Genomic DNA, 288,358 nt, shown 5'->3' on the forward strand with positions numbered 1-288,358 from the left:
GAAAGAGCTGACGCTAGATAAGGCTTTCAGCGTGGCAGTATCGTACGAAGCAGCAGCAAGGGGAGCTGCGGAAATACAGCAAAAGCCACAGGAATATGGCACCCACGAAATGACACGGGGATTTGAAAAATGTTATCGCTGCGGCAGAACCCATGACCAGAAGGACTGCTGGTCCAAGGACAAAATATGCAGGCAATGCGGAAAGATGGGACACATTGCACGAGTTTGCTGGTCTGGGAAGAAGACTAACGACAACAAAAAGGCTACTAAGGAACAGTACAGGAAAGTACAAAAGATGACGGACAGTAGTTCCGAAGACCAGATGAGCGATAGTGAATCCGGGAACAAGAGACTAAGCTGTCTCAAACTTCACAACGTAATCGCAAAAGAGGATCACCGAACCATTTGGGTCACCCTCACGATAGCAGGGTCCCAAGTCAAAATGGAATTGGATACAGGATCAGCCCTGGCCGTCATGAATCGATGAGACTACGAGCGGCTATTCTCACACATACCCATGAGAGAGACATCCATTGTCTTGAAGACGTATACGGGGCAAAAAGTATACCCCAGAGGGAAAATAAGGGTGCCTGTCGAATACAACGGCAAGGAAATACAGAAATTGTATCTGTACATACTGCAAGATGGTGAACCACCGTTATTGGGACGTGAATGGATCAGAAAGATAAGTTTAGACTGGCACTCCATTCAGGCACTGACGGTGGCTGGTAAAAAGGATGACGACGTCACACCTGGACGATTGTCAAAAATCTTAGCTAACGCCAAAGAGGTATTTCAACAAGAACTGGGAACTCTTAAAGGCGTAACCGCCTCGATAAAAATAGAAGAGAATGCAATTCCCAAGTTTTTCAAAGCAAGACCGGTACCATATGCAATTCGCCCAGCCGTCGAGGCAGAGCTGGAGAATCTGGAGAATGCAGGCGTGTTATTTAAGGTAGACTGGAGCGAGTGGGCGACACCCATCATTCCTGTCATGAAGAAAACGTTAAACAATAAGTCTGAGGAGCCAAGGAAGGTTCGCATCTGTGGGGACTTCAAGGTGACGGTGAACCCAATCATTCACACAGTACAATATCCTCTCCCGAGGATAGAAGATATTTTCGCCTCACTATCTGGAGGGAAGCGTTTTACAAAAATTGACCTAGCACAAGCATATTTGCAGATGGAGGTTGAAGAATCCTTTAGGAAGTATCTCACGATAAACACTCACAAAGGTCTTTACCAGTATAATCGACTGGTATTCGGAGTAGCATCAGCTCCGGCGATATGGCAAAGAGCGATGGAACAAGTCCTGCAAGGGATTCCGGGGACTCAGTGTTACTTGGACGACATCCTAGTGACAGGTGAAGATGACAGTGAACACCTTGCCAACCTAGAGCAGGTGCTCACTAGACTAAGAGAACATGGGCTACGAGCCAATCGCCCCAAGTGTGAGTTTTTGAAGAAACAGATATCGTATTGTGGCCACGTGATTGATGAAGAGGGGTTACATAAGTCCCCTGACAAAATTGAAGCGGTAGTTAAGGCTCCAGCGCCTGAAAATGTGTCGCAACTGAGGTCATTCCTCGGATTGGTGAATTACTACCATAAGTTTTTGACGAATTTGTCCACAATTCTGCACCCACTGAACGCCCTACTACAAACTGGAGTAGCATGGAAATGGAACAATGAATGTAAGCGGGCCTTTCAGAAGAGTAAAGACCTAATCACTTCAAGAGAAGTATTGGCTCACTACAACCCATCACTACCGATAAGACTGGCGTGTGATGCATCTCCCTACGACATTGGAGCGGTACGGTCATATAAATTCCTTGATGTTTCAGAGAGGCCGATAGCTTTTGCGTCACGCTCGTTAACTTCAGCCGTACGTAACTACGCCCAGATTGACAGAGAGGCCCTCAGCCTGGTGTGGGGGGTGAAGAAGTTCAATCACTACCTGCACGGTCAGAAATTTACTCTGCTAACTGATCATCAACCTCGTGTATCCATTTTCAACCCTCAGAAGGGCGTCCCGATAATGACAGCACAACAGCTACAGAGGTGGTCCCTTTTCCTAGGGGCACACCAATATGACATCGAGTACAAAGGAACTAAACAGCATGGGAATGCTGATGGATTGTTGTGCCTACCATTGCCGACGGTGGAAGAAGCACCTGCAGTGGATCCAGTGGAGATGTTCCACTCGACCATAGTCGAATGTCTACCTGTGACGAATGCAAACATAGAAAAGGAAACACAAAATGACCCGACACTCTCCTGGGTCTATGATTTAACGGTGAAGGGATGGCCAGCACATGGCGAACCACTGTTGCCAGCATTCTCGCCAAGAAGAGAACAGTTGTCAGTGTGCAGAGGAACCTTGATGTGTGGATCCAGAGTAGTAATTCCACCCAATTTGAAGGATAGAGTGCTCAATGAGCTTCATGAGGGTCATCTGGGAGGGGTAAAAATGAAGAACTTAGCCAGCGTGTTTGTGTGGTGGCCGGGAATCGATAGAGAAATCGAAGAGATGACCAAGAGCTGTACAGGATGCCAGAAGGTCCAAAACGCCCCACCACAAGCCCCTCTACATCCATGGGAGTGGCCCTCATCTCCATGGCAAAGGGTGCACATTGATTTTGCTGGTCCCTTTATGGACTCGATGTTTTTAATTGCGGTGGATGCACATTCAAAGTGGCCAGAGGTAATAAAAATGTCCTCAACCACCACAGAAAAAACTATCACAGTCTTACGAACCATATTCACCAGAAATGGGCTGCCTGAACAGATTTGCTCTGACAATGGACCACAGTTTGTGTCTGAAGAGTTCCGGAGGTTCTTAAAGAACAATAGTGTTAAGCATTACACATCCGCCCCATATCATCCAGCCACTAATGGATTGGCCGAGAGGTTTGTTCAAACATTCAAGAAGGCTATCAAGGCAATGTGTAATGAAGATATACCCCTACAACACAAGGTGGATAACTTCTTGTTTGCCTACCGGAATGCGACACATGCGGTTACCAACCAAACTCCAGCCATGATGTTCTTCAATCGAAGACTACGATGCCGCTTGGATTTGGTTAAGCCAAACATCAGAAGAGATGTGGAGAACAGGCAGTTTCAGAATATGAATGAAAGGCCGACCAGGAGTTTTAAGATAGGTCAACCAGTTTTGGCCCGGGACTATCGCACAGAGAAATGGCAGCCAGGAATGATCTGTACACGGCAAGGACCTCTAATGTATACCGTGGACATTGGAGAGAGCATTGTAAGACGCCATGCTGACCAGATTCTAGAGTCACTGGAAAACGTCAATTCCACACCACGATCCGATACACCTGGTGATGAAACCTGTAGTGTATGTATCCATCTACCTTTAAGAAAACCATTGTATGTAACCGTTCACCTTTAAGAGAACTATTTTAGGTGTGGCACTACTTTGTTGGCTTCTGTATACTGTAATACCGACGGTGACCACACCGGTATATAAGTGCTGTGTCAGGATTTATTGGGCAGATTCGCCCTGACCTTTGAATAGTAAAGTCCTGTTTTAAGTTACTCTGGTAGTCTGTGTATTAATTAACTAAACAACCCACAGACTTTACAGTGGCGACGAGTCCAATCGTACCCTGCGGCAACAATACTTCCGAAGCAGTTAACGAGCGTCGAGAAGAGGCAACCGCCCTTGCCGTTCTGCTGGGAGAAAACTCGAGGCTGCAGAACTAGAAAGGAAGAAGAAGTTAGAGACAAAGACTTCCATCAGCAACAGGCACTGACTGTCCCTTCTGCCACGGTGAGGAGTGAGCCGATCAGCATGAGAAGCAAGGTGGCCACGGTGACTGTGAGTAAGGGAAAGTAAAAAGAATAACCGGAGGATAAGGGCGGTGCACTCGACCACGGTCAAGGGGGAAAGGAGCCGGACAGAAGTCGGGTCCAGAGGCGCTGAGACTGGGGCAGCGTGGAGCAAGGAAGCCGCGGTACAGACAGGCTGGGGGACGCAACGGCGTCGTGAGACAGCTAGACCGCGACCGGCGAAAAAGGCCGGGCAGTGACCGAAGCCACGAAGCGCTGCGACCGGGAGCGGAGGCGCGGGAAGAGATAAACTCAGCCGCAGCCGGGGAGGGAAGCACCGGACTGCGAGAGGGCTGGGAGGCGCGATTGGGAGCCGAGTGAGCGGGAGAGGCAGAGCCGACCAAGGGGGAACTGAGCGAGAGCCAGTCCAGTGGCTGAAACTGTTCTCCGTCAACGGGGTGTACCCAGCGCCGGTAGAGCCGAGCGAGCGGGAGAGAGACAGAGCCCGAGCAAGGGGAACTGAGCGAGAGCCAGCCCAGCAGCTGAAACTGTTCACCATCAACGGGGTGTACCCAGCGCCGGTTGCCCTTCCGAGAAAAGGGAAAGCCCTGAAGCCGACGTGCAGGCTGTGAACCTGAAAGCCAGCGGCCGTCGCCCGTGGGGAAAGTGTACCCCTCCCGCTAGGGAAGAAACGCGGAAAGCCGCCATTAGGCGGGGAAGAAGACAGAAGCGGGAAACCGCCATTGAAGTGGGCGGGGAGAGAAGATAAGCGCGGGAAACCGCCATTTTCGCGGGAACCGCCATCTTGGAAAAAAAACAAAAATAAAAGAAAATTTAAAGAAATAATTCGTGGTGTTATCAGGAAGAGAGGAAGATGCCTAAGCGTGGTAACATCAACGATTTTAATTCCGAGGTAGAAGACTGGGCCACGTATGTGGAACGCATTGAGATCTATTGTGAGGCCAATAAAATAGAAGAAGATGACAAAGCTATAACCTTGCTAAACTCGATGGGCGCGAAGACATACGGGCTCTTGAAGCATCTACTAGCACCAGCTAAACCGGCGGATCAGACTTTCGATGATATTGTGACTGTTCTGAAGGATCACTTGAACCCCACACCGTTGATGTTGGCGGAACGATTCAAATTCTATGCGAGAACGCAAAGGAAAGACGAAAGCAACGCAGAATACTTGGTCGAACTGCATAGACTAGCGAAACACTGCCAGTTTGGAGGGAATCTGACAGAGGCATTGCGAGACAAGTTCGTGTGCGGGTTGTCAAAGGAAGGAACGCAAAAGCGACTACTCAAAGAGAACGACCTTACACTTGACAGGGCTGTCCTTATTGCAGCATCGCACAAAGCCGCAGCGAAGGGAACTGCGGAAATGCAGCTAAAGGCAGCGGCACTCAGTGTGGATCAAATTACCTCGAGTACAACAAAATGCTATCGTTGTGGGAAGACAACACACGACCAGAACCAATGCTGGTTTAAGAACCAGGAATGTAGGAAATGTGGCAAACTGGGTCACATAGCTAAGGTATGCCGGTCAGGGAAGAAGACCAACAACCAAAGGAAGCCATCACAGGAAAAGTACAACAAGGTACACAAGGTGGCTGAGAAGAGTTCAGACGAACAGAATTCGGACTCAGACCCAAACGGCCAGGAGCTGGGCAGTCTGAGAATTCACAATGTGAGTAAGGAAGCTGACCTACAAACTATCTGGGTCATGCTAAAAATAGCTGGAGTCCAAGTGAAAATGGAGTTGGACACTGGATCAGCTCTATCAGTCATAAATCGAAGGGATTACCACCGGCTATTCTCACATATACCCTTAAGAGATACCAAGTTCGTATTGCAGACATACACGGGGCATAAAGTATACCCCATGGGGAAGATAAGAGTCAAGGTGAGAGATGGGGGTAAAGAACACCCAAGAATGAACTTATACGTACTACCTGAGGGAGGACCACCACTTCTGGGACGGGAGTGGATCAAGAAAATAGACATGGAATGGCACTATCTAAAAGCTATAACGAGTGAGGACTCGGTGCAGACAATCAGCTCAGATTCTGAAACGGATGACGATAAGACCAACCCAAATATGAAAGACAAGGCTAAAATGGACTTGCCGACTAAGGTTGGAAGAACGAAGGCATGCATAAAGGCTTATGCTCCAGAGAAGAACAAAGTTTCAGAACAGAACTCCACCGAACAACGACAACATAGTTTGACAGAGAATTCTGAGTCTGTTCAGTTTACGGACATATCCATGACTGACGAACACCGAGCTCGGACTCAACTTTATTTCAAATTACGACAGCAAGTAGGACAAGTGAGTTACCGTCTCGAACAAGAGATGAAAACAATGAAAAAGTTCTATGACACCGAATGGGAGAATCTGGAAAGACAACAGAAGCAGCTAGCTCAAGCAGAGAGCGACCATAGAGCCATTGTGACCAATTACCGATCACATCTCCCTTATGCTGTTCAGGAGTTAGAATATTTGCAGGAAGGAGCAAATGAAGAGGAATCTTCAGGAAGCCAGGATTTTATTCCCGTTCTTCTCTACGACTCCTTACAAGCAGAGTTTGAGAAGTTGAAGGAACAGTATGAACAGGCCCAGGCTACAATCCTGGAGGGGATTAACTCGGCAACCTCCGAAAAGCTAGTTTCAGTAGAAGCATATGAGCAACTAAAGGTTGAACATGAGCAAGAAGTCCAAAGGCTGCAGGAAATTCTTGATGAGCTCAAGGCCAAGACAGACTCATCGGTAGAAGTTCCATCCATAGATGAGAAATTAGAGGTGAAAGATATGGCAGAACATGAAAGACAAGATGTCCAAGAACTCATAAAAATATTGAAGGAAACCCAAGACAAATATGAGGCGGCAATGACCGAGGTTCAACAACTTGAAGAACAGAATCAACTGGGAATCCTTTCAGCAGAAGAAAAGGAAACTGTAATCAAGGCGCAACTTCTCCGAGCGCTGAAAGCCAAAGTACAAGAGGAAAAGAAGGTGAAAGCATTGGAGGAAAAGGTGGATGAAATGGAGAAGACTCTGATCCACAGTGTTCCCGTGGAAGAGTTAATGGTCAGCCAACTCCTTCATATGCTGAGGGACAAGACTCTGCAATGGGAACAATCTGAACACGAGCTTCAATCTTCAAAGGGAAGGAGTTCGGAGCTCTCAAAAGTTATGGAAATAGCTGAGGTTGCAACACAGATTTTACTGGGATGCCAAAAGTACGCTGAATCACGTCTATGTGAACAACAGAATGTTGAAACAGCTGCTCCAGTAGAAGGATTGAATAGCCCGATCAATCAATCCCCGATGGAAGGGGAAGTGTTGAAATCACAAATGAGGTCATTAGTGAAGGATTTGCAGGAAACCCAGGAAGAGCGGGATGAATATGAACGCATGAAGAAGTCTCTTCAGGAAAGATGTCTAGGGAGGGAACAACAGTCGGCTAACGTCCAGTTGGGTAAGGAAGAAGTAGCAGGCCCTCTCGCTAGACTAGTTCAGGATGACACCGAATATTACCATGACCTGTTGAGTGACACGGAATATTACGAGGACTTGGTCTGCCCAGCTTGTGATGAAAACTCCCAAAGTGCAGAAATCAGGATGAAGCACTTAAAGTCTAAGGAACATAGGGAGATGGTGGCGCTACAGCTGGCAGCTGATAAGGGAGCCCCGAGAGTCTCCAAGAAGCAGAAAAGAAAAAGACGAAGCAGAAGGTGATAACCATCTAAATCATTATCACTTCTACCAGATCATGTACGTGGGCCCTACGAAGGGAGCCAAATCAGTTGGCAAGTAGGAAAAATTACCAAGGCAGTCCAGCTGTTTGTAAAAGTCAGCACTACTGGTTCAGCAGGACGGAAGTTCAAGCTGTTAAGTCAAGGGAAAGACTATTGGATGAGTCACGCTAGCAATGTGAACCGGCTACACCACAGAGATGTTGTTCGGACCGAGTCAAGACCAGAGACTGAATCTGTGAACTGTTCCCGCAGAGACTGAATCTGTAAACTGTTTCCCGCATAGATTATACCTGTGAATTGTTTTACATGAAGTTGAATATATGTTATGTTTAATGGGGGACTAAATATGTTGTAAGCTAAAAAGGGAGGATTGTAGTGTATGTATCCGTCTACCTTTAAGAAAACCATTGTATGTAACCGTTCACCTTTAAGAGAACTATTTTAGGTGTGGCACTACTTTGTTGGCTTCTGTATACTGTAATACCGACGGTGACCACACCGGTATATAAGTGCTGTGTCAGGATTTATTGGGCAGATTCGCCCTGACCTTCGAATAGTAAAGTCCTGTTTTAAGTTACTCTGGTAGTCTGTGTATTAATTAACTAAACAACCCACAGACTTTACAAAACCGAAGTATCAATTGCATCTACCTCAGAATCGGGAATATTGGAAGCAGACGAACCCAACAACGACGTTGATTCCGAATCAACTCTGCCAGAAGAACCTGATACCCCAAAGAGGCGTTATCCAGACAGAATCAGGAAGCCTCCTCAAAGACTGAACTTATAATTGCTTAACTTCAGCTAATGTATATGACAACTGTAATTGTAAATGTTATTTAATTATTAATCGAATGTTATGTACTGTTTAGCTAAAAGGGGAGGAATTGTAGTGTATGTACTTTGCAGAAGGAACTATATTCTGCAGCCCCTGTATACTGCAGTACCAGTAGTGACCACCCCTGTATATAAGCCTGTGTAGTAACTTTGCATAGTTAGTTCCAGTTTGTCTCCACTCAGTAAAGACCTGTTATAACCAACTCCTGCAGTCCGTGTCTCAATTACACACGGACATAATACCAGCCTCTTCCATGTCTTCATCCTCCACCTCTTTATAACGTCAAAGTAAATGTATGCCAAAGACAGAAATCTACATTTCCCCTGCCATTACCCATCTCCACAAAAGTTGAAAGCAGACACAAAAATGAATTCGCTGTGATCAAAATGTCTTTACTTAAAAAAAAAGTGCTCACCATTAAATTCTAGCAAAATCAATTCTACTCTTTAGTGGAAAGATGTACTTTGAACAGAGCTCAATCAAAGTAACAGCAAAATTTAGACCCCTAAAGCACTAAAAAGATCACTATGCAGGTAAAGTAAATCCCACCTTCACCGGCAGCATGCAAAATGGCCTCCTCAATGTAGTACCCACATGATATAGTGGATGGAGGCAAATAGGATGGAAGGGTTAGCCATGCCCCCTTGACCCCATCTAAATGTGATGGAGCAGACTTCTGGGGGGGGGGAGGGGCGGTGGGTAGGCGTAAAAGGAACTGACAGCTTTGTGGGAGAGGAATGATGGTGCCATTTTTTTGTGGCAGATTTCATGCAGTCACCTTTCAGAATATATTTCTTACAGTGGGGCAGTAATTCCTCCCCAAACGCGTGAGTACGGAAGGGGTACTCACGCGTCTGGCCGGAGGAAATGCCGGTTTTCAGTATGCACAGCGCATGCGCTGAAAACCGGCATTTCCTCTCCGCTAACCCAAGAGGTGAAGAGGCTAGCGCATGCGTCTTGGATTTCCTCTGTTTTGGGGGATTTGCGCATGTGTAAAGGCCTCCGGTCTTTACGCTTGTAAAAAGCACACGTAAGTATTTATTTTTACAGGTAAGTGGTGTTTTAGTGCAATTTAGAAATTTTTTTTCCACAGGTTTATTATTTTAAAGAATCTACAATAAGGTAAGTTTAGTTTAGACACTTTTTATTAAAAATTTATTTTTTTCAAAAAAAAAAAATTGTTTAAATTCTTTTTTTAAACTTATTTATACTTAATTTAATGATTGGGATGTTTTTTAAAATTTTATTTAAAGTTTAAGTAGTGTTTTGGGGTGCAGTACTTCTCATGAGTTTGACAGTTCTTACTCTCAAACTTATGAATGAAGTTTCCCCTCCCCTGATTGGCTGAACAGTGCTCACCTGATCCCAGCTGGCACATCGCACTAACTACGCCGCTGGGTCAGGTTAGCACAGCGCGCCGACAGCTGAACCTGGCCTGTGAAAGGAAATCCACTGCGGGCCGGGTTTCAGATGTCGGCACGCAGGGTGAGCGCACATCGGGGGCTTACACGCGCGGCAAGCCCCCGACACCAAGTTCTGGGCCATTCTGTTTACTGTCCCAAAAGAGAAGGGAATCCAGGCCCAAGTGTTCAGCTGCAGTATTTTGCTATTGTGTTCATCTGTTGAATCGGTTTTAAAGAAGTCCAATTTATTTTCACACCAACTTTGTTGCTCATGTTAGTAACTGGAGGAAAATATATCCAATGCTGTCAAGAATTATATTTCCTGCATAGTGGTAAGCCAGCAACAAATTGGCTATAGTCAGTGGAAATTCCCCCCAGTGCATTTTAAATTACTCCTGTTCTCACCAAGACTTACCGCGTTCTTGCTGATTGATGCTCCACTCTTATTTAGGCATTCTGCAGCCATTCCTCTTCTCTATGTTGTCTTCCATTGACTCCCGCTGGGAGGTCATCTAACTTGTAGAACTGCTTGCTTTGAGCTGCCCCAGCTTTGTCTGATACTTGCCTGGTACTTTCATAACGCCAGCGTTGTTTTGGCCCAGGACCTCCCCTTGGGAATCGCTTCTCTATCTCATTTCTCAAGCCCTTTCTGCCTGTGATTTTCTTTTCTAAAAGAAGTGGGAGATTTTTCACAGTTTTCGGAATACAAACTTTAGTACAAAACAGGAATCAGGCTACCATTAAATGCCTCAAATGAAAGGACAATAAACTAACTGAAATTCAATTCAATTCTAAGCAAAATAGGGCTGATGAGCACTTAGTTGTCAAGTGTCGATATTTGTGCCATAGTTATATCTAGGGTTTGCATATGCAAGGTGCACATTAATTATTTTTTTAAATTTGGGACTCAGAGGAAGTAAAATGTATATATTTTTTATTCGTTTGTGGGATGTGGGCGTCGCTGGCAAGGCCAGCATTTATTGGCCATCGCTAATTGCCCTTGAGAAGGTGGTGGTGAGCCACCTTCTTGAACCGCTGCAGTCCATGTGGTGAAGGTACTCCCACAGTGCAGTTAGGTAGGGAGTTCTAGGATTTTGACCCAGCGACGATGAAAGATCAGCAATATACTTCTAAGTCAGGATGGTGTGTGACTTGGAGGGAAACTTGGAGGTGGTGGTGTTCCCATGAGCCTGCTGCCCTTGTCCTTCTAGATGGTAGAGGTCGCGGGTTTGGGAGGTGCTGCCGAAGAAGCCTTGATGAGTTGCTGCAGTGCATCTTGTAGATGGTACACACAGCAGCAACGGTACGCCGGTGGTGGAGGGAGTGAATGTTTAAGGTGGTGGATGGGGTGCCAATCAAGCGAGCTGCTTTGTCTTGGATGGTGTCGAGCTTCTTGAGTATTGTTGGAGCTGCACTCATGCAGGCAAGTGGAGAGTATTCCATTATATGAGAGCGTTAATCCAGAAAAAGTATTGATCTATGCTCTGTATCAGCCTGTTGCATAAGAAGTTGACACTGCAAGCAAGCGGTTCTCTAAAATTATGATTGTGCAGTTCCAAAAAAAAACAAGCAAGAGAAATTAGTCTCGCAATTACTGAAATAAGTGTACCTCCACCTGTTTTTTTAACAGAAGACGTAACCCATTTAAATCAAAGAGTCTAATATCTCCATCAAAAAAAGTAGCGGTTCTCAAGGGCAATTAGGGATGAGCAATAAATGTTGGCCTTGCCAGTGATGCCCACATCCCGTGAATGAATAAAAAGGAATGCTATATAAATGATTGGACATTTGTCTGCTAATATCACCAAACTAATATCTACACTGCTGTTTTACCAAATCTAAGGAAGGCATTGTGCGAGGGAATAATTCCAAGGACTGCAGATGGTAAGGCAGAATCTACTGAAAGGGAAACTAATAATGTGAAGTTCTGCACAGATGGCGTTTTTTTTTTTAAAGAATGTACACAGAATCCTATAAATCCCCAGCTCACAGAAAATTCTTCCCCTCATTCTCTAGCAGTTTTACTGTGATTAGTGCCTGCTGGTGTACAAGGAAGTAACTTTGACTGAAACCATGATTTCAGAACTTTTATCTGCAGCTCTATGTCATCTTAAAATCCTTTAAGTCTGGTATCATTTTATTGCAGTCTTGAATGTGCAGTTATCAGATTCCAGCTAGTTTCTTTGCATCAGCTTTTACAGCGGTTAGAACTCCGGATCGTAGTGAATTTTTGCACAGCAATGTAATGGAGCGTTTGATTCACTGGCCCCGATAATAACTGCGAGGCGGGGGCAGGGTGAGGATTTCCAGGTGGGAAACCCGACAGTACCAACGTTCCTTTTAAGCCGCACGGCCGCGCATAAGAAGTTGACACTGCAAGCCAACTGCTGCCTTTTTTTGATGGAGCTATTAGCCTGTTTGATTTAAATGTGTTATCTCTTTTGTAAAAATAACAGGTGGAGGAAAGTCACACAAATGCACAAAGCATTTGTACACTCATTTCAGTAATTACAGAAGAACATAAGAAGAGCAGGAGTCAGCCATGCGGCCCCTCGAGCCTGCTCTGCCATTCAATAAGATCATGGCTGATCATCGACCTCAAATCTACTTTGTCGTCCCGATCCCCATATCCCTTGATTCTCCTAGAGTCTAAAAATCTATCTATCTCAGCCTTGAATATACTCAAAGACTCAGCATTCACAGCCCTCTGGGGCAGAGAATTCCAAAGATTCACAGCCCTCTGAGTGAAGAAATTCCTCCTCATCTCGGTCTTAAATGGCCCACCCCTTATCCTGAGACTGTGCCCCCTAGTTCTAGACACTCCAGCCAGGGGAAACAACCTTTCAGCATCTACCCTGTCAATCCCCCCATAGAATCTTGTATGTTTCAATGAAATCACCTCTCATTCTTCTAAACTCCAGAAAGTATAGGCCCATTCTACACAATCCCTCTTCATGGGACAGACCTCTCATCCCAGGAATCAATCTAGTGAACCTTCATTGCACCGCCTCCAATTGTGAGACTAATTCCTCTTGCTTGTTCTTTTTTAGAAATGCACAATCATGTTTTAAGGAGGAACATTGGACAGGGTATGGGTTAAGGTTAGGGACATTGGACAGTACTCCCGTAGGTCCTGCCAAATTTAACGGCCGAATCTGTTGAAAATTTTTTCAACAGGTTTCCCGCTTGACAGTCAGCCAGCTTGACAGGCTGGCTGGCTGCCGGGCGGGATATCAGCCGGGGAGCGATTGGAATGTTTGGATCACGGGAGTCGGGAGTGTTTGGGATCTTCGGGGTTTGAATCTGAGTGTCGGGGAGCATTCAGGGTCTTCGGGGTTTGAATCGCAGGACTCCGATTATGGGGGCGGGCAGCCGATCACGGGGGTTCGGTTGCGGGGTTAAACAAGCTTGCTTGGTGGGCTGGAGGGAAGCACTCTTGCTCCTTCTGGACCACAAGCAGTTCAAAAAAGGCACTTACCTGATGTGTCTGGATCTTCTCACCTCCTTTCATCTGCCAGGTTTCCAGAGGCCCAGGTATCCCGGCTTGCAGGTGTTGAATATAAAAGTGAAGTTAAAGTGGAGGCAAGCACGTGAAGTTAAAGTAGTTACTGACCAGCCTCCTGAAATAGGGTTGGCTTTCGACCGCAACCTACCTCTGTTAAAACCGGAAGTGGGTGGGCTGGATACAGCTGGGGCGTCAGGTTATCCATTTTTTTTATTTTTACCCCCACCCCCCCCACCCTGATGGTTAAAACTTCCCCCCATTGTCTTTGTATTAATTGTCATACCACATTATAAGATTTCATTGTATTTAGTCTTCTGATGCTCAGGGATTTTAGTCCCAGAGTTGTCCAATAGCTGATATAGCCATTGCTGAAGTTTTTGATATAGCTTTGGAGTTATGATTTGTAATTCTTGTAGGGTGTTTTTGCATGCCCCATGTTTCTATGACTCTCCCTTGAGTCGACCCGTGCATCAAAAACTCCCCGGTTTGGGTTGTTTCCCTTGGACGGCAGGAGCTTTTGCCAATAGTCCCTGCCTAGTCCGTCGATTAGCGGGTAAATTCCACAGAGAAAGAGACCGAGGCCAGATAGGTCTTCTCCGATGCCCGATGCGCAGCGTCCCCAGCGGAATTACTGTGTAACCTGGCTGTGACTGGATACCACCCGGTTGGTCTTCTGAATTATACCGCGAACCACAAGCCCCACAACCCCCAAGTTCGGACCCAAGGAGTTACTATGGATAGATTATAATTGACTCAGACGAAATGAAATGGTTCAGGTTGGTCAAAGATCGATTCCTTTTATTACACTCACCAAACAACAACCCCTACTCCTCTCGCTTACGACAGAACGAGTAGGTGACTGTGGACACTAGCTTATAACCTTAGACTAAAATATCCACCCTGTCGGTTACACCGAACCAACCCCTTCCCAGAATCTAAGCCTAGATAATGGAAAAACCCTTCTAACTAAACCCTTCTCCCGGTTTGGTCAGAACCCACAATTGGAAGCCTCCTCACACACACACACGTGCTAGCCTGTGTCTTGGACACTTGCAGTTCCTCAGCAGCCAAACACGCGGGCGGTCTTGGGGATTTCTAAGGGTGTATGCTCGATATAATTACCAGCCCTTGTCATTGATTCACGCGGTCCCGGCTCCGTTCGACTCCAGAGACAAAACTGTGCCTAACAGAGGCATGCGATGAGGCCTAGAGAGTTATGTTCAGGCAGTACGACGAGGCACTCACTTCAGGCATTCCTGGAGAGTTGACGGATGCGTAGCTATGTGGAGAACCCCGTTCCAGATGGTCGAGAAAAGCAAGCCCTGAACCCCCCAAAGTTCAGCATATTTATACCCCGTATAATACACAAAACTGGCTGGGTGATTCCTGGTTACCATGGTCGCAATGACGCTAGTTGGTCTTCCTGGTGACGTCTTTGTCCTGGATTGGTCATCTTGATGAAAACAATGGTAGGTCATTACTGTAGATGAGCAGTTCTTGAAGTGCTAACTGTTTGTTAAGTTCTTGACTGCTCCTTCATTGAAAGAGTCCAGAGGTGTTACCTTTGGCTTGCAAACCTCATTGTCCATCCAGACATCCTGGCTCCATGGACAAAAGGTGTTTTTCCACAAATCACACAAGTTCGAAATGAAAAGGCCCCTGCCTTTCATGACGTCAGCGTTGAGACTGGTCCCATGGCAACCCAAAAGACAGACAGTTCCTGCTATCTTCACGGAAACCAAAAACAGTCCTTTATTTTAAAGTCCAAAAGTCCAAACTCCATTTTGAAATGCAGCCCAAGTGCATCTCCATTTTAAAAGGGTACATATCCACTTTAAAAGTCCAAAAATCCTTCAGGCCCATGCACCCACTGATGTTGGCACCGGCCAAATCCTACACTCTCTGTCCGCTGGTAAGATGTTGATTGTATCAAACCTTCTCAAACGATAAAAGTGCCTTTCTCCCATTCAGTGTTATGCTATCTTCTATTTGTTAATGGCATTTGGAGCTTATTTCTGAATTCTAGTATTGCTCCATGATTAGGGTTTCATCTATTGGGGTTTCAATGCTGTAATACTTAGCGTTTTTGAAGCAAGCTGGGAATCCAATCATTTTGTGAGCATTATTTCCTCCATTGTAGTTTGAAAAGATTTGGATAAGGTTTGCTAAGTTGTTTTGATTGCTGTATAGTTAGATTATTCCCAGGAATAGTCTTGCCAGTCACAGATGTCTCAAACTTTATCTAACCAGACATTTTGTATTCGTAATGTGATTGTGAAATGTGATGATTTTCTCAGAGGCTGTTTGGTCTGTGCTTTGATTTATTTTTGCCTTCAAATGTTCCAGTTTCTGGATGAGACTTCTCACCTGTAAGCCTGTGATTGCTAAAATCATAGCGACAAACAAGACCCTCCACTCGTCAATCTAGTTACAGTCATGCAGCAGCCAAATGGGAAACAAGCAATAGTTCTTACATAACCTAGTATTACAGCAAATGTAGATAATAGGCGAGACATCGGAAGGAACACAACTTCAACAATATTGAAGGCAGGAAAAACTTTAGAAATATATATTTACTCCTCTATCTCATTGCAAATTTAGACCCTGATATCTCTCAGAGATTCTACGAGACTCCTGCTCCAATGCCATCTTGAGTCCAACGGAACCCACCGGAAATTGCTCCGGTTGCCCACAATTCCCAGGAGTTTCTGGGTGGATGTGTATCTGCCTCTTTCAAGGCAAATGACATGGAGAGGTCCTGGGGTAGAGTTAGGAATAGGGATTCCCTACCTGCTTCACTGGCTCGGTTGAACTACGGTGCAGAACTGGAAGCCAGTAAGCCTAGTGAGATGAAACACACTGACCTCTAGATGGGCAGAGGTGAGCCACACCAAGGGCATCCAGGTCAGGGAAATGGTCTGGATCTCTGTAGATTAGCCAATTAAAAAAAAATTAAATTGGGATTGGCTGCCCTTTAAAAATTCTTTCCTCTCTTTAAGAAGAGAGCGAGGGAGAAACCAAATAACTTCAGTCCGTAAGTGGGACTCCGAGCTCCCAGTGGCCTGTCACTTTAATTCACCGCTCCATTCCCACTCAGACCTCACCGTCCTCCGCCTCTTGCATTGTTCCATGGAAGCTCAGCATAAGCTCGAGGAACAGCACCTCATCTTTCGAGTAGGCACTCTACAGACCTCTGGACTCAACATAGAGTTTAACCATTTCAGATCATAACCTCAGCCCCTATCACATATATATATTTTCTTTTTTTTATCCACACTTTTTGTTTGGCCTTTTTTTCTTCCCTCCCACATGGCAGCTGTCCTTCAATTTGCCAGCGCAATTCACAATTAATCTAGAGCCATCCTTTATTCCTTAACCTGTCCCATTACCACCTCCTCTTGCCTTGAATATCTATTAATGTTTCTCAATGTCTCGTAATCTCTCCTGCTGTCTATCCTATCACTGACCTTCCCTTGTGTCCTTTCATCCCCTCCCCCTTTTCCCAGCCCCTAAACTTACTTTCCATTTCCTGCTTTTTTCCAGTTCTGACGACAGGTCTTCGACCTGAAACGTTAACTCTGTTTCTCTCTCCACGGATGCTGCCTGGCCTGCTGAGTGTTTCCAGCGTTTTCTGTTGTAACTGTAAATAACTGAAAATGACTTTAACATCAATTGTGGGGAAGTTACTTGAATGTATCATCGGAGGCAGAGCAACTGAGCAACTGGACAGGTATCAGCTGATCAAAGAGAGTCAGCATGGATTTGTGAAGGGTAGGTCAGTTTTGAATTTTTTGAGGAGGCCACTAGCATACTGGATAGCGGAGTGTCCATGGATGTTGTCCGTATGGAAGGTGATTGATAAGGTTCTGCACAGGAGATCTTTTTGAAAAAGAGTGCACGGAATTGGAGGTAACCTTATGACATGGGTCGGTAATTGGTTGGGATTAGGGATAAAGGGAATGACAAAGTACCACATAACAGATTTGTTAGCAAAATTAAAGCCCACGACCAAGAGTTTCTGCTTTGGGGCAATCGGCGATCCAGGCGCAAGTTGCGCTCAAAAGTGCACTCGTTTTGCGAAGTGAACTTTTCCGCTCAAACTGATTTGCATATCGGCAAACGTAAAATCTGCCATGAACCTGCGCAATCAGACAGCATTTTAGAATGTAATTTTAAAATAGTAATTTTTCATTAAAAATATTCCTTCATTTATTTAAGAGTGGTAACATGGGGCAGTTTTATTAATATAGCTGAAAACTCCATTTATCACAAAAAATAAGCATTTTATTCAGAGTGTCTAGTCCACCACTTGTGAGTATCCCAATTTTAAATAACTGAAATTGACTTTAAAAAACAATACAGAACCATTTACTAGTTACATTGGTGTACAGTAGTCAGTTGCTCAGTAAATTAAAAAAAAAATTCTAAGCTTTTAATAGGTGCTTCTTAGTGCCCTTGTGCCTAAAAAAAAGCTTAATTTTAAGAGCCTCCTCGAAGGCCTGTAAATGGGCGCAGTTAGCGGAAGCTCGCTATGGTGATTAATTCGATTTGGGATTGTGGTCACTTATGTGGGGGAGGCCGGCATCTAGTGCAATGTTTTTTAAACTGACACAAAAGAATCGCAGAAACTCGATGCGCTGGACGTAATTTGCACTTGAAATTCCTCAATCGTTTGCGCTGGTTTGGACGATTTCAGGCGAATTGCACTGGAAATACCATCGCAACCTAACGGACACATCAGGGCAATGGGATTAAATGGAGTGTGGCAGCATGGATACAAAATTGACTTAGGGACAGAAAGCAGAGAGTTGTGGTGGATGGTTGCTTTCAGACTGGAGGGAAGTATACAGTGGTGTTCCCCAGGGGTCAGTACTAGGGCCACTGGAGTGAAGGAGTGAGGGAGTAGTTAAAACGGAACGGCTCCATTTCCCGCTTCTCTTCCTGCCAATGCTCCATTCTAATGCCACTCATTTTGGGAAGCAGCCTGGATCCCGAAGACTAAGATAAGAATTTTTTTTTAATGGCCCAGAAATTCGGGTCAGGGGCTTCCCGTGGGTGTGAGCCTCCGACCTGCACTTACCTTGCGCGCCGGCTGTTGAGCTGTGGGCCCGCGTGGTAGTCTGATCCAGGGCCTGCTCCAACTGCCGGCGCGCAGTGCTTGCGTATCCTAGGGGCGCAGTTAGTTCGATGCATCCCCTGGGATCACGTGGGCCATGGAGAGCCAATGGTAGCAGGGAATGCTTCATTCATAAGTTTGGCAGGAAGAGCTGTCAAACCTATAAATACTATAAGCTGCAAAACATCACCAAAACTTCAAATAAATTTTTAAAAAACATCACATTTTTAAAATAACTATAAATTACATGAAATAACTATTTTAAACAATAATTTAAATTTTTGAAAAAATTAATTACATTTTCTAACGGGGCTAAAAATAAACTTACCTTTCTTTAAAGTATTTAAAAATAATAAACCTGTGGAAATTTTTTTTAATTTTAATTAATTCACCACTTACCTTGTTAAAAGCAGGCCTTGTGCCTGCTTTTTAAAAGTGTAACTGCTGGTTACTTACACTCCCGGAGAAACCTGGAAAAAAAACCGAAGTTCGATGCGCACGTGCTGCCTCTCCAGCGCATGCGTTCGACCACTGAACCCCTTCTTTCAGGGGAACGGGTGTGCCGGTTTCCCGCGCATGCGCAGTGCATGCACGAAACCGGCACTTTCGTTGGGCCGACGGGGAGTACCCCGTGCGTACTCAAGCGTTGGGACCCGAATTTCTGTAGATTAAATGGGTCCCCCTTCCACATAGAGTCAATGGAGTCCTTCTTACAGCTGTTGAGGGGGGAGCCTGACAGCACCCGGTTGATGAATATGGAGGATAAGTGACTTCTAATAATACAATAACCTGGAAAAGATGCCAAACGTCAGACTGACAGATTGAGTGGGAAATAGGGAACTGTATGACTGTACTTAGTGCTTCTCAAGTGTCCTGTTTGATCCCAGTCTATAATGATTCGACTGCATGCCACCTGCATACCTACTTGTCTCAAAGACACTAGAAAAAGGCACTAGGGGGTGAAGCAACCAAAAATAGTAAGAGAGTACGGCAAGAATGATTGTAATTCTACCCACTGCTATCGTCATTGCCAGGGTGTCCTAACATTCTCATGGGGTAGATTTTAACTTTCACCACCGGGCAGAAAACTGGTGGTATACGATCAACCGCCTGTTATCCACCACGGTCGAATTTTCTTTCGACTGTGCTCCGCTACCACTAGTTTGCCGTCGGTAGTGAAAGTTAAAATTTCTACCCCCGGGGTGGATTTTCAACTTACCACCCGGCCGTAAAGCTGGTGTAACAGGAACGGCTTGCTATGGAAATGAAAATCAAGCTGTTTCTATAGCGGCCAGCCGATCCGCAATTTCAGGCTAATGCCCGGGCGGTACCAACACTGTTAGGACTCACTACTGTTTATTCAGATGCATTTGTCCACTGTTTTCACAGGCTAACCCCTTGTGCTGATGTCTGATTTATTGTACAATGTTACGTCATGGCATACCAATCTCTGATTTCAAGGTACTTAGTTGGTTGGCTCCCTCAAGCCATTTGACAAGTATCCTTGTGAGACTGCATTTGAGCCTGTAATGAAATGTAAGGTGCAAACGTATTGCCATGGAAGTAGAAATCAAATGATGCAGTTTGAATCTGGAGTCACAGAGGTCAATTAGCAATTAATTTGCTAATTGCATCCACCCTAATGAATGCATTCAATTAGATTAAGTGAATGATGGAATGGAAACCAGCCTGCTGACGGGATCATTTCAATATAGTAGCCTAGATTTTCCAGTGTACGTGCAGTTTAATCATGAGTACTTAAAAACAAGTGCAGAGCTCACCTATAGTGTAGTAAGGTGATTGCGTGCAATTTTTCATTGTCAGTTCATTATCATAAGTACATATAGCTCCAGGTTCAGCTTTGGACATGTACAGGGATTTAGCCTAATAGATAGACTGACAAACTGCAATTCAGGTGAAATTTAAAGGGACATCTTTTTATTTTTAGGCAGTCCCTCGGAACAGAGGATGACTTGCTTCCACATTAAAAATGAGTTCGCAGGTGACTGATGAGTCCAATGTGGGACCTACAGTCTCTGTCACAGGTGGGGCAGACGGTGGTTGAAGGGACGGGTGAGTTGGGTGCTTGGGTTGACGTGCGCTTCTTGCGCTGCCTGTGCTTGGTTTCCGCTTGCTCCCGGCGAAGAGGCTCGAGGTGTTCGGCACCTTCCCGGATGCTTCTCCTTCACTTTGTGCGGTCTTGGGCCAGGGATTCCCAGGTGTTGGTGGGAATGTTACACTTTTTCAAGGAGGCTTTGAGGGTGTCCTTGATGCGTTTCCCCTGCCCACCTGGGGCTCTCTTGCCAAGCCGGAGCTCCGAGTAGAGCGCTTGTTTTGGGAGTCTCGTATCGGGCATGCGGACAATGTGACCCGTCCATCGGAGCAGATCGAGCGTGGTCAAAGCTTCGATGCTGGGGATGTTGGCCTGAGCAAGAACACTGACGTTGGTGCACCTATCCTGCCAATGGATTTGCAGGATCTTGCGGAGGCAGCATTGGTGGTACCTCTCCAGTGCTTTGAGGTGCCTGCTGTACATGGTCCATGTCTCTGAGTCATACAGGAAGGCGGGTATCACTGCTGCCCTGTAGCCCTCGCAATTTAATGGGAGAAAAGAGGCAAAAATAAATCTTCCAAAAGCTTTGCCAAGGCTGAAGGGGTGAGGAGGGTACGGAATGACAGGCAAGACTGAAATGAAAAACAATCCAATGTGCAGGCAGGATATCTGCAGGCAAGTGACAGAGCAGCCCAGCATCTATCCCACGTTTGACGACTGCTGAAGGGCATGATCCCCCATACGTCACCACTGCAGCACGCTGCAAAGATATGGAGGCAGATTCAGCGCTGCAGCTGACCGCTACTGTCACAGGCAGTGCCCATCCTGTGCTGCGTATTCTCACAGATATCCTGGCAGCGCATGGCACAGTTCTGCAGCTGGCTCACTGCTGATCCAGCAGTGAAGAACGTTCCCCATAGTCGTTGCCAGTAGATGTGAATTGGTTGCTGGCAGCTTGACGGGTGTGTTGGCTCTCACATTTTGGTATGGCTTTGGGCATTTATCCTCAGAAGTTATTTCAAAAATAAACAAGTTGTTTATTTGTAATGTTGTTTCTTTTTAAAACAAAGTGGCCCCAAAATTCCACGGGTGGTGATCCCTGGCAGTTGAGATCTTGCCCGGTGGTGCCCCCCAACATTGACCCTGCCAGGGTTTGTTCAGGTATATGTATGTAACATTGTGGGGGGTTAATCTAGGTGTGTTGGTGTGGACTATATGAAAATGATACATACACATCTAAGAATAGAAGAACATTTGGAGTGAGACAAAGCCAATCATTTCTTGCAAGGAGATTACAGTGTGTGTTTTTATTACTGTGGCAGATTCCAATGCTTGTCCTTGGAAGGAGGCACAATTATGGCTAAATTAACTTTTAACAGTTTTTTGATTTGCCATCTTGTTTTCTTGCCTTTTATTGTTCCAGATCCACCTCCGAGCAATATCAGAGCTATATAAAGCCCATACATTTGGGCTTTTTGCTTTTCAGTTCCTTTTGGGGCTCAGCTATTCCTTCATCTATTCCGTTCTTATTCATTTCTTTCCTGCTTTTATTTATACACATAATTCGTTCCAGCTGGGAGCACGCTAACTTATGTATTTCCCTCTTCCCTTCCTATTTATTCCTTCACTCTAGCTGAAGCCCTTCATACTTCTTTCTTTCTCTCCAAACATTGGCCACCGTTTACCACCAGCAGTGCCCCAAAGTTAAGAGCCCAATCTATAAACTCGCTGAGAAACTCCAAGAAGAGATCCAAATAGCTAAAATATATTAATAGACATGTGGCTGTGCATTCTTCCTGATGTCGCACTTCTTATCCGTCTTTCGGATGAGACATTAAACCAAGGCCCCGTCTGCCCTCTCAGGTAGACATAAAAGATCACATGGCATTATTCCTCCTAGTGAATATTTATTCCTCAATTAACACCTAAAAAAGATGATCTGGTCATTTGTTTTATTGCTGTTTGTTGGAACCTTGCTGTGCACATTTCCTACATTACAACTGTGACTACATTTCAAAAAAGTATTTCATTGGTTGTAAAGCGCTTTGGGATGTCTTGAGGCCATGAAAGGTGCTATATAAATGTAAGTCTTTCTTTACTTCCTGTGTAACAATTTGGTGCCATTTTTTCTAACCAAGGAATAACACTGTAATGCTTTGTTAACACTTTAACTTAAGGTTTTTATTTATCATGCCACTTATTGCTTGGTCCTTCCTCATCCTCCCAGCTCTGTGTTGCATCTCCCAACTCGCGTTGTGCTGTTAACGCCGCTTTCATTCTCTCAGCAGTAATCAGAAGGCCTGCCCACAAATTCCCACTGGGGAACAGTTTAAGTTTTTCTTCAGCCCAGCTGGTCTTGCTTCCAGTTTGGAAAGAGACAGGGATAGGAATGCGGGGAGCGACGGAGAGATGGCGAGGAGATTGGGGGAGATAGAGACACGGCTGGAGAGTGCGAGATATCATGAAACAGAAACAGAGAGACTGGGATAGAGACACATAGACAGCCTAGAGGGACAAAATGTGAGACATATAAAAATCAACGGGAGATCAGAAGATTCACCACGAGCAATTGGTATTATATAAGAACGCTGTTACATGGTATAATGTTACTGGCATTATAAAACAACTGACTTACCATGAGCAACCATGGCGATCTGCTAGTAGTCTAAATCTTGCCAATTGCTGTTCACAAACTTTATTTCCTGTTGTCATGATTTTTGGTTACACTGTTATGTCAACATTTAATATTGAAATGCCCTATGCAATCACACAATTGATTTTCCCTATGTAAACAGTTGCTTGTCACTGTTGGTTGGCGAACCAATTGAACAGGGGAAGCAAACCCTGTGAGCAGCAATAACTGTTATCATGGTTCCTTTGTTGATTGTAAACAATCTCTTAGAAAAGAAAATCGATTTATTTTTTAGTCAATCATCTTTTTGGTTATATAAATATTCGGTTAAAAATAGTAGACATGAGTAAAGTACTGCTCTGAGTTTTTATTCTGTCCAAATATGGGGGAACTGGGATTAGCAGGGGGAAAATAAAACATATTTATTTGTTGAGGGCTATCTTGAAAAATCGAGCAGAATTGTGTGGGGGAGGGGGGGGGAAGAGCAGCAGTCAGACCTGAACTCACATTCAGGACGAGGGTTAGTTATTGATGGGAATTTTCTCTAAAAAGCACATGAGTGTTCTCCTTTACTTCAAAGGAAATGCATCTCGCTCAGACTGAGATGCAGCGGCAACAGAATGGTGCTCAACAGAAATCAAAGCTTACAGAAATCACAGACTCCTAGCAGTTCTGACTGATTTATAAGCCCTGTAATTGACAGTAATCAATGGATTGAGCCAGACAGATCTTGATAGTGCAGATTACTAACCTGAAGAAGCCATAGCTCCTTCCGACACACATCCAAGGTAAATAATTAATATGGTTCCCTGTCAGTTGTACAAGATTTTAGATTGATCTTATTTTTGTAAAATCGTACAGAACTGTATGTGGTGTTCTTATTTTCCTCTGCCCCTTAATTATTAACGAAGGTGAAGAAGAATTCTTCCCTACTGATTTTAATTTTCTTATATGTTATCTAAATCATGGTTGCTATTGTAGTGGCTGAAACGTTGCACCATGTCATTCTACTGGGGAGGTTGTACTGTGTGCAAACTATCACCGTTAGGGAAAGCATAGTCTACAGCCGGAATTGTTTGCAGAATGCACTTGGTGAGGTGGTAATGAACACTTTCAGCTGTGTCAGCTTTACTCTGTTGGCAGCACTCTTGCCTCTGGGTTGGTAGTTAGTGGGTTCAGAACCCCACTTCAGGACTTGAACACATAGGCCCTGAATTTCCTCGGGAGTTTTCCAGATCTCCCTCCGTAGTGGCAGTCTAGATTATGGCACTGAATTTCCAGGAGAGTTGTCCCGATCTCCCACCAAAGTTACAGGAGATTGGGACAAATCCAGTGAAAGCTTAAGGCTGCCACTCCAGTTAAATACTGAGGTAATTCTTCAAATGAGATTTTGAACCAAAGCCCCTATCTACCTATTTCAATGGATGTTAAAGAACCCATGACACTATATGGAGAAGAGTACAGGGCTGTTCTACCCAATATACCTTCCTCAGCTGCATCACAAAAACTAGCAGATTAACTGGTCATTCATCTCATTATTGTTTGTGGAATTTTGCAGTGTGCAAACTGGCTGCTGTGTTTGTTCATATAACAGCCATGACAATTTATTGTAAGTTAAATGCATTTGAGAAATGTCTTACATAAATTCTCCTCATGGTGCTTGATCATGGAAATGGAGGCAGAAGGCTTGGTTCGGTAGGCCATTCAACTGGAGTTCCAGATAGTAACATTTAAAAAGTTGCTTGTATCCAACTTTTATTCAGTTAAAATTTAGCACTATGAAAGTTCCACTGTGGAGACAAAGGACAAGGAGTAGGAAGATACCAAGAAGAAAGAAATAATTTGAATTAATATAGCGCCTTTCACAACATCAGGATGTTCCAAAGGATATCATAACCACTGAAGGACCACTGTGGGGTGCATAGCAAATTTGTACACATCAGGTCCGACAAACAGCAATGGGATAAATTACTAGATGATCTGGTTTTATTTCAGTGATTGTGGTTGAAGTTTTTTTAAAATAGAGTCACGGGGTGCAGGCTTTGCTGGCAAGGCCAGCATTTATAGTCCATCCCTAATTGCCCTTGAGAAGGTGGTGGGGAGCCGCCTTCTTGAACCGCTGCAGTCCGTGTGGTGAAGATACTCCCACAGTGCTGTTAGGGAGGGAATTCCAGGATTTTGACTCAGCGACGATGATGGAATGGTGATATATTGCCAAGTCAAGCTGGTGTGTGACTTGGAAGGCAATTTGGAGTCAGTGGTGTTCCCATGCGACTGCTGCCCTTGTAGTTCTAAAAGAAAAGAAAGACTTGCATTTATACAACGCCTTTCATGACCACCAGACATCTCAAAGAACAGTACAACCAATGAAGTGGAGTCACTGTTGTAATGTGGAAAAACACAGCAGCCAATTTGCGTACAGCAAGGCCCCAAAAAATGTGGTGATAACCAGATAATCAGTTTTTGTTATGTTGGTTGCGGGATAAGTATTGGACAGGACTGCTCTTCTTCAAAATAGTGCCATGGGATCATTTGAGAGAGCAGTCAGAGCCTCAATTTAATGGCCCAGAAATTCGGGTCTCCACGGGTGAGTACGCACGGAGTACTCACCCGTATGCCCAATGGAAGTACCGGTTTCCTGCATGCACTGCGCATGCGCGGGAAACCGGCACTTCCGTTCCTCTGAAAGCAGGGGTTCAGAGTTCGAACGCATGCGCGGGAGAGGCTGCGCATGCGCATCGAACTTAGTTTTTTTTTGCAGGTTTTCCCGGGAGGGTAAGTCTGCAGAATTTACACATTTAAAAAGCAGGCGTAAGGCCTGCTTTTTACAAGGTAAGTGGTGAATTAATTAAAATTAAAACATTTTTCCTACAGGTTTATTATTTTTAAATACTTTAAAGAAAGGTAAGTTTATTTTTAGCCCTGTTAGAAAATTTAAAAAAAAATTCAAAAATTTAAATTATTGTTTAAAATAGTTATTTCATGTCATTTATAGTTTATTTAAAAAATGTGATTTAAAAAAAAATTATTTGAAGATTTAGTGATGTTTTGGGGCCGTAGTATTTATAAGTTTTGACAGCTCTTCCTGTCAAACTTATGAATGGAGCATTCCCTGTTCCGATTGGCTCTCCATGGCCCACGTGATCCCAGGGGACACTGCACCCCTGGGATACGCAAGCACTGCGTGCCAGCAGCTGGAGCAGGCCCAGGATCAGAATTCCACAGGGGCCCACTGCTCAACGGCCGGCGCGCAAGTTAAGTGCAGGTCGAGGGCTTACACCCGCGGGAAGCCCCCGACCCGAATTTCTGGGCCAATGTCTCATCTGAAAGGTGACACCTCCACCAGTGCAGCACTCCCTCAGCACTGCACTGGAGTGTCTGCCTAGCTTTATGTACTTCAAGTTCCTGGAGTGGGAACTGAACCCACAACCTTCTAACTCAGAGGCAAATGTGCTACCGACCGAGCCACAGCTGACACTAGGTGAAAGAGGTCGTGGGTTTGGGAGGTGCTGCCGAAGAAGCCTTGGCGAGTTGATGCAGTGCATCTTGTAGATGGTACACACTGCAGCCACTGTGTACCAGTGGTGGAGAAAGTTAATATTTAAGGTGATGGATGGGGTGCCAATCAAGCAGGCTGTTTGTTCTAGATGGTGTTGAGCTTCTTATGTGTTGTTGGAGCTGCACTCATCCAGGCAAGTGGAGAGTATTCCAGCACATTCATGACTTGTGCCTTCTGGGTGGTGGAAAGACTTGGGGAGGTTAGTCACTCGCCACAGAATACCTAGCTTCTGATCTGCTCTTGTAGCCACAGTATTTCTGTGGCTGGTCCAGTTAAGTTTCTGGTCAATGCTGACCTCCAGGATGTTGATGGTGGGGGATTCAGTGATGGTAATGTCATTGAATGTCAAGGGGCAGTGGTTAAACTCTTACTTGTTGGAAATAGTCATTGCCTGGCACCTGTGTGGCACGAATGCTACCTGCCACTTATCAGCCCAAGCCTGCATGTTGTCCGGTTCTTGCTGCGTGTGGGCATGGACTGCTTCATTATTTGAGGAGTGTGCAATCATCAGTGAACATCCCTACCTCTGACCTTATGATGGAGGGAAGTTCAGAATCTTGAGACGATGCCCCCTAGTTCTAGACTTTTCAGCCAGGGAAAATAACCTCTCAGCACCTACCCTGTCAACCCCCCTCAGAATTTTATATGTTTCAATGAGATCACCTCTCATTCTTCTAAACTCCAGAGAGTATAGGCCCAATCTACTCATCTCTCCTCATAGGAAAGCCCTTTCATCCTAGGGATCAATCTAATATGATGACACCTTCCATCACTTTGCTGATGATTGAGAGGAGGTGGATGGATGGTAATTGGCTGGATTGGATTTGTCTTGCTTTTTGAGGACAGGACATACCTGGGCAATTTTCCACTTTGTTGGATGGATGTCAGTGTTGTAGCTGCACTGGAATAGCTTGGCTAGAGGCGAGGTTCGTTCTGGAGCACATGTCTTCAGCACTGTAGTCGGGATGTTGTCGGGGCCCATAGCCTTTCCTAGGCTCAACCATTTTTACTGTAGTGATAAATGTTTACCATCAGGAGGGCTACCCTATTCTTCTTCAATAGTACCATGGGATTTATTACACCTGAGAGGGCAGATGTGGTCTTGATTTACTGCCTCATCTGAAAAACAGCACCTGTGACAGTGCAGTACTCCCTCAGCACTGCACTGAAGTGTCAGTTCAAACCCACAGCCTTCCGACTACGAAAGTTGTGCTTGCAGGGAGTGCGTTGTGGGTCGCAGCCCCTAGTTTTCCATCCATTACTTTTTATTGACGGAAAATCGGAGGCTCTACAACCACAATTTTCTATAATGTACTCCCTGTGAGCGCTGTTCCTCACTGGGAGCACAGAATTGGCCTGAAAGATCACCGATGGGCTAAATTACAATGTAATACATGCTGCTCTGGAGAAAGTCATCTCTTTAACAAGTAAAGTTATATATCTAATACATTTCAAAAATATTTATTCCAACTGACGGCTATATCTACTGTATAAATGGAGCAATGTCGAAGGTAGAGGCTTTGCAGCTCTCCCAGTGGTGTTGAACCTCATAGACCAAGCAGGCCTATGTTATGTTATTTGGAGCTGTACTTCCCTCCACTATACCATCCAATTATGATCACTAAAGTGTGGCAGGAAAAATGGGCGGTGGGTGGGGGGGAGTGGTTGCGCGGGAGGACCTACTGCCAATGTAGTGGTTACTATACTGAATTCATAAACAAGCGATTCAATAAATCTAGTAATTTGTGGCTTAGTACCAAAAGAAAATCCATGGCAGCTACCAATTTGTCATAAAAACCCAACTAGTTGACTGAACCTACCACACCTACCAGGCAGCCTACATGTGGCTCCAGTCCCACACTATGTGCTTGGGTCTTAATGCCTTTGGACATGGCCTGGCAAGCCTCACAATCACCAGGATAACTAGGGGAATAAATGTGGCCTTGCCAGGGTTGTCTACATCCTAAAAATAAAGAAATTATACTAATTTTGTGATTTCTGCAGGAAATTTGTTTTTGCAGGGAAACTACTTAATTTTTGAGTAGCGTTTGTAGCATTTTTAGTGACTGTTGTAGCAAATAATGGAAATGGTAGATAGTTAAACTGACCATGGGGAGAGGACTGGGTGAAACAAAAATCGAATGCTGGAACTGGGAAGAAATGCAAAATTTAAAAGGGAAATTAAAGCACGTAAGGAGGCAATAAGAATAATGATGGAGCATATACTGTCTCACTTTGTTTATTTCATACATCCTTTGGATCCTTCGCTCTATCCCTAACTGAGAGTTGAAGACTAGTCCCTGGCAGTTGTGCTTGAGTCTGCTGTTAGGAGGTACCTGAATGAAAAGGTTCAAAATCCCATCTGAATTTTCTTTCTTCCCTCCCCTCGTTTCCCCCCCACCCCTCCCCACTGTAGGCAAATAACTGATCTTCACTCTGCACGTTCTTGCTGGCTCATCGGGAATTCACTGTATTGGGAATGAGAGCCCACGTGTAATACCTAACTCCTACAGAAGCATTAAGGAAAAGCCAAATGACTAGAATGTAACCTTTCACATTGTGCACGAAGTGCTAAAATTGTAGATTAATTCACAACATGAATCAAGGATAATCAGGTATATAGTTGAGACTGAAACAAAATTAGCATTGGAGTGATTCCAATTAAGTTATGAGTAGAAAGATTGAATATAAATCATTAGTTACATGCTGAATTTAAAGGGCTGAATTATAATACAAAGGGATGGATGTTTGGTAAAGCCTTTTAAAACATACCCGCTCATGCATTTTCATTGACTAAATTCCAACGTGCAAAGGGCAGGAAAAATGTACCTTGCCTCGGGCAGGAAGACATTCAAATGCACAGTTGTGCTCATGTTTACAATGGAAGAGCAAAGTACAGATAGAATGAAATTACAAATTAAAGAGTTCCTAATTTTTTATTAATTAACAAAATTGAAATACATTGAGGTCGATTTTTGCCAGCTCCTTTAAGCGTTAAAGAGCCTCCAAGGTGGCCAAGATGGGGTCTTGAGCTGAAACTAAGAATTAGCCTGCGTTTAGTGCAAGACGCCATCTTGGTAAAGGCATTGAAGCGCGTGCTATGAGCGGCCGCCCAGAGGATTGCCACTTAAATTGCCTGCTAGTGCTCATTAACAAGGCTGCACAGCATTTTGGTGGATGGCACTTGACCTAACGACCTCTCCGAACAGCGACCAGCTGAATAGGAGTAAACAAGTCATTGCTGAGTATTTCCAGCGCTACTTAAAGGCATAGTCACCTTTTACTGTTCACTTGCTGCTAGAGGTTTGAAGAGAACATCTGAAACACATTGGGGACTTTCTGGGACACCTTATCAAGATCTCACCAACACTCTATCAACATTTATTCCAGAAATTCACTGAGGACTTCACCTGAAAAGAGTAAGTGCCTTGCTACTCTACCTTATTGGACACCTTACACCTCACCAGGAGAAAGGGAGTGCTTGTTCATGGGCATCTTACTAGGGGTCCTCCTTGGTCTTCAGGAGGAATGGGAGGAGGACATGAAGCCAGGCAGCTGCTGCAGGAGAGAGGGACTGGAGGGCGAGGTGGACTCCTTCCCCCACAGGTATAGGACATCCCTCATCCTCTGTGTTATATCCGTGTATCTTAATGTTGTGTCCTTCAATAATCAAACAAAGACTGCAGGGAACGATCAACAGGTGTTTACTGAATGAGGGTTCAAACTGCAGCTGACTGTACAGATCACTACTCAGGGTTTATATACAGGTGTGGTCACTGCCGGTACTACAGGATACAGGAGCTGTAAAAAGTAGTTCTTCCCCTTAAAGGTACATACATTACATAAGAACATAAGAACATAAGAAATAGGAGCAGGAGTAGGCCAATCGGCCCCTCGAGCCTGCTCCGCCATTCAATAAGATCATGGCTGATCTGATCCTAACCACCAATCCACTATCGCAGAACCATCTGCTGAATCTAACAGAATTAGACACACGAAATAGGAGCAGGATCAGGCTACACGGCCCCTGGGCCCGCTCCGCTACCCACAGGGCCATGTCCGATCCGAACCTAGACTCATGTCCAAATTCCTGCCCGCTCCCCGTAACCCTTAATTCCCTTTACTTCTAGGAAACTGTCTATTTCTGTTTTAAATTTATGTAATGATGTAGCTTCTACAGCTTTTTGGGGCAGCATATTCCATGGACCTACCACCCTCAGTGAAGTAGTTCCTCCTCATCTCAGTTTTGAAAGAGCAGCCCCTTATTCTAAGACTATGCCCCCTAGTTCTAGTTTCACCCATCATCGGGAATATCCTCCCTGCATCCACCCGATCCAACCCCTTCACAACCTTATATGTTTCAATAAGATCGCCTCTCATTCTTCTGAACTCCAATGAGTAGAGTCCCAATCTACTCAACCTCTCCTCATATGTCCATCCCCTCATCCCCAGGACTAACCGAGTGAACCTTCTTTGTACTGACTCGAGAGCAAGTATGTCTTTTCTTAAGTATGGACACCAAAACTGTATGCAGTATTCCAGGTGCGGTTTCACCAATACCTTGTACAACTGAAGCAATACCTCCCTATTTTTATATTCTATCCCCCTAGCAATGAAAGCCAACATTCCATTGGCCTTCTTAATCACTTGCTGCACCTGCATACTAACCTTTTGAGTTTCGTGCACCAGGACCCCCAGATCCCTTTGTACTTCAGTACTTTCCAGTTTCTTGCCATTAAGATAATAACTTGATCTACGATTATTCCTGCCAAATTGCATAACCTCACACTTTCCAGTATTGTATTCCATCTGCCAAATCTCTGCCCACTTACTTAGCCTGTCTATGTCCCCTTGCAGGTTTTTTATGTCCTCCTCACTCACTACTTTCCCTCCCATCTTAGTATCATCTGCAAACTTTGATATGTTACACTCGGTCCCCTCCTCCAAATCGTTAATATAGATTGTAAAGAGTTGGGGATGCAGCACTGACCCCTGCGGAACACCACTAGTTACTGATTGCCAGTCTGAGAATGAACCATTTATCCCAACTCTCTGCCTTCTGTTAGATAGCCAATCCTCTATCCATGCCAGAATATTACCCCCAATCCCGTGATTTTTTATCTTAAGCAATAATCTTTTGTGTGGCACCTTGTCAAATGCCTTTTGGAAGTCTAAATACACTATGTCCACTGGTTCCCCTTTATCCACCCTATATGTTACTTCCTCAAAGAACTCCAGCAAATTTGTCAAACATGACTTCCCCTTCATAAAACTATGCTGACTTTGTCCTATTAAATTATGATTATCCAAATGTCCTGTTACTGTCTCCTTAATAATGGACTCCAAAATTTTACCTACCACAGATGTTAGGCTAACCGGTCTATAGTTTCCAGCCTTCTGTCTACTGCCGTTTTTAAATAAGGGTGTTATATTAGCAGTTTTCCAGTCTGCCGGGACCTTTGCTAAGTCCAGGGAGTTTTGGAAAATTATTACCAATGCATCCACAATCCCTACCGCCACTTCCCTCAAGACCCTAGGATGTAAGCCATCCGGTCCAGGTGATTTATCCGCCTTGAGTCCCATTATTTTACCGAGTACCACTTCCTTAGTGATTTTGATCGTGTTTAGCTCCTCCCCCCCCATAGCCCCCTGTTTGTCCAGTGTTGGGATATTCTTAGTGTCCTCTACTGTAAAGACTGATACAAAATATTCATTCAGTGTTTTTGCCATCTCCATATTTCCCACCATTAATTTCCCGGCCTCATCCTCTAAGGGACCAACATTTACTTTAGCCACCCTTTTTCTTTTTATATAACTATAAAAACTCTTACTATCTGTTTTTATATTTTTTGCTAATTTACTTTCATAATCCATCTTTCCTTTCTTAATCAATCTTTTTGTTATTTTTTGCTGTCTTTTAAAATTTTCCCAATCCTCTATCCTCCCACTAGATTTGGCTACCTTATATGTTTTTAGTCGAATACTATCCTTAATTTCTTTACTTAGCCACAGATGGCTGTCTTTTCTTTTACACCCTTTTCTTCTCAGTGGAATATATTTTTTTTGGAAGTTGTAAAATAAATCCTTCAATGTACACCACTGATCATGTATTGTCTTACCCTTTAATCTATTTTCCCAATCCACTCTACTCAATTCCGCTCTCATACCTTCATAGTCTCCTTTATTCAAGCTTAGCACGCTTGTTTGCGATCCAACCTTCTCACCCTCTAATTGAATATGGAATTCAACCATGCTATGGTCACTCATTCCAAGGGGATCCTTTACTAGGACATTTTTAATTAATCCTATCTCGTTACACAGGACCAGATCTAAGGTTGCTTGCCCCCTGGTCGGTTCAGTTACATACTGCTCAAGAAACCCATCCCTAATACACTCAATGAACTCATCCTCAAGGCAGCCCTGCCCAATTTGATTTGTCCAATTAATATGATAGTTAAAATCCCCCATAATTATAGATGTTCCCTTATTACAAGCCTCAACTATTTCCTGATTGAAACTCCGTCCAACAGACTTGCAAATGTTTGGAGGCCTATAGACTACGCACACTAGTGTTTTTTTCCCCTTATTATTCCTTACCTCCACCCAAACTGTTTCATTATCCTGATCTTTTGACCCAATATCATTTCTCTGTATTACAGTGATTCCTTCCTTTATTAACATAGCCACCTCACCTCCCCTTCCTTCCTGCCTGTCCTTCCTGATCGTTAAATAACCTGGTATGTTTAACTCCCAGGCATTGTCACCCTGCAGCCATGTTTCTGTAATGGCCACAAGATCATACCCATATGTAGTTATTTGTGCCATTAGCTCGTCTATTTTGTTACGAATGCTACGTGCATTCAGATAGAGAACTTTCCAATATGTTTTGTGACACTTAGTTCCTGCTTTTGCCCTTTTTATTACTTTACCTTTTACTCCATACCTTCTGCCCCTTCCTGACACGCTCTGATTTTTAATTTCCCCACTGCTACCTAATTCCTCCCCTTTTAGATTAACAGTACCATAACACTCATTTAACAATTAAATATCAACTAATTACAATTAACACTTTTAACATGCAACATTAACTGAAAATAGTCTATTTATATATTCAGTCTTTGGGGAGGCTTCCTGATTCTTTCTGGATAACGCCTTTCCCGAGTGTCTCGCTCTTGGTGCGGAGGCGATTCTAACACCCTGTCGTCAGTTGATTCATCAGCTTCCAATGCTATTGTTTCTGAGGTAGATGCGACCTGTATGTCGGGTTCCTCACCAGGTACGTATGGCCGAGACATGGGGTTGACTCGTTCCTGTGACTCTAGGATCTGGTCAGCATGGCGTCTCACAATGTTCTCCCCAACATCCACTGTGTACATTAGTGGTCCCTGCCGTGTGCATATCGTTCCTGGTTGCCATTCCTCTGTTCGGTAGTCACGGGCCAAGACTGGTTGCCCTACATTGAAGCTCCTTGTCGGCTTCTCATTGATGTGCTGGAATTGCTTACTCTCAACATCTCTTCGTACATTTGGTCTGAGCAAATCCAGCCGAGATCTCAACCTTCGGTTAAAGAACATCATGGCCGGGGCCTGGTTGGTGACTGCATGTGTCGCATTTCTGTAGGCTAACAGGAAATTGTCCACCTTATGCTGCAGTGGAATGTCGTCGTCGCACATGGCCTTTACTGCTTTTTTAAAGGTTTGTACAAACCTCTCAGCCAATCCATTTGTGGCTGGATGATACGGGGCGGATGTGTAATGCCTTACCCCATTCCTTTTCATAAATCTTCGAAACTCTTCGGACACAAACTGTGGTCCGTTATCAGAGCAAATCTGCTCTGGCAAGCCGTTCCTGGCAAAAATTGTCCGTAGGACTGCAATAGTTTTCTCCGTGGTGGTGGAGGACATTTTGATCACCTCAGGCCATTTCGAGTGCGCATCCACGGCTATTAAAAATATTGAGTCCATGAATGGACCAGCAAAATCAATATGCACCCGTTGCCATGGAGATGAGGGCCACGCCCATGGTTGTAGAGGGGCATGTGGTGGTGCATTTTGGACCTTCTGGCATCCTGAGCAGCTCTTTGTCAGATCCTCGATTTGCTGATCGAACCCCGGCAACCACACATAAGCCCTAGCAAGGCTTTTCATTTTCACCACTCCCAGATGACCTTCGTGAAGCTCATTGAGCACTCTCTCCCTTAACTTGGGTGGAATTACCACTTGGGATCCACACATCAAGGTCCCCTGGCATACTGACAGCTGTTCTCTTCTGGATGAGAATGCTGGCAACAGTGAGTCGCCATGTGCTGGCCATCCCTTCACCGTCAAATCATATACCCGAGACAGTGTCGGGTCATTTCGGGTCTCCTTCTCTATACCAGAGTTAGTTACTGGCAAGCATTCAATTGTAGTCGAATGAAATATTTCGACAGGATCCACTGTTGGTGCTTCCTCCGCAGTAGGCAGTGGCAGGCGTGATAGCCCATCAGCGTTTCCATGCTGTTTCGTGCCCTTATACTCGATTTCATATTGGTGTGCCTCTAGAAAAAGGGACCATCTTTGTAGCCGTTGTGCAGTCATCACCAGAACGCCCTTCTGTGGATTAAAGATGGAGACAAGTGGTTGGTGGTCAGTCAGCAAGGTGAACTTCTGCCCGTGCAGATAGTGATTGAACTTTTTCACTCCCCACACTAGGCTGAGGGCCTCCCTGTCAATCTGGGTGTAGTTACGCTCGGCTGAGGTTAGTGACCGAGACGCAAAGGCTACTGGCCTCTCCGAGCCGTCCGGGAATTTTTGCGACAGCACCGCTCCAATGCCATAGGGTGATGCATCACACGCCAACCGAATTGGTAGTGCTGGGTCAAAATGAGCCAACACCTCTTTTGATGTGATCAATGCTTTGCTCTTCTGGAAAGCTCGTTTACATTCGTCACTCCACTTCCATGGTACCCCCGTTTGCAGTAGGGTGTTCAGTGGGTGTAGTATTGTAGTCAAATTCGGCAAGAACTTATGGTAGTAGTTCACCAGCCCGAGGAACGACCTCAGTTGTGACACATTTTCCGGTGCTGGAGCCTTGACTACTGCCTCAATCTTTTCAGGGGACTTATGTAACCCCTCTTTATCAATAACGTGGCCACAATACGAGATCTGCTTCTGGAAAAACTCGCATTTGTGGCGATTAGCTCGGAGCCCATATTCCTTCAATCTAGTGAGCACCTGCTCCAGTTTGGCGAGTTGATCACTGTCATTTTCGCCCGTGACCAGGATGTCTTCCAAATAACACTGGGTCCCTGGAATTCCTTGCAGGACTTGTTCCATTGCCCTTTGCCAAATAGCCGGAGCTGATGCTACCCCGAACACCAGCCGGTTGTATTGGTAGAGACCTTTATGAGTGTTGATCGTGAGGTACTGTTTCGAGGCTTCTTCTACCTCCATTTGCAGGTACGCCTGGGCCAGATCAATCTTGGTGAAGCGTTTCCCTCCAGATAGCAAGGCGAAAATATCTTCAATCCGCAGAAGCGGATATTGTACAGTGTGAAGGACTGGGTTCACTGTCACCTTAAAGTCCCCACAGATGCGAACCTTCTTTGGTTCCCCAGGCGTATTACTCAACGACCTCTTCATTACAGGAACGATGGGTGTAGCCCACTTGCTCCAGTCCACTTTGGACAGTACTCCTGAATGTTCCAAACCTTCCAGCTCTGCTTCGACGGCTGGGCGGATTGCATAAGGTACCGGTCTGGCCTTAAAAACTTTGGGCTTGCATTTTCCTCTATTTTGATCGTCGCTGTTATGCCTTTTAGTGTTCCGAGTCCCTGCTGGAACACTTCTTGTGTGTCAGTTAGCATTTTTGACAGTCGTCCAGGTGTGACGTCATCATCCTTTTTGGCATCTACAGTCAGTGCTTGTATGGAATGCCAATCTAGCTGTATCTTCCGGATCCATTCACGTCCTAGTAGTGGTGGTCCTCCACCTGGCAATACATATAGGTCCATTTTTGGTGTTTCCTTGCCGTTATATATAACGTTCACCCTTATTTTTCCTTTGGGGTAAACTTTTTGCCCCGTGTACGTCTTCAAGACAATCTTTGTATCTCTGAAGGGTATATGTGAGAATAGCCGCTTGTAGCCCCTTCGGTTTATGACTGTTAGGGCTGATCCTGTGTCCAATTCCATTTTCACTTGGACTCCTGCTATCTTGAGCGTGACCCAGATAGTTTGGTGATCCTCCATTTTGATCACATTATGTAGTTTCAGACAACCCAGCTCCTTGCTTCCAGAGTCTGTATCACTTTTCTGTTCGTCTGAACTACTCTCCGTCACCTTATGTACCTTCTTGTACTTCTTCTGTGGAGATTTCTTGCTGCTGGTTTTCTTTCCCGACCTGCAGACTCTTGCTATGTCTCCTACTTTTCCACACTGTCTGCACACTTTGTCCTTCAACCAGCAATCATTATGGTCATGTGTTGTTCTGCCGCAGCGATAGCACTTCACTGTTCCGTATGACATTTCATTTGTGCCATATTCTTGTGGTCTCCGTTGTATCTCTGCAGCACCCCGTGCTGCTGCTTCATGTGATACTGCAATGCTGAAAGCCTTGTCCAGCGTAAGATCCTTTTCTGATAGAAGCCGTTTCTGGGTTCCTTCACTTTGAAGCCCACACACAAACTTGTCCCTTAAAGTATCTGCTAGTCCTGTTCCAAACTGGCAGTGTTTCGATAGCTTGCGCAGTTCTGTTAAATACTCAGCATTACTTTAATCTTTATGCTGGTTCCTTTTGTGAAACTTAAATCTTTCTGCTATCAGCAGCGGTGTGGGGTTTAAGTGGTCCTGTAGGATTGACACTATGTTTTCAAAATCCTTTTCTACTGGTTTCTCTGGGGATACTAGGTTTCGTAGTAAGCCATACATTTTTGCACCCATTGAATTCCACAATACCAGCGCTTTCTTGTCATCTGGCACTTCATTCGCCTTGCAGTATACTTCTATGCGTTCGACATATTTCGTCCAATCTTCGACTTCATTGTCGAACGCTATGATGCTGCCACTCTTCGGCATTTTTGGGTGTGGTTAGACTGGCTTAAAATGGCCTCTCCCGCGCTTTCCTTTCTTCCCCGCTGCGGCTTAAAATGGCGTCTCCCGCGCTTTCCTTTCTTCCCCGCAGCGGCTTAAAATGGCGTCTCCCGCGCTGCTGCCAACGCCACTCTCGGCGGTGCTCGTGACAAATGGCGATGCCCTGTGGGTTTCGTGGGCTGCTCCTGCGCTGCTGCCAATGCCGCTCTCTGCGGTCTTCATGGCAATGGCAGCGCCTCGCGTTTTCCTGCATGCCTCTCTCCCCCGTTGACGCTGCTCGGCCCTTGAACACCGGCTGCGCTCTGCTCTCTCTCGTCTCTCTCCCCGTTGACGCCGCTCGGTCCTGAACACCGGCTGTGCCCTGTGCGCTCTGCCCTCTCTCTCTCCCCCGTTGACGCTGCTCGGCCTTTTTCTGTGCCGCTCGGTCGGCTCTAGCTGCCGCTGCCCGAGAAGGGTCTGCGCAGTACCTGTTGCCAGCCCGTTTCGCTGGAACGCCGTGAGTGGAAAGCCAAGCCTGGCTTTCGACAGCCTCCCCTGCGATGCTCAAATCTCCGCTGGATGACTGGGTGGTTGCCCGTGGTCGACGCCCGTGCTTCTGGACTCGACCTCCTTCCACTGTTCTCCAGGATCGAATCCCTGGGAGGTGATGCAGAGTTGCAGGTTGGTTCGAATCTGCGTCGTCGCCAATGTTATATCCATGTATCTTAATGTTGTGTCCTTCAATAATCAGACAAATACTGCAGGGAACGATCAACAGGTGTTTACTGAATGAGGGTTCAAACTGCAACTGACTGTATAGATCACTACTCAGGGTTTATATACAGGTGTGGTCACTGCCGGTACTACAGGATACAGGAGCTGTAAAAAGTAGTTCTTCCCCTTAAAGGTACATACATTACACTCCGGACCTACTCCACAAGGACCTCCAGTGCCGCATCTGAGAACCTGTGCCTTCTGACTCAGTCCCTGAGCCATCCTGAAACCTGCCACTGTGTGTCAGCCAGCGCACCCCAGACCTTCAGTGGAAGTGGGTGCGTGGAGGCCACATATTCTGCTCCACGAAAATTGCTTCTAATCAGCGTTTGAGTGCTAAACCTGCAGGTGTCTGTTTTAGCATCTCCAGGCAAGTTCAAATTATGGTAATCAGCAATTAGGACCAAAATTGTGTATTAAAACCAGACTTTCAAACTGGCGTGTGTTATTAGCACAGCACCCACTTAGTGCCTGTTTTCACCCTTTAACCAAAATAACTCCCATTGAATAGGTTTTATTATACAAACATCATTGATGGAGATGGAATTTCAGTATCTGGGACAGATCACGTGAGGGTATTACTGTGTTCAGTTCTTATACCCGCAATCCCCCCTTGCTAACATAGTAAGCCTTCTTAGCATGGCACAGTGCCACAATAGTTTGAAGCTTCAAAGTGCTGTGCCATGGAATAGCAGATGCAGGTTGGCAACTATGATTGCCCATATGATAACTTGCCAATGCTTGATGTGCTATCATGGGGAAGCAGCAAGTGGAGATCAGCCTCTTCTTGTCCCGGGCCACACTGCACCTCATATTGATAGATGATAGATTGGCATAGGCAGAAGGTGACACCTATGCCCTGTTTGATTAGCAGAGAATCTGGCATGGCATACATTATTAAAAGTGGAATGGCAGAAAAACAAACACTAAAAGATAAAAAATAAATGTGCTGCTCTAGTCCTATTAGCGCCAGTGTTCATATGATAGTCTTGAACGTCGTTATAGCTTTAGTGCGTCACTTTCATATTTCATAGTACGACATAAATTAACCACTTGACCGTGTGAAGGAATAAGCCATATAACCCATTCAGAAAAATACACTATCTTTTGAAAGAATTCTGGCCTCATTAAAACATGACAAACTGGGTTTGGAAATTTAGAAACCTAACTATGAAATAGCTATGAAAGCATTCTGGCTATTGAGATAAGATAGTTGTTGACACTGAATCAATAACGTTATTGAAACAGAAGGTTAAAGGCTCCCGACAGGCTGACCTTTAGAAACATAGAAGATAGGAGCAGGAGTAGGCCATTCGGCCCCTCGAGCCCGCTCCGCCATTTAATGAGATCATGGCTGATCATCCAAATTCAGTACTCTGTCCGTGCTTTCTCCCCATATCCCTTGATCCCTTTAGCCTCAAGAAATATATCCAACTCCTTCTTGAATATATTTAATAAATTGGCCTCAACTGCCCTGTGTGGCAGAGAATTCCACAGGTTCACCACTCTCTGGGTGAAGAAATTCCTCCTCATCTCAGTCCTAAATGGCTTACCCCTTATTCTTAGATTGTGACCCCTGGTTCTGGACTCTCCCGCCATTGGGAACATCCTTCCTGCATCTAGTCTGTCTAGTCCTGTTAGAATTTTATGTTTCAATGAGATCCCCTCTCGTTCTTCTAAACTCTGGTGAATATAAGCCTAATCGACCCAATCTCTCCTCATACGTCATTCCTGCCATCCCAGGTATCAGTCTGGTGAATCTTCGCTACACTCTCTCCATGGCAAGAACATCCTTCCTCAGATAAGGCGAACAAAACTGCACACAATACTCAAGATGTGGTCTCACCAAGGCCCTGTACAACTGCAGCAAGACATCCTTGCTCCTGTACTCGAATCCTCTCACTATGAAGGTCAACATACCATTTGCCTTCTTAACCGCCTGCTGCACCTGCATGCTTACCTTCAGTGACTGGTGCACAAGGACACCCAGGTCTCGTTGCACTTCCCCTTTTCCCAATCTATTGCCTTCCTGTTTTTGCCACCGAAGAGGGAACAAAACAATGATTCACCCTGGATATGTTGTTCTAATTTACACTTCGTAACGAAGCACAAACATCTGCCTTCGTAAAAATGACATCAAGTAAAAAACACACCTGCTGTCACATCGTTTTTATGGTAAACTTAGAACATCTAGAGAGGAGACATGATTCTGTAATGCTACCAGCTGAGGTGACTGTAAGAATTGCAGGGGTCAGCAGAAAAATGACTAGACTTAATTAGCTTTCTTGAAATATATTCAAGAAAGAGTTGGATATATTTCTTAAGGCTAAAGGGATCAAGGGATATGGGGCGAAGGCAGGGACAGGGTCCTGAATTTGGATGATCAGCCACGATCTCATTGAATGGCGGAGCAGGCTCGAAGGGCTGAATGGCCTACTCCTGCTCCTATCTTCTATGTTTCTATGTTTCTATCAGCAGAAAACCTTAAACGAAATACCACTGGAAAAGGCTATAATATTGAACTCTCAAATGGGATAACAGACTCGCTTTAATCGGGCAAAGCGATTCTCGGCTTCAGAGGCGGCTCTGTAAATCTCCAACTCTTTGTACCTCGGGGATCAAAGGTATTTGATTTTGGTGACTATTCTGTAGAACACTAATGTTGTGTATGTAATATGTGTGCTACTTTGAACCTATGGACAGGACTGCACTACTTGTTGGGCATAGTGATACGCAGTACCACTCCTGGCCATAGGGGTATAAATAGTACTGTGGGTACTGATCTCCCCTCAGTTCCCGCCTGTGGGCATGAAGTAAAGACCTATGTATAGTCCCTACCTCCAACCAGTAAAGACCTGTTTGAGTTATACGTTTAAGTCTTTGTGTTAATTGTTCAATACAATACACATACTTAACACTGGCGACGAGTCAGGTTCTTACCCTGCGGCAGTTGAAGAGAGGTTTCAAACATCACCACCCCACTAGAAGCGACAGGCTTTAGGACTCTGAAGCCTCCATCAGTGACTGAGCACTGGAGTGCAGCAAACATCCTGACAGCTTCCAGCGACTGACAGAAGTCTTTCTGCAGTTTCCTTGTTCAACCTAGGTGGTGGGGTAAGCCGTGCAGTGTTGGCTGCAAAGACAGGGCTGGGGAAGTTGGAGAAGATAAGGGCGATCGCAATCCCTGATAAGAGCCGCGGTGAAACGCGCGAGCGGGTAAGCCAGAGCCCGGGAGGGAGCGAGCAAGCAAGAGCCGCGCGAGCGGGTGAGCCAGAGCCCGGGAGCCGCTTCAAGTGCGAGGCGCAGCGCGGGCCAGCGATCGGAACCAAAGATAAGGGCCGCACTCGGGGGCTGAAGGGAGACGGCGTCGGGGGACGGGTGAAGACCGCCAAGCGCGGGAAAACCGCCATTTTGTGGGCGGAGGACGACGGCAAGAGCGGGAAGCTGCCATCTTTGATAACAAGTAAAGAAAATAAAATCTGAGAAATTGCAAATCTACAATGCCTAAACACGGGAATATTAGCACCTTTGATAGTGACCTCGAAGATTGGGCCATATATGTTGAAAGAGTAAAAAATTATTGTAAGGCAAATAAAATTCATGACCAAGATAAAGCTCTAACATTATTAAATTTAATGGGTGCGAAGACATACGGGCAATTGAAACACCTGTTATCACCAGATGAACCGGCGGATAAGACGTTCGATGAGATTGTTACTGTCCTGAAAGATCATCTAAACCCCACGCTGCTGATGCTAGCGGAACGATTTAAATTTTATGACAGAAGGCAGCTACAGCATGAAAGCAATGCTGATTATTTGCTGGAATTGCGTAAATTAGCGAAATATTGTCAGTTTGGAACGGGACTGACAGAGGCACTTCGAGACAAATTTGTGTGTGGTTTATTTAAACAGGATACACAAAAGCGACTGCTAGAGGAGAATGAGCTGACGCTTGAGAAGGCGGTCACTATGGCAGCAGCACACGAAGCCGCAGCGAGAGGCACGGCAGTAATGCAGCTACGGTCACCGGAGCTCAGTGCACACAAATTGGGTGTGAGTTCTGGCAAATGTTATCGTTGTGGAAAGACAACGCATGATCAGAACCAGTGTTGGTTTAAAAACCAAGAATGTAGAACTTGTGGTAGGCTTGGACATATAGCTAGAGTATGCAGGTCAGGGAAGAAGACCAGCAACAAGAAGTCACCGCAAGGAAAATACGCAAAGGTACACAAGGTGATCAAACAGGAGTCCGATTCAGACGCTAGCAGTAATGAACTGGCTAGCTTAAGCTGTAATGAACTGGCTAGCTTAAGAGTACTCAACGCTGGTAAGGGTGCAGACCTCCAGACAATTTGGGTCACTCTTCAGATAGAAGGAGTCCAAGTAAAACTGGAATTGGACACTGGATCGGCATTGACGGTCATAAATAAGAAAGATTACGGAAAGTTATTCCAACATATTCCCCTACAGGATACGGGGATTATATTGAAAACATACACGGGGCAAAGAGTGTACCCCATCGGGAAAATAGAGGTTGCAGTGGTCCACAAGGGCGAAGACAGTCAAATAATGGACTTATATGTGATATCTGAAGGAGGTTCTCCACTACTAGGACGGGAGTGGATTAGGAAAATGAATATGGACTGGCATTTCCTACAAACAATAACGAGTGAGAACTCGGTGAAGATAGTCGGCCCAGACTCTGGAACGGATGATGGTAAGCCCAACTCAGGTGCAAAAGACAAAGTTTCAGCACAGAATTCCACTGAGCAACAACAACATAGTTTAACTGTGGATTCTGAGTCTGGCAAGTCTACTGATGTGCCCATTTCTGAGGGACACCGGGCTCGAACTCAACTCCATTTCAAACTACAACAGCAATTAGAACAAATGCTTCGCCGTTTTGAGCAAGAGTTGAATGCAACGAAAGAGTTCTTTGATATAGAGTTGGAGAATCTGGAAAGACAACAGAAGCAGCTGATGGAGAAAATGGAGCAGGAGCACACAAAACGTCTGATGTCAGAGGAGTTAACGGTCAGCCAACTCCTGCATATGCTGAAGGACAGGACTCTGAAATGGGAAAAACTTGAACACGAACTTCAATATTCAAACGAAAGGGGTTCGGAGCTCTCAAAGGTTATTGGAAGAGCTGAGGTGGCAACACAGACTGAGATGACTGCAACAGAGCAGCCCTTGGATGCCAAAAGTACGCTGACTCACGTCAACGTAGAACAACAGACCGCTGAAACAGCTGCTCCGGTAGAGGGATTGAATAGTCCGATCAATCAATCTCCAAAAGAAGTTGAAGTAGTAAAATCTCAAATGAGTTCATTAGTAAACGACTTGCTGAAAGCCCAGAAAAAGCTGGATGAAGAGGTACGCATGAAGAAGTCTCTTCAGGAAAGATGTCTGGACTTGGAACAAAAGCTGGCTAACGCCCAGCTGGGTATGGAGGAAATAGAAGACCCTCTCGCTGGCCTAGATCAGGACGACACCGAATATTACTATGTCCTGTCCTGCCCAACTTGTAACTTCGACTCCCACCATACAGAAATCATGGAGGAGCACCGAAAGTCTACGGAACATCGGGAGAAGGTGGCTCTACTACGGAAAAAGGAGGAAGAGAAGGAGGAACTGCGCATGCAGCTGGCAGCTGACAGTGGAGCCCAGAGAGTCTCCAAGAAGCAGAAAAGGAAAAGTCGAAACAGAACATGACCCATCTGAACCATTATTACCTCTACCAGATCACACACGTGGTCCCTCCGAACGGAGCCAATTCAGTTCGGAAGTTCAAACTGTTAAATCCATGGAAGGACTATTGAATGAGTCACTCCAGCAACGTGAACCGACTCCACCACAGAGATTGAATCTGTGAACTGTTTTCCGCAGAGACTGAATCTGTGATCTGTTTTGACATGAAGTTATCTATGTATCTATGTTATTCTGTTATGTAAACCTGAAGTTATATATGTATATATGTTATTACGTTATGTTAAATGGGGAGATGACTGTAAAGCTAGGAAGGGAGGAATGTTGTGTATGTAATATGTGTGCTACTTTGAACCTATGGACAGGACTGCACTACTTGTTGGGCGTAGTGATACGCAGTACCACTCCTGGCCATAGGGGTATAAATAGTACTGTGGGTACTGATCTCCCCTCAGTTCCCGCCTGTGGGCATGAAGTAAAGACCTATGTATAGTCCCTACCTCCAACCAGTAAAGACCTGTTTGAGTTATACGTTTAAGTCTTTGTGTTAATTGTTCAATACAATACACATACTTAACAACTAAGAACTGTAAAACTGTAGCGAAGTTAAGATTTGAAAGTAAGGTTCTCTGATAATAAGATTGTAAGCTTTCTCTTTTTGGAATTGTTAATGTTGTGATTGACTCACCAACTCTAAACTGCATGTCGGTTCTTTAATAAATCTATATATTTTTAGAATTGTCTCACATAAGACTTCTGTATCAAAAACTCGCGAACTCAATCTCTGTATACTCTTTGGTGAGGAGTTGTAGAATTCTGGGGGAGTTTTCCGGACCCTCATAACATCCGGAACGTTACTGTCTAGCTAAACGTATTAAAAGTGCTATCTGGAGGATGGTAACATTTTCATGTTGCTCCTTTCCTTTCGGGAGAGATAGTCCAGACCTTTCGACCCAATTAAGCGGCTTTAGGATTCGGCTACCTCAAACTTTAGTTGAAAGTGAACGTCTGAGAAAAACACCTGATCCGGGGTAGCGCTAAAGGGGCTAGGACTAGTAATTATCCCTTCAACCGCTGGAGTCCTTGAAATTAGTTACAGTTGTTATTTTCTTTTAAAATCCCCCCTTTATTATCTGTAGATGCTTTTCAAACAGAGTGTTGGTTGTGTAGTATTAGGACTGATTCCCTGATTGCTGTTCCCGGCATAGAGTGGCACTTGCCGGGGGCCCTGGTTGGGAAAGCGTGGGCCCACCGTGCCTGATTTTCCATTTGTTAATTTCAATAGTTATGCAATTGACATAACTCAACAGTGTCGATATATAGTAAGGCCCCGAATTTCCTTTGGGTTTTGATCATACTGGGCCCATTATTGATGTGGGATCCGTTTGTGCTGGCTCTCTGCCCCATTTTAAATCTCACTGGAGTTTTCTGGTGTTCTCCAGGCCAAGCCCCTTGGGCAAGTGTCTTCTGTGCCTGTAGTCTATTCAGATAAGGGGCAGGACTTATATCACAAAATTGGACGTGGACCATCCCCACACTATGAGTATGGTGTGCCTTTGCAATGGGCATAGGCACAGTCAAAGTCTTAAATATCACAAAGATTGAGGCTTATCAACCTGGTTAGGGGAAGCATTATTGGAACTGAGCATGGTTACAATATCCAGCAGGGGAAGACCTTGCCTTAGAAGTGAATGCTGTTTGGTAGCCACGCCATCAGCAGAAAATACTTTAGCTCTGGGTGCAGGATCGAACTCACTGCGAGAACAAGTCTTGCCTGCAGAGTTAGAAAGGATCACTCTGTTCATCGCCAGGATCATTGGGAACCATGGTGGATGTGGCCAGTACAGATTGATCAGAATAAGTGTCACTTGGTCCACATGTGCATCTGCAGCACCATGAAGCGAGAGGGGAAACAGAGTAAATACATACTTGCGTGCACAGGAAAAAGAAAGACAGCCCCTTGTTCTGGAGAAGAAATAATGGGGCACGATGATTCCAAACATGTGAATAGGTCAGCACGGCCAGCGACTTTTTTCCCATGGAATGTTATGACAGTGTACGACAATGGAATGACAAGAAACCTCTTCATACCCACCGGCTGCAGCAGAATGTCCACTTCACCAGCAATCAAACAGTAGGTTGGAGCAGAGCTGCTCTGCCATTTGCCCACAGATTTCCATTTTGTGCGTTCACATCGCATCATCCATTTTTTTGCAGTCACCTATTATTTCTCCTCGTTCCCCCATACAGAGGTTGAGTGTTTGAGCTGCACGAAGAGTGCAACAGTGAGGAACGAGGTGAGGCCTTACTTACAGAGGCATAGAACCTGATAAACATCATTTATGAATCTCCACGAAGGAATACCAAATCATCCTAACTAGAAATCATTATAGCAAATGGAGTGGGTGTGTGGATCACGTGTGCTGAGGCTGCTCTAGGGAGCTCATAAACCATAGTGGAGAGTTTGGATTGCAATGGCTTGGCTGAGTGCAGTGCAGGTAGTGGGGCTACTTGTCTGGAGAGTTAACAGGAACCCCAGCAACTCGGGGATTGTCTATCACAATAGCTCTTTCCCAGTCGGGATAAGCAGACTGCCTGGAGGAAAAACGTCTGGTACTAAACTGACCTATTCCCTAAGGCCAGAAAATCTAACCAGTGGAAAGAACTTTTAATTAGATTTCTCTAGGTTAATCAGCAATTAATTAGCTCGGCGTCTGTGTGAAAATAAAAACATGCAGAAGAGGGAAAATTGATTAGCCTCCTGAGGCTGTAGATTAGCAGCTATTTGTAAATCAGCAGCTCCCCCCACTTATGTGGGGTCATACAGTTCAGAAGGAAATGGCCCTTTCCTTTCTACATGCAGTTTGAATCTAGGTCATTAATTTCAGAAGAGGCAGAACAGAAATGGTAAATATACTAAAGGGGAACATTTTTGCCGAATAATTTGGGTGCTAAAGAGGTGGCCAAAATGGGGTCTTAAGCTGAAATGCCGGTTTAGTCTGCACTTAGCGCAAGACGCCATCTTGGTAAAGGAGTTGAAGGCAGCGCTAGGAACGGCTGCATGGAGGCTTATTAAACAGCTGATTGCCACTTAAAATGCCTGCTGGTGCTCATTAAAGAGGCTGCATAGCATTTTGTTGGCTAGCGCTTTAACTAACGCCCTCTCCTAATAGGGACCAGCTGTTTGGGAGTAAACATGGCATTGATGGCGATTTCAAGTGCCACTTAAAGGGACACTCACCACTTAAAGGGATACTCACCATTTCATGGTCATTGCTGCTGGAGCTGTGAAGAGGACCTCTGAAACATATCGGGAAACTTTCAGGGACACTTTGTCAAGGCTTCATCAACACTTGAGCAACATTTATTCTGGAAATTCTCTGAGGATTTCACCTAAAAACAGTGAGTGCTGTAAGTGCAGGGTTCTCAAAATTCCCGCACTCCCCAAATTATGGATCAAGGGACCCTGTTTGGACATAGTTATTAAAGACAGGGTACCGAAAATGGCTTCTGTAACCTCGTGACCAAAACCAACAGGATTTTTAAAGCAAGGCTCTGCAGACAAGCAGGCCCGGAAACGATACTTAAAATGCAGGAATCTATGAAAAGGACTCTCTGGACCCAGCCAGACAAAGTAAACACAGAATATGCATTCATTCGACTTGAATCCCATCAAGCTAGAATGGGCCGATAATCATGGCCATTAGGTTTCTGCATGTTTAATCGGTAACAGCTCACAGTAGCCATCAAGTCAGGATGGGGACAATTAAGTCTTATCCATGGCAAACAACCAGGACATCGGGGCCATTAGACCCAGAGATAACCACTCCAAAAGTCATTAAAGTAAATGGTTGTAATCATTTAAACAAGCACGCCAAAAGTTAAACAATGGACTGACCTGATTTGGCACACAGATATGGAGTTGAAGAACGGGTATAATTGTAGGCCCATCAGTAGCAATCGCTCTCTTGACTCTGACCTCTTGCCTGTGGCCTTGGCCTGCTGCCGCTCATACTCGTGCCCTGGCCTCGTGGCGGGCTCTCTTCTCGCTCCCCGCACCGCTCAACAACCAAGGACGCCCATTACACTGGGGCCAAATGTGGGAGGAGAACGAGACCCGAGTTCAAAGCCACACAGGACACACAGGCCACAAACGGGCAGACGAGACAAGATGAAGAAGAAGGTAAACCGATAAAGGCAGAGAAGGGCAGCGAAAGACGCATTGGTATAAAGCAAACGCCTAGTTATAAGTTGGCGTTTGGTGAATAAATTGGCAGTGCATGTATGGACAGTGAGAATAAGTTGGCGTTGCATGTGTGAACAGTGTGAATAAGCTGGCGTTCAAAGAGTGGGTGGCAGTGCCCGCGACGAATAAACTGCCGTTCGAAGCTTGGGTAGTAAAATCATCTAAGCGGTAAAAAACCGCCAACTGACCCCTGACCGTAACATTACCGCCGACGACCACCTGAGGGAGAAGAAGAAGAAAACCCATCGCTATGAGACGACGACGATAGTTGAGGAAAAGAAGGGTGCTTCGCATCAACAACTTCAGCGCCGCGCCCTGAGACCACATGGTGACGGGGTACCCCAAAGGACAGGGAGAACAGACCTCAAAACTCAAAACCGTCAAAGCAACAGGTTTTGGATTGGTGAGCATGAAATTCCTGGCCCCTCATAGCTTAACGTAGTTAGGTATAGGGGGTGGGATAAAGATACGGGGATTGTTAATGTAGTGGGTTTCCCTCGATGTGCCATGTGTTCCCCATTCCCATATAAGTGTAATCGTTTATGCCTGTATTTTCATACCAGTATTTCTCATAAGATTGTGTTTTATTCTGCTTTAATAAAATTCTGGTTTTCTTACACCAATCCACTTGTCTACTCGATTTTCTGTATCGCCGCCTGTACCTAAGTCCGGTGTCTAGAACCCAGGGGTGTGGGAGCGATTCGAACTGCTCAGAGGACAGTCAGAGGTGAAGCGGACTGGGTGCCCATGCCACCCCCTACAGAAATGGCGACCACGGCAGGACTCCGGCAACAGGGTTGCAATACAGTAGACAATGGTTCGGATGAGCAAACTATGATGGAGGAAAGGATTTCTGATTATGTGTTTAGCAAGGTGAATATCACAAAGAAGTGGATCACCACTCTGTTAAGGGCTGGGCGTCCGGTAGATGCAGCAGCTAAGTGGACAGAGGGGAGGGAACACAAGAAGTCCTTAAAGAAGGCAGTCTGGCTGTTGTGTTTCAAAAAGCAGGTCCAGCTTTTGGACAGGCTCATTGCAGCACAGGCAGCCGAGTTAAAGGAGTCAGCCCTGGGGATCCAGGACAAGGCTCTAGCAGGAGAGAAGTTACTGGTAGCATTGCAGGCCCTGTGTTGAGTCTGAGTGTCCCAGATATGCTTATTCTAAATCACTGGACACAGACAACAAGAATAACTTAAACAGGTCTTTACTAATCGAAGGTCAGGGCTGAACTGCTTAGCAAATTACTACACAGAGTTTATATACCGGTGTGGTCACCACCGGTACTACAATATACAGTAGCCAAGAGAAAGTAGTCCCTCTCTTAAGGTAGTCTCTTAAGGTGGTACAGGTTACATACACCACAATTCCTCCCTTTTTAGCTTAACAGTGTACATCCCAATTTAAACATAACATGGATAACATATATACAACTTCATGCAAAACTGTTCAAAGATTCAGTCTCTGAGGAGGCCTCCTGATCCGAGTTGGATAACGCCTTTCAGGGGTCTCTGATTCTCGTTGCTGGGGTGACTCATCTAGTTGATCTCTTATGGATTGGACATCATCAGATACATTGGCGTCTGAGGTAGATGCTTCAGGTTCACTAACTTCTTCCACTGGTGTCTCTGTCATAGTCATGGGTTCGACCCTTGTTCTCGATTCTACAAGTTGGTCAGCATGACGTCGTATTACGTTTTCACCAATATCTACCGTGTACATCAGGGGTCCTTGTCTGGCACGAATTGTTCCAGATTGCCATTTCTCATTCTTATAGTCCCGGGCTAACACTGGTTGTCCTATTTCGAAACTCCGAGTGGTCTTGTTATTTATATGCTGGAACTGTTTGTTTCAGACTTCCCTCCGCACATTTGGTTTTAGCAAGTCCAACCTGGACCGCAACCTCCTGCTATAGAACATCATGGCAGGGCTTTGATTTGTCACTGCATGAGTGGCATTTCGATATGCCATTAGGAAATTGTCCACCTTGTGTTGTAGTGGAATCTGGTCTTCGCTCATGGCCTTTATCGCCTTTTTGAACGTTTGTACAAATCTCTCGGCCAACCCATTTGTAGCCGGATGATATGGGGCAGAGGTATAATGTTTCACCCCATTCTTCTTCAGGAATTTCTGGAATTCTTCTGACACGAACTGCGGTCCGTTGTCTGAACATATTTGTTCTGGCAATCCATTTCTTGCGAATATCGTTCTTAGAACTGCAATCGTCTTTTCCGAGGTAGTGGTCGCCATCTTAATCACTTCTGGCCATTTAGAATGTGCGTCTACCGCAATTAAAAACATGGAGTCCATGAATGGACCTGCGAAGTCAATATGTACATGTTGCCATGGGGTTGAAGGCCATTCCCATGGATGCAGCGGTGCAATTGGAGGTGCATTTTGAACTTTTTGGCACCCTGAGCAGCTTTTAGTCAGATCCTCTATTTGTTGGTCGATACCTGGCCACCACACATAAGCCCCAGCAAGGCTTTTCATCTTGACTCCCCCCAAATGACCTTCATGCAGTTCCTTTAGAACTCTCTCCCTTAATTTAGGAGGAATAATCACCCTTGTTCCATACATCAATGTTCCTTGACAGACGGACAGCTGTTCTCGTCTGGCTGAGAATGCCGGTAACAGTGGTTCACCATGAGCTGGCCATCCCTTCACTGTCAATTCGTAGACCCGAGACAGTGTCGGGTCGTTCCTGGTTTCTCTCTCAATACTTGCATTGGTGACTGGTAAACATTCGATGATGGTCGAGTGAAATAACTCAACAGGGTCAACTGTCGGTGCCTCTTCCGCTGTAGGTAGTGGCAGGCGCGACAGCCCATCAGCATTACCATGTTGCTTTGTACCTTTGAATTCGATCTGATATTGATGTGCCCCTAGGAAAAGGGACCATCTCTGGAGCCTCTGCGTTGTCATCACCGAAACACCCTTCTTAGGGTTAAAAATGGAAACCAACGGCTGGTGGTCTGTCAGCAGCGTAAACTTTTGCCCTTGCAGGTAATGATTAATTTTTTTTACTCCCCACACAAGGCTGAGAGCCTCCCTATCTATCTAAGCATAGTTGCGCTCAGCGGAGGTCAATGATCTGGATGCGAATGCGACTGGTCTTTCCAAGCCATTTGGCAACTTATGTGAGAGCACTGCCCCAATACCATATGGAGAAGCATCACAAGCTAAACAAATAGGCAGCGTTGGGTTAAAGTGAGCCAACACTTCCTTAGAGGTGATCAATGCCTTGCTTTTGTGAAAGGCCCGCTTACAGTCCTCGCTCCACTTCCATGGCACTCCCTTCTGCAAAAGAGCGTTCAGCGGGTGTAGCACCGTGGATAAATTTGGCAGAAACTTATGGTAATAGTTAATCAACCCTAGGAACGACCTCAACTGGGATACATTTTCCGGAGCGGGAGCCTTCACAACAGCTTCGATCTTGTCAGGTGACTTGTGAAGCCCCTCCTGGTCAATGACGTGACCACAGTATGAGATTTGCTTCTGAAAGAACTCACATATTCTTTCAATCTGGAGAGCACCTGTTCCAAATTTGCAAGGTGTTCCTCATCATCATCTCCTGTAATCAGAATGTCGTCCAGGTAGCATTGTGTGCCTGGAATTCCCTGTAATACCTGCTCCATGGCCCTTTGCCAAATCGCTGGAGCCGATGCCACTCCAAAAACCAGTCTATTATACCGATATAAGCCCTTATGCGTGTTGATCGTGAGATACTGGCGTGACGCTTCATCAACTTCCATCTGTAAGTACGCCTGCGCCAGGTCTATCTTGGTGAAGTGTTTCCCGCCAGACAACGAAGCGAAGATATCCTCAATCCGTGGAAGCGGATATTGCACCGTGTGAAGCACCGGATTAACAGTGATCTTGAAATCGCCACAGATGCGAACCTTCCCCAGTTCCCCCGGCTTGTTACTCGATGAACGCTTCATGACGGGAACAATGGGCGTGGCCCATTCACTCCAGTCCACCTTTGACAGTACTCCGGAACGTTCTAGTCCTTCCAGCTCAGCTTCCACAGCAGGTCGTATCGCATAAGGTATCGGTCTAGCTTTGAAAAATTTTGGGTTTGCATGTTCTTCAACCTTGATGTTTGCCGTAACTCCTTTCAGTGTTCTCAGTCCCTGCTGGAACACCTCTTTAGCATCGTCCAATATTCTGGACAGTCGTTTAGGTTTGACATCATCCTTTTTACCGGAATCTACAGTTAGTGCTTTTAAGGAATGCCAGTCCATATTTATTCTCCTGATCCATTCCCGTCCCAATAGTGGTGGACCTCCCTCAGGTAACACATATAAGTCCATTCCTCGGCTTTCTTTACCCTTGTGGACCACCTTTACCTTTATCTTTCTAATGGGGTATACTCTTTGCCCCGTGTATGTTTTCAATACAATCTCCGTATCCCTTAGGGGAATGTGTGGAAATAACCTTTTGTAATCTTGCTTATTCATGACCGTCAATGCCGATCCAGTGTCCAGTTCCATCTTCACTTGGACTCCTGCTATCTGAAGTGTGACCCAGATAGTTTGGTGGTCTGCTGTGTTACCCACGTTATGTATTCTTAGACAACCCAGTTCCTTACTGCTGGAGTCTGAATCCGTCTTCTGTTCATCCGAACTGTTCCCTGTCACCTTGTGTACCTTTTTGCACTTTTCCTGCGGTGACTTTTTGTTGCTGGTCTTCTTTCCTGACCGGCATACTTTAGCTATGTGACCGAGCTTACCACATTTTCTGCATTCCTGATTTTTGAACCAGCACTGGTTCTGATCGTGCATTGTCCTTCCGCAACGATAACACTTTACTGCACCCAATGCCATTTGACTGGTGCTGAGTTCCGATGACCTTAGCTGCATTTCCGCGGTGCCTCTTGCTGCAGCCTCGTGCGATGCTGCAATGGTGACAGCTTTATCAAGCGTAAGGTCCTTTTCCTCTAGCAGTCGCTTTTGTGTTCCTTCTTTTAATAATCCACACACGAATTTATCTATCGGAGCATCTGCTAGTCCTGTACCAAACTGACAGCACTTTGATAGCTTGCGCAGTTCAATTAAGAATTCAGCGTTGCTTTCCTCTTTCAGCTGCGTTCTTCTGTAAAATTTAAATTGTTCCACTATCAGCAGCGGCGTGGGGTTTAAATGTTCTTGCAGGATAGTAACAATATTCGCGAAAGTCTGATCCGCCGGTTTATCTGGTGTTACAAGGTGCCTCAATAACCCGTACGTCTTCGCACCCATTGAGTTTAATAATGTTATTGCTTTCTTATCATCTGGTACCTCATTTGCTGTACAATAAACTCCAATGCGTTCTACATACGTGGCCCAATCTTCAACATCGCTATCAAAAGCAGTGATGTTACCGTGTTTAGGCATCCTTGAGAGTTGCTTTAAATATTTTATTTTCCCAAAATGGCGGCTTCCCGTGCTTGTCTTCTTCCCCCGCCTACTAAAATGGCGGCTTCCCGCGCTTGCCGGCTTTTCCCGCGCTTGTCTTCTTCCCCAGCCGACTACAATGGCGGCTTCCCGCGCTGGTCTTCTTCCCCCGCTGGCTACAATGGCGATTACCGCGCTGTTGCCGTTCTCGCCTCCCAGCGGTTCTTAATTTCCCCAACGCTGCTTTTGTTCCCCCGCGGTTCTCATGGGCATTAACGCTTCCCTTGTTGCTGCGCCTCTCAGCCCCGATTGCAGCCCGGCCCTTTACACCGGCTGCGGTCGAGTTCTCCGTGGTTCTCGTTGCATTAACGCTGCCCTTGTCGCTGCGCCTCTCGGCCCCGGTTGCAGCCCGGCCCTTTTCACCGGCTGCGGTCGAGTTCTCCGCCCTTTTTCCTCCGGTTTCCCTCCCCTTCTCCACTGACAACGCGGCCGACTTTCTGCCCGTGTCGCTAGATCGGCTTACCCACCACCGTGGTAGAAGGATGATCACTGCCTGTCGCTGATGGAGGACTTCGTGGTCAGTAATTGCAACCCGGGTTCTCGATGCCTCCCGTGCGATGCGGTGCTCAGCAGGCTGATGAGGGCGGATGCCTCTTCTCGACGCCCGTTCTGAGGACGAAGCTGCCTTGGATGCAAAACTGCCGCAGGGTAAGATCGGACTCGTCGCCACTGTTGAGTCTGAGTGTCCCAGATATGCTTATTCTAAATCACTGGACACAGACAACAAGAACAACTTAAACAGGTCTTTACTAATCGAAGGTCAGGGCTGAACTGCTTAGCAAATTACTACACAGAGTTTATATACCGGTGTGGTCACCACCGGTACTACAATATACAGTAGCCAAGAGAAAGTAGTCCATCTCTTAAGGTAGTCTCTTAAGGTGGTACAGGTTACATACACCACACCCTGAATCGGGAGAGGTTGCATTTAATGGGAGAACATAAGGCCCAGTTGGAATACCTACAGTGCCAAGTCACCGAAGCCAAAGGTAATGAGTTAAGGTTGCGGGAAAAGAACGCCCGCCTAGCAAGGCAAGTTAGAGAGCAGGAGGAGAGAGTAAAAGAGGTAAAAGCAGCTTACAAGCTAGCGAGTGAACAGCGGTTTGAAGATGCAGATCATGGCCCCTGCAAAGAACAGATAGAAAATCTGAGCCTGGCCCTTAGGAAGGCGAAAGGCATGGTGTGCCTCATAAGCCCGAAGGCAGGCCAGGTGGATTTTATGGGGAACGAGGGGAGGACAGTTCAAACATCATTGGTAGTGCCCAGGGAACGACCCGGTTGAGGAACAGGAGGTCTCACGACCACCACCCGTAGCGCCAGGTTTCAGTGAAGTCTGGCAGCAAGTGGGGGTGGAGCCAGAGGTGGAAGCGGAGGTGGAGCAACCCCCGCCAGAGAGGTCGGAGCCGGGACCGATGTGCCCAGCCCGGCATTGGAGGTTCGGCCCACCCGTCAATGGCGACGATGAGGGACCCCTCCAAAACCAGTTCGTATTACCCTGTAGCACCCAACAGCTTAGGGCTATGGTGAGCCATATCCCAAAGCTCTCCGAAAAAGGGGACCCCTCGATCCGCTTCAGGGAAGTAGAGCAGGCAGCCAGCGTCAATGATTGCGATGGCGCTGAGCAGGTCAAAATGCTGCTATTCTCCCTGGAGAGTAGGCTCCTCCAATCCCTCTCTGACGAGTGTAAAAGGGGCAGAGCAGGTATGAGGAGCTCAGGGATGAGGTTCTAGAGGCCATGGGGATGAATGAGGGAAGTCCTTTCTCCCATGTTGAGAAGACGGTGCAGCTCGCAGGGGAAACCCCGCAAGTGTTCGTGGACAGGCTATGGCCGGTGTACCGGAGTGCCTGTCCGGGGGCACCTAACTGGGCGTTCCTGAACGGGGATCTACTGGCCCATTGGCTCCGTTGCCTGGTGGCAAACAGCTTGCCACAGGTCCGGGCCAAGGCAGAGGTCTGGTTCGACCCCAAGAACCCCCAGACCACCGAAATTACGGTGATCAGACAGTTGACTCTAGCCTATAAGAACGGTAGGGGAACCGATGCACACCTACCTAAGGGGAAGGTGCATGAGGTAAAACCCGGACCGGGTAGGAAAGAGTGGCATCAGGGAGGGAATAACCCCCCCAACACAAAGACGAATAGTTACGGGTGTGGGAAGGATGGTCATTGGCAGAAGGAGTGCAAAAACCCTTGGAAAGACAGCAAGGGAAAGAATTCCACAGCCCCAGCCCAAAAGGCGGAGGCGGGAATCCCTCCCGCAGTGGTAGAGTCATTCTTGGACACCATGAGGTTCTTATTGACTGGCCACAGGAGAGTAGCAGCCGCTACCCGTGCTCTGACCCCATCAGCCCCATCCAACCCACAGCCGTGACTAGAGCCAACACAGCCTGTTTACCTGTGTTCCCTCCGATACGATGAATGGAAAAGACCCCTCGTGGAGATGGAGGTAGAAAAGGTGAAGGGGACCTATTTGTTGGACACGGGGGCATCATGCACCGTGGTCCATTCAGATAACTCCACCACCTCGCCTCTATCTAACGGGGTCCCATACAGACTGTCGGGGTTCACAGGCAAAGAACAGGCCGGCTCGTTTTCCATCCCGCTCGCAATTCGTTTAGGACCGCTCCGCTCTAAGTGGATCTGTGTCCAGATGAAATGGGAAGTGGAGGGTGGAAGACGGGTCCTGGGAGCCGAATTTATTGTAGGCCACGGGATCCTGGTCGATTTAAGAAATCATTGCTTATGGGGGGCTGGTACAGGAAAGGGCGGCGAGATAGTAGTAATCCCAGGAAAAGAAGGGAAGGGGACCCTGTGCACCATGAAGCCCAAAGAGGGTTATAACCTCGAGCTTATAGTCAGTAACACCCCACAGGAGTTCCAGGCATTTGTGCAGGCCCACCTGGCTACATTTGCACACACAAACACGACTGCAGGTGGGTCAACGGGTTTGAGGTCAGCATAGACGGGGACCCCATGGCCCGACAACAGAAACAGTAAAACTTCCCCAGGGAAACGGAGCTAGACATGGAAGCAGCCATGTCCTCGTTAGTACAGCAGGGAGTTCTGAGACCGATAGCTACCCACGTGAATTCTCCATTGTGGCCGGTTAGAAAGCCAGACAATTCCTGGAGGGCCAAGGTGGACTATCAAGTGCTCAATAGTAACATCCCAGCCTGTGCACCCACGGTAGCAGCAGTTGCTGACCTGATAGGGAGTATCCAGCATCCGCGACCACGTTCATGGTGCTGGATATTTCCAACGGGTTTTGGTCCATCCCTTTAAGGAGGGAGGATCAGTACAAGTTTGCCTTTACGTTTAAAGGGCAACAGTACATGTGGAACTGCTTGCCTCAGGGCTTCCATAACAGCCCCAGCATTTTCCATCAGTGCATGGCAAACAGTTTAAAGGATTTCAGTCAGCCCAGACAGTTGGTACAATATGTGGATGACCTGCTTCTCTTCACTGATTCGAGAGAGGAGCATGGCCCACTATTGGCCGAACTGCTGGAGCTGCTCGGGCAGAAGGGTTTCAAGGTAAACCCCAAGAAAGCGCAGTTCGGCCAGCAGGAGGTGAAATTCCTGGGCCTGACCGTACGCACTGGAGAAAGGGCCATAAATAAGGCTAGGAGGGAGGCGGTACAGGAGTTACCCGTCCCCAACACAGTCACAGGTGCGAGGTCATTTTTACGGCTAACCGGGTACTGCAGGGCCTTCATTGAAGACTATGCAGCCACAGCAGCCCCTCTGCTCCGACTCCTCCACAAGGGAGTGGAGTGGGTTTGGGATGAGGGATGCCAGGCAGCATTTGTCAGGCTCAAGAAGGACTTGCAGACCGCACCAGCTCTAGGGGCCATAGATGGGGGGGAAAGAGTTTTTCCTGGAGGTAGCAGCCAGCGGGGACAGCCTGAGTGCTGTGCTGCTCCAAGGGCGGCACAGCCGGCTGAGGCCGGTGGTCTACTCCTCCAGGATACTCGCGGATGTGGAGAGGAGCTACTCCAACTGTGAGTGGCACCTCTTGGCCACACATTGGGCTGTGAAGAGATCACTGATCTTCACAGGCACCTCTCCCATTACCCTCCTCACCCATCACACACCCACCCAGATGCTTCTGGATGGGAGGATCAAGAATGGAACAGTGAGCAATGCCCGCATTGCCCGCTGGACCCTGCTCCTCTCATAGATGGATCTTAAGGTGAAGGGTCTCTGCGAGCCAAAGCTAGCAGCCAACCTGGTATATCCTGGAACAGCCCACCAGTGTTCCATAGAAGGGGTTTGGGAAGTGAACATAGGTTTACGGGCTGGGATACATCCCATGGGTCGCGAGATCTATGTAGACGGTTCCAGCACGGTATCTGCTGGCAAGCGCCTCACGGGGTGTGGAGTTTATGACCCAGTGGCAAACATTGCCCTGGCAATTAAGCTCCCCAGCACCATAAGCGCCCAGCAGGCTGAACTCTCCGCGGTAGTGTATGTCATTACACACCCCGAAATCTTCCCTACCCGATACACGATTTGCTCGGACAGCATGTTTACGTGCAATTTGTGTACGGAGTACCTGGCCATCTGGTCCCGCCGCGGATACATCTCCGCCGACGGGAGACCCCTCACAGTAAAACCCCTGCTGGAGAAAATCCTGGCAGCAGTGGGGGAGGAAGGGGAGGTCTTCATCCACAAGGTGAAGGCCCATTCCTCCACAGAACCCTGCAGTCAAGGCAACCAGCAGGCTGACATGCTCGCCAAGGAAGGTGCCCGCGCAGGCACTTTCTGGGACCCATTTGGGTCCAGACCCATGGCAGCAGTCAGAGGTAGGGACGGGACCCAAGGGAGTGCAGGGGTAGCTTTAGCCCCGGGCCTTAAGATGGTCCAAGCCCAAGACCCCGTCCTCAAAGCAGTCCTCAGTGCAGTGACTGAGGGAAAAAGGGTAGAGGGTCCGTATGGCACAGCAACCCTCTCCGTCAAGACGGGCATGCTGTTCCGGGGGGAACAGTGGGTTGTGCCGCAGCAACACCGGAGGGAGTTCCTTCAACTGGCCCATGAGGGTCCAGGAGCGGGACATCCCGGGCCTGAGACCACCTGGCAGCAGGTGGAACAGGTGGGATGGTGGCCAGCACTCAGGGAAGATGTCCGCGAGTTCTGCGCTGGCTGTCTGGTGTGTGCTGCTAATAACCCTGACCCCCACAAAAGGAAGTTACCCATGGGACACATCAGGAGGGTAAAGGGACCATGGCAGTCAATACAGGTCGACTACATCGGGCCACTGCCCACCGCCCAGGGAGGCTATAAGTACTGCCTAGTCCTGGTGGATATGTTCACCAACTGGTTAGAGGCCTTCCCCTGCAGAGCAGCCACAGCTCTGGGTACTGCCAGGATCCTGGTCCGGGAGGTGTTCTCGCAGTGGGGGCTACCACAGTATGTGGAGTCTGACCAAGGGAGTCACTTCACCGGACAGGTGATGCAGAATACCCTTATGCTGCGAGGCATCGAGGGGAAGTGGCACGTGGCCCACAACCCACAGTCATCAGGGATTGTGCAGAGGATGAATAGGACCCTAAAAGAAAGGTTGAGGAAGGAGACGGTGGACTCGCCCCGTAAATGGGCCGAGGTCCTACCGTTGGTTCTGATGGGGATCCGGGCCAGCCAGTCAAAAAGCACAGGGTACTCCCCATATGAGCTGATGACTGTCAGGGTTATGCGGACCCCCAACCATGTACTAGCCCCGGTACTCACAGAAGGTCAGCTCAGAGAGGTAAACTGGGACAGGTTCACCCGAAGCCTCTTCGAGCACCTTAAACAGGTCTACGAGCAGGCGGCTGGGAACATGGGAAAGCAGCATCGGAGCAACCGATTGCTGCTCGAACGCCGTAAACACCACTAGTGGGAGGTAGGAGATCAGGTCATGGTAGGAACTATGCCCGAGTAGGGAGTCTGTAACCATTATACATGGGGCCCCACAGCATTTTAGAAAAAGCCAGCCCCATGGTATACGCCGTTAAGATGCCTCGGCGCACCAAATGGTTTCACATTAACCAGTGTAAATTGTTTAGACCCGAAAGGAAAAGACAGCCAGTTGGGGTAGGGTCTGAGGATAGAGATCCTCAGCCTGCAGCGGGAACAAGTTCACAGACTGCACAGGCAGGCGCTGTGGCTTGCTTAAGGGGAGGGGCCATCTTGCCCACCGATTGGGACACTCCCCACTCTCCTGGGATCCAGATGAGGAGGGACCCGAGGGCGAAGACCCCGCCCCTGACCCAGGTTTAGAGGAGGAGGGACCCGAGGGCGAAGACCCCGCCCCTGACCCAGGTTTAGAGGAGGAGGCACCCGAGGGCGAAGATCCCGCTCCGGATCCAGGTTTGGGACCTGGGGGCGGAGACTCTCAGCCTGCAGCAACAGGCTGCGAAGAGTTACCTGCCCCTAGCCCAGGTTCGGGAGAGGTAAAGCCTGAGGGCGAGGACCCCCAGCCAGCGGCAGTGGTAAGCCCACAGACCGCACCGGAGAGGACAGCGGTTCGGGTTAATGGCCCACCAGCCAAGAAAACCCCACCCACCAAAGTCCCTAGAAGGTCCTCACGGACGCCACGGCCAAAGAAACCGTGGTCACCGGCTCCCCATTTCAAAGGGACAGCTTCCCAAGTCAGGGGGAAGTCCAAGGAAAGAGGTCCCCAGCTGGCACTGCGAGGGACCGACAGTGCAGGACAGTGCGGCCGCACCAAAGGGAGCGGTGTGCCGCAGCCCTAACAGGGATTAGGCTGGCCGCCCGGAGACGGGAGGTGGATGTATATAGTTTAGGTAATTTAAGTTTAGGTATTTAGCTTAAGTTTGGGTTTTTAGCTTAAGTTAAGTAAGGTGATGGGTAGTTTTAATTAAGTAGTAGTCTGCTAAGAGTGTGTGTATTTGAGTCGAGGTCGCGAGACCCGACTATGCTTCACCCAAGCCAGTGATTCTCTTGGGGACCTGGCTGTATGTTTTTGTATCTTTTGCAGAAGGACTTTCAGGATGAAGGGGGGCGTAATCCTACTCGCCCTGATAGGACTGAGCATTGGAAAGAGGGGTGACGTGGAGGAATCCCACATCTATGGGTGCTCAGGAGAGAGAGCACCTATAGCAACCGACGGGAGCGGCGAACGAGATGTGGAGTAGACCACCGTCTACGTCCATGAGGGAAAGTGGCCAGGGTGGCTGGGGTCCAATTCGTCTCAGTACTCCAGTCAGACTGGGTTCATGTACGGGGAGGCCTCCCCTGTGCCCCAGGGTACAGGTCGTTACCACAAGGGTTAGCGTCACCGTAGGAAAACGTGTATGCTAAACAAGCAAAGGACACATTCCTTTGGATAGGTGGTGGTGGCTCAGAAAGCTGAGCAAAGATATGAGAAACCCCGCAGTCGAGTGGGAACAGTTGGGGAACAATACCCATCGGATGATTACAGGGACTCACGGGGGATTAAGTGTGTGCTGGGACAAGTGGTGGGAACCGGATCAAGGGATTTACATCTGTATGTGGGGGTCAGAGAAGGTCTGCCCTGCAGGCATATCCATCGTTTTCCACCGACAGTGGCGAGATGCCGGGGAGTGGATGAAGTGGGATACCAGCCTGAAGGTGTGCGTGGTCCCATACTCCCCGATCCCAGTCAATGCCAATGAGCTCGTAACCCGCCCCCGAAAGCCCCTGCCCACGACGCAGGCAGCGAGGACACACAGGGAAGGGTGCCCCGCCACCACCAAGGGACCAGGGAATGGACTGGTACTAGTGCCTACCGATCAGATGCTTTATCAGGGGGTACACTACGTGATAGCCTCCGTGATTTTAAATCTCACCGAGGTACACTTACCAGAATGGTGCCCCAAAGAAACAAGAGCAGCTATACCAGGCCCTATTAAAGGAGATGTTCAGGAAATTTTATGAGTTCGATTTCACCAATGTTGACAAAACCGAACTGTACACCACACCCCTTGAGTTTTTGGGTAATACAGGTAGACAAAGAAGGGGAGCGGGAATGATGTTTTTACTGCGTTTAACACTGGGTCCTCTGTCATCAACAGTTTGGATGACATAGAATTACAGACCCAGATAAACAGTTTAAAAACGCAGTTAAGGAAGACATCAATGGATGAGAACAAAGTAGTGGGCTCGGAGTTACATGAGGACCAGGCCATGATGGTCCATTTAAAGGAAATTTTAGCAGAGTTGGAGAAGCACGCAAAGACCGTAAATGCCCTCATAAGAGAGGACAGAAATGCTTCTGACCAGGCTGCGCAGAACGAGGTGTGCGTGCTGTATGGGGCATGGTTGCTGGGCGAGGGCCGCAGGAACCTGAAGGATTTAAAACAGGGTTTAGTCCCCTCCTGGATCAGCAACAAACACCTCGCAGCCCTCCATCCACTTGAGAGTGCATTAAGCCCGTGCCAACTCCGGCTAGCTTCCGAAGCCTACCCAGTCCCAGTGGATTATGGGCGGTCCAACCACACCATCATGGGAGTAGTAGTTAGGATGCCAGTCATGGGTAGGACAGCCGACCCGCGCCGGAATACAGGGTTGAGAACATTGGAGTATTCAAGGGGGTGCACACCTTCGTTTCATAGCGGTCCCGCCTTACGTCATTAAGTGGGAGCACGCTATGACAGGTACTGACCTCTCAGGGTGCCGGAGCCGGGGAACACACATAATCCTGTGTCCCCAGCACTTGAACGCCTATTCAAAACCACAGTGCGGGTTCAGAGCTGCTGGCGCGAAATCTATAAATTGTACCATGGAGGCAATGGCACAAGGCCATGTTCCCCCACAGGTAGCATATATAGGAGGTGGGGCATATTGTGTCACCACAGGAGCGCCCCACTACCAGCATGGACAGCATAGCTGGTGTCCGGTTAGTGACAGCAGTTTCTGCTTTAAACCTGAGGCAGAAGTTCAAGTGGCCCAGGAATGAATTGTCCCCATTCCTGAACCCTCCACTGTTCACCTCACTGTAAAGGAGAATTTTACCAACCTGCAAAAGTATGTAGCGCATTTTGGCTACGCAATTCCCCCTCTCCCAGAACATCTCACCAAAATACTCAAAGCAGTTATAGTCTCGCAGAAATATTTTTACACTCTGGAGCAGATAACAGTAGAGATAGGGGCTAAGATATTGGACATTGTAGTTCCACACTGGTGGGACATTTTCAATAGTATAGAGGTCCCTTCGTGGATCAGGCTGGCTTCCCACATCCTCGTGGTGTGCCAGCTGGGGATATTATTGTACCTAGTCTGCACTCAATGCAAGGGAAAGGGTCAAATACTAGAATTCCGAAACCAGAGGACCTGGAAGGAACATTATGTGAGGGTAGCGGGAGATACACCTGTTTGAGTTTTGTATTTCTGATTAAAGATTGTTTTTTTTATGTTCTTTTATTGTTTTTAATAAAGATTCTCAAACGTGTTATTAATAAAGATGATGTGTTCCAAGTGGTGCAGGGGTGTTAGACCCCCTCCATGCTTGGATGTGTGTAAACAACTGTAATTTATCCTATGTATGCTTATGTACACTACATTTTTCAGAATGGGAAGTGCATGTGTTGTGGGTATCTTAGATAGGTAATTACAGGCGAAGGTTGACGATGGAGGGTCGGAAATTTTGCTCACCTCATCAGGATGATACTTAAAGCAAGTTTAGTATCAACAGGGGGGAGTGTAAGTGCAGGGTTCTCAAAATTTCCACACTCCCCAAATTATGGATCAAGGGACCCTGTTTGGACATAGTTATTAAAGACAGGGCACCCAAAATGGCTTCTGTAACCTCGTGACCAAAACCAACAGGATTTTTAAAGCAAGGCTCTGCAGACAAGCAGGCCCGGAGATGAAACTTAAAATGCAGGAATCTGTAAAAAGGACTCTCTGGAGCCAGCCAGACAAAGTAAACACAGAATATGTATTCATTCGACTTGAATCCCATCAAGCTAGAATGGGCCTATAATCGTGGCCATTAGGTTTCTGCATGTTTAATCGGTAACAGCTCAGAGTAGCCATCAAGTCAGGATGGGGACAATCAAGTCTTATCATGACAAACAACCAGGACATCAGGGCCATTAGACCCGGAGACAACCACGCGAAAAATCGTTAAAGTAAATGTTTGTAATCATTTAAACAAGCCCGCCAAAAGTTAAACAATGGACTGACCTGATTTGGCGCGCAGATAAGGAGTTGAAGAACGGGTATAATTGTAGGCCCATCAGTAGCAATCGCTCTCTTGACTCTGACCTCTTGCCTGTGGCCTTGGCCTGCTGCCGCTCGTACTCGCGCCCTGGCCTTGTGGCGGGCTCTCTTCTCGCTCCCCACACCGCTCAACAACCAAGGACGCCCATTACACCGGGGCCAAACGTGGGAGGAGAACGAGACCCGAGTTCAAAGCCACACAGGACACACAGGCCACAAATGGGCAGACAAGACGAGACGAGATGAAGAAGAAGGTAAACCGATAAAGGCAGAGAAGGGCAGCGAAAGACACATTGGTAAAAACCAAATGCCACCTCGTTCTGGCGTTTGGTGAATAAATTGGCAGTGCAAATATGGACAGTGAGAATAAGTTGGCGTTGCATGCGTGAACAGTGCGAATAAGCTGGTGTTCGAAGAGTGGGTGGCAGCGCCCGCGATGAATAAACTGGCATTCGAAGCTTGTGTAGTAAAATCATCTAAGTGGTAAAAAACCACCAACCGACCCCTGACCGTAACATTACCGCCAACGACCGCCTGAGGGAGAAGAAGAAGAAAACCCATCGCGACGAGACGACGATGGTAGCTGAGGAAAAGAAGGGTGCTTCGCATCAACAACTTCAGCGCCGCGCCCTGAGGCCACGTGGCGACGGGGTACCCCAAAGGACAGGGAGAACAGACCTCAAAACTCACAACCGTCAAAGCAACAGGTTTTAGATTGGTGAGCATGAAATTCCTGGCCCCTCATAGCTTAACCTAGTTAGGTATAGGGGGTGGGATAATGATAAGGGGATTGTTAATGCAGTTGGTTTCCCTCGATGTGCCGTGTGTTCCCCATTCCCATATAAGTGTAATTGTTTATGCCTGTATTTTCATATCAGTATTTCTCATAAGATCTTTTTTAATTCTGCTTTAATAAAATTCTGGTTTTCTTACACCAATCCACTTGTCTACTCGATTTTCTGTATCGCCGCCTGTACCTAAGTCCGGTGTCTAGAACCCAGGGGTGTGGGAGCGATTCGAACCGCTCAGGGACAGTCAGAGGTGAAGCTGACTGGGCGCACATGCCACCCCCTACAGTGCTGTGCTTCTCAACCTTATTTGACACCTTATTGGAATCACCAGGAGAAAGGGAGTGATTGGTCACGGGCATCTTGCTTGGAGTCCCCCTTGGTCTGGATGAGGAATGGGAGGAGGATATGAGGCCAAGCAGAGCAGCACCTGCTGCTGCAGGAGAGAGGGACAGGAGGGCGAGGTGGCACCCTTTCCTCCTTAGGTTCAGGACATCCCTTCTCCTCTGGACCTCCTCCACGAGGACCTCCAGTGCCGTATCCAAGAACCTGTGCACTCTCTCCTTCGGTCCCTGTGCCAACCTGAAACCCGCTGCTATGTGCCAGCCAGAGCACTCCGCACCTTCAGTGGAAGTTGGTGCGAGGAGCCCACATCTACTGCTAAACAAAAGTTGTGTCTAATCAGCACTTGAGTGCTAAACCTGCAGGTTTCTAGTTTGCACCTGCAGACATGTTCAAATCATGACCATCATCAATTAGCCTGAAAATTGCGTGCTAAATCCGGACTTTCAAATAGGCGTTTCTTATTAGCACAGCACCCATTTAGCGCCTGTTTTCACCCTTTGGCCAAAATAACTCCTTATATGTTTCTACTGTCTTTCTTGTTCAAAATTATCTTTAGAGACTGAGCTTCAATTCAACTGAGTTCTAATTCCATCTGCAATAGTAAATGGACTGTTTGATTTTGCACTGCTGAAATTCTAGAAATAATACATTTCTCCTCTTATCTCAATGTCCTAGAGCCACAGGTATGAAGGAGTGGTGATCAATTCCAATCTACTGCGGTCCTTTTAATTGTTTTATTTTTCTCTTTTATGCTCAATATATTCTTTTATATACAGAATAAAAATGTTATTTATTGTTGATCATTCACCAGGGTATGGTTGAGTGGTAAAACATGCTCTCCCCCCGCAACAAGGAATTGGCATATAGCGCAGTACATGACCTCAAAATGTCCTAAAGCGCTTCACTGCCAATGAAGCACTTTTTGAAGTGTTGTAATGGTGTAAAGACAGCTTCCCTCTTTGAGCACGCTGTACGTGGGTCTGAACGATTTATTGGAGACCACGCTGAGATAACACTCTGGTATCTGAAGTATTTTATTTACTGCAGTACTAGAGTCTAAAGTGTGCCATGGAAGTAACCATGTTTTGATTCTGTTGTGCCCTTTTGCGAGAAAGTCCCTGTTAAAGGCAAAGCAATGTGCTCCATATATGCATTTTATTACAGCAATAAGCTGAAGGCTTGTTGCGGGGGGGGGGAACATTAAGCAATCCAGCAAAACATTTTTTATATATATAGAAATAAGCGATATTTCAGATTATTCAAGCAACAACTCCTACCCACTGACTCATTGAGTATCTCAGATGCCTATTGTTTCACTAACTAAACCTGCTACTGTACTACGCAGGGCTGAACACTTTTTACAGACATTTAAGGTTAGATTTTATGAATTCATCCTCCCACTGTGGAGCTTTGTGCATCAAAAGTACACATCAGGAATTCAGGCACAGAGTCGAGTGAGCCCTGCAGGATTGCCTGGCTATTAATTTTAAAGGCTGGAAGCCCCTGTGGAGCTGGCCAGCCTCCACACTTACATTCCCAAATTGCACTTCCGGCATGGAAAGTTCTGCTTCAAGAGTGCAAATTCGTAAAATCTATCCTTTAGTGACAGTGGCTGGAACTTTCAAATTCGGTGGGGGTGATATCAGATCAGCTGTCCATTATACACCCCGCCCAATTTTCCCTAAAAATCAGACAGAACATAGAACGGGCGACCAATCCGACATCGCCTGTTTTACACCCCGCCGATGTTGAAAGTTTTGTCCACTCGGAAATCTTGTGCGCCAGTGATCCTGGCACCCACCAAGTGATCTGTGCCACTGACCCTGCTGGGGTATGCAGGGTCAGGGGGACGTCACTTAATTTGCATGCGGGCCATAGACAACCATCAGCATCACTCCCTGTGGAATATCTGGCCCATTTTGTATAAGTATTCTTACCCCAAAACTCCACAGGTGGTGATCCTGCCGATGCTCTCTTAATTGAGTTGCCTCTTTATTCATCTCAATGCTATACTTTTTTGGGACTCATGATCTCTTTTGGCCGATTGGGATGTTCTTTAGCTGATAACTTTATTGTTCCTGTGTATGAAGAGATCCAAATTTTGGCGGATTTTCAACTTCCTATCCTTGAGGCATTGAGATCAACTTAATTGTCTCTGCTGGCTAAAATCAACTAACCCACCACAAAACAAAAACCAACATGGTACTTTCCTGCACACAAGTACAAAAGCAAAATACTGCGGATGCCGGAAATCTGAAATAAAAACAGAAAATGCTGGAAATACTCAACAGGTCAGGCAGCATCTGTGGAGAGAGAAACAGAGTTAACGTTTCAGGTCGATGACCCTTTGTCAGACCCTATGTCATAAGAATACAAGAATTAGGAGCAGGAGTAGGCCACATGGCCCCTCGAGCCTGCTCCGTCACTCGACAAGATTATGGCTGATCGTCGACCTCAGCTCCACTTTCCTGCCCGATCCCCATATCCCTTGATTCCCCTAGAGTCCAAAAATCTATCTATCTCAGCTTTGAAAATATCAACGATTCAGCATCCACAGCCCTTTGGGGTCGAGAATTCTGAAGATTCACAACCCTCTGAGTGAAGAAATTCCTCCTCATTGCAGTCTTAAATGGCCGACTCCTTATCCTGTGACTATGTCCCCCAGTTCTAGACTCGCCAGCCAGGGGAAACAACCTCTCAGCATCTACCCTGTCAATCTCCCTCAAAATCTTATTTGTTTCAATGAGATCACCTCCCATTCTTCTAAACTCCAGAGAGTATAGGCCCATTCTACACAATCTCTCCTCATAGGACAGCCCTCTCATCCCAGGAATCAATTTAGTGAACCTTCGTTGCACCCTCTCTAAGGCAAGTATATGTCAGAGGGCAGTTAAGAGCCAACCACGTTGATGTGGGACTAGAGTCACATGTAGGCCAGGTCAGGTAAGGACGGCAGGTTTCCTTCGCTAAAGGACTTTAGTGAACCAGTTGGGTTTTTACGACAATCCAACAGATTCACGGGCACTTTTACTGATAGCAGCTTTTTATTGGAACCATTGAAGACTGTTTCATTTCATCCAATGGGGAGAAAGGGGGCGGTGCACTATATACAATACAAGGTAAAACACCGGAGCAGGCAATACAATATATGTGGTTAAATACCGAGTCTGATGAATGACATATTTCATCACATTCACCCCTTCTACAGATTTAGTCTGTCCGGGGGTGTGATAGTCCTCTGTGACCGACGTAACGGTTGCGGTGCCGCGGGTGCCGGCTGGGTGTCCCGGGTGACCTCCTGGGTCTCTGCCGGGGGCGCCATCGGGGTTGTTGAAGGAGTAGGTGGTGGGGGTACCGTTGGCTCGTGTTCTTCCGGGGGTGATGAAAGAATAGTGGGTGGAGTGGGTGGGTAGTAGTTGTTGTGGTTGTTGTCGTTGTTGCTGTTGTTGTTGTAGTCGTTGTCGTTGTTGCTGTTGTTACCGGCTGGGGCGAGGTCTTTTATGGACACAGTGTCCTCCCGTCAGTCGGCGTGCCGGACATACGCATATTGTGGGTTGGCGTGGAGCAGGTGCACTAGCTCCACGAGAGGGTCCGTCTTGTGGCCCCTCACATGCTTCCGCAAAAGTACCGGACCTGGGGTGGAGAGCCATGACGGTATGGATACGCCTGAGGTGGATTTCCGGGGAAACACAAACATTAGCTCATGAGGCGTGGCATTAGTGGCGGTACACAATAGTGACCGTATTGAGTGGAGCATATCTGGGAGGACTTCCTGCCAGCGGGAGATAGGGAGGCCCTTGGTCCTTAAAGTTAGGGTGACTGCCCTCCATACTGTCCCGTTCTCTCGCTCCACCTGACCGTTACCCCGGGGGTTGTAGCTGGTGGTACGGCTCGTGGCAATCCCCTTGGACAGCATGTACTGGCGTAGCTCTTCACTCATGAAGGACGCCCCCCTATCCGTGTGGATATAGCTTGGCATACCGAACAGGCAGAACAGGCTGTTGAGGCATTTAATGACCGTGGCGCTGGTCATGTCTGGGCAGGGGAAGGGGAATGGGAAACGGGAGTATTCGTCCACAATGTTCAGGAAGTAAACATTGCGGTCGACGGACGGGAGGGGGCCCTTGAAATCTAAGCTAAGCCGCTCAAAGGGCCGTGTAGCTTTGATTAGGTGGGCTCTATCAGGGCGGTAGAACCGAGGCTTGCACTCAGCGCAAGTGCGGCAGTTCCTGGTCAGGGACCGAACTTCCTCAATCGAGTAGGGTAAGTTGCGGGACTTTATGAAGTGGAACAGCCGTGTGACCCCTGGGTGGCAGAGGTCGTTGTGGAGGGTCTGTAGCCGATCCCCGGTGGCGTTGGCACACATCGCTCGTGAGAGGGTGTCGGGGGATTCGTTAAGGGCCCCCGGCCGGTATATGATGTCGTACTCGAAGGTGGAGAGCTCGATCCGCCACCTAAGAATCTTATCATTTTTAATCTTCCCCCTCTGTTTATTATTGAACATAAACGCTACCGACCGCTGGTCGGTAAGTAGGGTGAAGCGTTTGCCGGCTAGGTAGTGCCGCCAGTGGCGCACTGCCTCCACGATGGCTTGGGCCTCCTTTTCCACGGAGGAGTGTCTGATCTCGGGCCCCTGGAGGGTCCTCGAGAAGAAAGCTACGGGCCGTCCCGCCTGGTTGAGGGTGGCCGCCAAAGCAAAGTCAGACGCATCACTTTCCACTTGAAAGGGAGTGTTCTCGTCCACTGCCTGTAGCGTGGCCCGCTCAATATCCTGCTTAATGCTTTTGAAGGCAGCATGGGCCTCAGCAGAGAGCGGGAAAGAGGATGCTTTCAAGAGGGGGCGGGCTTTATCGGAGTAGTTGGGGACCCATTGGGCATAATACGAGAATAACCCCAGGCACCTTTTCAGGGCTTTGGGAGTGTTGGGCAGGGGCAGCTCCCGTAGGGGGCGCAATCGGTCGGGGTCTGGTCCGATTTCCCCATTCTCCACCACGCTGCCTAGTATGCAGAGGCGCGTGGTGTTGAAAACGCACTTGTCCTCGTTGTAGGTGAGGTTGAGTTTTTGTGCGGTTTTCAGAAACCTCGCGAGGTTTGAGTCGTGGTCCTGTTGGTTGTGGCCGCAGATGGTGACGTTGTCGAGATAGGGGAAGGTTGCCTGCAAGTGGTGGTCATCGACCATGCGGTCCATCTCCCTCTGAAAGACCGAGACCCCATTCGTCACCCCAAAGGGGACTCTGAGGAACTGGTAGAGGCGTCCGTTTGCCTCGAAGGCGGTGTACGAACGGTCCTCTGGTCTGATAGGGAGCTGGTGGTATGCTGACTTGAGGTCGATAGTGGAGAACACCCGGTATTGGGCGATTTGGTTCACCATCTCGGATATGCGGGGTAGCGGGTAGGCGTCTAGTTGGGTATAGATGTTGACTGACTATAGTCAATCACCATCCGCTTCTTCTCGCTACCCCTCACCACCACCACTTGGGCACGCCACGGGCTGTTGCTGCGTTCAATAATGCGCTCCCTCAGGAGCCTGTCTACCTCGGTCGCGATAAACTGCCTGTCCTCCCAGCTGTACCTCCTGCTTTTGGTCGCTATTGGCCGGCAGTTAGGGGTAAGGTTCGCGAATAGCGAAGGCGGCTTTACCTTCAGGGTAGCCAGACCGCACACTGTGAGGGGCGGCTGGGTCCCACCGAAATTGAGCGTGATGCTTTGGTGGTGGCACTGAAAATCCAGGCCCAAGATCACGCTCACACATAAATCCTTCATAATTAACAGTTTAAAATTATTATATACAGTGCCTTTAACGGACAATCGTACCACGCAGTAACCCGCAATAGTCGATATCTGGGTTTTGTCGGCCATAGAGATCGTGCCCTGAGTAGGGACTATAGTTAGAGAGAGTCGTTGTACCAGATCAGAGTGAATGAAGCTCTCCGTGCTCCCGCTGTCAATTAAACATTTAACCTTGCACCCGTTTACCTCGATGTCCACCATCGATTTGGATAGTGGGTGCGGTCTGGACTGGTCCACTGTGATCGACGCCACTGTAGGGCCCTGATCGGGACAAGATGGTGGGCCACACGAGGCCGGGTAAGATGGCGTCCACGATGTCTGCTCGCGAGATGGCGGACCCCACGAGGTCGGACAAGATGGCGTCCAAGATGGCCTCTCCCACGGCGCGCACGCGGCGGTGGCGGATTTGCCTGTGGGGTTCCCTCTGCACACCTTCCCAAAGTGCCCCTTCTTACCGCACTTACAGCAGGTGGTGCCTTTCGCCGGGCACAGGTTCCTGGTGTGCTTCGGCTGCCCGCAGAAGTAGCATTTGGGGCCCCGATGTGTCGCGGCGGTCGTAGGGCTTCTGGGGGGAGAGCAGGGCCCCGACGGTGTTGGGCTACCGGGCGGGGAAGCAGAGGCGGCGTGGGCCGCGCGGCCTGACGAGTAGGAGTCAGAGTTCTTCTGAGCCACATCCAGCGATCGCGCTGTGTCCACAGCCTGTGTCAGATCTAGGCCCGTTTTCTCTAGCAGTCTCTGCCGGATGTAATTAGAGCTAAGGCCTGCGATAAAGGCATCCCGAATAAGCTCGTCTGTGTATACCGTGGCTTTCACGTCTTTGCATTTGCAGTCTTTGCCAAGCACTTTTAGGGTGACTAGAAAGTCCTCTAGCGACTCTCCGGGTCGCTGTGTGCAGGTAGCAAGCAGATGCCTGGCGTACACCTCGTTGGTAGGCCACTGATAGTGGGCCTTTAGAATGTTGCAGGCATCCAGGTAGGTGGCGGCGTCTTGGATGAGTGGAAAAACCCGGTGGCTTACCCAATTCTGCAGGATCCCGAGTTTCACATCTCCGGTGGCTTTAGAGGCTGTGACAGCTTCGGAGTTGGCCATAAAAAATTCCAAGCACTGGAACCAGTGTCCAAACCGTGCCGATGCATCCGAAACATGCGGGTCCAAATCCAAGCGTTCCGGTTTCAAAAGTTGATCCATCGTTAAAAGTTTGCTAATAAAATTGATGCGCCTCAATAACTTCAAGGCTCAAAGTTAACTGGATAAAACAAGGCTTTTATTAGCAAAGAAAGATGCCTGTGTCTTCACCTAGCTTCACCTAGCATTCTGCTGTTCTGCTGCAAGACAAGCCTGGGCTTGTCTTAAGTAGGGCCAGGTATGGGCGGAGCCGACACATCCAATGGGGAGAAAGGGGGCGGTGCACTATATACAATACAAGGTAAAACACCGGAGCAGGCAATACAATATATGTGGTTAAATACCGAGTCTGATGAATGACATATTTCATCACACCTCTCATCCCAGGAATCAATTTAGTGAACCTTTGTTGCACCCCCTCTAAGGCAAGTATATGTCAGAGGGCAGTTAAGAGCCAACCACGTTGATGTGGGACTAGAGTCACATGTAGGCCAGGTCAGGTAAGGATGGCAGGTTTCCTTCGCTAAAGGACTTTAGTGAACCAGTTGGGTTTTTACAACAATCCAACAGCTTCACGGGCACTTTTACTGATAGCAGCTTTTTATTGGAACCATTGAAGACTGTTTCATTTCAAGAATAATTTTTCTTTATACAGTGAAGATAATTTGAATAACTTCAATGAACATTGCCAGATAATCTTAGTTCTAAATCCTTTTATTCTCCCCAAAGCTAAATGAAGCAATTGTAAAAACGTAATATTAAATGCAGTAACCTTCCAGAAATGCTTCAAACACTCTTATCGGTGTCTAAAACTGATTTACAATATTTTGAAAGGGGTGGTGAAAGACTTAAAGGAAGCTTAGTCATGAAAATGAAACAGGTGAAAGACTGCCTTAGTGCAGATCACAGTGATAAGTCAGTGAGCACACTGAGCGCATAATGTTCCATTGTTTCATCTGTATGTCCTAAGTAGTCCTAGACAAAGTAATTGATTACAAGGAACAGTGGAGCTTGCATCCATATTTGTAAAACTATTCTCCTTACTGAACTTTAACCCATTGGCCACCTCATAGAAACATGCTGTGGACATTCTTTTTTATGAACTATTCTATTAAAAATGCAGGTTGTTCTGTTACTTGCAGCTTGGAGTTGATGAGTGACTCCATCACTGCAAAGACGTTGCAGCTTCCCAGCAATGTGCAGTAGAAGGAGGCAGAGCGTGGCCCCCTGCAGCATCAGTGAGGCAATTCTGACTTTAGAAATGGAAGAGCTGATGGGAAAATGTGACCCCTTTTCTTGCTTAAAATGTCACCAACCATTGGATGCTGATGATAGAACTTCACAGGCCTCGATATTAACACCCCTCCACACAATGGGAAGGAGAGGGTCAGGGGCATTAGAGAGTTGAATATGGGGAAAGCGAACCCAACCTGCCGCGCGCCTGCCCGCTGTCCTTGTTACAGCAGCGGATATCGGGGCGTTCATCAACATATTTAAATCGGGCTCCCACAGTGCAACTGGGAGCCTGATTTCAAATTGACTGTGGGCTGCATGGGTTTCCCAGGGGTCGGGAAACTTGGCAGTGAAAGGAAGGCGGAAGTTGCCGGCTCCCCAACGTAAGTGCCTCTTTCAGCATTCTATGTGATCCAGAAGGAGCAGGAGTGCTCCCCCAGCCCGCAAGGAAGCTTTTGGCCTCCTCCGCCTTGATCCCCAGCCCTTCTACTTACCGACCTCACTCGACCCCCCCCCCCGATTGCTTGCCAATCTCTCTCCCCACTCACGATCGCTTGCTGACCTCTCTCTCCCCACCCGATTGTTTTACAACTTCTCTTCCCCCCTCCCGATTGCTTGCCAACCTCTCTTCCCCCACTCCCGATCTCTTACCGACCTCTCTCCCCACTCCCGATTGTCGGCTTCTTTGGCCGTTCCTGCATCCTCCCCGCCTCCCGCCCATGTATCTGTTTATGGACATGTTTGCTTTGCTTGATTTAAGAGCACTGCCAGTAGGCAGGATGAGGGCAATTTTTCGAGTTTGCACTACTGGCATTTAGCCTCGCCCACCAACCACGTATATTTAGGAAAATAATGAATGGAAAGTCGCAGACAATGTGTCACCATTTCCCAGTGTATGTGGCTGAAGTTCCCTGTCTGAAACTCAAACCCAGAAAATCGGCCCTTATAGCTTGGTGCTGTTCATTTGCACTGCACTAAAATCAGATACTAGTATAGCCAGTAGGTGTTGCATAAATGTACTATAAAATACCGAAATGTTTCTTGACCAGAATTGTGGCCTGTATCCTGTACACACAGATAGGCCCTGAACATATTCTGCAGGATTCCATTGTACAACTGCAGAATGAGTTCATCTGAAATAGAGTTAACCTGTTTATTTTAAGTGGACTAGCATTTTAGGCTTTTATTTCAAATATTCAGCACAATGTTTAGGCTAAGTGCAATTCTTTTATTTCTTCTGTTTTGTGCTGTTGGTAGCTTGAGTTGACACAGTGCTGTTCTTTGTTAATGATGCTTTGATTTGGATGTGTAACACAGAACCTACCACTGCTAAGTGGAAGGAGTTAGAGTACTGGCTGGCTGCTACAGGCAGTTTGTTGGAGTGCTGATGGTCGTAGACCTCCTTGCACTATGCATACCCACAGCCACATCTGGAACTATGGTGGCTGAGTGGTGTTGCCTGCTCTAAGCTACTTCTTCCCATGCCTGGTGTACTACTTTTTTTTTCTGAGGGAAGTCATCTGTCCTTAAGTTGTGTGATTTCTCAATTATTCCATGCAAAAGGACTTGCAGCTCCTGGTCAATTGAATTTTCTCACTTACTAACACTCAAATATACAGCAATTTGGTAAGAAAACAGCTAGCTTTACCTTCCAGTGTTATTTCAGGGTCTCGGGTACTTCCTGACTGCAGTGCACAGTTGATCTGGAGGACTTAGTGCTGTTCACCTTTCACTGGCTGGTCCAACATTGTGGGAAGTCTCCCCACATTTAAGCCCATAGACAGAAAACAGCAAAATCATGCGTAAACCAACAGGCAAAAATAACCCCTAAAAACCCTTAGTCACCTTCAGTTATCCCATGAACAACAATATCCAGGCTACCATGTGTAGAAACATTATTCAATAAAAAATAAAAATAGGAAGCAAGCTATGCTATGTTGGTGATGACAATTGTTGATCTTGTAGCTGAAAAGTCAATTTTTACTTCATAATTGGCTGTTGTATTTTGCCAGCGGCAATTATTCAAGTCTAGTCTCTTTATTCCAACTCACTTATAGTTCATGTCCCGTAAACCAGGTAGAACATTTGCCTGTTTGAAGGGTCATACTACAGCTAGTTATGCAGCGACAAAACATTCCTGTTACTCGATATATAGGAACATAGGAACAGGAGTCGGACATTGAGCCCTCGAGCCTGTTCCGCCATTCAATGAGATCATGGCTGATCTGCGACCTAACTCCATATAGCCGTCTTTGGCCCATATCCCTTAATACCTTTAGTTCTATCAATCTCTGATTTAAAATTAACAATTGATCTAGCATCAGTTGCTATTTGTGGAAGAGGGTTCCAAATTTCTACCACCCTTTGTGTGTAGTAGTGTTTCCTAATTTCACTCCTGAAAGGCCAGGCTCTAATTTTTACACCACATCCCCTCATCTTAGAATCCCTAACCAACGGAAAGAGTTTCTCTCTATCTACCCTATCAGTTCCCCTTAATATCTTGAAAACTTCGATTAGATCACCTCTTAACTGTCTAAATTCTAGGGAATACAACCCTAATTTGTTTAATCTCTCCTCGTAATTTAACCCTTGAAGTCCAGGTATCATTCTGGTAAACCTACGCTGCACTCCCTCCAAGGCCAATAGATCCTTCCTAAGGTGTGGTGCCCAGAACTGCTCACAGTGCTCCAGGTGTGGTCTAACCGGGGTTTTGTACAGCTGCAGCATAACTTCAACCCCCTTGTATTCTAGTCCTCTAGATATAAAGGCCAGCATTCCATTAGCAATTTAAATTATTTTCTGTACCTGTTCATGACATTTTATGATCTATGTACCTGAACCCCCAAGTCTCTTTGGACATCCACTGTTTTTAGCTTTTCACCATTTAGAAAGTACCCTGTTCTATACTTTTTAGGTCCAAAGTGGATGACCTCACATTTGCCTACATTGAAATCCATTTGCCACAGTTTTGCCCATTCACTTAATCTATCAGTATCCCTTTGTAATTTTATGTTTTCATCTACACTGCCTACAATGCCGCCTATCTTTGTGTCATCAGCAAATTTGGATATATGACTTTCTATGCCATCATCTAAGTCGTTAATAAATACGGTGAATAGTTGAGGCCCCAACAGAGATCCTTGCAGGACATCACGAGTCACATCCTGACAATTTGAGTACCTGCCCATTATCCCTACTGCCTGTCCCCTGCCACTCAGCCAATTTCCTAACTAGGTCAATAATTTGCGCTCAATTCCATGGGCTTCTACCTTAGTTAACTGTCTCTTAGGTGATACTTTATCAAATGCCTTCTGAAAGTCCATATAAATAACATCCATAGACATTACCTTGTCCACTAATTTAGTCACTTCCTCAAAAAATTCAATCAGGTTTGTCAGGCATGACCTACTTTTCACAAATCCATGCTGGCTCTCTCTGATCAACTCAACTGAAATTTTCACGGTGTTCAGTCACCCTATCCTTAATTACAGACACTAGCAATTTCCCGACAACAGATGTTAGGCTAACTGGTCTATAATTCCCTGGTTTCTCTCTCTCGCCATTCTTAAATAACAGAATGACATGTGCAATTTTCCAAACTAAAGTAACAGCTCCTGAATCAAGAGAACTTTGTAAGACTATAGTTAGGGCATCTGCAATGTGCTCACCTACTTCCTTTAAAACCTGGGATGGAAACCATCTGGTCCTGGGGATTTGTCACTATTTAGTGCCATTATTTTCTTCATTACTGTTATCTTACTTACATGAATTTTATTGGGTCCCTGTCCTTGATTTAATATTAGTTTCCTTGGGATTTCTGGCATGCTTCTACCTCTTCCTCTACTTAAATACTGACGCAAAGTAATTATTCAACATGTCCGTCATTTCCTTATTATCATTGACAATATCACCACTTTCAGTTTTTAAGGGGCCAACATTGCTCCTGACTACCCAACTTTTTCCTAATAGAATTGTAAAACATTTTACAATATATTTTTACATTTCTCTCCTTTATTTAAGTGCACCTTTCTATATGAGAATTTCAGTCATAATAGAATTAATTCCTTCGATGCTCATTCTACACTTAAGGCACAATAGACAACCATGGATGGTGCATTTCATCTTGTTCTGTGAAGAGTGATGACATTTTTCTTGTCTATTTACTGATCCTATGTGGTTACCAACTGCATTGATTCACATATCATCAACTAGAATTGCTTCTGCGCTAGGCCATTCCAGTATCTATCAACAATGTTACGTTGGTGGAATTTCAGCTGTTTGAATGTTGCCATTAACCATCTTGTGGGTCCTTCAGGTTTCTAAAATTCAAAATCTTAATCTGTGTGTGAGGTCGGACCACTACAACTTCTTTCAATGCATTGTTGGGCATATATAGGCCATTTCTCTCATTTCTGCTGTATCCCTTTCCCTCAGAACTACAGACTCTGTTCAACTTGTTTGAAGATTTGCCGGTCAGTCTGTCATTAGTGCTGTCTTGCCAGTGGCTATGAAGGTGATGACTGTGTTCAACTTAAGGTGCTTGTTTCAGGCACCTGCTGATGGGTTTTGCAAGCATGAACAAGTCTTCAAAGAATAAAGAATAATAATGAAAGGGCCTGATAGGGTAGATGTCGAGAAAATGTTTCCACTTGAGGGGGGAGACGAAAACGAGAGGTTAGAAACAATGTTTCTTTTAAGCTGCAAGGCCATGCAGCTATCTGGACCTCCCACGCAGCCAGTTCGCCGGCTTTTCAACGGGAAAAATCGCGCATGCACAGTATTTTGAATTGGCCGCTTGGGCCTTTAAAGGGACCGCCAACCCAAAAGAAATTCATGGGAACATTGGTCATAAATATAAGATAGTCACTAATAAATCCAATAGGGAATTCAGGAGAAACTTCTTTACCCAACGAGTGGTAAGAATGTGGATTTCGCTACCACAGGATTAGTTGAGGCAAATAGCATAGATGCATTTAAGGGGAAGTTAGAAAAGCACATGAGGGAGAATGGAATAGAAGGATATGCAGATAGGGTTAGATGAAGAGGGGTGTGATGAGGCTCGTATGAAGCATAAATGCCAGCATACACCAGCTGGGCTAAATAGCCTGTTTCTGTGCTGTACACTCGATGGCCCCGACAATAACTCGGAGCAGCATTTAGATCAGGTGGGATCCGATATCGGGTGGGAAACCCGGAAGAATATTCAGCGCATCTGTCTGTAGCATTTTAACCCAGCCACCTAATTATAACATTACTTCCGGGTTTGGCATCAAATGCATGGCAATGGGTGAAAAGCGGACCCACATACTCGATCTCAACTCCAGTATTTAAAGGGCCAGTCCAAAGATGCAATTTGGAGGAGTTCAGAGGTCTTGCTTAGAGACAGCAATTAAAGAAGATGGTTCAGGACGCTCAAAGGCTGCGGCCCACTTTAGTGATGCCTCGCTTGATGTATTGCTGGGGGTAGTGAGGAGCTGGAGAGAGATACTCTTCCCCAGCAATGGGAGGAAGAAACCTGCTGTTGCCACAAAGAAGGTGTGGCAGGAGGTGGTCCAGGTGTTCAGCAGTGGGAGCATTGTGTCTTGCTCCTGGCTTCAGTGCAGGAAGCGCTTTAATAACCTAACCAGGTCAGGAAAAGTGAGTACAGTTGCACATTCACCAAAATCACCCCACCCCCTCACTCTGTCTTGTCAAGCCTACTCTATCACATCACTCCTCTCACATCTCAAGTTTAAACACAGAAATATTTATTGTGTTTTTATTGGATTTAAATATTAAGCCTATTATATGACAGGGGCCATTGGATATAATGCTATAGATGTAAGGATGAAATATTGTTGAATATGAATGTAGAATTGCTTGCTGCAGTCTTTTAACAGAGCAGCATTTTCAAGTGAATATGCAGGGGAACATTTTTTTAACAACAGCAACAACAACTTGCATTTCTGTAGTGCCTTTAATGTATTAAAACTTACCAAGGCGCTTCACAGGAGCATTATAAAATAAAATTTGACACCGAGCCACACAAGGAGATATTAGGGAAGATGACCAAAAGCTTTGTCAAAGAGGTAGGTTTTAAGGAGCGTCTTAAAGGAGAAAAGAGAGGCAGAGAGGCTTAGGGAGGGAATTCCAGAGCCTAGGGCCTTGGAAGCTGAAAACTCGGCCACCAATGGCCGAGCGATTAAAATCGGGGATTCTCAACAGGCCAGGATTAGAGGAGCGCAGGTATCTTGGAGGGTGGTAAGGCTGGAGAAAATTACAGAGATAGGGAGGGGTGAAGCCATGGAGGGATTTGAAAACAAGGATGAGAATTTTAAAATCGAGGCATTGCTTAACCGGGAGCCAATGTAGGTCAGCGAGCACAGGGCCTGTAGTTCGTCAGGAAATGGGAGGAGCAATCGCTCTGCGTGCTCAATCGCGTGGGCAAGAGGCACGTGGCAGATTGGTGGCCGTGCCTCATTTAGGTCGCCAACCCTCCAGGATTGCCCTGGAGTCTGCAGGAAATGAAGATTAATCTCCAGGACACTGCCGCGAGCAACCCAGAAGAAAAATCATGGGGTATTCAAAAAAATTGTGAGTTTGATTCGATTTCTTTGAACGTTTTCATTTACTAGTGTTAAAGATATTGGAGATAGGGGGAAAGGATGCCTTACTGGGCGGGGCAGATGGAGGTCAGTGGTCATGTGATGAAACCGCCAGGAATATATCCAATCAGATTTGGTAACCCTAGCCTCATTTGATTAGAATAGTTGAACAGCCTGTTGATTGGCAGCTCTCCTAATGGTGAGGGATCGGAAATTGTGCATCCCTGACACCATTGAAAGCTGGCCCGCCCCTCCTAAAGGGGAGGCGCGCTTTGGCTGCATGCAACTTAAGTAGATTTTCAATACTGAAAATGGCAGGACGAGCTTGTGTGGAAGGGCCTCCAGACGCTGCTTTGGAGGTCTTCGTTGAGAAGGTCAGCAAGAGGTGGGAGGCGCGCTTCCCATTGTAATGGGGCAGCTCAAGTGTCTCCAAACAAGTAGCCCAGCCACAATGAGAAGAGGTGGCAGAGAAGGTCAGTGCCAGGAGCATCTAATGATCCGACCAGGGCTGCTAAGGTGAGACTCGTAACTCTCATCTCTGTTACACTCTGCTGATCCCCCGCACCACCTGTAGCTCCACTGCTCACAAGCCTTCGCTCTGCCACTTCCCTTCATTCTGCTCCGATCACAGTAGCACACTTCACTGAATCTCCTTCCTTCTGCTGCTGCTGGCACACTTTGCACCTGTTCTTACATATTCTCCCCCTCACTTCCCCGCACCTGTGCCATCTTTTACACACCATCCACACCTTCTCCATTAAATTCACTGAAGAAACTTTATTTTAGGAAATCGCTGTGTAAAATCAGCACTAACAGTACAAGACAGATCGTAACACTGCTTGTCACCAATGCCTGTCTTGAGGGTGCACTAACAATCTATTTTATCGAGAAAAGAAGTTTAAATTTTATACAATTACTTAACAGTGTAATAGATTTATATTTTGCAGTTGTCCTATCCATTCAGTCGATGGATTTGAAAGTTGTCAGGGATGCCAGGAGCAATTACTTTAGTGTGAAATTCAGATACGGTGCAGCAGAAAAGTGGAAGCTTGACTTGCAAGGAAATCAGATGATTCAGCAGGGTGTCTTGTTGCAGATTTTGGTTTCCACATCATTACCATTGTATTTTCAGTGAAGGGATTGTCACAAATGAAATATAACACGATTCCTTATGACTTTAAACTATTCCACATAAAATGCCTGAATTAATTAGCAAGTCTAAGTCACAGCACCACAGGGCCCATAAACAAAGAAGAGCATGATTGTTGATGCAAGATCGAATCATTTATCTAAAGAGAAACAATTCTAACCAACACCAATATACTAGACATTGTATTCAATTAAATGATCTCAGTACAGTGAATTGTTGAGATCATTTGGGACTTTAACAATGCACGGAGACCAACTGTTTCTTTTTCTTTAACAGGCTTGTTCATTCAATAAAAAGGTCTGTAGTGCAACTACATTGAGTGAGGATTAATCTACTGAATATATGAACCATTTCCAGAATTCACTGAATGAGAATGCTATCAATTTTATGTAGTTGAAGTTGAATATAAACAAGCTATTGCTTGTTTCCAGAAATCAAAGTCTCACCTACTTTGGAATTCCAGTTCAGGATCTGTATTGGTTTTACTGGATATGAGCAAACAAGAAAGTAGTGCAGTACAGATACTACATTAGTACATCTCGGTTGATAAGTCAAGAGTTGTGGAAAATGTCAATGATAAGGATAATGGCCCAGAACTTGGTGTCGGGGGCTTGCCGCGCGTGCAAGCCCCCGATGTGCGCTCACCCTGCGCGCCGACATCTGAAACCTGGCCCGCAGTGGATTTCCTGTAAGTGGCCAGGTTCTGATGTCGGCGCGCTGTGCTAACCTGACCCAGCGGCGTAGTTAGTGCGATGTGCCGGCTGGGATCAGGTGAGCACTGTTCAGCCAATCAGGGGAGGGGAAACTTCATTCATAAGTTTGATAGTAAAGACTGTCAAACTCATGAAAAGTACAGCACCCCAAAACACTACTTAAACTTTAAATAAAATTTTAAAAAGCATCCCAATAATTAAATTAACTATGAATAACTTTAAAAAACGATTTTAAACAATTAATCAAATTTTTGAAAAAAATAAATTTTTTAAAAATAGGGTCTAAAACTAAACTTACCTTACTGTAGATTCTTTAAAAATAATAAACCTGTGGAAATTTTTTTTCTAAATTGTACTAAAAGACCACTTACCTGTAAAACTAAGTACTTACGTGTGGTTTTTCAATGCGTAAAAACCGGAGCCCTTTACACACGCTCAAATCTGTAAAAATACAGGAAATCCAAGTCGCACGCGCTGCCCGATACCGCGCATGCATTCAGCCTCTTAACCCCTTGGGTCAGAGGACAGGAAATGACGGTTTTCAGCGCATGCGCTGCACATGCTGAAAACCGGCAATTCCTCCTGGCACACGCGTGAGTACCCTGTCCATACTCACGCGTTGTGACAGGAATTACTGGGCCAATGTCTGCAATGATAAAGACCTGTGCTACAAGCATAAGTAGAGATTACTTTTAACTGGTAAAGCAATGCGTTTGTACAACATGCCACCATTTTACAAAATGCTACACATTGCCTTGTGCATGTGATAATCCCCCGCTCTTGAATTCTCAGACCCAGATCATGGCCAAAGTGAATCACATTGCTAAGTGGAGTGCAACAATGTACAACATGGCTACCTTCATTTTGTTATAAAACCACAAATTCACAATGGATGGGTGTCTGTAAAATGAATCGGTTTATGCTTCACAAAAAATAGAGTATCAATTTGAAGGGATATTTATTAGTCCTAGCCCCTTTAGGGCTACCCCGGATCAGGCATATTTCTCAGACGTTCACTTGCAACTAAAGTTTGAGGTAGCTGAATCCTAAAGATGCTTAACTGGGTCTAAAGGTCCGGGCCATCTCTCCCTAAAGGAAAGGAACAACTTGAGAATGTTAGCATCCTCCAGATAGCGCTTTTAATAAGTTTAGCGAGACTGTAACATCCCGGATATTATGAGGGTCCAGAAAACTCCCTCAGAATTCTGAAACTCCTCACCAAAGAGTGTACAGAGATTGAGTTCGCAAGTTTTTGATACAGAAATCTTATGTGAGACAATTCTAAAAATATATAGATTTATTAAAGAAATGACTTGCAATTTACAGTTGGTGAATCAGTCAATCGCAACATTAACCATTCTAAAAAGAGAAAAAATGCTATCTTATTATTAACAGTGAATCTTACTTTTAAATCTTAACTTCGCTACAGTATTACAGTTCTTAAAGTTCTCTATACAGCATATCAATCAATATCAAATACCTTTCATCCCTGAGGTACAAAGAGTTGGAGCCTACAGAGCTGCCTCTATAGCCGAGATTCACCTTGCCCGATTAAAGCGATTCTGCTATCTCATTTGAAACTTCAATATTTATACCTTTTTCCAGTGGTACTTCATTTAAGGTTTTCTGCTGATGCAAGTTAATTATCCCTAGTCGTCTTTCTGCTGGCCTCTGCAACTCTTACTGCCACATCAGCCAGAATCTTGTCTTCTCTTTAGGTATTCTGGGTTGACCATATAAAAACGGTGTGACGGCAGGTGTTCCTTACTTTATGTCATCTTTACGAGGGCAGATGTTCCTTACCTTATGTGCCATCTTTACGAAGTTTAAATTAGAACACCTTATCCAGGGCGAACCATTGTTTTGTTCCCAAAAGGTCAGCTTGTTGGAGCCTGCAACTTCTGTTTCAATAAGGTTATTTATTCAGGGTTAACAACTGTCTTATCTCAATAGCCAAAATGCTTTCATAGCTATTTCATAGTTAGGTTTCTAAATTTCCAAATTTCCAAACCCAATTTGTCATGTTTTAATAAAGCCAGAATTCTTTCATAAGATGGTGTATTTTCCTGAAGAGGTTACATGGCTTATTCCTTCACAAATTCAGGGCAGGAACATAGGTTAATAGACTCACAAATGCAAGCTCCCTCTAAAGTTTTATTCTCCTATAATTTTTTTTGCAAAAGAATTGTGTTCATTATAAAACATCGGTTTGTGGCGGAGACCACATAGGGACAGTAACACAATTCACTATGTACAGCCAATGTTGTTATTGCTCCACGTTATGTACGGAACTTGGTTGGGTTATCGGGGCAGGGTCCCTTTAAGAGTCGTCGATTGGGTGATGGCGTCATAGCCCTGCGACGAGGCCGAGTCCCTCGGTCCATGCGGAGAGTTAATAAAGCTTACACGCGTTTTTCTTTGCTGCTATGAAAGTCTCGCAGTCGGTTTATTTCCAGCGACTCCCACATTGGTGACTCCGTTTCTCTTTTGGACGTTTCCAAAGACTTTATCCGAGATGGCGACGAACGCCGTTTCTCTCAAATTACCGGAGTTTTGGGAACGACAGGCTGCCGCTTGGTTCGCCCAGGCCGAGGCTCAGTTTGCACTCCGGGACATCACCGCGGACGACACAAAGTATTATTACGTCGTCTCTGCTCTCGGCAGCTCCACCGTGGCCAGAGTCGTGAGCCTGCTCGAGGACCCCCCGGAGCACCACAAATTTGCGACGCTGAGAACGCACATCCTAGAGACTTTTGGACTAACTGAACCGACGCACGCCAGCTTCTCTCTCTACCTGGGCTTGGCGACTCCAAGCCCTCAGAACTGATGGACCACATGTTAACCCTCCTGGGTAAGCACAAGCCATGCTTCCTCTTCAGAGAACTGTTCCTACATCAGCTGCCAGGGCAGGTACGGTCGTCTTTAGCCAACTCTCATATTAGTGATTTCCGTGCCCTGGCCAAGGAGGCCGACAAATTTTTCTCCGCCGGGGGCAACAGTATTGCACGGCCATGCGGGGCCCTGCCCCCACTGCCACAGCCCAACGGCAGCAGCCCCCAAGCATGTGCTTCTAACACACGCAGTTCGGCCCCAACGCTAAGAAGTGCCGGCCCCCGTGCAGCTTTACCGCGTCGAGAAACGCGAAGGCCCACTCATTAGCTACCATGGCTGTTGGCCATTCAGGTAGTCTGCTACTCATTACGGACACTGACTCTGGACGTTGTTTCCTCTGCGACACGGGTGCCCAGGTGAGCGTCGTGCCCGCATCAACTGTAGACATACAGGGGGGGAACCACGGCCCCGCCCTCAAAGCCGCCAACGGCAGGTCCATCCGTACTTTTGGGAAACGGAGCGTGGCGCTCTGTTTTGATGGGCAGCGTTTCGCTTGGGACTTTGTTACAGCGAATGTGTCCACCCGCCTTCTCGGCGCTGACTTCCTCTGCGCCAATGTCCTTTTGGTGGACGTCAAGAACTGACGTCTCGTCAACACTGAGACTTTAAGTTCGCTCCCGTGTTCGCTCAGTGGTTCCGGCACGACGAAGTTGTCCAGCACACTCTCGGCCTCCGACAGGTTTTCCCGCCTCCCCACCGGGTTCCCGGACCTCACGAAGCCCACTTTCTCGTCCGCCGCCACCAAGCACAGGGTAGAACACCACATCCTGACCACCGGTCCACCTGTCTATGCCCGCGCTCGGCGCCTTGACCTGGGGAAACTCGCCCTCGCTAAAGCCGAATTCGACACGATGGAGCGTCTCGTCATTATTTTCCGGCCGAACAGTCCGTGGGCCTCACCCCTCCACATCGTACCGAAACCAGGCGGCGGTTGGTGCCCGTGTGGCGATTACCGGTGCCTCAACGACGCTACGACCCCCAACCGCTACCCGATTCCACACATCCAGGACTTTTCCACCTGCCTGGCCGGGAAATTTGTTCTCTCTAAAGTGGACCTCGTTCGGGTTTACCACCAGGTCCCCGTTCGGCTGCAGGACGTCCCGAAAACCGTGGTGATCACCCCATTCGGGCTGTTCGAATTCCTCCACATGCCATTCGGTCTCAAAAACGTCACCCAGGCTTTTCAACACCTAATGGACACCATGTTACGGGACCTGCCATTCCTGTTCGTCTACCTGGACGACATTCTCATCGCCAGCGCCTCCAGGACAGAGCACGTGTCCCACCTCCGGACTCTCTTCGAATGCCTCAGCCAGTATGGCCTAATCGTCCATCCGGCCAAGTGCCAGTTCGGGCTGTCCTTGATCGACTTTCTCGTGGACTGCATCACGAAGGATGGGGCGGTGCCACCGCCGTCGAAAGTGGAGGCCGTGAAGGATTTTCCGCGACCCCTCACCGTGAAAGCCCTGCAGGTGTTTTTGGGCATGGTGAACTTTTATCATCGCTTCATTCCCCGGGCAGCCCAGCTTATGCGGCCCCTTTACGAGGCCCTCAAAGGCAAGCCCGCCAAGCTCGCCATCGACTGGTCCGAGGGGATGGCCAATTCTTTCACGGGCCCGATGCACCGATCGCTCTCACCACTGACGCTTCAGACTATGCTGTCGGCGCCGTCCATGAACAGTGGGTCAACGGCACCTGGCAGCCGCTCGCCTTCTTCAGCCGGTAGCTCCGCCCCAACGAGCGGAAGTACAGCACCTTCGATCACGAGCTTCTCGGCCTCTACCTCACCATCCGACACTTCCGTTTCCTGCTGGAGGCCTGCCCGTTCACGCCGTTCGTGGACCACAAGCCGTTGACCTTTGCCATGGCCAAAGTTTCCGAGCCATGGTCGGCCCGTCAGCAGCGCCAGCTTTCCTTCGTCTCCGAGTTCACGACGGACATCCAGCATGTGGCTGGGAAAAACAACCCTGTCGCCGACTGTCTCTCCTGGGCCGTCGCTGGCGCTGTACACCTCGGCATCGACTACACCCGCATGGCGGCCGACCAGGCCTCCGACCCGGACTTCCAGGCCTACAGGATGGCTGTCACGGGCCTTCAGTATGCGGACGTCATGTTTGACGATGTTGGCACTGCAATGTATATACCTTTAAGGGGGGGAACGACTTTTTACAGCTCATGTGTACTGTAGTACCGGCAGTGACCACAACTGTATATAGCACTGAGTAGTAATCTGTACAGTCAGTTCAACTGTGAGCCACGTTGAGTAAACACCTGTTGTACCGTTTCTGCTGCAGTCTGTATCTTATTATAAACGGATGTAACTTTGGCGACGAGGCAGGTTCGAACCTACCTGCAACTCTGCATCACCTCCCTGGGATTCGTTCCTGGAGATCAATGGATTGGAGGTCAAGGCCAGAGACTCGGGCGTCGACCACAGGCAACCGCCCAGTTATCCAGCAGAGACTCGAGAATTGCGGGGGAGGCTGTCAAGAGCCAGGCTTGGCTTTCCAGTCGAGGTGGTCCAGCGAAACGGGCTGGCAACAAGTAGTGCGCAGACCCTTCCCAGACAGCGGCGGGCTAGAGCCCGACCGAGCGGCACCGCAAAGGGCCGAGCAGTGTCGACGGGGGAGAGAGAGAGAGAGAGGGCAGAGCGCACAGGGCACAGCCGGTGTTCAGGGGCCGAGCAGCGTTGGAGAGAGGGAGAGAGACACGCAGAAACCCGCGCGGCGCCGCCATTGCCATGAGGATCACCGAGAGCGGCGTTGGCAGCAGCGCAGGAGAAGCGCGCAAAACCTACAGGGCGTCGCCATTGCCACGAGAACCGCCGGGAGCGGGGGAGGAAGGAAAGCACAGGAGACACCATTTTAAGCCATTGGGCGACGCCATTTTAAACCACACCCAAAATGCCGAAGAGTGGCAGTATCACCGCATTTGACAATGAAGTCGAAGATTGGACTACATATGTCGAATGAATAGAGGTGTACTGCAAGGCAAATGAGGTATCAGATGACAAGAAAGCGTCGGTATTGTTAAATTTAATGGGTGCAAAGACGTATGGTTTATTACGAAATCTAGTAACCCCAACGAAGCCAATGGAAAAGAGTTTTGAAGACATAGTAACGATACTAAAGGAACATTTAAACCCCACACCGCTGCTGATAGCAGAAAGATTCAAGTTTCACAAACGGAACCAGCATAAGGATGAAAGCAATGCTGATTATTTAACAGAACTGCGCAAACTATCGAAACACTGCCAGTTTGGAGCAGGACTGGCAGATACCTTAAGGGACAAGTTTGTGTGTGGGCTTCAAAGTGAAGGAACCCAGAAATGGCTTTTACCTGAAAAGGACCTTACGCTGGAAAAGGCTTTCAGCATTGCGGTATCATAAGAAGCAGCAGCACGGGGTGCTGCAGAGATACAACAGAGACCGCAAGAATATGGCCCAAACGAAATGTCATATGGAACAGAGAAGTGCTATCGCTGCGGCAGAACAACACACGACCAGAATGATTGCTGGTTCAAAGACAAAGTGTGCAGACAGTGTGGAAAAGTAGGACACATAGCACGAGTCTGCAGGTCGGGAAAGAAAACCAGCAATAAGAAACCTACCAAAGAAAAGTACAAGAAGGTACATAAGATGACGGAGAATAGTTCAGACGAACAAAAGAGTGATAACGGCTCCAAAAGCAGGGAACTGAGTTGTCTGAAACTACATAATGTGATCACAATGGAGGATCACCGAACCATTTGGGTCACTCTCAAGATAGCAGGAGTCCAGGTAAAGATGGAATTGGACACAGGATCAGCCCTAACAGTCATAAACCAACGGGGCTACGAGCGGCTATTCTCACACATACACTTGAGAGAGACAAAAATTATTTTGAAGACGTACACGGGGCAAAAAGTCTACCCCAAAGGAAAAATAAGGGTGACCGTTATATATAACGGTAAGGAAACACCAAAACTAGACCTGTATGTATTGCAAGATGGAGGACCACCATTACTGGGATGTGAATGGATCCGGAAAATACAACTGGATTGGCATTCCATACAGGCACTGACTGTGGCTAACAAAAAGGATGACGACGTCACACCTGGGCGACTGTCAAAGATCCTAACTGACGCGAAAGAAGTGTTCTAGCAAGGACTCGGAACATTAAAAGGCATGACAGCGACAATTAAAATTGAAGAAAACGCAAGCCCAAAATTTTTTAAGGCTAGACCGGTACCTTATGCAGTCCGCCCAGCCGTCGAAGCAGAGCTGGAGAGTCTGGAACGTTCAGGTGTACTGTCCAAGGTAGACTGGAGCGAGTGGGCTACACCCATCGTCCCTGTGATGAAAAAGTCGTTGAGCAGCACACCTGGGGAACCAAGGAAGGTTCGCATCTGTGAGGACTTTAAGGTAACAGTGAACCCGTTCCTTCACACCGTACAATATCCACTTCCGCGGATTGAAGATATTCTCGCCTCGCTATCTGGAGGGAAACACTTCACTAAGATTGATCTGGCCCAGGCGTATCTGCAAATGGAGGTAGAAGAAGCATCAAAAAAATACCTCACAATCAACACCCATAAAGGTCTCTACCAATACAATCTGCTGGTATTCGGGGTAGCATCAGCTCCGGCTCTTTGGCAGAGGGCAATGGAACAAGTCCTGCAAGGGATCCCAGGGACCCAGTGTTATTTGGACGATATCCTGGTCACGGGCAAAAATGACAGTGATCAACTTGCCAACCTGGAGCAGGTGCTCACTAGATTGCAGGAATATGGGCTCCGAGCTAACCGCCCCAAATGCGAGTTTTTTAGAAAACAGGTCTCGTATTGTGGCCACGTTATCGATAAAGAGGTGTTACATAAGTCCCCAGAGAAGATTGAGGCAGTAGTCAAGGCCCCAGCAATGGAAAATGTGTCACAACTGAGGTCGTTCCTCGGGCTGGTAAACTACTACCATAAGTTCTTGCCAAATTTGTCTACAATACTACACCCACTGAACACCCTACTGCAAACTGGGGTGCCATGGAAGTGGAGTGACGAATGTAGACGAGCTTTCCAGAAGAGCAAAACACTAATCACATCGAAAGAGGTATTGGCCCATTACAACCCAGCATTACCAATTCGGTTGGCATGTGATGCGTCACCCTACGGCATTGGAGCGGTGCTGTCGCACAAATTCTCGGACGGCTCAGAGAAGCCAATAGTCTTTGCGCCCAGATTGACAGGGAGGCCCTCAGCCTAGTGTGGGGAGTGAAAAAGTTCAATCACTATCTGCACGGGCAGAAATTCACCTTGCTGACTGATCACCTGCCTCTTGTCTCCATTTTTAATCCGAAGAAGGGCGTTCTGGTGACGACTGCGCAACGACTACAAAGATGGTCACTTTTTCTAGGGGCGCACCACTATGAGATTGAATATAAGGGCACGAAACAGCATGGAAATGCTGATGGGCTATCACGCCTGCCACTGCCTACTGCGGAGGAAGCACCAGCAGTGGATCCTATCGAAATATTCCATTCGACTATAGTTGAATACCTACCGGTAACTAATGCTTGTATCGAAAAGGAAACCCGAAATGACCCGACACTGTCTCGGGTATATGATTTGACGGTGAAGGGATGGCCAGCACATGGCAACTCACTGTTGCCAGCATTCTTGTCAAGGAGAGAACAGCTGTCAGTGTGCCGGGGGACCTTGATGTGTGGATCCCGAGTGGTAATTCCACCCAAGTTAAGGGATAGAGTGCTCAATGAGCTTCATGAGGGTCATCTGGGAGGGGTAAAAATGAAAAGCCTAGCCAGGGCTTATGTGTGGTGGCCGGGAATCAATAAACAAATTGAGGACCTGACCAAGAGCTGCTCAGGATGCCAGAAAGTCCAAAATGCACCACCACAGGCCCCTCTACACCCATGGGAGTGGCCCTCATCTCCATGGCAACGGGTGCATATTGATTTTGCTGATCCATTCATGGACTCAATGTTTTTAATAGCCGTGGATGCACACTCGAAATGGCCTGAGGTCATCAAAATGTCCTCCACCACCACGGAGAAAACTATTGCAGTCCTACGGACCAATTTTGCCAGGAATGGCTTGCCAGAACAGATTTGCTCCGACAACGGACCACAGTTTGTGTCCGAAGAGTTCCGTAGTGTGGTAAACCACTGTTTGTATTCCTGTTTGTCCTGTTTGTATTCCACTGTGTACATGCCTGGACATGCCTCGGCTGACTCCTCCCACAGGTCCTAGTATAAAGGTGACTGCTCCCCAGCCCTTTGTATCCTGGACCGGTCGACCACTCGAGGCAGACCTCCATTCTGTTGTTAATAAAAGCCTTTAGTTACTCTTCTAACTCTCAGTCTTTTATGAGTAATTGATAGTGCATCACGTAGGTTCTTGAAAAAGAATGGGGTAAGGCATTACACATCCGCCCCGTATCATCCAGCCACAAATGGATTGGCTGAGAGGTTCGTACAAACCTTTAAGAAGGCAATAAAAGCTATGTACAATGACAACATTCCGCTGCAGCACAAGGTGGACAATTTCCTGTTCGCCTACCGGAATGCGACACATGCAGTCACCAACCAGGCCCCAGCCATGATGTTCTTTAACCGAAGGTTAAGATCTCGCCTGGATTTGCTCAGACCAAACGTACGAAGAGATGTTGAGAGTAGGCAATTCCAGCACATCCATGAGAAGCCAACAAGGAGCTTCAATGTAGGGCAACCAGTCTTGGCCCGCGACTACCGAACAGAAAAATGGCAGCCAGGACCGATATGCACACGGCAGGGCCCACTAATGTACACAGTGGACGTTGGGGAGAGCATCGTGAGACGCCATGCTGACCAGATCCTAGAGTCACAGGAACAAGTCAACCCCATGCCTCGCCCATACATACCTGGTGATGAACCCGACGTACAGGTCGCATCTACCCCAGAAACAGTAGCATCGGAAGCTGGTGAACCAACCGACGACAGGGGGCCAGAATCGCCTCCGCACCAAGAGCAAGACACTTGGGAAAGGCGCTATCCAGAAAGGATCAGGAGGCCTCCCCAAAGACTGAATATATAAATAGTCTATTTTCAGCTAATGTTGCATGTTAAAAGTGTTCATTGTAATTAGTTTGATATTTAATTGTTAAATGAGTGTTATGGTACTGTTAATCTAAAAGGGGAGGAATTGTAATGTATATACCTTTAAGGGGGGGTACTACTTTTTGCAGCTCATGTATACTGTAGTACCGGCAGTGACCACACCTGTATATAGCACTGAGTAGTAATCTGTACAGTCAGTTCAACTGTGAGCCACGTTGAGTAAACACCTGTTGTACCGTTTCTGCTGCAATCTGTATCTGATTATACACGGACGTAACAGGCACCACGCTCCTGTGCGACGTCTCCGCTGGGCAGCCACGCCCCGTTGTGCTCGACGGGTGGAGATGACAGGTTTTCGACGCCGTCCATAGCCTTTCCCACCCGGGCAGGAAGCCATCACAGAAGCTGGTGGCGGCTAAGTTCATCTGGCACGGGCTCAAGAAGGACGTTCGCGACTGGGCCAATACCTGCGTGATATGCCAGCACTCGAAAGTGCATCGCCATATTAAGGCCCCGTTGGCGCCTTTCGCGGTGCCCGAGAGGCGATGCGACCATGTTAACGTGGACCTGGTGGGGCCCCTGCCGCCTTCCCGCGGGTTCACCCACCTCCTCACGATGGTCGACAGAACCACCCGATGGCCGGAAGCCGTCCCGCTGTCGTCAACAACATCTGCCGATGTGGCTCCGGCGTTCATCAACACTTGGGTCGCCCGGTTCGGCGCCCCATCTGACGTCTCCTCCGACTGGGGGCCCCAGTTCACGTCGGAGCTCTGGAACGCTGTCGCCCAAGGCCTCGGGTTGAGACTCCACCGCACCACCGCATATCACCCTCAGGCTAACGGGCTGTGCAAACGGTTTCATCGCTCCATGAAGGCCACGCTCCGGGCCAGCCTCCGGGACGACAGTTGGATCTACAGACTCCCGTGGGTCATGCTGGGACTCAGGACCGCCCCCAAGGAGGACCTCCAGTCCTCGTCCGCTGAGCTCGTCTACGGGCAGCCGCTGCGGGTTCCTGGAGATTTCGTCCCCAACGCCACGGACCCTTGGTCCGCAGCCTGTCAATGGTCCGCTCTCCTGGACAATGCCAAAGTTTTCGCGCCAGTGCCCATGTCGCAGCACGGTCTCCCTCAGTCCCACGTTCCGCCCGACCTTTGTGCGGCGGAGTACGTTTTCGTCCGCCACAACACCCACCGGGGACCTCTTCACCCACCCTACGACGGACCATTCCGCGTCCTGGAAGCCGGGGACAAGGCCTTCATGGTGGATGTCGGCAGTAAGCCGGACTACATTTCCGTGGACCGTCTTAAGCTGGCCCACCTGGATCTGGACCGGCCCGTTGGGTTGGCTCAGCCACCGCGGCGGGGCCAACCTCCGGCTTCTGCACCCTCAGTCCACCACCGAGCGCCCGGGGACTCTCCTGCAACCCCCCCCCGGTCCCCGCCCCAGACCTAAGGAGCCGTTTCGGCCATGTGATCCGGGCCCCTCAACGACTGACATTGCCAGTTCTAGTGAATTCTGGGGGGACGTATGTGGCGGAGACCACATAGGGACAGTAACACAATTCACTACATATAGCCGATGTTGTTAACGCTCCACGTTATGTACGGAACTTGGGTTATCGGGGCAGGGTCCCTTTAAGAGTCGTCGATTGGGTGGTGACGTCATAGCCCTGCGATGAGGCCGAGTCCCTCAGTCCATGCAGAGAGTTAATAAAGCTTACACACGTTTTTCTTTGCTGCTATGAAAGTCTCGCAGTCTGTTTATTTCCAGCGACTCCCACTTGTCAATGTATTAAACATTAATGGATTGAAATTCTGCAGGGGTTCTCCTGATCATCAGCCATAACATTCTCTAGGGTTTCCTTGGATCTTCCACCGGACAATTGGGAGAACTCCCATGGTAATTCAAACCCGAGGGCCTTGATATTACATGGAGCAAAGATTAACTTATGAATGCTTAATAACCTTCTATGCATTTTATTTGTCCACTATTTTAGATGCTTACCCAAGGGAAATGAATGGGGGTAGAAATTGGACCCGTTATCGGGTGTAAAACAGGTGCGACGAGGCCCAATTCTGCGGACCAATGTCCTGTGCCCAAGGATGCCTGAAAAATGCTTTGGGTTGAGCCATTTTTCAGGCATCATTGACGGTCACCTAAAACAGGCATTGAGTCCCTTACATAAGTAAATGAGGGGCTTAATGCCTGATTTAAGTCCTCTCACTGAAATTGAGTCAGACATCAGGTCTCCAGGATTTTCAAGGGCTACTGCAGCCAGCAACTACAAGTAAGCTTTGTAAATGTAATTTTTAAAACAACCTTCCTGTGGAGTGAGAAGTAGCATGAGCTCTTCCCGGCTTCACATTGAAACATAGACATAGAAACATAGAAGATAGGAGCAGGAGTAGGCCATTCGGCCCCTCGAGCCTGCTCCGCCATTCAATGCGATCATGGCTGATCATCCAAATTCAGTACCCTGTCCCTACTTTCTCCCCATATCCCTTGATCCCTTTAGCCTTAAGAAATATATCTAACTCCTTCTTGAATATATTTAATGAATTGGCCTCAACTGTCTTCTGTGGTAGAGAATTCCACAGGTTCACCACTCTCTGGGTGAAGAAATTCCTCCTCATCTCAGTCCTAAATGGCTTACCCCTTATCCTTAGGCTGTGACCCGCCATCGGGAACAGCCTTCCTGCATCTTGTCTGTCTAGTCCTGTTAGAATTTTATAAGTTTCAATGAGATCCCCTCTCATTCTTCTAAACTCTAGCGAATATAAGCCTAATTGACCCAATCTCTCCTCATATGTCATTCCTGCCATCCCAGGTATCAGCCTGGTGAATCTTCGCTGCACTCCCTCCATGGCAAGAACATCCTTCCTCAGATAAGGCGACCAAAACTGCAGACAATACTCAAGGTGAGGTCTCACCAAGGCCCTGTACAACTGCAGCAAGACATCCTTGCTCCTGTACTCGAATCCTCTCGCTATGAAGGCCAGCATACCATTTGCCTTTTTAACCGCCTGCTGCATCTGCATGCTTACCTTCAGCGACTGATGCACAAGGACACCCAGGTCTCGTTGCACTTCCCCTTCGCCCAATCTATTGCCTTTCAGATAATAATCTGCCTGGCAGTCGCTGCTGGACACGAGTGGTCCCGCTCCCACTGGCCTGCCCACCCACCCTCATCAACACTTGCCTGAGGCTGCAGCCGGTGAGGCAGCTGGACTGAAATTAGCTGTAATAGGCCGAGCTGCCGGTGGAGGGGAAATAGGCACTGCCAGTTCACCCACAGTATTCAGATGAGGCCAGAGGCTGAATTTCATGCTGGCCTCGGGCCTCCCAGTTCTGGTGCCACAATTTGGGCACGTGTTGCGGCCGCATTGCCACCTTCGCGTCCAAAACTGGGCACGAGGAGTTTCCACACTATAGCCTTTTATCTCTATGGCTCTGTAGATGAGTAGCTGAAGGATAGAAACCAGGTCTCAAATTCAATCCTCAGCCTCTGCTGAGCTGAAGCAACAACAGGGGAACTGGATTGGCCTCAATGCCTCAGGGTAATGGTGGGAAAATCAGCCACATTCTCTACTCCTGGTCATTATCATCCTGGAAGTGTCTGTGTGTGGACCTTGAGGGAAGACAGGAATGTGCTTGACTGTGTGCTCTTTCTCCCCTGGCTCTTTTCCAATTGAATGGACTGCCAACATTGCTGTCAAGGCTCAGGCATAATGGTTACTTGAGCGAGGAACCAAATGACAACAGGCGCCTAAGGAACCGTACCTCCACCAACAGCCAATGCTATCAGGGGAGGAAAAGCGTGAAAAATCGTACAGCATCGTTGAGAAGAAACATATAAAACTAATGGTGCAAGGGTTGTTTGTGTAACAGTTTATGTGTGTTTATAGGAGAATAGAGGCTTCTTCCATTTCACATATTAGTCAGGGTCCAGTCCCCTTCGAGGTTGACTCATTGGGCAGGGCTGATAATGTAGCATTTGGGATGCTGCACTTTTTCGTTTCCCTATATGTTTTTAACCTGTCTCTTCCTCCCTATGTAGCTGCTAGCTATGTCCGATTGGAAAGGTACAGAAAACACCTGAGATTTGAAAGATGCAAAGGCCTTAGAAAGAGTACAGAGGAGGTTTACCGGGGTGTTACTGGGATATGAGGAGAGTTTGGAAAAGTTAGGACTGTTCTCCTTGGAACAGAGAAAGTTAAGAGGTGACCTAATAGATATTTTCAAGACGATGAGAGGTTTTGATAGAGTAGATAGAGAAAAATTATTCCCTCTGGTGAGTGAGTCAATAACCAGAGGTCATAGATTTAAAATCATTGGCAAAAGATCTAGAGGCGAGAGGAGGAGAATTTTTTTCACTCAGATTTGTAGGAAACTGGAACACTCTACCTGAAAAGGTGGTGGAAGCTTATTCCATAAATAATTTTAAAGGGATTTGGACAGGTATTTGAGGATGAGGAACTTGCAGGGTTACGGACAAAAAGCGAGGGTGTGGGACTAGGCAAGACTTCTCTTTCAAAGAGCCGGCATAGACACGATGTGCCAAATGGCCTCCCTCTGTGCTGTAGGTTTCTATGATTTGGCCATCCATCGCTCTGCCATCTGTAATGTTCTCCAAGTCAGAGTGATTCTTCTTTTCCTTACAGCTGAGTCCTTCCCAGTTTGAATGGGCAGGAAAGCGGTAGACTTACAACTTGCTGCCACTAGTACATCTAATACAGATTATCTTTGACACAGTGCAGCAGAGTTTACATTAAATATTGTGGCAACTATTTTTGAGCAAAATATTTGGATCAAATCAAGTCTTTAGTGAGTACAACTTTAAGACTGAGGAACATTTTGGATATTGAGTGTTATTAGTAACCAATTCAGTTGCCATGGTTCCTTGCCTATGCAGCTTTAATGACAGCTTTCTGACATCCATCGCTTGTATCATTTGTGAATGGCAATAAACAGTGGGCTAGTTCAGACAGAATAAATAGAAAGGAATATCACAGTTAGCTCTCATGTCCTCTTCCCTACAACCCCAGAGCATGACTCTACATGCCTAATATTTGGTAATGTAGTGAGCCCAGGGGGAGTCATTTTTACTTCCAGTGCAGGCAATTTCAGATAGGCTGCCCGTTATATACTCCACGTGATTTTCCTTTCCATTGATTTCAACAGAACTGAAAATCGGTCAGGGCGTATAATGGGTAACCGATTTGCAATCCGTCACTTTACTACCCATGCCAAAAGTGAAAATCACCTTCCAGGGGTCAAACAGTAACTCTGTTACTGCATGCAGCTCATTCGATATGTCACAAGCCTTCTTATGATCTCCTTAATTTCACAAAGTGGAAGAATACTATATCAGACTTTGTCAAAAATATATTAACCATGTTTATTAAATATACCAGATAAGCAGTAGCAAAGACAATACAGGAGATTACAGTAGAGGATAGAACATATCTATGCCTCCTCGAACACAGAAAATAATAAACAAATGTAACCCATCACTAATGCTCTTATTGACACCAGACCTGAGATAGCATCCCTCAACGATAATTTTACGTGAAGTTCTTTACTGTTTCTCTACATTATACAAGATTCCAGAGGGACCCTGCTTACAAATGATTCAAAGTTAACCCATATTGGGGACAGTGATTTAACTTTATTCAGCACAAGCAAGACTTAATACATTACAGTATTCGAGCAGCAGTTTAACAGAGAATAATTGAGACTTATATTACCCCGTTATCCTCTGGGTAAAAGCCGCAACCATGAGTAAGCTGGACCCTGTGTCTTTTGTCTCTCGTCTCACTTCGTTTCACAGGTGTCTCCTTGATTTCCTGAAATTTTCTAACCTTTGTGGTTGTTAAGACCCCCTTCTTATACCCTTACTCTAATTCAAAACCTATGAAGTCCTTTTGAACCAATCACTGGTTTACACCCAAAAGCCAAAATCCAATCATAATGATTCCACGTCCGCAGCACCTTGCATTACGCAGGTTCTAGTATTATGATACCCTTACATCCTTTGCTTTTGGCCATCAAGACTCATATCTAGGGTAGTTGTGGCAATAGAAAAGGAACATGTCTCCATAGTGTAGAGATATGGGGCTAGAAATTCATTATAGCCCAGGAATGGGCGGTATATTTATGAAAAGTTTGAGAATTAGCGCCAGGCGCTAATGCTTTAGGCTGCATGCAAAATTAAATTTCACCGCACAAAGAAATGATTGGGGCACTAATTCAAGCCTTAAAACCCAAGCTCATTGGTGTTACACTCAAATGGTGGACCAATATGAGGTGCAGTCTAATCACAAGTCATCATTGTCACAGGCTGTTTCCAGTTCTTAAAGGGGAGGTTCATTGATGCTGCAGAACCTCATTCTCAGCATTTCTGGCTGTGCAGCTGCTTCAGTAAGCAGAAGCAGGTCAAGTAGAAGAAGCCGGATGACTCAAGCAGCTGTACTGATGGCAGATCCATGTCTCAAGGAGAGAGCCCACAGATTCTGCGATCAAGCATAGGAGGCGTTGGTGTTTGCTGTGGAGAGACGGAGTGCGGTGCTGTACCCAGCAAGTGGCAGGAGACCCTCGCCGCAAGTCTTCCGAACCATGTGGAGGGAGGTAGCCCAGCACATCTCGGGCAGCACTGTGGTCCCCAGGACCCATACACAGTGCAGGAAGAAATTTAACAACCTCACTCAGGTGGTCAGGGTGAGACAATGCTTCAACAAATGCTACATACGACCATCTGAACCACAGTCATCACATACTGCCCAAAGCATCACACCCCCAGCACTCACCCAGCAACAATCTCTACCTACCAACACTCACACCCACATCTCCTTGCACACAATGACAGCTATTCAAACATGGCAGGCACATCACCCAGACACATTGCTCCACACTCACTCACAGACTTTCCTTTCTCTTACAGGCCAAGGTGGCTCACAACAGGAAGTAGCAGGAGAGCACAGGTGGGGAACAAGCCAACACCGAACCACTGTCTGAGCTGGAGGAAAGAATGATGCAAATCATTGGGCGACTGGTGGTGGGTGCCGTGGCCCCCGACAGTGTTGACAACGGTATGTTCATTCCTACTCCTTCTCACATCCCACTTCCCCCTCACCCCACAAGCACTTTGCACTTTCCAGCTAATCATGCTGTATGCATGCATTTCTCCCTTCCTGCCCCCTCCCCTCACCTTAACCCGACTCTTGTGCCTTTATGCTTTCAAATAATGAGCAAGCACCTGAGCAGCCTGTCCCTGAGGGCACCATAGAAAGCGAGGCGGGAGAAGAGGAGGAGGAAGAACACACCACCTCACTGCATGTCTCACCCGCAGGCACCAGCTCAGATACTGGCACTATGCGTTTTTTAGCAGCTAGTATAGTGGCGGGATCTCCACAGGATGAGGCATCAGGGACGAGTGGGCTGCAGCAAGGTCAGGGGGAAAGGGTAGCTCGGAGGCCAGCTCCCCGGAGGGCGAGTTTGCGCGTAAGTTCTGCTGCACAGGACTCAGATGAGGACCTCGATGGGGAGGCGTTTAGAAGAAGGGTGATGGGCATGCATACTCAATGGCCTCAGAAGAGCTGATGAATTGAGAGCATGCTTCCTGAGTTATATCCATGGTACTGTTTGAATTTCAAGAACTTCAAGGGGAAATTGCAAATGTATTTTCTAAATCAAATAAATTTGCAAATCAGGCACAGAATTGAAGATACAGAGAATGCCTGCAATTCAAGGGCTACCCCATGGAGTGACAGTTGTGGCCATCTAATAGCTTTCAGAACTAAATCCATTTATCACCTGATTGCAAACTCCTTTTGCCTTAATGGGCCATTTGCAGAACAAAGCAGGCAGTTATTAGGTGATATCAATCAAAATGGTTTTGCAATTAACTATGTAATACATTGGGTCGATACCCCGACAAGAATGTTCATCAGGGGCACAGATGAATCCTTAATCCCTTAACCATCAACCAGTTCAGATAATAGCAGCATTTAGACTACCAACCTCTCATTAGGATCTACACAAGTCACTGAGTGAATGAATTAACTCTTTCTTGCCAATTATCAACAAAAAAATCACAAACTAACAATTGTTTATTGACCTTAGAATCAGAGTTAGCAGTACGTAAACTTAAACATTGAGTATATAAATAATTAGTAGACAGGGTTAATTGACAAAATCAATTAACAGAGGTTAAAATTATGGTACAGTAATTCAACATTAGCTGCTTGCTGATTCCAAATTTACAGTTGACATCAGTACCTGAAGTTGATATTAATTAAGAGATTATTTTAGAATTGGGTTCCTCAGATAATTTAATGCTATTAGATAATCAGACTATGGAATACATTAAAGTCTAGATGCTTGTAGTTAGCAATGTTTCCAGAATTTATATGACCCCATCGTTATGAGCTGGTGTGGATGACCTGCTTACCTCTGAGAGAAGGTTGTTTGCCCTATGAGACATCAGAGTGATGAACCTCTGTAAAGGTGCTATTCATTCCTCTGCTCCTGAGTGAATTCACCTTCCATGCTGGTAGCTGCATCTGGACTAGGTGGTTTAAAACTTACCTCGCTTGATCTAAAGGAAATTTGTACATCTAAGAGATACACTTTTATCTGCCTGTATCTGGCTGGTATAGCCGTACAATGTTGACTTCGGGTATGTTTCTCCGTCTCTATCTGAAATGCATTTTCAAGATTTTTACAGTGATACTCTTCTGTATATACTAGACAAAGAACACCTACTGCAAAGACTACTAAAAGAACTAGAATTGAACTAAGAACAAAGAACTATGGACTGAAGATTGAAGACGGAGGGCTAGAAATTCATTATAGCCCGGGAAAGGGCGTTATCATTAGAAAAGCTGTAGAATTAGCGCCAGACGCTAAAGCTTTAGATTGCATGCAAAATTCATGCTCTCTGCTCAAAGAAATGATTGGGGAGCTAATTCAAATCTTTAAGCCCAAGCTCATTGGCCGAACACTGAAAGGGTGGACCAATATCCGGTGCAGTCTAATCGCAAGTCATCATTGCCACAGGCTTTTTCCAGTTCTGAAAGGGGAGGTTCATTGATGCTGCAGAGCCTCATTCTCAGCATTTCTGGCTGTGCAGCGGCCTCAGCAAGCAGCAGCAGGTCAAGGAGAAGAAGCCGGAGAACTGAAGCAGCTGTACTCATGGCAGATCAATGCCCAGGGAGAGAGCCCGCAGATTCTCTGACCAAGCATTGGAGGCGTTGGTGTTCGCTGTGGAGAGACGGAGGGTGGTGCTCTACCCGGCAAGTGGCAAGAGGCCCTCGCCGCAAATCTTCCGAACAATATGGAGGGAGGTAGCACAGCACGTCTCGGGCAGCACTGTGATCCCCAGGACCCACACACAGTGCAGGAAGAAATTTAACGACCTCATTCGGGTGGTTAGGGTGAGTTAATGCTTCAACAAATGTTACATACCACCATCTGAACCACAGTCTTCACACCCCCAGCACTCACCCGCCAACAATCTCTACCTACCAACATTCACATCCACATCTCACACCTTGCACACAATGACAGTTATTCAACCATGGAAGGCACATCACCCAAACACATTGCTCCACACTCACTCACACACTTTCCTTTTTCTTCCAGGCCAAGCTGGCTCACAACAGGAGGGAGCAGGAGTGCACAGGTAGGGGACAAGCCGACACCCAACCACAGCCTGCACTGGAGAATCGAATGCTGCAGATTATTGGGCACCAGGTGGTGGGCGCTGTGGCCACCGGCGATGTTAAATCCCTAAGGAACAACAACGGTATGTTCATTCCTACTCCTCCTTCTCACATCCCACTTCCCCCTCACCCTACAAGTGTTTTGCACTTTCCAGCTAATCGTGCTGTTTGCATGCATTTCTCCCTTCCTGCCCCCCTCCCCTCACCTTAACCCAACTCTTGTGCCTTTATGCTTTCAGATAATCAACAAGCACCTGAGCAGCCTGTCCCTGAGGGTACTGCTGCGAGCGAGGCTGAAGAGGAGGAGGAAGAAGGGCCCTTAGGTATATCATTTAACTGTAGTTTAATTGGTGGGATTGATTTGATTTAATTTAATTTGAATTAATTAAAGGGTAAGTCATGGCAGGAAGCTCGGCCCCATGGTATGCTCCTCCTGCACAAGAAGTGTCCCTGACGACCATGTGTGCAGGAAGTGTATCCAGCTGCAGCTACTGGCAAACCGCATTGCGGCGCTGGAGCTGCGATTGGATACATACTGGACGATTCACGATGCTGAGGACGTCATGGATATCACGTTAAATCAGTTGGTCACACCTCAGGTAAAGGTTGCACAGGCAGAAAGGGAATGGGTGACGAAAAGGCAGAGTAGTAGGCGCAGGCAGGTAGTGCAGGAGTCCCGTGTGGACATCCCCCTGTCAAACAGATATACCACTTTGAATACTGTTGAGGGGGATGGCATATCAGGGGAAAGCAGCAGCAGCCAACTTCCTGGCACCAGGGGTGGTTCTGCTGCACAGGACAGGAGGAAAAAGAGGGGTAGAGCTACAGTAATAGGGGATTCTATTGTAAGGGGAATAGATAAGCGTTTCTGCGGCCGCAAACGAGACTCCAGGATGGTATGTTGCCTCCCTGGTGCAAGGGTAAAGGATGTCTCAGAGCGGCTGCAGAACATTTTGGAAGGTGAACAGCCAGTTGTCGTGGTGCATATAGGAACCAACGATATAGGTAAAAAACAGGATGAGGTCCTAAAAGCTGAATATAAGAACATAAGAACATAAGAAATAGGAGCAGGAGTAGGCCAATCGGCCCCTCGAGCCTGCTCCGCCATTCAATAAGATCATGGCTGATCTGATCCTAACCGCCAATCTACTATCACAGAACCATCTCCTGAATCTAACAGAATTAGACACACGAAATAGGAGCAGGATCAGGCTACATGGCCCCTGGGCCCGCTCCGCTACCCACAGGGCCATGACCGATCCAAACCTAGACTCATGTCCAAATTCCTGCCCGTTCCCCATAGCCCTTTATTCCCTTTACTTCTAGGAAACTGTCTATTTCTGTTTTAAATTTATGTAATGATGTAGCTTCTACAGCTTTTTGGGGCAGCATATTCCATGGACCTACCACCCTCATCTCAGCTTTGAAAGAGCAGCCCCTTACTCTAAGACTATGCCCCCTAGTTCTAGTTTCACCCATCATCAGGAACATCCTCCCCGCATCCACCCGATCCAACCCCTTCACAATCTTATATGTTTCAATAAGATCGCCTCTCATTCTTCTGAACTCCAATGAGCAGAGTCCCAATCTACTCAACCTCTCCTCATATGTCCATCCCCTCATCCCCGGGATTAACCGAGTGAACCTTCTTTGTACTGACTCGAGAGCAAGTATGTCTTTTCTTAAGTATGGACACCAAAACTGTATGCAGTATTCCAGGTGCGGTCTCACCAATACCTTGTACAACTGAAGCAATACCTCCCTATTTTTATATTCTATCCCCCTAGCAATGAAAGCCAACATTCCATTGGCCTTCTTAATCACTTGCTGCACCTGCATACTAACCTTCTGATGTTTCGTGCACCAGGACCCCCAGATCCCTTTGTACTTCAGTACTTTCCAGGTTCTTGCCATTAAGATAATAACTTGCTCTACGATTTTTCCTGCCAAAGTGCATAACCTCACACTTTCCAGTATTGTATTCCATCTGCCAAATCTCTGCCCACTTACTTAGCCTGTCGACATCCCCTTGCAGGTTTTTTATGTCCTCCTCACTCACTACTTTCCCTCCCATCTTAGTATCATCTGCAAACTTTGATATGTTACACTCGGTCCCCTCCTCCAAATCGTTAATATAGATTGTAAAGAGTTGGGGACCCAGCACTGACCCCTGTGGAACACCACTAGTTACTGATTGCCAGTCCGAGAATGAACCATTTATCCCAACTCTCTGCTTTCTGTTAGATAGCCAATCCTCTATCCATGCCAGAATATTACCCCCAATCCCGTGATTTTTTATCTTAAGCAATAATCTTTAGTGTGGCACCTTGTCAAATGTCTTTTGGAAGTCTAAATACACTACGTCCACTGGTTCCCCTTTATCCACCCTATATGTTACTTCCTCAAAGAACTCCAGCAAATTTGTCAAACATGACTTCCCCTTCATAAAACCATGCTGACTTTGTCCTATTAAATTATGATTATCCAAATGTCCTGTTACTGTCTCCTTAATAATGGAGGTAGGAGGTAAATTAAAGAATAGGACCACAAAGGTAGTAATCTTAGTATTGCTACCAGTGCCACGTGCTAGTCAGAGTTGAACTAGAAGGATATTTCAGCTGAATGCGTGGCTAGTGGAATGGTGCAAGGGGGAGGGATTCAAATTCCTGGGACATTGGAACTGGTTCTCGGGGAGGTGGGACCATTACAAACCAGACGGTTTGCACCTGGGCAGTGCCAGGACTGAAGTCCTAGGGGGAGTGTTTGCTAGTGCTGTTGGGGAGGGTTTAAACTAAAATGGCAGGGGTTGGGAACGTGAGCAGGGAGACAGAGGAATGGAAAACAATGATAAAAGCAAAAGATAGGAAGGAGAAAAACAACAGCGGCAGTCAGAGAAATCAATGGTTTAAATCAAACATGGCCACAGTAAATAATAATTCTAAAAGGTCTAAGAGCGTTAAAAAAACAAGCCTGAAAGCTTTGTGTCTTAATGCGAGAAGCATTCGTAATAAGGTGGATGAAATAGCTGCGCAAATAGAGGTAAACAAATATGATTTGATTGGGATTATGGAAACATGGCTCCAGGGTGGCCAAGACTGGGAACTCAACATCCAGGGGTATTCAATATTCAGGAAAGATAGGCAAACAGGAAAAGGAGGTGGGGTAGCATTGCTGGTTAAAGAGGGGATTAACACAATTGTAAGGAAGGATATTAGCTCTGATGATGTGGAATCTGAATGGGTAGAACTGAGAAATAACAAGGGGCAGAAAACGTTAGTGGGAGTCGTATATAGACCTCCAAACAGTAATGCGGAGGTTGGGGATGACATTAAAAGGGAAATTAGAGAAGCGTGCAATAAGGGCACAGCAGTTATCATGGGTGACTTTAATCTACATATAGATTGGGCTAACCAAATTAGTAACAATACTGTGGAGGAGGAACTCCTGGAGTGTATATGGTTTCCTGGACCAATATGTCGAGGAACCAACTAGAGATCAGGCCATCTTAGACTGGGTATTGAGAAAGGATTAATTAGCAATCTTGTTGTACGAGGCCCCTTGGGTCGGAGCGATCATAATATGACAGAATTCTTCATTAAGATGGAGAGTGAAATAGTTGACTCAGAGACTAGGGTCCTGAATTTAAATAAAGGAAACTATGATGGTATGAGGTGCGAGTTGGGTAGGATTGATTGGGGAATGGCACTCAAAGGGTTGACAGTGGATAGGCAATGGCAAACATTCAAAGACCGCATGGATGGATGAACTACATATTTGTTCATCCCAGTTTGGCATAAGAATAAAACAAAAAAGGTGACTCAACCGTGGCTATCAAGGGAAATTAGGTATAGCATAAGATCCAAGGAGAGGACATATAAATTAGCCAGAAAAAGCAGTAAACCTGAGGATTGGGAGCAGTTTAGGATTCAACAAAGGAGGACAAAGGGATTAATTAAGAAGGGGAAAATAGAATGAGAATAAGCTTTCAGGGAACATAAAAACTGACTGTAAAAGCTTTTATAGATATGTGAAGAGAAAAAGATTGGTGAAGTCAAGCGTAGGTCCCTTGCAGTCAGAATCAGGGGAATTTATAATGGGGAACAAAGAAATAGCAGACCAATTAAATATATATTTTGGTTCTGTCTTAACAAAGGGGGACACAAATAACCTCCCAGAGATGTCGGGGAACATAGGGTCTGATGATAGGGAGGAACTGAAAGAAATCAGTATTTGTAGGGAAATGGTGTTAGGGAAATAGACGGGATTGAAGGTCGATAAATCCCCAGGACCTGATAATCTACATCCTAGGGTACAGAAGGAAGTGGCCCTAGAAATAATAGATGCATTGTTGGTCATCTTCCAACATTTGATAGAATCTGGAACAGTACCCATGGACTGGAGGGTAGCTAATGTTACCCCACTATTCAAAAAAGGTGGTAGAGAGAAAACGGGGAATTACAGACTGGTAAACCTGACATTGGTAGTGGGGAAAATGCTGGAATCCATTGTAAAAGATGTAATAGCAGAGCAATTGGAAAACAGTGACAGGATCGGACAAAGTCAACATGGATTTACAAAAGGTAAATCATGCTTGACTAATCTACTGCAATTTTTTGAGGAAGTAACTGGTAAAATAGATAAGGGAGAACCAGTGGATGTGGTGTATTTGGAATTTCCAAAGGCTTTGGATAAGGTCATGCATAAGAGATTAGCGTGTAAAGTTAAGGCACCTGAGATTGGGGGCAAGGTATTGACTTGGATAGAGACAGAAAGCAAAGAGTTGGAATAAACGAGTCTTTTTCTGAGTGGCAGGCAGTGACTAGTGGGGTACCGCAGGGATCGGTCCTTGGACCCCAGCTATTTACAATATATTTTAATGATCTAGACGAGGGAATTAGATGTAATATCTCCAAGTTTGCAGACGACACAAAGCTGGGTGGGCGTGTGTGCTGTGAGGAGGATGCCGAGAAACTCCAGTATGATTTGGACAGGTTGGGTGATTGGGCAGAAGCATGGCAGATGCAATATAACGTGGATAAATGCGAGGTTATCCACTTTGGTGTCAAAAACAGGAAGGCAGATTATTATCTGAATGGCAATAGATTGGGAGAAGGGGAAGTGCAATGAGACCTGGGTGTCCTTCTGCACCAGTCGCTGAAGGTAAACATGCAGGTGCAGCAGGCGGTTAAGAAGGCAAAGGGTATGTTGGCCTTCGTAGCGAGAGAGTTTGAGTACAGGAACAAGGATGTCTTGCTGCAGTTGTACAGGGCCTTGGTGAGACCACATCTTGAGTATTATGTGCAGTTTTGGTCACCTTATCGGAGGAAGGATGTTCTTGCCATGGAGGGAGTGCAGCGAAGATTCACCAGGCTGATACCTGGGATGGCAGGAATGACGTATGGGGAGAGATTGGGTCGATTTGGCTTACACTCGTTGGAGTTTAGAAGGATGAGAGGGGATCTCATTGAAACTTTTAAAATTCTAACAGGACTGGACAGACCAGATGCAGGAAGGATGTTCCCAATGTTTGGGGAGTCCAGAACCAGGGGGCACAGTCTAAGGATAAGGGGTAAGCCATTTAGGACAGAGATGAGGAGGAATTTCTTCACCCAGAGAGTGGTGAACCTGTGGAATTCTCTACCACAGAAGGCAGTTGAGGCCAATTCATTAAATATATTCAAGAAGGAGTTAGATATATTTCTTAAGGCTAAAGGGATCAAGGGATAATGGGAGAAAGCAGGGACAGGGTAATGAATTTGGATGATCAGCCTTCATCTCATTGAATGGCGGAGCAGGCTCGAGGGGCCGAATGGCCTACTCCTGCTCCTATCTTCTATGTTTCTATGTTTCTACACCACATCACTGCATGTCTCGCCCACAGGCATCAGCTGAGATAATGGCACTACGCATTCTTTAGAGGATAGTACAGTAGCGGGACCTGCACAGGTTGAGACTCCGGGGACGAGTGTGCTGCAGCAAGGCTAGGGGGGAAGGGTAGCTCGGTGGCCAGCTCCCTGGAGGGCAAGTTCGCGTACGAGTTCTGCTGCACAGTACTCAGATGAGGACCTCGATGGGGAGGCGTTTAGAAGAAGGGCGATTGGCATGCACACGGAGCTGATAGGTGCAATGGCAAGAGTGCCCGAGAGCCTCTCGGTAATGGTGAGGAGCGTGGAGGAGTCTGGCTCCAACATTGCACAAGGCTCTGTGCACACCATCGAGCCCATCATTTCCAGTCTGCAAAGGATGGTAGACTCCCAGAGCGATCGTGGCGACCCAGACCTAATGCCGTGTGTGATGAGCGATCTGGCAGTTTCCATTTCAGACAGGCGGAAGCAATGCAACGTCTTAGTGCTGTAGTGCAGTCTATGCTTGGTGGCATCCAATCTCAGCCTGCGCTCATGCACTCTCAGCTTGGAGCCATGCAAGCTCTGACCGCTGCCATTGTGGCTGGGTCTACCACCGTTGACCGGGGCTTTCACGGTTTCGCAGCAGGCCAGCAATCTCTGCTCCAACAGATTGCTAGGGATGCTGAGGTGCTGGCCTGGGGGAGTTGCAGTACATCAGTGGAGCAGGAACCTGTTGTCCTCTCTCAGGATGACAGCATTGCTGCTCCCACTGCTGCCACTCCGCTGCCTGTCATCCAGCCAACCCAGACTGCTGCCACCCATGCTGAGGTGGTGCAGTCTACAGCCGAGCCTTCCAGTCCCAGAGCTGGTCGAGGGCATCCTGCAAGGTCACACACCAACTGCACATTAAGTGAGTGGTAGCCTTTGCGGTTACAGAAGATCTCCGGATTGTTATGCACTGCCCGCAAAGCCACGCGGGTGCAGTCAATGGCGCTATCCTGGCAAAGCCACATGCAGGCTCATCCTACTTCTCTCTGGTGATGGGGAAGGAAATGTCGTCACTTCTCCTACTATAGAGAGCCTCTGTGACCTCACGGATGCAGCGAAAGATGGTGAACTGCAAGATGTTAGCTATGTCTTCTGTTGCAGACTGGAAGAATCTGCTGGTGAAGAAATTGAGGGTGACGGTGACCTTGACTGCCACTGAGAAAGCTGTGGTCACCCTGGTCTGAGGCTGGAGGTCTGGTTACAGGAGGTGGCAGAGTTCTTTGACTACCTCCTTGGTGATGCAGAGCCTTCTAATACACTGCTCCTCGCTTAATTGGAGGTAGAAGAAGTGCTCTCTGAATACCCTCGGCGGGTACGGCCGCCTGTTGAGAGCCCTGATGTCCCTCCTCCTCCCTCTGGTCACATGTTGCAGTCTTTCACGCTGCCTCTGCTCCCTCCACCGTAGATCCTAGAGGGTGAGGTCGACTGCCAGTATTGACCCCATTAATGTAACCAAGTGTAGCAGTTTGATTTTTCTAAGAATAAATGTAGCTACTTTTTAGTTGCCACAAAATTCCTGATACTAAATAACCTTGAAATTATGGAATGAGACTGTTGGACTATGTGAAACTGACAAGAAAGCACTGAAACTCCACTAACCTACAGTTGCATCACATTACTGATGATCCCTTTAAATAACATTCCTGGAGCCGGCTTTCTGGCGCATCATGCCAACTCTCCCTGTTGCTATTTACTCCAGGCGCTAAGGTAGGTGGCGACAATCAATTTCACAGATCAGGCCGTCAGTGAGCTTTTCACACTCACTGACATCATGATTCACCTGGCATTGAGTCTCCCGGTGGTAAATGTTAGCTGTGGTGCTGCGGGTGGTGGTGGGTGGATTTGGCATGTGGCATTGGATTCACCTCGAGCCCGCGATAATGCTCTAGCACCCTGTTAGCACCATCTGCTGGTGCTATCATGAGGCACTAAGGTACCGAATTGTTCCCCGTGGAAACTTTAGTGCCAAAACACTATGTTGTATCTCTTAATTTTCAAAGAAACCTCTTCAATTCTATTGATCATTCTGGTTGACACTTCTTAGAAGAGTTCAGTCCTTTTGTTGGCAATTACTTCACACAGCCTTGTTGATAGTCTTGATGTCCTTTCAACCAATGAAGTACCGGCACTTAGACACTCGTTTACTCCTCAGCTTTTTGGTCTTTGCTAACAAGGGGATTGCACTCAGGTCTAGATAAGGCAGCACATCTTTATGTAATGGGGACTGGACTGTTGAGCCCAAGAATAACCAATATTTTCTTGAAAGTAGTTTATTCCAGTGTAGTATCGATATAAGTGCACTATTTTCATGAAGGTCAGGGGCATGGTCGAGTGCTGTATCAGAAAATAATGCATCATGTGATCTGAAGCTGTAAACTCACAAGTAAATCTATATTTATCTATATTTCTATCTATCTATATGTTTTGAGAGCATCCATCAAATTGGATGTTACACTTTTTTAAAAAAAAAGCAGAAAGAATGTTCAAAAATGTACAAGCTCTTGCCAAAGCGTAGGGAGCTGTTTCATACTGATTTCTCCTGACCTGGAGCTCAGTATTTTCAAGCATCCAGTGATCTGCAAACATCACTCACTGGCATAATTAAACTCAAATTAACCTCAAGCCTATGTTTATTTAGGGCAATTAGCCTTTGTCCCTAACAAGGGAAATTAGGGATAGCATAAGCTCCAAGGAGAGGACATATAAATTGGGCAGAAAAAGCAGCAAATCTGAGGTTTGGGAGCAGTTTAAGATTCAGCAAAGGAGGACAAAGGGATTAATTAAGAGGGGGAAAATCGAGTATGTGAGTAAGCTTGCAGGGTACATAAAAACTGACTGTAAAAGCTTCTATAGATATGTGAAGAGAAAAAGATTGGTGAAGTCAAGTGTCGGTCCCTTGCAGTCAGAATCAGGGGAATTTATAATGGGGAACAAAGAAATGACAGACCAATTAAATGCATACTTTGGTTCTGTCTTCACAAAGGAGGACACAAATAACCTCCCAGAGATGTCGGGGAACATAGGGTCTAATGAGAGGGAGGAAGTGAATGAAATCAGTATTTGTAGGGAAATGGTGTTAGGGAGATTGACGGGATTGAAGGCCGATAAATCCCCAGGCCCTGATAATCTACATCCTAGGGTACTTAAGGAAGTGGCCCTAGAAATAGTAGATGCAGTGCTGGTCATCTTCCAAAATTCTATAGACTGTGGAACAGTTCCCATGGATTGGAGGGTAGCTAATGTAACCCCACTATTCAAAAAAGGTGGTAGGGTGAAAACTTGGAATTATAGACCGGGAAGACTGACATCGGTGGTGGGGAAAATGCAAGAGTCCAGTGTAAAAGATATAATAGCAGAGCACTTGGAAAACAGTGACAGGATCGGACAAAGAAAACATGGATTTACAAAAGGTAAATCATGCTTGAGTAATCTACTGGAATTTTTTGAGGATGTAACTGGTAGAATAGATAAGGGAGAAACAGTGGATGTGGTGTATTTGGACTTTCAGAAGGCTTTCGATAAGGTCCCGCATAAGAGATTAGCGTGCAAAGTTAAAGCACATGGGATTGGGGGTAAGGTACTGATTGGATAGAGAACTGGCTGGCAGACAGGAAGCAAAGTGTTGGAATAAATGGGTCTTTTTCTGAGTGGCAGGCAGTGACTAGTAGGGTACCGCAGGGATCAGTGCTAGGACCCCAGTTATTCACAACATATATTAATGATCTAGATGAGGGAACTAGATGTAATATCTCCAAGCTGGCAGATGATACAAAGTTGGGTGGGTGTGTGTGCTGTGAGGAGGATGCAGAGAAACTCCAGTATGATTTGGACAGGTTGGGTAAATTGGCAGATGCAGTATAATGTGGATAAATGTGAGGTTATCCACTTTGGTGGCAAAAACAGGAAGGCAGATAATTATATGAACGGCAATAGATTGGGAAAAGGGGAAGTGCAACGAGACCTGGGAGTCCTTGTGCACCAGTTGCTGAAGGCAAGCATGCAGGTAGAGCAGGCGGTTAAGAAGGCAAATGGTATGTTGGCCTTCATAGTGAGAGGATTTGAGTACAGGAGCAAGGATGTCTTGCTGCAGTTGTACAGGGCCTTGTTGAGACCACACATTGAGTAATGTGTACAGTTTTGGTTGCCTTATTTGAGGAAGGATGTTCTTGCCATGGAGGGAGTGCAGCGAAGATTCACCAGACTGATACCTGGGATGGAAGGAATGACGTATGAAGACAGATTGGGTCGATTGGGCTTGTATTCACTAGAGTTTAAAAGAATGGGAGGGGATCTCATTTAAACTTATAAAATTCTAACAGGACTAGACAGACTAGATGCAGGAAGGATGTTTCTGATGGCGGGGGAGTCCAGAACCAGGGGTCTAAGGATAAGGGGGAAACATAGAAACATAGAAGATAGGAGCAGGAGCAGGCCATTCGGCCCCTCGAGCCTGCTCCGCCATTCAATGAGATCATGGCTGATCATCCATATTCAGTACCCTGTTCCTGCTTTCTCCCCATATCCCTTGATCCCTTTAGCCTTAAGAAATATATCTAACTCCTTCTTGAATATATTTAATGAATTGGCCTCAACGGCCTTCTGTGGTAGAGAATTCCACAGGTTCACCACTCTTTGGGTGAAGAAATTCCTCCTCATCTCTGTCCTAAATGGATTACCCCTTATCCTTAGCTTACCCCTTATCCAAAGCCACATGCAGGCTGATCCGACTTCTCTCTGGTGATGGGGAAGGAAATGTCATCCCTTCTCCTACTGTAGAGAGCCTCTGTGACCTCCCGGATGCAGCGAAAGATGTTGAACTGTGAGATGTTAGCTATGTCTTCTGTTGCAGACTGGAAGAATCTGCTGGTGAAGAAATTGAGGGTGACGGTGACCTTGACGGCCACGGAGAGAGCCGTGGTCATCCTGGTCTGAGGCTGGAGGTCTGGTTACAGGAGGTGGCAGAGTTCTATGACTAACTCCTTGGTGATGCAGAGCCTTCTAATACACTGCTCCTCGCTTAATTGGAGGTAGGAGAAGTGCTCTCTGAATACCCTCGACGGGTACGTCTGCCTGTTGAGAGCCCTGATGTCTCTCCTCCTCCCTCTGGTCACATGTTCCAGTCTTTCGCGCTGCCTCTGCTCCCTCCACCGTAGATCCTAGAGGGTGAGGTCGACTGCCAGTACTGCCCCCATTAATGTAACCAAGTGTAGCAGTTTGATTTTTCTACGAATAAATGTAGCTACTTTTTAGTTGCCACAAAATTCCTGATACTAAATAACCTTGAAATTATGGAATGAGACTGTTGGACTATGTGAAACTGACAAGAAAGCACTGAAACTCCACTAACCTACAGTTGCAACACATTACTGATGATCCCTTTAAATAACATTCCTGGAGCCGGCTTAATGGTGCTTCATGCCAACTCTCCCTGTTGCTATTTACTCCAGGTGCTAAGGTAGGTAGCGACAATCAATTTTGCAGATCAGGACGTCAGTGAGCTTTGCACACTCACTGACGTCATGATCCACCTGGCATTGAGGCTCCCGGCAGTAACTGTTAGCTGTAGTGCTGCGGGTGGTGGTGGGTGGATTTGGCATGCGGCGTTGGATTCACCTCGACCCTGCGATAATGCTCTAGCACCCTGTTAGCGCCATCTGCTGGTGCTATCATGAGGCACTAAGGTACCGAATTGTTCCCCGTGGGAACTTTGGTGCCAAAACAGTGTGTTGTCTCTCCTAATTTTCAAAGAAACCTCTTTGATTCTATTGATCAATGTGGTTGACACTTGTTAGAAGAGTTCAGTCCTTTTGTTGGCAATTACTTCACACAGCCTTGTTTATAGTTTTGATGTCCTTTCAACCAATGAAGTACCAGCACTTAGACACTCGTTTACTCCTCAGCTTTTTGGTCTATGCTAACAAGGGGATTGCACTCGGGTCTAGATAAGGCAGCACATCTTTATGTAATGGGGACTGGACTGTCGAGCCCAAGAATAACCAATATTTTCTTGAAAGTATTTTATTCTAGTGTAGTATCGATATAAGTGCACTATTTTCATGAAGGTCAGGGGCATGGTCGAGTGCTGTATCAGAAAATAATGCATCATGTGATCTCAAGCTGTAAACTCACAAGTAAATCTATATTTATCTATATTTCTATCTATCTATATGTTTTGAGAGCATCCATCAAATTGGATGTTACACTTTAAAAAAAAAAGCAGAAAGAATGTTCAAAAATTTACAAGCTCTTGCCAAAGCGTAGGGAGCTGTTTCACACTGATTTATCCTGACCTGGAGCTCAGTATTTTCAAGCATTTAGTGATCTGCAAACATCACTCACTGGCATAATTAAACTCAAATTAACCTCAAGCCTATGTTTATTTAGGGCAATTAGCCTTTGTCCCTAACAAGGGAAATTAGGGATAGCATAAGCCCCAAGGAGAGGTCATATAAATTGGCCAGAAAAAGCAGCAAACCTGAGGTTTGGGAGCAGTTTAAGATTCAGCAAAGGAGGACAAAGGGATTAATTAAGAGGGGGAAAATAGAGTATGAGAGGAAGCTTGCAGGGTACATAAAAACTGACTGTAAAAGCTTCTATAGATATGTGAAGAGAAAAAGATTGGTGAAGTCAAGCGTAGGTCCCTTACAGTCAGAATCAGGGGAATTTATAATGGGGAACAAAGAAATGGCAGACCAATTAAATACATACTTTGGTTCTGTCTTCACAAAGGAGGACACCAATAACCTCCCAGAGATGTCGGGGAACATAGGGTCTAACGAGAGGGAGGAAGTGAATGAAATCAGTATTTGTAGGGATATGGTGTTAGGGAAATTGACAGGATTGAAGGCCGATAAATCCCCAGGGCCTGATAATCTACATCCTAGGGTACTTAAGGAAGTGGCCCTAGAAATAGTAGATGCAGTGCTGGTCATCTTCCAAAATTCTATAGACTGTGGAACAGTTCCCATGGATTGGAGGGTAGCTAATGTAACCCCGCTATTCAAAAAAGGTGGTAGAGCGAAAACTTGGAATTATAGACCGGTAAGACTGACATCGGTGGTGGGGACAATGCTAGAGTCCAGTGTAAAAGATTTAATAGCAGAGCACTTGGAAAAGAGTGACAGGATCAGACAAAGAAAACATGGATTTACAAAAGGTAAATCATGCTTGACTAATCTACTGGAATTTTTTGAGGATGGAACTGGTAGAATAGATAAGGGAGAACCAGTGGATGTGGTGTATTTGGACTTTCAGAAGGCTTTTGATAAGGTCCCGCTTAAGAGATTAGAGTGCAAAATTAAATCACATGGGATTGGGGGTAAGGTACTGAATTGGATAGAGAACTGGCTGGCAGACAGGAAGCAAAGAGTTGGAATAAACAGGTCTTTTTCTGAGTGGCAGATAGTGACTAGTGGGGTACCGCATGGATCAGTGCTAGGACCCCAGCTATTCACAATATATATTAATGATCTAGACGACGGAACTAGATGTAATATCTCCAAGTTGGCAGATGACACAAAGTTGGGTGGGAGTGTGTGCTGTGAGGAAGATGCAGAGAAACTCCAGTATGATTTGGACAGGTTGGGTAATTGGGCAGATGCATGGCAGATGCCGTATAATGTGAATAAATGTGAGGTTATCCACTTTGGTGGCAAAAACAGGAAGGCAGATAATTATATGAACGGCAATAGATTGGGAAAAGGGGAAGTGCAACGAGACCTGGGAGTCCTTGTGCACCAGTCGCTGAAGGCAAGCATGCAGGTACAGCAGGTGGTTAAGAAGGCAAATGGTATGTTGGCCTTCATAGTGAGAGGATTTGCGTATAGGAGCAAGGATGTCTTGCTGCAGTTGTACAGGGCCTTGTTGAGATCACACCTTGAGTAATGTGTACAGTTTTGGTCGCCTTATTTGAGGAAGGATGTTCTTGCCATGGAGGGAGTGCAGCGAAGATTCACCAGACTGATACCTGGGATGGCAGGAATGACGTATGAAGAGAGATTGGGCTTGTATTCACTAGAGTTTAAAAGAATGAGAGGGGACCGCATTGAAACTTATAGGCCGAGAAATTCAGTTTGCACAGTTTTGGGGCGCTAAAGTCGGGCGTTCGGTAAATTTAGCGCCCGCCGGAAACTGCAGGCAACCGCGCCGAAATTCAGTGGATTTGGCCAAGAGTTTTGGCGAGCGCTGAAACCGGCGTTGCAATGCTCGGTTCCGGCGCTAAACCGGCGCTGCGGCCTGATAACGCCGATGCCGGGCGCAGCGCAGGTGCGGTCATGTGTTGCTTGACAGCAGACACCCTGACGCCGGCCTGCTCTTAAAGGGGGAAGGGTCAACTTTGACTGCTGCCACGCCCTGCACACTGGAGCCCTGCTGCTAGGCCTCAACAGTGCTGGTGGGACAAAATAGCGCCAGAACAGATGGAGATGGCCCGTGAAAGAGCCCAGCGCTTCTCAGACCATGCACTGAGGGTGCTGATTGATGCTGTCCAGGAGAGAAGACCCATCTTGTGCCCGGACAATGGCAGAAAGGCTCCCAGGAGAGAGTTCAGGAAAGCCTGGAGGAGCATCGCACGCAGGGTCTCCTCAAACTCAGATGTGCCCAGGACTGTGGACCAGTGCCGCAAAAAGTTCAATGACCTCTGTCGGCTGGTGAAGGTGAGTACCCTTTCCACTGTCCTCCTCATCCTTGCATGTGAGCCTCACACTATGGGCAAAGGGACCTCAAAGGCATAATGGGCAGCCCTCCTCATGCAGCAATGCCACTAGCATGATCATCAGCAGCACTTTCTGCACTGACCACACTGGCCAGGCTATTCCACCATGGGAGGCAGTACACACAGCAACAGGGCACCACACTGTACTTAGAGTCCGTCCTTTCTCTTGCAGGCCAAGCTGGCAAGAAATGCGCGCAGCCGGCTGGAGACCGGTGGTGGACGGCCCCACTACCAGGCTCTAAGTGCTCTGGAGGAGAGCGTCGCTGGACTCCTGCATCCCCGGGTGACTGGCCCTGTAGCCATCGGGGATGCGGACCCTGTGCTGGAAGCCACTGGTAAGGAGATGACCGCTTGCAGCTCTCTCGTTGCCCTAGTGCTTCCGATCTAAATCCTTTCCCACTGACGGACAAATGCGCATAATGCCACCGCTCAGGCGTCCCTCGCTGACGCCCTGTCCTCACTTTAAAGCTACTCTTGTGCCTTCCTGCTTTCAGCTGCTGAGGAGGAGGTGGTCCCTGAGGCGCCGGGTGCCAGGCCCTTGGAGGAGGAGGACGTCCAGGACGAGGAGGAAGCCGGGCCATCGGGCGAGCCCTCAGCCGTGCCAGGGGATGGCAATGAAGGGGGGACGTCTGGCATGCAGGAGAGCCAGGGGGAGGTGTTGCAGGGGAGGGCAGATCCTGCTGGCAGTGGGGTCCAGGCAGGCGGCAGGGGTCGGCCAGCTCGGCCGGCTTTTCCCCAGCTGCAGAGTCCTCTCTCCAGTCCGGAGAGTGGCCTCGGCCAGGAGGTGCGCCTCCTGCAAGAGATCTCGGTGGCGTCTGACCGGCGCCACCATGAGTTCATGGGGGTTGTGCAGCAGATGCCGCACGCCATCGAGTCCCTGGCTCAGAGTGTGGCAGCATTCGGCCAATCACAGGCCAGGGGGGTGGAGCAACTGGCCGCAGCGCACGCCAGGGGGGTCGAACTACTCGCGGCACTGCAGGAGGAGAGTCGCCAGAGAGGTGGTTCCTTCGACACACTGTCACAGCAGCTGGAGGCACATACCCAGGCAGTGCGGTCACTGACTTCTGCCACACTCGCTTTGACGCAGAGGCGTCGCACCCGCACCCGCCGCCCTGCTGCAACACAGCGGGCTGGCCTCCAGCACATAGCTGCGCCAGCTGAACTGCCAGGCCGGACGACTGCCACTGTGTCTGCTGAGCCTCGCGCGCCTGGCAGCAGCCAGCTTGCCCCCCTTGGAGCATCCGACACTGCCACTCCCCCAGCCAGGGTGCGAGGAGCTGCTGCTGCCACTGATGCTGGCCAGCCACAGCCGAAGCAGTCAGCAGCCGGCCCCTCCCGGGACGTGCGTCGTGTTGGCCGACCCCCAAGGGCATCTGTCGCGATGCATGGGGGCCCTCATGAGCCTTCCCCCAGCCTTGAGGCCGCCACAGGGCCCACGTTGAGGTGGAGCAGCAGGCCGGGCAGGGGCCGGGGAAGGCTCTCTAAGGACTCGCCCTCTCGGCACAGCCGCTAGAGTGTGGTCTCTGCGGCATTGTATATATGGGGGGGATTGTGTTTTGGGGGCTGATTTTTGTGGATGGCCGAAATTGAAGGCATTCTTTGTTTTTATGGGGGTCTTTCTGTTGACGAGGGGGGCCCTTTTTTTGTTACGGCCAATGTTGAAGGCCATGTGGATGGCCAACTTTTGTTAGTCCTCCCCAGGTTGGGGGAGTGACATACGTTTGTGACGGTTTTTTGGGTGTGTTCTGTGTTTTTGAGTTTCATGTGGGAAGGGGCCTCAGTTTGTTAAATAAAGGTTTTTATTTATTCAGCTTGTCCAGGTGTCATGTTTCAAGTGTTTGCTGCGTTAACCGGCTGACGGCTTCCGGAGCGGCTGCCTTCAGGTGCGCTCATTCCCATAGGCCATTCCCTCACAGCGGGCCTAGAAGTGTAGAGCAATAAGCCCCCGGCGTACGGCCCTTGGGCCTTCTGGCCCCCTCCTGGCCTGCTCCTCCTCCTCCTACCCCTCCTCCTCCTGATGGTCCTCCTGCTCGTCCTCCTCAGGTGGTGGTGCAATGTCAGGTGGCAGTGCCTGCGTCCGGCGGATAGCCAGGTTGTGCAGCATGCAGCACACGACGACGAACTGGGACACTCTATCCGGCGAATACTGTAGAGAGCCGCCGGAGCGATCCAGGCAGCGGAAGCGTTGCTTGAGGACGCCTATGGTTTGCTCTATGACGTTCCTTGTTGCTTGATGGCTTTCGTTGCATGAGTCCTCCGCTGGGGTCCTGGGCGCGCGGAGCGGGGTCATGAGCCATGTGCACAAAGGGTAGCCCTTGTCCCCGATAAGCCATCCCCTTGGTGGAGGCTGTGCCTGGAACATGTCAGCCACAGTAGTCTGGCGCAGGATAAAAGCATCGTGGCTGCTTCCTGGGAAGCGGGCATTTACAGCTAGGATGCGCTGCCTGTGGTCACACACCAGCTGCACATTGAGGGAATGGTAGCCCTTGCGGTTGCGGTAAACCTCGGGATTGTCTATAGGTGCCCGCATAGCCACATGCGTGCAGTCAATGGCGCCCTGCACCATGGGGAAGCCCGCGATCCTGCCAAATCCCACTGCACGCTGCTGCTGCCTCTGTTGGGTCATGGGGAAGGAGATGAACTGGTGTCTCCTCGCGAACAGTGCATCGGTGACCTGCCGGATGCAGCGATGTACGGCGAACTGGGAGATGTTCGCGATGTCCCCAGCAGCGGCTTGGAATGAGCCGCTTGCATAAAAGCTGAGAGCCACCGTGACCTTCACTTCCACCGAGAGAGACGTCCTGGACATGAGCTGTGGCTGCAAATCTGCGTGAAGCAGCTGGCAGATCTCTCCAACCACCTCCCTTCTGAAGCGCAGCCTCTTTACACAAAGTGCCGCAGACATGGTGACGTAGGACACCTGCTGCCGGTATTGCCTGGGTGCGTAAGGCCTACGTTGGCGACGCCTGATGGCCCTTCTGTGTCTACGCATGGCTGCCCGTCTCTCACAGCGTCTGCGAGCCCTCCGCACATAATGCTGCAACTCAATGTTGGCCCCCCATGCAGCCCCCATAATCAAGGTCGCAACAGTGAAATCAGCAAGAGTCAAATGTCAAAGCACTGGCCAGAAGCCAGAAAGACCTCTCCTATCTTGTCCCAAATCTGGAATCTCTGTCCCTTGGTCTCTGTGTAGAAATCCAAAGCAGTGAAGTCATTGCAGCAAAATGGCTGGGCTTTATAGGTCAGTGGAGGTGCCCTTTAATTTGCACTCCCCGAGGCCCACAGGGCCTCTGCAACGTTCCATTTTACAATTCCTAATAGCGCCACGCCCACATTGGGCGGGCGCCTCTCAATTTCCGGGTTGGGGCGCTAAAACAGCGTTGCGCGAGGATATGACGTCATAAGCTGCGCGCGCACCCGAATGGGCGCTAACACTTTGCGCCGGCGCTAAATCTCAAATGAATTTGGGCGTCGGCGCAGATCGGTCTGCATTCCGGCGCTAAGGCTTTATCGACGGAAATATAGCCCTTTTTTGGCGTTAGCGCCTGGCGCAGCCAACTGAATTTCTAGGCCATAAAATTCTAACAGGACTAGACAGACTAGATGCAGGAAGGATGTTCCCGATGGTGGGGGAGTCCAGAACCAGGGGTCACAGTCTAAGGATAAGGGGTAAACATAGAAACATAGAAGATAGGAGCAGGAGTAGGCCAATCGGCCCCTCGAACCTGCTCCGCCATTCAATGAGATCATGGCTGATCATCCAAATTCAGTACCCTGTTCCTGCCTTCTCTCCATATCCCTTGATTCCTTCAGCTTTAAGAAATATATCCAACACCTTCTTGAATATATTTAATGAATTGGCCTCTACTGCTTTCTTTGGCAGAGAATTCCACAGGTTCACCACTCTCTGGGTGAAGAAATTCCTCCTCCTCTCTGTCCTAAATGGCTTACCCCTTATCCTTAAGCCATTTAGGACTGAGATGAGGAGGAATTTCTTCACCCAGAGAATGATGAATCTGTGGAATTCTTTACCACAGAAGGCCATTGAGGCCAATTCATTAAATATATTCAAGAAGGAGTTAGATATATTTCTTAAGGTTAAAGGGATCAAGGGATAATGGGAGAAAGCAGGGACAGGGTACTGAATTTGGATGATCAGCCATGATCTCATTAAATGGCGGAACAGGCTCGAGGGGCCGAATGGCCTACTCCTGCTCCTATATTCTATGTTTCTGTGTGCCCTGAATGAGACTGAGCAGCTTAAACCCAGTTCTACCTTAGAAACAAAATAATACATTGGGTGAGGCACGGAATGGATGGTCACAGATCGTCTGCCCATTATACACCTTGACGTCAGTGGAAGGGAAAATTAGGTTGGGGGTGGGGTTTATAACGGGCGGCAGATTTGCTAAGATAGTTCCACCCTGTGTGTATTCACAGAATCACAGAAATCACAGAAACCCCACAGTGCAGATAGAGGCCATTTCGGCCCATCGAGCCTGCACCGACACATATCCCACCCTATCCCCGTAACCCCATGTATTTAATCCCCCTAACACTAAGGGTCAATTTATCATAGCCAATCAACCTAACCCGCACATCTTTGGACTGTGGGAGGAAACCGGAGCACCCGGAGGAAACCCACGCAAACACGGGGAGAATGTGCAAACTCCACACAGACAGTCACCCGAGGCCGGATTCGAACCCGGGTCCCTGGCGCTGTGAGGCAACAGTGCTAACCACTATGCCACCGTGCTGCCCTATTATCTGGTAAAATGCTGCTATTGATATAAAATGAAATATTGTCCAATTTAGCATGCAAATTTGCAAACATAAATGTAAATGCACTTGCTTTTGTGGAATTTGAAATTTTGCTATCATGGTACCAAGAGTTCAGTAATTGGAGCTAGTATCCATAATAAAGTATTTGTGACCTAAAAAACAGATTATTTGGTCTTCATCATGTTACTGTTCGCGGGAGCTTGCTGTGCACAAATTGGCTGCCATGTTTCCTATATTAAAACAGTGACTACACTCCAAAAAACACTTCATTGGCTGCAAAGTGCTTTGGGACGTCCTGAGGATGTGAAAGGAGCTATATAAATGCAAGTTCTTTCTTTTATTGAAATGAAAGCACCCACCAAAATAATCCTGTTCCTCTTTGCAATTGTTTTGAAATAGTGCATCAGTAGTTATTTACATTACACATATGCAGACATAGCTTAATGTATCCCAATAATTATTTCATTCAAGGAACCCTGTGCCTGATCCCATGTATCATGTTTAGTTAATAGCTTCTGCCACTGAGATGCACGGCACGCCTGCACCTTGCTGTTGTACTGTACACAAGGCACACCGGAGGAGGAAGCTAGAGGGAACTCTGGCAGGTGACACCATCCCATCAATGCCACCTCAATTTATGACATCAGGCTAAAAGGGGGGTAGATGCACCAACACTCAATCTTTGACCCCACAGGCAAACTCACTGCTGCACCCAATGGGGTGGAGACCTGATGTAACTGGGGTCACAGACCAATTTCTGCCACAGTAAGTCTCTGGCGGCCTCAAATGTAGCATAAAATTTGTGGATTTTCAGGGGCAGAAGATAGAAAGCAACTCAACCTACAAATGATTATATTTTTTTATTTTGATTTTTATGAAAAAGAGCAAAGTAATGGATAATTACCTGGTAGTGAATATAAAAGTTTCATTCCTGTAGTTTTATTGCTGAAATCATAAACAGGGGCGGGGGAATCAATAGCTCCTGCATAAAACACAATTTGAATCAATTTTCTTCACATTTTATGCTGTCAATCATGACATTTTTGCACACAGTAAGGGATCAGAACAAACATTCGCATTTTATTTTCTGATGAGTGCAGTTCCTGAATACCGCAGGGATAATCTCACCCTAATCTTTTCCCTTAGCAGAAAGGTCAATAACCAGAGGGCAGATTTAAAGTAATTGGTAGAAGGATTAGAGGGAAGTTGAGGAGAACTTTTTTCACCCAGTGGGTGGTGGGGGTCTGGAACTCACTGCCTGAAAGGGTGGTGGATGCAAAAACCCTCATCGCATTTAAAAAGTACTTAGATATGCACTTGAAGTGCTGTAACCTACAAGGCTATGGACCAAGAGCTGGAAAGTGGAATTTGGCTGGATAACTCTTTTTCGGTCGGCATAGACGCAATGGGTCGAATGGCCTCCTCCTGTACCGTAAATTTCTATGATTCTATGATTCTCACCCACTGCTCCTGGAATTCTTGCCCACTGACGTTACATTTTCCGCCATGGCTCCATTGGAAGCACTCTCGTCTCTGAGTCAGAAGGTTGTGAGTTCAAGTCCCGCCCCAGGGACTCATCTAGGCTGACACTCTAGTGCAGTGCTGAGGGAGTGCTGCACTGTCAGAGATGCCATCTTTCAGATAAGACTTTAAACCAAGTCTGCCCTCTCAGAGGGATGTAAAAATTCCCATGGCACAATTTGAAGAGTTCAGCCCAGTGTCCTGGCCAATATTTATCCCGCACTCAACATCACCTGGAAACAGATTATCTGGCCATTGTATCATTGCTGTTTGTGGGACCTTGCTGTGCACAAACTGGCTGCTATCTATCCTACATCACAACAATGTTTTCTTCTTCTGAAGTAAACACTTCAAAAGTGCTTAATTGGTTGTAAAATGCCTTGGGACATCCTGAGGTTGTAAAAGGCGTTATATAAATGCAAGCTCTTCCTTTCTTTCAAAATTTGGGTATGATTTTCTGGAAAATCAGAAAACTGTAAGTTGCACATGCCTGACTTTCTGATATGTGCTGCCAGCAAGCAAAGCTATCCATCGGAGAGTAAGTAGAGAAAAATTTCAGTTCTACAGAAAGGTGACTTTAATGTGAATTTATGGACCAATAAACATTTTACATAAAAGCTAATAGTTAATTGTGATTTAGATAAAGACACATTTGGGTCTTCTCAGTATTTAATATTACAGTTCAGGACAACATATGACGAATTGTCCAATTAAAAGTGCCGCAGAGGCGATATGACCCAGATAAACCAAGCACCAGAAAGGAGAATTATTGAGGCGACATCAAATAAAAGGCATCAAAGGGAACCTTACATAACTCTTCATGTTCCAACGGAATTTTGCAACGCAGACTACTTTTGTGGGTCAATTAGGAGTGCGCTTGTGCAAAATAAGAGATAAAAAGTTAGTTTTCTCAAACTAGCGATGCCTAATTAGTTCAGATTGCGGTCCCATCCGCACCACTTCTATTCCATCTCTCCCTATCAAGTTTAATCGTAGCCTCTCGCACACACAAACACACTCAATCTACCAGGATAATTTTCTGACTGCAGCACGCAGCTATATTTCCGATCTGTGCTCCCGCTAGGTGAGGTTCCCCCAGTGAGGGAAACTCCTATACACATCGCAGACCGAAGGGGAGGAATAGATAGGTCCATCACAAGAATACAGATCATCTTAGTCACGGCTTAACACCTTTACTCCGACAATACTTAGCAGAAGTGTGATAAAGCACCAGTTACTGCGAAAGAATTGCTGATGATTTTTTCAGAATTTCAACAATGATGTGGATGTGAAAGGACAGGCAATTTTATTCTGTCACTCTCTCCCTTTCTTTAATACTTGCCCAACCTTTCATTTCTGATCCTGTCTCTCAGAACTCTCCCTGTCCTCATTAAGGTCCTGAAACTAAACTGTGCGAATATTACCACAAAGACTCTTAATGGATTTATGTGAAGTTCCTTTGTCCAGTGTTTTAACGGTGACAGTAATCTGTTTAAAGTAAATGGGCTAATGTCTCCATTTAAATCGCGGACAAAAGAATTTCATACAAATTTTAATAACTTCTGTGCGAACACTCACACAGCTGAATTTTAAAGTCTTTGGGGGTAGATCTTGATTTTGTGCGATAGTGTAAAATGGGTGGTAGTGAGTTGGCAGCCCGTTTAGCGCATCTCCCGATTTTTATTTCCATTGGCACAACCTGACTGCGGGGGGGCGGGAGAAGTATTTCACTGCAATGCGAAGACAGTTTCCAGACCCTGCTCAGCACCCTCCCGATCACCTCGCACCCTCCCCATCCCAATCTCCCCTCTTCCTCCCGATTGTCCCCTCTCTCTTGATCACCACCCACTCCCAATCATCACCCCCTCTAACCCAATGTATCCCCACTCTCACGATCACCGCGCCCCCCCCCACCCATCCCGATCATCAACTCCTCTATCCCAATTTGCCTCCTCTCTCCTGATCACCTACCCGTCTCTGCTGAGCGTCAACCAGTCTGTTCCGATCGCCCCCTCTCTGCCAATCACCTCTCTGGTCTCCCGATCGCCCCACTCTCCCAAGACCTGCTGCCAACAACACAATGGCCCGAAAGTGAAATCGTCTTTGTCCGGTGAGCTGCTTGGAAATAATATTTTAAAAATATATAAAGCAGGCCTCCCTGGTGTCACACCGGGTGAATGCACTAAACAGTGTGGCACTGCGCCATAAAGATAAGGAAGGCCCCAAGTTTAATGATTGGTTTAATGGAGGGAGTGCAGCGAAGATTCACCAGGCTGATACCTGGGATGGCAGGGATGAAGTATGAGGAGAGATTGGGTCGATTGAGCTTGTAGTCGCTGGAGTTTAGAAGAATGAGAGGGGATCTCATTGAAACTTATAAAATTCTGACAGGACTGGACAGACTAGATGCAGGAAGGATGTTCCCGATGGCGGGGGAGTCCAGAACCAGGGGTCACAGTCTAAGGATACGGGATAAGCCATTTAGGACTGAGATGAGGAGGAATTTCTTCACCCAGAGAGTGGTGAACCTGTGGAATTCTCTACCACAGAAGGCAGTAGAGGCCAATTCATTAAATATATTTAAGAAGGAGTTAGATATATTTCTTAAGGCTAAAGGGATCAAGGAATATGGGGAGAAGGCAGGGACAGGGTACTGAATTTGGATGATCAGCCATGATCACATTGAATGGCGGAGCAGGCTCGAGGGGCCGAATGGCCTACTCCTGCTCCTATCTTCTATGTTTCTATGTTTCTATGGTTTGTGCTCTTCATTGATCTTAGTTGAAGAAGCAGTGGGGAGGCTACAATTAGAAACAGACTATATGGGCCAAATTTTCTGTCTCTGTGCTGAAACATTTTATAATTCAAGGCCTCAATATTGAAAGCAGCATCCGTGCCAGGGGGTGGGGGTGGTGTGGTTGGAATTGCTGGTGTAATTGCGTGGGGGAAACTCGAAAGTCAACTGAGCAGGTTGGAATCTGCGATCTCAACTCAACTGAACCAATGAATTTTGACTTCCGGGTTTGGGGTCTCCAAGCTGCGCAGTGGGCATGATGCATACCCGCATGACACGATCTCAGCTGTATTTAATGGGAAAGTCCACAACTGTACCTTGAGATGTTCAAGATGAATGCTGGATGTAGAGCAAGGGCAGCACCCAGATTTAATGATTGCCTCGCTAGAATTCCTGCTGGGTGCAGTCAGGAGATAATCAGGGAGCTCGCAGATAGCTGGTGACACACATATGCTGACTTCATTCCGTCAATGACTGAACTATGAGAAGACTGAGTATGGTGATTGTCCAGATTGTGACATTGCCATGACTAAATCATATCCCTTTCTTTTGTCTTCCCGAGCCTTCACATATACAGCAAATGTCGCAGGACATCCATGAGCACGATCCCTCAGAGAACCTCATTCCTTCTGATGGTGCATCATCACGGCCATGCACTTGCACTTCGGTGGGTCCAATTAGTTGAGTTTTCATCTGGTGATTCACACCTCACAAGTGTGTACAAACAGACACTGGTGGCAGGGAATGCTGTGGAGAGTCAGAGTCGGGGAGCTCAATCCTCTCCAAGCTCTACTCAGCTGGACACAGATGCTGAACCCTGCGGGCTATCATTGAGAAGGAGAATGCTTGAGGTGCACCAGCAATTTAGCCAGGTATTAACTGACGTGCCACGCACACCCTCCACAATAGTGGAGAGGATGGAGGAGTCCAACTCCATCACTAGTGGATTGGTGGTGCAGGGAATTGTGAGAATGTCTGCCAGGGTCAGAGTGGTCGCCTCCATGGAGCTTCAAGCACAGCTCTCAAATGAGTCCAAGCAGGCCATGACCAGGCCATGCAGACTTTGGCTACTAACTTGTATGCTGCCTTAAACAGGATGACAGATACCTTATCCATGGCCTTGCAACGTGTCACTGAGCTTCACCAATTTTGTTTGCAGCAGAGTGGTAGGAGTGATGTGGTGCTGGCCCAGGATAGGGATGATATTGAAAGGGGACATGGAAGTGGGAACTCCACTCAGTGATTCCACTTCTCACCTGGTGCCTCCCCCAGCCCCCAGTCAGTACCTGACTTGTTGCCTCCTGTCCCAATGGCTGAGTCTGCCCCTGTACAGGTGCAGGTGGAGCAGTCTTTGGTGGGGCCATCAGGGGCTCCAAAACCAAGAGGACGTCAGCCAAACATATCTCAGCAGTCAGGGCAGGGATCTGAGCAGCCTGCCTCTACCTCTGCTGAATCCACAAGGGATTCACTACATAGAAGCGGTAGGAAGCATACATTGAAGAAATTCTAATTCACCAATAGTATGCACATGGGTGTTTGACAAAATATTATGTCATTAATTTTCCTTTTTTTTAATAAGGGCACATAAAATTAATGATTTGCACCACTTCCACCTCTTGCTCATTATTGCATCCCAAGGGCCAACTTGCCCTTTCACTTGTTTCATGATGAAGGTCAATACGTTGGGTGGATGTGTGGTTGAAGGACTGTTCAGTACAAAGGGAGGGGAGGAGGGGTTTGGTGCTGGTGGTGGGAGAGGATCACAGAATTCCATTTGTTATGTTTCATACTAGGTGAACTTTCATGATATTAAGACATCCTGGTATCCCTGGCAGCAATGTATGTTGCTGGTCTGGCGATGGGTGTCCCAACTTCATCTACCTGCTCCTCCTCCTCTATGTTCTCCTCATCCAAAGATGAGACCTTTTGTCCTCCTCCACCTGCAAATCTCCTTCCAGTGGACCTCTCTCCTGTGCATGTGCTGATCCCACCACAGCACATCATCACTGCCATGGATGGTGATAGTCTTCCTCTTCTGACGTGCTGTCAAACATATCCAAGGCACCTCCCATCCTGACCTTATCAATATAAAATTCTCCAAGGCTGAGAAAAGCTGTCTCCGCACAAGTACTCTCTGCCAAGCTGTTCCAGTACAGCTACAACACTGGCATCTATCTGACAATGTGGAAAACTGCCCAGGTATGTCCTGTCCACAAAAAGCAGGACAAATCCAACCCGGCCAATTACTGCCTCATCAGTCTACTCTCAGTCATCAGCAAAGTGATGGAAGGTGTCATCGACAGTGCTATCAAGCGGCACTTACTCACCAATAAACTGCTCACTGATGCCCAGTTTGGGTTCCGCCAAGACCACTCAGCTCCCGGCCTCATTACAGCCTTGGTCCAAACATCTGTCATTGGGAAAATGTTGGAATCCATTATTAAGGAAGTAATAGCAGGACATTTAGAAAATCATAATGTAATCAAGCAGAGTCAACATGGTTTAATGAAAGGGAAATCATGTTTGACAAATTTACTAGAGTTCTTTGAGGATGTAACGAGTAGGGTGGATAAAGGGGACCCAGTAGATGTAGCGTATTTGGATTTCAAGAACGGATTCGATAAGGTGCCGCATAAACGGTTACTGCACAAGGTAAGAGCTCACGGTGTTAGGGGTAATATATTAGACTGGATAGAGGATTGGCTAACTGACAGAAAACAGAGAGTCAGAATAAATGGGTCATTTTCAGGTTGCCAAACTGTAACTAGTGGGGTGCCACAGGGATCAGTGCTGGGGCCTCAACTATTTACAATCTATATTAATGGGGCAGTAATTCCTCCCCAAACGCGTGAGTACGGAAGGGGTACTCACACGTCTGGCCGGAGGAAATGCCGGTTTTCAGCATGCACAGCGCATGCGCTGAAAACCGGCATTTCCTCTCCTCTAACCCAAGAGTTGAAGAGGCTAGCACGTGCGCTGTAGGGGGCAGCACGTGCGTCTTGGATTTCCTCTGTTTTGGGGGATTTGCGCATGTCTAAAGGCCTCTGGTCTTTACGCTTGTAAAAAGCACACGTAAGTATTTATTTTTACAGGTAAGTGGTGTTTTAGTGTAATTTAGAATTTTTTTTCCACAGGTTTATTATTTTTAAGAATCTACAATAAGGTAAGTTTAGTTTTAGACACTTTTTATTAAAAATTTATTTTTTTCAAAAAAAAAATTATTGTTTAAATTATTTTTTAAAACTTATTTATACTTAATTTAATGATTGGGATGTTTTTTAAATTTTTATTTAAAGTTTAAATAGTGTTTTGGGCCCCCGTAGTTTTCATGAGTTTGACAGTTCTTACTCTCAAACTCATGAATGAACCTTCCCCTCCCCTGATTGGTTGTACAGTGCTCACCTGATCCCAGCCGGCACATCGCACTAACTACGCCGCTGGATCAGGTAAGCACAGCGCGCCGACATCTGAACCGGGCATGTGACAGGAAATGCAAGCAGGCCCGGGCTTCAGATGTCAGCGCGCAGGGTGAGCGCAGATCGGGGGCTTGCACCCGCGGGAAGCCCCCGACACCAAGTTCTGGGCCATTAACTTGGATCAAGGGACCGAGTGTACTGTTGCCAAATTTGCCGATGATACAAAGATAGGTGGGAAAGCAAGTTGTGAGGAGGACACAAAGAGTCTGCAAAGGGATATAGATAGGTTAAGTGAGTGGGCAAACATTTGGTAGATGGAGTATAATGTGGGAAAGTGTGAGGTTATCCACTTTGGTAGGAAGAACAAAAAACAAAATATTATTTAAATGGAGAGAGACTACAGAATGCTGCAGTACAGAGGGATCTGATTGTTCTCGTACATGAAACACAAAAAGTTAGCAGGCAGGTACAGCAAGTAATTAGGAAGGCAAATGGAATATTGGCCTTTATTGCAAGGGAGATGGAATATAAAAGTAGGGAAGTCTTGCTACAACTGTACAGGCGTTGGTGAGACCACACCTGGAGTACTGCGTGCAGTTTTGGTCTTATTTAAGGAAGGATATACTTGCATTGGAGGCAGTTCAGAGAAGGTTCACAAGATTGATTCCTGAGATGAGGGGGCTGTCTTATGAGGAAAGGTTGAGCAGGTTGGGCCTATACTCATTGGAGTTTAGAAGAATGAGAGGTGATCTTATTGAAACATATTAGATTCTGAGGGGGCTTGACAGGGTAGATGCAGGGAGGATGTTTCCCCTCATGGGGGAATCTAGAACTAGGGACATAATTTCAGAATAAGGGGTCACCCATTTAAAATGGAGATGAGGAGGAATTTCTTCTCTCAGAGGGTCGTGAATCTTTGGAATTCTCTACCCCAGAGAGCTGCGGAGGCTGAGTCAGTGAGATAGACAGATTTTGGAAAAAACAGGGGCGTCAATGGTTATGGGGAGTGGGCAGGAAAGTGGAGTTGAGGCCAAGATCAGATCAGCCGTGCTCTTATTGAATGGTGGAGCAGGCTCGAGGGGCCAAATGACCTACTCCTGCTCCTATTTCTTATGTTCTTATGTTCTTATGGACAAAGGAGCTGAATTCCAGGGATGAGGTGAGAGTGACTGCCCTAGACATCAAGGCAGCATTTGACTGAGTGTGGTGTCAAGGAGCCCTAGTAAAACTGAAGTCAATGGGAATCAGGGGGGCAACGCTCCACTGGCTGGAGTCAAACCAGCACAAAGGAAGATGGTTGTGGTGGTTGAAGGTCAATCATCAGAGCCCCAGGACATCGCTGCAGGAGTTCCTCAGAGCAGTGTCCTAGGCCAAGCCATCTTCAGCTGCTTCATCAATGACATTCCCTCCATCATAAGGCCAAAAATGGGGATGTTCGCTGATGACTGCACAGTGTTCAGTGTCATTCACAACTCCTCAGATAATGAAGCAGTCCATGCCCGCATGCAACAAGACCTGGACGACGTTTAAGCTTGGGCTGATAAGTGGCAGGTAACATTCACGCCACAGAATTGCCAGGCAATGACCATCTCCAACAAGCGAGAGTCTAACCACCGCCCCTTGACATTCAACGGTATTGCCATCGCCGAATCCCCCACCATCAACATCCTGGGGGTCACCATTGACCAGAAACCTAACTGGACCAGCCACATTAATACTGTGGCAACAAGAGCAGGTCAGAGGCTAGGTATTCTGTGGAGAGTGTCTCACCTCCTGACTCCCCAAAGCCTTTCCACCATCTACAAGGCACAAGTAAGGAGTGTGATGGAATACTCTCCACTTGCCTGGATGAGTGCAGCTCCAACAACACTCAAGAAGATCGACACCATCCAAGGCAAAGCAGCCCGCTTGATTGGCACCCCATCCACCACCTTAAACATTCACTCCCTCCACCCCCGGCGTACCGTGGCTGCAGTGTGTACCATCTACAAGATGTACTGCAGCAACTCGCCAAGGCTTCTTCGGCAGCACCTCCCAAACCCGCAACCTCTTCCACCTAGAAGGACAAGGGCAGCAGACGCATGGGAACACCACCAAGTCCCCTCCAAGTCACACACCATCCTGACTTGGAAATATATCGCAAATCCTTCATCGTCGCTGGGTCAAAATTCTGAAATTCCCTCCCTAACAGCACTGTGGAAGTACCTTCACCACATGGACTGCAGCGGTTCAAGAAGGCGGCTCACCACCACCTTCTCAAGGTCAATTAGGGATGGGCAATAAATGCTGGCCTTGCCAGCGACGCCCACATCCCATGAACGAATTAAAAATAAAACATTTGCCAGAGGGAACTGAGACAGCAGCTGCAATAAGTCAGATGACAAGTTCAAATACCCACCTGAACTGCTGGTCAAACTCGCCTCTTGTCAGTTTCCCTTGTCAGTTTCCTGAGCCCTGGAAACCCGTCCAGCACAAGTAAAATTGGAGCAAGTTAAAAACAATTCTAAAATACCCCATTAATGTCTCCTGAGGAGGTTAATTGCACCAATAAGTACCCGCCCGCATCCACTTAGGAAATCCCCGACTTTGGCGAGTAGGTTTCTCACAGGCATCCAAATGCGGCTCCGTTAAACCCAGAAGTGGGTAGCTGGAGCCGGGTTGCACTCCCACTCTAAACATCAATAACTTTTATCCACCACCCACTCCCAGCTCACCCTTTCTTGGGGTTTAAAACAGCCCCCAATATCTCTGAAGTGCCCATAGTCAGATAACCTAGTAACACTCACTCACTGTCCGGGCAAATAAAGAATGGCACTTGGGCAAAGTACTTAAGGGCCCAAAGAATCCAGCATAAATTCTCAACTTCATTAAGGAATGGAAAAAGAGCAAAAAAATCAGGGATAAAGTAAAAAGGTGTAAAAAAATGACTTTAATTTATATCATTCCTTTCACGACCTCAGAATGTCCCAAAGTGCTTTACAGCCAATTGAGTACTTTTTAAGTGTCGTCATTGTTGTAATGGTAATACTGGCTCTTCATTAAGACTAATAGAGCGAGAAATGCATTATAGCCCAGGAGTAGTCGGTATCTTCAGAAAAGTTTGCGAACTAGCACCAGGCGCTAATGCTTTAGACAGCAAGCAAATTTAAGTCTCACTGCATAAAGAGATGATTGGGGTGCAAGCTCATTGGTGTTACACTCAAAAGCTGGACCAATATCAGGTGCAGTCTAATCGCAAGCCATCATTGCCACAGGCTTTTTCCAGTTCTGAAAGGGGAGGATCATTGATGCTGCAGAACCTCATTCTCACCATTGTTGGCTGTGCAGCTGTCTCAGCAAGCAGCAGCAGGTCAAGTAGAAGGAGCCGGATGACTGAAGCAGCTGTACTCATGGCAGATCTGTGCCCCAGGGTGAAAGCCCACAGATTCTGTGATGAAGCATTGGAGGCGTTGGTGTTCGTTGTGGAGAGACGGAGGGCAGTGCTGTACACAGCAAGTGGCTGGTTCCGCACCATTTGGAGGGAGGTAGCCCAGCATGTGTTGGGCAGCACTGTGATCCCCAGGACCCACACACAGTGCAGGAAGAAATTTAACGACCTCACTCGGGTGGTCAGGGTGAGTCAATGCTTCAACAAATGCTACATACCACTGTCTGAGCCTCAGTCTGCACACACTGCCCAAAGCACCACACCCCCAACGCTCACCCACCAACATTCTCCATCTACCAACACTCATACCCACATCTCATGCCATGCCCACAATGACAGCTATTCAACTATGGCAGGCACATCACCCAAACACATTGCTCCACACTCACTCACACACTTTCCTTTCTCTTGTAGGCCAAGGTGGCTCACAACAGGAGGGTGCAGGAGCGCACAGGCGGGGAACAAGCCGACACGCAACCACTGTCTGAGCTGCAGGAAAGAGTGATGCAAATCATTGAGTGCCAGGTGGTGGGCGCCGTGGCCACTGGCAGGGTTGACCCCCTTGGGGACAACAACGGTATGTTCATCCTTCTTCTCACATCCCTCTTCCCCCTCACCCCACAAACCTTTTGCACTTTCCAGCTAATCATGCTGTATGTATGCATTTCTCCCTTCCTGCCCTCCCTCCCCTCACCTTAACCTGACGCTTGTGCCTTTATGCCTTCAGATAATCAGCAAGCACCTGAGGAGCCTGTCTCTGAGGGCATCATTGAGAGCGAGAAGAGGAGGAGGAGAAGACACCTCCTGTTTCACTGCATGTCTCCCCCAGTTCAGATATTGGTATTACGCATTCTTTAGAGGCTAGTGTAGTAGCAGAATCTGCACAGGGTGAGGCACCGGGGACGAGTGGGCTGTAGCAAGGCCAGTTGGAAAAGGTGGCTCGGGGGCCAGCTCCCAAGGCGAGTTCGTGCACGAGTTTTGTTGCACAGGACTCAGATGAGGAACTCGACAGGGAGGCATTTAGAAGAAGGATGATGGGCATGCACACGGAGATGGTAGGTGCAATGGCAAGGGTGCCTGAGAGCCTCTTGGCAATGATAAGGAGCATGGAGGAGTCCACCTCCAACATTGCACAAGGCTCTGTGCACACCATGGAGCCCATCATTTCCAGTCTGGAAAGGATGGTAGATTCCCAGTGAGACTGTGGTGACCCAGACCTGATGCCGCCTGTGATGGGCGACCTGGCAGCTTCCATTGCAGCACAGGTGGAAGCGACGCAATGTCTTAGTGCTGTAATGCAGTCTATGCTTGGTGGCATCCAATCTCAGACTGCTCTCATGCAGTCTCAGCTTGATGCCATGCAAGCTCTGACTGCTGCCATCGTGGCTGGGTCTACCACCGTCGACTGACCCTTTCACGGTGTCGCAGCAGGCCAGCAATCTGGTGCTGCCCCGGGGGAGTGGCAGTGGGTCAGTGAGGCAGGAACTTGCTGTCCTGTCTCAGGATGACAGCATTCCTGATCCCACCGCTGCCACTCTGCCATTGCCCTTGTCACTGTCACTGTCGCTGTCGCTGTCACTGCCCATTGTCCAGCCAGCCCAGAATGCGGCCACCCATTCTGAGGTGGTCCAGTCTAGAACCGGGCCTTCCAGGCCCATAGCTGGTCGAGGGCGTCCTGCAAGGCCATCTGAAGTCTCCCGCACGGACACTCAGCAGCCTTCCACCAGCCCCGCTGAGCCATTGAGCCAACACTTCATAGGAGCACTAGAGTAGGCAAAGGCACAGTAACGAGGGGCAATACGGGATTGCACAAGGGTGAATAGTTAATATTGTTGTTGTAAATATGTTAACTGATTATTGATAAATTTATTATTACAGTTTGGATTTTTTTGTGGTGTATTTCATTTCAGCTTAGCGCTGTGATATGGCGTGCGACAGGAATGGAATGATGGGGATGTGGTGAACTACGGGGATCTGGGGTTTAATTTATTGGAACCACATTCTGATGAGGCGGTCACGGACCGCCCTTCTGGAAGGCCGATTGAGTGGCTGCCTTCTCCCTCGCTCCTGTTACTCCTCCTCCTCCTCATCCTTCTCCTCCTCCTCCTTTCCCTCTTCCTCCTCCTGAGGTGGTCCCACAATCCCTCTTGGCAAGGGCTGGGCCCTCATAATGGCCAAGTTGTGGAGCATGCAGCAGACCACCACGAAATGGGACACCCTAGCCGAGTACTGGAGGTCTCCTTCCGAGTGGTCAAGGCGATGAAACCGTTGCTTGAGCACCCTGATGGCCTGCTCGATGATGTTCCTGGTGGCAGCATGGCTCTCATTATTTGAGTGCATGGTAGGAGTGCTGGGGTTGCAGAGTGGAGTCATTAGTCAGGTGGATAGCGGATAGCCTCTGTCTCCGACCAACCAGCCATGAGCTTGACGTGATGGCTAGAACAGTGCTGGCACACCAGTCTGGCACAGGTTGAAGGCATCATGGTTGTTGCCAGGATAGCGAGCCTTCACATTGAGGATTCGCTGCGTGTGGTCGCACACCAACTGCACATTAAGTGAGTGGCAGCATTTGCGGTTACGGAAGATCTCAGGATTGTTATGCAGTGCCCGCAAAGCCACGTGGATGCAATCAATGGCGCACTGCACCATGGGGAATCCCACTATCGTGGCAAAGCCACATGCACATTCGTCCTGCTTCTCTCTGGTGTTGGAGAAAGGAATGTAATCCATTCTCCTACTGTAGAGAGCGTCTGTGAACTCCCAGATGCAGCAATGGACGGCGAACTGCAAGATGTTAGCTATGTCTCCTGTTGCAGACTGGAAGGATCCACTGGTGAAGAAATTGAAGGCGACAGTGACCTTGACTGCCACTGAGAGAGCCATGGTCGCCCTGATCTGAGGCTGGAGGTCTGGTTGCAGGAGGTGGCAGAGTTCTGTGACCACCTCCTTGGTGAAGCGGAGCCTTTTAATACACTGCTCCTCACTTAATTGGAGGTAGGAGAAGTGCTCTCGGAATACCCTCGGAGGGTAAGGCCTCCTGTTGAGAGCCCTGATGTCCCTCCTCCCTCTGGCCACATGTTCCAGTCTTTATCGCTGCCTCCGCTCCCGCCGCCGTAGATCCTGGAGGGCGAGGTCAACTGCCAGTACTGCCCCCATTAATGTAAGCCAAGTGTAGCACTTTGATATTTTTTAAGAATAAATGTAACTACTTTTTAGTTACCATAACACTCCTGATAAAGAAGAACCTTGAAGTTACTGAATTAAATGGTTACACAATGTCAAACTGACAAGAGAGCACTGAAACTCCACTAACCTGACAACTGGGACTCATTACTCATGGTCCCTTTAAATAACATCCCTGGAGCTGGCTTCTGTCTGCTTGACGCCTCCTCTCCCTGTCGCTGTCTGGTCGAGGCACTAAAGTAGGTGGCAAAAATTAATTTTGCAGATCGGGTGGCCAGTGAGTATTGCACACTCACTGCCATCATGATCTGCCTGTCGTTGAAGTCCCCAGCAATACCTCGTACCGGTGGTGCAACAGGGGGACCGGATTTGCCGTGCAGCGCTGGATTCACCTCGCCCCGTGCTACTGCATCTGTACTGGCCGCGCTAGATGTGCTCCTATCTAGTTATCCAGCAAGTTAAACACTTATTCAAAATAATTCTTCGTGAAGCCATTTGCTGTTTGAAGCCTTTACTTGAACAATTTTTGTGAAACTGTAAACAAAGACAAAGTATGTTTTGTACATAAACTGAGTACTATACATTCGATATTACATAAGATATAACATATTTACAACAGTAGAATAGACTAATTGTATAACTAACTAACATTTGGACTAACTTCTGTAACTATCAAATATTAACCTTTTATAAACATATTATTGTCAAAATACTACACTGACAACATTGCTATTATGTTAACAAACAAAGATACTCACAGATATTGTGCTTGGCCTAACATATGAAATCAGATTACATTGGATTGTGAAACCCTCATGGAATCCTCCATTACTGCCAGGTTCTTCCTGGAATTCTATTTCCTGGGATTCTACTTCCTGGGTTACACAGGAAGAAAGGTATGAAGGTCAAATGACCTCTCACAGGAAGAAAGGAACAAAGGCCAAATGGCCTCTGTTTCATAAAAACACACTGCTAACACATAACCACCACCAGAGGGTGCTATCTGCACATAAAATAGTCCATCGGTCCAGAACACTCCCCATCTGGGGTCGTTAACGACTCCACATAGTCCGAACTCTACTTGTCACTGGAGTCCTCTGGAGACAAAAGAAAAACCCCCTCAGAGACAGTCCGTCGGTGTCGACGATAGGATGCAGCTTCCGTAGACTGCTGTGAGGGGATAGGTTGAGTTCTGCTACGCATAGTTCCAATCTGGGTATGGTGAGGTCTGGCTGGGGCGCCAATTTGCCTCTATCAAAGACGAAGCCGATTTTGCTTTGTCCTTCTTGAGTGGTGACCTTCAGATAAGCCACACTTACAATGGCCTTAGCGGATGCATCTGCAAAGACCCAAAGCTCTTTGAATTGGGCATTTAAGGGAGAGAAAGACGAATAGCAGTGAGGTATTCGGATCTCCTGTAAGTCTTGGAGTGAGTCTCTCCATCTGTCCCACTCTGCTTCCATCTCTTCAGGGAAAGGTGAATCCCACTCTTTGGCACATGTGGAGAGTTCCCTGAGGAGCAGCCTGCCTTGTATGGTGACAGGGGCTAAGAAGCCGAGAGGGTCGTATAGGCTGTTGACTGTAGAGAGCACTCCTCTATGTGTGAAGGGTTTCTTGACATCTAAGACTTGGAACGCGAACGTGTCTGTTGCTATGCTCCATGACACCCCTAGGCTACGCTGTAGGGGGAGGTCATCAGTGAAGAGGTCTAGGTCCTTGACGTCCTTAGCACGATCTTCAGGGGGGAATGCCTTCATCACTGCTGGTCTGTTAGAAGCTATCTTATGCAGCCTGAGGTTGGATAGTGCAAGTAGTTCCTGAGCTCGTCCGAGGGTACTGATGGCCTCTGCTTCGGTCGGGAATGACTTCAGTGCGTCATCGACATAGAACTCTCGTTCGATGAGCCCTCTCACATCACTGCCAAAGTCGTTGTCTTCTTCCTTGGCAGCCCTCCTTCGTCCGTATATGGTGACAGCAGGGGATGGGCTATTCCCAAAAACATGGACACGCATTCTGTAGTCCACAATGTCTCTATTGGGGTCATTGTCCCGATACCACAGGAAGCGGAGGAAGTCTCTGTGGTCTTCTCTCACCATGAAGCAATGAAACATGTGCTGGATATCGGCAGTGATGGCGACGGGCTCTTTCCTGAATCTCATGAGCACTCCCAAGAGGCTGTTGTTAAGATCGGGCCCTGTGAGGAGTACGTCGTTGAGAGAGATTCCCTGATATTGTGCACTGGAGCCAAACACCACGCGGATCTGTCTACTGCATGGGGTAAGGTAGCTTGGACGACCATTCTCCAAGATGGAAGTCTTGAGTGTGCTCACCTGAGATGGCTTGTTCTCTAGTGTGCGACGTCCTACAGGGTACACATTAACGAGGCATATCTTGGAGCATGCTCTTGCACTCACTCCTTCTCCACACACCTCGGTGCACCTGGATGTAATCTCCGGACCAGCAGCTCCCTCTCTCTCCCCGCCATGCTCTGAAGTGGGAGGAGGCGTCTCTGACTCCCAAGGAGCTGGGTCTGGGTGTAGTGCTGAATCCTGCCGCTCACTTTCACATTCAGTGCATTTTGCATCCACCTTGCAGTTCTTGGCGAGATGGCTCGAGGACGAGCAGCACCTGAAACATATAGAGTTCTCTTTGAGATATTGTTTCTGATCTTCCAGGGACATCTCCCTGAAGCCTCTGCACTTCTTTAAAGGATGGGGCTTGTTGTGGATAGGGCATTGTTTGCTCATATCCTCAGGTTTCTTCTGAACCTTTGTGTGCTCAGTTGAGGACACTTGCATTTTGTGGACAGATATTGGTGTCTTTCCATGTCTGTCGAACTTGTCTCTTCTGGCGAGTGCTGGGTGGGAGGAGAAGAAGTTGAAGCTGGGGTCGTTCCTGGCTTTGGCTTCTTTACGGATGAATTTAACGAACGCAGAGAATGGTGGGAACGCCACGTTGTGCTTTAGCTTGAACTTTGATCCAAACGTTATCCACTTCTCCTGCAGGTTAAATGGAAGCTTCTCAATGATTGGACTTACCCCTCTGGAAGTGTCTATGTATGATAGACCGGGTAGGTAGCCGTCCTGCTTTGCGGCTTCGAGTTCCGACAGCAGATCTCCAAGGTCGCGGAGCTTCTGGGGTTCCTTACTCGTCAACCTCGGAAAGTTCTCTAACCTGTCAAAGAGAGCCCTTTCAATGGCTTCAGGCGAGCCGTAGCTTTCTTTCAGCCTCGCCCAAGCCTTCTTCAACCCCTCTGGCAGCTGTCCCACATTGGCCGCTTTTATCCTGCAGGCCTGTCCGGCGGACTCTGGGCCGAGCCATTTGATAAGGAGGCCGAGCTCTTCTCCTGCCAAAAGGTCTAAGCTCAATATGGCATCATGGAAGCAGGACTTCCAAGCCCGATAATTCTCCGGCCTGTCATCCAACTTAATTAACCCCGAAGTCACCAGCTGGGTGCGTGCAAGGTATTTGGCAAGGTCGTAGGTGCTGGGACCTGTGCCAGGGTTGCCTTGGCTCGGGGCTCTGTTGGGGGTCTCAAGGAACCGAGAGGGGATTTGCCTCTGACTTTCTCTATTCAGCGTCCTATTCCTCTGCACTGTGTCTTCCTTTCTGCTGGGGGAGACGCTGCAGCTTGAGGCACGCCGTCTGCTTTGAACTTGATTGGAAACTTGTGGCATGTTATACGAAGTGCTTGCGTCTGTAGAGATGTGCGGGCCTCCATCCCTTTCTCCTGTAAACTGTATGTCGGCATGGTCGCTCACGTAATCTATGGTGTGCTGTCATGGACTCTGCCATGAAACGGGAATTAAAGGTTTGTAAGCTGTCTCGGGATCAGCTCCCTCCAAAATTGCCTCGAATACTTGTGTCTCAGCTAATGCAGCATCTATCTCTTTTTATTGCTGCAGAGCGTCTAATGTGGCTTGGAGACGGGCCTGTTCAGCCTGGCGTTCAACTTGGTGACGGGCCTGTTCTGCTTGGAATTAAGCTTGGAATCGGGCCTGTTCAGCTTGGAGTCGGGCCTGTTCAGCTTGGAGTCGGGCCTGTTCAGCTTGGAGTCCAGCTTGTTCAGCTTGGGGTTCAGCTTGGAGACGGGCCTCTCTTACTTTTATTTCTATTTCACTGTTCGCATGCGCAGCTCTGGCTTGAGCTGCCACTAGCTTAGCCCGTGCTCTGGCGATAGCCACGCTTATTCTAGAACCACCTGATGACCGTGAACCAACTTGCGATCTGAAGTAACCGGAGCTTATAGACCGATTGTCACCTTCTACAGTTTTGTCTTACTATTTAAGGTCTTCTCCTCGCTGCAAAGCATTCTCGTTATTACCTTCTGACATGTTGATGTGAGGTAGATGTGCTCTACGAGGTTAAGGCTTACCCTGGGTTCCTCCTGCTCCGCTCTTCACAGCTAGCCGTATTGCTATCTTTTCACTGATATCTTTTCACTTTATCTTTTCACTGTACTGGCCGCGCTAGACGTGCTCCTATCTAGTTATCCAGCAAGTTAAACACTTATTCAAAATAATTCTTCATGAAGCCGTTTGCTGTTTGAAGCCTTTACTTGAACAATTTTTGTGAAACTGTAAACAAAGACAAAGTATGTTTTGTACATAAACTGAGTACTATACATTCGATATTACATAAGATATAACATGTTTACAACAGTAGAATAGACTAATTGTATAACTAACTAACATTTGGACTAACTCCTGCAACTATCAAATATTAACCTTTTATAAACATATTATTGTCAAAATACTACTCTGACAATGTTGCTATTATGCTAACAAACAAAGATACTCACAGATATTGCGCTTGGCCTAACATATGAAATCAGATTACATTGGATTGTGAAACCCTCATGGAATCCTCCGTTACTGCCAGGTTCTTCCTAGAATTCTACTTCCTGGGATTCTACTTCTTGGGTTACACAGGAAGAAAGGTATGAAGGTCAAATGACCTCTCACAGGAAGAAAGGAACAAAGGTCAAATGACCTCTGTTTCATAAAAACACACTGCTAACACATAACCACCACCAGAGGGTGCTATCTGCATATAAAATAGTCCATCGGTCCAGAACAGCATCAGTTGGCGCTAACGGGAGGCGCTAACCAACTGAATCTTTCCCCCTGTTTGATTTTACAAAGAAGAGAGCTAATCTATTTTAAAAACAAGGGGCTGCTAATTTCACTTCCACACTAGTCAAACCAACAACACTTTTAACTGATCTTTCCAGAGAGCAGAATTGTTTGATTTTTATGCTAACGAGTGAAAACCCGGAGTTCTGAGCTGTGCACCTCTCACGATATAAACTTACATGTATACAAAGAATTCCTTTTTTCAGCTTCAAATAATATCACTAATGGAGGAATCATTTAAGATTCAATAATGGTAAAAAAAAAGTACAAGGAGTTACTATGGAAACAATGTTTCTTTCAGTCAATGTCTCACTGCATATTAAAGGTCTTGTAAAATTTAAATTCATCATATATTTGCCTTCAGTAGTGCTTTTTGAATATCACCAAAGCCCTACAAAGCAATAAATAAATACAGTTTCTGAGGTGTTGGCCCAGCAGAAGATGCCCCAGAACCACTAATAATGAGCATCTGTGTGGTGCACATAGAAATAGATGTAAAAGTAATTCATTTTATGACTTATTACAGGCAGTGATCTATTTATTTATCTCAAAACCATTGAAAGAAAACTTTTTTATTAAAGGATGCAAGCCTACAAAACAATGCGTGGTTTCAGAACTCATCATGCTCTTTATAGCAACAATTAACAAAAATTGAATCAGAAAGGAATTCTAAAAACCCTCCCAGTTATTACTTATGAAGTTATTTCACTTTTTAACAATATTTTAAGTTGATCACAACTGATCTGGTTTTGTGCTACTCATTGGATTCTGCAGCCGAATCTCTCTGTGAGCAAAAGTGCTTTGTACAACGGCATTCTGATGGAAGAAGAGAAAAATAAGAAATAACCCTCCATCGTGTTGTGTAGCACTATAACCGTGCTAAATGCGATAGATTCAGAACAGATTTAGCAGCTCAACATTGAGGTGCTGTGGTCCATTAGCAGCAGCAGAATTGTATTCCACCACAATCTGTAACCTCATGACCCAGCATATCCCTCACTCTACCATTACCATCAAGCCAGGGGACCAACCCTGGTTCAATAAGGAGTGTAGAAGAGCATGCCAGGAGCAGCACCAGGCGTACCTAAAAATGCGGTGCAATCCTGGGGAAGCTGCAACACAGGACTACATGTATGCTGAAAAGTGGAAGCAGCATGCTATAGAAAAGGCTAAGCAATCCCACAATCAACAAATCAGATCAAAGCTCTGCAGTCCTGCCACATCCAGTCGTGAAGGTGCACCATTAAACAACTCATGGAAGGAGGAGGCTCCATGAATATCCACATCCTCAATGATGCTGGAGCCCAACATGTGAGTGCAAAAGACAAAGCTGAAGCGTTTGCAACCATCTTTCTACTCTTAATCATCAGCAAGGTGATGGAAGGTGTCGTCGACAGTGCTATCAAGCAGCACTTACTCACCAATAACCTGCTCACTGATGCCCAGTTTGTGTTCCGCCAAGACCACTCTGCTCCTGACCTCATTACAGCCTTGGTCCAAGCATGGAAAAAAGAGCTGATTTCCAGAGGTGAGGTGAGAGTGACTGCCCTTGACATCAAGTTAGCATTTGACCGAGTGTGGCATCAAGGAGCCCTAGTAAAACTGAAGTCAATGGGAATCGGGGTGGGGGGGGGAACACTCCATTGGCTGGAGTCATACCTAGCACAAGGGAAGATGGTTGTGGTGGTTGGAGGTTAATCATCACAGCCCCAGGACATCGCTGCAGGAGTTCCTCAGGGCAGTGCCCTTGGCCCAACCATCTTCAGCTGCTTCATCAATGAACTTCCCTCCATTATAAGGTCAGAAGTGGGGATGTTCACTGATAACTGCACAGTGTTCAATGCCATTCACAACTCCTCAGATAATGAAGTAGTCCATGCCCACATGCAGCAAGACCTGGACGACATTCAGGCTTGGGCTGATAAGTGGCAGGTAACATTCGTGCCAAACAAGTGACAGGCAATGACTATCTCCAACAAGCATCTAACCAGCGCCCCTTGACATTCAATGGCATTACCATCGCCAAATCCCCCACCATCAATATCCTGCGGGTTACCATTGACCAGAAATTTAACTGGACCAGCCACATAAATACTGTGGCAATACGAGCAGGTTAGAGACTGGGTATTCTGCGGTGAGTGTCTCACCTTCTGACTCCCCAAAGCCTTTCCACCATCTACAAGGCACAAGTCAGGAGTATGATGGAATACTCTCCACTTGCCTGGATGAGTGCAGCTCCAACAACACTCAAGAAGCTCGACACCATCCAGGACAAAGCAGCCCACTTGATTGCCACCCCATCCACCACCTTAAACATTCACTCCCTCCACCACTGGCATACCAAGCCTGCAGTGTGTACCATCTACAAGATGCACTGCAGCAACTCGCCAAGGCTTCTTCAGCAGCATCTCCCAAACCTGTGACCTCTTCCACCTAGAAGGATAAGGGCAGCAGGCGCATCGGAACACCAACACCTCCAAGTTCCCCTCCAAGTTACACACCATCCTGATTTGGAAATATATCGTCGTTCCTTCATCGTCGCTGGGTCAAAATCCTGGAACTCCCTCCCTAACAGCACTGTGGGAGTACCTTCACCACACGGACTGCAGCGGTTCAAGAAGACGGCTCACCACCACCTTCTCAAGGTCCATTAGGGATGGACAATAAATGCTGGCCTTGCCAGCGATGCCCACACCCCATGAACGAGTAAAAAAAACTTTGATTCTGCGCGTCTCCATCCCAAAAATAACATAATATCGCTGGACTATATTTATATAGTTTGATTTCTGCTCCTTTTCAATAATAATCAAATTACCTAACCAGAAGAGGAAAATTGTTGTATGTGATGTCAGCCATGGCTCAGTTGGTAGCACTCTCGCCTCTGAGTCAGAAGGTTGTGGGAGTCCCACTCCAATGCCTTGAGCACAAAAATCTAAACTGACACTCGAGTGCAGTAGTGAGGGAGTGCTGCACTGTCAGAGGTGCCGTCTTTCGGATGAGACATTAAACTGAGCCCCTGACTGCTGTCTCAGGTGGACGTAAAAATTCCACGGCACTACCTCAAATAAGAGCAAGGGAGTTATCACTAGAAAACTGTTTATCTGGTCGTTATCACATTGCTGTTTGTGGGAGCTTGCTGTGTGCAAGCTGGCTGTTGCATTTCCTATATTACAATAATGAGCAAAGATTTCATTGGCTGTAAAGCGCTTTGGGACGTCCTGAGGTCGTGAAAGGCGCTATATAAATGCAAGTGTTTTTTTTCTTTTTACATCAAAAATGTTAAAGATTCATTTTCTAAGTAAGGCTGTAGACAGGATATCATTAGCAATGGCTGGAATGAGCAATCATCATAATGATCATACACATTTGAAAATCCAGTCCCAGGTTCAGGCATATTATAACATCATCTGCGGGCAAAGCCTGAGAATCCATAATTGATCAGTTAGAAATGCCAGTTTAGACAGTCAGTACAGATTGCAGATGCTAGAAATCTGAAACACAAACTGAAAATGCTGGAAACTCTCAGTAGGTCAGGCAGTATCTATAGAGATAGGACAGTGGAATTAACATTTCAAATCTCTGATACTTCACCATGCACGCTCTGGCCAGTTTCACTGGTGTTAGAGCCCAAGAGGCCAAGGAAAGATACATTTGAAATTATTTCTGTTGGGCCAGGAGGAGATGGGCTTCTGCCAGCCTGGGCTCACTCCAACTGCTCTGCCCCTCCACTTCACCTGCTCCCCCACCCCACAGCCCCAGGCCTCACCTGCAGCTGCTGCCGGAGGGCTAGCCGGCTGACACTCCTGTGGCCTTGGAACTCCCGTTTGGCATCCGCAACTCGCCAGTCATATTCATTCATGCACAATCTTCTCCCCTTGAGGAGTGGGTGACCACATGCTAAGCAACAGCAAGAATGGTCAGAACTAATGCCTGCTTCTGTTATTCTTAGGTCAACAGAGACTGTTGCTGCAAAGTTAACAGAACCCCAGTAATATTTCCAATCGTAAAAAATAATTTCTCTTCTACGCACAGTCAAAATGGAGACTGCACATTGAGTAGCAGAAGAATCCCCAAGTTCATTCTAATTGAATGAAAGCTTTTATGACTTGGTCAAGCGTGAGTTAACCAATCACAAGATTTGTTCAAATGAATAAAGTCCTTTGGCACATTTGATCTCATCAACCCAGAAAACCAACCTAATTGTATTTCCTTTACAGCAGCTAGCTGTCCCTTAAATTAAATGCAACTAAATGGTCTTGGGTCTTACAATTAAAATGTTTTTTTAAGCCTTGAGGCATGTAAATTTTGTATGGTAAATGTGTTTCCATAACCATTTCAAGCTTAATATGAATATGTTCGCTGAGCTATTTTAACAGTCATCAATTTGTTTGTTTCAATCCGGTTAAGAACCGTATTAACACAACGCAGACAGGAATGAAGAGAATGGCAGGCAAACTGTCAGTGAGAAGCCACTAAAGATTTGATTTACGAAAACAACCAATCCTAAGTAACCAGTCAGGGCAAACAACCAATAGAAAAAAGTGAACCAATCAAATTGCTCAAAACACTAGTTCAAAAATCTTTTGTTTGACATTTCTTTCACAAGTAACTGAAATTTCTATGGTCAAAATGAGGTTAAAAACAAAATGAAAGCATAAGAATACATATTTTGAAATAGCATAATTAAATGTATCCATTTAATAATCTTATGTGTTTTAAATGTCTTTATTGATGTTTATCATGGGTGACTTTAATCTACATATAGATTAGGCTAACCAAATTAGTAACAATATTGTGCAGGAGGAATTCCCGGAGTGTATACGGGATGGTTTCCTGGACCAATATGTTGAGGAACCAACTAGAGATCAGGCCATCTTATACTGGGTAATATGTAATGAGAAAGGATTAATTAGCAATCTTGTGCAAGGCCCCTTGGGGAGGAGTGATCATAATATGATAGAATTCTTCATTAAGATGGAGTAGTTGACTCAGAGGCTAGGGTACTGAATTTAAATAAAGGAAACTATGATGGGATGAGGCGCGAGTTGGCTAGGATGGCTTGGGGGATGTTACTGAAAGGGTTGACGGTGGATAGGCAATGGCAGACATTTAAAAATCGCATGGATGAACTACACAATTTGTTCATCCCTGTTTGGCATAAAAATAAAACAAAAAAGGTGACTCAACTGTGGCTAACAAGGGAAATTAGGGATAGCATAAGACCCAAGGAGAGGACATATACATTGGCCAGAAAAAGCAGCAAACCTGAGGATTGGGAGCAGTTTAGGATTCAACAAAGGAGGACAAAAGGATAAATTAAGAGGGGGAAAATAGAATATGAGAGTAAGCTTGCGAGGAACATAAAAACTGACTGTAAAAGCTTCTATAGATAAGTGAAGAGAAAAAGATTGGTGAAGTCAAGTGTAGGTCCCTTGCAGTCAGAATCAGGGGAATTTATAATGGGGAACAAAGAAATGGCATCCAATTAAATACATACTTCGGTTCTGTCTTCACAAAGGAGGAGACAAATAAACTCCCAGAGATGTCGGGGAACATAGGGTCTAATGGGAGGGAGGAACTGAATGAAATCAGTATTTGTAGGGAAATGGTGTTAGGGAAATTGATGGGATTGAAGGCTGATACATCCCCAGGGCCTGATAATCTACATCCTAGGGTAATTAAGGAAGTGGCCCTAGAAATAGTAGATGCATTGCTGGTCATCTTCCAAAATTCTATAGATTCTGGAACAGTTCCCATGGATTGGAGGGTAGCTAATGTAACCCCACTATTTCAAAAAGGTGGTAGAGTAAAAATGGGGAAAATGCTAGAGTCCATTGTAAACGATGTAATAGCAGAGCACTTGGAAAACAGTGACAGGATCGGACAAAGTCAACATGGATTTACAAAAGGTAAATCGTGCTTGACTAATCTACTGCAATTTTTTGAGGATGTAACTGGTAGAATAGATAAGGGAGAACCAGTGGATGTGGTGTATTTGGACTTTCAGAAGGCTTTCGATAAGGTCCCGCATAAGAGATTGGCGTGCAAATTTAAAGCACATGGGATTGGGGATAAGGTACTGACTTGGATAGAGAACTGGTTGGCAGACAGGAAGCAAAGAGTTGGAATAAACGGGTCTTTTTCCGTGTGTCAGGCAGTGACTAGTGGTACCACAGGGATCGGTGCTAGGACCCCAGTTATTCACAATATATATTAATAATCTAGATGAGGGAACTAGATGTAATATCTCCAAGTTTGCAGATGACACAAAGCTGGGTGGGCGTGCGTGCTGTGAGGAGGTTGCAGAGAAACTCCAGTATGATTTGGACAGGTTGGGTGATTGGGCAGATGCATTTCAGATGCAGTATAATGTGGATAAATGCAAGGTTATCCACTTTGGTGTCAAAAACAGGAAGGCAGATTATTATCTGAACGGCAATAGATTGGGAAAAGGGGAAGTGCAACGAGACCTAGGTGTCCTTGTGCACCAGTCGCTGAAGGTAAGCATGCAGGTGCAGCAGGCGGTTAAGAAGGCAAATGGTATGTTGGCCTTCATAGCAAGAGGATTCGAGTACAGGAGCAAGGATGTCTTGCTGCAATTGTACAGGGCCTTGGTGAGACCACACCTTGAGTATTGTGTGCAGTTTTGGTCGCCTTATCTGAGGAAGGATGTTCTTGCCATGGAGGGAGTGCAGCGAAGATTCACCAGACTGATAGCTGGGATGGCAGGAATGACGTATGAAGAGAGATTGGGTCAATTTGGCTTATATTCGCTAGAGTATAGAAGAATGAGAGGGGATCTCATTGAAACTTATAAAATTCTAACAGGACTAGACAGACTAGATGCAGGAAGGCTGTTCCCAATGGCGCGGGAGAGCAGAACAAGGGGTCACAGTCTAAGGATAAGGTGTAAGCCATTTAGGCCTGAGATGAGAAGGAATTTCTTCACCCAGAGAGTGGTGAACTTGTGGAATTCTCTATCACAGAAGGCATTTGAGGCCAATTCATTAAATATATTCAGAAGGAGTCAGTTATATTTCTTAAGGCTAAAGGGATCAAGGGATATGGGGAGAAAGCACGGACAGGGTACTGAATTTGGATGATCAGCCATGATCGCATTGAATGGCAGAGCAGGCTCGAGGGGCCAAACGGCCTACTCCTGCTCCTATCTTCTATGTTTCTATGTTTATGCTTCAAGGTCTCAAAAGCGTAGGTTTCGACTGCATGTTTTTCCCCAGAGCAGTTGAATGGAGCTAGCAACCACATCCGTGCCCTCCCTGAGATTGTATAGTTATCAACATTTCTCAGCTTACATTTCTCAGTAAGGTTTCCAAGTTGAAGCAGAAGGCGTATCTCCTAATCCTGGGAGGATTTCTGAGTTTATTTCCTTTTTTCAAACAACTTCAAAATAAACTGAATTCTCAAAGCTTTATTGTAACATTTATTATACTAACAATTTGTGCTTTTCTATTATGAATTATGCAATGTCACAGTCAATGACTCTGATAAACAACACCTATGGTTTCTTTTGTTGACATTTACAAAATAAAGCACAAAACAGAAAATAGATTTCTTTGGAAAAATTGAAAAGATTTCAATTTGTTTTTCCAAGTGATTCAAACCTAACAGGAAGATAATTTTTGAATTATTAGGTTCCTCTTGATTGACTGCTCTTCATGGTAATCATGATAAGCCTCTCTCCTGTTCATCTTGCTTTGAAATTCAGTTAAAAACAATCTTTTGGGCTTTGGGCTTCTGTATCAAATTTTGGTAAGTGCGTAAGCAATGAACTATTTCGCATTTTATGAGGTAATTTTTGTTAACAAAAAATGATGTTTATTAAAGAGTGCACGTTGGGATGCAATAATTGGGAACTCTGTGCTTTAAAACAGGAACTCAAATGACAACTGATGGCTGGCAGGGAAAGCGACAGGGCTGGGTTTGCTTGATGGGCCAAAAGGGGTTGCGAATGGGTGAAGGAAGAGGGTGACAGGCAGGAATGCGCTGGGGTGACATGCCTGAACATTTGAAGGGGCAGTTCAAGTCCCATTCTCTTTGGACCCACATCAAGGCTGCCCTGTCTCTATTACCAGTCCCCAGCAACCCCTAAGCACTGCCAGACACTGGTTCCCCTAATCCTCAGGGACACCGTGAAAGCCCTGGTCGACAGTGGTAGATCCAGCCATGATGGCAGCAGTCAGAGCTTGGGTGGCATTGCGCTGGGTGAGAGAGAGCGAGAACAACACAAATTGGGGGAGAGAGAGGAAGAATGTGTGAGAGATAGAGAGAGCATGCGTGAGAGTGAGAGACAGCACGTGTGAGAGAGATTGGGGTTACTACGAGTGTATTAGGCATGTTGACGTCTGAAGCATACGCTTGGGGTTTAGAGGATAGTGTAATATGCTTCAGCTTCCTTCTCACAGTCTACTATCTCATCAAAATGCCATCTGTTTTTTTTCTATATGATAATTTTTAATAAATATTACATTTGCACACTCTTCCTATCAACTTTTTCCACTGTAAGTTCCTATGTCCACAGTTATATTGGAAACTGCGTGTGTAAACGTGCCACTCTGTAATTACATCCTCCCACCTGTGGTGTATTGTAACACTTCAGTTTTGCATCCCTCTGACCCTCGGCCTGCATTACATAGAATTACACAGAATCCACAGCATGGAAACAGGCCCAACTGGTCCATGCCGGTGTTTATGCTCTACATGAGCCTTCTCCCATTCTAATTACCTCTTGCCACCCGGCCATCGCAACCCTCTAGTCTATTCCCTTCTCCCTCATGTATGCTGTAGTGAAACTCCTACGCTTCAAGCTACTCTAATCTGCTGCCCAAATTACCCTAAATTTTGCAACTTAGCTTTAAATGATAATGTAAAATCAAAGTATAAAATTTTAATAATGCTTCACTTTAAGATGGGGACTGAATTATTTTTGGTCCAATTATCCGCTTCACCTGAAGACTACATTTGGCCTTGACTTCCCCGCAGGTGCAGTACGAGGAGAGATCAATTCGAATGGTGTGGAAGCTCTCGGATTGCCTGCTGATGTTGGACCCAGCAGGAGCAGACACATGTGGGGTCGATGTCCAACACAGAGGGCGATGGAGAGTGTGCCTGATGGGTGAGAAAATATTGCATTAAAAGTAATTTGCCGAGCAAACTACAGGGAACACGGGGAGATAAAGATTGCGAGGGTACATAAAATGAATGTTTTGGACATCACGGGCTGGATTTTCCAAGCCCTGTGGAGGCGGGTTTGGAGGTGGGAGTGGGGGGGAAATTGCAGTATCGGGGGGTACGAACCCTTCCCGCCCCCAACCCGCCTCCATGCCCGTTTCCCAGGAGGTGGGTACCCGACCTGTGCTGGGAGCCGCCTCCCCGAGGCGGGAAGGGGATTAGTGCCAATTAACTGCCTGTTAACAGGCAGTTTTTGGCCTAATCCCTATTTTTAGCCCTGAAGTGTGGGCTTCCCGATGGCTCCAAACCACGCCAAGTTAGCGAGGTGGACCGTCGGTCTGAAGGGCTTGGAGGGTTCGAGATGTCTGGTGTTCAGGTGAGTGATGGGTGCATGAGTGCAGAGGTAAGTGTGTTTGGTGTGTGTAAAATGTTTAAATAAGTTTTACTTACCTTTACTTACTAATGCAGGCTTCCTTCCTTCACGTCTCGGGAGTCTCTCATCTCACCGGCACAGAAAGCAGAATGGCCGCGAACGGTCAAAAGTTGCAACATTCTGCTTTCTGTTCTGGAGAGATGTCTAACTGAGTCTGTGGAGAAGGACTCAAGTTAGAAGTCAGATTGTCAGTGTTTCACAGCTTCCCACAGCTGTCAAACGCTGATATTTCATCTGTCAAAAGCTCTTGACAGATGAAATGTCAATCCCTGACATTAACTGTAACCGGGTGTCCCTTAATTGGCCTGCTGAGCCCGCAAGGGAAAATCACGTGGGTTGGCCACAAATCTATGGAGGCGGGACTACAACCCAAAAAGTGGGAGTCCCGCCTCCATCACATCCCAATTGACAAAATCCAGCCCCACGTTACTTAAGAATTACTTAGGAAATCACCGCCGAAGTACTAAAGCATCGTGGAGAAGTACTCTTAACATGACCTTATCTCCCTTATCTGGAAGGAGGAGGGCATGCTAGGGGATCTCAGAGACGCTATAATCATGACCATCTTCAAGAAAGGAGATAAGTCCAATTGCAGTAATTACAGAGGAGTTCCCCTGTTGTCTGCCACAAGGAAAGTTATTGCAAGAATCCTCCTCAATCGTCTCCACCCAGTGGCTGAGGAGCTCCTCCCAGAGTCACAATGTGGATTTCGCCCACTAAGAGGCACAATGGACATGATTTTCACTGCGTGACAAATCCAAGAAAAATGTATGGAGTGACGTAATAAAACTACGCACTTGGTTTGAGTAAAAGCAAGGCTTTAATCAACTTGCTTCAAAACATGGAGGTCTAGTTGTACTTCACTAGTTCCTGTCTTACAAAATGTCCCTGAACAAGCTGGGCCCACGTCCGAGTATTTATACTCCTTGGACGGCGCCACCAGCTGGCCGTCCAGTGTTATTTCATGAGTAGTTTCTTCATGATGATGAGATTTATAACATGGAGCACATGGCCTTTTTTGACCTCACAAAGGCCTTCGACTCTGTCAACTGAGAGGGATTATGGAGTATCCTTCTTAAATTTGGCTACCCTCAAAAATTTGTTACCATCCTCCTTCTGCTCCATGATGACATGCAAGCCATGATCCTTAGTAACAAATCCATCACAGACCCAATACAAATAAAGACCGGGTCAAGCAAGGCTATGTCATTGCACCAACGCTCTTCTCAATCTTTCTTGCTGCAATACTTCAGCTCACCTCTGTCAAGGTCGGGGAGTCCAGAACCAGGGGACACAGTCTAAGGATAAAGGGTAGGACATTTAGGACAGAAATGAGGAGGAATTTCTTCACCCAGAGAGTGGGGACCCTGTGGAACTCTTTACCACAGAAGGCAGTGGAGGCCAGTTCATTAAATATATTCAAGAAGGAGTTGGATATATTTCTTAAGGCTAAAGGGATCAAGGGGTATGGGGAGAAAGCAGGGACCGGGTACTGAATTTGGAGGATCAGCCATGATCGCATTGAATGGCGGAGCAGGCTTGAGGGGCCGAATGGCCTACTCCTGTTCCTATCTTCTATGTTTCTATGTTTCCCGCCAAAGTGGAGCTAATCTATAGGACCAATGGGAAATTGTTCGATCTCCCTCGCCTTCAGTCCAGAACCAAGACTGTCCCAACCTCTGTTACTGAATTACAGTGTGCAGATGACGCTTGTGTTTGTGCACACTCGAAGGCCGAACTCCAAACCATCGTTGACTCCTTCACTGAAGCATACAAGAGACTGGGCCTTACATTAAACATCCGAAAGACAAAGGTTCTTTATCAACCTGCACCCGCTGCACAACACTGCCCCCCAACTATCAAAATCCATGACGAGACCTTGGACAGTGTGGACCACTTTCCATACCTTGAGAACCTTCTGTCAGTGAGGGCGGACATCGATGATGAAATCCAACACCGCCTTCAGTGTGCCAGTGCAGCCTTTGGCCGCCTGAGGCAAAGAGTGTTTGAAGACCAGGACCTCAAACCTGGCACCAAGCTCATGATCTACAGAGCAGCAGTGATACCTGCCCTCCTGTATGCCTCAGAGACATGGACCATGTACAGCAGGCACCTCAAAGCACTGGAGAAGTATCACCAGCGCTGCCTCCGCAAAATCCTGCAAATCCATTGGCAGGATAGGTGCACCAATGTCAATGTTCTCTCTCAGGCCAACATCCCCAGCATTGAAGCATTGATTGCGCTCAGTCAGCTCTGATGGATGGGCCACATTGTCTGCCTGCCTGATACAAGACTCCCAAAACAAGCACTCTACTCCGAGTTCCGTCACGGCAAGCGATTTCCAGGAGGGAAGAGAAAACGCTTCAAGGACGTCCTCAAAACCTCCTTGAAAAAAATTTAACATACTCATCGACTCTTGGGAATCCCTGGCCCAAGACCGCTCAAATCGGAGGAGAGGCTTTCGAGAAGGTGCCAAACACTCTGAGTTTCTTCATCGGGAGCACACGGAGGCCAAGTACAAACAGCGAAAGGAGCGTATGACAAACCAAGCACTCCACCCACTCGTCCCTTCAACCACTACCTGCTCCACCTGTGGCAGAGTCTGTAGATCCCGCATAGGACTCATTAGTCACCTTAGAATCCACAATATTGGAGTGGAAGCACGACATCCTCAACTCTGGGGGACTGCCAAACAAGAGACGACTTAAGAGCAAGCTTGAGCAGGGCATTACTGACATTTTAATGATCACAGTGATAAAGGGACGCTGCCGGGAGTGATAAAACGTGGATAAGAGGTCATCGACCTGAAACGTTAACTCTGTTTCTCTCTCCACAGATGCTGCCTGACCTGCTGAGTATTTCCAGCATTTTCTGTTTTTATTTCAGATTTCCAGCATCCGCAGTATTTTGCTTTCTGCTTTGCGATTGAAAAAGAAATGCTGGAAGGAAAACAATGAAGGCAGCAGACTATCTTTTTAATCTTGAGGCCATTAAAATATAAAAGTGCTCTCAATTTTGTACCTGGAACAGGAGAAAACATGGCAGAGAGTCAAGCGGCAACAGGTTTGTTTAAAAACTCTGCAGTCCCATCCGGTGGTCAAAGTTTGCAACTACATCATTCACAGAGCATCACAGAGTGTCACATAACGTTGAGAAAATCCTATTAGCTTTGGAAGATCCTATTATGAGAATTGCCTACAACTGTCACAGACAAAACAACAGGACGTAACAATTTTGATATAATGTAGGTGTCTTGCCCTTTTGCCACAATATCTGCAGGCTTGAGTCAGCTTCCTTATGTCTGCTGATGATATCCAGCTCCACCTCTCCACCACTTCTCTCTACATCACCATCATTATTGTAGTGTCAGACATAACCAGTCCAACATAAAATCTTGGATGAGTCAGAACCGAAGACCAAAGCCATAATTCTTTGTGCCTGCTGTAAATTCTGCTTCCTTACCATTAATACCATTCCCCCCCAGATCTCTCACTCAGGCAAAATAAAACCAAGCATAACCTAGAGCTATGTTTGAACTTGAGCTGAACTCCATACCTCATGTCGCCTTCCATCGCCACAACATTGCCTGCCTCTACCCCTACCTCAGTGCCTGCACCACTGAAATCCATAGCCACCTCCAGACTCAGTCATTCCAATGCTGGCCATCCATTGTCAACATACATAAACTCCAACTTAATCAAACTACATCTGCCTGCAGCCTGTCGTGTACTAAGTCCCGATCACTCATTAGCTTCATCCTCCTTGACCTACACTGGCTCTTTGACACCAAACACATCCAATTGAAAATCCTTATCCTCATCTGCAAAACTTTCGATGGCCTCACACCTCCCTACCACTGCCAACTCCTCCATTGCTTCCCATACCCTCTGACCTTCATGACTCTGATCTTCTGTGCATCCTCCCCTGCCTTCACCCCACCATCGGTGATAGAGCTTTCAGTTGCTTCGGCCCTACTCTCTCCAGAACTCCTAAACTGCTTTACTTCTTTACCTCTCCATCCTTCTTTAATAACCTTCTGAAAACCCATCTTTCCGATGTAGCCTCCTGTCAACTCTCTTAACCTCTTTCCCATGGCTGCTCCACAATATTTTTATGTAAAGTACCATGGGACATCATGCGTGTTGCAGGCACTATATAAATGTTAGTTGTTGTTAACGAGCGCAACCTTCCATAAGAAAGACATAGCAATGGAACGTGTCAGCCGCAGACATTTCTACAGCAACCTGTACATCACAGGTGAAGCAAATGATCAACTGGAGTTATCACCATAGAAATAATTCTCACCTCAGAAATTAGTCTGTCATAGAACTACACCGAGAAAGCAATCTGTCACAAATCTGTCTTCCGTAAGCAGCTCCTTTTAAAAATCAATACCTTATTGCCATCTTTGACAGAAACCTCACCAACTTATTTTTTTACATTTGACAGTGCGCAGTAATCTTCTCAGCACGCCATCGTTTCCAGTGATTTTTTTTTTGCAAAACCATTATGAAAACATTTACTGCAGACATCTTTCAGAAAATAATAGCTCACAAAATGAACCCGAGTACTGAGAACATCGTTGTGTTGCTTGGATAGCCCAGACAGTGATGATTGCTTAGAGCTGGAGTCTTAAGCTAGGCTGAGGATCTTCGCTGCAGCACTGAGTAAGTACACTATTGGACACCACCAGACCAGATGGCCTGACATCCTGATTATAGTGTCAGAAAAATAGTTTGGTTTGCAGTCAAGCCTGGACTATTCATCTGGCAGGAGGTGGAGGGAATGCAACCACCTCAGGGGATATGATGACACTGTAGGAATATAGGTGTATTCCTAACCAAATCACTGAGGTCGACTCAGGAGAAACAATCCAATAAGTTTTTAATGAAGGATTTGACGAAGTACAACAAACAACGTAGACCGATGCAGGAGAGTCTTGGAACAGGTCTTACCCCAATGGGGACACCACGAGGACTGACTAGGCAGTCTGGAGGTTTGTGCGATGACGTCATCGCGTTTGCGTCGTGACGTCATCGCGTTGCTCGCGTTTCCCACGCTTGGGGCGTCATGTGACTTGCGTCGTGACGTCATCGCGTTTGCCCGCGCTTAGGGCAGTCACATGATGTGCATGATGATGTCAGCGCGTTTACCGGGCACCCGGCACTGCTGCTGGCTGTTGCAGCTGAAGTCGGGAACGGGAGGCCGAACCAGGCTGGCGGCCATCGCGGGTGCGGGATGCCGAAATGGGTCGGCAGCCGTCGCGGGAGCGGAAGGCCGAGCTGGACTGGCTCGCGTCCTTAAAGGGGCAACGCCCCGTACAGGTAAACTGTATGTACAAACATAGGTAAGTTAAAAGGGAATTATGCACAGGTAAGTAAGGGACACCCGGTGGTACCGCCACATGCGCCCCCCCAGAATTCGCTTTAATGAACAACAAAGGTGAGGTAGTCCGACGAGCCAGTCCGAACGACTCCTGCAGTCTCGAGACGGACACTGTTGGGAGGCCGGTGGTCAGGCGGACGATCGTAACTGATGTGCTGCAACGACGATGGGCGGTCGGTGGTCTCGGCGGTCGTGCTGTCTGGACTTGGCGGGCGAGGTCGAAAGGTGCTGGTCGTGAGCGGATCCTTGTGTGCGTCGTGGTGAATAATACGTATCCAGCCGTGCGAAGGATCGTGGTGTCATGGCGAACAAAACGCATTCAGCCATGCAAAAGGCCGTAGCGACATGTGACCTCTACAGCCCGTGGTTCGAAGCGGGCGCCGGGGCAAAACAGCAGACTGGCAGGTTGGGCATACGCAGACCATGGCTCTGTTGATGTTGGAAAAAGTCCCCAGTCTGACGAAATCTGTAGGAACGCCGAACGGGCGATCCAGGAGAACTTGGCGGGCAGGTTCGGTGAACTCGCCGACAGGTGAGCGAACTTTTCGGCAGTCTGGAACGCACGGAACGGTGCATGCCGTAGTGCTAAGATGGTAACACAGAAGAGCATGAACCGTTGCTGCGTTGATCAGTGATCGGTGAAGACAGCAACTTTCGCGTGGCCGAACGCGGCCGCGGGATGCCCGTTGAACCCGTCGTCGATGTTTGCAGCGTCAGTAGAGGTTTGCGTTTGTTGAGGGGAAAACTGTAGTGAGGGCGGTAACGCTTCGAGTTGTTGTTGCTTTAGGGGAAACACTGCCGGGAGGGCGGCAACGCTTCGAGTTGTTGTTGATTTAGGGGGAACACTGCCGGGAGGGCGGCAACGCTTCGAGTTGTTGTTGATTGAAGTAGAAAACTGCCGGGAGGGCGGCAACGCTTCGCTTTCGCGCCGAAAAACGTGGTAGAAAACACAACCAGCAGGCTAACGGGCTGGTGTGTCGTCGGTGGGGAATGATTCTTCGTGTTTCACGAGGGATGGGTCCTCGTGATTTGCGAGGGATGGGTCCTCGTGGTTCGCGAGGGATGGGTCCTCGTGGTTCGCGAGGGATGGGTCCTCGTGGTTCGCGAGGGATGGGTCCTCGTGGTTTGCGAGGGATGGGTCCTCGTGGTTCGTGAGGAACGAGTCCTCGTGGTTAGTGAGGGATGGGTCCTCGTGGGTCGCGAGGAGTGCGTCCTCGTGGTTTGTGAGGAGCGAGTCCTCGTGGCATCTCCGCGGGGGCGCGCTCTGATCTTGAGGGCCCGAAAACCTGCGGAACCCACGCTTGGAGGGATGTATACTTGCTGTTGCGTTGGGAGATGTCGTGGAGGCGGACGGTCCGTGTGGCGGTAGAAATGTCGAATACGGAGACCGTAAGCAGGTGCGTGGTCTGTTCCGCATCGATGTTCTTGGCGAACGGGGCTTCTACCTGAAGAAAGCACGAGGGCGGTTGCTGCTCCCTGTATTGCGGTAGCGACAGCAAAACGGCTGATGCTTCCATGGCCTGCTTCTTTTGTGAAAATTGATCACAAAAATCGGGGTCCGGCTGCGTTACGTTCATGAAAAACGGGCTCACCTCCAGGCTGCGCTTCCTTTGTGAATACGCTCGGAAAGGCAGGGTTGCCAATGTAGGAATTGGTGTTCGTCGGTTGTTGTTCGTCGGTTGTTGTTCGCCGTGCTCTTCTTCTGCGAAAGCGTTCACAGAGATGGGGTTCAGGCTGTGCGCGTCGTCCGTGAGAAACGTTCATGGAGACGGGGTCACCAATGTAGGTGTTGGACGAATTCGGCTGTGCACGTCGGTCGTCTTCTGTGAAGACGAGGTTCAGGCTGTGCGTTTCTTCCGCGAAAAACGTTCACGGATACGGGGTAACCAATGTAGGTTTTGATGAATTCCCATCCTCACGTTGTTGGGTCACCAATGTAGGAATATAGGTGTATTCCTAACCAAATCACTGAGGTTGACTCAGGAGAAACAATCCAATAAGCTTTTAATGAAGGATTTGACGAAGTACAACAAACAACGTAGACCGATGCAGGAGAGTCTTGGAACAGGCCTTACCCCAGTGGGGACGCCACAAGGACTGACTAGGCAGTCCGGAGGTTTGTGCCATGACGTCATCGCGTTTGCAGCGTGACATCATCGCGTTGCTCGCATTTCCCATGCTTGGGGCATCACTTGATTTGCGTCGTGACGTCATCGCGTTTGCCTGCGCTTAGGGCGGTCATGTGATGTGCGTGATGACATCAGCGCGTTTACCCGGCACTGCTGCTGGCCGTTGCGGCCGAAGTCGGGAACGGGAAGCCGAACAGGGCCGGCGGCCATCGCGGGCGTGGGAGGCCGAGCTGGGCCAGCTCACGTCCTTAAAGGGGCAATGCCCCGTACAGGTAAACTGTATGTACAAACATAGGTAAGTTAAAAGGGAATTATGTACAGGTAAGTAAGGGATACCCGGTGGTACCGCTACAACACTATTTTAAAGACCTATCTTGCAATGGCCGAGTATTTTATGCTGCTTTTAATGGATTAAGGATGGGAAATATTGAAATTAATAAAGCATAGGGTGATCAAGAAAAGAAAGGCACAAGAGAGATATTGATCTCTAGAATGTGATTATCTAAAATGTACATCTGCATATTTTTCCAAATGAAAAAATTAATGCCGTTTTTAAATAATCTGTATTTTGCGATACTAGTAAAGAAAAACATGACTTGAGTTTTTATAGTACCTTATTGCATCATCAAACTATGGATTCTGATTTTGCAATGTGTTGTTATTTGTTATGTCAGCAAGTGCGGCAGCCATTTTGTATCGGCAATATCCGACAAGCAACAATGAGATGATTAGCTGGTTGAATCTGTTTCTTTGGCCTCAATTTTGCCGGCGCTCAGAGGGCGGGTTTGGAGGCAGGTCAGGAGTGAAAATCCAAATGATTGACGGCGGGTTGTGAACCCGCTGCCATCCCGCCTTCACGCAACTTTGCAAAGTGTCGGGTCTGCGAGTCCCGATCAGGCCCGACACCAAGCGGCGGTAGAGGCACTTAAGGCAGTTAACAGCTTGTTAACTGCCTACATAATCCCATTTTTACAGGCTCTTCCCATTTTACTACATTTTTAACATGTTGCACGTAGTGCGACAAACATGCCAGCTGATTGTGCCGGGTTCAGCAACTTCCTGAATTGTTGGCAGCTGCTACTGCAGCATAAAAGCGGATCTGTAATGTGGCTGACTTTCCGATGCCAGCACTTTGTGTTTTAAGGTTTTGGAAACATTTTGCAGGTCCATTGAGCTTGTAAGTGCTTAAGCTTGAAGGGATAATTACTAGTCCTAGCCCCTTTAGGGCTACCCCGGATCAGGCATATTCCTCAGATGTTCACTTTCAACTAAAGTTTGAGGTAGCTGAATCCTAAACACGCTTAATTGGATCTAACAGTCCGGACTATCTCTCCCTAAAAGAAAGGAACAACCTGAAAATGTTACCACCCTCCAGATAGCACTTTTAATAAGTTTAGCTAGACTGTAACATTCCGGATATTATGAGGGTCCGGAAAACTCCCCCAGAATTCTGCAACTCCTCACCAAAGAGTGTACAGAGCTTGAGTTTGCAAGTTTGATACAGAAGTATCATGTGAGACAATTCTAAAAATATATAGATTTATTAAAGAACCGACATGTAATTTACAGTTGGTGAGTCAATCGCAACATTAACAGTTCCAAAAAGAGAAATCTTACAATTCTATTATCAGAGATCCTTGTTCTCAAATCTTAACTTTGCTACAGTTTTACAGTTCTTAGTTTATCCAGGATATCCACCAAAATCAAATACAGTACCGTTGATCCCTGAGATACAAAGAGTTGTAGACTTACAGAGCTGTCTCTGAAGCTAAGAATTGTTTTGCCCCTTTACAGCGAGTCTAGTATCCCATTTGAGAGTTCAATATTTTTACCCTTTTCCAGTGGTATTCCCTTAAGGTTTTCTGCTGATGTAAGCTAATTATCTTGAGTAATTTTTCTGCTGACTTCTGCAATTCTTAGTCCCCTCAGCTGGTAGCAATACAGAATTATGTCTCTCCTCTAGGTATTCTAAGCTTACCATAAAAAATGGTGTAACAGCAGGTGCGTTTTATTTGATGCCATTTTTACTAAGGCAAATGTTTGTGCTTGTTTACAAAGTGTAAATTAGAACACCTTAACCAGGGTGAACCTTTGTTTTGTTCCCAAAGATTCAGACTGTCAGGAGCCTTTAACCTTCTGTTTCAATAAGGTTATTGATTCAGTGTCAACAACTATCTGCACTGTGGGGTTTCTGTGATTTCTGTGATTCTGTGAATAGCCAGCATGCTATCACAGCTTCTCCATTTGTCAGGTTTTCAGATTTCCAAACCCAGTTTGTCATGTTTTAATAAGGCCAGAACTCTTTCATCGAATGGTGTATTTTTCTGAATGGGTTTTATGGCTTATTCCTTCTCAAGCTGAAATCCATATGCACTGTGACCTCCTTGGAAAGCCCTCTCCCCACATTGACTGAGCGCTTATAACATCTATTCCTCAACTGAGATATATACCAGCAGAATGGGAACCATCTCATCCTTGTCCTCAGAATTGGAGGAAGAGCAGCTGCGGCAGCAGCAGAACCAGGCAAAACAGCAGCAGCAACAGGAGTGCCAACCTTCTCCTCAGCCACCTGATGCTGCACAGGGCAGAGAGTGTCAGCACAGGGCTGCACCGCGCCACAGGAGATACCCCCAATCCAGGGTTTACGAGCCGAGGATGAGCTTCCTCAACATGAGTCAGCAGCAGTGCCAAAGGAGGCTGAGACTTTCGCGAGAGGTAGTCGCTGACATCTGCACAATGCTGCACCAACACCTGGAGCCCAGAGGAGTGGGTGGACACTCCTTACCAGTGGCTGTCAAAGTCATCACCGCACTCAACATTTTTGCTTCAGGGTCCTTCCAGGGATCATCAGCAGGCATCAGCAGTATCTCCCAGTTGGCCGCACACACTTGCATCACGCAGGTTACCGATGCCCTCTTTGCAAAGTCACAGAATTACATTCACTTCTCCATGGATGAAGCAAGTGTAACCATGTGTGCGTTTGGCAAATATGGCAGGCTTCCCAAGGGTGCAGAGCATCGTAGACTGCACACATGTGGCTTTCAGGGCACCCCATCACAACCCAGCTGTATTTGTCAACTGCAAGGGCTTCCACTCCCTTAACGTCCAGCTGGTGTGTAACCACAGGAATAATATTTTGCATGTTTGCGCCAAGTTCCCTGGCAGTTGCCATGACTCGTTCATTCTGTGGCAGTCTACTGTGCCTCGGCTCTTCAATCCGCCAAGCCAACTTTCCGGATGGCTACTTGGAAACAAGGGCTCTCCCCTGAAGACATGGCTAATAACACTGATGAGGAGAGCATCAAACGAAGCCGAGGAGCGCTACAATGTGAGCCACATTTCCGCCAGAAGCATCATAGAGCAAACCATTGGCTTGCTGAAGATGTGATTCAGATGCCTCGACAGATCTGGTGGAGCCCTACAGTACTCACCAGCCAGGGCCTCCAGAATCATCGTGGTCTGCTGTGCACTGCACAACATCGCACAGCAGCGTGGCTTACCGCTGCCTGAGGAACAAATGGCTCAGTGCACAGCCTCCTCCTCCTCAGAGGAGGAAGACCTTGTGGAGGCGGATGTGTCGGTTCCACCAACACACGAGCACGTTGCTGGCCGTGAGGCAAGGGATGCACTAATCCATGCCAAATTCGCGTAAGTTTACGAAGCAAACACATGTGGCTGCCACATGGAAATGAGTGTCTGGCCGGCCTTCTTAACACACCATACAGCATCTTTACAATAAACTGTGGGTTTCTATCAGTCTCACCAACAACATTACAGATGAAAGGCGCCCTCACCCTTCACTGTGACACTTCCATTTCTGGGCACACATAGGCCAACTCTTTGAATCTTTGCCATCGCATTTCTTTATTACAATTGAAATAATGATGAAATTCTTCACTTTGTATTAGATCAAAACACCCAAGTGACTACCCTTGTGACTATTTGTGTGTTAACTTTTTCTTACGCGTGCTTCTATGTGGTGCTTTCCCTGTGGCTTCAGCAGATGTTGAGGCACCTTGTTCACTTTCATGTTGTGCCTGCTTCGACACCTTTGGCGGGTGTCCTCTGGGTTTGGGAGTCTGGGAGGGCTCGCCAACAGTCTGCTCCTCCTGCGGCTGTGCAGGGGCTGAGATGGCCATCTCAGTTGGCTGAGGAATCTGGAGCTCTGACCGAGGGCTCCACAGTGGCATTGGAGTGTGAGCGCTTGGAGAGGAGCCCACACTTCCTTGTTGTCGACCACCAACAACCCTCTCATGGGTTGCCCGCACTTCACTGCTAGCAAGTAGCTGGAGAGCACCTTGCTCAACATCAGTGGGGCCATGAGGACCAGTCTCTGTACTGACAGTCCTCATAACAGGGACGTCCATGTACCTCTGGTTCCTCTCATCAATAGACAGCCATCTATCCTCCATAGTAGACCATCTATTTAGAAGAGTCACCATGTTCATTTGCATCTGGTGATTTATGTCCTCCATGGAGGTTGCCATCCTTTCCATGGCAGCACCTACTTTCACCATTGAGTGCACCACGGCATTGCTCATGTTTGAGATGGAATCCTCCATTCTCTGCACACTTGCAGTTACAGTGGTTGTAAACCCTGTCAGAGACTCCTGCACTTTTTCCTGAAGTTCCAGCACCGTTCTCTTTCTGAATGGCCCCAGAGGCATAGGGTCCACATGCAGCTGAGCAGAGCTAGGAGCGCCCTGCGGCCTCAGACGAGGACTCTCCACTGCTGTCCCTGTCTCCACCATCTGCTGATGCTCACTTGTGAGCTGTGATGCATCGGGTGACAACATTAATCTATCCCGCGAATGACCCACCGAGGTATGCGTCTCTACGCTGGTGCTGGGTGTGCTCAATTCTGCTGAAGCTGCACCCTCAGAGGTTGCAGCTTCCTCTGAGGAGTCTTCCAACTCTTCCTCCTGGACAGTGGGGAGGGGGGCTCTCGATGGTCCTGTGGGGGAGTAAAGGCATGAGTTAGACATGTGATATTAACATAGCAAACACATCAAATTGTGCAGATGATCAGAACTCAATCTGTATGAACATCAAATGCCATATCAGTCACTCATGCAATCTAAATGAGAGGGTTGCAAATCTATTCTGTCACCAGCTTGCTCTACTGTGCCCGTCTGACCGTCCCCCACTTCCAGCTCCTCAGCATCTCCGGCGATGTTGGGAGCAGCCTCCTCAGCGGTTGATGCGCTATCAATTGATGCGCTATCAATTACTCATAAAAGACTGAGAGTTAGAAGAGTAACTAAAGGCTTTTATTAACAACAGAATGGAGGTCTGCCTCGCGTGGTCGACCGGTCCAGGATACAAAGGGCTGGGGAGCAGTCACCTTTATACTAGGACCTGTGGGAGGAGTCAGCCGAGGCATGTCCAGGCATGTACACAGTGGAATACAAACAGGACAAACAGGAATACAAACAGTGGTTTACCACATTCACCCCTTGTTTAAAATTGAGTCCGGCGGGGTGAAGTGTATTAAAAGTTAGTGTATTGGAGTCTCTCCGGAGGTCTTGTCTGCCGCTGTGATCGGCGTGGCGACGGCAGGGGTAGTGAAGCTTCCGGCGTCGAGTCCAGCGTAGGCTGTGGCACAGGCGTGTCGTCCTCGTAGATGTCGAGCGGGTCGCGGGGCCCAGGCCTGCCGTCTGCTGGGGCTGGATATCGGATCGTGGGGGGGGGTGGTAGTGGGTAGTGGGTTACTGCGGCCCCCGAGGGTGCAAGGTCTCTTATGGAGACTGTGTCCTCCCGCCCGTCCGGGTATGCGATGTAAGCATACTGGGGGTTGGCGTGGAGGAGGTCGACCCTCTCGACCAGGGGGTCCATTTTATGGGTCCTCACATGTCTTCTCAGTAGGACCGGCCCTGGGGACATCAGCCATGGCGGGTAGCGACGTCCCCGATGTGGACTTCCTTGGGAAGACAAACATTTTCTCATGAGGGGTGGCGTTAGTGGCAGTGCAGAGCAGTGACCGAATAGAGTGGAGCGCATCGGGGAGCACATCCTGCCAGCGGGAGGTTGGAAGGCCCCTAGACTTTAAGGCTAGCAGGACGGCCTTCCAAACTGTCGCATTTTCTCTTTCCACCTGTCCGTTCCCCCAGGGGTTGTAACTGGTGGTCCTGCTTGTGGCAATACCCCTAGCGAGCAGGTACTGACGGAGTTCGTCGCTCATAAACGATGAGCCCCGGTCGCTATGGATATAGCTGGGGAAGCCGAACAGGGTGAAGAGGTTGTTCAGACATTTAATGACCGTGGCACTGGTCATGTCCGGGCAGGGGAAGGCGAACGGGAAACGGGAATACTCATCAATAATATTGAGGAAGTACACATTGCGGTCGGAGGAGGGGAGAGGCCCTTTAAAATCAACGCTCAGGCGCTCGAAGGGGCGAGTGGCTTTTATCAGGTGGGCCCTGTCTGGTCTATAAAAGTGCAGTTTGCACTCAGCGCAGACTTGGCAGTTCCTGGTCATGGTCCTGACCTCCTCAATAGAGTAAGGCAGGTTGCGGGCCTTGATGAGGTGGAAGAACCTGGTGACCCCCGGGTGGCAGAGGTCATTGTGGAGGGCCCGCAGTCTATCGATCTGCGCGCTGGCGCAGGTGCCACGCGATAGCGCATCCGGGGGTTCATTTAGCTTCCCGGGCCGGTACAAGATCTCGTAGTTGTAGGTGGAAAGTTCGATTCTCCACCTCAAGATCTTGTCATTTTTGATTTTGCCCCTCCTGTCCTGCTCCTCTCCCTCTTATTGTGGGCTCTCTTTTCCCGCAATGAGGGACACAAGTGGAGTTTGATTGAGAATGTTGAAGTGAGTGTAGAGAATCCATAGCATAGATGCTTAGAGGGAGATAAAGATGGATTGAGGTGCCAATACCAAGATCCCTCCCTGTGCGTTGTTAGTTGTTGTCATTGCATAATAGTGATAGCGAGTGTGAGGGGTGCATAGTAGAATAGTGAAGTGATTGTGCACATAGAGAGAGAGGGATGGTTAAGGGCGCAAGGGATGTAAGGGTAAATTGGGATGTGCAGGAGTAGGTTGACAATGCAGAGTACTGGTGATGAGAGGAGATGGGGAGCAGATTGAGGGTAAGTGTGACGTTATATTCACTTTTGATGTGCGTAGCAGATCATTGAACCTTTTCCTGCAATGAACCCAGGAGCGTGCACACAAAGACCTGGCGCTCACCTCCTCAGCAATTTACAGCCAGGCTGCCTTGGTTTGCTGAGGAGGCTTCCTCCGTCCATTTGAGGGAAACAGAACCTCTTTGCACCCTCTCACTCCCTCCACAACAGTATGGAGTGAGTCATCGTCGAATCTTGGCGAGGCCATTGCTCTTGAAGCAGTCATCTCACTATCTGCCACACTGAGAAGCATCAGAAAATGAATGAAAAACCATAAGGCTGCATGGGCCCCTTAAATGCAGCTGGATAGAAGACATCAGCAGAGGCAAGCAGCAGGCCCGAACCCACTGATTGGACCAGGTAACGTGCACAATGGGCTTAATAAGCCCAGTTAAGGGAAAATTGTTAAATCATAGTGGCTGAAACCGACAGCTGGACTGGAACCCGCCGAACAGCCAACCCGACTCCAACCCACTGCCGATGGTAAAATTGCAGCCATAGTGTCATCTATTGAAAGGAGGAATGTTGACCAGGATGCTGCAAAACCTCCCTGCATTTCTTTACATAGTGCCATAAAATTTGTAACTGTAAGATTTGCAAAATTTCTGCATTTCCCCGAAGGCTGTTATTAATAAACGGGACCCTGTGTGGACATTTTAAATCAAAAAGGGTACCCAAGATGGCGTCCGTGCCTCGTGGCAGAAAGCCTGTGAGATTTTAAAATGGACTCTGCAACGCAGACAGCTTGTGGATCGAAACCCAAGCTGCAGTTTTCTGTGAAGAGAGACTTTGTATTTTGAAACCAGACAGGACTCTGAATTATGTATTAGACTGAATTGGAGACAAATCTAAATTCAGTTTAGGCCTATAATTAAGGCCATCAAGCAGTTTACATATATAATCGGAAACAGATTAAGAGAGCCATCGAGGCTGGACAGGCCCATCAAGGAACATTCATGACAATACAAGTCAATTTTCGGGCCGGTAGATGCGATTACCGGCCATCTAAAAACAGTTAGTATGGATTGCTACCATTATTTAAAATAGCCCGCCAAGATTAAGACAAAGAACTAACCTGATTTGGCGCGCAGATAAGGGTTTTCGAAAGGAGTATAATTGAAGGCCCCTGGGTAACAATCGCTCTCTTCTCTTCTCTCTCTGCTCTTCGGCCCCTCGTCCTCATGGCTGTCGCTCTTTCCCCGCCCCGCGCTTACCCCCTGGCCTTTGCCTGTGCCTTTTGCCACTCCATCTGGAAATCGTCCCAGCACTGCATCGGGCAGACATGGACAATTCAGGCCAGGCGAGGCAGGACGCGACGAGGGGAGGAGGGAAGACCACCTGAGGAAGACCAACTGAGGAAGACCGATTGAAGATGACCAACTGAGGAGATGAACTGAGGGGAGGCTTCGAATTATAGCGCCTTCAGCCTCAGCTGACCTGCGAATATCTGCACATCAACTCAAACTGTTGGCTGGTGACGAAGAATCATCCCTGCAAGGTAAAGTACCCAAACAGAGACTTTAACTTTGGGGTACTCGAACCTGGACAATGCCCTTGCAGTGCCCAGAGACCACGTGACAACGGCAGGCTCCAGAGATCACCAAGAGCGAACCCTGAACCCCGCCGCTGTTTTGAGTCCAACAAACCCTTTTGATTGGTGAGCATGAAGTTCTGACCCCTCATAGCTTAACCTAGTTAGGTATAGGGGGTGGGATAAGGATAAGGGGATTGTTAAGATAGTTGTTTTCCCTCGATGTGCCATGTGTTCCCCATTCCCTGTATAAGTATAGTTATTTTTTTGTATTTTTGCCTGTAGAAGTGTACACCAGTAATTTTCCATAAGGTTGTATCAAATTGTTCCTCTTCAATAAAATCTTGGTTTTTGTCTAGAATCTCAGGTGCGTGGGAGCGATTCGAACCACTCATAAACAGTCAGAGGCATAACTGACTGACCACCACACACCACCCCCTACATAACATCAACCCAAATAGGCAGACAACATCTTATTTAATGTCCCATGTGAAAGGCAGCATTTCCAATAATGCAGCATTCCGAACCTACGACATTAGAGTGTCAGCCTAGTCCCATGGCTTTTCGCCCCAATGCTACCAATTGAGCCAAGCTGTTACTACATTGTGAAAAGTGTATCAGTCTCACCAGTAACTTTAATGGATAAAATACTAGTGGGCAGCACACCTAAACACTATTATGAGTCAAACACTTACACTGTACAATGGATAAATGTTTAACTTTTTGCAGATACGGTTATATAGTTTTCAATCTTTTAAATGTTTTATCTCACAATGAGTTTAAGAGTGGATATGGTTACATACAAAAAAACACCCATTACAATATTAAAAGAGGAGTTAAGAGCTTCAGCATGTTTCCACTCAACAGGTCGATACTTCCTGATGTCACTGTTATTTGAGGGTTGGGTGGGGGTTGCTCATTGCTCAGTCCTAGCTGATTGATCGAGTCTTTTTGGTTGGAGATCATATAATGCACGCCTTGTTTGTTTTGGCCATTGCATTTTTACAGCATTGAAGACAATAAAGGTCAGCCTTTATAACCAACTTAGGATACTATTTCTTCAAGGTAGAAAGTAACTGTATATGGTTATACAAATCATCGATGGTTAATTAACAGAACAGCTACAAATCAACTCTAACACAAAAGCAAAATACTGCGGATGCTAGAAATCTGAAATAAAAACAGAAAATGCTGGAAATACTCAGCAGGTCAGGTAGCATCTGTGGAGACAGAGAGAGAGTTAACATTTCAGGTCGATGACCTCTCGTCAGAACAAAATGAACTCTGTTGTCTTCTTCTAACAGATATGACACTAAAATCACATTAGCATTTAATATGATCCTGCTATAGCCAAAATGTTAATTTCATCTTTTAGCAACTTCAAAATATTAATTTCCACTCTAAGGTTGCATGTTGCACCAATGCTGCAGATATTGTGTAAATGCAGTCCAAAGCTGATATCTATTTTACTGGGAAAATCACTACAATCCTGGTTCCTGCTTGTGTTTGTGTTGCCTTGTTATGACTTCTGCCTTCCACACCTTGGCAACCGCCTCTTCTAGTGCAAGTGTTTCATCTTATTTCACTTTTAGAAGGCCACTTGAGCTGGGGTTACAAATGACCTTTCTTTCATATCTGAACTGATTGCAATTTGGTTTTGGTAGATTTCTACAAAGGTAGCAAAACATTGCCGCAGAAATTCGGGTCGGAGGCTTCCCGCGGGTGCAAGCCTCCGACCTGCACTTACCTTGCGCGCCGGCCGTTGAGCTGTGGGCCCCTGTGGAATTCTGATCCTGGGCCTCCTCCAACTGCCGGCGTGCAGTGCTTGCGTATCCCAGGGGCGCAGTTAGTTCGATGCGTCCCCTGGGATCACGTGGGCCATGGAGAGCCAATGGTAGCAGGGAATGCTTCATTCATAAGTTTGACAGGACCTGTCAAACCTATAAATACTATAAGCCCCAAAACATCACTAAATCTTCAAATACATTTAAAAAAAATCACATTTTTAAAATAAACTATAATTTACATGAAATAACTATTTTAAACAATAATTTAAATTTTTGAAAAAATGAATTACATTTTCTAACGGGGCTAAAAATAAACTTACCTTTCTTTAAAGTATTTAAAAATAATAAACCTGTGGAAAAAATGTTTTAATTTTAATTAATTCACCACTTAGCTTGTAAAAAGCAAGCCTTGCGACTGCTTTTTAAATGTCTAACTTCTGGAGACTTACCTTCCCGGGAAAACCTGCAAAAAAAACGTAAGTTCGATGCGCACGCGCTGCCTCTCCCGCGCACGTGTTCGACTTCTGAACCCCTTCTTTCACAGAATCACAGAAACCCCACAGTGCAGATAGAGGCCATTTCGGCCCATCGAGCCTGCACCGACACATATCCCACCCGATCCCCGTAACCCCTACACCAACACATATCCCACCCTATCCCTGTAACCCCACGTTCAGGGGAATGGAAGTGCCGGTTTCCCACGCATGCGCAGTGCATGCACGAAACCGGCACTTCCATTGGGCTTACGGGTGAGTACCCCGTGCGTACTCACCCGTGGGGACCCGAATATCTGGGCCATTATAGTGAAGTGGAGTTCTCTTCAGGCTGCACCTTAACCCTGGATTTACACTACAAAGTTTAGCTTTGGGCATCCACCAAGGCTAAAATAAATATATTTCCTTTTAGTTCAGTTCAGTTTTTCAGGCAACTTTTTAGCACCTTTAACTTTTTAACAAATATCAAATCTACATAGGATTACATAGAATTTATCGCACAGAAACAGGCCATTCGGCCCAACCAGTCTGTGTTGGTGTTCATGCTCCACATGAGCCTACTCCCACTCTATTTACTTCATCTAACCCTATCAACATATTCCTTTCTCCCTCATGATTTCCAGCTTCCGCTTAAAGGCATCCATGCTATTCACCGGAACCACTCCATGTGGTAGCAAGTTCCACATTGTCACCAATCTCTGATTAAAGAACTTTTTCGTGAATTGCTTATTGCATTTAGTAGTGACTATCTTATATTTATGGCCCTTAGTTTTGGACTCCTCACAAGTGGAAACAGCTTCTCTATGTCTACCCTATCAAACTCCTTCATAATTTGCAAGGCCTCTGTTAGATCACCTCTCAATCTTCTCTTTCCCAGCCTTTTTCAATCTTTCCTGATACTTATATGTAAATAAAATGTTGTAAGTATGCAACTGCTTATCTTTCTTATCATATCATCAGGGTCATTCTGCAAACTTGTTTGAAGTTGTTGAAGAATTTGGCCCAGAAATTCGGGTCTCCACGGGTGAGTACGCACGGGATACTCACCCGTAGGCCGAATGGAAGTGCCGGTTTTCTGCATGCACTGCGCATGCGCGGGAAGCCGGCACTTCCGATCCTCTGAACAAAGAGGTTCAGAGGCCGAACGCGCGCACAGGAGAGGCTGCGCGTGCGCATCAAACTTACGTTTTTTTTGCAGGTTTTCACGCGAGGGTAAGCCTGCAGGATTTAGAAATGTAAAAACCAGGCGTAAGGCCTGCCTTTTACAAGGTAAATGGTAATTAATTAAAATTAAAACATTTTTTCCACAGGTTTATTATTTTTAAATACTTTAAAGCAAGGTAAGTTTATTTTTAGCCCCGCTAGAATATAAAATTATTTTTTTCAAAAATTTAAATTATTGTTTAAAATAGTTATTTAATGTAATTTATAGTTTATTTAAAAAGTGTGATTTAAAAAAAAAAATTATTTGAAGGTTTACTGCTATTTTGGGGCCGTAGTATTTATAAGTTTTGACAGGTCTTCCTGTCAATCTTATGAATGGGCTTTTCCCTCCTCCGATTGGCTCTCCATGGCCCACGTGATCCCAGGGGATGCATCGCACTAACTGCGCCCCTGGGATACACAAACACTGCGCGCCGGCAGCTGGGCCAGGCCCCGGATCGGAATTCCACGGGGCCCTACAGCTCAACTGCCGGCGCGCAAGGTAAGTGCAGGTCGGGGGCTTACACCCGCGGGAAGCCCCCAACCTGAATTTCTGGGCCTATGTGTTTGTATTTGATTGATTTCAATATTGGCCAACATGCCTGTATAACTTAAAGAGCCAAAAGAATAACAAGTTAGAAAATTAACAATTTTACTGCTTCTGTCGGATTTTAGCAAAACAAAATGTATAATCAGGTCACATATGAAAGAAATGTTGTTCGAAAGACATTTTAAAAGTAAAATACATACTTGCATCAGAAGTAGCAGCAGTACTCTCCTGAGAAATGGAAAAGCAGAAGTCATAACAAGTCGACACAAATACAAGCGAGGCCTTATTATTATAATCAGCAGGATCATGATTGCAGGGATTATCACAGTAAAATAGACCAGACATCTTGGCTAAATTGCATCCAGGTAAATGGTGGACAGCTAACCCTGTGAGCTGGTGTTCAGCGAGAAAGGGGAGGCCAATCATTCTTGGGGTAAATGAGAGTAGTTATATTAAGAAGGAAGATGGGAATTATTTGCAGAGTACATGCAGGGAGCCACGTCTGTCTCTCTGGTTAATACTGGAGCAACTGTTGCGCTTTTCTAGTCGTGCTTTGTACATAATCCCTGCATCCAAAGCCCTCATTTAGAAACAGTACTGACTAATCTTACAACCGTATATAACACGTGTGATCTGTTATGAGAAACACGTGTGCAGATGAGAATGTGGAAGCCAAACAGCAAGTTTAATAAAAGAGATCTCAAGTTTATTTTCCAAGAATTGTTTACTCCTAATGGGAAAGCTTTAGACTGAAAAATAGAAGTGCTGCAGAAATATAGTGATTCCTACTGGTTAGAACCATCTCCCCAAGGATTAAAGCTATTCTTGCTGGTGAGCTCACCCCTTTTTTTAGTTTTGCTTTATTCATTCGCAGGGTGTGGTCATTTTGGCATGGCTGGCATTTAATTAATTGTCCCTAGTTGCCCTGATAAGGTTGAATATCTATAGCTACCATGGTGGGATTTGAACTTACATTCACCAGCATAAGTTAGTACATACCTCTGGGTTACTAGTTCAGTAACATAACCACTGCACCACCATACCCACTTATCAACCAGACATTGAGGAATGTGTGTTGTGTGAAACCTCACTGTAAGCTTGTGGGAAACAGACTACCCAGGGAGACAGTGAAGTTTGACAGTGAGAAAAATTAAGAGGGCTTTGTTTTTTTTTGTGTATTGAGCAGTTTAAGAAGTAGAGTATAGTTTGACTGACGAGACGGATCACAATGTTTTTTTAGCTAGTTTACATTGTTATATTCTATGTCTCTAAGCATTGTTTGTGTTCAAGAGAGGAAAGTGCCTTTGCAAGTAGCAAATCACTGAGGTGTCTAAGATAAGGAAGATACAAGAGACACTTACTATTTCTGACTACTCTCCAGACTTGTCACAATAAGAACATAAGAAATAGGAGCAGGAATAGGCCACTTGGCCCCTCGAGCCTGCTCCGCCATTCAATAAGATCATGGCTGATCTTGGGCTCACAGCCACTTCCCCGCCCGCTCCCCATAACCCTTCACTCCTTTATCTTGCAAAAATCTGTCTATCTCCACCTTAAATGTATTTAATGACCCAGCCTCCACAGTTCTCTGGGGCAGAGAATTCCACAGATTTATGACCCTCTGAGAGAAGAAATTCCTCCTCATCTCAGTTCTAAAAGGGCGACCCTTTATTCTAAAACTGTGCCCCCGAGTTCTAGATTTCCCCACGAGGGGAAACATCCTCACTGCATCTACCTTGTCATGCCCTCTCAGTATCTTATATGTTTCAATAAGATCACCTCTCAGTCTTCTAAATTCCAATGAGTATTGGCCCAGCCTGCTCAACCTTTCCTCATAAGTCAACCCCCTCATCTCTGGAATTAACCTCGTGAATCATCTCTGAACTGCCTCCAATGCAAGTATATCCTTCCTTAAATAAGGAGACCCAAACCAATATCCTGTACAGTTGTAGCAGGACTTCCCTGCTTTTATACTCCAGCCCCTTTGAAATAAAGACCAACATTCCATTTGCCTTTTTGATTACTTGCTGTACCTGCATGCTAACGTCTTGTGTTTCATGCGCAAGGACGCCCAAGTCGCTCTGAACTGTAACATTTTGTAACCGCTCTCCATTTAAATAATAATTTGCTTTTTTATTTTTCCTGCCAAAGTGTATAACCTCGCACTTTCCCACATTATACTCCATCTGCCAAATGTTTGCCCACTCACCTAGCCTGTCTATATCCCTTTGCAGGTTCTTTGAGTCCTCTGCACAACTTGCTTTCCCATCCATCTTTGTATCATCCGCAAACTTAGCTATATTACACTCGGTCCCTTCATCCAAGTCATTAATGTAGATTGTAAATAGTTGAGGCCCCAGCACCGATCCCTGTGGCACCCCACTAGTTACCGTTTGCCAACCGGAAAATGACCCATTTATCCCGACTCTCTGCTTTCTGTTAGTTAGCCAATTCTCTATCCATGCTAATATATTACCCCCAATTCCGTGAGCTCTTATCTTATGCAGTAACCTTTTATGTGGCACCTTATCGAATGTCTTCTGGAGATCCAAATACACCACATCCATTGGTTCACCTTTGTCCACCCTGCTCGTTACCTCCTCAAAGAACTCCAGCAAGTTTGTTAAACATGATTTCCCTTTCATAAAGCCATGCTGACTCTGCTTGACTGCATTATGATTTTCCAAATGCCCTGCTACTGTTTCCTTAATAAAGTACTCCAGCATTTTCCCAATGAGAAGTGTTAGGCTAACTGGTCTATAGTTTCCTGCTTTCTCTCTCCCTCCTTTCTTAAATAGGGGTGTTACATTTGCGGTTTTCCAATCTGCTGGGACCTCTCCAGAGTCCAGGGAATTTTGGTATATTGCAACCAATGCACCCACTATCTCTGCAGCCACTTCTTTTAAGACCTGGGATGCAGGCCATCTGGTCCAGGGGACTTGTCATCTTTTAGTCCCATTATTTTACCAAGTACTATTTCCTTAGTGATCGTGATTGTCTTTAGTTCCCCCCTCCCTATGGCCCCTTGATTATCCATTATGGGGATGTTGTTAGTGTCTTCTACCCTGAAGACAGATACAAAATATTTGTTCAGAGTCTCTGCCAATTCCCCGTTCCCCATTATTAATTCCTCAGTCTCATCCTCTAAGGGACCAACATTTACTTTAGCTACCCTCTTCCTTTATATATACCTGTAGAAGCTCTTACTATCTGTTTTAATGTTTCTTGCCAGTTTACTCTCATAATTCATCTCGTCTCTTTATTTTTTTTAAGTCATCTTTTGCTGGTTTTTAAAAATTTCCCAATCCACTGGTCTCCCACCAATCTTGGCAACATTGTATGCCTTCATTTTCAATTTGATACCATCCTTTACTTCCTTAGTTAGCCACGGATGGTGCTCCCTTCTCTTAAAATCTTTCTTTCTCACTGGAATATATTTTTGTTGAGAGTTATGAAATAGCTCCTTAAATGTCCGCCACTGCATTTCAACTGTCTTACCCTTTAATTTATTTTTCCAGTCCACTTTAGCCAGTTCTGCCCTCATGCCACTGTAATTGCCTTTGTTTAAGATCAGGACACTGGTTTGAGATACAACTTTCTCACCCTCCAACTGAATTTGAAATTCAACTATGCTATGATCACTCTTTCCTAGATGATCCTTTACTATGACATCATTTATTAGTTCTGTCTCATTACATAGCACCAGATCCAAGATAGTAAGCTCCCTGTTTGGTTCCATTACATACTGTTCTAAGAAACCATCCCGGATGCACTCTATGAACTCCTCCTCAAGGCTACCATGGCCAATTTGATTTGTCCAATCAATATGGAGATTAAAATCACCCATGATTATTACCGTACATTTTTACAGGCCTCCATTATTTGTTGATTTATACTCTGTCCAACAGTATTGCCACTTTTCGGGGGCCTGTAGACTACGCCCACCAGAGACTTTTTCCATTTATTATTTTTTATCTCCACCCAAACTGATTCTATATCTTGTTCTTCTGAGCCAATATTACTTCTCACCACTGCACTGATCCCATCCTTTACCAACAAAGCCACCCCACCTCCCTTTCCTTTCTGTCCATCCTTCCAAATTGTCAAATACTCTGGAATATTCAGTTCCCAGCCCTGATCACCTTGCAACCACATCTCTGTAATGGTGACCAGATCATACACATTTGTATCTATTTGTGCCATCAACTCATCTATCTTGTTACGAATGCTGCGTGCATTCAGATATAAAGCTTTTAACTTTGTCTTTTTACCATTTCTCCTTGTTTTGGCCCCATTTTCTGTTGCACTCTTATTTTTAAACATTCTGGCCTAGAAATTCATTAAGGCGCTGCCAGCTTTGCGGCCAGTTACCGCCTAAAGAGGGCTTCTGTGCCAAAAATGAGTTTGCGCTGATATTCAGCGCAGCGGTATTGGCGGCGGTAGTCGTTAGCGCTGCGCCGGCACCGATGACGTCATCGGTGTGCGCTGTGCCCCGGTTCCGCCCCGAAACCGGCCCGATCCCCATATTTAGTAGCGGCCGCCTCCTCCGAAGCGGCCGTAAACAGCGACCAGAAAACGGGGCCGTGCTGTAGCCTTAGTGGGGCGCTTTAAAGGGGAAGGTGCGGCCGGCCGCTTTTTCAGCGGCTGCCTGCCCGCACCTCCTTCCCCGGCCTCCTCCACCACCCCCCCCCCGCGGCATTGCTGGCTGCTTTCCGCGAACCCGGCACTTCTCCGTGGTGCCGGGCTCATTTGCCGGCACTCTCCAGCGGCAATCTCCCCGTTGCAGGCAGCTCCCCCTTAAGAGAAGGAGGAGGCCTGCAGTACCGCAGCCTGCCGCTCCGCAGCGGCTGGTGCAGCGGCGCCAAGAGCGCTGAAATTCAGTGTCAGCGCCCCAAGCGGAGGCGGGCTCACCCTGATATAGCGCCCGGTTCTGATTTGGGGCACAAACACTGAATATCTGACGATCGCTAATGGCTCCCCGCCCAGCGCTAACTTTTGGGCGCGAGCGAGCTGGCCGCCCCAAAGTGAATTTCTAGGCCTCTGTCCCTTCCTGTCACACTCTGGTTATTATTTCCCCCATCTCTATTCTACTCTATTGCTTTGTCATTTCTCATTGACTTTTTAAATTCCCGCTCACCTGGATCCTCCCCCCAACTATTTAGTTTAAAGCCCTCTCTACAGCCCTAGTTATTCGATTCGCCAGGACTCTAGCCCCAGCATGGTTCAAGTGAAGCCCGTCCAAACGGAACAGCTCCCTCTTATCCCAGTACTGGTGCCAGTGCCCCACAAAGTGAAACCTATTTCTCCCACACCAGTCTTTGAGCCACTCGTTCATTTTTCTGATCTTATTTACCCTATGCATATTCGCTCATGGCTCAGGTAGTAATCCAGAGATTATTACCTTTGTGGTTCTGCTTTTTCATTTAGCCAAAGACTCTCTCAGCAGAAGCTCTTTCTTTGTCCTACCTATGTCATTGGTGCCTATGCGGACCATGACAACTGGATCCTCCCCCTCTCACTCCAAGTTTCTCTCCAGCCCAGAGGAGATGTCCTTAATCCTGGCACCGGGTAGGCAACACAGCCTTCGGGACTCACACTCTCGGCTGCAGAGAACAGTGTCTATCCCCCTAACTATACTGTCCCCTATCACTACAACATTTCTTTTTACTCCCTCCACTTGAGTAAGCAGTCAATATTTGAATAATAACAAGGATGGTAGATATATTAAAGGAATTGCATGATGCTTTTGCCAGCAATTGCTGAGCATCTTGGTTGGTCAGAAATTAAGCATCATGTAGACACCTAAACATTTGCTCTCAAATTATCACCAGTAACATTCTGTCACTAATGGGTTAGATAGTATGGTGGGCAGTGTTGCTCATCATAGCACTGTGGAAGAGTCCCTGCCTAGCAAGGGTTCAAACAACACTTGCCCAGTTGTCCAGTGATCAACCAACCTGCCTCATTAGGGGAGAGGTAACTGCGATCTCTTGTGGGTGACATGTCTGGCAATGGAAAACTGGAACTAAATCAACTCTCCATGGCAGACTCAGTAATCCAGTACTCCAGACCACTGTTGATGTTTTTGTCTGCATGTCAGACACCTGGCTGACTAAAAAATAAATATCACTAATTGCAGAATGAAGTGAACAGAAATGCTCTGAGGATGCTATGCCATGGAGTTATTGATCCATTAGCCAGTCTATGGGTGTTTCTCATTGATTTGTTGAAGAATGATGACTCAGTTGACTATGGACCGTGTGACAATTAAGGACCTCTTACCTGCCTCCACGGATTAATGTTTTTCTGGATACCATGGCTGGCTATTACTGGTTTTCAAATTTAAATGTATTCAGTAAATACTAGCCTGTAGTAAGTACTGAGAAAGCTCAACCAAAAAACCATGTTTGCCATTGGCTATGGATAAATAACTGTTAATGGCCTTCTACGTCAAATATAAAAAGGCTCTCTGTCTCAGCAAAAATAATTTGGATTTAGATAAAAACCATCGTCTATGACAATAGCTTTGCCAAAAGCAATTACAAACCAACAGAAGGCACTTGGGAAGGAGGATGAATTAGACTGGATTTCAACAAAGCCAAAGGAATGTTGCCTATCTCAGTGATACATCAGTTTTCTTAACATGTGCTACATGATGAAGAAGTGGAAGCGATTCCTACAAAACTGCTGCTCTGTGAGCCCGCCAACATTAAAAATAGTTACTGAAGCAAGAAGCTAGGTTGGATTATGTTCCTCCTATCATTGCCTCCAGTGACTGAGGAGTAAAAGAAGGATTTTCAATTTATGTTCATTTTAAGAAAATGTTCTGGTAACTGAAGTAAGTTTTAACTCTCTAATGCCTGTATAACAATTTGATTTCTCAACAGGTTCTTTTCCAGTGGAAATTGAAATTGGGAGAGTTGTACAACAGGCGACTGATCCGATATCGCCCCTTTTATACTAACGCCCAGTCAAAATTACCCCCAGCATGTCTTGGCTGAACAACACACCTGTTTATTGTTGCTGAAGTTATCTGTAGGATTCCCATTAAGCACCCATGTTAGTGGAGATGAAAATTAGTAGCAGTAACATCAACTTTTTCATACCAGAGTGAATTACCAGATATATTCATTTACATATGGTGGCAGAAAATACAACTAGTTGTTGAAGTCAGCTCAAACACTGTAGCTTTGAATCAGTTTGTGAAAGACTTAACAGACAAAAGTGTTGAGTTTCTTTGGTCTTTAATTGTAGAGTTTTTAAGTAATAGATAGTAAGCTTTAATCAGTAGCTTAGTAGTTCCGTGAACCCGACTGGTTTGGGAAATATTCAGAATTACATAGGCGTTCCTATCTATGGGGCTTGTGACTTGCCATCTTATCTGTTGCAGCTCAGTCAAAATCATAACTAACTGGAAAATGAGAAATGTCCACACCTGATAGTTATTTGATATTTTATGAGCCCGTGCACTTGGTGGGGAGCCTTACCTGCCGAGAGCTTATATTGGAAACTTGTGGGAAGTATGTATCCAAATTTACAATCTTTGCTTTTGATGGGCAAAGTCCACACCAGGAGTGAGAAATTATAAAATTGCCCCTGTAATTGTATAGTCAATTAATTGCCAGTGATACCCATTCAGTGTTTCCAGTGTTACTGTCATTATTTCCATACATTGATCAGTACGTTTCTGGCCCAATGAGGAAGGAAGCATTGCTGGATCTGGTTCTGGGGAATGAGATGGGTCAAGTGGAGCAAGTGTCAGTAGGGGAACATTTAGGGAACAGTGATCACAGCATCATAAGATTTAGATTAGCTATGGAAAAAGGACAGGGAGCAATCTAGAATAAAAAATATTTAATTGCAGGAAGGCCAATTTCAGTGGGTTGAGAATGGACTTGGCCCTGGTAAATTGGAATCAATGATTGGCAGGCAAAACTGTAATTGAACAATGGGCTGCCTTTAAAGAAGAGATGGTTCGGGTACAGTCGAGGTACATTCCCATGAGGGGAAAAGGTAGGGCAACCAAAGTCAGGACTCCCTGGATGATGAAAGAGATAGAGGCCGGAATTTTCTGGGGTCCGTGCGGGCACGATTGGAGGTGGGTTGGGTGGGAAATTTGAAATAAGTTGCAGCGGGTTGGGAACCTGCTGTCATCCCGCCCCATGCTGCTTTGCCGTGGGCGCGTTTACCGGTACGGCAGCAGAGGCGGGCGGCCTAATTCAAAACATTAACAGATAGTTGTCCGAACCTTAAGAGCGCTTTTCCGCCTATGTTTCAAATTTCCCTGGCTACCCATGGGATTCACGCAGCTCGCGAACCACGTCTGTCAGCCTGAGGCTGGAGTTGAGTGGCCATTGCTCCAGCTGATTAGATGACAGCACGAAATATACTATAAAACCTCCCACCTCATAGCTGGTCACATTTCTCAGGCAGAAGCTGTTACTGACTGCATTCACAGCACACATTTAGCTTTCTACAGAATGCAAGTATTTCCAGCAAAGTCGCCATTCAGTCTCACCTCATTGATACAACCTATTACACCATTGACAGCTTGCTTCTCTGATCTCTACTTGACCTGCCATCTATTCCATCAGCATGGGTGCCGTTTATACTGTGTCACCTTGGTCCTCAGAATCGGACCATGATGAGCCCCAACACCAGCAGCACCAGGCACACCATCAGCACCAACAACATCACCACCAACCTTCTCCTCAACCACGTGATGCTGCACAGGACAGGGGGCATCAGTGAAGGGCTGCCCCACAGCAGAGGCGATACCCCCAACACAGGCTATACAGGCAGAGGATGAGCTTCCTCAACATAACAGAGCAGCAGTGCCAAAGGAGGCTCAGGCTATCGTGCCAGGTCATCGCAGACATTTGCACATTGCTCGAGCAAGACCTGCAGACAAAGGAGCGGGTGGACATGCCTTACTAGTGGCTGTCAAAATCACCAACGCCCTCAACTTCTTTGCCTCAGGCTCTTTCTAGGGATCTGCAGCAGACATTTGCGGCATCTCGCAATCGGCCACCCACAGGTGCATCACACAGGTCACTGATGCCCTCTTTGACAAGTCAGCCAATTATATCAACTTTGCCACTGATCCACCATCCTCTGAGTGAAGAAATTTCCCCTCATCTCAGTCCTAAATGGCCGACCCCTTATTTTGAGACTGTGACCCTGTAGGGGGTGGCCTGTGGTGGTGGCACGTGCACCCAGTCAGTTATGCCTCTGACTGTTTTTGGTGAGCGGTTCGAATTGCTCCCACACCCCTGGGTTCTAGACACCGGACTTAGGTACAAGGCGGCGGTACAGAGAAGACTCGACTAGACAGGTGGTTGGATGTAAACAAAAACCAAGATTTTATTGAAAAGGAATACAATCTTATGGAAAATTACTAGTGTACACTTCTACAGGCAAAACTACTTATGAATAACTATATACTTATACAGGGAATGGGGAACACATGGCAGATTGAGGGAAACAACTATCTTAACAATCTCCTTATCCTTATCCCACCCCCTATACCTAACTAGATTAAGCTATGAGGGGTCAGAACTTCATGCTCACCAATCAAAAGGGTTTGTTGGACTCAAAACAGCGGTGGGGTTCGGGGTTCGCTCTTGGTGCTCTCTGGAGCCTGCCGTCGTCACGTGGTCTCCGGGCGCTGCAAGGGCATTGTCCAGGTTCAAGCACTCCAAAGTTAAAGTCTCTGTTTGGGTACTTTACCTTGCAGGGATGATTCTTCATCGCCAGCCGACAGTTGAGTTGCTGTGCAAATATTCGCAGGTTGGTTGAGGCTGAAGGCCCGATAATTCGAAGCCTTCCCTCAGTTCGTCTCCTCAGTTGGTCTTCTTCAGTCGGTCTTCCTCAGGTGGCCTTCCCTCCGGTGGTCTTCCCTCCTCCCCTCGTCGCGTCCCGCCTCACCTGGCCTGAATTGTCCGTGTCCGCCCGATGCAGTGCCGGGGCTATTTTCCAGCTGGAGTGGCAAAAGGCATGGGCAAAGGCCAGGGGGTAAGCACGGGATGAGGAAAGATCAGCAGCCACGAGGGCAAGGGGCCGAAGAGCAGAGAGAGAAGAGAAGAGCAGAGCGCGATTGCTGCCCGGGGGCCTTCAATTGTACTCCTTTCGAAAACCCTTATCTGCGTGCCTAATCAGGTTAGTTCTTTGTCTTAATCTTGGTGGGCTATTTTAAATAATGGTAGCAATCCATACTAACTGGTTTTAGATGGCCGGTAATCGCATCTACCGGCCCGATAATTGCCTTGTATTGTCATGAATGCTCCTTGATGGGCCTGTCCAGCCTCGATGGCTCTCTTAATCTGTTTCTGATTATATATGTAGACTGCTTGATGGCCTTAACTATAGGTCTAAACTGAATTCAGAGTTGTCTCCAATTCGGTCTAATACATAATTCAGAGTCCTGTCTGGTTTCAAAATACAAAGGGCCAGAAATTCCAGAACGGGGCTTGCAGCGCGTGCAAGCCCCGTATTTGCACTTACCCCGCGCTCCTGCCGATCAGCTCCAGGGACGCCTGCACTTCCAGAAACTGAAGCAAGAATCCCAGGCAGCGTATGACGTCACGCCGCCCAGGAGCGCAGCCAGCGCGGACCCAGGAGCGTGCAGTGTAAGTGAGACACGCCCCTTGAGGTCTCAGTTTCACTGGACACGCCCCCAATGTTTCTGTCAAGCTGCTTTGCTTTTTTACATGCAAAGCAGCAGTTTAAATAGGTTTTTGGAAGTTTTTTGAAGATTTTGGTAACTTTTATAAACTTTTTAAAATGTTTACATTATTTTGAGTAATCTGAAGTAGTTTTAAAGAGAATTAAAGCAATTTAAAGACTTTTAAAAGCCCTAAAAGAATTTTTTTAATTCCATTTATTTATTTAGCAATGTCGTCGTCATACGTGTCTTCACACTGTTCCCTTTGGGGAACTGTATGAAGTGGTGGAAGGATTTATGGCCGTGATTAACGCTCATTCCGTGACCGTAACCATCTTTGAACCAGCCATTAGGGCGGTTAGTCCTATGGCGGGAGGGTTTTACGGGCCCACAAGCTATACAAGGAGGGGGGGCCACCCACACCCACGGACGCAAATATCCCACTGGATGTCAACCCAGAATTTAGAGCCGGAGCTCCAACTCCACTTGCCGGGACTGTGTGGAGCGGGGTTCGAAACCCTACCCTGATCTGGCCCAGCGGCAGGGATCCTACCGCTATGACAAAGGCCCAATCCGATTAGCAACGTGAAATGGCAGCATAGGGCTCCAGTCACGGGGAGGGAAAAGGCGCAGGAAACGTATGGGTGTCACCTTTTGTGCGGAGTGGGCCTTTTGCGTAGCAGTAAGCATCCCCGCCGCTGGGCCAGAAGGAGTAGGGTTTTGAACCCCACTCCAGACAATCCCGGCAAGTGGAGTCGGAGCTCCAACTTTAAATTCTGGGTGGACATCCAGCGGGATACTTGCGTCCGTGGGTGTTGGTGGCCGCCCCCCCCCCCTCAGATGGGTTGTGGGAGCCCGTAAAACCCTCCCGCCATAGGACTAACCACCCTAATGGCTGGTTCAAAGATGGTTACGGTCACGGAATGAGCGTGAATCACGGCCATAAATCCTTCCACCACTTCATACAGTTCCCCAAAGGGAACAGTGTGAGGATACGTCCGATGATGACCTCTTGCGCAATGCACCTCCTTGGACCCTCAGTCGCAGGTGCGAGGGGGCAAGTGGTGCAAGTGTTAAATTTTTTATTTTATTGACATGTAAAATGTTGGCCCAATAATTCCCTTCCAAATGCGCTAGTACGGTCGGGGTACTTACGCATCTGGCCGGATGAAATGCCGGTTTTCAGCATGCACGGTGCATGTGGGGAAAACCGGCATTTCCTGTCCTCTGAACGAAGGGGTTCAGAGGCAGAACGCGTGCGACTGCACATGCAGCGCGTGCGCAGTATAATTCGCCGCTTTCATTAATGCTTTCAGTGAGGTCCAGTCATTACAACTTACACATGAAAAAAGCATGGGTACAGTTGCTACAGAGGCTGCGGAGGAAGATATTTCTTATCGTGGAGCTTCTGAAAGTATGTATGTCTGTATATATTCCTTTGCGTGTTATGTATATATTCCTTTACTTATGTGTATGAATGTATTATTTAATTATGACTTTCAGAGAAAGTAACTTATTGGAAAATCATAATTAAAAACATACATTCATAGTAAAGGAATATAAAACATACATACATATACGTAAAGGAATATATGTGGACATACATACATAACTCATTCTCACATTCCATTCACACAGCCACAATTGCTCCTTCTACCTACCGTTCTGAAAACCCTTTAAAAAAAAAAAAAATTTTAACTTTAAAACTTACTTAAAATTTCTTAAAATAACTTCCCTCCCTTTCCCAAACAAAAATATTGCATTTCAAAAGCTCCACGATAAAATATATCTTCCTCCGCAGCCAATGAACCACTTTACACTTGCTTTTTTTCAGTGTAAGTTCTGAGGACTTACCCTCACGGATTTCATGAATGAAATCCACCAAGTTCACTGCGCAAGCGCTGCCTGTGCAGTCGCACGCGCTCGAGGTCTGGAAATGCCGGCGTTCCCCGCATGCGCTGTTCCTGCTGAACGCCGGCATTTCCAACGGCCAGAAGCGTGAGTACCCCGAGCGCACTCACGCTTCTGGCCTGGAATTTCTGGCCCAAAGTCTCTCTTCACAGAAAACTGCAGCTTGGGTTTCGATCCACAAGCTGTCTGCGTTGCAGAGTCCATTTAAAAATCCCACAGGCTTTCTGCCATGAGGCACGGACGCCATCTTTGGTACCCTTTTTGATTTAAAATGTCCACGCAGCGTCCCGTTTATTAATAACAGCCTTCGGGGAAATGCAGAAATTTTGCAAATCTTACAACCCCTAGTTCTAGACTCCCCAGCCAGGGTTAACATCCTCCCTGCATCTACCCTGTCAAGCCCTGTCAGAATTGTGTATGTTTCACTGAGATCACCTCTCATTTTTCTGAACTCTAGAGAATCTAGCCTAGTCTACATAGGACAATCCCCCCATCCCAGGAACCAGTCTGGTGAACCTTCATTGCACTTCCTCTATGGCAAGTATATCCTTCCTTATGTAAGGAGACCAAAACTGTACACAATACTCCAGGTGTGGTCTCACCAGGGCCCTATATTATTGCAGTAAGATGTCTTTACTCTTAGACTCTAACCCTCTTGTAATAAAGGCCAACACACCATTTGCTTTCCTAATTGCTTGCTGTACCTGCATGTTAACTTTCAGTGATTCATGTACAAGGACACCCAGGTCCCTCTGAACACCAACATTTCCCAATCTCTCACTGTTTAAAAAATATTCTGCTTTTCTATTTTTCCTAACAAAGTGGATAACTTCACATTTCTCCACATTATGGCCTAGAAATTGAGTTTTGGCTTAGCCAGGGCTTTAGCGCCGGAAGTTAGTGCCGGCGCTAAGTCCCCCTGCGCGCGCCAAAAATTCAGCAGGGCCGCGCCCAAACGGCTGCCGGCGCTACTGAAGGGTCTTTGCGGCGGTAAATCGGCGCTAACTGCCGTTTCGCGCCGCAATTCCGGCGCTGCGGCACCCGATGCGGTGCGGCAGGCTCGGGAAGTGCAGGCCTCCTCCTTCCCTTAAGGAGGAGCTGCCTGCACCCGGCCGCGGCCCGCGAAAATCTTTTTAAAAATGAGCCCGGCACCTCGGACAAGTGCCGGGCTTGCTTCTGTTCCGGGGGGGGGGGGGAAGTCCGGGGAGGGAGCTGCGGCCAGGCGGCCGGCGGGAAAGCGGCCGGCCGCCGCGGGGCCTTTAATGCGCCGGCGCAAAGACTTGTAAGACTCTGTTGCCAGAGTCTTAGTTGCGGCTGCCACGGGCGAGGCGGCCGCAACTGAATTTCGGCGCTGGGGCCCGTCGGCATGGCAACCGGGACGCTGCGCACACCGATGACGTCATCGGTGCCGGCGCAGCGCTACCGGTCTACCGCGGCGGAAGGGCCCCAGGCAATTTCGGCGCCGGCGCCAATTGCAGCGCTAGGCCCTCTAGCGCCGCAAAATCGGCGCTAAGGGCACTCAATTTCTAGGCCTATATTCCATTTGCCATGTTCTTGCCCACTCACTTAGCCTCTCTAGATCCCATTGAAGCCTCTTTGCATCTTCTTCACAACTTACATTCCCACCTAGCTTTGTTTCATCAGCAAACTTGGAGAGCAAATTGTTGCACATCAGTGAGGCCATTAGGACCCATGTCTACACTGACATCCCTCCTAGACAGGAGGTCTATGAGTCTCTGCCATCTATGCTCCATAGATAGACATCTATTCTCCATAAATAGCCATCTACTCTTCATAGAAACCATGTGCTCCTGTATGTGGCGCATTAGCTGCTCCATGCAGGTGGCCATCCTATCCATGGAAGAGCATAAAGTAACCATCGCCTGCGACATGGTGGTATCCATGTTGGAGATGCACTCTTCCATTCTCTGAACATTTACAGACATCGTGGTTGCAAAACTGGTCAGAGCCCCCTGCACTTCTTCCTGCACCTCCAGGATCGCCCTCTTTCTGGATGGTCCCCGAGGCTCAGCGTCTGCATGCAGCTGAGCAGAGCTAGGAGTGTCCTGCACCCTCCGGCGAGGACTCTCTACTGCTGACCCTGTCTCCAACATCTGCTCTTGCTCAATTGTGACTTGTGATGGACCGGTGGCAACACCACTCTATCACGCATGGGACCCACCAAGGTGCGCGTATCTGCACTGGTGCTGGGTGCGCTCATGTCTGGTGATGCTGCCCTCAGAGGCTGGAGGCTCCTCTGAGAAGTTGTCTTCCTCTTCCTCCTGGAGAGTGGTGGGGTGCTCTTGATGGACCTGTGGGAAAGTAAAAAGCTGAGTTAGATATGCCGTATAAAGAATGGGTCCACATACCATTATGCACATGATGACTTTTCGGTGGCTGATGACATCAGTCCCCATATGAGTGACTGATGTATGCCATGCAGCTGTACAATGTGTAATTCTATCACCAGATTGCTGAGAGTTCCCCCTCTCTCCGTCTCCTACCTCCACTTGCTTGGCCCCCTCCTATACTTCCAAAGCAGCCTCCTCTGCTGTTCTGAGGGTGGCAAATGATGGAAGCCTACCTCCAGTTCTCTCCCTCTCCCTCTTATTGTGCGCTCTCATCTCCTGCAAGGAGGGAAAGAAGAGAAGGTTGCGTGAGAGTGATGGAATGAGTATAAGGAATGGATGGGTTATATCTTTAGAGGGAGACTATGATGGATTGGGGTGGCAATGCCAAGTGTCCTCCTTGCATGTTGTTATTTGGTATGATTGCATTAGGATGAGGGTGAGTGTGAGGGGTGGCTAGTAAGATGGGGATGTGATAATGTAGATAGAACAAGAGGGATGGGAGGACGTGCAAGGAATGTTGGTATGAGTGAAGATGTGCAGGAGTAGTGTTGGGAAGGCAGAGTGATGGGGATGTGATGACAGCAGGATGAAATATCGAAACATAGAAGATAGGAGCAGGAGTAGGCCATTCGGCCCCTCGAGTCTGCTCCACCATTTAATGAGATCACGGCTGATCATCCAAATTCAGTACCCTGTCCCTGCTTTCTCCCCATATCCCTTGATCCTTTTAGCCTTAAGAAATATATCTAACTCCTTCTTGAATATATTTAATGAATTGGCCTCAACTGCCTTCTGGGGTAGAGAATTCCACAGGTTCACCACTCTCTGAGTGAAGAAATTCCTCCTCATCTTTGTTCTAAATGGCTTACCCCTTATCCTTAGACTGTGACACCTGGTTCTGGACTCCCCCGCTATCGGGAGCATTGTTCCTGCATCGAGTCTATCTAGTCCTATTAGAATTTTATAAGTTTCAATGAGATCCCCTCTCATTCTTCTAAACTCCAGCCCAATCAACCCAATCTCTCCTCATACATCATTCCTGCCATCCCAGGTATCAGTCTGGTGAATCTTCGCTGCACTCCCTCCATGGCAAGAACATGCTTTCTTAGATAAGGTGACCAAAACTGCACACAATACTCAAGGTGTGGTCTCACCAAGACCCTGTACAACTGCAGCAAGACATCCTTGCTCCTGTACTCGAATCCTCTCGCTATGAAAGCCAACCTACCATTTGCCTTCTTAACCGCCTGCTGCATCTGCATGCTTACCTTCAGCGACTGTTGCACAAGGACACCCAGGTCTCGTTGCACTCACCCTTCTCCCAATTTATTGCCGTTCAGATAATAATCAGCCTTCCTGTTTTTGCCACCAAAGTGGATAACCTTGCATTTATCCCTATTATACTGCATCTGCCATGCATCTGCCCAATCACCCAACCTGTCCAAATCATACTGTAGTTTCTCTGCATCCTCCTCACAGCACACACGCCCACCCAGCTTTGTGTGGTCTGCAAACTTGGAGATATTACATCTAGTTCTCTCATCTAGATCATTAATATATATTGTGAATAGCTGGGGTCCTAGCACCGATCCCTGCGGTACCCCACTAGTCACTGCCTGCCACTCGGAATAAGACCCGTTTATTCAGACACTTTGCTTCCTGTCTGCCAACCAGTTCTCTATCCAAGTCAGTACCTTACCCGCCATCCCATGTGCTTGAACTTTGCACACTAATCCCTTATGTGGGACCTTATCAAAAGCCTTCTGAAAGTCCAAATACACTACATCCACTGGTTCTCCCTTATCTATTCTACCAGTTACATCCTCAAAAAATTCCAGTAGATTAGTCAAGCATGATTTACATTTTGTAAATCCATGTTGACTTTGTCCAATCCTGTCACTGTTTTCCAAGTGCTCAGCTATTACATCCTTTATAATGTACTCTAGCATTTTCCCCAGTACCGATGTCAGGCTCACCGGTCTATAATTCCCTGTTTTCTCTCTACTACCTCTTTTGAATAGTGGGGTTACATTAGCCACCCTCCACTCCGTGGGAACTGTGCCAGAGTCTATAGAATTTTGGAAGGTGACCAGCAATACATCAATGAAGTGGAGTGTGGTTTTGCACTCACCTTTCCTGATCTAATGAGGTCATTGAAACATTTACGGCACTACGCCCACGTCCTCCTGAACACATCCCTGCTATTGATCTCCTGTACAATTTGGAGCCAGGCTCTTTTTGTCTCCTGGGGAGATCTCTTAAGCCCATTCTGTAGTGTATGTACCTTTAAGAGAGAACTACTTTTACAGCTCCTGTATACTGTGGTACCGGCAGTGACCACACCTGTATATAAGCCTTGAGCATGCCTCTGTACCCCCAGTCTTGAGACTACCCTACTCCAGTAAACACCTGTTGATTGTTAAGTTACAGCATCCGTGTAGTTATTTGAAAACATCATACTTTCAGAATCACGGATCTAACAGTGGCGACGAGTGTCGATTCGAATCTACCTGCAACTCTGCATTTCCCTTCAAGGATTCGCTCCGGGAGGGCGGTGGAAGAAAGTCGAGGCCAGAAGCACGGGCGTTGACCACGAGCAACCGCCCAGTCGTCTGGCAGAGAGTGAACATCGCAGGGGAGGCTGTTGAGAGCCGGGCTTGGTTCCCCAGCCACGACGATCCAGCAACAGACTGACAACAGGTACAGCGCAGACCCTTCCTGGACAGCAGCGGCTGGAGCCGACCAACGGCAGAGAAAAAGCCGAGCAGCGTCGACGGGGTAAGAGAGAGAGTGAAGCGCACAGGGCACAGCTGGGGGTTAAAAACCGAGCGGCGTCAATGAAAAACAAAACGGAGATAAAGAGGGTAAAGCAGCAGCCGGGTTCAGGACTGAGCGGCGGAAACGGGGAAGGCACACAAAAAAAAACAAAAAAAAACGCGCAGAGCAGAGCCAGGGTTCAAGGGCTGAACAGTGGCCGCGGGGAGAAGGGAGAGCGCGGGAGATGCCATTGAGCTGCGGAGAAGAAGGAAGAGCACGGGAGATGCCATTTTTAGAAGCCGCAGCGGAGAAGAAGGGCGAGCGCGGGAAGAAAGGGAAGTGCGGGAGACGCCATTTTGTGCCAGCGGAGAAGAAGGGAGAGCGCGGGAGACGCCATTGTTGACAGTTAAATCACACCCAGGGATGCCGAAGAGTGGCAGTATCTCTACGTTCGACAATGAAGTCGAAGATTGGGCGACATATGTGGAATGTATTGAGGTGTACTGCAGGGCGAATGAAGTGCCAGATGCTAGGAAAGCACTGGTTTTGTTAAATTCCATGGGTGCAAAAACTTATGGCTTACTGCGAAACCTAATAACCCCAGAGAAGCGTGAATAAGAATTTCGAAAGCATAGTAGAAATCCTACAGGACCACTTAAACCCCACACCGCTGCTGATAGCAGAAAGATTTAAGTTCCACAAAAGGAACCAGCATAAAGACGAAAGTAATGCTGAGTACTTAACGGAACTGCGCAAGCTATCGAAACACTGCCAGTTTGGAGTGGGACTAGCAGATACGTTAAGGAACAAGTTTGTGTGTGGGCTTCAAAGTGAAGGAACCCAGAAATGGCTTCTATCAGAAAAGGATCTTAGGCTGGACAAGGCTTTCAGCATGGCAGTATCACACGAAGCAGCCGCAAGGGGCGCTGCAGAGATACAATGGAGTCCACAAGAATATGGCACTAATGAAATGTCATATGGAGCAGGGAAGTGTTATCGCTGCGGCAGGACAACACACGACCAGAAGGATTGTTGGTTCAAGGACCAAGTGTGCAGACAGTGTGGAAAAGCAGGACACATAGCAAGAGTCTGCAGGTCAGGGAAGAAAACCAACAGCAAGAAATCTCCACAGGAGAAGTACAAAAAGGTACATAAGGTGATGGACAGTAGTTCAGACGAATAGAAAAGTGATACAGACTCAGAAGCAAGGAGCTGGGTTGTCTGAAACTACATAAGGTAACCAAAATGGAGGATCACCAGACTATCTGGGTCACACTCAAGATAGACGGAGTCCAAGTGAAAATGGAATTGGACACAGGATCAGCCCTAACAGTCATAAGCCAAAGGGACTACAAGCGGCTATTTTCACACATACCCTTGAAAGCTACAGAGATTGTCTTGAAGACGTACACGGGGCAAAAAGTCTACCCGAAAGGAAAAATAAGTGTGAAAGTGATATACAAAGACCAGGAAATACCTAAAATGGACCTATATGTATTGCCAGATGGAGGACAACCACTACTAGGACGTGAATGGATCCAGAAGATACAATTAGATTGGCATTCCATACAGGCACTGAAGGTTGAGGCCAAAAAGGATGACGACGTCACACCTGGACGACTGTCAAAAATGCTAACTGACGCAAAAGAAGTGTTCCAGGAGGGACTCGGAACACTAAAAGGCATAACAGCAACGATTAAAATAGAGGAAAATGCAAGCCCAAAGTTTCTTAAGGCCAGACCAGTGCCTTATGGGATCAGACCAGCGCCTTATGGGATCAGACCAGCCGTCGAAGCAGAGCTGGAAGGGTTGGAACGTTCAGGAGTACTGTCCAAAGTAGACTGGAGCGAGTGGGCTACACCCATCATTCCTGTAATGAAGGGGTCGTTGAGTAATACGCCTGGGGAACCAAAGAAGGTCCGCATCTGTGGGGATTTTAAGGTGACAGTGAACCCAGTCCTTCACATGGTACAATATCCACCTCCACGAATTGAGGATATTTTCGCCTCGCTATCTGGAGGTAAACGCTTCATCAAAATTGATCTAGCCCAGGCGTACTTGCAAATAGAGGTAGAAGAAACCTCAAATCAATACCTCACGATCAACACTCATAAAGGTCTCTACCAATACAACCGGCTGGTGTTCGGGGTAGCATCGGCTCCGGCTATTTGGCAAAGGGCGATGGATCAAGTCCTGCAAGGGATTCCAGGGACCCAGTGTTATTTGGACGACATCCTGGTCACGGTCAAAAATGACAGTGATCACCTCGCCAACCTGGAGAAGGTGCTCACTAGATTAAAGGAATATGGGCTATGAGCTAATCACCACAAGTGTGAGTTTTTCCAGAAGCAGATCTCGTATTGTGGCCACGTTATCGATGAAGAGGGGTTACATAAGTCCCCTGAAAAGATTGAGGCAGTAGTCAAGGCTCCAGCACCGGAAAATGTGTCACAACTGAGGTCGTTCCTCGGGCTGGTAAACTACTACCATAAGTTCTTGCCAAATTTGTCTACGGTATTACACCCACTGAACACCCTACTGCGAATAGCGGTACCATGGAAGTGGAATGACGAACGTAAACAAGCTTTCCAGAAGTGCAAAGAATTGATCACATCAAAAGAGGTGTTGGCCCATTTTAACCCAGCACTACCAATTCGTTTGGCATGTGATGCATCACCCTACGGTATTGGAGCGGTGCTGTCGCACAAATTCCCAGACGGGTTGGAGAGGCCAGTAGCCTTTGCATCTCGGTCACTAACCTCAGCCGAGCGCAACGACGCCCAGATTGACAGGGAGGCCCTCAGCCTAGTATGGGGAGTAAAAAAATTCAACCACTATCTGCATGGGCAGAAGTTCACCTTGCTGACTGACCACCAACCACATGTCTCCATCTTTAATCCAAAGAAGGGCGTTCCAGTGATGACTGCACAACGGTTACAAAGATGATCCCTTTTTCTAGGGGCGAACCAATATGAAATAGAATATAAAGGCACGAAACAGCATGGAAACGCTGATGGGCTATCACGCCTGCCACTGCCTACTGTGGAGGAAGCACCAGCAGTGGAGCCTATCGAGATATTTTATTCATCAATAATTGAACGATTGCCAGTAACTAACACGGATATAGAGAAGGGGACCCGCAATGATCCGACACTGTCTCGGGTATATGATTTGATGGTGAGGGGATGGCCAACACATGGCGACTCACTGTTGCCAGCATTCTCATCCAGAAGAGAACAGCTGTCAGTATGCCAGGGGACAGTGATGTGTGGATCCCGAGTGGTGATTCCACCCAAGTTAAGGGAGAGAGTGCTAAATGAGCTTCATGAAGGTCATCTGGGAGGGGTAAAAATGAAAAGCCTTGCTAAGGCTTATGTGTGGTGGCCGGGGATCGATCAACAAATCGAGGACCTAACCAAGAGCTGCTCAGGATGCCAGATGGTCCAAAATGCACCATCACATGCCCCTCTACACCCATGGGAGTGGCCCTCCTCTCCATGGCAACGAGTGCATATTGATTTTGCTGGTCCATTCATGGACTCAGTGTTCTTAATAGCAGTGGATGCTCACTCGAAATGGCCTGAGGTGATAAAAATGTCCTCAACCACTACAGAGAAAACGATTGCAGTCCTACGGACCATATTTGCCAGGGACGGCTTGCCAGAGCAGATTTGCTCTGATAATGGACCACAGTTTGTGTCCGAAGAGTTTCAGAAATTTATGAGAAGGAATGGGGTAAGGCATTGCACATCCGCCCCATATCATCCAGCCACAAATGGATTGGCTGAGAGGTTCGTACAAACCTTTAAAAAGATGATAATGGCCATGTGCGATGATGAAATTCCACTACAGCATAAGGTGGACAATTTCCTATTAGCCTACAGAAATGCGACACATGCAGTTACCAACCAGACCCCGGCCATGATGTTCTTTAACCGAAGGTTGAGATCTCGTCTGGATTTGCTCAGACCAAATGTGCGAAGAAATGTTGAGGATAAACAATTCCAGCACATCAATGAGAAGCTGACAAGGAGCTTCAATGTAGGACAACTAGTCTTGGCCCGTGACTACCGAACAGAGAAATGGCAACCCGGAACGATATGCACAAGGCAGGGGCCATTAATGTACACAGTGGATGTCGGGGAGAACATTGTGAGATGCCACGTCGATCAGATCTTAGCGTCACAGGAACGAGTCAACCCCATGTCTCGAGTACCTGGGGATGAACCCGACATACTGGTAGCATCTACCTCAGAACCAGTAGCAGTGGAAACTGATGAACTAACCGATGAAAAGGGGTCAGAATCGCCTCCGCACCAAGGACAAGAACCTCAGGAAAGGCGCTATCCAGATAGGATCAGGAAGCCGCCCCAAAGACTGAATCTGTAAATGGACTATTTTTGTTTAATGTGCATGTTAAAGTGTTAATTGTTATTTGAATATTATGGGTACTGCTAATCTAAAAGGGGAGGAATTGTAGTGTATGTACCTTTAAGAGAGAACTACTTTTACAGCTCCTGTATACTGTAGTACTGGCAGTGACCACACCTGTATATAAGCCTTGAGCATGCCTCTGTACCCCAGTCTTGAGACTACCTTACTCCAGTAAACACCTGTTGATTGTTAAGTTACAGCATCCGTGTAGTTATTTGAAAACATCATACTCTCAGAATCACGGATCTAACACATTCGAAGGAAAGAGAGCCTCCCTGCAAGCTCTGACACCCTCCACAACCATATGGAGGGAGTCATTGAAGAACCTGGGTGCAGCCCTCTGAAACTGTGCAGTCATCTTTCCAACTGTTTGGAGCAATCAAAACCTCCAGTGTGCTGCCTGCACACCCCTAGATGAACCTTCAAATGCGATGTGGCCACGGATCCTTTAAATATCCCGGCTGAAAACGGGTCATCGATGACGTCATCAGGCCCGCACCATTTAATAGGGTCACTTAATGCACAGGGTGGGCTTAATACGCCCCATTAGCACAAAGCCGATCTCAGCAGCGGGATGGAAGCAACAAAAGGGTCGTGATCCCCCACGCCGACCGCCCCCACCCAACCCACCCAGTTACATCAAATTCCAGCCAGAGAGTAAGATGATGCAGAAAAAGGAGGCGTTTGACAGATGTCAGGTTGAGAATACAAGTGAGAACCAGGCTGAATATGGAAAGTTCAGAGGGGAAGTGAAAAAGGAAATAAGAGCGGCAAAGAGAGAGTATGAGAATAGACTGGCAGCTAACATAAAAGGGAATCCAAAAGTCTTCTATAGTCACATAGATAGTAAGTGGATAGCAAGAGGAGGGGAGGGGCCGATTAGGGACCAAAAATTGACCTACGCATGGAGACAAAGGGCATGGCTTAGGTACTAAACGAGTACTTTGCTTCTGTCTTTACCAAGGAAGAAGATGCTACAAAAGTCATAGTGAAAGAGGAGGTAGTTGAGATACTTGATGGGGTAAAAATTGATAAGGAGGAGGTACTAGAAAGGGTGGCTGTACTTAAAGTAGGTAAGTCACCAGGACTGGATGGGATGCATCCTAGGATGCTAAGGGAAGTAAAGGTGGAAATTGTGGAGGTACTGGCCATAATCTTCCAATCCTCCTTAGGTACAGGGGTGGTGGAAGAAGACTGGATAATTGCAAATGTTACACACTTGTTCAAAAAAGGGTGTAAGGATAAACCCAGCAAATACAGGCCAGTCAGTTTAACCTCAGTAGTGGGGAACCTTTTAGAAACGATAATCCAGGACAAAATTAACAATCACTTGGACAAGTGTGGATTAATTAAGGAAAGCAAGCATGGAATTGTTAAAGGCAAATCGTGTTTAACTAACTTGACTGAGTTTTTTGATGAGGTAACAGAAAGGGTTGATGAGGGCAATGCAGTTGATGTGGTGTACATGGACTTCCAAAAGGCATTTGATAAAGTGGCGCATAATAGGCTTGCCAGCAAATTTGAAGCCCATGGAATAAAAGGGACAATGGCAGCATGGATATGAATTTGGCTAAGTGACAGGAAACAGAGAGTAGTGGTGAATGGTTGTTTTTCGGACTGGAGGAAGGTAGACAGTGGTGTTTCCCAGGGGTCGTTACTAGGACCACTGCTTTTCTTGATATATATCAATGACTTGGACTTGGGTGTACAGGGCACAATTTCAAAATTTGCAGATGACACAAAACTTGGAAGTATAGTGAACAGTGAGGAGGATAGTGATAGACTTCAAGAGGACATAGATAGGCTGGTGGAATGGGCGGACACATGGCAGACAAAATTTAACGCAGAAAAGTGCAAAGTGATACATTTTGGTAGGAAGAACGAGGAGAGGAAATATAAACAAAAGGGTACAATTCTAAAGTGGGTGCATGAACAGAGAGACCTGGGGTATATGTGCACAAATCGCTGAAGGTGGCAGGGCAGGTTGAGAAAGCCGTTAAAAAAGCATATGGGATAGAATCATAGAATGGTTACAGCATGGATGAAGGCCATTCGGCCCGTCAAACCTATGCCGGCTCTCTGCAAGAGCACTTCAGCTAGTCCCACTCCCCCGCCCTTTCCCTGTAGCCCTGCAAATTTCTTTCCTTCAGATACTTATCCAAATCCCTTTTGAAAGCCGTGATTGAATCTGCCTCCACCACCCTTTCGGGCAGTGCATTCCAGATCTTAATCACTCGCTGCGTAAAAAAGTTTTTTCTTACGTTGCCTTTGGTTCTTTTGCCAATCACCTTAAATCTGTGTCCTCTGGTTCTCAACCCTTCTGCCAATGGGAACAGTTTCCCTCTATCTACTCTGTCCAGACCCCTCATGATTTTGAAGAGCTCTATCAAATCTCCTCTCAATCTTCTCTGCTCCAAGGAGAACAACCCCAGCTTCTCCAGTCTATCCACGTAACTGAAGTCCCTCATCCCTGGAACCATTCTTGTAAATCTGTTCTGCACCCTCTCTAAGGCCTTCACATCCTTCCTAAAGTGTGGTGCCCAGAATTGGACACAGTACTCCAGTTGGGGCCGAACCAGTGTTTTATATATGTTCATCATAATTTCCACACTTTTGTACTTTATACCTCTATTCATGAAGCCCAGGATCCCGTAAGCCTTTTTAACTGCTTTCTCAACCTGCCCTGCCACCTTCAACGGTTTGTGCACACATATCCCCAGGACTCTCTGTTCGTCCTTCATTGGGACGTCCTGGAATTGGATAAGTACCTTCAGGATTGTACCATTTAGTTTAGATTTCCTCTCCTCATTCTTTCTACCAAAATGTATCACTTCACACTTTTCTGCGTTAAATTTAATCTGCCACGTGTCCACCCATTTTACCAGCCTGTCTATGTCTTCCTGAAGTCTGGGCTTCATAAATAGAGGTATAGAGTAGAAAAGCAAGGAAGTTATGATGAATCTTTATAAAACACTGGTCCGGCCTCAATTGGAGTATTGTGTCCAATTCTGGGCACCGCACTTTAGGAAGGATGTGAAGGCCTTAGAGATGGTGCAGAAAAGATTTACAAGAATGGTTCCAGGGATGAGGGACTTCAGTTATGTGGATAGACTGGAGAAGCTGGGGTTGTTCTCCTTGGAACAGGGAAGGTTGAGAGGAGATTTGATAAATCAGTTCATTTGGACCTTTGCCTCATCTTTCTCCACTTAGCTGTTCTGTCAACAAGGATGTGTAAGAGAAAGATTGTTGGGTGGGTTAGCGCGAGTTGATGGCCAGTTTAAGCTGCTGATATAGGTCAGATTTTGCCGGAATCTCCTAACTGGCCGATGTTTGTTCCAGTAGTAATCTATCTGGAAGATATGTGTTCCCTATACATGGACACAGAAGGTATTAATATTAATATTAATAAAGTGTTCACTACAGCTGAAAAAACCATGAACATGTCATCTGATTGCTGCTAATATTTCCTTCAATTCCATTGAGACAACATATTCTATACTTAGAGTGTGATTCCAATTCCCAAAACCAGTGGTCTCACAGAATGAGTCATGATGATATTGTTGAGATACCGCGGCAAACGTGGGAGTCGAGACCAGAGCTATTGAAAACACAACTGCTTTATTCCATCCACATGTCAAACAGAAACTAGAAAAGCCCGCGCATCCACTTAAATACTTCCCAGACAGGAAGTGCTCCCGGCAGCCTGTCCCTGCGGGAAACAAGTTGCTGGAGGAAAGGGCCCCCGGCTGGGGGCTTCTGCTTAGACTGTCTGTGCCGCTGTGAGCGGATTATGTCCAGTGGTGGCGTGTCGCCACAGAGCTCCCCCCAGAATCTGCTTAGGAGGAGTGGACGAGTCGTGACGGTGGTCTAATGGTTCTGCCGCAGCGGCTCTGAGTGGTCGCCGGTCTGGTTGGTTGGGTCGGGCGGTTCGCCGCCGGCTGTGCTGGCTTGCCAGGGGGACGGCCTCTAGTTGGAGGCTGGGCCACGGGGACCTGTTCCCCTGGTTCTGTGTGTGCTGGTTTGAGCCGGTCGATGGAGACTGTGTCGACCCTGTCGCCGAGTCGCAGCTTGAAGACCTTGTCCCCGGTTTGTAGTACCTCGTACGGTCCGTCGTATGGGGGTCGCAGTGGCCTGCGGTGCGCGTCGTGTCGCACGAAGACGAAACGCGCCTGCTGTAAATATGGCGGAACGTGAGGTGCGAGTTCGCCGTGTCGGTTGACCGGAAGTGGGGCGAACTGCTGAGCGGAAGAGAAAGAGTTGAGCCGCTGCTGTTCGGCCGACCAAGGCTTGGTAGGCTCCGGAAGGAATTCGCCTGGGACGCGCAGCGGTTGTCCGTAGACTAACTCCGCTGCCGAGGACTGGAGGTCTTCCTTGACCGCGGTGCATAGGCCGAGTAGCACCCACGGCAGGCGGTCAGTCCAGGTACTGTCCTGCAGGCCGGCGCGGAGTGAGGCCTTGAGTGACCTGTGGAAGCGTTCACAAAGTCCGTTGGCCTGCGGGTGGTACGCCGTGGTGCGGTGGAGCGTCACCCCGAGGTTGCGTGCTGTGGCCGTCCAGAGTTCGGAGGTGAACTGGGCGCCTCTGTCGGAGGTTATGTCGGCCGGTACGCCGAACCGCGCAACCCAGGTGTTAACGAACGCCCTGGCGATGTCGGCTGTGGTGGTGGAGGACAGCAGCACTGCCTCAGGCCAGCGTGTGTAGCGGTCGACCATCGTGAGGAGATAAGTTTGGCCTTGCGATGGCGGCAGGGGACCGACGATGTCGACGTGTACGTAGTCGAAGCGGCGGCTGGGTACCTCGAAGTCTCCCAGGGGTGCTTTGGTGTGCAGCTGTACCTTAGCCCGTTGGCAGGCGAGGCAGGAGGTGGCCCAAGTCCAAACATCTCTGCTGAGGCCGCGCCAGATGAAGCGCTTGGAGAGGAGTTTGACGGATGCGCGGGAACCCGGGTGAGAGAGCCCGTGGAGCGCGTCGAAGACGCGGCGGCGCCAGGTCTCAGGGACGACCGGCCTGGGGTGGCCGAGTGAGACGTCGCAAGTGACTGCCGTGGCTTCGGGCCCGTGCGCGACCTTGGCTAGGCGTAGCCCTGGCAGGCTGGTAGCCGCCGAGAGGAGGTCTGGGTCCGTGAGCTGGGCCGCTGCTAGTTGTGCGTAGTCGACCGCGAGGTGATTCGCACAGACGGCGGGACGGGAAAGGCAGTCGGCGACCACGTTGTCTCTACCGGAGACATGCTGAATGTCCGTAGTAAACTCGGACACGGCCGCGAGCTGGCGTTGCTGCCTAGCGGACCAGGGTTCCGTGTGCTTGGCCATCGCGTATGTGAGTGGCTTGTGGTCCACATACGCGGTGAAGGGGCGGCCTTCCAGGAGGAACCTGAAATGGCGGACCGACAGGTGGAGCGCGAGAAGCTCGCGGTCGAAAGTGGAGTATTTGACCTCCGGGGGGCGCAGTTGGCGGCTGTAGAAGGCAAGTGGCTGCCACGCGCCATTGACCCACTGCTCGAACACGGCCCCGACCGCGTGGTCGGAGGCGTCGGTGGTGAGCGCGACCCGGGCATCGGCCCTCGGGTGCGCGAGCAGAGTGGCGTTGGCGAGCGCGTTTTTGGTGGCGTCGAAGGCGGCTGCCGTGTCAGTGGTCCAGGCTACGTCCATCTTGCCGGATTTTCCTCGGAGGGAGTCGTTATAGGGGCTTCATGAGGGCTGCAGCTCTGGGGATGAACCTGTTGTAGAAGTTCACCATCCCGAGGAACTCCTGGAGGCCCTTGATGGTTGTGGGGCGGGGAAATTGCTGGACGGCCTGCACCTTGTTGGGCAGGGGGACGGCCCCAGCAGGGGTGATGTGGTGACCGAGAAAGTCGATCTCGGTTAGGCCGAATTGGCACTTCGCCGGGCTGAGGATGAGCCCGTGTTGGGCTAGGCGCCCGAACAGGATGCAAAGGTGTTCCTGTTTGGAGGAGCTGGCCACGAGAATGTCGTCTAGATAGATGAATAGGAAGTTCAGGTCCCGGAGGACTGAGTCCATAAGGTGCTGGAAAGCCTGTGCTGCATTCTTGAGGCCGAAGGGCACCCTCAGGAACTCGAACAGGCCGAATGGGGTGATGACGGCCATTTTGGGGATGTCCGCGGGGTGTACGGGGACTTGGTGGTAACCGCGCACCAGGTCGACTTTGGAAAAGACGGTTCGTCCGGCCAGTCGGGCCGAGAAGTCCTGGATGTGTGGCACCGGGTATCGATCGGGGGTGGTGGCGTTGTTGAGGCGGCGGTAGTCCCCGCAAGGGTGCCAGCCTCCGCCGGGCTTGGGGGCGATGTGGAGGGGTGAGGCCCAAGGGCTGCTGGAGCGGCGGATGATGCCGAGTTGTTCCATGGTGGTGAACTCGGCCCGCGCGATTTCCAGCTTGGCCGGGTTGAGTCTGCGGGCGTGGGCTGAAACTGGGGGGCCAGTGGTGGGGATATAGTGTTCCACACCGTGCTTGGCGGCTTTGGCCGAAAAGGTCGGGTTAGTGAGGGCGGGAAACTCAGCTAGGAGTGCCGAGTAGTCGTCCGTGGCTCTGGCGAGGCAGTAGGTCGTCAGGCTGGCCGAACAGGCCGGGGTAAAGGCGCCAGGGATGGGGGCCATAGTGTTGATGTCGACGAGGCGGTGCCTCGGAATGTCGACAAGGAGGCCGTGGGCGCGTAGGAAGTCGGCGCCGATGAGTGGGCAGAGGACCTTGGCTGTGAGGAACTCCCAGCGGTAGCGGTGGCCCGCGAGGTCGAGCGTGACCATGCGGGTGCCATATGTGCGGATGTCAGAGCCGTTGGCTGCAGCCAGTGTGATACCCCGTGTGCCGCGTTGGATCTCGAGGGCGGAGGCGGGGGTGATGCTGTGCTGGGCCCGTGTCGCACAGAAATCGGCGGTTGGTTCTGTCGTCAGTGACGTACAGTAGGGGCTCCTTCTGCCCCGCGGCCATCGCGGGGGCCGGTGCGGGGGGGGGTTTGAAGGTACACGGTGGCGTGCAGCGTTGAGCCCTAGCGCCAAAACGGGTGTGGTAGTAGCAGTGACCCGGAGTGGTAGGGCGGTCGGGCCTAGCGGCCCGGGAAGACCGCGTGGTCGTTGCCGTGAGGCCGGGCGCGACGTCGCGAGCGGCCTGTGCAGAGAGCAGCCGGTCGGCCTTTTCGGCTATATCATTCAGGTCCATGGAGTCAGACTCCACAATGAGCGGGCGGATGCTGGCGGGGAGCTGCCGAATGAAAAGCGTGCGAAAAAGGGCGCCGGGATTTTTGTCGTCTGAGAGGGACAGCATGTGGGAAAGCAGGTCTGATGGTGAAGCATCACCAAGGCCGGGGAGTTCCAGGAGTTGGCAGTGGCGCTGGTAAGAGGACGTTTGAAATTCTTTAAGTAGCGCAGCCTTCAGATGTTCGTACTTGCCATCCGTTGGTGGATTCTGCAGCGCTGCCCAAACCTTGGGGACTGTAGCGTAGGTGAGCGAGGTGACGAGGTAGTCGTACTTCGTGGCGTCGACTGTAATGCCTTTCAGCCGGAATCTGGACTCAGCTTGAACGAACCAGGCTTCGGCGAGGTTCTCCCAAAAGTCTGTTAATTTAACCGTGACTGCGTTTGTATCCGCCATGCTAGCTTAGGATTCGTCCTGAGCGTCGGGGTCACCAGTGTTGAGATACCGCGGCAAACGTGGGAGTCGAGACCAGAGCTATTGAAAACACAACTGCTTTATTCCATCCATATGCCAAACAGGAACTAGAAAAGCCCGCGCATCCACTTAAATACTTCCCAGACAGGAAGTGCTCCCGGCAGCCTGTCCCTGCGGGAAACAAGTTGCTGGAGGAAAGGGCCCCCGGCTGGGGGCTTCTGCTTAGACTGTCTGTGCCGCCGTGAGTGGATTATGTCCAGTGGTGGCGTGTCGCCACAATATTAGTTTTTTCCACACTTCTTTTAATATAAGTTATTTCTCATCACTCCTGAATGGAATGATCTGCCTGTCTGGCTATCTAATCTATTATTTCACTGTAGGTGGTGTGTAATGTGTGGAGTTCTGACACAAGTGAAATGATTTTTCACAAGTGATGTATAGTGGACATGATAGTTCATAGCAAAAATCTGCTCGATATGTGAAATGTAATTTAATTGCTTTAGCTTTGACGAACAGAGGATAAAGAGATTCAAAAACAGAAAATCACACTTACATGGTAATGGTCTGTGCATAGCTGTGGAATGACAGGCAGCTGTCCAATTTTACTTCAATGAGGCTCGATCACCAGAATTGTTCACGTCGGTGACATTGGGTGACAGTGCACTTGCTCTGCCCACCGTTTACTGCCCGCCTGATGTATGGTCAGGTTGCAAATTACCCTCACCCTGTTTGCCTCTGTGATAATCTCATCCAGGGTCAGGGGTGCCATGTTGTTCTTGCTTAATTGCTTTCTTTTCTGCTTGTTTATCAACCCAAATGCTTCTATCATTAGGAATCTTGAGTTTCAGGACAATTACTGGAGTCAAGACTCAAGGAATAGGTCCATTTGTGTCTTCAATTCTACCACTATTCTCCAACTGTTTTAGATTTGTCTTTAATCCCTCCTAAAATGTCTATCATCTCTCATTAATATTTTTGAGCTTCCAGGTTAATTATAGGTGATATGTATGGTTCTCTCACAATATTAACTGAAAACTAGATGGCCCCCTGATGGGTGTAAGCACATTGTAGCAATTACACTCCAAAGTCCCTCTTGTATTGTTTTGGTTATTCTTTGATGGAATATGCTAAAGAGTCTGGATATAAAAGCAGCTAGTTATTACCAGAGCAATCTGAGTGTTGATTCACAAATAACAACAGGAAAAGTCTTTGATTGTTCCAAGTGATATAATCACCCCTGCATTGTCTTTATTCTAACAGAAAGCTCCTTAGGCCAGGAATTTCCTTGGAGCTTCTTCCATCTCGCTGCCGTAACGTCACCAGGAGCAGCTCCAAGGACATTCCCAGCCTTAGTTCCAACTTTAGCACTCAGATGAATAAACTACAATAGTGGTGGGTTTCTGCTCAAGCACAGGTTGAATTTCCAAAGTGACAACAGTCAGCAACGTTTCACCCCTCACTCCTTCCAGTTTTCTCCTCCTCACCCTTTAATCACCTGTCTGATCTGGTGGTCAAAGAAGTATTGTTGAATTCTAATTTTTAGCTGAAGTTCATCCTTCAGGAGTGCATATCGGGAATTCGGATGTTTGCCTGATTCACCAGCCCATAATTTTCCATTCTTTAAAATTAAAGGATAAAAATTCATGGATCCAGTGAATTAGGCACATGCCCAAAAACAAAATCTTACCCTGATATTTATAGTCTTGGGCAAGGGGCAAACCTAAAATAAAGAAAAATAAAATGAGGAAAAACTGCAGTCTGGAGGAAACCTTTCAAAATCCAATATCCTAGATTGTATTTCATATCTGAACAGTGTTCGAAAATGGTTTCCATAAATTGTTTTGGGTATTGCTGAGAGTTTAAAATTTCTAATGAATTTTTGTAATCTATTGGTATTGGCAAAGGTCCTTACTTTGAAAGCACTACAGATATTCTGCAATCACTGTAACTATTTCCATGTTTTGTGGCATTAACAAGAGGATGCAGTTGAAGGCAATATTACCAAGGCCAAATGTTTTGTGAGATTGATACTGCTGCTTACTGCCAGCGCACAATTCCTGGAGGATCTGTGCCGGCACACCAAGAGGCAACCCACAGCCCCGTGTGGCCTATTGCATGCTCCAGGAGCCCGAGTGGCAGTTAGCTCTGCAATTGATCTTACACACACAAGTAACAAGTAACATAAGGGCCTTGGTGAGGCCGCAGCTTGAGTATTGTGTGCAGTTTTGCTCGCCTTATCTGAGGAAGGATGTTCTGGCCATGGAAGGAGTGCAGCGAAGATTCACCAGGCTGATACCTGGGATGGCAGGAATGACGTATGAGGAGAGATTGGGTCGATTGAGTGGCTTATACTCACTGGAGTTTAGAAGAATGAGAGGGGATCTCATCGAAACCTATAAAATTCTGTCAGGCCTGGACAGACTAGATGCAGGAAGGATGTTACTGATGGCTGGGGAGTCCAGAACCAGGGGGTCATAGTCTAAGGATAAGGGGTAAGCCATTTAGGACTGAAATGAGGAGGAATTTCTTCACCCAGAGAGTGGTGAACCTGTGGAATTCTCTGCCACAGAGGGCGGTGGAGGCCAGTTCATTAAATATATTCAAGAAGGAGTTGGATATATTTCTTAAGGCTAAAGGGATCAAGGGATATGGGGAGAAGGCAGGGACAGGGTACTGAATTTGGATGATCAGCCATGATCTCATTGAATGGCGGAGCAGGCTCGAAGGGCCGAATGGCCTACTCCTGCTCCTATCTTCTATGTTTCTATGTTAACAGCACTATATTGACTACTTCATTTGTAGAAGAGGAATCTCATTGAACAAAATTTACAATGCTCTAAATGAAATATGTAAGAACTCACAGCTGCAATCGTTTTTGGCATAAATGAGAATGATGTCAACAACAATATCACACCTATTGAACGATGCCTTTTATTTACACTTATGTATTTTTTCAGCTGTTTTATCCACAAATGTATAAGCCTAGATATAACTATTGACAACATTAGCAAATGAACACTTACTGCGTCAGTATGATATCCCTTTGTCGCTACTTTGTTGTGGGTGCTAAACTGTTTATTTTAAATAACTGTTAAGCTTTCATTGAAACAATGGGCAAAGGAATCTACAGGATGCACTGCAGCAACTCGCAAACCCGCGACCTCTACCACCCAGAAGGACAAGGGCAGCAGGCGCTTGGGAAGACCATCACCTGCAAGTTCTCCTCCAAGACACACCATCCTGACTTGGAAATATATTGCCGTTCCTTCATCGTTGCTTGGTCAAAATTCTGAAACTGCCTAGCTAACAGCACTGTGGGAGTGCCTTCACCACACGGAATGCAGCGGTTCAAAAAGACGGCTCACCACCACCTTCTCAAAGGCAACAAACAATGGGAAATAAATGCTGGCCTTGTTGGCGATGCTTATATCCCAAGAATGAATTAAAAAAAATACAAATGTGTTAAATGTTTGTCCATTACTCTGATAAAATATTGAAACCAATTTGCAAAGTGCTTACAGTATTGATGTCAAAAATAAATATATTTGGGTAAGTGTGATCAAATATTCAATAACAATATGCCATCATATATATCCACATCATTAATTATCGCTGATAATTTGGCCAGGTAAGAGAATATTTCTCAACCACATGCTTTTCATAGTCAGAGTATTTTCAGCCTACAATTGGCTACCATTGACAATCATAGATGTAGTGAAATTGTTGCTTTTATTTTTAATAGTGCTTCAAGATGTTAATTGAATGCTATTTGTAATAAATATCAACTGGTACAATGTTGTTTTTAAATCCAGGTGAGATATCTTAAACAGTCTAATTCATGTTAAAGTATCCAGGAATTAAAACCTTAAACCTAGGGGTGAAATTCCGGTCAATAATTTTAGCAAAAGAAAAGCCAGTGTGTGAGTAAAGCTCTTGGGGTAAAATTTCCCACCGTAACTTCAGGGGAAGATCGGCACAACCCTGGAGAAATGGCAGAAATTACCGTTTACGATAATTACGATTTGCCCATCTTCCGCTGAATTTACAGTAGGCTGTCGGGACAACTCCTGTGGAAATTTGACCTCATTTATCTTGAATTCATTTTAGGCTTCTTTGTAATCCGAGATTCAAATAAAATTAATAACTTTATTGCGGTTTAAAACCAACATTTATAGAGCACCAGTTGAGCCACTGTCAACAGATTTCCATCTCCAGTGCGCTGGCTGGAGAGGAATGCCTCAAACCTGTTGTCGAATGATATATTGCCAGATATAGTGATTAATAAGGGAATGTCTCCAAATTACAAACTCGAATTGATATGAAATATTGGAAAGAAAATCTGTAAATGCTCATATACATCATTACAGTGATGACAACACACACCTTTCTCGCCTTCATGTGGACGGAGACCTGCCTGTTATCACAAAGCAGCATACCCTGTAGTTCTAATATAACCCTCAGCACATATGTTCCCATTATTAAATTGTAATGGTGTCAATCCATACCTCAGACATGACTAGTAAGTGGAAATAAGACTCATTGTGATATTAATGTACTGAGAAATGAAGGAGCACTTTTGTACCTAAGTCCTTGACTGCTTTTGTAATGAAATGCTGATTAACTACTCACAGGCTCAGCAGAACACCAGCAGCCAAGGGCTTATACATGACAGAGCGCATAAGGAGGTTGATGTTAACTGCCAATGAGTTAGTTGTGAAGGGCTTCAGTTAACACTTGGAATTCTACTGGGAATCCATGATAGTATTTCACTCTGGTGGCTAAGTAACTACCATAGAAACCTTGTTAATGATGCATTTTGCATCATTTTATTAGGTTGCAGTTACATTGCTGCTTGTGCAAAGTGTGAAACTAATACAAAATGAAACTATAGCAAAATACTGTGGATGCTGGAAATCTGAAATAACAACAGAAAATGGTGGAAACACTCAGCAAGCCAGGCAACATCTGTGGAGAGAGAAACAGAGTTAACGTTTCAGGTCTGGGACCCGTCATCAGAACTGGAAAAAGCTGGAGATGTAACAGATATTAAGCAGGTGCTGAGACAGGGAGAGGTGAGGTGAGGTGGGGTGGGGTGTGGGGGGGAGGCGGGGGTGTGGTGGGAGGGGAGGAAGGAATTGAAGGAACATTCTGAAACAAAATGAAACTACTTTGTCCTGATGGTCTTGCATTGGTTGTCGAAATTCAGCTCAGGCAATTTCACTGTGGAATTTGCATTGATGTGCAGCCAAAATGGTTTCACATTGATGGAAACGGTGTAATATAACTGGCCCATTAAACTGAACAAGGTGCTGTAAGGATACAATATTAAGACTAAATCATTTTGAACAGTGCCATTAGAATATCTATAGGAAATGTCCGTATGAAAATCTTCTTAAAGATAGAATGAAAAAAATATACCAACTTATAACATTTACATTTTTACATTCTTTCCAAATCATGACACAAAATGTTACAATTTCAATAATGCACCTATATTATCTAATGTTCAATTGATCAAACACTTTCTCTCATGTGCTAATGTTAGTAGAAGTTGCTGAGTATAAAGCAGGGTTCCCTTACTTTACAGTCATGCCGATTTTCTTTGCCAACATGAGCAAATGGGAGAAAGTATATTCCCTGAGAATAAAAGTGGAATATTGCAGAGACTGAGCTGGGAAATTGAGGAGATCCACACCAGAAGATCATTAGGACAGAAAGAAAATATAGAGAGATTGCAGAAACCAAAATACAGAAAAGCAGAGTGTTGAGCAACCAAGGAGACATGAGCTATCGATAGAGCTAGTCATGTGAGTGATAGGTTTGGCACATTAGGACAACATTAGGAGATTACCAGAACAGTGCTAAGTAACGGAGGGGGATGTAGCCAGAGGAACTGGAGAAGATAATGGGGGTGATTGTCGTTCCAGCACGTATCTGCCTTTGCAGTTTGGCGGGAGGCTCGATCAATTTCCGTGGTCGGCTTCTGTTACACTGAATAGGCAAGCTGCCCGTGCTCATCACACTCCTTATAGGTGGCTCGTCAATTGGGGAAATGGAAAATCTGGCGGGGTGGCTGCAACTTAAAGACATCCTGCAGCCCCTTAACAGGGAGATGCAATTATCAAAGGTACTTAGCGAGTTATTGAAGCAGCATGATGTCATCCAGGAACCCTCTCCGACTCTCCGGTTCAGCCGTGGAGATGCTTGTCGAGCAAGTGAAGCAACAGGATGGACGTCCTCTTCTCCTCCAATGTGCGACAGGTGTCCTGTCCAATTAAGCACCAGCATTAAAGAGAGGCGGCTGAACAGGTCAATGCCAGCAGCATTGTTCCAAGCACCTGGTTGCAGTGCAGGAAGTAATTTATTGACCTCACCAGGAGTATCAAGGTAAGACTCCTCTTAATAATTGTAGACTATGGGCCCTGATATTCGTCTCCCCCTTGCACCCAGGTGTTAGTCAGGTGGAGTGCACCCAAAATGTCTGACCTGATCTGTACCTGCAATTGTGATTTTGAGTCATTAACATGGCCCTGATATGCTTCCAGTGCAGGGCTGCCCCTGGCTTTCGCCTGTGTCAGAATCGGGGAGAGGCAGAAAACCGATCTGAGAGGCCTATAGTAGTGGTAATGCTCACGAGCTGTAAGGCCTTCTGGATGCTGTCCAACAATAGCAGCCAGAAGGTATAAAGCACCAATAATCCAATGGCTACCCATAGAAGAAATGGTGGTACAAAGGTCTTCATTACCTTGCCTCCTTACTCTCTCAGATCCTACAAGGGGTACCACTAACTCCTTCAGGCACCCATCCAAGTGGGTGTCCAACTAGCATTCCTGGAGGAAAATGAATCCCAAAGTACTGTTAGAACTCTCCCCTCTCACTTCCATGTCGCTACAATGCCTGGCCCAGTTGTACATCTCAGACATTCCACCTCCTATCACCCCTTGGGTGAGCTCCAAATTTCCTGGTGTTAAGCATCGCGGTTATCAGCCTTTGTTTATCTTCCCGTTGCGCTTTGGAACAAAACATTATCTGGGCACAAAAGAGAAGAATACTGAGGATTAGGACTGTAGAAGTGCATTGTGGGAAATCAGAGGAACTTTTTGATTCCTATAAATTTTAATTGACCTATTGCCATTTGAAATTTAAAGTATTTTCACAGGACTGAAGTATTCCGTCGTTAAATGGTTTTGTGAAACTAGCTTCCTGTGTAATTGAAGAACAAGGTATCAAGTTTCAACCCTTCATTAGAACTGCAAAGTAAAAGATATTTAAGCAAGGTTGGAGAAAAGTAGTGAGAACACAGAGAGATGGGAGAGAAACAACAGATACTCCAATTACAGAGAGGGAGTTAATGGGATTTTTTCTCTTTTTTTCTCTTTTCCAATCTTGCTAAAGTTCTTGCTCATTATTTTTAGTTTTTGGTTTTAATGAAAGGTGAACTGAAAAATGAAATTGTCTATTCTCTTCGCAGATGCTGATTAACCTTCTGTATATTTTCAACTTTTTCTGTTTTAAATTTTTTGCATTTGCTGTTTTTCTTTCCTTTTCTCTTAACAATTAAAAGAAAGACTTGCATTTATATAGTGCCTTTCACGACCACCGGCCATCTCAAAGTGCTTTACAGCCAATGAAGTACTTTTGAAGTGGAGTCACTGTTGTAATGTGGGATACACGGCAGCCAATTTGCGCACAGCAAGGTCCCACAAACAGCAATGTGATAATGACCAGATACAGGAAACTCTTTTTTTTTTTTATCTGGCACCGATGGGACCGGCATGTTGCCGGTTTATCAAAATTTCTGGATGACGGAGAGGGTTATCTACCGAGGCTATTTTTAACAAAGAAAAATAAAAAAATCAAGAAATGTGCAGTATACAGTAATTGGGTACTCACCTACAGAATGTTGTGTTAAATGGATGGTGGAAGATGCTTGATTAAGTACAGTACTGCCAGTTGAGGGTAATCCATAACTCTTTAATTACTTAACAGTAAAACAAAACTTATAAATTACTGTGCAGTACAGTATAAAGTACTGTGGTTGACTACACTTATTCCAAGTCAACTGGTTCATCAGGAATATCCATGTCAGTTGTGTCATCAGGATCATGCACTTCAACAGATTCTTCAGGCACTTCCACTGCTTCAACTCTTTTGGAAGCTTTCCTAAACATGTCCCGGATGTCTGCTTGTTTAGTGGACTCTTGCCTTTTTTGTAGAAAGGTGGAATGCAGAATATGACGGTGCATAACTTCTTGGGCAGAATAGCAAGGATGGCTTTCAGCAAATTTGAGGAATGAAGCAAAATTTTCTGCAGCTTTAGCCCAAGAAATCTTCTTCTCTTCAGAAATCTCATCCTCTTCACTTTCCATCTCACTTTCCTTTTCTTTCTTTGAATTCAAAACATTCTCCATTATTTCATCATCACTTAGCATATGCACAACAGCAACTTCTCTATCTGCAGCAACCCACTGCTTAATATCATTTTCACTGAGGTGACATAGAGGGTTTGCTGGACCTACATTTTTCACCATGCCAGCCATTTCCATTACTGTACTCCTCTTGGGATGAACATTGAACCCATGAAATTCCTCCTCTGAAGAAGAACCTTCAGCAAACATTACAGAAGGCCGCAATTTGCGTTAGGCTTGTCTCCAAGTGTGAACTTCCACCAAGTTCCAGGAACATGCAGCATTAAAGATGGCATCTTTAAGATTGAATTCCTTCTGAAATGCGTGAATATTGTCATCTTGGCTTATCAGTTTACGTAGGAAGTCTTTCTTGTAATGACACTTAAGATTTTGGATAACACCCTGGTCCATGGGTTGTATGAGAGAAGTTACATTTGGTGGCAAATAAATGGTGAAAATATTTCCCGAAACCAACTCGGATTCATGCGGATGGGCTCTACAATTATCAAGCAATAAAATGCATTTGCTATCTTCAGGTTTCCCTATTCTACGGAAATGTTCCCTCACAGATGGAACAAAAATATGGTGGAACCAATTCGAAAAGATTTCCTTATCCATCCAAGCATTTCTTTGAGCTTTGTACTCAACAGGTAAGTGCCTCACATTTTTAAATGCATGGGGATTTTTATACTTCCCAATGACGAGAAGTTAAACCGGTGTGATCCAGCAGCGTTCGCACATGTTAGCACGGTTACACGATCTTTATTTTTCTTGTAACCTGAAGCATTAGCCTCACTAACCCCAGCAAGCATTGATTCTGGCAAAAACCTCAAATAAGCCAGTTTCATCGGCATTGTATAGCTGTGCTGGCGACAAATCATGTTGCTGCACAATCCGATTGAAATAATCGCAGTATTCTTCTGCGGTGTCGTGATAAGTTGATTTCTTCTCCCCGGAAATATCGAGTTGTCATATCCCGTGCCGTACCTTGAAGCACGTTAGCCATCCCTCGGAGAAAGCACACTTGTCAGTGAGCTCCATTTTTGCGTAGAAATTCTTTGCTTTTTCGATTAGCATGGGTCCGGAAATCGGAACACCTTCTAAACGTTTAAGAGAAAACCATTCATAAAGCACGGTATCCAGCTCTTCAAGCTTAGGCTTACGAAGCGTACTCTGTTTCTCTACACCCTTAGATGTCTCCGAGCTTGAATAAAACTTGAGCAGCTTATCCTTCTGCAATTTGATGTTGTAGATTGTTGACGAACCGATTTTGAATTCATTCATAATGTTGATACACTTCTCTCCCCTTTCTAGTCGTTGGCATATGTCGATTTTCTGTTTTAAAGTTAACACCACTCTCTTCCTTTTGCTTGGACCAACTTTTGGGATTTCCATAATGCAAAGCAATGACTACCAGCAGCGTGGGAGACACGCAGTACCCCTGTAAAATGGCAGATCAGAAGAGACTACCGGCAGCACGGGAGAGTCAGACTCCTGTTACAGGGGTTTTGAGGTGTTCCGACTCCCGACAGCGCCAAGAAGCCGAATAGTGGCAGTTTGGAGAACTACCCCCACTGACTAACTCGGCCACCACGGGAGACTCGGACTCGGCAACATTGCCGGTTATTGAGGTGTTGTTTTCGGAGCGAGAATTTTGCCAGTTAATAGAGAATTCTGGATATTTAGGTGCCGTTTAAATGAGAGTTTCCTGTAATCAGTTTTTTTGTTATGTTGGTTGAGGGATAAATATTGTCCAGGACACCGGGGATAACTCCCCTGCTCTTCTTTGAAATATTGCCATGGGATCTTTTACGTCCACCTGAGAAGGCAGACAGGGCGTCGGTTTAACGTCTCATCTGAAAGACGGCACCTCTGCCAGTGCAGCACTCCCTCAGCACTGCACTGGAGTGTCAGCCTAGCTTTATGTGCTCAAGTCCCTGGAGTGGGACTTGAACCCATAACCTTCGGACTCAATTGTTGAAGCTGTGCAGATAAACCAATATATTCCCACATCTATTAAAAAACAACGTTCCAAATCAATCTCAATTCATTTTAATATTAAAGTATGTTTCAGAAGTTAAGAATGAAAATCAGAGTTACTATTTTAAAAGGTAATATGCTTACCATACACTATTGACAAAAAATTCCTTTAAGTATCGTTACATCCATGTATGTATAAGTATGTATAGTACCCATTCATTCAATGCTTTATTAATCTGCCATGACACATTCTTAATTTATGATTCATTAGCTGGATATTTTTGTAGTCACCAACCATATGCAAGGTTTAACTAATTGCAAATTAAATTAAAATGGCCTAGAAATTGTGGTTGGAAGCATACCTCCGGAGTACGCCTCCAACCCGCGAAACATTTACGAAATGACCTGCTGGCACCCAGGCCGCGAAAGGTTGCGGTCTCCGGTCTCGAGGCGAACGACAGCGTAATGGCCCATGGATCTCGGGGATGGAGGCGGTTCGGAAGCGTCCCTGGGATCACGTGGGCCCAGTCCTCCAAATACAAAGGAGAACTCCATTGCAATCAATGGAATCCCCAAATAATTATATAATATTCAGAATTCTAATAATTATACAATGTACAGAATTGCAATTTTATATATAAGTTCCTTCATAGCACCAACCACAATAAAAATTTAATTTTTTGATAACTAGTTTTAAACATCATTAAGACTGTAATCCGGGCCAATAATTGCATAAACTCATTTAAAGAGTATTGCATAATTTTGGATTTTTAAATGTTTTATTTAAGCCTAATATATACCCTTACGCTGATGCAAGCAAGCCCCATGCCTACTTTTACCAGCCGTAAGAGTTGTGTGGGCAATTGCTGGGCAATTGTTGGGCAAATAGCCCAACTCTGTGCCAGCAATGCTCAGTTTTCAGGCGGTTCGGATGATCTGTCAAGGCATACCTTGGTAGATTGCAAATTCCAGATTTCGTGCTTGCGCAAGTGCATGCAGAAATCCGGAACTTGCGGGGCCTTTCAGAGGGAATACGACAGCATACTTTGAGAACACGCGGTCGAAGATATCGCAATTTCAGGGCTAATGTATTTAAATTAACTCTGTCGAGCTGTGAACATGCAATCTCCATTTGGGATTCATCGATCCTAACTTGCACCAAGTCCTGTTCACCCGTCACTCCTGTGCTCGCTGCCCTGCATCGGCCCCTGGTCCAGCAATGCCTCGATTTTGAAATTCTTATCCTTGTGTATAAATCACTTCAGGGCTTCACACCTCCCTATCTTTGTAACCTCCTCCAGCCCTACAACCCTCCGAGATCTCTGCACTCCTCCAATTCTGGCCTCTTGCGCATTCTGATTTTCATTGCTCTACCATTGGCAGCCATGCCTTCAACTGCTTAAGCACTAAGCTCTGAAATTCCCTCCCTAAACCTCTCTGCCTCTCTACCTATCTCTCCTTCTTGAAGTCACTCCTTAAAACCTATCTCTTTGACCAAGCTTTTGGTCACCTGTCCTAATATCAGACCCTGTGGAGGCCAAGTCACTGAATATATTTAAGAAGGAGATAGATAGATTTCTAGACACAAAAGGCATCAAGGGGTATGGGGAGAGAGCGGGAATATGGTATTGAGATAGAGGATCAGCCATGATCATATTGAATGGTGGAGCAGGCTCGAAGAGCCGAATGGCCTACACCTGCTCTTATTTTTCTATGTTTCTATATATACGTGGCTCGGTGTCAAATTTGTCCGATAATGCTCCTGTGAAGCACCTTGGGATGTTTTTACTTTGGTAAAGGTGCTTTATAAATGCAACTTGTTGTTGATGTTATAGATGACACATTAAAAGAAATGGCTAAAGCTACAGCAGCATGGACATAAATATTTTTTCTACCTCACTTGCAGTTACGGTTTTTGTTATGTTGTGGAGAGCTCAGGCTAAATGTATCTCTTCCCATGCTTTAAAAATCTGGGTTTTGCAACAACCTGCACTTGCATATCACCGTTAACATAGTACAAAGTCCAAGGCGGATCACAGAACTATTAGAAGGGTTAGGCCATGCGACTGAAAGCACAGTCAAACGGATAGGATTTGTGGAGGCTTTTGAAGGTGGAGAGAGCAGTAGCAAGATGAAACAGTTTAGGGGAGAGAGTCAAGAGAGGGTAGCACCACATTAGCTGAAGGCTCTGCCCAGAACTAGTTCCCATCCATCTTGAGCCTGTATTATAGTTTCCGCACTAAAAATCCTGAACTGTTTTTAAATGATAAATGTACATTCTCTTATGATAGCATTAAGCTCTGTTGTTTATGCTTTTTGGAATTGGCACTGGATCACCATATGATCATAGTCTCTGCTCTTTATAAAGCAGTAAATGGTATTGTATGAAAATAATCTCCATATTTAAATTTGTTACTTAACAACCATGCACCAGTAAAATCCTCTTTGCACAAATTACCTGCGGAAACCCAATTATTATGGGTAAAAGAACTTAAACTGCTGTTGGAATAATTGGAAACAACATCTGTGTTATCACAAACCAGCTGAATATTGTAGAACGGAAGCTTTTTTCTGTTAATGTGCATGTTTGCATTCTTCACAGGTGCAAAAATGGGCACAGGGATACAGTCAATGAAGTCCAGTACATCAGTGAATGCAGCAGTGGTGAAAATTCACGTTTTGTTCTCTGTTGCCACTGCAGGAATGTTGAGGAGTTGACACTATGGGGCATCCTCCCGAGTAGCACGTTAAAATTGCTTCTTTGTGAATAGAAATGTGTCGAATGCTGCAATACGTAGCCATAGTCACAAAATACACAAAACGGAAAATGCATCCACCCAGACAAAATGTAGAATGTGGGCCGCAGCTCACCACAGACAACACACAGTGAAAATTATGTCATCAGAAATCTCTGCCGTGAATGGGGGCATAAAATAGGTAGAATGTTGAGATACCACGGCAAACGTGGGAGTCGAGACAGAGCTATTGAAAACACAGCTTCTTTATTCTGACCACATGGCAAAACAGGAACTAGAAAAGCCCGCGCATCCACTTAAATACTTCCCAGACAGGAAGTGCTCCCGGCAGCCTGTCCCTGCGGGAAACAAGTTGCTGGAGGAAAGGGCCCCCGGCTGGGGGCTTCTGCTTAGACTGTCTGTGCCGCCGTGAGCGGATTATGTCCAGTGGTGGCGTGTCGCCACAGAGCTCCCCCCAGAATCCGCTTAGGAGGAGTGGACGAGTCGTGACGGTGGTCTAATGGTTCTGCCGCAGCGGCTCTGAGTGGTCGCCGGTCTGGTTGGTTGGGTCGGGCGGTTCGCCGCCGGCTGTGCTGGCTTGCCGGGGGGACGGCCTCTGGCTGGAGGCTGGGCCACGGGGACCTGTTCCCCTGGTTCTGTGTGTGCTGGTTTGAGCTGGTCGATGGAGACTGTCTCGACCCTGTTGCCGAGTCGCAGCTTGAATACCTTGTCCCCGGTTTGTAGTTGTGGTAAACCACTGTTGTTAGTATTGTTGTTCACTGTTAGTACTGTTGTTCACTCTTGCATATTGTTGTACTTGTCTGTGCATGCCTCAGCTGACTCCGCCCCTGGCTCCACCCTCATGGCTGGGTATAAAGGTCGCTGCTCAGAAGCCTCCAGCCCTTTTGGATACCAGGCAACCACAAGAGGCATGCTCTGTTCTTTGGTAATAAAAGCCTGTTTATTACTTTCTCAATCTCCAGTCTTTTGTAGCAATTGATAGTGCATCAATTTTATTACCAAAGTTAAATGTTGGCTGCGGATGCTGATCAACCGATGGCGCAAAACGCTGAGCAGCAGGCGCTGCTGCGAGCCCTCAGACCAACATGCCTGGACCTAGACCCCCAAGAAGCGGGTTCGTCGACTAAATTCGCACAATGGCTGCGTTGCTTTGAGGCGTATCTGGAAGCCTCGACCGTGACTCTTGATGAAAATAAACTGAAAATCCTGGCCTCGAAGGTGAGCCACCAAGTCTATACTTTAATCCAAGATGCGACGACCTACGCGGCGGCTATCGACCTACTGAAAGGGCAGTATGCACGCCCAGTTAACACGGTCTATGCCAGGCACCTTTTAAGATCTCGCAGACAGCAGCCCGGGGAATCGGTGGAAGCCTTCCTACGGGCACTGCGGGTACTCGGACGCGGCTGCGACTGCAAGGAAGTATCGGCCGCGGCACATGCGGAGGGATTGATACGAGACGCTTTCGTTGCGGGTCTAAGGTCCGACTACTCCCGGCAGAGGCTGCTGGAGAAGGGTGAAATAGACCTGACAAAGGCAGTGTCCCTCGCGCTCTCGCTCGACGCGGCCCACAGAAATATGGACGCTTTCTCCCCTCATCGCCCCGCGCCGTGGACGCCGCAATCTTGGGCCATGGGACCGCCACCTCCGACTGCTGCAGCGATGTCCAAGGCACAAAAATGCTATTTTTGTGGCCAAGCTAAACACCCTAGAGCACGCTGCCCCGCGAAGAATGCTACCTGCTCCGGCTGCGGGAAGAAAGGTCACTATGTTAGCGCCTGCAAAGGGAAGACCGCTAACGCCAGCAGCGCTGCGTGCGAACCGTGGGCGCAGCCATCTTGTCCGCCATCTTGGGCTCCCCCAGCCGCGTGGGGATCGGGACCGTGGGCGCCGCCATTTTGTCCGCCATCTTGGACGCCTCCGACTTCAACCACGGGGGAGCCGGACTCAACCACCGCCTCATCTGACGACCACATCGACTCGCTCGACCATACGCTGGCCTCCGTGACGCTGGACCAATCTCTCCCTCATCAACTGTCCAGGTCCATGATGGATATTACGGTAAACGGCCACGCCACTACCTGCCTTTTTGACAGCGGGAGCACGGAGAGCTTTATCCACCCCGACACGGTGCGCAGTTACTCTCTCCCGGTCCTGCCGACGCGCCATCGGATCTCTTTGGCTTCCAAAGCCCAGTCAGCGGACGTCGGTGGCTACTGTGTAGTGACCCTTTCAGTAAGGGGCACAGAATACAAACATTTTAAACTTCTGGTCCTGCCCCATCTCTGCGCTGCCGTTCTACTGGGGTTGGATTTTCAGTGCCACCTTAAGAGTGTCACATTAGCGTATGACGGACCCCTCCCCCCACTCACAGTCTGCAGCCAGCAGCTTTTAAATCGCCCGCCGTGCACCATTTGCAGCCTCTCCACCCTTAAAGTCCCCCCCCCCTCCTTGTTCGCTAACCTCACCCGCGACTGTAAGCCCATCGCTACCAAAAGCAGGCGTTACAGTGTTGGGGATAGGAGCTTCATTAAATCCGAGGTAGCGAGACTCCTGAAGGAAGGGATTATTGAAAGTAGCACCAGCCCATGGCGAGCACAAGTGGTGGTAGTGAAGACTGGCGAAAAACAGCACCTAGTTATTGACTACAGCCAGACGATCAATCGCTACACCCAACTAGATGCATACCCACTCCCCCGCATATCTGACATGGTCAATCAGATAGCACAATACCGGGTGTTCTCGACGATTGATCTGAAGTCGGCATACCACCAGCTCCCCATCAGGGCTGAGGACCGCCAGTACACAGCTTTTGAAGCTGACGGTCGGCTCTATCACTTTCTCAGAGTTCCCTTCGGCGTCACCAACGGAGTTTCTGTCTTCCAACGGGAGATGGACCGGATGGTTGACCAGAACGGGCTCCAGGCCACTTTCCCATATCTAGACAACGTCACCATCTGCGGCCACGACCAGCAGGACCACGACGTTAATCTAGAGAAATTCCTCCGGACGGCCCAGCGGCTGAATCTCACATACAACAAAGACAAATGTATGTTTCGTACTACGCGCCTCGCTATTCTTGGCTGCGTAGTGGAGAACGGAGTCATCGGCCCAGACCCCGATAGAATGCGCCCCCTTATGGAGCTCCCCCTCCCCCACTGCCAGAAAGCACTGAAGAGATGCCTGGGGTTTTTCTCTTACTATGCTCAGTGGGTGCCCAACTATGCGGATAAAGCCCGACCCCTCATCAAGTCCGCCTCCTTCCCCCTGACAGCAGAGGCCTGTGCAGCCTTCACTCTCATAAAAGGAGACATTGCGAAGGCCACAATGCACGCTGTGGATGAGTCCCTTCCTTTTCAAGTGGAGAGCGACGCATCCGACTTTGCCCTAGCTGCAACCCTTAACCAGGCGGGGAGACCCGTGGCCTTTTTCTCAAGGACCCTCCAGGGCCCCGAGATTCGACACTCCTCTGTCGAAAAGGAGGCCCAGGCCATTGTGGAAGCCGTGCGACATTGGCGGCATTACCTGGCCGGAAAACGATTTACCCTGCTCACTGACCAGCGTTCAGTGGCTTTTATGTTTCATAATAAGCAGCGGGGCAAAATCAAGAATGACAAGATCTTAAGGTGGAGAATCGAACTCTCCACCTACAATTACGATATCTTGTACCGGCCCGGGAAACTCAATGAGCCCCCAGATGCCCTATCACGTGGTACGTGCGCCAACGCGCAGGTTGATAGGCTACAGACCCTCCACAATGACCTCTGCCACCCGGGGGTCACCAGGTTCTTCCATTTTATCAAATCCCGTAACCTGCCCTACTCCATCGAGGAGGTCAGGACCATGACCAGGAACTGCCAGATCTGTGCCGAGTGCAAGCCGCATTTTTATAGGCCAGACAGAGCGAGCCTGATCAAAGCCACGCGCCCCTTCGAGCGGCTGAGCATCGATTTTAAAGGGCCCCTCCCCTCCTCTGACCGCAATGTGTACTTCCTCAATATAATTGATGAGTACTCCCGTTTCCCGTTTGCCATCCCTTGCTCGGACATGACCAGTACCACGGTCATTAAATGTCTGAATGACCTCTTCGCCTTGTTCGGTTTCCCTAGCTATATCCATAGCGACAGGGGCTCATCTTTTATGAGCGACGAACTTCGGCAGTACCTGCTCGCGAGAGGCATTGCTACAAGCAGGACCACCAGCTACAACCCCCGGGGTAACGGCCAGGTGGAAAGGGAGAATGCGACAGTCTGGAAGGCAGTCCTTTTAAACTTAAAATCTAAGGGCCTTCCGACCTCCCGCTGGCAGGAGGTCCTCCCTGCGGCGCTCCATTCCATTCGGTCGCTGCTCTGTACACCCACCAATGCCACTCCTCACGAGAGAATGTTCTCCTTCCCCAGGAAGTCCACGTCGGGGATTTCGCTACCAACATGGCTGACTTCTCCAGGTCCCGTCCTACTGCGGAAGCACGTGAGGACCCATAAGGCGGACCCCCTGGTCGAGAGGGTGAGCCTCCTCCACGCCAACCCGCAGTATGCTTACGTGGTGTACCCGGACGGGCGGGAGGACACAGTCTCCATTCGAGACCTCGCACCTGCAGGTGCTCCTGAAACACCCTCTTCGCCACCCACCGCTACTCCTGCCTACCCCCAGGACACAGTCCCCGCACGAGACCTCGCACCTTCGGGTGCCTCTGAGAGACCACCATCGCTACCTCCCATTACCCATGCTCTGACCCCTGTAGACGGCATGCAGCAGCCCCAGGGTCCGCCACCTGCTACACCTCCTCTGAACGAGACACCGGGTTCACCATTGGATGCTGCACCATCACCGCCGCTGCTGCGACGCTCAGGACGGCTTACAAGGCCTCCTGATAGACTTCAGTACACGAATTTTTAGTGCACTTCACCCCGCCGGACTCAATTCTAAACAAGGGGTGAATGTGGTAAACCACTGTTGTTAGTATTGTTGTTCACTGTTAGTACTGTTGTTCACTCTTGCATATTGTTGTACTTGTCTGTGCATGCCTCAGCTGACTCCGCCCCTGGCTCCACCCTCATGGCTGGGTATAAAGGTCGCTGCTCAGAAGCCTCCAGCCCTTTTGGATACCAGGCAACCACAAGAGGCATGCTCTGTTCTTTGGTAATAAAAGCCTGTTTATTACTTTCTCAATCTCCAGTCTTTTGTAGCAATTGATAGTGCATCAGTAGTACCTCGTACGGACCGTCGTACGGGGGTCGCAGAGGCCCGCGGTGCGCGTCGTGTCGCACGAAGACGAAGCGCGCCTGCTGTAAATTTGGCGGGACGTGAGGTGCGAGTTCGCCGTGTCGGTTGACCGGAAGTGGGGCGAACTGCTGAGCGGAAGAGAAAGAGTCGAGCCGCTGCTGTTCGGCCGACCAAGGCTTGGTAGGCTCCGGAAGGAATTCGCCTGGGACGCGCAGCGGTTGTCCGTAGACTAACTCCGCTGCCGAGGACTGGAGGTCTTCCTTGACCGCGGTGCGTAGGCCGAGTAGCACCCACGGTAGGCGGTCAGTCCAGGTACTGTTCTGCAGGCCGGCGCGGAGTGAGGCCTTGAGTGACCTGTGGAAGCGTTCACAAAGTCCGTTGGCCTGCGGGTGGTACGCCGTGGTGCGGTGGAGCGTCACCCCGAGGTTGCGTGCTGTGGCCGTCCAGAGTTCGGAGGTGAACTGGGCGCCTCTGTCGGAGGTTATGTCGGCCGGTACGCCGAACCTCGCAACCCAGGTGTTAACGAACGCCCTGGCGATGTCGGCTGTGGTGGTGGAGGTCAGCGGCACTGCCTCAGGCCAGCGTGTGTAGCGGTCGACCATCGTGAGGAGATAAGTTTGGCCTTGCGATGGCGGCAGGGGACCGACGATGTCGACGTGTACGTGGTCGAAGCGGCGGCTGGGTACCTCGAAGTCTCCCAGGGGTGCTTTGGTGTGCAGCTGTACCTTAGCCCGTTGGCAGGTGAGGCAGGAGGTGGCCCAAGTCCGAACATCTCTGCTAAGGCCGCGCCAGACGAAGCGCTTGGAGAGGAGTTTGACGGATGCGCGGGAACCCGGGTGAGAGAGCCCGTGGAGCGCGTCGAAGACGCGGCGGCGCCAGGTGTCAGGGACGACCGGCCTGGGTTGGCCGAGTGAGACGTCGCACGTGACTGCCGTGGCTTTGGGCCCGTGCGCGACCTTGGCTAGGCGTAGCCCTGGCAGGCTGGTAGCCGCCGAGAGGAGGTCTGGGTCCGTGAGCTGGGCCGCTGCTAGTTGTGCGTAGTCGACCGCGAGGTGATTCGCACAGACAGCGGGACAGGAAAGGCAGTCGGCGACCACGTTGTCTCTACCGGAGACGTGCTGAATGTCCATAGTAAACTCGGAGACGGCCGCGAGCTGGCATTGCTGCCTAGCGGACCAGGGTTCGGTGTGCTTGGCCATCGCGTATGTGAGTGGCTTGTGGTCCACATACGCGGTGAAGGGGCGGCCTTCCAGGAGGAACCTGAAATGGCGGACCGACAGGTGGAGTGCGAGAAGCTCGCGGTCGAAAGTGGATATTGACCTCCGGGGGGCGCAGTTGGCGGCTGTAGAAGGCAAGTGGCTGCCACGCGCCATTGACCCACTGCTCGAACACGGCCCCGACCGCGTGGTCGGAGGCGTCGGTGGTGAGCGCGACCCGGGCATCGGCCCTCGGGTGCGCGAGCAGAGTGGCGTCGGCGAGCGCATTTTTGGTGGCGTCGAAGGCGGCTGCCGTGTCAGTGGTCCAGGCTATGTCCATCTTGCCGGATTTCCCTCAGAGGGAGTCGTATAGGGGCTTCATAAGGGCTGCGGCTCTGGGGATGAACCTGGTGTAGAAGTTCACCATCCCGAGGAACTCCTGGAGGCCCTTGATGGTTGTGGGGCGGGGGAATTGCTGGACGGCCTGCACCTTGTTGGGCAGGGGGACGGCCCCGGCAGGGGTGATGTGGTGACCGAGAAAATCGATCTCGGTTAGGCCGAATTGGCACTTCGCCGGGCTGAGGATGAGCCCGTGTTGGGCTAGGCGCCCGAACAGGATGCGAAGGTGTTCGAGGTGTTCCTGTTTGGAGGAGCTGGCCACGAGAATGTCATCTAGATAGACGAATAGGAATTTCAGGTCCCGGAGGACTGAGTCCATAAGGCGCTGGAAAGCCTGTGCTGCATTCTTGAGGCCGAAGGGCATCCTCAGGAACTCGAACAGGCCGAATGGGGTGATGACGGCCGTTTTGGGGATGTCCGCGGGGTGTACGGGGACTTGGTGGTAACCGCGCACCAGGTCGACTTTGGAAAAGACGGTTCGTCCGGCCAGTCAGGCCGAGAAGTCCTGGATGTGTGGCACCGGGTACCGATCGGGGGTGGTGGCGTCGTTGAGGCGGCGGTAGTCCCCGCAAGGGCGCCAGCCTCCGCCGGGCTTGGGGGCGATGTGGAGGGGCGAGGCCCAAGGGCTGCTGGAGCGGCGGATGATGCCGAGTTGTTCCATGTTGGTAAACTCGGCCCGCGCGATTTCCAGCTTGGCCGGGTTGAGTCTGCGGGCGTGGGCAGAAACTGGGGGGCCGGTGGTGGGGATATAGTGTTCCACACCGTGCTTGGCGGCTTTGGCCGAAAAGGTCGGGTTAGTGAGGGCGGGAAACTCAGCTAGGAGTGCCGAGTAGTCGTCCGTGGCTCTGGCGAGGCAGTAGGTCGTCGGGCCGGCCGAACGGGCCGGGGTAAAGGCGCCGGGGATGGGGGCCATAGTGTTGATGTCGACGAGGCGGTGCCTCGGAATGTCGACAAGGAGGCCGTGGGCGCGTAGGAAGTCGGCGCCGATGAGTGGGCAGAGGACCTTGGCTGTCAGGAACTCCCAGCGGTAGCGGCGGCCCGCGAGGTCGAGCGTGACCATGCGGGTGCCATATGTGCGGATTTCAGAGCCGTTGGCTGCAGCCAGTGTGATACCCCGTGTGCCTCGTTGGATCTCGAGGGCGGAGGCGGGGGTGATGCTGTGCTGGGCCCCTGTGTCGCACAGAAATCGGCGGTTGGTTCTGTCGTCAGTGACGTACAGTAGGGGCTCCTTCTGCCCCGCGGCCATCGCGGGGGCCGGTGCGGGGGGGGGTTTGAAGGAACACGGTGGCGTGCAGCGTTGAGCCATAGCGCCAGAACGGGTGTGGTAGTAGCAGTGACCTGGAGTGGTAGGGCGGTCGGGCCTAGCGGCCCGGGAAGACCGCGTGGTCGTTGCCGTGAGGTCGGGCGCGACGTCGCGAGCGGCCTGTGCAGAGAGCAGCCGGTCGGCCTTTTCGGCTATCTCATTCAGGTCCGTGGAGTCAGACTCCACAAGGAGCGGGCGGATGCTGGCGGGGAGCTGCCGAATGAAAAGCATGCGAAAAAGGGCGCCGGGATTTTTGTCGTCTGAGAGGGACAGCATGTGGGAAAGCAGGTCTGATGGTGAAGCGTCACCAAGGCCGGGGAGGTCCAGGAGTTGGCAGTGGCGCTGGTAAGAGGACGTGTGAAATTTTTTAAGTAGCGCAACCTTCAGATGCTCGTACTTGCCCTCCGTTGGTGGATTCTGCAGCGCTGCCCAAACCTTGGGGACTGTAGCGTAGGTGAGCGAGGCGACGAGGTAGTCGTACTTCGTGGCGTCGACTGTAATGCCTTTCAGCCGGAATCTGGACTCGGCTTGAACGAACCAGGCTTCGGCGAGGTTCTCCCAAAAGTCAGGTAATTTAACCGTGACTACGTTTGTATCCGCCATGCTAGCTTAGGATTCGTCCTGAGCGTCGGGGTCACCAGTGTTGAGAGAACGCGGCAAACGTGGGAGTCGAGACAGAGCTATTGAAAACACAGCTTCTTTATTCTGACCACATGGCAAAACAGGAACTAGAAAAGCCCGCGCATCCACTTAAATACTTCCCAGACAGGAAGTGCTCCCGGCAGCCTGTCCCTGCGGGAAACAAGTTGCTGGAGGAAAGGGCCCCCGGCTGGGGGCTTCTGCTTAGACTGTCTGTGCCGCCGTGAGCGGATTATGTCCAGTGGTGGCGTGTCGCCACAAGAAAGTATTAACTCTTGTGCCTTCAAGTTAGACACTTTGAATATTAGCATAGGAGGGTTCCACGCATATGGTAGACATCCCAGAATGCTCAAGGAGATTGGGAAAGATATAACCGAGCCAAAAACCATAACTTACAAAACTCTTTGGAAATGGGAATAGTTTTTGAAAGGATGGAGGGTGGCACTCATTTTCAAGAAAGTGATCAGGGATAAACCAGGAAATGATGGGGGAACTTTCCACATATGCCAGCAGCCTACAGTAAGAAGTTGTGCACACCCGCCCTTTGATTTGCTGTCCATTAATTTTACATAGAATTTCACAGGGCAGAAACAGGCCATTTGACCCAACACGTCTTTGCTGCAAAATGTAGTCGGTGTTTGTGCTCCACACGAGTCTCCTCCCACCTTACTTCACATCACCTTATCAACATATCCTATTCCTTGCTCCCTCATATACTTATCTAGCTTTCCCTTAAACGTATCTACGCTAATCGCCACAACCACTCTATGCGGTAGTGAGTTCCACATTCTCACCAATGGACAGAATGGACAGAAGATTACTGGCTGATGGTGCACAGATCCCTGATATGAATACTCAGCATGTTCCATGAACGCTGAAGTAGATGCTCGCCCCTTGAATATAGGTAAAGAGTTGGTTTAGTAAGGCTCTACTCCCAGCACGGAGCCCTGCTGTGGAAAGGATGAGAGCCTGAAATCAGGCCAGCAGGCCTGTGTGCCCAACGAGCAGCTGGGCTTCATTTTGCAACAAAGAAATTTCAGGCTGTTTGAAAGGGACAGGAGGCTGGAAAATTGTGTAAATCGTCACCTTACTAGGTGTTACATTTCTGAACAGATAATGCTCTCAGGGTTGAGCCTGCCTGAATTAATATCCTGTGGCCTGAGCTACTCAAGTAGGATTCTTTAAGGGCGATTACTGTTGCTGAATTTGCTTTTTTTTAACTTGGCATTGATAGTCACTTGTATTTCGCTCCATGCATTAGCTGTAATTGTTGGAGAGTGTGCCATTTTGTCTGTTTTTGTTTTCCTTTTGTCAGTACATTCCTACAGTATCTTCAATAGTTCTAAACAAAGTGGTGAAGAGGGGCAGGTGAAGAATTGGCTTCGGCCTATTTCTGCTGCCTCCACTTCACAAAGGAGGTGTCACACGGCTATGCCATCTGTTGCAGGCGGACCAACAGGTAAGCTGAGCCACTTGGACGGTTTCGCTCACGGGTGTGCATTAACTTTGATGCCACCGGATCCTTCCAAACCTCCACCGGTACCATGTGCCAGGTTAATCAGTTGGCTGTCCACTGATGTGTTCAAAATTTGCAAGAGGCAACGCTCCATTCCCACTCAGACCTCACCGTCCGTGGTTTCTTGCATTGTTCCATGGAAGCTTAGCGTAAGCTTGAGGAACAGCACCTCATCTTCCGATTAGGCACTTTACAGCCTTCCGGACTCAATATCGAGTTCAACAATTTCAGATAATAACCTCGGCCCCTATTATACTTTTATATATTTTTTATCCACACTTTTGGTTTGTGCCTTTTCCTTTTTTTTCTCTCCCACATGGCAGCTGTCTCTTATTCTGCCGGCGCATTTCACACTTCAACTAGAGCCATCTTTTGTCTCTTTACCTGTGATATCACCATCTCATCTTGTCTTGAATACCTCTTAATGTCTCTTCACCTCTCAGACCTTCCCTTTTGTTCTTTCATCCCCTCCCTCATTCCCAGCCCCCAAACTGGCCTTTTAATCTGTTTCATTCCTGCTTTTTTCTCAGTTCTGAAGAAGGGTCTTCAACCTGAAACGTTGGGGTAGATTTTCCTGAAGCTGTCGGGAAAGAGGCGGGACTACAACTTTCGGGTTTTAGCCCCGCCTACATCGACGTCCGGCCAATCTGCGCGATATTCCCTTGATTGACCTTGTTTAGCCCGCCCAGCGGGCTCAGCAGGCCAATTAAGGGCCACCCAGCAACAGGTGATGGCATAGACTGAAATTTCATCTGTCAAGAGTTCTTGACAGATGAAATATCAGTGTTTCACAGCTGTTTGAAGCTGTCAAACACTGACAGTCTGACTTCTAACCTGAGTCCTTCTACACAGACTCAGTTAGAACTGTCACTGGCAATGAAAGCTGAACCCTATCACTTTTGACAGATCACAGCCATTTTGCTTTCAGTGCCGGCTGAGTGATAGACTCCCGAAACCTAGAGGAAGAAAGGCTGTTAAGGTAAGTACAGGTAATTTAAACTTCTTTACACACTTTAGACTCACCAAACACACTTACACTTACCTTTGCACTTATGCAACCATCACTCACCTGAACACCGACATCGCGACCCCTCTAAGTCCTTCAACCCGACGGCCCGACTGCTCTAACCTGACGTGGTTTGGAGCTGTCGGGAAACCCACACGACACCCCTCAAAATAGGGATTAGGCTAAAAACTGCCTGTTAACTACCTGTTAATAGGCAGTTAATTGGCACTAATCCCTTCCCGCCTCGGGTCGGCGGGTCCCAGTGCGGGGCGGGTACCTGCCTCCCCTGAAACTTACGTGGAGGCAGGTTTTGGGCGGGATGGTGTCGGGACCCCCGAATTCAGGATTTCCACCCCCCCCCACATGCTTGAAACCCCACCTGACGGCTCCAGGAAAATCTACCCCATTAACTCTGTTTCTCTCTCCATGGATGTTGCCTGGCCTGCTGAGTTTTTCCAGCGTTTTCTGTTGTTATTTCGGATTTCCAGCATCCGCAGTATTTTGCTATCGTATTAGTGTTCATCATGTTACCCTTTTGAATGAGGCATCAGCTGGACAGGACACAGGACATTTCTCAAAACTACAGAGCATCATAGATGGCACCCATGTACTGTACAGACATTAAGCTGGCTGCCAACTCTTCACAATCAAATACCTGAAGACCCACAGGGCAACCCTCTTCTCACCTGTCTCACTTAGTGGTGCATTCACTTTGCCAGCCACGTTGGATGCAACATCTCCCACGTCATTTGCCCACAGATTCCATTTCATGTCTCCACATTGGGTTTCCTTTCATTTCCTTTTTGCCTGATGCACCATTCCCCCTTCTCCAGCCTTGACAAAGGCAGAGACATATTTAGAATCCACTTTGAGACTTTAGAAAGGCTGAAAAATATTCCCTCAAATGCAGCCACTTACCATTAAATATGCACGTCCCTTTAAATTTGAGCTTCTAGCTGGATGTTGTGCACCTTCACCCCCTCCCCCCCCCCAATTAGCTGCTGTTGCAAGGCCATAGGTGTGCCTGAGGCTAATGGTAATTATTTAAATGAGCTGAACACTCAAAATTGGGCAAAGTCAGCTCAGTGTGCTATGGGCCAACTGGGCCAGCCATTCCCAGCAAAGATTTGCTATTCTGGTGAAGTCTGGGCTCTAGAGTATAGTACAGTGGATAAAATTATGGAGCACTTAGAGAGGCATCGACTGGCCAACCATTGCAGCCACTGCTGTCTGTACTGAAAACAAAATGGCAAACTGCAACCCTAAGAAGACAAGGGGGGGGGTGAAATTGGTGAGAATGCAAAACAGGCAGCATCGCTTTGGTCGGCTGTTATACGATATTAGAACTGAATATCGGATGGGGGGGTATAACAGGCGGCCGATGAAATACCACCCGTTTTGCATGACTGCCCAAGATGAATTTCTACCCCCAGGCTCTGAAATTCACAGGGGGTTCCTGTGGTCTCCTGCAGGAGACTGGCTTAATCCCCAGAAAAATAACGTAAAGGGCTGAAAACAGCTGCTTACACCGTATCCCTGGGAGTTCCACTGATCTCCCGCCAAACTTACAATAGGAGACCAGGGAAACTCCTACGGAATTTCAAGGGCTCAAAGGCCTCCTACGCTTACTTTATGCAGATGTTATGAGGAACACAAGAAGAACCCTGGTATTCCTGTATGCTTCTCAAAATTATCTTTAAAAAGTGTTCAGAAAGATGGAAAAGTACATCCAGCAAGCAAATTCCAAATCTGAAGACTCGGCTAAAGCGGACAAAGCATAGTATAGCTGGTGATTATCACATTGCTGTTTGTGGGAGCTTGCTGTGCGCAAATTGGCTGCCGCATTTCCAACCTTTCAATAGTGACTACACTTCAAAACTACTTAATTGGTTATAAAGTGCTTTGGGACATCCTGATGTTATGAATACAAATCTTTCTTTGTGTGACAAAATTACATGTCAGAGAAAGGTAGCCGGAAAAAGAGAGACTCAAATGCACAAAGAGGCCTCCACCTGGGATTCTATTTCTCTTTTTCATAACATCAATCAAACAATCAACCTTGCCCTGGCTTGTCGATTTGTCATGTGGGATAGAAGCTTGGTGAGCAGTGAGGAAGAAAAGAAGCCATACATTAGCAAGGCTGCTAAACTGAAGGAGAAATATAAAAAGGAAGATGGAACAAAGGCGACATTTTGTGCTGAAGAGGAGGATGAAAATAGTACATTTGATTCACATTTGATTTGCAGTGTTAAACAAACCCTGTTATAAGTGTTGCAACCTTTTAGCTGACCGGATTAATTTTAATTAACCAAATTAAAAATGTATTGATGTATGTTTTGTGAAAAGGTAGGAACTGTGGATGAGCAGAGAGATTTAGGAGTCCATGTACAGAAATCACTAAAAGCTGGTGGACAGATACAAAAAATAATTAAAAATGCTAATGGAATGGTGGCCTTTATCTCAAGAGGGCTGGAATGCAAAGGGGGAGATGTTAGTTATATAAAGCTCTGGTTAGATCACCTCTGGAGTAATGTATTCAGTTCTGGGCACCACACATCAGGAAGAATATATTGGCCTCAAAGTGGGTGCAGTGCAGATTCAACAGAATGATACCGGGGCTAAAAGGGTTAGATTATGAGGACAGCTTGCATAGACTAGGCTTGTATTCCATTGAGTATAGAAGATTAAGGGGTGATCTAATTGAGGTGCTTAAGACGATTGAATGATTTGATAGGGTAGATAGATAAACTGTTTCCTCTGGTGGGAGGATCCAGAACAAAGGGGATTAACCTTAAAATTAGAGCTAGGCTGTTCAGGGGTGATGTCAGGAAACACTTCTTCACACAAAGGGAAGTGGAACTCTGGAAGTCTTTCCTGCAGCAAGCTGTTGAGGCTGGGCCAATTGAGAATTTCAAAACTGAGATTGATAGACTTTTGTTAGGCAAGGGTATTAACGGATATGGGACCAAAGCGAGTAGATGGAATTAAGGTACAGATCAGCCATGATCTAACTGGCAGAAATTTGGATTCCCAGAAGGCATTCGATAAGGTGCCGCATAAAAGGTTACTGCACAAGATAAGAGCTCACGGTGTATGGGGTAATATATTAGACTGGATAGCGAATTGGCTAACTGACAGAAAACAGAGTTGGAATAAATGGGTCACTTTCAGGTTGGCAAACTGTAACTGGTGGGGTGCCACAAGGATCAGCGCTGGGGCTTCAAATATTTACATTCGATATTAATGACTTGGATGAAGGGACCGAGTGTACTGTAGCCAAATTTGCTGACGATACAAAGAGAGGTGGGAAAGCAAGTTGTGAGGAGAACACAAAGGGTTCGATTTTCCAAGCCCCGAGGAGGTGGGCATGGAGGCGTGACAGCACGTGAAATCGAAGAAATAGCGGGCGGGTGGCAAACCCGCCCCCATCCTGCCTCCGTGCCCTTTTGCCAGGAGGCGGGAGGGTGTGCAGCTTCGGGTCCCGTCTCTGGAGGCGGGAAAGGATTTTAATCCTTTTAACTGCCTGTTAACAGGTAGTTAACAGGCAGAAAAAGAGAGTAGTGCCATTTTACCTTCACAGGTGAAGGCTTTCCGACCTCGGAGAAACCCGCCGGGTTGGAGGAGACGTGGAGGAGGTCTGCGGCGGTCGGAGGCACCTGGAAGTAAGGTGTAGAGGTGAGTGATGGATGCAAGTGTGGAGTGGTAAGTATGCAAGGTGAGTGATAAGTTTAAAAAAGTGTTCACTTTTTTTTACTTCTGTAGCCTTTAGCCGTGCTGAATTGGGAGAGTGGACATCCACGTTGTCAATTTCAGGTAATGGCTGATGGACCCTCTGATCCATCAGACATCTGAAATTTACTTTTTTACAATGTTTTTTCAGTCCTCACCACAAAACGAATCAAACTCAAGAGAATGTCAGTGTTTGACAGCTTCACAGAGCGTTCAAATGCTGTCATTTCTTCTTCTTTCAAGAAGTCTTGACACATAGCACATCTGACGTTGACGTGATCTGTCAGTGATTTCTTCCCTAATTGGCTTGCTGAGCCTGCCGGGCGGGCTTAACAAGCTCAATCAGGGGAAATTCCCTCTGAATGGTCAGGCGAGGATGGAGGCGGATCATTGACACAAAAAGCAGCAGTCCCGCCTCCAAGTCGTCTCCATTGACAAAATCCAGTCCAGAGAGTCTGCAAAGGGATATAGACAGGTTAAGTGAGTGGGCAAAAATTTGGCAGATGCAGTATAATGTGGGAAAATGTGAGGTTATCCACTTTGGTAGGAAAAATAAAAAAGCAAAATATTATTTAAATGGAGAGAGACTACAGAATGCTGCAGTACAGAGGGATCTGGGTGTCCACGTACATATGGCCTAGAAATTCGGTGGTGCCCCGTTCGAGGAGCCAGTCTCGCCTGGGCGCCGGAAGTACCGCCCCGGAAGGAGCCGTGAGCGCCAGCCGGAAATTCAGTTTCAGCACCCCAAACGGAAGCGGGGCGCTGCTCGAGGCGCCCCGCATCCCTCTTGGGGCACTGCAACTGAAAATCATAGTGCAACGTGCTGCGGTACTGCAGGCCTTCCTCCCCTTCTTAAAGGGGAGGGGCCTGCTGCAGCACGATCGGAGATCGCGAGTGCCGGCAAAAGAGCCTGTCACAACACGGGAGGGGGGGGGGGGCTCAGGAGGCCGGGGACAGTGGCGCGTAGAGGTGCTGGCAGGCGGCCAGCAAAAAAATGGCCGCCCCGCACCTCCTTTAATTAGCGCCTCTACCGCCGCAGGTAGGCCCCCCTGAGCCGGTCGCAAATTGCGACCGGCGTTACAGCGGGGGGCGCTACCAAATTTCGCGATCGGGGCAGTAGCGGGGCGCTGCGCACACCGATGATGTCATCGGTGGCAGCGCAGCGCTACAGGCTAACGCCGCCATTAGCGCCTTGCTAAATTTCGTGGGAGGCGTGGCCAGTGGCGCTAAACCCACTAAGTGCCCTCTTTGGGCGCTAACTGGTGGCGCAGCCCACTGAATTTCTAGGCCAAAAAGTTAGCAGGCAGGTACAGCAAGTAATTAAGAAGGCAAATGGAATATTGGCCTTTATTGCTAGGGGGATGGAGTATAAAAGTAGAGAAGTCTTGCTACAACTGTACAGGGTGTTGGTGAGACCACACCTGCAGCATTGCATACAGTTTTGGTCTCTTTATTTAAGGAAGGATATACTTGCATTGGAGGCAGTTCAGTGAAGGTTCACTAGGTTGATTCCTGAGTTGAAGAGGTTGTCTTATGAGGAAAGGTTGAGCAGGTTGTGCCAATACTCATTGGCGTTTAGAAGAATGAGAGGTGATCTTATTGAAACATATTAGATTCTGAGGGGACTTGACAGGGTAGATGCAGGGAGGATATTTCCCCTCGTGGGGGAATCTAGAACTAGGGGCATAGCTTCAGAATAAGGGATCACCCATTTAAAATGGAGATGAGAAGGAATTTCTTCTCTGAGGTCGTGAAACTTTGGAATTCTCTACCCCAGAGAGCTGTGGAGGCTGGGTCATTGAATATATTCAAGGTGGAGATAGACAGATTTTTGAAAAACAGGGGAATCAAGGGTTATGGGGAGTGGGCAGGAAAGTGGAGTTGAGGCCAAGATCAGATCAGCCATGATTTTATTGAATGGTGGAGCAGGCTCGAGTAGCCGAATTGCCTACTCCTGCTCCAATTTCTTATGTTCTTATGTAAAAGCCTCCATGGGCTGGATGGCCTACTCCTGTTCCTATGTTCTTATAATGCTGTAAGTTGGTGAGCATATGGTCTAAGGCAAAAAGCTTCAGTTTTAACCTGTACCTTTTTGTTTGCAGCGGTGGCTATTGATCCATCTGCTAACTCTCTTTCTGTAAACTGGCTGCACTTCTTTATTTTTTATTCATTCACGGGATGTGGACGTCGCTGGCAGGGCCAGCATTTATTGCCCATCCCTAATTGCCCTCGAAGGTGGTGGTGAGCTGCCTTCTTGAATACAACTGAGTGGCTTGCTAGGCCATACAGAAGGAAGATTTAACCGGATTTAAAATGTATTGATGTATGTTTTATGCTTAAGTGCAGTTTAGTTTAAGTGCCGTTGCAGCCACTAATTCAAATTTGAGATTGCTTCATAACCCCACAGACTTGCAGCAATCAAAGTTTAAAACCAACAGAGTTGAAAGCAGGTGCATTACACACCTTAAGCTTGATGTGCTTATAGGCAACATCGGCCAGTATACAATATACTTGAATGGTTGTGGGGTAGGTTTTGACTCCTGGCTAATCCTTACAACTACTAGAGTTAGTTTAATGTATATGCATACTGGCTCTCTGAAAGCCCACTCCCCTGCTCTTTCCCCATATCGCAGCATATTTTTCCTATTTAAGTGTTTATCCAATTACCTTTTGAAAGTTACTTCCACCATCCTTTCAGGCAGTGCACACCAGACCATAACAACTCGCTGATGAAAAAAATTCTCCTCAGCTTCCACCTGATGTACCTGTTATTGCACAATTTAATGAAGAGCAATATAAAGTAGTAAATTTGATGAAAAAGAACAGGGAAAGATAATGGCCTAGAAATTGGGTTTTGGCTTAGCCAGGGCTTTAGCGCCGGAAATTAGTGCCGGCGCTAAGTCCCCTGCGCGCGCCAAAAATTCAGTGGCGCCGCACCCAAACGGCTGCCGGCGCTACTGAAGGGTCTTAGCGCCTGGAAAAGGGCGCTAACTGCCGTTTCGCGCCGCAATTCCGGCGCTGCGGCACCCGATGCGGTGCGGCAGGCTGGGGAAGTGCAGGCCTCCTCCTTCCGTTAAGGAGGAGCTGCCTGCACCCGGCCGCGGCTCGCGCAAATCTCCTCAAAAATGAGCCCGGCACCTCGGACAAGTGCCGGGCTTGCATCTGTTCCGGGGGGGGTGGGGGAGAAGTCCGGGGAGGGAGCTGCGGGCAGGCGGCCGGCGGGAAAGCAGCCGGCCGCCGCGCCTCCTTAAAGCGCCGGCGCAGACTCCGGCAGCACTCGTTTGCCGGAGTCTTAGTTGCGGCTGCCACTGGCGAGGCGGCCGCAACTGAATTTCGGCTTGGGGCCGGGTTACCACGGCAACCGGGACGCTGCGCACACCGATGACGTCATCGGTGCCGGCGCAGCGCTACCGGTCTACCGCCGCGGAAGGGCCCCAGGCAATTTAGGAACCGGCGCCAATTGCAGCGCTAGGCCCTCTAGCGCTGCAAAATCGGTGCTAAGGGCACTGAATTTCTAGGCCAATATATCCTAAATTGTAAAAGTCTTCACAGCATAGAGGAATAGAGATCTATAGATCTATAGATGGTGCCAAACAATACACCTTTAGGATACTCCTTAAAGAAGCTTTCAATCTGCAAATTACTTTCATTGTAGATGGGAGAAAAATTGCTCAACATAATGCTCTTGAATTGAGAGGTGATACCACATCATACAACTAGCCACAGGGCTGAACAATTTGACTTTAAATACCCAGTGCATTAGATTTATTTAAGTTATTGATCATCTCAAAACTTTGTTCCTCCCTTTTACTTCCGTGTCCCTTGCTGGTTGTTCTGTTTGACTCTGACGGTTTAATTCCTAAAATGAGCATTCCTTACCATTCCCTAACAGCTAGAGACGCTGTTAAGATAATTTGGGCATTTTATAAAGCTTGAAACGTTTCAATGGACAATCTCCAGCAGGTCCCCCGCTCAGCTCAATACAAGATTGGGACTTTTCAACACAGATAAAAATGATCCAATTCCTGAAATAAAAGAACATTTCAAATTCACCTCTTATTTTCCAACAGTCTGATCAAAGATTTTCTGGCTTTTTTCTACAGACCTGGTGGGAGCTAGGGTTGAAGTGGCAGGGAAGGAAGCACACAGATGCAAACCACAAGCATGAGCTTTACATTTCTCCAGGGTTTTAGCAGCAGTGCCCATACAGTCGTCTTCCATTCTGGGAAAAGATTAGCAACCCTAGTACATTCACAGTGTCCTGTGCTGTCACTTCTATCATTCTATGTTTCATAGAAACTTTCTTGTCCAAAATAAAAATAGTAGGGAAAGGAATTTCATTTGGACATATTAGAAGTGAGTTTTCTCAGGTTTCCTTCCATTTATATGAATTATAAACAAAAATCAAGTGGGGTCCTTTACAGGCGTGCATACTGACCCACCGTTTTCATAGGATTACATGGGATATACGGCACAGAAACAGGCCATTCGGCCCAACCAGTCCATGCCGGCGTTTATGCTCCACTTGAGCCTCCTCCCATCTTTCCTCATCTAACTCTATCAGCATAACCCTTTATTCCCTTATCCCTCATATGCTTATCTAGCCGCCCCTTAAATGCATCTATACTATTTGCCTCAACCACTCCCTGTGGGAGTGAGTTCCACAATCTCACCACCCTCTGGGTAAAGAAGTTTCTTCTGAATTTCCCTATTTGATTTGTTGGTGGCTATCTTCTATTCATAGCCTTTAGTTATACTCTTCCCCACAAGTGGAAACACTCACTCTGTACCAACTCTATCAAAACCTTTGATAATTTTAAAGGCCTCTATTAGGTCACCCCTCAGCCTTCTTTTTCAAGCGAAAAGAGACTCAGCCTGTTCATCCTTTCCTGATAGGTATACCCTCGCATTTCTGGTATCATCGCTGTGCCCAGGCAATTCAGTCCACCAGCTAAATCTCCCCTTTTAAATATCCGTATGCTAATAGTCAAAGAGCCTAATTTCAAGGTATTAATCTGCTTATCACGGATTTGAAAGCATTTTCAGATTCTCAGCAAACTCAAAGTTAAAATGAATGGATTGCAGTTCAATTTTCTGTGATAATTATGAAAGGCTTAGCATATAAAACAGGTGACGATTGACGCATTCTCTAAAATAACCAAGGGAAGGCAGTCAAATCATGTGGTTCTCTTGTCAGAGTAGGTGACATGAAGGGCATTTGAGATATAACAGAATGTCAGCATTAGGAAGCCCAAATCCATGACTCCGACTCCCCTGTTTGATAATAAACAAGTGAATTAGAATGCACTCACATTCGTCCTTAAATCCAAATCTACCTGAGAGCGGGGGAAAAGGTCAGCAGAGCTTAGGCAAGTGGAATCACTGGAATAATATCAGTTGGCAAGAATTTACCTCGACAAAAGAATTAGAATGGACTTCAGCCTTAACCTGCTATAAGAAATCAGCAGAACAATTTAGGTGTAGTTAGATTAATGCTGCTCTCTACTCTTCAGCAACCGTTTATGTATGCCCTCAGGCAGAATATAGAACAATAATGTATGCATGCTTTGTTGGCCTTGTGGAATTAAAAGGCAGCACAAACTTGGTTTCAACATGCAAATAGCACTACTATCAATAGAAACTGTTGTCTGTTTAATCCCTTTCATATGGAGTAATTTGTACGCTAATTAAATTGCAACACACTCTAAAGTAATCTATTTACCTTTTCAAATATAATCAGGATAAGAAATTTGTAGTATTTCATTACTCCAGGCACAGGAACATTAGGAACAAGAATAGGCCAGTCAGCCCCTCGAGCCGGCTTTGCCATTCAATTAGATTCTGGCTGATCTGTACCTCAACTCTATTTACTCGTCTTTGCTCCATATCCCTTGATATCCCTGCCTAACAAAATTCGATCGCTCTCAGTCTTGAAAACTCCAATTGTCCCGGCATCCACAACCTTTTGGGGAGAAAATTCCAGATTTCTACTATCTAAAATGTGTGAAAAAATGCTTCCTGATTTCACTCCTAAATGGTCTCGCTCTATTTTACAGGCATAGTAAAATAGAATGTGGTGCAGTACTGCAATGCACCTGATGGATGTAATACTGAGGGAAGAGTGAGGAGACACCTGTATCTGATGTGTTACAACTCATTTAGTAATTCATTATCCACATACTGGGTACAAATGGCATGTTCTCATTGTTAATTTTTTTTTAAATTGCTGCATTGGTTCAATAGTAGCACTTTTGCCTATGGGGTTGAATATTGTGGATTTACTGACTTGAGCACACAACCTCGGTACTGAGGAAGAACTTCATTGTTGGAGGTACCATTCTATGGATGAGAAGTTAAATAAGGCCTCGTCTGCCTACTCAGATCAATATAAAAGCTCCTGGGGCATTTTTTTCAAAGAGCAGGGCAATTTCCCATTGTCCTGGCCAATAGATTTATCTGTTTATTTACTTGCTGTTTGTGTGTGCACAAATTGACTGTCACTTTACCCACACAACAACATTTGTGCACTACAAAAGTAATTCAGTTGTTGTAAAGTACTTTGGGATATTCTGAGGATGTGATAGGTGCTATATAATTGCAAGTTCTTTCTTTAGATATCATATTCTATTCTTGTTAAGCATTGATACATTTGGAAAAATCAAAAATAAATCAGCTGAACAATGATGAGCCATGTTCCAGTTAAAGGTGGAGAGGGCTAGAAATTCTGCTCCTTCACACCTGCCGTTAGCACCTCTGGGGGCGCTAACGGGGCACAAAGGCCTAGAAATTCAGTTGGCGCCGCGCCAGGGCTTTAGCGCCGGAAAGTTAGCGCCGGCGCTAAGTCCCCCTGCGTGCGCCAAAAATTCAGTAGCGCCGCGCCCAAACGGCTGCCGGCGCTACTAGAGGGTGTCAGCGCCTCGAAATGGGCGCTGAGTGCCGCATTGCGGCGCAATTCCGGCGCTGCGGCACCCGATGCGGTGCGGCAGGCTGGGGAAGTGCAGGCCTCCTCCTTCAGTTAAGGAGGAGCTGCCTGCACCCGCCCGCTGGCCGTTCAAATGTTCAGAAAAATGAGCCCGGCACCTCGGACAAGTGCCGGGCTTGCAGGCCAGACGCATCTGTTCCGCGGGGGGGGGGGTGGAGGAGTCCGGGGAGGGAGGTGCGGGCAGGCGGCCGGCTGCCACGCGACCTTAATGCGCCGGCGCTAACTCCTGCAAGACTCGGTTGCCAAAGTCTTAGTTGCGGCTGCCACGGGCGAGGCGGCCGCAACTCAATTTCGGCGCTGGGGCCCGTCACCACGGCAACCGGGACGCTGCGCACACCGATGACGTCATCGGTGCCGGCGCAGCGCAACCGGTGTAACGCCGACGGAAGGGCCCCACTGAATTTGCCAACTGGCCATAACTCGGGCGCTAGGCCCTCCAGCGCCCCAAATGGGGCGCTAAGCCTAGTGAATTTCTAGGCCAAAGGGCTTATTGCCCGGGGCGGGGGCGAAAAAAGCGCCTCCTGAGAAATTCGGCGGGGTGTTACGGAGACGCTACCTGATAGTACCGCGCCCCCGTTGGTAACGCCCCAGGCCGCTGTGCCGCTGGTGATGGTGACATCGCCATGCGTGGTGACCCCTTAGTGCCCCGCCGCGTCCCCTTATCGCCCCGCAGCAGAAATTCGGCTGCACCCGACGAGGCTGCCGTGGGTGGTGTCGGCGCCAGCCTCGCAGGTCGCAAGCCGGGCCGACCTCCGCTCGCGGGGCGGTAGTTAAAGGCCGCGACCCACACCGCCATTTTCTTTTTTTGGCTGACCTTCAGGTCGGCCCCCCGTGGTGGGCCGTGGCGTGGACCTGGCCGCCATTGCACAGCGCGGCACCACACCACCCTGTTGGCCATCGGAGACCCTGCGGAGTGCGCACTTCAGCTAAAGGAGAAGGGTGTTGCTACGCGATCCCACCCAGACATCGCCTCGGTTACTGCCCCACCAGGAAGTGGAGCGCCCGAGATTGCACTTCACTTCCTGTGTGGGCGGTAGGCCAAATTTAGCAGCCGGGACGATACTTCTGGCCTTAACTCGGTTACCAAACGGGGCATAATCGAATTTCGCGCCCTCTGTTTCATAACTCTCCTGCCTCTAATACTCAGATATTAGACACAATATTTATTTATTTTCTACTCATTATTTAACCTGTAATCCTACAAACACAACCACTAAATACCAGAGAATTTCTGATGGTTTCTGATTATAAGAATAACAGAGAGACTATCAGCACTCAACATTATTAAGGAAATAAATCAGACAACAACTTCCGGCGCCCTCACATGAACAGTTAAACGTGGAAATCAGGAAGTTGATGTCCGAGTTGCCCTGCTCCTCCAAGAGCTTCGCTTTAACAGTATTTCGCCGCGAGTCTCGGCATTAAAATACATTAAGGGCATGAAGTTGCAGTGATTACCCACTAGATACCCACTAAACATGCCAGAAAAAGTTAGGGCTTGTCCCTTCAAATGTACGTAATTTTTTTAACATCATGATAAGTCTCAATTACTGCCAAACAACCGCTCTGGCACTGAAAATTTACTTTTAAAGGTGTAGAGTCTCAATCCTTCAGATTTTGATTATTGTTGGAGATTTAAAAAAATGAAAAAATTAAACTAAAAATGTTTCTTTTACTTTCCGTCTCTTTTATCTCTCTCTCAATCCTATCTATCTTTCCCTCTCTTTATTTTGCTTTTTGTACATGATGTTAAATTGAATTAAATATTCTAATTTACACTTTCTGGTTTAGATGAGGGGTGATTTTAACCCTACTCGCTCAGCAGAAACCTGGCTGGTGGGCAGTTAAAATCACCCTGGCTCTTACCTGTCCGAAAGCTGCCATGATCGCAATATCTGCAATTTTAACCTGCTCTCCTGAGCAGGCAGCAAGGACATGTGCCCGGAGCCAAAAGGGTCCTTCTTTAAATATGTATGTTGCGGCCCGATTACATCATTGAAACCCGACTGTAATTTTAACTCCGGCCTAAGCGGGAAATCCACCTGGACGTCTCAGTGAGGATTCTACAATCTGATTGTTTGAGAAGCCATGCTGTTGCTTTCTCACACAGGCCACAGATGCCCTTTAGAGATGCTGAGCTGGATCAGGTGCCTGATGACAACAAGTTGCTGCTCAAAAGCCCACAGAAAGTCTGTGGGCAGCTTACACTTGAATGGACAAGCCTTAACTTTTTCTGGCATGTTTAGTGGATATCTAGTACGCAAGAACAGCAACTTCACGACCTTCCATGGATTTCAATGCTGAATCTCTTGGTGAGTTACCGGTGGAGCGCAGCTTGTGGAGGAGCAGGGCAAATCAGAGAACAACTTCCAGATTTCCGCGTTTAACTGGACTCCAGAAGTTGCTGTCTGATTTATTCCATAATAACAGTGAGCACTGTTAGCCTCATCGTTATTATTACTGCAAAATCCGGGCCTATATTCTTAGCTATAATTATAGAGCATTCCTAAATCAGGCTTATCCTTTTATCATAAGCAAAAATACATTTTTGCTGATTTCTAGTAGGATTTTCCTTTTGTCTAGATCATGAGTGACAAGGGAAGGACTAGGCTGTAAGCATACGGCCAGCTCAACCCACACCTAGAGATAACCAAACTTCTAATGGCAGCAATTTAGGAGCATTTGAATAATGGTCAAGAGGTTTGAAGTTTGAGAATGTTTCCAAATGATCTAAAATTATTGCATATCCTCTGCTTTCAAAATTATGTATTTTTTTCCATGTGCTTTTATTTGTTCTCAGGCTGCATTTATTGCCCATCCATAGTTCTAGGACAGTGGTGGTGGGCTTTTTTCTTGAATGGCTGCAGTCCTTGTAACGATGGTCCTCCCATGATGGTGTTCGGTAGGGAATTCCAGGATTTTGATCTAGCAACAATGAAGGAATAGTAATATATGCCTACGTCAGGATGGCACAATTTGAACAGGAATTTGGGGGTGATGAAGTTCCCATGCCGCTCTTGTTCTTTTCATTGGTAGATGTCACAGGACTGGGAAGTGCTGTTAAAGGAGGCTTAGTGAGTTGCTGCAATGCATCCTGCAGATAGCACATACTGCAACCACAGTGCACTGGAGGGATAGACATTGTAAACCAGCTATCCCCAACATGAGATGGTCTTTGTAGTGGTAATTTAGGTTCTTAAAAAAAGGCTAAAGAATCTCCTATCAAAATTATTTGTAACTCAATTCTATGTATCTCTTTCAATAGCATAGGCTATTTGTTCTCTCAAATATTTGCTTCCAAACTACCTCTGCACGTTGTTTCTGGAGGATCACAAGCAAGTTTAAGCAGAATTGAAAAGGTGGCATTATGGTATATTGCATACCATGCTCACCAGCATAAATGCTTCACATGAACACACACTATTTTGTATTTTGTTTCTTTCTTGACCCTGAGGAGGTTATGAAGGGATCTCGGATCATCTACGAGGCCATCAGATATTTACAGGACGAAGCTACCAGAGAAGCCAAAATGGCTGAGCTTAGGGAAAAGCACTGCCAACTGTAAAACAAATGTTTTATATACTGGGAATCTTTGGACTCAGGAGTCAGGGAATATGGAACACATCCTTCTGACTTGTTTTCTGCATCCATCTGCTTTGGGGTACAATGCAGCTGAAGAAATGTGGGGATCTGGGAAGTGTGGATGACTAGGTCTAAGGCACAAAGCCACCAACATGCCAGACCCAAAGAAGCTTTGGGGGTGATGAAATCTACACAATCTACCCTGAAGATTGTGGGCTCAGGAAGAAGAACTGATGACTGTGAAAGATGCCTTTTAAGGTTCCTAGTGCTTCTCAGTTCTCATTTGCTTCATTTGGGTCAAGACCTGCTGCACTTCTGCTGTGGAGGAAGCCAAGAAGGAGAAAGTGAGAAGACAGTGTCTGAGTGGGAGAGATACAGAAACAAAGGAATAGAGACAGCAAGAGGCAGATAAACAGCACGACAATGAGAGGAACACGAAACAAAAGACTCCTGATATTAGCGGACAAATGCTCAATGTGTAATAAAAACAGAAAATGCTGGAAATGCTCAGCAGGTCAGGCAGCATCTGTGGAGAGAGAAACAGAGTTAACGTTTCAGGTCGATGACCCTTCGTCAGAACTCAAAGTGTTCCTATGGTATTCCTCTGTCTGCTCTTTAGTGAAGCTATTAACCCATTTTAAATAAACAGTTTCATGCTTTTGTTTGGAATTGCAGTCAGAACCAATGCTTTAAGCACTTGTCTGCTAATGTTAAAGAAAGAAAGGCTTGCATTTATATAGCGCCTTTCACGACCTCAGGACATCTCAACGCACTTTTACAGCCATTGAAGTACTTTTGAAGTGTAATCACTGTTGTAGTGTTGCAAACAGTCTTTCCAGCCAAGAGTGTGAGATGCAGAGAGGGAAGAAACAGGGACGGGGAGGGAGAGAATCAGGAGATGGTGTGAGAGGAAAAACAGAGCCTGAGGAACAGAAACAGTGGAAATAATGGATACAGGAAGATAGAGCAACCAATAAAAAACACACATAGCATAGAAACTCAGGAGGTTGTTTCAAACTGGGCAGGAAACACTCCCTCAGGCAGTCATACATCATGGACACACCAGGAGACCCACAAATAAGATTTTCAAAGAATTGCTATTTATAATTGTTTAAACTTTTGTCCCCGTCTTCGTACAGTACCAGGTGAATTGCAACAGTACACTTGCTGTGCCAATCTTATGAGTCGGTAAAGCATGATTACAGGAGAAAAGATTATCACTCACTGTGTAATGAAAAACCACTGCACATAGTTTCTGCAGGAACACAAGAAAGGCTAGGCAGAATTCCAAACGTGGCATTAAAATATATCCTATGCCATGTCCACCACCGTAAATGCTTCACAGGAATGTGCATGCTATTTCACATTTTGAAAATTACTTCATCGCTTGAAGTTAATGTTAGTGAAGACATCATGGAGATCAGTCCTAGGAAATCTCATATGCACAAACATTTTAAATTCTGTGCGTGGTTCTTTCACTGCAAAAACAAGAACTGTTCTCCTCAACCCTACCCTTTATTAATGTGCCTATTATATGGGCATATCACTTTCATTTGTTTGCAGATTGTGTATATATATATATAATTAAATTATAGTGTCAGCTGTGGCTCAGTTGGTAGCACTCTCACCTCTGAGCCAGAAGGTTGTGGATTCTAAGTCCCACTTCAGAGACTTGAGCAAATAAAGCTAGGCTGACACTCCAGTACTGTCGGAGGTGTCGTCTTTCAGATGAGACATTAAACCAAGCTCCCTTCTGACCTTTCCGGTGGATGTAAAAAATCCCATGGCACTATTTCGAACAAAAGCGAGGGAGTTCTCCCTGGTGTCCTGATCAATATTTATCCCTCAACCAACATAATTAAAAACAGGTTATCTGGCCATTATCATATGTCTGTGCTGTGCGCATATTGGCTGCTGCGTTTCCTACATTACAATAGTGACTGCACTTCAAAGGTGCTTTGTTGGCTGTAAAGCACTTTGAGATGTCCTGAGGTTGTGAAAGGCGCTATATCAACATAGAAACATAGAAGATAGGAGCAGGAGTAGGCCATTCGGCCCCTCGAGCCAGCTCCGCCATTTAATGAGATCATGGCTGATCATCCAAATTCAGTACTCTGTCCCTGCTTTCTCCCCATATCCCTTGATCCCTTTAGCCTTAAGAAATATATCTAACTCCTTCTTGAATATATTTAATGAATTGGCCTCAAATGCCTTCTGTGGTAGAGAATTCCACAGGTTCACCACTCTCTGGGTGAAGAAATTCCCCCTCATCTCAGTCCTAAATGGCTTACCCCTTATCTTTAGACTGTGACCCCTGGTTCTGGACTCGCCCGCCATTGGGAACATCCTTCCTGCATCTAGTCTGTCTAGTCCTGTTAGAATTTTATAAGTTTCAATGAGATTCCCTCTCATTCTTCTAAACTCCAGCGAATATAAGCCCAATCGACCCAATCTCTCCTCATATGTCATTCCTGCCATCCCAGGTATCAGTCTGGTGAATCTTCGCTGCACTCCCTCCTTGGCAAGAATATCCTTCCTCAGATAAGGCGACCAAAACTGCACACAATACTCAAGGTGTGGTCTCACCAAGGCCCTGCAGCAAGACATCCTTGCACCTGTACTCGAATCCTCTCGCTATGAAGGCCAATATACCATTTGCCGCCTTAACCGCCTGCTGCACCTGCATGCGTACCTTCAGCGACTGGTGCACAAGGACACCCAGGTCTCATTGCACTTCCCCTTCTCCCAATCTATTGCCGTTCAGATAATAATCTGCTTTCCTGTTTTTGCCACCAAAGTGGATAAACTCGCATTTATCCACATTATACTGCATCTGCCATGCATCTGCCCAATCACCCAACCTGCAAGTCTTTCTTCTTTACTATATTATCTATAGTTGAATTCAAAAGTTAACAAAAACTGTTTTGACAGCTGTCTATTGCTTACTTTCCCCCCCCACACTGTCGGACCCCCTGTGATTTACAGGTGTGCACTGTGTTCGGGGGCTTTGCCCAGACTGCAACTAATTATTATTATATGTGCTGGATGACAAATGGGCACAGGGAAGCAATCCCTAGGCCCGAGGATTGATAGAAATTGGTCCTGGGTGTTGTGTATGTAATATGTATGTTGCTTTAAACCTATGGCCAGGGCAGCACTACTTTGTAGGGTGTAGTGATACCGTAGTACCACCCCTGGCCATAGGGGTATAAATAGTACTGTGGGTACTGATTTCCCCTCAGTTCCTGCCTGTTGGTAATAAGTAAAGACCTACGTTGAATCTTCCAAGCTGTCTCTTCATTATTGGATTAAGTATAGACACATACTTTACACTGGCGACGAGTAACGTTCGAACTCACCAGTACACGGTGCAACAAAGGAACGGCAGCAGTACGGAGAGAGAAGGAGAGAGGCTTCTTACCAGCCAGCCTGCAGGGTCCAGCGGCGACCAAAGGAAATCGCCCAGCACTCCAGGTTCGGAGGAGCAGACTCCAGCGTCGACCAAAGGAAATCGAACAGCACTCCAGGTATGAGAGGTGCAGAGTCCAGCGGCGGCCAAAGGAAATCGACCAGCACTCCAGGTACGAGAGGAGCAGCAGCAACAGAGAGGGGCGCTCCAGCCACGGGGCAAAAGTCCACCCAGGGCCAGGTAACTGAAATCCTTCCCGGGGAACGGGTGCTGCAAGGAATGGGCAGGCGAGCTGGGGAATAAACGGAGCCACGAGGACTAGCACGCCATCTAGTGGACAAAAGGGAAAAGTTTTTTTTAAATCTCCAGCAGTTTAAAATACAAAAAAAAAACAACGCCATCTAGTGGACAAAGGGGAAAGCGATCTGGGGAACAAACGGAGCCACGAGGACTAGCACGCCATCTAGTGGACAAAAGGGGAAAAGTTTTTTTCTCTTCAAAGTTTTTTTTCTCTTCAGCAGTTAAAATGTCCAAAGAAGGGTGGTTGGCACCATTTGTGGAGGACACAGAAGAATGGGAGGCCTATATCGAAAGGCATGAACTTTATTGCATAGTAAACAAGGTGGAAGATGACCAAAAGGCAGCAACCTTATTAAATTTTATGGGGGCAAAAACATACGGGCTGCTGAGGAATCTTCTTACTCCAGAAAAGCCAGCGGACAAAACGTACGCCCAAATTGTTGATACGTTAAGGGAACATTTAAACCCTAAGCCACCATTTATAGCAGAAACGTACCGCTTCTACAGACGCAACCAAAGGAATGATGAGTCGCAGGCAGCATATTTAGCTGAGCTCAGAAGGTTGTCCAAACATTGCCAGTTTGGAGCCATATTGACGGACGCGATCAGAGACAGATTTGTCTGTGGCATGTTAAATGAGAATACATGTAAACGGTTGCTAGCCAAGAAACAGCTCAGCCTAGATCAGGCGATTGAAATAGCATCGGTCCACGAAGCAGCAGCACAGGGTGCGGCTCAAATACCACAAAACACAACCGGCTATGACACCCATGAGATGACATTTCACAAAGGTAAATGATACCGTTGTGGCAAAACCACCCACGACCAAAGTAATTGTTGGTTTCGTGATAAAATATGCCGGCAGTGTGGGGAAAAAGGGGCATATAGCGAAAGTTTGTCGGTCTGGTACGAAACCCAATCGTGGGGGCAATCCGAGCAGTACCAAGGCAAGGACAGAAATACATAAGATGTCTGACAGTAGCTCAGATGAGTCACAGGAAGGCACAAAAGCAGAGCCTAAAGGTCTAGGATGTCTCAAGTTATATGGTGTAGACAAAACGGAGGACCACAGCACAATGTGGGTTAAAATGACAGTAGCAGGCGTCGAAGTTAATATGGAGCTGGGCGCGGGTTCAGCCCTATCAGTAATTAATGAACAAGATTATAACGGGCTGTTCAAAAGCATTCCCTTAAAGGATACGGAAATTAATTTAAAAACATATACGGGACAAAAAGTTTACCCGAAGGGAAAAATGCAAGTAACAGTTAAATACAACGGCAGAAAAGTGCCAGGACTTTATTTATACGTCCTACCAAACGGTGGACCACCACTTTTGGGTAGGGAATGGATAAGAAAAATCCACTTCGACTGGAAGTCGATGCATGAGTTAAAAGTAGAGACCACCACGGATGATGCAACCATTACAAGCAGGCTGTCGAAACTATTGGCAAAAATGCCAGAGGTGTTCCAACAAGGGCTGGGGACCTTAAAGGACATTAGAGCAAAAATAACTATTGCTCAAGACGCAAACCCCAAGTTTTGTAAGGCCAGACCGGTGCCTTATGCCATTCGGCCAGCAGTGGAAGCAGAACTGGACGCCTTAGAGAGTGCAGGTGTCCTTACAAAGATTGAGTGGAGCGAGTGGGCCATGCCCATCATCCCAGTTATAAAGAAATCTGCAAATAACACACTGGGGGAACCAAAGAAGGTTCGCATTTGCGGGGATTTTAAGATAACTATTAACCCAGTCCTGCACACGGTACGGTATCCACTGCCGCGGATAGAAGACATATTCGCATCATTAGCTGGGGGTAGACACTTTACGAAGATTGACCTTTGTCAAGCTTATTTACAGATGGAGGTGGAGCAGGACTCGAAAAAGCTCCTAACGATTAACACACACAAGGGATTGTACCAGTACAATCGCCTGGTATTTGGTTTGGTGTGGCGTCCGCCCCGGCAATATGGCAGAGGACCATGGAACAGGTCCTACAGGGCATTCCAGGAATGCAATGCTACCTGGATGACATCCTGGTGACAGGACAAACAGATAACGACTACCTCGCTAACCTGGAGCGGGTACTTCTGTGGTTACAACAATATGGACTCGGGGCGAACAAGCAGAAATGTGAGTTTTTCCAGGAACGTATCTCATACTGTGGTCACATTATAGATAAGGAAGGCCTGCATAAGTCCCCGGAAAAGATCGAGGCAGTAGTGAACGCCCCGCCCCCTGAGAATGTATCTCAGTTACGATCATTCTTAGGCCTTATAAACTATTACCATAAGTTCCTCCCCAACTTATCATCCATTTTACATCCACTAAATTCATTGCTGCAAAAGGGAGTCTCCTGGAATTGGGACGAAGCGTGTGAGGCTGCTTTTAAAAAGGGTAAACAACTCATCACATCAAAGGAAGTGCTCGCACACTTTGACCCAAAAATGCCAATGAGGTTGGCATGTGACGCCTCCACGTACGGTATAGGGGCAGTGTTGTCACACAAATTTCCCAACGGGACGGAGAGGCCAATAGCATTTGCCTCAAGGTCGTTAACTACAGCCGAAAGAAACTATGCGCAAATCGACAGGGAGGCCCTCAGTCTGGTGTGGGGTGTAAAAAAATTCCACCACTACCTGCATGGGCAACGTTTCACACTACTGACGAATCATCAACCGTTGGTGTCGATATTTAATCCAACAAAAGGGGTGCCCCTGATGACGGCCCAAAGGCTACAGAGATGGTCACTGTTCTTAGAAGCACACCAGTACCTTATCGAATATAAGGGTATCAAACAGCATGGCAATGCGGATGGCCTGTCGCGGCTACCCTTGCCTACCGAGATCGAAGAGATAGTACAGGACCCCGTGGAAATATATCATACAGCTGTTATGGAACACTTGCCCATCACCAGCCAATGTATCGAGCGGGAAACACGGAACGACCCGACATTGGCAAGGGTTTACGAATTAACCGTGAAAGGCTGGCCGGTGCAGGGTGACGCATCATTGCCGGCGTTTTCGGCAAGGAAGGACCAGTTGTCCGTCTGCCGGGGCACATTGATGTGCGGAGCCAGGGCAGTGGTCCCTCAAAAATTACAACATAAAGTGTTGCAGGACTTACACGAAGGTCATCTGGGGGGTGTCAAAATGAAAAGCCCCGCCAGAGCCTACGTCTGGTGGCCCGGCATTGATGGGGACATTGAGGAAGTAGCAAAAGCGTGCCAAGGATGCCAGATGGTACAGAACGTACTACCACAAGCCCCACTACATCCGTGGGAGTGGCCCTCAACGCCGTGGCAAAGGATCCACGTGGACTTCGCTGGCCCCTTCCTGGATGCGATGTTCCTTATTGTAGTGGACGCCCATTCAAAATGGCCGGAGGTCATAAAGATGTCATCAACGACAGCCGAAAAGACGGTCGCAGTCTTAAGGACCATTTTTGCCCGAAACGGGGTGCCCGAGCAAGTCTGTTCGGACAATGGGCCACAATTTGTGGCAGAAGAATTTCAAGCATTCCTAAAAAGGAATGGAGTGCGACATTATACGTCCACACCATATCATCCGGCTACAAATGGGCTGGCAGAGCGATTTGTACAGACTTTAAAAAAGGCCATCAAGGCGATGGGAGAGGAAAGGTTGCCACTACAACACAAGGTGGACAACTTCCTATTCGCATACCGTAATGCTGCACATACGGTGACCAACCAGGCCCCCGCCGTCATGTTCTTTAATAGAAGGTTAAGGTCTCGCCTTGAATTGCTCAAACCAAACATTCGGAGAGATGTGGAAAACCGAGTATTTCGTAGGGCTCCTGACAGACAGACACGGAGCTTTGAGGTGGGGCAGCAAGTGTTGGCCCGTGATTATAGGAAGGAAAAGTGGCGGTCTGGTACGATAAAGGCCCGCCAGGGACCCTTGATGTACACAGTTGAGACAGGGGAAGGCATAATCAGACGACATGCTGATCAACTTGTGGAATCCAGAAACCCAACTGATTCACTACCTCAAACGTCTCAGCACATTGTTACAGCGGAATCACGGCCCAGCTCGTCGTTACAGAGGTCTCAGGATTGCGAGGAGTTCAGTACTCCAGTGATCTCCACGGCACAGGATGTGCCATCAGGCACCGACGAGTCCAGCGATGAAGGGGTGACGGAAGTACCGCCGCCTACACCGAGACCGACTAGAGAAAGACGTTATCCTAGTCGAGACAGGAGGCCTCCTCAGAGACTGAATCTATAACCTGTTTCTGCTTATATATATATATATATATAAGTAGACAACTCTTGATGTAAATATGTTATGTAGATTGTGTTACCAAATGTTATTAGCCCTAGTTATGGGGCATCCATTGACTTCGTTGCACGGGTACGTTTTAATTAAAAGGGGAGGAATGTTGTGTATGTAATATGTATGTTGCTTTAAACCTATGGCCAGGGCAGCACTACTTTGTAGGGCGTAGTGATACCGTAGTACCACCCCTGGCCATAGGGGTATAAATAGTACTGTGGGTACTGATTTCCCCTCAGTTCCCGCCTGTTGGTAATAAGTAAAGACCTACGTTGAATCTTCCAAGCTGTCTCTTCATTATTGGATTAAGTATAGACACATACTTTACACTGGGGGCCTCCTCCAAATATTCAGGGTGAGCTTTCAGCACCCGTCGCTTGATGGAAGAATTACATTTTGGGCAGCCTTCCCTCCGTTAAGTGCTGGAGCTGAGGGGAGGCAGCGGTTGGCAGGACGGCTTTTTGATGGCAACCATTTAATAGGCCGCATGGAGTCCTGGAAAAGCAGAGTGAGGGGATTCGAGTACAGGAGCAAGGATGTCTTGCTGCAATTGTACAGGACCTTGCTGAGACCACACCTTGAGTATTGTGTGTAGTTTTGGTCGCCTTATCTGAGGAAGAATGTTCTTGCCATGGAGGGAGTGCAGCGAAGATTCACCAGACTGATACCTGGGATGGCAGGAATGACGTATGAGGAGAGATTGGGTCGATTGGGCTTATATTGACTAGAGTTTAGAAGAATGAGAGGGGATCTCATTGAAACTTATAAAATTCTAACAGGACTAGACAGACTAGATGCAGGAAGGATGTTCCCGATGGCAGGGGAGTCCAGAACCAGGGGTCACAGTCTAAGGATAAGTGGTAAGCCATTTAGGACTGAGATGAGGAGGAATTTCTTCACCCAGAGAGTGGTGAACCTGTGGAATTCTCTACCACAGAAGGCAGTTGAGGCCAATTCATTAAATATGTTCAAGAAGGAGTTAGATATATTTCTTAAGGCTAAAGGGATCAAGGGATATGGGGAGAAAGCAGGGACAGGGTACTGAATTTGGATGATCAGCCATGATCTCATTAAATGGCGGAGCAGGCTCGAGGGGCCGAATGGCCTACTCCTGCTCCTATCTTCTATGTTTCTATGTATCTAGAAGGGAGCAGGCCCAGTGCCTTTTCCACTCAGGGCAGCTCGACACTTTCAATTGGCTGTAAAAGCGCTTTGGGATGTCCTGAGGTCCTGCAATTCACTACATAAGTGTAAGTCCTTTATTTATTCTTACACCAGGTTCCTTCATCTGCTCTTATAATGGAGGCATTAATCCAGTCACACGCTGAGTGCTTTTTGTATGCTAAGATTCGCAAAGTGTAATTTCAGGTGCTATATGGACATTGGGTGAATCTTCACTTTTATCACCAGGCGGAATTCAGGCGTTTGTGTAAAGCGGTCGACTGATCCACTATCGCCCCATGATGGGGACTACCCAAACTCAGAGGCTGGATTTGGTTCAGTTGCACACGTAATTATCAATTTATAATGTGCCAAGCAATTATTTTGCTCAGCGGTAAATTATTTGCATAAAAAAAAACTATATCCACGTTGGTGCTCAAATTGCTCGCGCTCACTGTTTGTCAATTTGTTTAAGTACATTGGAAATTATTCCCATGCTTTCGTTGTTAACAAGTCTTTTTCACAGAGTGAGGTGTCGGGAAGCGTCGGCAGGTGAAACTGTCACAGTTGGATTTTGACAAACTCTTTAAGCATTACTGTCTGGCTGAATGAAGGTGAGAAATGGAAGGCAAACAGGGGTCAGGTGCAAGCTTCTCACAAAAGACACCCAGCTGAAACTGATGACTTTGCGATGAAGATGGTTGTTCTGATAAGGAACACTGGGAATCGGCCGGGCAGAGCTGATGCTCGCTGACAGATGGCAAATCGAGAGCAAGTCTGATTACTTTCATTTCAGTTCATGTGCGCAGTGTTGAAGTAGAGTCAATGAAAGGTGAAGAACAAATTGTTCAACGGGATGTCGGTTGACTGACAGGCGGGTAATTATCTGTTATCCACGTGTATATATGAGCCGTAGATCATGGCATGGGTTGAACCTGGAGGTGCTTCCATGTACACGGGCAGTGAAAAATATCCATTTATGTACATAATGTTGAATTACATTTTATGATAAATAGGTTTTCTGCAGCTCTGACATGATGTATTATATCCTTAGCCCAAACCAGCAGAGAATATACATCTAGCTTCATTTAGATTTTAACTTTTGTCTGAAAAATTAGTGCGTGTATAAGAACTGGCAGAAATAAATTAATAGCAATGTAGATCCACCCATTCATACATGTCAGAAATCTTTCTATTTCCAAACACCATTTCTGACGTTCGCAATGTATATATTAATTTCTTTCAACTGGAATCACGTTGTACAGATGCATGCTTCAACTAGGGTATGTATCTTAGATTGATGATGACTGTCTTGTGAATTCCCTAAAACAGTTTGTGCAAGTCTAGGAGCAGGGTGAAGAAGCTTCCGTGGACAAGTTCAAAGCCAAATGAACTCCAATCCAACAACAGGCCTGAGTGCTTTTCTGCCCCACTTCTAATGTGCTACAAATTTCAGTTACTTATAATGTGTCGACAACTAGCCCAAATAGAACTTTAAGGCTTTGATTTTAAAAGAGGGGGCGGGTACGGTAAATGCTGCCCTGAAGTGGGCGAGGCAGCCGTGAGGTGTGGGGATGTGGAGGATCGGTTCCTAACAACTGGGCCTTATCTTAGTAAATGTTCCTAGCGTCCCGCCCGCACCTGCTCAGATCCACTACATGGTCGACGGGCGGGAGAGGGAAATCGGCTGCAGGAGGCCGTCCATTGAAATGGCCCCCAGCAGTTTACTGAGAAGGAAGGGCTCTGGCTGCAATTGGTGGGGAATCTGGCCACAATAGGGGGGAGGGCAGAGGGGAGGGGGCGAGCTCTGGGCAGAGGGGAGGGGGGTGAGCCCAGGGGAGGGGGGCGAGCCCTGGGCAGAGGGGAGGGGGGCGAGCCCTGGGCAGAGGGGAGGGGGGCGAGCCCTGGGCAGAGGGGAGGGGCGAGCCATGTGCCGAGGGGAGGGGCGAGCCCTGGGCAGAGGGGAGGGGGGCGAGCCCTGGGCAGAGGGGAGGGGCGAGCCATGTGCCGAGGGGAGGGGCGAGCCCTGGGCAGAGGGGAGGGGGGCGAGCCCTGGGCAGAGGGGAGGGGGGCGAGCCCTGGGCAGAGGGGAGGGGGGCGAGCCCTGGGCAGAGGGGAGGGGGGCGAGCCCTGGGCAGAGGGGAGGGGGGCGAGCCCTGGGCAGAGGGGAGGGGGGCGAGCCCTGGGCAGAGGGGAGGGGGGCGAGCCCTGGGCAGAGGGGAGGGGGGCGAGCCCTGGGCAGAGGGGAGGGGGGCGAGCCCTGGGCAGAGGGGAGGGGGGCGAGCCCTGGGCAGAGGGGAGGGGGGGCGAGCCCTGGGCAGAGGGGAGGGGGGGCGAGCCCTGGGCAGAGGGGAGGGGGGGCGAGCCCTGGGCAGAGGGGAGGGGGGCGAGCCCTGGGCAGAGGGGAGGGGGGCGAGCCCTGGGCAGAGGGGAGGGGGGCGAGCCCTGGGCAGAGGGGAGGGGGGCGAGCCCTGGGCAGAGGGGAGGGGGGCGAGCCCTGGGCAGAGGGGAGGGGGGCGAGCCCTGGACGAGGGGAAGGGGCGAGCCCTGGGCGAGGGAGTCCCAAACTTCCTTCTGAAGCCCAGAGGATGCTCGTGCTCCCTCTGGCCCACAAAGAAAACTAAAAATAATATTTTTAAACTTACCTTGCCGTGGCCGCTTCTGGCCCACGATCCGGTTCCCCACAGTCTTGCCCTGACGGGGTAGCCATCACTGCTCCCCCCGCTCAGTCCTTACAACTAAAATTGCAGATCAGGTCCTGATGACATCGTCAGACCCTATCTACATATTTTAAAATAGGACCCCGATGCCTTCCTGCCGATGCCCAGCTTGCACGCTCAGAAGAGCAGGTTAAGATCGGGACACGGCAGGAAGGTAGCGGGATCAGAGGGAGTAAGTGACTGGCCTCATTTTAACTGCCACCCTCGCATGGTGTCCGCCAGGTCATGGGTGTTAAAATCGGGGCCTTCTATGCAACTGTGTCTAAATTTTCTTTATTACTCTTCACAACTTTCCTGATGAAGGATTGTCATACTAATTTGCTTTGAGCAGAATCGATTACATTCAGAATACTTCAATGTACACAATGAATAGACACCATTAAATCTTAAATATTTGAAATAAATTATTCAATATTCCTGTCTTCAACAACTGCTTGATTTTGAAATTGAAGTGCATGTGGCCAAATGATTCGGCTTCAGCGATCTTCCTATTCTTTTTATTTGTTCTCCCTTTTATCCCCCTTTTGGTTTGCAAAATCTGTTGGAGTGAACCGAAATAAGTACTAGTCCTCTTCAACCCATGTCTCCTTTACACATCATCAAATTTCATAGCTCATGGATAGGTCAATAATAGCATGAAGGTCTTGTAATTCTGGCCTGCTGCCATCAATCCAGCACATAGTGAGACATTTTGTTTAAGATCTTGTTTTTTCTCCAATGTGGCAAGTTGTACATCAATTCAGCTTTGACATATGTTGGTTCTGCAGCATACAATAATGTTTGTTTTCCCATACTACGAACGGCAGGAAAGATAACACTTAAAGGCATGCTTCCTTGTATTCCGGCCGTGTTTTTTTAAAACTCTTTTACACAAATTATAATTTGATTAGATGCTAATTCACTTTAGAGCAAGTCAGGTAAGAGTAATTGATACTTAAGGGCAAATTTGATCCAACGGCAGATTTTGTTTTACTTCATTCATTTCAGCAGTGCTGCATTTATAAAAATAGCAAGGTGATTTGCTTGAAAGTAAAACGTTATAGAATAGAAATTGCGCTGTATAATATTGTACTAATGCTGAACATGCTCGCATCAAATTCCTTTCTTCCCTATTTCAATGGAAGCTATAACATCTGTTTAAAATAAATTGTTTAATGCTTCTGCTGAAATCATGACCAAATGTTGTGATTCATCGAAGACGATTTTAACTGGGTGCGGAGCGATGGGGAAACTCCAGAGGGGAGCGTAGTGTGAGGCCCGAGCAATTTTAAGGCCCGTGCCTCATTTGAATAAAGCAGGACACTCTCCCGCCTGAAACCGGCGGGCAAGGAGCAAAAATTGGGTGTGGAGCCCGAGGACACTGGGAATCCAAGAGAACGGTTCTTGGCATAAAGCTAGTACTTGACAGAGCGGGGTTGGCAGCTGATAGAAGTGCTGGGAGGGAGAGGCATGGCAAGGGGTTGCTGAGGCCCAATAACCCCTTGCGGGGCCCCGGGGGAGCGATCCTGCCTCTCTGGGCCCACAAGAATTCCACAGAAAAGTTAAATGTTTAACCTTATAGTGGCCTTTTCTGACCACGCAACGACTACTGCCGTGGTTCAACTGTTGGGGGAAATCGCTCCACGCAGGCCTCCCGAATCCAGGGGTTAAAATGTCCTTGATGTCATTGGCCCGCGACTTTCCAATGTAAAGTAGGCCCCTGGGGGCAGGTGACTTTCCTGTGCCTGTTCTCAGGTAAGTTAAGATGGTGGGGTGAGGAGGGGGGCGGGGGCGGGAATGCTGTGTGACTCAAACGCAATTTCTATGGAAGTTATGATGAACCTTTTATAAAACATTGGTTCGACCTCAACTGGAGTATTGTGTCCCATTATGGGCACCGCACTTTAGGAAGGATGTGAAGGCCTTAGACAGGGTGCATAAAAGATTTTCAAGAATGGTTCCAGGGCTGAAAGACTTCAGTTACATGGCTAGACTGGAGAAGCTGGGGTTGTTCTCCTTAGAGCAGAGAAGTTTGCGAGGAGATTTGATAGAGGTGTTCAAAACAATGAGGGGACCAGACAGAGTAGATAGAGAGAAACTGTTCCCATTGGCGGAAGGGTCGAGAACCAGAGGACACAGATTTAAGGTAATTGGCAAAAGAACCAAAGACAACATGAGGAAAACCTTTTTTACGCAGCGCGTGGTTAGGACTGGAATGCACTACCTGAAAGGGAGGTGGAGGCAGACTCAATCATGGCTTTCAAATGGGAATTGGATAAGTACCTGAAGGAAAAAAATTTGCAGGGCTACGGGGAAAGGGCGGGAGAGTGGGACGAGCTGAAGTGCTCTTGGAGAACTAGCACAGGCTCGATGGGCTGAATGGCCTCCTTCTGTGCTATAACCATTTTATGATTCTACGACAATCTCAGCCGCCATTGGCTGTCAAGCAGAATTCATGCAACATTATATGGTAGGCATTTTGATATTGCTCCCATCTGATTTACACTTTATCGAAATGCCAACTGCAATAGTGCTGCTTCTACCCGTTTCATTCCCTGAAATGTTCGTCATGAGCAAAAGGGGTTGAGAGTGAGGTTTAACAGTCCCTATCCCTTCTTCCTCTGCTTAACACCCTGAAAACTGATGTGCACAAGCATTAGGTCGACAAAAATCCGCTCCATAAGTAATAATAGCATTCATCTTTTCTGGATCAGATAATTTGCGTAATTCTTCATAGATCCAGATGCAGACTAGGACAAGTGTAGTCAGCAGAAAATTGTATGCAAATTAAATTTAAAGGGTTGGTGACAATTAAAGAAAAGTGTGATAATGAGGGGACATACATTCTGGAAGCTGTAATTTCTTTCTTGGATGCCTTGGGTCTTTTAATGGTCTCGGCGGCCCATTCAAATTTCAGCGCATGTGTGGTTTTTCCATTGAGAAGCTGGCAAGTGGCCTGCACGGGACCTCCAGAGCGCTTAACAGAAACATTGAGCTCAACCCATTAGCAGCCTTTGCAAGTGCTGCAGGGGTTAAGAGGTGACCGCCAAATACGTAGAGAAAGGAAAACCCCATAATACAAGCTGGAGGCTGCAGCTGACTGGTGCTGTCATTGGCAGTGTCAGTTCCATGGAGCATGTTAGCAGCAGGTGGTCACTGGAGCAGCTGGTACGACTTTGCATCTGGCTCTCAGCTGTCCCAGATTCTGTGCAGACACTTCCCCACAGCTGTTGCCAGACAGATGTTAGAGTGCCAGCAAGTGTAGTTGGTGACATCTTGGCAGGTGCATTAAGAAGCTGCTGAGTGTACTGGGCACAGCACAAGGTATGGGCCCTGAAAACATCCTGGCTGTAGTACTGAAGGCCCACCACCAGGATCATATGCCCCTCCAACCAAATTATGTGGAGTGAAGGGAATGGGGATGTCCTGAGGACATGAAAGGCGATCATATAAATGCAAGTTGTTTTTTCATTTTTACTACACTACATGATGTAGAGGTGGCTGACACTAAAGTAATCTGTCCACTCTATACCCAAACAATGGCTCACCTTCGTCTCTGTAACATCAACAGAAAACCAGTGACATTGATTATATGTTGGAAAGTGCAATGTAAATGTTTTATGATTATTTACAGAATTATTGTGGTTAATTGTAATATGGATGGAAGGTGAATATAAGTCCAGGGTACCAGTGCAGTACATGGTATAGAGACCAATTTGAAAACCTGGCACTTTTTTAAGTTAACACAGTCCATGACCATGTGGTGCATTGAGTCTTGCCAATGGTGTTTCACTTTTCAAGAGCCGTATCTTGTCAATACATAAAATTAAACTGCTTGGTGGTGGTGTAAAGGACATACGATGCTACCATTCTCCTACATTTGGTATCCCCAAGACAACAATATAAAGATCCATCTATCTTTCAAAACTGAGATGAGGAGAAACTTCTTCACTCAGAGGGTAGTAAATCTATGGAATTTGCTACCTCAGAGAGCTGTGGAAGCAGCGACATTAAATAAATTTAAAACGGAGTTAGACAGTTTCCTAGCTGATTAGGGAATTAGGGGTTACGGGGAGCGGGCAGGGAAGTGGACGTGAGTCTAGGTTCGGATCAGCCATGATCCTATTGAATGGCGGAGCAGGGCCGTATGGCCTACTCCTGCTCCTACTTCTTATGTTATCTTATGTTAATGTGAGCAGAGCTTACAAATTTGGCTTCCAGGGTGTCCCAGGGCTCGGGAAACCGGGTAGCTGAAGGGAGGCTGGATCCAGTGGGTAAGCGTTTTCAGCACTGCTTGTGGGCCAGGGAGAGCAGGAGTGCTTTCCCCCCAGCCCCCCGAGCTAAGCTGATCAGCCTCCCTCCTTGCGATCGGCCGACCGGCGTTCTCTCCCTCCCCCCACCGCGATCTCTCCGTCCCCCCCACCGCGATCTCTCCGTCCCCCCCACCGCGATCTCTCCGTCCCCCCCACCGCGATCTCTCCGTCCCCCCCACCGCGATCTCTCCGTCCCCCCCACCGCGATCTCTCCGTCCCCCCCACCGCGATCGCTCCCTCCCCCCCCACCGCGATCTCTCCCTCCCCCCCCCCCCCACCGCGATCTCTCCCTCCCTCCTCTTCCCAGCTGCGGCCTTCTACCGCAGGCCTTCCCACCCGACAGTCGGCTAGCCTCTCATGTAATAGTGCTGGAAATGGAGAGAGAAAACAATCAAATGAGGTCCTGTCACTGAATTCGGCAGGACCTCCGCGTTACCCGGATTTCTGGGCATCCTGGCTGCTACAACCCCACCCCCAGCCCTGGCTCCCTCCCCCTAAATATTGGGGCCAGTGGCTTGTTTGTGTGCTATTTAAAATGTGATTTTTCTTTTTATCTACTTATTCTACTTTTAGATTACACAGTGTGAGATAAATATGAAGTCAATTAATATTGAATAGATGCTTGACAGTCTGCTCAAAACAGCATTATTCTATTCAGCGAAGATTCACCAGGCTGATACCTGGGATGGCAGGAATGACGTATGAGGAAAGATTGGGTCAATTGGGCTTGTACTTGCTGGAGTTTAGAAGAATGAGAGGGATCTCATTGAAACTTATAAAATTCTAACAGGACTAGACAGACTAGATGCAGGAAGGATGTTCCCGATAGTTGGGGAATCCAGAACCAGGGGTCACAGTCTAAGGATAAGGGGTAGGCCATTTAGGACAGAGATGAGGAGGAATTTCTTCACCCAGAGAGTGGTGAACCTGTGGAATTCTCTACCACAGAAGGCAGTCGAGGCCAATTCATTAAATATATTCAAGAAGGAGTTGGATATATTTCTTAAGGCTAAAGGGATCAAGGGGTATGGAGAGAAAGCAGGGACCGGGTACTGAACTTGGATGATCAGCCATGATCGCATTGAATGGTGGAGCAGGCTCGAGGGGCCGAATGGCCTACTCCCGCTCCTATCTTCTATGTTTCTATGTTACAGCAAAGACCAAAAATCGCAGTGAGATTGGGAGAACATATAGTTCATGGTCTTGACAACCACTTTGATGGAGTTTTAGCAGAGATCTAGGGGGCGATTTTCCCAATGGTGGCGGGTTGGAGGTGGGTTTCGGTTTGGGTGAGTTCCAAACCCGCCTCCACTGAGAGGTGGGAAAAAATTGTGATTTTCCCCTAATTGGGCAGTTGAATTCAGAGGTGTGGGTTACCCTGGGCCAATTAGTGTTTTGGGACTGAAACTCGCCTCTGCTGACGTCACTTATCCAGCTTCATTTAAGGGCTGCTTGGTGCCTTGGCTCATTCCACTGGATTTTAGTCAATGGTGCACCACCTCCAAACTTTTTTCTGCTTCAACAATGGCCAACTCCAAGGCGCTGGGAATGCTGGTTGAGGGGGCGAGAGCCAGCAGGGAGGTGCTCTTCCCTCACCTGGGAGGAAGAGGCCTCCCAAAGAAACCAAGGCTGTCTGGGTACAGCTGGCAAAGGAGATCACTTCCAGATCAGTGTGCAGCAGAACATGGCTGCAGTGCCGTAAAAGGTTCAATGACCTTGTAAGATCAGGCAAAGTGAGTATACCTTCAGCTTGACCCTCCTTCTGCTCCCCTTCTCCTCTCATCACCAGCACTCTGCATTGTCAACCTCCTCCTCCACATCCCACTTTACCCTTACAACCCTTGCACCCTTCACCATCCCTCTCACTCTATGAACCCAATCACTTCACTATTCGACTATGCTGCCCTCACACTCCCTTTCAATGTTATCCAATGACAATGAATTACAACGCACAGGGAGGGCCCTTGGACATGGAACCTCACTCCATCTTTGACTCCTTCTAATCATCTATACTCTGGACTCTCTACACTCACTCCATCATTCTCACTCCAACTCCACTTGTCTCCCTCACTGCAGGAAAAAAGAGCTCAAAATAGAAGGGAAAGGGCGAAGACAGGAGGAGCGCCACCTTCCATAGCCATTCTCCTCCAGGCTGAAGAGGCAGCCCTGGACATCGCCAGTGCAGAGGTGGAGGTGGAATTGGGGGACGGACAGACGGGCAAGGCAGAGCAAGCTGGTGACAGAATAGTTTTGCCTCTCTCATTTACACTGCTTGAGTGACTGAAATGGCTGCTGGTGTACATGATTAGAATACCACTTGAGCAGCTGCACAATTACATGTGCATGCCACACTTCCGTCAAATGTCTAACCCATGCCTTTACTCCCCCACAGGACCATCCACAGAGCCCCCCCCCCCACTGTCGACAAGGAAGAGGCTGAGCAGCGAGTCTCCTCAGGGGAACCTGCAACCCCTGAGGACGCAGTGTCAGCAGATGTAAGCACACCCAGCACCAGTGCAGATATGCACACCTTGGTGGGACCTTTGGGACATAGATTAGTGTTGTCACTGTGTGTATCACATCTCACAGGTGAGCAACAGCAGGTGGTGGTGACAGTGACAGCAGTGGAGAGTCCACGGCGGAGGGCGCAGGACTCTCCTCGCTCTGCTCCGCTGCATGTGGACCCTGTGCCTCTGGGTCCATCCAGAAGGTGATCGGTGCTGGAACTCCAGGAGCAGGTACAGGAATCTCTGACAGGTCTTGTCTCCAGGGTCACTGCGAGTGTGGAGAGGATAGAGGAGTCCAACTCTAACCTGAGCAGTACCATTGGGGAGGCAATGGTGCATATACGCAGCACCACGGAAAGGATGGCAACCTCCGTGGAAAGACAGGCTATGGCCATGGAGGCAATAAGTCGACAGAGTCAGGAAAACATGGTGATTGTTCAGAATAGACTGACATCTCTGGAGGAGCGATGGGCAGCTATTGAACGAAACCAGAGCTTCGTGGAAGTCCTTTTGAGTAGGACTGCCAGTGCAGATACGGGTCCCCATGGCCCCCGTGATGTGCAGCAAGGTGCTCTCAAGCCACTTGCAAGCGCTGAGGTGGACATGACCCACGAGAGGGAAATTGGTGGCAGACAACAAGGAAGTGGGGGCTCCTCTCCAAGCGCTCACACTTCCATGCCACTGTGTAGCCCTCGGTCAGAGCCCCACCAGAGTCCGCACCCAACTGAGATTGGCGTCTCAGCCCCTGCACTGCCGCAGGAGGAGCAGACATTTGGTGAGCCCTCACAGGCTCGTAAACCCAGAGGATGCCCGCCATAGGTGTCGAAGCAGGAGCAGCATGAAAGTGAGCAAGGTGCCTCCACATCTGCTGAAGCCACAGGGGCAGCACCACGTAGGAGCACGTGTAAGAGAAAAATAAAGCACCATTAGTCACAGGGGTAGCCACTTGGGTGATTGTTTATTGTTATTGATGAAATGCCATCCGTGTTTGAAAGTATAAAAATGATTTGATGGCAAACTGATGGCATCTATTATTTCGCCTTAGGCAGCTCCACATTGCGGGCTCCGCGACACTTGCGTGGTCAGGTTGGTGGCCAGAGTGACAGGAGGCCAGAGAGTCATGTCCATTGTCTATCATGTGTTAAGATGGAGCCAAGGACATGTGCCAACATGGGCAACCTATGCAAATTTGGCCAGGATAAGTGCATCCCTTGCATCATGGGCAGCCATGTGCTCACATGCTGCCACTGCTGCTGGTCGATAGGCCGGCACTCAGTCCTCCTCCTGCTCCTCCTCGTCCTCATCTGAGGAGGCTATGAACTGAGCCACTTGCTCATCAGGAAGCTGCAAGCCATGATGCTGTGCCAAGTTGTGCAGTGCACAGCAGACCACGACCATTCTGGAGACCCTGGCTGCTGAATACTGCAGGGCTCCACCTAATCTGTCAAGGCATCGGAATCACATCTTCAACAAGCCAAAATGTGGCTGGCTTTGTAGCGCTCTTCAGCCTCGTTAGCTGGCCTCCTGATCGACATCATTAGCTACTTCTTCAAGGGGTAGCCCTTGTCACCAAGGAGCCATCGTTAAGTTTGTTTGGCAGATTGAAGAGCGGAGGGACACTAGAGTTCCGCAGGATGAAAGAGTCATGGCAACTACCACAGAACTTGGCGCAAACATGCAAAATCTCCTTCTTGTGGTTACACACCAGCTGTACGTTAAGGGAGTGGAAGCCCTTGCGGGTTGTGATCGGGGGCCCTAAGGGCCACATGTGTGCAGTCTATGAAGCCCTGCACCATTGGCAAGCCTGCCATATTTGCAAAGCCAACTGAACGCACGGTTACACTTGCATGATCCCTTGAGAAGTGGATGCAATTGTGGGCCTTTGCGAAAAGGGCATCGGTAACCTGCGTGATGCAACTGTGGTTGGCCGACTGGGAGATGCCACTGATGTCTGTTGATGATCCCTGGAAGGAGCCTGAGGCAAAAAAGTTGAGTGAGGTGGTGACTTTGACAGCCACTGGTAAGGGGTGTCCACGTGCTTCTCTGGGCTCCAGGTGTTGGTGCAGCATTGCGCAGATGTCTCTGACAACCTCTCGCAAAAGTCTCAGCCTCCTTTGGCACTGCTGCTCACTCATGCTGAGGTAGCTCACCCTCTGTCTGTAAACCCTGAGAGAGGGGGTATCTCCTGCGGCGATGTGCTTCCATGCGCTGGCGCCTTCTGCCCTGTGCAGCATCAGGTGACTGAGCAGGAGGTTGGGGCTCCTGCTGCTGTTGCTGCTGAGCTGCCTGGTTCTGCTGCTGCCGTGGCTGCTCCTCATCCGAATCTGAGCTCCATGGTGAAAGGAAATATATGGTTCCCATGCTGCTGGCAGATACCTCCATTGGGGAAGCGCTCAGTCTAAGCGGGGAGAGTGTCTTCCAAGGAGGTCCCACAGTTGAGAGAGAGAAGCTGCAGCACCTCCGACTTCGGTAGGCCTCATAAAAGTGCTGAAAGACCTTTTGAACAAAAGTTCTGCCACCTGCAACTGATCCCTGATGAAAGCTCCGTTTTAATGATGGAGCTGCAGCTGTGAGGAGGCCACCCACTTGTCAACCCATCAGGTTTAGCTGGCGTGGTTTAGGAGGGTCGTGGAACACACTGAAAATGTGGTAAAATAACGAGGGCCTGTCAAAATAGGATTATGGAGGCCCTTAATGACGATTTAAGGGTCTTAACTACCTCTCTCGACTGATGGAGGCAGGACCAAATCGCACCCATCAAAACCGCCTCCGGCAAAATTGTGCGGAGGTGAGTTGGAGGTGGGTTCTGAACCCGCCCTCCGTTTTTGCCATTTTGCCAACTGACCCGCCTCCAAACCCGCCTCCTCGCGGCTAGGAAAATCGCCCCCTATTGTACAAAAGAAGTAACATTGACTATTACCTTAAAGTACGTTGTTGTCTACATAATGGGCTGGATTTTGTCATTGGGTAGGGGTTGGGGACGAGTCAGGTGGTCGGCGGGTCCCACCCCCGCCTCCGATGTGAGGCGGGACAATTGAACGATTTTGCCCTAATTGAGCACTTGATTTCCAACGTGTGGGAACCTCTGGCCCAATCAGTCTTTTGGTCCTGAAACTCGCCTCTGATGACATCATCTGTGCAGCTGCACTTAAGGCCTGCAAGCAGCCTTGGTTCATTTTCTGCCTTACAACTTTTTTGCTGCCACTTCTGAGGGATTAGTCGTGCAAACATGGCAAGCTCAAGGCCCAAGTGCGCACCCCGCTTTGATGAGGACTCCCTCCAAGCTCTGGTGGAGGGAGCCAGAGCTCAGAAGGAGGTGCCGTTTCTTTCATCTGGGAGGAAAAAACCTCCCCAGCAGACCAAAGCTGTGTGGCTGCAAGTGGCACAGGAGGTCAGTGCCATCTCAATGTGCAGCAGAACCTGGCTGCAGTGCAGAAAGAGGTTTCATGACCTTCTCCGCACAGGAAAAGTGAGTATTACATCACCATGACCCTCAATCTGTTCCCCATCGCCTCTCATCACCAGCACTCTTCATTGTCAACCTCCTCCTCCACATCCCACTTGTCCCTTACAGCCCTGCACCCTTAACCATTCCCTCTCTCTGTATGTTCACATTCACTTAACTATTCGACTATGCAGCCCTCGCACTCCCTATCACAGTGATGCGATGACAACAACTTACAACAAGGACCTTGGTCTTGGGACCTCACTCCACCTTTGTGTCTTTCTAAGCATCTATGCTATGGATTCTCTACACTCACTCCTTCATTCTCACTCAAACTCCACTTGTGTCCCTCATTGCAGGAAAAGAGAGCCCACAATAAGAGGGAAAGGGCGAAGACAGGAGGAGGGCCACCCTCAATAGCCCAGCTCACCAGCGCAAAGGAGGTGGCCCTCGAGATCGTGGGAGTCGAGGAAGATGCGCAAGTGGGGTACGGACAGACGGGCGCATCAGAGCAAGCTGGTGACAGAAGAGCTTTTCATCTCTCTCATTGACATTGCAGTGACTGATAATGATTCTGATGCTTTAACAGATTGACTTATGATCATCTGCACAATTCAATGTGCAGGCAACGTTTATCTCACATGTCTAACTCTTTCCTTTACTCCGCTATAGAACCAACAGCAGCCCCCTCCCCACTGTCCAGGAGGAACAGCCTGAGCCCCCCAAACTCCTCAGAGGAAGCTGCAACTTCTGAGGGTGCAGCGTCACCAGAATTCAGCGCAGACAATCACACCTCGGTGGGACCTTTGGAACATAGAGTAGTGTTGTCACCTGGTGTATCACAGCTCACAAGTGAGCATCAGCAGATGGTGGAGACAGGAACAGCAGTGGAGAGTCCTCATCGGAGGGCACAGGGCGCTCCCAGCTCGGCTCAGCTGCATATCAACCCTGTGCCTCCGGGTCCATCCAGAAGGAGAATGGTGATGGAACTCCAGGAGCAGGAGTCTCTGGCAGGTTTTGTCTCTAGGGTCACTGCGAGTGTGGAGTGGATGGAGGAGTCCATTGCTAACATGAGCAGAGCCTTTGTGGAGGCATTGGCACGTGAACGCATCACCACGGAAAGGATGGCAACCTCCATGGAAAGGATGACTACGGTAGAGGAGAGGATGGCTACGGCCATGAAGGAGCTAAGTCACTAGAGTGTTGAAAACATGGTCATTGTTCAGAATAGACTGACATCTCTGGAGGAGCGATGGACAGCTATTGAGCAGAGAAAACAGAGCTTCATGGAAGTCCTCTGGAGTAGGACTGCCCGTTCAGAAACAGGTCCTCATGGGCCCCCTGAAGTGCAGCAAGGTGCTGTCAAGCCACTTGCTAGCTCTGAAGTGGGCCTGATCCATGAGAGGGATAGAAACATAGAAACATAGAGATAGGAACAGGAGTAGGCCATTCGGCCCTTCGAGCCTGCTCCGCCATTCAATGAGATCATGGCTGATCTTCGTCTGAGATCATAGCTGATCTTACCAGTTCAGTACCCCGTCCCCGCCTTTTCTCCGTAACCCTTAATCCCCTTAGCCTTCAGAAATATATCCAATTCTCTCTTGAAAATATTTATTGAATTAGCCTTCACAGCCCTCTGTGGCAGGGAATTCCACAGGCTCACCACTCTTTGAGTGAAGAAATTCTTCCTCATCTCTGTTTTAAATGATTTGCCCGCTATTTTTAGACTGTGGCCCCTGGTTCTGTGCTCCCCTGCCATTGGAAACATTCTCTCTGAATTCAGCCTGTCCAGGCCTGCCATAATTTTATATGTTTCGATGAGATCCCCTCTCAATCTTCTAAACTCCAGTGAGTACAAGCCCAAACTATTCAATCTCTCCTCGTAGGTCATTCCCGCCATTCCAGGTATCAGCCTGGTGAATCGCCGCTGCACTCTTTCCATGGCAAGAACATCCTTCCGCAGATGGGGCGACCAAAACTGTACACAATACTCCAGATGCGGTCTCACCAGCACCTTGTACAGCTGTAGTAAGGTATCCCTATTCCTATACTCGAACCCCCTTGATATGAAGGCCAACATACCATTTGCCTTCTTAATCGCCTGTTGCACCTGCATGTTCTCCTTCAGTGACTGGTGCACAAGAACACCCAGGTCCCTCTGCACTTCCCCATCTCCCAATCTATTGCCATTTAGATAATCCACCCTCCTGTTTTTACCCCCAAAGTGGATAACCTCGCATTTATCCACATTATAGTGCATCTGCCACGTATCCGCCCATTCCCCCAACCTGTCCAAATCGCACTGTAGCCTCCTGACATCCTCATCAGAGCCCACCCCTCCTCCTAGTTTAGTGTCGTCAGCGAATTTGGAAATATTGCATCCAATTCCCTGATCCAGATCATTTATATATATTGTGAACAGCTGGGGTCCCAGGACAGATCCTTGCGGCACCCCGCTGGTCACTGCCTGCCACTCCGAAAACGAGCCGTTTATTCCAACTCTCTGTTTTCTATCCGCCAGCCAGTTCTCTATCCACGTTAATACTTTGCCCCCAATCCCATGAGCCTTAATTTTGCATGATAATCTTTTGTGTGGAACCTTATCGAAGGCTTTCTGGAAGTCAAGGTACACCACATCCACTGGCTCTCCCCCATCTATTTTACCAGTTACTTCCTCAAAAAATTCCAGCAGATTAGTCAAACACGATTTACCCTTTGTAAATCCATGTTGACTCTGTCCGATCCTTTCCCCATTTGTCAAGTGCTCCGCTATTTTATCCTTAATAATGGACTCTAGCATTTTGCCCACAACCGATGTAAGGCTTACTGGTCTATAATTCCCTGCTTTCTCTCTACCCCCCTTTTTAAATATTGGGGTACCATTAGCTACCCTCCAATCCACGGGTACTGTTCCCGAGTCAATGGAGTTCCGGAAGATGATCCTTAGAGCATCTGCTATCTCCAGGGCCACCTCCTTAAGTACCCTAGGATGTAGTTTATCAGGCCCCGGGGATTTGTCGGCCTTCAGTCCCCTCAACTTACCCAACACCATATCCCTAGAGATACTAATTTCTGTCAGCTCCTCCCTCTCATTAGTCCCTATGTTTGTCGATATTCCTGGGAGGTTATTTGTGTCCTCCTTTGTGAATACAGAACCAAAGTATGAGTTTAATTGGTCTGCCATTTCCTTATTCTCCATTATATATTCTCCCGAATCGGACTGCAAGGGACCGACTTGGGATTTTACCAGTCTTTTCCTCCTGATATACCGATAAAAGCTTTTGCAGTCTGTCTTTATGTTTGCTGCAAGTTTACTTTCGTATTCTATTTTCCCCTTCCTGATTAATCCCTTTGTCCTCTTTTGCTGTATCTTGTACTGCCCCCAATCTTCCGGTCTGGTGCTTTTTTTTGCCAGTTGATATGCCCTTTTTTTTGATTTTATGCTGTCCCTAATTTCCCTCGTTATCCACAGTTGAGTCACCTTTTTAGGTTTATTTTTATGCCAAACCGGTATAAACATGTTCTGGAATTCTTCCATTCTATCTTTGAATGCTTGCCATTGTCTATCCACTGTCAATCCCCCCAGAAACACCACCCAATCAATCTTACCCAATTCCCGTCTCATACCCTCGTAATTCCCTTTATTTAAGTTCTGGACCTTAGTCTCTGATTCAATTTCCTCACTCTCCATCTCGACTGAGAGCTCGATCATATTATGATCGCTCTGACCCAAGGGGCCTCGTACAAGAAGATTGCTGATAAGTCCCTTCTCATTGCACAATACCCAGTCTAAAATGGCCTGATCTCGAGTCGGCTCCTCGACATATTGGTCCAGATAACCGTCCTGAAAACATTCCAGGAATTCCTCCTCCTCAGAATTTTTACTAATTTGGGTAGTCCAATCAATATGTAAATTAAAGTCACCCATGATGACAGCTGTGCTCTTATCGCACGCTTCTCTAATTTCCCTTTTTATGCCTTCCCTCACCTCCATATTACTATTTGGAGGCCTATATATCACACCCACTAACGTTTTCCTCCCCTTGCTATTTCTCATTTCTACCCATACAGATTCCGTTTCATCCGAGTTAATATCCTTCCTTTCCATTGCATTAATCCCCTCCTTTACCAGCAATGCTACCCCACCTCCCCTACCTTTTTGCCGATCCTTCCTAAATATTGTATATCCCTGGATGTTAAGTTCCCAGCCTTGCCCACCCTGCAGCCACGTTTCTGTAATCCCAATCAAATCATACTTGTTTACCTCTATTTCCACAACTAATTCATCCACCTTGTTCCTAATGCTTCTAGCATTAAGATACAAAGCCTTCAGGCTTGCTTTTTTCACACTCTCATTATGAATTAGTTTGGCCCTTTGTGTTTCTCTCCTTTGCTTATTGCTTCTCACCTTTCTACCATCTATTTCTAACTTCATATGACTTCCCTCTTTTCCACTACCTAGGTTCCCATCCCCCTGCCAAATTAGTTTAAATCCTCCCGAACCGCCCTAGAAAATATTACCCCGAGGACATCGGCTCCCTCACAGTTCAGGTGTAGACCGTCCCCTTGGTACAGGTCACTCCTCCCCAAGAACTGGTTCCAATGCCTCAAGAATTTAAATCCCTCTCCCTTGCACCACTGCTCAAGCCACGTATTTAGCTTATCTATCTTACTCCCTCTAAACTTATTAGCTCGTGGCACTGGTAGCAATCCAGAGATTACTACCTTTGAGGTCCTACTTTTCAATTTAGCTCCTAACTCCCTAAATTCAGCTTGTAGGACCTCCTCCCTCTTTTTACCTACATCGTTGGTACCTACATGTACCACGACAACTGGCTGATCCCCCTCCCCCTTCAGAATGCTCTGCACCCGCTCCGAGACATCCTTGACCCTTGCACCAGGGAGGCAACATACCATCTTGGAGTCTCGGTCTCGGCCACAGAAACTCCTATCTATCCCCCTTACAATTGAATCCCCTATCACTATAGCCCTATCCCTCTTTTTCCCGCCCTTCTGTGCAGCAGAGCCAGTCATGGTGCCCTGAACCTGGCTGCTGGTGCCTTCCCCTGATAAGTCATCTCCCCCAACAGTACCCAAAACGGTAAACCTGTTTTGGAGGGAGATGACCGCAGGTGACTCCTGCACTACCTTCCTGCCTTTACCCTGCCTTTTGGTCACCCATTTACTGTCTGAGCTAGCCTTTACCTGCGGTGTGACCAACTCACTGAATGTGCTATCCACAACATCCTCAGCATCGCGTATGCTCCAGAGTGAGTCCATTCGCAGCTCCAGCGCCGCCATGCGGTCCGCTAGGAGCTGCAGCTGGACACACTTCCTGCACACATAGTTGTCAGGGACAGTGTCCCTGATTTCCCACATGGCACAGGAGAAGCATGACACGGGTCCGAGCTGCCCTTCCATGACTTAACCCTTACAATACCCTTTTATTTACTACGATTTAGCTTAATTATTGAATTCTACTTAGAATAAGTTTGTGAAAGTACTCACCAACCAGTCACCTACCTGTTTTCTGGTGTTGTATTTTCACTGCCGCCTCCTGTCCTGGAACCTTCTCCACCTAGGTTAGGCTCCTGAAATAAAATAAATTGAACCTACCTTTTCAACTTCCCCTAACCCCTAAAAGGTTAGAGGAGGTGGAAGGGTGGGAGACACTACACTGTAGTGTTTCGGGTTTAGCAACAGCTCCACCTATATAAGAGTTACTGGCCTCCTGCTCTCCCGACTGCACCAGCTGTGAAAGAAAAAGCCCGCGAAAGGTGAGCTTTTAAACTCACCAGTTACTGGCCTCCTGCTCTCCCGACTGCCCCAGCAGTTACTGGCCTCCTGCTCTCCTGACTGCCCCAGCTGTGGTCTCGGGCCTCGCCTCTCTCCGGTTTTTATACCGGGCTCCGACTCACTGCTCCCGACTGGTCTCGGGCCTCGCTGGTCGCCGGGTTTTCTCCCGAGCTCCTCCTCGCTGCTCCCGCTGGTCCCGACTCCACCTCCACCCGCTGCCGATGCCGCACTGGGGCCTACCTGAGCCTCTGGGGCCTCTTGTAGTCGCTCTGCCGCTCAGCTCCGCCTCCACCCGCTGCCGATGCCGCACTGGGGCCTACCTGAGCCTCTGGGGCCTCTTGTAGTCGCTCTGCCGCTCAGCTCCGCCTCCACCCGCTGCCGATGCCGCACTGGGGCCTACCTGAGCCTCTGGGGCCTCTTGTAGTCGCTCTGCCGCTCAGCTCCGCCTCCACCCGCTGCCGATGCCGCACTGGGGCCTACCTGAGCCTCTGGGGCCTCTTGTAGTCGCTCTGCCGCTCAGCTCCGCCTCCACCCGCTGCCGATGCCGCACTGGGGCCTACCTGAGCCTCTGGGGCCTCTTGTAGTCGCTCTGCCGCACAGCTCCACCTATATAAGAGTTACTGGCCTCCTGCTCTCCCGACTGCACCAGCTGTGAAAGAAAAAGCCCGCGAAAGGTGAGCTTTTAAACTCACCAGTTACTGGCCTCCTGCTCTCCCGACTGCCCCAGCAGTTACTGGCCTCCTGCTCTCCCGACTGCCCCAGCTGTGGTCTCGGGCCTCGCCTCTCTCCGGTTTTCATACCGGGCTCCGACTCACTGCTCCCGACTGGTCTCGGGCCTTGCTGGTCGCCGGGTTTTCTCCCGAGCTCCTCCTCGCTGCTCCCGCTGGTCCCGACTCTGCCTCCACCCGCTGCCGATGCCGCACTGGGGCCTACCTGAGCCTCTGGGGCCTCTTGTAGTCGCTCTGCCGCTCAGCTCCGCCTCCACCCGCTGCCGATGCCGCACTGGGGCCTACCTGAGCCTCTGGGGCCTCTTGTAGTCGCTCTGCCGCTCAGCTCCGCCTCCACCCGCTGCCGATGCCGCACTGGGGCCTACCTGAGCCTCTGGGGCCTCTTGTAGTCGCTCTGCCGCTCAGCTCCGCCTCCACCCGCTGCCGATGCCGCACTGGGGCCTACCTGAGCCTCTGGGGCCTCTTGTAGTCGCTCTGCCGCTCAGCTCCGCCTCCACCCGCTGCCGATGCCGCACTGGGGCCTACCTGAGCCTCTGGGGCCTCTTGTAGTCGCTCTGCCGCTCAGCTCCGCCTCCACCCGCTGCCGATGCCGCACTGGGGCCTACCTGAGCCTCTGGGGCCTCTTGTAGTCGCTCTGCCGCTCAGCTCCGCCTCCACCCGCTGCCGATGCCGCACTGGGGCCTACCTGAGCCTCTGGGGCCTCTTGTAGTCACTCTGCCGCTCAGCTCCGCCTCCACCCGCTGCCGATGCCGCTGCGGATGTTGGTGGCAGACAACAAGGAAGTGGGGGCTCCTCTCAAAGCGCTCACACTTCCATGCCACTGCAGAGCCCTTGGTCAGAGCCCCACCAGAGTCCTCACCCAACTGAGATGGGTGTCTCATTCTTTGCACAGCCGTAGGAGCAGCAGACTGTTGGCGAGCCCTCACAGGCTTGCAACCCCAGAGGACGCCTGCCAAAGGTGTCGCAGCAGGAGCAGCATGAAAGTGAGCAAGGGGCCTCCACATCTACTGAAGCCACAGGGGAAGCACCACGCAGGAGTACACGTAAGAGGAAGATAAAGCACAAATAGTCATAAGGGTAGTCACTTGGGTGTTCTGTTGTGTTTAATTGTGAAATGCCATCTGTGAATTAATGTTATAAAATGACTTGATGGCAAACTGTTGAAGTTGTGGGCTGTGTTATTTCGCAAATGGTACTTTCAAATTGAGGGCTCAGGGTGACTTGGAATTGTCAGTATGGTGGTCAGAGTGATAGGAAGCCGCAGGCTCTTGTCCATTGTCAATGGTGTGGTAAGAAGGTGCAAGCCAAATGTGCTTGATTGGGCAGCCTAAGCAAATCTGGCCAAGATCAGTGCATCCCTTGCACCCCGGGCAGCAATGTTCTCATGTACTGCTACCGCTGGTTGATGTGCCTCCGCAAACTGTTTGTTGTCGCTCTCCTCCTCATCCTCATCCTCATCTGAGGAGGCTATGCGATCAGCCACTTGTACCTCAGACAGCTACAAGCCATGATGCTGTGCCATGTTGTGAAGTGCACAGCTGACCACGACGATTCTGGAGACCCTGGCTGCTGAGTACTGCAGGGCTCCACCTGATCTATCAAAGCATCTGAATCACATCTTCAGCAAGCCAATGGTTTATTCGATAATGGATCTGGTGGAAATGTGGCTGGAGTTGTAGCGCTCCTCAGCTTCATTGGCTGGCCTCCTGAATGGCATCATTAGCCACGTCTTCAGGGGATAGCCCTTGTCTCTAAGTAGCCATCGGTAAGGGGTGTCCACCCGCTCCTCTGGACTCCAGGTCTTGCTGCAGCATTGCGCAGATGTCACCCACTACCTCTCGCAAAAGTCTGAGCCTCCTTTGGCACTGCTGCTCAGTCATGTTGAGGTAGCTCATCCTCTGTCTGTAGACCCTGTTTTGGGGATATCTCCTGCAGTGACGTCCTTCCCTGCGCTGGCGCCTTCTGGCCTGTGCAGCTTCAGGTGGGTGAGCAGCAGGTTGGCGCTCCTGTTGTTGCTGCTGCTGTCGTTCCGGGTTCTTGTGCTGCTGCCGCGGCTGGTCTTCGTCCAAATCTGAGGTCCAGGAGTAAAGGAAATAAATGGTTCCCATGCTTCTGGTATATACCTCAGTTGAGGAAGTGCTCAGTCAAGGTGGGGAGAGGGGTTTCTCAGGAGGTCACAGTGGAGATGGGTCTCAGCTTCAAAACTTCCAAAATGAGTAGACCTGCAAAAAGTTCTCCCAGACCTGAGAAAAGAAAGTTCTGCCACCTGCAAATGATCATTGGTGATAACTCCTTTTTGATGGTGGAGCTGCAGCTGTTAGTAAGCCATCCAGTTGTGAGCCCGGCAGGATTAACTGGCGTGTTCCAGGGGAGACGTGCAGCACGTGGGAAATGTGTTAAACTCTGAAAGGCCTCTCAAAATGGCATTATAAAAGTACTTAAGTGGTTGTTAAGTGCCTTAAGGGCCTATCCCCCCAGACCCAGTGACTGCTCAGCTCATGGCAGCCTGATTTTACAGAGGAGTCCGAAAAGAAGCATTAGGTCCCTCATTAACATATTCAAAGGGTTTTAGCCCCGCAGAATTGGCACATTTTGCCCCTGTTTACTGCCCAGCAAACAGATGCAACGAGAACCAATTTCAATATAATGTTCAGTTTGGAATGATAAGCTAAGTAAAACAGTGGTGCGATAAAAGTAGTTTAGAGGCCCTTTAAGTTGTGAGAGCTGGATGGTGGCTGGGGGGATGGTTAATATGAAGGAATGACTTACCCCCTCCAATCCCGCTGCCTTCCTGATGGGCCCAACTATTAACCTGCTCTAGAGCAGGCGAGCGGGACACCCGCGAAGTCCTCTTTAAATATGCAGATTGGGTCCCAATGACAGCATCAGAACCCGGTCTCTAATTTTAAGTCTGATGCCTAAGAGGGGAAGTCGTGCTGGCTTCCCCATCAGCCCAGGCCTGCCAGGAAACAGATTGTGGGCCAGAAGAGGCCAAGGCAGGTAACCTTTTTAATTTGATTGATGGTTTCCTTGTGGGCCAAGAGGAGCAGAAGTGTTCCTTGGGACCTTACAAGGAAGCCTTGGGCCTCCTGCCTCCCCCACCCCCACTCCCCCAATTGCCTTCATGCCCGCCCCCCCCTCCCCGCCTCTTATCACTTGTGTGACTGCCGAGGAACCATCCTGTGGCCCTTGCCTGCGATCTTCGGCTCCTACCCATTGGCCAGGTAGGGCATCGGGCCGGACTCCGATTAAAGTTATGGTACTCAGGTCCTGCTATTAAGATCCCACATCCCCGGACTCCCCAGGTGCACTGCTCACTTTGGGGCTCGTGCACATTTTACCTATTCCCCCATTAAAATCGGAGCCATGTGTTAAGGACATTGTGGAAATAGAGAGGCTTCCCAGATTAATATTTCTGAAAAAATAATAAAAGCAATTTAAAATGCTAGCTCTTTCAGACAGTTGGCACAAGGGCCTTGGGACAAATAGTCTCTTTCTGTTTGGTAAAAATCTATGATTTATTGATTCATATCATTAGATCACATTTTTGGGGATACAATTTATTGAGACCGAGTAAGTCAAATAAATGAGATTACTCTTGCCCTGACAACTGTAAAACAAATGTTCCATTAATGGTTTGGAAGTATAAACTACCCAGTATAAGCCAGGATCATGCTGGAAAGGTGTGATGTGATTACTTTAGAGCTTGCTGAAAGGCTCAGTGGGAAAATTTTGTCTGTATAGTGGTACTGAACCACGCAGAACAGGATAGTCCCAAGTTCTATCCCTGACCTAACAGTAAATTAACCTCAACAACCATCAAGCAAACCAAGCTTTGAAAGTCTCCTTTTGCGGCGCAAAGATAAACCATGCCAAAATCCCCATCTAATTACAAGTCACGCTTGATCGCACCCTGTCTTATAGACAACATCTCCAGAACCTTGGGAAGAAACTTAAAGAGTAGGGTCAACTTGATCGAGAAACTCACCAGATCCACATCGGGAGCAGACGCTCAAACCCTCCGTACAGCAGCACTCGCCCTGGTGTACTCTACAGCGGAGTACTACTCTCTGGCATGGCTATCGAGTCCGCATGTCTAATCTGCTGATGTCCAGCTGAATTCTATTGTGAGAATTATCACCGGTACGCTTATATCGACACCAACACCTTGGCTGCCTGTGGTTACAAACATCGCACCACCACACCTACGCCATGAATATGCAGTCTCCAGAGATTACAACTGCTACACCAGCAAAGACACGCCGATCCAGGCCGACTTGAACAACCTACCACCAACCCATCTCAAATCTAGGCGGCATTTTGGACCGTCGCCGAGGCCCTTCAGCGATCTCCCCTCAGCCTTGATGACCAATGGCGAAATGCTTGGAAGAACTTTGACATACAGAATGGATTCCTTATAGAGGACCCCACATTACTACCTGAAGGATCAAACCTTCCTCGCAAACAGTGGACAACCATCAACCACCTCAGAACTGGCCATGGTAGATGCTGCCACCTTCTCCATAGATGGAAGATTAAAGCATCCCCATCATGCAAGTGTGAAGCTCCTAATCAGACCCTGGAGCACATCATTGCGCACTGCCCTCAGAGGCAATTTGCAGGCAGCCTACAAGATACCCATGCTGTTACACTGGAAACTTTGGCCTGGATATCTGACTTAGATATTGACATTTAGTTTGCTTTACTACCACCATACGAAAGAAGTAAATTAACTGATCTCTGGAGGTAGCTGTGGTGGTGGCGATGTTATAATTGGCTTCAGTATTCCTTAGAATCATAGGCTTAGAAATTGGGGAATGCTGGAAACTTGCCGGTGTAGGGGTTCGCAAAAGTCCCCTAAATCCCTGAAGATCGGAAAATATTGGTCCACATCGTGGACGAAGAATTGTGTGATTTGAATTGTCTCTGGGTAGGACAATGTTTTAAAACATATCCAGAACCACAAAAGGCTGTGTTGCAGCATGTGGACAACACCGGAATCGAGGAACTTCGTGGAAAAATTCGCACACTTTAAGACAGTACACTTTAATAAAATTGTTCCCTGGAGTTTGGTAATTGTAAAGGGGTTTAAAAAATGGCCGTCAGAAAGCATAGCCAAAAGACAGAAAGCAGCTCGCAGCTCGTGGATGTCTGTGTAAGTGGGAGGATCAAGCAGTGGCAGTCAGACCTGCCAATCAAAGGGAGTTTCCCTTCTCAGAAACAATCAATGTTTGTTTATTGACTTAAGGGATTATCCACTTGAGCAGTAACCGCAGAACAATTAGTTTCTGTTTACACAGTAATCCAGTCCAATTCAAATCCCTTACACACATTGAGACACAATGAAACTCCGGAAAAGGACTTCTGAAAGAGAACAGTTTGGATTGAATGTGTTTTTGAATCACCCATCACTGAACAATAGGGCAGTTGGATTCCCTTTTGTTTTAGCCCAGGTGAACTCTGGACGTGGGCGGATACACTTTAGCCCCAGAAGGTAGACACATCCAAACCACTCCAACCACTTTGAATCAGCCAATCACAGCCTTTCTCTTGTGTATTCGGACTTTGGGTGCGAATTTTGCACACAGACCTTCTCAGCGCCAAACAGCAGGATGTTGGCAGGATATAAAGGTAGCTCCTGAGAAGCTATCACTCTCTTACTTCCTTGGACCCCAGGTGAGCAGGTTTCTGACTCTTCAGCAAGACAACCTAGTAAGGAGTTAGGGGTGGTAATTTAGGGGAAATTGCTAAGATTGTTTAATCAACATTGTAGCCATTAATCCCTCATTTTTGCCATCTGCCTTCCCCCATTTAAGCAATTTTACTGTAATTACTGTGTTCGTGTGGTATAGTTTAAAATTTGATTATAGTTTCTTTAGTTTAATAAAGTTTGACTTTCTCACATCCAGATCAGTTGTCCGTTTTTAATATATCATTAATTATAAGTTCCTCCAGTCAGAACTGGAAGGTGGGGTAGCGATTCACAACCGCTGTTTGGGAATTGGTTTACAGTGTAGCAGCAAAAGGCTGCCTGACCAGGTGAATTACCGTAAACCAGGTAAAAGGTTGGAATTGGTCAGAGTGCAGGCAAAGGCTGCTGACCAGGTAAATTACCGTAAACCACAGAAAAGATGCCCCCTACAAATTGGCGACTGCGGCAGGACTGGAGGCAGTTCTTGAAATGATGACTGGTCTGGATCTGGAGAAAGCATCAGCTCTTGTTTCTCTCATTTTCAGTATGTGGGTAGCCCTGCGGATGTTAGCGGCAGCGTGTAGGCTGACCTATCATGGTATAGGTGGCTGGGTTAAGGAGGGTGAGAAGAGGGTGCAGGAGGAGGTTAAAGAGGCCAAGAATCGGGAGTCCCAGCTTGAAAAATGCCAGGCGGAGGTAGAACGCCTCATAGGAGAGGTGAACGAGGCCAGAGATAGTGGGATGAGGGTTTGGGAAGCGAATGCATGCTTCACACTAGAGGTCACAAAATGCCAGGCATTTATAGAGCGCCTTGTGCAGGAAGTCACAGAGGCAAGGGACAGTGAGCTGAGGCTCCAGGAGGGAAACGCACACCTCACCCAAGAAGCTAGCGAGGGCAAAAGCCATGTGAGGAACAAGATAGAGTTCCTAAAGTGCCAAATTTACAGTTCAAAGTATAATGAGATGAGACTGCGGGAAGAGAATGCCCGCCTCACCTCAGAAGTAACAGAGCAGGAGGAGATGGTTAGGGAGGTAAAGGCAGCTTATAAGCTGGCCTGCGACCAAAGGTTTAGTGGAGCAGATCATACACCATGTAACAGAAAGATAGAGAGTTTGGGTATGGAGTTAAGGAGGACTAAGCTGCTTAAGCAGGGGAACAGGGAAGGAGAGTTCTGGGACCCCTGTAGAGCAGGTCCAGTAGCAGAAATCCGGGACAAGGGAGGCACACCGGGGATAGTTTTGGCCCCAGACCAAAGGCAGGTCCAATTCCAAAATTCCCCATTTAAAGCCACCCGGGTAAGCGAACATGAGTTTGCTGACCAGACAAGTTCAAGTTGACAGCCTGTAAAGACAGGTGCTGTGGCTTGTTTCCAGGGAAAAGTTGTCCAGCCCACAAATTGGGACACTTCCCCGCCCCAGTGGTACCTAAATTTTGGCCAAAGCTTAAATTCGAGAAGTTTAAATTTAAACAAGTTATGTGGCTCAGAAACAAAGAAACAGCAACCTGATATTAGAAATCTGCAGGCTGCTGCCCATCCATTCACAGAGACTGCTCGCGCAAGCGCGGTTCCCCAGCCCGTACCCCAAGCAGCATTTCCTCAGCTTCCCCACGCAGGCGCAGTCGCGCGCCTGCGAGAAGAGTTTTGCCAACAGGAGGTTCACGCAGGCGCAGCCGCGCGCCCGAGGGGAGAGGTTTCCCAACACCAGGTTCGCGCAGGCGCAGTCATGAACTCGGAACCCCCAGCGACTCCTTTTCACTGTGAGGCCGAGCACGCAGGCGCAGTCGGCTGTTTAAAGGTCCCCACTTCCCAATACATACGCGCAGGTGCAGTAGCCTGCTTGGAAGACCCAGCAGTTCTTCCTATCTTTTTCAAACAAATCAAACGCGCAGGCACGGTGGCCTGTGAGAGTGTAGCATTTCCCCGGCCCTTTGAAAAGATTGTTCATGCAGGCACAGTTGCCTGCGGGACCCCAGCGGCTCCTCATCAGTTTTCCCACGCAGGCGCAATCGCCTGTTTGAAGCCAGAGGCTTCACAGCCTCTGCCGCGGGACTCTGAGGAGGAGGTTCATGCAGGCGCAGTTGCCGGCGGGACCACAGCGGCCCTTTTTCAGTTTCCTTGCGCAGGCGCAGTCACCTGCTTGAAGACAGAGGCTTCACAGCCTCTGCCGAGGGACTCCGGGGAGGAGGTTTGCGCAGGCGCACTTGCCTGCTTGAATACAGAGACTTCACAGCCTCTGCTGAGGGACTCAGGGGAGGAGATTTGCACAGGCGCAGTCACCTGTTTAAAGAGACCAGCTTCCCAGCCCGCTTCTAGAGTGGTTCCCCCCATGATGTGGGACCCTGGGGAGGCAGGGATAGCAATTCCTCTTGCAGGGGAGCTGGTAACAGGTTTTGGACATGGGGAGGAAAATTTCCAGCCACCAGCAGCACGCTGGTGGTGAGGGAATACCTGCCCCCAGTACAGGAGTGGGTAGGGAAAAGGAGACAAACCTGGAGTACCAGGAGCCTGCCAGGTATCTTATACAGTCCGGGATGTTTGCATCAGGGGGAGAAGGTTCCCAGCCAGCTAGGGCTGCGACCCAGGCTCAGGGTCCGCCAGCCAAAGTTTCCCCCACAGAGATGCCCCTCAGAAGGTCTCAGTGGGCCCGCAAGCCCAAGAAAAGGTAGTCACCAGGGTACCTGCCACAAAAAGCAATCTCCCAAACCAGGGAGAAGCCAAAGGGCAGAGGTCCCCAACCAGCAGCCATAAGCTGCGAGGAACCAGAGGCAGGAGGCAGTCCAGCTTCGCTGCAGCCAGCAGTAATCTGCGACAGTGCCAGAGTTTAGCCTGGCCGTCCGGAGACGGGTGGCATTTGTATTATAGCTATGTGTGTATATAGCTTGCTTTAAGGTGTAAATTATAGGTTTAGAATTAACTGTTGTTGTTTAAGTTTATAAGTGTGCCAAATGTTTGTATTTTTGGTCCGAGGTCGAGGGACCCGACCACGCCTCCACCTAAGGCAGCAGGTCAGTCAGAGACCTGGCTGCATGTCCTTTTAAGTTTTTGCAGGAGATTGGATGAAGAAGCAGCCCTGTTCGCCCAGCCTGAGCTGGGCATCAAATGAAGATATGGATACAGAATGTTGGGGTTCACCTCGCCACTGGGCAAATCCAGAGGGAAACCCCGCAGCGAACTTCGGGAGAAACTGGACAGGGTCCGGAGGAACTTGCCTACTCCTCCTATGTGGAAGAGATGGCCCCAGCTGGGTGGGGCACGGCCCCCAACCCAGCACTATCCTGACCGAAGTTCACTTGCGGGAGACCTCGCTGTTGAGTCATGGTGGGGAAGCGCGGGCGCCTTGTCAGATAGGGACACATTCCCTGGGAGTGGGTGGTGACAGCCCGGGAAAGATTGTAAATGGGAGGGGGAGACCCAAGAGTCACGTGGGTGCGTTCGGGGAAAGGAGGAACTCACCCGGGGGCCCACGGGCAAGGTTAGAGTGGAAGTGTGGCTAGGGAGCATGAGTGGGTGGCCGGATCTGGGATCCAAGTTTGAGCGTGGAGCCAGGGAGAGCCGCCACACAGGCACCCATCATTTTCTGCAGCCAGTCGAGGGAAGACGGGAGGGGGAGGTACTGGGAGTCGCGATCCCATACTCCCCGGTCTCGGTCTGTGCCAAGATAAATTTAAACATGAGAGGTACCCTGCCTCCACAAAGGGACAAGGGAATGGCTCGGGGCTGGTGGAGCAGGCTGGTCTGTACATCCATTCTGTCTGTTTTAAAGTTTAAGACCATTCAAAGGGGGGTGGAAGGAACATTTACTGCCCGGGTGGGAGGAGCAATTACCCACTCAAATTTCATGACCCATCATTGACACGTGATGGTCGGGGTTTGTTTAAGCATGTTGTTCAAGATTTCTTTTGTATTTTGTGTTATGCCCCAAGTTGAGCAGAGGTGTAGGATCCTCTCCGTGCTTGGGATCATTTTGTGACAAGCAGAGGTGTAGGACCCTCTCCGTGCTTGGGATCAATTTGATTATATTGTATAACTAAGATTGCAACATTTTGTAATAGGTTATAATGTAACAAGTGATTGTAAATTTTGATTGCATTGTATAATGTAACAAGTGATGCAGGGGTTTGAGACCCCTTATTGTAAACTGATGTATCTGTAAGAAGCCTACCGTACAATGGTTTTTCTCGAATTTGAGGGGAATAGATGGGTCGGGGGATCAGTGGTAGGTAGCTATAGGTAAACACAGGGGATGTTTGTTTGTCAGGGGTCAGAAAATTTTGCTCACTCCTTTGAGTGGATACTACAATCAAGTTGGAAGTATCCAAAGAGGGGACTGTAGGGGTTCACAAAAATCCCCTAAACCCCTGAAGATCGGAAAATATTGGTCCACATCGTGGACGAAGAATTGTGTGATTTGAATTGTCTCTGGGAAGGATAATGTTTTAAAACATGCCCAGTACCGCAAAAGGCTGTGTTGCAGCATATGGACAACACCGGAATCAAGGAACTTCGTGGAAAAGTTTGCACACTTTAAGACCGTACATTTTAATAAAATTGTTCCCTGGAGTTTGGTCATTGTAAAGGGGTTTAAAAAATGGCCGTCAGAAAGCATAGCCAAAAGACAGAAAGCAGCTCACAGCTCGTGGATGTCTGTGTAAGTGGGAGAATCAAGCAGTGGCAGTCAGACCTGCCAATCAAAGGCAGTTTCCCTTCTCAGAAGCAATCAATGTTTGTTTATTGACTTAAGGGATTATCCACTTGAGCAGTAACCGCAGAACAATCAGTTTCTGTTTACACAGTAATCCAGCCCCATTCAAATCCCTTACACACATTGAGACACAATGAAACTCCGGAAAAGGACTTTTGAAAGAGAACAGTTTGGATTGAATGGGTTTTTGAACCACTGAACAATAGGGCAGTTGGATTACCTTTTGTTTTAGCCCAGGTGAACTCCGGATATGGGCGGGTACACTTCGGCCCCAGAAGGTAGACACATCCAAACCACTCCAACCACTTTGAATCAGCCAATCACAGCCTTTCTCTTGTGTATTCGGACTTTGGGCGTGAATTTTGCACACAGATCTTTTCAGCACCAAACAGCAGGAGTTGGCAGGATATAAAGGTAGCCCCTGAGAAGCTATCTCTCTCTTACTTCCTTGGACCCCAGGTGAGCAGGTTTCTGACTCCTCAGCAAGGCAATCTAGTAAGGAGTTAGGGGGTGGTAATTTAGGGGAAATTGCTAAGATTGTTTAATCAACATTGTAGCCATTAATCCCTCATTTTTGCCATCTGCCTTCCCCCATTTAAGCAATTTTACTGTAATTACTGTGTTCATGTGGTATAGTTTAAAATTTGATTATAGTTTCTTTAGTTTAATAAAGTTTGACTTTCTCACATCCAGATCAGTTGTCCGTTTTTAATTAATTATAAGTTCCTCCAGTCAGAACTGGAAGGTGGGGTAGCGATTCAAAACCATTGTTTGGAAATTGGTTTACAGTGTAGCAGCAAAAGGCTGCCTGACCAGGTAAATTACCGTAAACCAGGTAAAAGGTTGGAATTGGTCAGAGTGCAGGCAAAGGCTGCTGACCAGGTAAATTACCATAAACCATGGAAAAGATGCCGCCCTACACCGGTAACATTGGTGGCCAAGGAATATGGCTGCCGGCCGAGAGAGCGCAGGCAGTGCCAACTCATTATCATCAGCGTGGCGGTGATTTGCTCGTGCAATGCACTCTTTACAGCGTTAATCTCAGAAGGAGGCCAACGGTTACTTTTGCCTCCCTCTCGCAGTGTAGGAGATCAGCGTCCATCCTCAAATCCTCACAGACTCCTCATAGCTGTTAACGCTGCTGAAAGACAAGTTGGCGACAGCAAATACTGCTGTGATTTAGTGCGGGTGGCAATGCGAGTGGAGAACTCCAAAATGGATGAGCTGGCATCAATTCGGTGCCGGTCGCCATATTGTCGTCTTTACATGGCGTTAACGGGTGGCGCAAACCACCCAAATTTCTAGGCTAAAGAATCTTACAGAAGGTGGCCATTTGGCCCCTCGTGCCTGTGCTGGTTCTTTGAAAGAGCTATCCAGTTATTCCAGTGGGAATAACTCTGCTCTTTCCCATAGGCCTGAACATTTTTCCATTTCAAGTATTTATCCATGTTTCCTGTTCAATGTTCTCATTGAAACTGCTTCCACTGCCCTTTCACGTCATAACAACTCACTGCATAAAAAGATTTCTCTTCATCTCCCATCCGGTTCTTGTGCCAATTATCTTAAATTTGTACCCTCTAGTTATCGACCCTCATGACAGTGGAAAGAGTTTCTTCCTATCTACTCTATCAAAGCCCTTCATAATTTTGAACACTTCTATAAAATCTCACCTTTTCTGCTCTGAAACATAGATATAGAAGATAGGAGCAGGAGTAGGCCATTCAGCCCCTCGAGCCTGCTCCGCCATTCAATGAGGTCATGGCTGATCATCCAATTTCAGTACCCGGTCCCTGCTTTCTCCCCATACCCCTTGATCCCTTTAGCCTTAAGAAATATATCCAACTCCTTCTTGAATATATTTAATGAATTGGCCTCCACTGCCTTCTCTGGTAGAGAATTCCACAGGTTCACCACTCTCTGGGTGAAGAAATTCTTCCTAATATCTGTCCAAAATGGCCTATCCCTTATCCTCAGACTGTGACCTCTGGTTCTGGAATCCCCGACCAACGTGAACATCCTTCCTGCATCTAGTCTGTCCAGTCCTGTCAGAATTTTATAAGTTTCAATGAGATCACCTCTCATTCTTCTAAACTCCAGTGAGTACAAGCCCAATCGTCCCAATCTCTCCTCATACATCACTCCTGCCAACCCAGGTATCAGCCTGGTGAATCTTCGCTGAACTCTTTCCATGGCAAGAACATCCATCCTCAGATAAGGCGACCAAAACTGCACACAATACTCAAAATGTGGTCTCACCAAGGCCCTATACAACTGCAGCAAGACATCCTTGTTCCTGTACTCAAACCCTCTCGCTACGAAGGCCAACATACCATTTCCCTTCTTAAATGCCTGCTGCACCTGCATGCTTACCTTCAGCGATTAGTGCACAAGGACACCCAGGTCTCGTTGCACTTCCCCTTCTCCCAATCTATTGCCATTCAGATAATAATCTGCCTTCCTGTTTTTGCCACCAAAGTGGATAACCTCACATTTATCCATGTAATATTGCATCTGCCATGCTTTTGCCCAATCACCCTACCTGTCCAAATCATCCTGGAGTTTCTCGGCATCCTCCTCACAGCACACACGCCCACCCAGCTTTGTGTCATCTGCAAATTTGGAGATTTTACATCTAGTTCCCTTGTCTAGATCATTAATATATATTGTGAATAGCTGGGGTCCAAGGACCGATCCCTGCGGTACCCCACTAGTCACTGCCTGCCACTCGGAAAAAGACCCATTTATTCCAACCCTTTGATTTCTGTCTGCCAACCAGTTCTCTATCCAAGTCAATACCTTGCCCCCAATCCCACGTGCCTTAACTTTACACGCTAATCTCTTATGCGGGACCTTATCAAAAGCCTTCTGAAAGTCCAAATAGACCACATCCACTGGTTCTCCCTTATCTATTCTACCAGTTACATCCTCAAAAAATTCCAGTAGATTAGTCAAGCATGATTTACCTTTTGTAAATCCATGTTGACTTTGTCTGATCCTGTAACTGTTTTCCAAGTGCTCTGCTATTACATCATTTATAATGGACTGTAGCATTTTCCCCACTACCGATGTCAGCCTTACCAGTCTGTAATTCCCCGTTTTCTCTCTACCACCTTTTTTGAATAGTGGGGTAACATTAGCTACCCTCCAATCCATGTGTACTGTTCCAGATTCCACCGAATGTTGGAAGATGATCAGCAATGCATCTACTATTTCTAGGGCCACTTCCTTAAGTACCCTAGGATGTAGATTATCAGGCCCTGGGGATTTTTCGGCCTTCAATCCCATCAATTTCCCTGACACCATTTCCCTACAAATACTGATTTCTTTCAGTTCCTCCCTTTCATCAGACCCTATGTTCCCCGACATCTCTGGGAGATTATTTGTGTCCTCCTTTGTGAAGACAGAACCAAAATGTATTTAATTGGTCTGCCATGTCTTTGTTCCCCATTATAAATTCCCCTGATTCTGACTGCAAGGGACCAATGCTTGACTTCACCAATCCTTTTCTCTTCACATATCTATAAAAGCTTTTACAGTCAGTTTTTATGTTCCCTGCAAGATTACTCTCATATTCAATTTTCCCCTTCTTAATTAATCCCTTTGTCCTCCTTTGTTGAATCCTAAACTGCTCCTAACCCTCAGGTTTACTGCTTTTTCCGGCCAATTTATATGTCCTCTCCTTGGATCTTAGGCTATCCCTGATTTCCCTTGTTAGCCACAGTTTAGTCACCTTTTCTGTTTTATTTTTATGCCAAACTGGGATGAACAAATTCTGTAGCTCATCCATGCAGTCTTTGAATGTTTGCCATTGCCTATCCACCATCAACCCTTTGAGTGACATTCCCCACTCAATCCTACCCAACTCGCACCTCAGACCATCATAGTTTCCTTTATTTAAATTCAGGACCCTAGTCTCTGAGCCAACTACTTTATTCTCCATCTTAATGAAGAATTCGATCATGTTATGATCGCTCCGACCCAAGGGGAACAATCTAAGGAGAACCTAAGGAGAACAATCTCAGCTTCTTTAGTCTCTCCACATAACTGAAGTCCCTCTTCCCTGGTAAAATTCTAGGAAATATCCTCTGCACCCTCTCCAAGACCTTGACATCCTTCCTAAAGTGTGGTGCACACATTGGGACACAATAATGCAGCTGAGGCCTAACAAGCGATTTAGAAAGGATTAGCAGAACCTCCTTGCTTTTGTACTCTATGGGCTTGATTTTCCAAGCCCCGAGGAGGCGGGTTTGGAGGCGGTAGTGGTGGGAAAATTGCAGAATCGGGGGGGCAGGAACCTACCCTGCCCCAAACTGCCTCCGTGCCAATGTCCCAGGAGGTGGGCACCCAACCTGTGCTGGGAGCCGCCTCCCCGAGGCATGAAGGGGATTAGTGCCAATTAACTGCCTGTTAACAGGTAGTTAACAGGCAGTTTTTTGCCTAATCCCTATTTTTAGCCCTAAAGTGTGGGCTGTCCGACGGCTCCGAACCATGTCAAGTTAGCGAGGCAGACCGTCGGTCTGCTGGGGTTGGCGGGGTCGAGATGTCCATTGTGCAGGTGAGTGATGGGTGCACATGTGCAGAGGTAAGTGTGTGAGGTAAGTGTAAAGTGTTTTAATAAGTTTTACTTACCTTTACTTTCTCCTGCAGGCTTCCTTCCTTCAGTTCTCCGGAGTCCCTCGGCTCACCGGCACAGAAAGCAGAATGGCCGCTGAACTGTCAAAAGCTGCAGCCTCTGCTTTCTGGTCTGGCGAGCTCTCTAACTGAGTCTCAGTAGAAGGACTCAAGTTAGAAGACAGATTGTCAGTGTTTGACAGCTTCACAGAGCTGTCAAATGCTGATATTTCATCTGTCAAAAGCTCTTGACAGATGAAATGTCAATCGCTGACGTCACCAGTAATCAGGTGTCCCTTAATTGGCCTGATGAGCCCACTGGGTGGGCTTAACAAGGTCAATCAAGGGAAAATAGCGTCGGTTGGCCAAAAGTCGATGGAAGCTGGACTACAACCCAAAAAGTGGGAGTCCCGCCTCCAAAAGCTCCTCATTGACAAAATCGAGCCCTATGCCTCTGTTTATAAAGCCATATAGAATCATAGAAATTTACGGCACAGAAGGAGGCCATACGGCCCATCATGTCTGTGCCGGCCGAAAAAGAGCTATCCAGCCTAATCCCACTTTCCAGCTCTTGGTCCGTAACCTTGTTGGTTACGGCACTTCAAGTGCATATTCAAGTACTTTTTAAATGCAGTGAGGGTTTCTGCCTCTATCACCCTTTCAGGCACTGAGTTCCAGACCCCCACCACCCTCTGAGTGAAAAAAGTTCTCCGCACCTCCCCTCTAATCCTTCTACCAATTACTTTACTTTAAAGCTATGACCTTTCTGCTAAGGGAAATAGATCCTCCCAATCCATTCTATCTAGGCCCCTCATAATCTTATACACAATTTTATGTGGAACCCGTATGCGTTTTTAAGGAAAGAGCAACTAATTGATGGAGTTCCTGCTCCTGATTATCCAATGCTAGCTGTTAAGGGAGAGCGGAGGTAATTTTGACTTTGAGCAATAGTATAAAATGGGTGATATTGCACCAGCCGCCCGTTATATATAACTCCTGATTTTCATTCCCACTGAAGTCAACGGAGAGATGTATAACAGGCGGCTAACACGATATCGCTTATTTTACACTGTTGCCTGTCTTGCTTTGCACACTTTGTACAAAAATAATAACTAGCAGGACAACAGAGTATTACAGTTTAAACTCTTTTATGAAGCATCAGGTCTGTTCTTACAGCAGAACATACATACATACAGCACCGTGTGGACAACATGGAGTCAGGACCCCTTACAGATGCCTACAGGCCAATGACAACTCAGCATATGATCACATGTGAATATAATAGGTTGTGGCGCAGCCACCAGGGGATTCAGGACAATTGTTTATAATTCCTTTAACAGCAATGTAGTGCAACCGGGGGCTGCACCTTTAATGTATCTGTTAACTGTACTATGGCTTCTTTCCTTTACTCCGTGTGATGACTTCATGCCGCCCGTCACGTGATCCCCCAATGGCGGGAAGAATGTGATGACGTCAAGACGTCAGTGCTCGGAACTTTCTAGCAGTTCTAGAGAGGCTTTCAACCAGACCAGACCTATTTGCATTGTATCCAGCAGTTTACTGTTTAACTTCGTTTGTTCATTATATTTGATTGTTTTTGATTCTCTGCGTTGATCTCAATTCTTCAGCTAGGAACCTCCGTTCCTATATTGGTGACCCCGATTTCTTCGAACAATTTTCATTGAAATTACATCATGGACACGAACGCCGTCACCCTCAAACTGCCGCAATTTTGGGAGCAACAACCAGCCGCGTGGTTTTTCCAGGCGGAAGCCCAATTTGCAATCCGGGGAGTAGTAGCGGATTCTACCCGTTATTATTACGTGGTCTCCACCCTCGACAGTGCCACGGCCTCACGAGTCGTCAGCCTCCTCAGGAGTCCTCCGGACGATGGCAAGTACGAAGCTTTAAAAACACGGTTACTGCAGGTTTTTGGTCTGTCCAAGACAGAGCGCGCTCGCAGACTTATCTCCATGCCCGGCTTCGGGGACTCAAAGCCATCAGAGCTCATGAGCCAGATGCTCATGCTCTTGGGCTCGGAATCAGAATATTTTCTGTTCCGGGAGTTGTTTCTCTGCCAGTTGGCAGAGCCAGTACAGACGGCCTTGGTGAATTCCGCGATCACGGACTGTGCTGAACTCGTTGCAGAAGCGGATAAAATTTTCACTGTCACGCAACAATGTTGTGCGGCCACGAGGCGCCCATCCCCCACAAGAGCGAAGCCGACTCCTCCGCCAGCAGGCTGGTGTGCATACCATGCTCGTTTTGGCGCGAAAGCCCGATGCTGCCATCCTCCTTGCAGTTTTTCCACAAAAAAAAACCTACCTCAAACCAGCGGTTTCTGAGAAGGGCGACAGTGCCTGAGGGACACGCCGGAGTTGCGATGGCCATCGGTTCTGCAGGGAAACTCCTTTATATCACAGACTCCCTGTCAGGTCGACGTTTTCTCTGTGATACTGGCTCCCAGTGCAGTATCCTACCAGCGTCGAAGCTCGATCTTCAATCCAATGGTCACGGTCCCTCCCTCAAGGCAGCCAATGGTGCAGCCATCCACACGTTCGGAAAGCTTAAGGTCCAGTTGCATTTTGGCGGCCAGCATTTCGTTTGGGAGTTCATCACGGCGAAAGTCTCACAGGCCATCCTGGGGGCAGATTTTTTTTGCGCCAGTGGTTTTCTCGTCGACGCCCGGCACTGCCGGTTAATCAACGCGGCCACCTTTCATTCGGTCCCCTGCCACCACAGCACCGCTGTGTCTTGGTCAGTTGCCTGTGCAGTCCCATCTCCAGATGAGTTCTCCCGTCTTCTCGGTGAGTTTCCGGAGCTCACCAGGCCCACTTTTTCTTCTTCAGTCGCGCGGCACGGTGTGGCGCACCACATTACCACAATAGGATCCCCAGTTTATGCACGGGCTCGAAGGCTGGAACCCGGTAAACTCGCAGCCGCAAAGGCGGAGTTCCATACCATGGAGCGCCTGGGAATTATTCGACGATCGAATAGTCCTTGGTCTTCACCATTACACATCGTTCCTAAACCAGGCGGCGGATGGCGACCATGCGGCGACTACAGACGCCTGAATGAAGCTACTACTCCAGATCGGTACCCGATTCCTCACATACAGGATTTTTCAGCCCACCTGGCAGGGAATTCCATCTTTTCCAAAGTAGACCTTGTCCAGGGGTATCATCAAGTGCCTGTTCATCCTCAGGGCGTCCCCAAAACCGCTGTCATCACGCCTTTTGGGCTCTTTGAGTTCCTTCGTATGCCGTTTGGGTTGAAGAACGCAGCGCAAGCCTTCCAGCGTCTCATGGATTCTGTGTTGCGCGATCTGCCATTCATCTTCGTCTACCTCGATGACATCCTCATCGCCAGTACCAGAAAGAAAGAGCATATTACGCACTTGCATACCCTTTTTTCTCGTCTCAGCCAGCATGGCCTTATTATCAACCCGGCCAAGTGCCAGTTTGACTTACAAAGCATTGATTTTCTGGGACACAGAATCACCTCAGAAGGCGCCGTTCCGCTGGCTGTGAAGGTGGAGGCAGTTACCTCGTTGCCGCGTCCTCAGACCATCAGGGCTCTCCAGGAATTCCTGGGGATGGTCAATTTTTAACATTGTTTCGTCCCCAAGGCAGCCCTGTTAATGCAACCGTTGTACGAGGCTCTAAAAGGTAAATCGGGTAAAGGCCCCATTGGCTGGACACCCCAGATGGACCAGGCGTTCCTCAACACTAAGGGCACTTTGGCTGATGTGACCATGTTAGCACATCCTCTTCCAGGTGCAACCATCGCCCTTACCACAGATGCATCTGACTATGCCATCGGGGCAGTGCAGGAGCAATTGGTCAACGGCACGTGGCAACCACTGGCTTTCTTCAGCTGCCAATTGCGAAAAAATGAACGCAAATACAATACCATTGATAGGGAGTTGTTGGCACTTTTCCTGGCCATCCGCCATTTTCGCTTCTTACTGGAAGGATGCCCATTCACGGCTTTCGTAGACCACAAGCCACTTACGTTTGCCATGGCCAAGACAGTGGAACCATGGTCAGCTCGGCAACAACGTCATCTTATGTTCATATCAGGATTTACAACAGACATACAACATGTGCCTGGCAAGGACAACCTGGTGGCGGATTGTCTCTCCCACATCCCGGCCCACACAGTCCACCTGGGAATCGACTATGTTGGTTTGGCAGAAGAACAGATGGCAGACCCTGAAGTGCAGGCATACCGGACCACACCTTCCAGCTTACAAGTGGCTGATGTCAGTTTTCAGGCCGCAGGGACCACACTCCTTTGCGACATCTCGATGGGAGTCCCCCGACCAATTGTACCAGTCGAATGGCGCAGGAGAGTTTTCGACGCAATCCACGGTTTGTCGCACCCTGGTATGAGGGCTTCACAACGACTCATGGCAAAGAAGTTCGTCTGGAAAGGCATGCATCTCGACGTCCGTGACTGGACCAATACCTGCGTGAGTTGCCAGAAGTCCAAAATCCAACGCCATGTTAAGCCCCAGTGGTCACTTTTCCAGTTCCAGAGCGTCGCTTCGACCATGTTCATGTGGACCTGATTGGCCCTCTCCCTTCTTCTCGTGGTTTCACTCATCTCCTCACCGTGGTAGACCACACCACCCGGTGGCCAGAGGCAATTCCTTTGGTTGCCACCACAGCGGCGGACATTTCCAGAGCCTTCATCTCGTCATGGGTGGCTCGGTTCGGGGTATCGGCCGAAATCTCCTCCGACCGAGGACCTCAATTTACCTCGGAACTTTGGAATGCCGTGGCTCAGGGTTTGGGTACCAAGCTTCATCGCACCACCACCTATTATCCACAGGCAAACGGTCTATGCAAGAGATTTCACAGGTCCCTTAAAGTTGCACTGCGTGCTAGTCTTCGTGGGACTGGTTGGGTGGACAGGCTCCCTTGGGTGCTGCTGGGTCTTTGCATGGCTCCTAAGGACGACCTGCAATCTTCTTCTGCAGAACTGGTTTACAGCCAACCACTCAGAGTTCCTGGCGATTTTCTTGCTCCTCACACGGAACCCTGGTCTGCAGCTCAGCAGCTCGTCAGCCACCAAGAGGCAGCTAAGAATTTCATCCCTGTGCCTACGTCTCATCACGACCTGCAGCACTCCCATGTCCCGGTGGAGCTTAAGAGTGCCGAATACATTTTCATTCGTCAAGATGCTCACAGAGACCCGCTCAAACCGCCTTACACTGGTCCGTTCTGCGTCATCTTGTCAGGTGACAAGTCTTTCACAGTCGACATCGGCGGTAAGCCTGACCACATCTCCATCGATCGGTTAAAACCGGCTCATCTGGATCTGAGCGAGCCAGTCATCACCGCTCAACCGCCTCGTCGTGGGCGTCTGCCGTCGACCGTCGGTCCAGTACAGCCACAGTCAGCTGCTGGGTCGCCCGTACCTGCCTCATCGGGTCAACCACAGCCAGCCACTTCTTCTCCTACGCCTGCGGCACCATCCCAACCACGGCCAACTGCCAGTTCCTCTTCTAGCGCTCCATTCCAGTTGCCAGAGTATCGCAGTCGGTCGGACAGACTCGTCAGACCCCCTTCTCATCTTACCTTTTCTGTTAAAGACAATTCTGGGGGGGCGTATGTGGCGGAGCCACCAGGGGATTCAGGACCATTGTTTATAATTCCTTTAACAGCAATGTAGTGCAACCGGGGGCTGCACCTTTAATGTATCTGTTAACTGTACTATGGCTTCTTTCCTTTAATCCGCATGATGACTTCATGCCGCCCGTCACGTGATCCCCCAACGGCAGGAAGAACGTGATGACGTCATGACGTCAGTGCTCGGAACCTTCTAGAAGTTCTAGAGTGGCTTTCAATGAGACCAGACCTATTTGCATTGTATCCAGCAGTTTACTGTTTAACTTCGTTTGTTCATTAAATGCTATTGTTTTTGATTCTCTGCGTCGATCTCAATTCTTCAGCTAGGAACCTCCATTCTGACAAGGTATTCCTTACAGATGCCTGCGGGCCAATGATAATTCAGTATGCAAATGTTACATCCACTTTCTTTTAAAAGAAAAA

General features: G+C 47.6%; 1 long non-coding RNA gene across 1 annotated transcript; it reads right to left on the bottom strand.

The window, feature by feature from the left end:
• Positions 1-22,629: 22,629 nt before the first annotated feature.
• Positions 22,630-23,194, bottom strand: LOC147109131 (uncharacterized). The gene is made up of 2 exons (XR_015080413.1): positions 23,110-23,194; positions 22,630-22,979 (listed from the first exon to the last, which is right to left on the bottom strand). It is a non-coding gene; the product is annotated as an uncharacterized LOC147109131 (long non-coding RNA).
• Positions 23,195-288,358: the final 265,164 nt, after the last annotated feature.

The sequence above is a fragment of the Somniosus microcephalus genome, chromosome 12 (genome assembly GCF_052327205.1).
Source record: "Somniosus microcephalus isolate GS21.2 chromosome 12, FLI_Smic_1.0, whole genome shotgun sequence".
NCBI lineage: Eukaryota > Metazoa > Chordata > Chondrichthyes > Squaliformes > Somniosidae > Somniosus > Somniosus microcephalus.